This window comes from Phyllobates terribilis, unplaced genomic scaffold (genome assembly GCF_046119375.1).
Source record: "Phyllobates terribilis strain yellow unplaced genomic scaffold, ASM4611937v1 Scaffold_130__1_contigs__length_5004896, whole genome shotgun sequence".
NCBI lineage: Eukaryota > Metazoa > Chordata > Amphibia > Anura > Dendrobatidae > Phyllobates > Phyllobates terribilis.
This window is the reverse complement of record NW_027362890.1, coordinates 503,182-781,585: the sequence shown is the minus strand read 5'-3', so window position 1 is coordinate 781,585 and position 278,404 is coordinate 503,182. Positions and strand designations below refer to the sequence as shown.

The following is a 278,404-nucleotide window of genomic DNA, read 5'->3' as shown; positions in this document are numbered from 1 at the left end:
CCTCTTGATTGTCTGCCACAAAACAACGCAAGAACTGCTCAACATCCTGGTTTTTCCTTTCTGTCTGACCATTAGATTCAGGATGATATCCGGACGAGAACGACAAATGAACTCCCAACCTGTCACAAAAGGCACGCCAAAAACGAGCCACGAACTGAGGACCCCTATCAGAAACAATGTCAGTAGGAACGCCATGAAGTCTGACAATTTCCTTGACAAAGGCCTTAGCGAGAGTTTTAGCGCAGGGCAGTTTGACGAAGGGAACCAAGTGACACATCTTGCTTAAACGGTCCACGACCACCCAGATGACAGTAAAACCCTCAGAGGGGGGAAGGTCAGTTATAAAGTCCATAGCCAAATGTGTCCAAGGAGCACTGGGAACCTCCAAAGGACAAAGCAACCCCGCAGCAGGAGTATGTGAGGACTTAGATCTAGCACATATTGTACATTGACGCACCCACTTAATGACTTCCTTCTGCCATCCAGGCCACCAAAAACTGCGACCCACCAGTCTCTTGGTCTCAGAGATTCCGGGATGACCTGCCAACCGAGATTCGTGACACTCAACAAACAAATCTCTCCTAAAGGTCCCAGGCACAAACAACCTCCCATGAGGAGTGTTAGATGGGGCATTCTCCTGTGCTTTAAGAATCTCATCTTCCAAAACGGAGTCCAAAGCAGCTATCACAACACCTTCTTGTAAAATGTTCTCCTCTTTCTCAGCACCGACTATGGGAGAAAAACTGCGAGACAAGGCATCCGCCTTAACATTCTTAGTACCAGGGATGTAAGTAACGGAGAAATTAAACCGCGAGAAAAACAGTGCCCACCTAGCCTGACGGGCATTCAGGCGCTTGGCAGCATCAAGATAAATCAGATTTTTATGATCCGTAAGAACCTGAACGGGAAATTCCGCACCTTCCAAGAAGTGGCGCCAGTGTTCAAATGCAAGTTTAATAGCCAATAATTCCCGATTACCAATATCGTAATTCAGTTCAGTCTCCGAAAATTTTTTTGAAAAAAAGGCACAGGGATGTAATCCATCCCCGTTATCCTGAGACAATACTGCGCCAACCCCCACAGAGGAAGCATCAACCTCAACCAAAAACGGCTTAGTCACATCAGGCTGCATAAGGATTGGAGCAGAGGTGAACCTCTCCTTGAGATACACAAAAGCTTCAATGGCCTCAGAAGACCACTGAACCGCATCAGCACCTTTCCTGGTGAGATCGGTCAGAGGTTTGACAATACTAGAAAATTTTTTTATGAATTTTCTGTAATAATTGGCGAAACCTAAAAACCTCTGTATCGATTTCAAACCAATAGGCCTAGGCCATTCCTGTACAGCTTGAACTTTAACCGGGTCCATCTCAAAACCTTCGCTGGAGATAATGTAACCCAAAAAACTAATTCTCTGTACAGCGAACTCACATTTCTCCAGCTTAGCAAAAGTGAATTGTCCATTAACAACTGTAATACCTCACGTACGCTCCGCCAATGAGACTCCAGATCCGGCGAATAAATCAAAATGTCATCCAAATACACAACCACATTTTTGCCGATCAAAGGTCTAAGGATGTCATTAATAAGATTCTGAAAAAATGCAGGAGCATAAGTAAGACCAAAAGGCATAACCAGATTCTCAAAATGACCCACAGGAGTGTTAAAAGCAGTCTTCCATTCGTCACCCTCCTTCATGCGCAACAGATTGTATGCCCCCTTAAGGTCAATTTTAGAGAACCACTTGGCCCCCATTAACTGGTTAAACAGATCAAGAATCAATGGCAGTTGGTAAGGATTGCGTACAGTAATTTTGTTAATCTCACGAAAATCCAGACAAGGACGTAAACCGCCGTCCTTTTTTTTTACAAAAAAAAATCCAACCGCCACAGGAGACTTAGAGGGCCTAATGTGACCGGCGGCCAAACTTGTCTGTATGTATTCCTCCAAAGCTTTCCTCTCAGGAATAGTAAGGTTAAATAAACGACTTTTAGGAAGAGTCGCTCCAGGGACAAATTCAATAGAACAATCATAGTCTCTATGGGGAGGCAAAACCTGCGATTCCTTCTCAGAAAAAACTCTCCAAAAATCCTGAATAGGAACAGGCAATTCCCCCCTATCCAAAGCTGCAATACGCCCGTTACAACACTTGTCATAACATTTATGGCTCCAGGATTTAATTTCACTGGTAGACCAATCGAGTACAGGATTGTGAAATTTTAACCAGGGCAATCCCAATATTACTGGAGAAGGCAAGTTATTCAAAGCTACCAAATCCAATTTCTCATGGTGAACACCATTAATAGTGAGAGGAAATTCACAGACCTTGAGAGTAATATTCTTCAAAGGGGAACCATCCACAGAAACCACAGCAATGGGGGATGATAAAGGTTCGGGTTTTAAATTGAGTCTTTCCAAGAATCCCCCATCAATTACATTCAGAGTAGACCCACAATCAACAAACACCCGAAATTCCATTAATTTTTCCTGAGCAATTGTGGAAGCAGCTAAAAATACACCCTTGGAATTTAAACAGGCAATACGGGCATGACTGACCATTTTTTTTTCTTTCTTCATACGAAGCTCACAGCCTTTAATCAAATGACCAGATTTTCCGCAATAGAAACACAAGCCTTCAAAAAATCTGCGATCTTTTTCTTGAGAGCGAGGTGCCACCGATCCAATCTCCATCGGTTCACCACTGTTAGTACACACATTCTCATAACCAGAAACTGACATAGAGGATTTGCTCTCATTAACCCTTGCACGCAGTCTCCTATCCACCCGTATAGCTAATTGCATAGCCTGTTGCAAATCTTCAGGTGTAGGATAAGCAATTAGCAGGTCTTTAACCCTTTCATTGAGCCCAGCAAGAAATAGACTTTTCAGAGCAGAATCGTTCCACCCTGTTTGAGTAGACCAACGACGGAAATGAGTACAATATTTTTCCACATTACCTGATCCCTGTTTCAAACGTCTCAACTCAGTCTCAGCTGATGCGACACGGTCAGGATCATCATATAATAGCCCCAAAGCAGAAAAAAAACTATCCACTGATCTGAAGCATGTATCACTAGGTTGCAAAGAAAAGGCCCACTCCTGAGGCTCTTTGCGCAAAAGTGACATTATGAACCCTATGCGCTGGGATTCATCCCCAGAGGACTTGGGTCTCAAACGAAAATACAATAAGCAAGCATTTTTAAATGAAAAAAATTCTCGGTGTTCACCAAAAAATAAATCCGGCAAACATACCTTAGGCTCCAAGAAATGTGCTCCAGGACAGTTACTCACGTGCTGACGGAGCTCGGCCACCTCCAGAGAGAGTCCCTGCAGGCGATGAGCCAAATCCTGAACCGACACCATGATGGAACAGAAAAATCTTTCCTTAGAGAATTTGCAGGCTGGACTTACTGTTATGTTCTGCTACCAGAGCTAAGGAAAGAGAGGAGATCTGTCCCTACGATAGAACTCAGCTTTATCCCTACGATGTAACAGGGGACCTGATCCTGCGATCAGACCTGCTAAAGTCCTAAGCTAGTCTGTACGGAGACCTATAGATGTGGGGAAGGAATCCCTACAAGTACTAAGGACTGGGAGGAAAATGGGACACCTCCTAACAGAAATAGTAGCAGACAGACAAACAAACAAAATATATAGAACACTGAGGTCCGTAGACCAAGCAAACTAACAGAGTTAGATACAGAGCACAGGCTAGCTAGAAAGTAGTTATACAATGAAGTCCAGCAAAGCCAGAAGGGCGGAGCAGGATTAAATAGGCCAACAAGGTCATGTGACCAGCAAAGGAAAAAACCTAAGAGCAAGGTTCTAACACCATGCATACCAAGTAGAGGGATGAGGGGGACCATGCATACCAGGAAGAGGGATGAGGGGGGTCATGCATACCAGGAAGAGGGATGAGGGGGACCATATATAGATGGATAAGGATGAGGGGGGCCTTGCATTCCAGGATAGGGATGAGGGGTGCCATGCATACCAGGATAGCGATGAGGGGGCCATGCATACCAGGAAGGGGGATGAGTGGTGCCATGCATACCAGGAAGAGGAACGTGGGGGGCCTTGCATAGCAGGATAGGGATGAGGGGGCCATGCATACGAGGAAGGAGGATGAGGGGTGCCATGCATACCAGGAAGAGGGACAAGGGGTTCCATGCATACCAGGAAAAGGAACGAGGGGGGCCTTGCATACCAGGATAGGGATGAGGGGTGCCATGCATACCAGGATAGGGATGAGGGGGCCATGCATACCAGGAAGAGGGACAAGGGGTGCCATGCATACGAGGAAGAGGGATGAGGGGGCCATGCATACCAGGATAGGGATGAGGGGGGCCTTGCATACCAGGATAGGGATGAGGGGTGCCATGCATACGAGGATAGGGATGAGGGGTGCCATGCAACCGAGGATAGGAACGAGGCATCCCATGCATACCAGGATAGGGATGAGGGGGGCCTTGCATACCAGGATAGGGATGAGGGGTGCCATACATATGAGGATAGGGATGAGGGGTGCCATGCAAACGAGGATAGGAACGAGGCATCCCATGCATACCAGGATAGGGATGAGGGGGGCCTTGCATACCAGGATAGGGATGAGGGGGCCATTCATACCAGGAAGGGGGATGAGGGGTGCCATGTATACCAGAATAGGGATAAGGGGTGCCATGCATACCAGGATGGGGATGAGGGGTGCCATGCATACTAGGATGGGGATGAGGGGTGCCATGCATAACAGGATGGAGGGGTGCCATGCATACCAGGAAGAGGGATGAGAGGGGCCTTGCATACCAACAGGGATTCTGAGTGCCATGCATACCAGGATAAGGATGAGGGGTGCCATGCATGCCAGGATAGGGATGAGGGGGCCATGCATACCAGAAGGGGGATGAGGGGTGCCATGCATACCAGGAAGGGGGATGAGGGGTGCCATGCATACCAGGAAGAGGGACGAGGGGTGCCATGCATACCAGGAAGAGGGACGAGGGGTGCCATGCATACCAGGAAGAGGGACGAGGGGTGCCATGCATACCAGGGGTGCCATGCATACCAGGAAGAGGGACTAGGGGTGTCATGCTTACCAGGAAGAGGGATGAGCGGGGCCATGCATACCAGGAAGAGGGATGAGCGGGGCCATGCATACCAGGAAGAGGGATGAAGGGTGCCATGCATACCAGGATAAGGATGAGTGGTGCCATGCATACCAGGATAGGGATGAGGGGGTCATGCATACCAGGAAGAGGAATGAGGGGTGCCATGCGTACCAGGAAGAGGGATCAGGGGTGCCATGCTTACCAGGAAGAGGGATGAGCGGGGCCATGCATACCTGGAAGAGGGATGAGAGGGGCCATTTATACAAGGATATGGATGAAGGGTGCCATGCATACCAGGATAGGGATGAGGGGTACCATGCATACCAGGATAGGGATGAGGGGGTGCATGCATACCAGGATGGGGATGAGGAGTGCCATGCATACTAGGAAGAGGGATGCCATGCATACCAGGAAAAGGGATGCCATGCATACCAGGATAGGGATGATGGGGGCTATGCATACCAGGATAGGGATGAGGGGTCTCATGCATACGAGGATAGGGATGAGGGGGTTCATGCATGCAAGGATAGGGATGAGGCATGCCATGCATACCAGGATAGGGATGAGGGGTGCCATGCATACGAGGATAGGGATAAGGGGGGCCATGCATGCCAGGATAGGGATGAGGCATGCCATGCATACCAGGATAGGGATGAGGGGTGCCATGCATACGAGGATAGGGATACGGGGGGGCATGCATCCCAGTATAGGGATGAGGGGTGCCACACATACCAGAAATGGGGGTGAGAGGTGCCATGTATACCAGGAAGAGGGACGAGGGGTGCCATGCATACCAGGAAGAGGGACTGGGGGTGCCATGCTTACCAGGAAAAGGGATGAGGGGGGCCTTGCATACCTGGATAGGAATGAGGTGGGCCTTGCATACCAGGATAGGGATGAGGGGTGCCATGCATACAAGGATAGGGATGAGGGGTGCCATGCATGCCAGGATAGGGATGAGGGGGCCATGCATACCAGGATGGGAATGAGGAGTGCCATGCATACCAGGAAGAGGGATGCCATTCATACTAGGATGGGGATGAGGGGTGCCATACATACCAGGGTGAGGAGTGTCATGCATACCAAGATGGAGGGTGTCATACATACGAGGATGAGGGGTATCATGCATGCCAGGATGAGGGGTGCCTTGCATGCCAGGATAGGGATAAGGAAGGGGTACCATACATACCAGGGCTGTGGAGTTGGTAAGCCAAACCTCCGACTATGACTCCTCAATTTCCATGACTATGACTCCTCAATTTCCATGACCACGACTCCGACTCCCTCATACATGGCTCATGTTTAAGTGATGAATTTACTGTAGCACAGATTCATCTCAGCTAAAAGTCCAGACCCTTAGATCAGGAATAGGACAGACATTTATAGGACATTTCATAACTTTCCCAAATTCTTATGAAAAAATATTCCACACAAACTGCATTGAACTACTGTACCCAATTTATTATATATCGGGTCCATTTTATTCCGACTCCACCAAAATGGGCTCCGACTCCACAGCCCTGATGCATACCAGGATGGAGGGGTGCCATGCATACCAGGATAGGGCATTGGGGTGTCACGCATAATAGGAAGGGGGGCATATACAGTATACCAGGGTGGGTGATATTAACAGAATTGGGGGACATTACCCCTATAACAGTGTCAGCAGCAGACTCCCTCCCCCATAACAGTGCATCATGAACACATTTTTTGCTTACATTTTTTTTCTATTTTCCTCCTCGAAAACCTAGGTGCGTCTTATGGTCCGGTGCATCTTATAGTCCGAAAAATACAGTATACCTTTATCCATCCAACTGCGAAATCCCTCTAATTTATAGGACTCAGCATATTTATTATTAAACCATATCTATAATATAAGGCGGGATGCGTGTCTCTGTCTGAAGCCTCTATAGACTGCGCATGCGTGATTCGCAGTCTGGCTCCAGAGAGAAGCAGGCATCCAGCCGTTACAGGTAAGAGGAGTATATGGTGCTGGAGATCACGGTATGCATAGACACTGAATGTATACCGCGATCTCCGGCGCCATACTTACATACTTACCTGACCGGGAGGAGCGTTGCCGCGGCGCCTCTCTTCGCTGGGACCGGAGGCGGAGTGAAGGCGTCGGACCGGCACGTGCGCATTGCACTATCCGGCGCCATTTTACTGAAGACACATTTGCAGTGCTCCAGCGCCGCACTCCTCCCCCGGCCTACGGCAGAAGAGGACACAGCAGCGCTGGAGCACAGAGAAGAGAGGTGAGTATAACTGTTTATTTTTTTTGTATGTGTGTACAGTGTGAAAGGGATGAGGGGGCCACACATAACAGGATTGTGGGGTAAGGGGACCATGCATATACCAGGATTGGGGGGTGAGGGGTACCACACATAACAGGATTGTGGGGTGAGGGGACCATGCATATACCAGGATTGGGGGGTGAGGGGTACCACACATAACAGGATTGTGGGGTGAGGGGACCATGCATATATCAGGATTGGGGGGTGAGGGGTACCACACATATCAGGATTCGGGGTGAGGGGTGCCACGCATACCAGGATTGGGGGTGAGGGGTGTCACGCATAAGAGGATTGGGGGTGAGGGGTACCACGCATACCAGGATTGGATGGTGGGGACAGGATGGGGGCAGCACAAATACAAGGAGGGGGGCAGCACATACCAGCATGGGAGACCATATACCAATAAAAATGCTCGCCACCCGGGCGTAGAACAGGTTCAATAGCTAGTAGGTGTATATTCACTGCAGTCTCCTATTTCCATTATATGGTTACCCCTATCCCAGACCTTGTAGAGAGTAGAGCAGGTGTAGGGTATATTGATTTCTTGTGCTCGAGGTCATTCAGTTCAACTATATGAATAGGAATATTCCACGGTGTTCCTGAGGTAATTAACCCCTTAATATTATTTGGGTTTGCAGCGCTATGTCACCCACCCAAATGTTGCAGTTGCGCTGCAGTATAATATATTAGTGCATTAGGAATCGCCAATCCACCAGATTCCTTGTCACTTTGTAGATATTCACATTTTATCCTAGCCAATTTATTTTTCCATATAAGAGAATGAAACTTACTATGAATTTTCTGAAAATGGGAATTATGGATCCAAATAGGGGCATTATGCAGAATGTATAAGAGTTGGGGCATCAATATCATTTTTAATACGTTCCCTCTTCCTACAGCCGATCATGGTAATCTGCACCAAGCATCGATTATCTTTTTAAACTTTTCCAGAAGAAGAAATAGATTCAGTGCAATGTAATCCGGAGTTCTTTTTGTTATAGTTATACCCGGTATTAGAATTTCTCAACCGTTTGTATTCGTGTATGTTCTAATATGCTCGAATTAGGGATATCATCAAATGGTGGAATAACCGACTTATCCCAATTAATGGACAGTCCTGACCATTCACCAAACTCTCCAATAATGATCGGAATAGGTTCAATAGACTTCTGGATATCACCTACAGTGTATATATATATATCAGTAAATCGTCAGCATAGAGTGAAACTTGTTCATCTAAGTTACCATATTTAAAGCCTACAATATCCGGACCAGCACATAACATACAGGCCAAAGGTTCAATGGCGATCGCGTAAAGGAGGGGAGACAGGGGACATCCCCGCCGTGTGCCCCTCCCCAACACGATTGAAGCAGATAAGAGACCATTTGTTCTTATTTTAGCCTGAGGTCCAGAGTACAAAACCTGTATGTATGATAGGAATTTGGGACCGACCCCAAACCTTTTAAGAACCTCGCAAAGGTATTTCCATTCTACGCTATCGAATGCTTTAGCCGCATCGAGAGAAAGAATAGCTTTATGCCCCATTATTACATCTGATTTCTGAATATTCAAAAAAAAGCCGTCGTAAATGTTTTGCTGTGGACCGGTCTGGCATAAAGCCTGATTGATTCTGATGAATAATCTCCATAATAATGCGAAATAATCTATTTGCCAGGGCCTTTGCAATTATTTTAGTGTCTACCTATAGAAGAGCAATGGGACGATATGACTCGGGGTGCAGCGGGTCTTTCCTTGGTTTCAAAAGGGCCACTACAATAATGTCATTCATAGATTTTGGTATGTAACCCGATTCTAATGCTTGATTAAAAGTATCTAATAGTTTAGGGATTAGGAGATTCTTATATTTTTAAAAAAATTCACATGACAGTCCATCAGAGCCGGGCGCCTTTCCATTAGCAAGGGACTGTAATGCATCCTCAAGTTCAGACATTGTCAGTGGGTTTTCTAGGTAGGACCTACTTTCCTCTTTAAACTTTAGGTAATTTTATATCATCAAGAAACCATCCAAGTTCATCCTCATTAGCTCCAAATCTTGATTCATAAATATTAGAATAGTAAGTATGAAAGGCATTGAGCACATTATTGTTTCCCGTTATGGTATCTCCATTTTCCATAATCAACTGAGCGACATCAGATGGACCCTCCTGTGATTTAACTATGGTAGAAAGAAGATGCTCCACACTTTCCCCCTGTTAAAAATACTTTTGCTCTGTAAAGAACTGCGTGTTTTCCGCCTTAGAGATAAGATGATCATGAAATAATCTCTGAGCTGCTTCCAGCTCTCGCCCATTACCAGCTGATGGGTTTAGGATGTATTGCACCTCAGCCTGTTGCTCCCCATTTTGGAGATCTTGTATGAATTCTTTACTTTTAGCTTTGTATCTAATAATATCTCCTAAGTGTTCCTATAACATACGCCTTCATGGCATCCCACATTATTATTATTATTATTATGTTTTTAAACATATTTTATTGGTTTTATTGTAAAGATAATTCAAAACACATCCAACCATAAACACAAGAAAAAATCAATCCAAATGGGTCTTTCTGTTGATTCTTGAGCTTTCAGCCATACGTTGTTACACATACCAATCCGTCCTTTCTAATTTGTTCGTATTCTCATCCTCCTTCCTTTCCCTGATCTACATGCTATAATCTTTGTCTAACCATTTCACACCTTTATGCAAGTTGGTTTCTCATTATGTGTTCTAATATTAATTACTTTTCCCAATAGATTGTTATGTATCATACAATATTTACAGTATCAACTGTTGGGTCTTGTAGGGGTTTTCCTAGGGACCCTCTCAGTTTCTCAGTGTGATACCAAACAGAGTTAACAAAGGACGTTACAATATGTGTGATTTCTTCTTGATTACAGTGTTTTTCAATAAAAGTTTTCCATTTCACAAAGTATTTGCTCGTGAGTTTCTTATTTTTTTCTGGATTGAAGGTTCCAATCAACAGAACCAAAACATATAATAATGGGGGATCTTAAAACGAAAAAAGGAAGTTCTTCATTTATCTCTAGGCCAGTACTGAAACAATATCATCATAAGAGGGAGTTGTGTTTTAAAGTTCAACATTTTTTCAATGAATAGAATAGCCCACCAGAAGATGCGAAATTTTGGACACAGCGAAAGCCCATGTAATAAGTCTAAAGAAGGGGTTTTACATTTAGGACAATAAGTAATTCTATCAGGTTTAAGGGGCGTTTTGGGGAGAACAAAGGCGTATCTTCCTTTATGAATGATCTTAAAATGGGTTTCCCTCCATATCTGATTAGTTATTGCTTTTCAGGGTTTTTTTCCCAACCTTCTCTTAAGTCTACTCTAATGCCTTGATCATTAAATTGTTTCTCCCAGTGTTTGAAAAAAATTTCAAGATTTACTCCCAACATCACATCCCTCATTGCATTGTATAAGAAAGAGATAGATGATGACGTTCTCGTGGCCTTCACTAAGCAATCAGTCATTAGTAGTAATTTATTGGTCAACCATGACAGCACCACTAGAGAGGGTCCGCCCATCAAGGACAGGAAACCTACAGGCTTAAAAAGGGCGGCAACCCTCTTTGCCTCAGTTGGCTTCCTGTCCTTGATGGGGAACCTGTGGCAGGTACCGCCAGGTCTCTGATGATATGGATGGAACAGCTTGAATTCCATATGAAAGATAGGATGCCTAGGAAAGATATATTGTCTAACATCCCACTGATGCAAGGAGCTGCTGCTTTCCTAGCGGACGCCTCGGCAGATTCAGCCATGTTGGCAGCAAGATCGGCTGCCCTGTCCAATGCGGCTCGTCGAGCTTTATAACTCAAGTGCTGGCCGGGTGATATCCAGGCCAGAACGAGACTGTGCTCTATCCATGCAAGGGAGATCATTTCTTTGGGCCGGCTCTAGATGAAATTTTGGACAAAGCAAGCTATGCGAAAAAGGGATTCCCTAATCTATCCATGTCTACCTATAGACACTCATTTCATAAAAGAAAATTTGTCTGTAAAAGACCGCAAAAAGATCAAGACAAGTGGGAGGATCCCAGGCCGAAAAGTAGAGGGCTTCTGTTCGGTTCTTCTTTCCAGGGACCCCGGAAGCTGAGTAAATGACTTGTAGCCCAGGTAAGGGAAAGTCTGTTTGTGCTTCTTACCTGCGTGGATGAATATTTCAGCCAGTAACTGGATCCTTGATCTGATAGGTTCGGGTCTCAGGTTTGAGTTCCAGGAGATCCCTCATGAGAGATTCATCTTGACCCTGGTCCGTTCATCTGAGAAAGAATAACTAGCCCGACAAAAAGAGGTGCTGGATTTAGTGCAGAAGGCAGTCCTGGTGGAGGTCCCAGCGTCAGAAAAAGGGTTGAGGTTCTACTCTCCCCTCTTCCTGGTTTCTAAACCTGACGGTTCCTTTACAGCTATCATTACCCTGAAAGCCCTAAATAGGTTCTTGAATGTTTGCACATTTAAAATGGAGTCTATTAGTTTGACAATAAAATTACTTTTTACTGGGTGTTACATGGTAGTATTGGATTTGAAGGATGCGTACTATCACGTTCCTACACATCAAGAATATCAAAGATACCTGAGGGTGACCATAATTATTTACTGAGAAATAAAACATTTTCAGTTCAGGGCCCTACCATTCGGTCTAGCCATAGCCCCTCGGGTGTTTACTAAAGTAGTGGCAGAAGTTATGGCTCATATCCAGGAACAAGATATTCTAATTATTCCTTATCTGGATGATTTTTTAGTGGTAGGGAATTCGGCCTACCAATGTAAAGAACACCTAAAGGAGGTGATGTCCATCCTTAATAATCTGGGCTGGGTGCTGAAGTTAGAAAAATCCAGATTGGTCCCCTCAAGGATTCAACAATTTTTAGAAATTATGCTGGATTAGGTAGCTCAAAAATGTTACTTTCCGGAAACTAAAATACAAAGGATTAAGAGCCAGGTGAAGAAACCATAGCCAATCCGGTCTTGTCCTTTAGAGGAGCAATGTCCCTGTTTAGGTACCCTCACGCCGTGTTTCCCAGGGTTTTTATGGGCACAAAATCGTTCCAGGGTTTTGCAGTGGGATGTGTTGCATAATGAAGTTTCTCTTAGAGGGCGCTTAGAAGGAATTTTCTCTTTATCACCTCGGTCAGTGAAAGCCTTACAATGGTGGCAAGATGAGGTAAATCTATCCTGAGGGGTTTCCTGGGCACCCAAAGTTGCTAGGATAAATCACTACCTACGCTAGTCCCAGGGGGTGGGGAGCCCATTTGGGGGATATGGTGATTCAGGGTACCTGGTCAGATAACGAAAAGAACCTTTCCTCCAATGCAAAAGAACTTCTGGCAGTGGATAAGGCAGCGAATAGTTTCTTAAGGCCCCATCACAATTAGCGACGCAGCAACGATCCCGACAACGATACGACTTGTCAGGGATCGTTGCTGCGTCGCTATGTGGTCGCTGGTGAGCTGTCAAACAGGCAGGCTCACCAACGATCAGGGGAGCAGCGACATCGTGGAAAGAATCTTTCAACGATGTCCTGCTCCTGGTTACGAGCCTGCTGAAGCAGGAGCCGGCTGGTAACCATGGTAAACATCGGGTTACTAGGGGCACACGCGCACCTAGTAACCCGCTGTTTATCATGGTTACCACTCTGCTACAGTGAGCGGGAGGTTACCGCTCACTTTAGCAGGCTCGTAACCATGATAAACAACGGGTTACTAGGTGCGCGTGTGCCCATAGTAACCCGATGTTTATCATGGTTACGAGCCTGCTAAAGTGAGCGGTAACCTCCCTCTCACTGTTGCAGAGTGGTAACCATGATAAACAACGTGTTACTAGGTGCGTGTGTGCCCCTAGTAACCCGATGTTTACCATGGTTACCAGCCTGATCGCAGCTCCCGCTGGTCACACACAGCGATGTGTGCTGACCAGCGGGAGGGCAACGACCAAAAAATGGTCCAGGACACTTTCCAGCGATCAGCGACTTCACAGCAGGGGCCTGATCGTTGCAAAGTGTCACACATAGCGACATCGCTGGTGAGGTCGCTGTTGCGTCACCAAAACCGTGACACAGCAGCGATCTCGCTAGCGATCTCGCTATGTGAGACGGGGGCTTGAGTCTCCCTCCAAGGTCAAAATGTTAAGGTTCTCTCAGATAATCAAGTTACAGTAGCTTATGTGTGTAACAACGTGTCCCTCCCCCGGCCTGTGTTCCTGGACTGCAATGTAATCATGCCTGGGTCAACATCTAGTGGGGGATTCGGTCTTTGTTCTTTTCAGGATAGGACTCATCCAATATAAGCCTGTGGCTTCTGGAAACTTCTCAAGGTAGCCTTATATTCAAAATAGGTGGTACCCCTCCCCCATCGATGGGCTGATCCCAGGATACAGAACAATAGACACATGGTTTTGGCCAGTTAGTTGGGTGCTGCCGTGCAAAGGGCTAGGATCTTACGCTGAGGCGAGATCCTGGTGCCTGTGTGTGGATGGTTAGAAGCTGCCACATGGGATTGTGTTGTGTCCCTCATCTGTTGGATCCATCAAACTCATCGCAGGATTATTTCTACCTTTTCCCTGGCGTTCGATTGCCGGGTGGCGCCCCCGGAACAGTTCCCCTTTTGGTGTGGACTCATTGTGGACTCTAAGGAACAATATTGATATTTGATGTTCTATGTTCCCTGCCTCACTAAATCTTGTTGGATTGATCATCGGCCTGGTGTCCCTTCTTGCTCTGTCGCACACCCCGTCACAAACTGGTTGGCCACCATGGGATCAGAGCAGAAGGAATGGAGGACAGCGGCCCATCAACATCTGGAACCAGAAACTCAGGATACAGGAACTGGACTGTGTTGAGCCTACAAACAAAGGCCCGTGAATTTGGAGTCGGTTACAAAGGACTGTCCAAGGAGCAATTAATTGAGGCTTTGGAAGAAGCATGGCACCGAGGAAGGATTTCCACAGCAAGGGGAGGAAAGACGGGAGCTGGAGGTAAATACCCAAAAAGTCAGTGGATTGTGTGGTATGAAGAGGAGATGGCATTGCTTGGAGATGAGGCCACCATAGAAGATAAGAGGGAGGCCATCCGCACAGCTAAGGAGAGTCAGCGCATGGTGGAAGCAGCTAGAAGCTCCAGACAGACTGTAACCACAGCACCCACCACGAGGGAATTCCCAAGAGTGGAGTGTCCCGTAAGGACTTCAAGCCATTTAATGAGGCTGCATGCGACATTGAGGGCTTCTTCCAGGACTTTGAACATCAATGTCGATTAATGTAAGTCCTGGAAAGGGAGCTAGTCAGACATCTAGTGGGGCTCTTAGAGGGGGGGAGCTGCTGAGGCTTATAGAGCTATGGACTCTCAGTGGAACAAGCTGCTGCTCTAGCTGATGAGGTTCTCACCATCAAACCTCAGTGGAAAAAACTACTAGCCAGTGAGAAGAAAACTACCAGCTCTCCAACATTGTCGGCCTTCAATGTTCACCGTCCCACTAGACTACCAACTTATGGGGGACCCCATGTGAATGTGCCTCCCATTAATCCTGCCTCCTCTTTGGGAATACGACGTGGAGAAAAAATCAAAGAACGCAGATGTTATGGATGTGGGCAGCCTGGTCATCTGCAAGCCACCTGTCCAGGTGTTCAGAGGCCGAACAGCTACAAACCACCTTTTCCTGTCCATTATCTAGAGACACCTTCAACAGGAGAAGAGCTGGATTCACCCCCTGATGATTTGCCAAGTGACTCTGATATATTGGCTCCCCTACCAGGAGTCTATGGGGTGCAAGCCACAGCCACATGTTCGTCTACATGTACAGGAGGTCGTGCTAGATGGCCAAAAAGTTGTTGGCTTTCGTGACACTGGGGCTTTTCTCACCATAGCCGATCCTTGAATAATTCAATCAGAAGCAATTCAAAAGGGGCCAGGAATTGTCATTGAATTGGCTGGAGGTACTCAGAGATATATTCCAAGAGCGAGTGTGACCCTGGATTATGGCTTTGGGGCAAAACAATGCCTGAATGGTGTGATGAGCGGCCTTCCTGCAGACGTTCTTCTAGGAAACGATGAGGGGAATCTTCAATGTGACTTTGTTGGTGCGGTAACTCAAAGTCAAGCCAAGAGAGCTGCAGATGTGGACGTGTCACCCTGTCAATGGAAGTAATGCCACCAGAACAGCCGTCACGGCCGGTGAGTGACTCTTCTTGTGGGGGATCATATGAGTGTCACTTGGGATAAAGTTCAGTTTAGACAAGAGGTAGAGACTGACCCCACCCTAGCTAGTTTTAGAACTCGGGCTGAAATAGGGCAGTTAGGGGAAAATGGGGAAAAAATTATCAGAGAAAATGGACTTCTATATCGGGTTACCAACCCTGACTCCATAGATAGACCCTGGACTTAGAGCAAACAGCTGATGTCCCTCAGAAATACAGAGTCTCCCTATTACACTTTGCTCATGACATTCCTACTGCTGGCCATCAAGGGAAAACCCGCACTGAGAGACGATTGACTCAAATTTTCTATTGGCCTGGGATTTCTCAGGCCGTGGCAATTTTTTCCGAACATGCGACATATGTCAGCATAGAGGGCGACCAGGAAATCACCCAAAGGCACCCTTGCAACTGCTCCCTATAATAGAAGAACCCTTTCAAAGAGTAGCTGTCAATATCATTGGACCCCTGGCTAAACCAAGTAAATCTGGAAAGCAGTACATTCTTGCTGTTGTGGACTATGCCACCCAATATCCAGAAGCTGTGGCCTTGTCAAGTATTTCTGCAGCCAAGGTGGCCGAGGCCCTGGTTACCATTTTCACCAAAGGAGGATTCCCAAGTGAGATCCTGACAGACCAAGGCTCACAGTTCATGTCAGAGCTGGTACAGTGTCTGTGGCGCACTTGTGGAGTACGAGCGATCCGAACGACACCTTATCATCCTCAAACAAATGGACTTTGTGAACGATTCAATGGCACTTTGAAGAATATGCTTAGATCCTTCACTGACAGGGATTCAGACTGGGAGAAGTACCTACCCCATCTCCTGTTCGCTTATTGGGAAGTCCCCCAGGAGTCCACTGGGTTCTCCCCCTTTGATCTTCTCTATGGAGGAAAGGTCAGAGGACCTTTAACCCTGCTAAAAGAATATTGGGAGGGGCAAGTTGAAGATACAGGAACCCCTGTTGTTCCATATGTCCTGAAGCTTCGTGAAACCCTGGCTCAACTTGCTAGTTTTGCTCAGGATCATGTGCGGATGGCTTAAACCAGACAGAAGACGTGGTATGACCGCAAAGCATGCTATCGGGAGTTTGCAGAAGGACAACAGGTATTAATGATTGTTCCCCCTTGGCAACATAAACTGCAGACAACATGGGAGGGTCCCTTCCGGGTTCTCAGGAAACTTATTGACACCAATAATCTTCTTGCTTTATATGACCAGGGTTTAAGACAAAAGACTGTCCATGTGAATATGATTAAGGAGTACCATGACCGGTCACTACCAGTGATAGCAAGCTGTCGGCTAGCTTCAGAAGACAGTCAGGAGGAGGAGGACTCACTACCTGATCTTGTGGAAGCAGCGAGTGCCCAATCCTCTGTGGAACAGGTTCCTCTGAGAGATCACCTGGATTCCTTACAGAAAACCCAGATGCTGGGAGTGCTCCATCAAAGACAGGCTGCTTTCTCATCCTGACCAGGTCGAACCACAGTAGCCCAACATCATGTGGACACTCGGGGCATCTGTCCTATACAGCAGGCCCCTTTCCGAGAACCAGAATCAGTTAGAACCACCATGCAGCACGAACTGGAGGAGATGTTACAGCTCGGGGTAATTCAGGCCTCCCATAGCCCTTGGGCTTCTCCTGTGGTGTTAGTACCCAAGAAAAATGTGAGTACTTGATTTTGTGTGGACTACAGACGACTAAATGACCATACCATCAGTGATCCTTACCCAATGCCCCGTATTGATGAACTTCTAGACTGGCTAGCTGGGGCCCGATATGTCACTACCTTGGATCTCAGTATGGAATACTGGCAAATCCCTCTAATGGAGGGAGAGAGAGAAAGGTTGGCTTTTATAACCCCCTTTGGTCAGTATGAATTTCTAAACATGCCTTACGGAATGAAGAATGCCCCTGCAACCTTTCAGAGAATGGTGGACCAGATCCTCCGGGGATGTGGCGACTTTGCTTGTGCCTACTTAGATGATATTGCCATCTTCAGCCAGACGTGGTAGGAACATTTGAATCAAGTAGCAGTTGTTCTTGACCGGATTCTTGCAGCAGGCCTAACCATTCGACCAGATAAATGCCAGTTGGGGATGGGTAAAGTCCAGTACCTAGGGTATAGAGTAGGAGGGGGGAAGCTACGGCCTGAACCTGCCAAAATCCAGGCTATTAGAGATTGGCCTGTACCCCAAACCAAGAAACAAGTTATGGCTTTTTTGCGCACTGCTAGTTATTACCAAAAATTTGTTTCTCATTTCAGCACTGTGGCCAAGCCTCTTACAGACCTCACCAAGAAAACAATGCCCCGGGTGGCCTGGACTCCATCCTCTGATGAGGCTTTTAACCGGCTGTAGAACGCCCTGGTCTGCGACCCTATTCTGGCTGCTCTAGACTACAAGAGGAGATTTATTGTGCAGACGGATGCCTCTTCTTATGGACTTGGAGCTGCACTCAGCCAGGTGAATTCAGCTGGAGAGGAGCACCCCATTGCCTACCTCAGCAGGAAACTGCTGGACCGGGAAGTGGCCTATGCAACTGTTGAAAAGGAATGCCTGGCTGTAGTATGGGCCCTTAGGAAACTAAAGCCATATTTGTATGGATGAGAATTCACTGTGGTTACTGATCACAATCCTCTCACCTGGCTGAACAGAGTTTCTGGGGACAATGGATACTTACTACGATGCAGCCTGGCTCTGCAACCCTATAACTTTACAATACAATATACACTGTGTGCAGAATTATTAGGCAAATGAGTATTTTGATCACATGATACTTTTTATACATGTTGTCCTACTCCAAGCTCCATAGGCTTGAGAGCCAACTACCAATTCAGTAAATCTGGTGATGTGCATCTCTGTAATGAGGAGGGGTGTTGACTAATGACATCAACACCCTATATAAGGTGTGCTTAATTATTAGTCAACTTCCTTTCCTTTGGCAAAATGGGTCAGAAGAGAGATTTGACAGGCTCTGAAAAGTCCAAAATTATGAGATGTCTTTCAGAGGGAAGCAGCAGTCTTGAAATTTCCAAACTTTTGAAGTATGATCACCGAACAATCAAGCGTTTCATGGCAAATAGCCAACAGGGTCGCAAGAAGCGTGTTGGCCAAAAAAGGTGCAAAATAACTGCCCATTAATTGAGGAAAATCAAGCGTGAAGCTGCCAAGATGCTATTCGCCACCAGTTTTGCCATATTTCATATCTGCAATGTTACTGGAGTATCAAAAAGCACATGGTGTGCGATACTCAGGGACATGGCCAAGGTAAGGAAGGCTGAAAAATGACCACCTTTGAACAAGAAACATAAGATAAAACGTCAAGAATGGGCCAAGAAATATCTTAAGACTGATTTTTCAAAGGTTTAATGGACTGATGGAATGAGAGTGACTCTTGATGGGCCAGATGGATGGGCCAGAGGCTGGATCAGTAAAGGAGTAAAAGAGAGCTCCACTCTGACTCAAACGCCAGCAAGATGGAGGTGGGGTACTGGTATGGGCTGGTATCATCAAAGATGAACTTGTGGGACCTCTTCGGGTTGAGGATGGAGTGAAGCTCAACTCCCAGACCTACTGCCAGTTTCTGGAAGACAACTTCTTCAAGCAGTGGTACAGGAAGAAGTCGGTATCGTTCAAGAAAAACATGATTTTCATGCAGGACAATGCTCCATCACATGCATCCAACTACTCCACAGCATGGCTGGCCAGTAAAGGTCTAAAAGAAGAGAAAATAATGACATGGCCCCCTTGTTCACCTGATCTGAACCCCATAGAGAACCTGTGGTCCATCATGAAATGTGAGATCTACAGGGAGGGAAAACAGTACACCTCTCGGAACAGTGTCTGGGAGGCTGTGGTGGCGGCTGCACGCAATGTTGATTGAAAACAGATCAAGCAACTGACAGAATCTATGGATGGAAGGCTGTTGAGTGTCATCATAAAGAAAGGTGGCTATATTCATCACTCATTTTTTTGGTTTTTGTTTTTGCATGTCAGAAATGTTTATTTCTAAATTTTGTGCACTGATATTGGTTTACCTGGTGAAAATAAACAAGTGAGATGGGATTATATTTGGTTTTTATTAAGTTGCCTAATAATTCTGCACAGTAATAGTTACCTGCACAAACAGATATCCTCCTAAGATAGCCAAATTGGAAAAAAAAACCACTCCAACTTCCAAAAATATTAAGCTTGGATATTTATGAGTCTTTTGGGTTGATTGAGAACATAGTTGTTGATCAATAATAAAAATAATCCTCTAAAATACAACTTGCCTAATAATTCTGCACACAGTGTGTAGTGCACTACACTATAATGGCTCCATATAGTGCAGCATACTATAATGTGCCTCACATATTACTCCACAGTGTAATGGTGTCATATAGTGCCCCACAGTAGAATGTGTCCCATAAAGTGCATCCTGGTGTGTATGGCCCCCATCATCCACCTCCCTGCGTGTATGGCCACCATCCTCCTCCATGTGTGTATGGCTCCCATCCTCCTCCTCCATGTGTGTATGGCCCCCCATTCTCCTCCTATGTGTATGGTCCCCATCCTTCTGCTCCCGGCGTATATGGCCCCGATTCTCCTCCTACCTGTGTGTATGGCCCCCATCCTTCTCCTACCTGTGTGTATGGCCCCCATCCTCCTCCCGGTGTGCATGGCCTCCATCATCATCCTCCCGGCATGCATGGCCCCCATCATCCTCCTCTCGGCGTGCATGGCTCCCATCACCCTCCTCCCGGCTTGTATGGCCTCCATCATCCTCCTCATGGCGTGTATGGACCCCATCTCCCTGCGTGTAAGTGTCCTGCTCAGACACTTACACCCCCACCAAATTAAAATGGCAGCCCCCAGTGGCTGAAATAAAAATGTATAAATAAAAAAACGAATAAATTGGTACATTTAATTTTGTATTAAAAATAATTGATTATATAATCAATAATTTTTAATACAAAATTAAAAAATCGTGGCTCCTTCCCTTTAAGATACTCCCAATGTGAGCATCTTAAAGTGATAATAGATGCGGAGGGTCAGTACGTGTATTTGTTCTGTAAGTTATTACAAAATCTCTATTAATAATCTCTATCTACATGTCACCCCATATTCCAGGAGAATCCTACATACAATTCTCACCATTATTTCCGGCTTCTCACAAATCCCCCTATATTATAATAGAGGACTTTAATAATATACCGGACTCTCACTGGGATAGAGGGAGACATGAAGCTAAGAGGGTAATAGGCAATTGTACCCCTTTTGGTGACTTAAGGAGACAGTCATAATTGCTCTTTGGAGAGTCCGTCATCCTAATGTATACCAATACTCCTGCTCTTCCTCCACATTCTCCTCATTGTGGAGAATGGATTTGGCTCTTGGAAATGATCTGATGCAGGGTCTTATATCTGACTCCAGCTCCTGCCCAGAACGCTATCCCATCATTCTCCTCTGTGTCTCCCTAAGCTTAATCTCCCAATGCAGAACAGACCCACAGGGAAATTAACCCCTTTTGGTTGCAAGTTATAGATCTTAAGGGGAAAATTGAAGGGGATATAAAGGAATATCTTGTGATTAGTAAAAATACAACTTATTTTTTATGTGTATGGGAAGCCATGAAGGCCGACCTTAGAGGAATATTTATAAAAGAAATCTCAGCAGCTAAATCCCGTACTAAGCAGCAGGGGCGATTGGTGTTTCAGGAATTGGGAGCTGCAGAGAGTGCGATGATTACAGATCCAACGCCGGCTGCGCAAAACAGAAAGCAGCTCAGGACCTGCTGAATCAGGGAACATTGCAGCTGCAGGAAGGAAGAAGCTGCTTCACAAGGTGCAATAATGTGAAGAAGGGGAAAAGCAGGTCACTTATAATGTGATAGCTGCTGCCCAGAGGGACTCGGCCTTTATATCCAGTCTGGAGACTAGGGAGGGTAACGTGTACAGTCCACAGTGGACATACTGAAAGTGTTGGAGGAATACTATGCAAAGCTGTATACTTCTCAGGTTCAACCCTCAGAAGAACAGACCCAGACCTTCCTAGATAAAGCTCAGCTCCTGCTCCTTTCCTTAGACTCTCAGAATTTATTAGATGAACTACTTGATATAGAAGAGTTAGAATGGGCACTGAGCTCAATGGCCAACGATAAAGCACCGGGAATGGATGGTCTTCCAGTGGAAGTATATAAGAGATATAAGGAAGTATTACTACCAGTATTATTGGAGGTATACAATTCGAAGGAGGATCATTGCCACATCCATGCCTGAAGCCATAATTACTGTGTTACCTAAACAAGGCAAGGCCCCCAGCTTGCCGGCATCCTATAGACTCATCTCTCTTTTAACAGTAGACGTCAAACTTCTTGCTAACAGACTCTCAAAAGTAATCTCAATAATACACCCCGATCAGTCTGGGTTTATGCCTGATATGTCCACCACGATCAATCTCAGAAGGCTTTATATTAATATACAAGCAAGGGCTGATAATATTGGTCAAAGGGGGATCCTGTCTTTGGACGCAGCTAAGGCCTTTGACAGTGTAGAATGGCAATATTTGTGAGCTACATTGCGGCAGATGGACAAATTTATATAATGGGTGCAACTGCTTTATTCTGACTCAAAGGCCAAAATACGAGCGAATGGCTCTATGGCTAATCGATTTTTTGTTGCACAGAAGTAAAAGACAAGGGTGCCCCCTGTCTCTCATTGTTTTCAATAGCAACTGAACCTCTTGCGGCAGAAATTAGTAAAATGTCTGAGATAAATGGATTTAAATATGGGACCAAGGAAGAGAAGGTGGCATTGTTTGCCGATGATTTACGATTATTCCTTGGGGATGCTCGGAGGTCTCTGGAGAGCATGATGGCAACTATCTCTAGCTGACTTATTCCTTCCAAAGACCATACTAAGGACTAGGGAGCAATTAATACGGGTGGAGAAATGGCCATTCGGGCAAACAGGAAAAAGAAAGGAAAATTCAAAAAAATGGGGATGATCACGATAATTACAATAAAATGGCGAAGTTCCAGCAGACTGACTGATACGACTGTTAGGCCACAACTCCACTGTCAGTATTTGGTCAGTATTTTTCCTCGGGAGTGGAAACCAAAACCAGGTGAAGAACAATCAGAGTAAAGGTATAATAGAAAAAAGTCACCAATTCTACATTTATCACCCCCTCCCGGTTTTGGCTACCACTCCTGAGAAAAAATACTGGCCAAATACTAATAGTGGGGCGGTGGCCTTAAAGGCAAACTCAGCAAGAAGTAAGAATGAAGTCACCACTCACAACAAAACACTGAGCTGCAACAAAACACCTTAAAATTTGTTATAGAGATTGATTAGTCCTTTCTGTCTGACCATTGGTTTCAGGGTGGTAGGCGCAGGAAAATAAATGAATTCCCAGTTTATTACAAAAATCTCTGCAGAATTTGGAGACAAATTGAACTCCCCTATCAAACACAGTGTTAAGAGGGATCCCATGTAGCCTTACTTTGCGGGAAATAAAAAACCTGGAGAGTGTCTCTGCATTAGGTAATCCTCTGACAAAGGAAAAAAATGAGCCCGTTTAATGAATCCGTCAACGACCACCCAAAGACAGTCTTCCCACCAGACAGAGGCAAATCTGTGATGAAATCCATGGACAGATGAGTTCACTGTCTTTCTGGAATTGCAATGGAGCCAATACTCCAACCGGACTGTTATGACAGACTTTAGCATGTGCGCAAACTTCACAAGCAGAGACAAAATCTTTAATATAATTATAATTATACATAGATGGCCAACAAAAAAGGCTAGTAATAGCTTTCTGCATAGCTGTGAACCACGGATGACCACTCATGATTAAATCATGAAACTCCTGCAACAGACGCAATCTTAGGTACACAGCTACAAATAATTTGGACCTAGGCGTGGCGAAAATAGCAAACAATAGTGTTCTGCCTTCCTCCATGTATGATGCTGTGGGGGATTTAGCATACAGCTTAACCCTCATTCATACCCAAGTAAATAGACTGTAGCGTTCTGTAATCTTGATTTAATGGTGATGGTATGAACTTGATAGTGTGGTAAAAACTATAACACAATACAAAATGATGACAGTCAGTACTGGGTACATTAAAGAAACTAGCACTAACATAGTGATAATACAGGTTACAGTAAACAGGAATAAATGAGGTAAAGATCACAGCCACAGGCTCTATTCTATACAGAATGCATCTACCTGAGTACAGTGCAAGAGGCATTAACTAAATGGTGTATCTCAGAGCACAATACACTTCACTTTACAGTATTTCACACAAAACATGTAACTGTATTTGCTCTTACCGGAATTATCTGACAAGGGAAAAGTTGTAGAGAGTCTAGAGCCAGTCACACATCTTATCTGCTTCCCTGAAAGCCCAGGAAAACTGATTACAGGAACTCTTTCTCCCTGAGGAAGGAGGGGGGCGGTACCTCAGCACACATTATTCTTAAAGGGGACAGACTCTTGTGACTATAAGAGTATTACTAGATGATGTACAGCTTCTAAACAACATAAACAGACAACTGGTGACCTCTGCAGGTCGCAACTAGAATAACTATGAACATTCCCTTAGCTGTTCATGAGTAGACAGAACACTCCCCGCTTGGCATCAATGGATGCCATTATTTGACTCTTTCGGGGAAAGCAGCAACATGAGTTTGGTAACTGGCCTGAGGAACAGTTTGTTCTCTCCAAGCTTACCCACTCTAACCTCCACGTTGCATACTTTCCCATCCTTGCTGGGAAAGGATTTGGTGACTAGGCCGAGTGGCCACTCGTTTCAATGCGATTGACTGTTTTTCACGTGTACAACATCGCCGGGTTTGATGTTAGGATGGTCTTTCTGTCACTTCGTCCTGGTTTGTAGAGTGGAGAGATACTGTTTTCTCCATCTGTCCCAAAAGGCATTAGACATGCTTTGTACTTGCCTCCATTGTCTTCTGTAGAGGTCTTTGTCGTTGAACTCTCCAAGTGGAGCACTTGGGACACAGGTTTTCTGTGTGAGCAATACTGCAGGAGTAAGGACTATCGGGTATCTGGAATCGCTGGAAAGTGCTGTCAGCGGCCTGGCATTTATGATAGCTGAGACCTCAGCCAAGATTGTAATCAAACTCTCATGTGTGAGTCTGGTGTTCGCTTGCAAGAAGATAGTCTAGTATTTTGTGTGCTATCCCTATCATCCTTTCCCAGGCACCTCCCATGTGCGAAGAATGTGGTAGGTTGAAAGTCCAAGTGCATCCTTGCTCACCTAAGTACCTTTCTACATTAGTAATGTCTAGATTGGAAGGGATTTGGAGTTCTCTGGCTGCTCCAACGAAGTTTGTGCCTCGGTCAGAGCGAATATGCTTCACAGGGCCTCTGATCGCGATGAAGCGTCGAAGTGCATTTATGAAGCTCGATGTGTCCATAGATTCGATTACTTCAATATGGACAGCTATGATGGACAGACATGAGAATAGAACTGCTCAACACTTTGCTTTGGCATGGACTTTCCTAGTGCGTCGTGTAGCCACGGACCAAGGGCCGAACACGTCTAGTCTGACGTTGGTGAAGGGGGTTCAGTACTAAGTCTGTCGGGTGGAAGATTGGCCATCTTCTGCTTTTGAAACATGCCACGAAGCTTACGGAACGTAACACAGTTAAAGATGAGTTTGTTTACTCTTCCCTTCGCTCCAATTATCCATAGTCCGGTACGTAGGTTCCCTTCAGTAAACAAATGTCCTTGGTATCTCACTAGGACATGATGATGTTGTATGAGAAGGGTTGTGACATGATGACGTCCCGGAACTATTACCGGGTGTTTCTCTGAAACTTCTACCTTGGTTCTTGAAGGCGACCACCTATTCTCAACAGTCTGTTTTGGTCGACTATCGGGTCGAGCTTCTTCAGCACGCTGTCTCTAAAAACAGGTTGTCCCTTGTTGAGGTTGTCTATTTCTTTGTCGTAGACTTCCCTTTGTACTACACGAAATATCGTAATCTTGGCCTTTTCTAGGTTGGGGGCGTTGAACGCATGTTTGCAGTGATGCCAACCTTTACAAGGTCTCTGACTCGTAGGTATTGCAGACTTGTAGGACTGAGCCACGTGAAGTAGGCAAGCGATGGCTCAAACTAGTGACTTCCAGGTTGAGAACCTGCTGAACCAATGAGATTCAAGGCGATGACCTCAAATCACTGTATGTAGGGCAGACACTTGAGGACGAAGCTCTTTGTCAGCATCCGGATCCACTAGTTCGAATGTATCAGGCTTGCTGCTATGGGGTGTTGAATAGTACAAGGAGGAAGGGCCTGTGAACCACGTAGTGTCCTTAAGATGACTGGGTGCGACGGATCTAGTCGCATAGTCTGCAGGATTGTGGTGAGTAGACATGTAGTGCCACTGATTAGGGCAAGTGGATCTTCTTATCCTCAGTACCCGATTGCTAACGTAGACGTAGAAGCATCGCGTCTCGTTGTAGATGTATCCCAGTACCACCTTGCTATCCATGTAGGATTTAGCATTTTTGATCTGCAGATTCAACCCATCCGAGATAAGTTTGGCCAACTCAACTGCAAGGATGGCAGCACAGAATCCCAGTCTGGGTATCGTGTGTTCACGGACTGGCGCCAGCTTTGTCCGACTCATGACGAACCCAATATGGCTTTGTTCGTTCACGTCTGTGGTCTTGAGATACGCTACTGCCGCGATCGCTTTGACTGATGCGTCACAGAAGATACAAAGTCTTTGAGTCTTGACTTCTGTGGATGGCACGAGAGCATAGGGCCGTTTCACACGAAGGTCAGTCAAGGCTTCAAGAGACTTCCTCCACTTTGTCCACAAGTCTGCCTTTTCTGCTGGGAGTGGATCGTCCCAATCAAACTTCCCTTGGGTGAAGTCTCTCAGCATCATTTTGCCTTGGATAGTACTGGAGTAACGAACCCCAAGGGTTCGTACAGGCTATTCACGAAGGAAAGAACTCCTCTGCGCGTGAAGGGTTTCTCGTCTTTGTTGATCTGAAAGGCGAAGGCATCCGTCTTCAAATCCCAAAGCAATCCTAGGCTCCGCTGTATGAGAAGGGAGTCGATGCTTAGGTCTAAGTCCTTCAGATCACTGGAATAGTCTTGAGAAGGAAAGGCTTCCATCAATTCTCTGCTGTTGGAGGCGATCTGTTAGACAGAGCGAGCATTTCTTGAGCCCTCTTCAGGAGGCTGATTGCAACCTCGTTTGTTGGTGTGGACTCCAGACAGTCGTCAACGTAGAAGTCCTTTTCTACGAAGGATCTGACATCTGATCCGTACCTTTCTGCGCCCTCTTTGGCAGAATTTCGGAGGCCTTAGATAGCGACTACTGGTTAGGAACTGTTCCCGAAGATGTGGACCCTCATCCGGTACTCTGTGATGTCCTTATTGGGGTCGTTATCGCGGTACCAGAAGAACCTCAAGTAGTTTCTGTGGTCCTCCTTGACGAGGAAACAGTGGAACATCTGTTGTATGTCAGCCATAAATGCCACCGTATCTCTGCGGAAACAGAGTAGCACCTCTAGGAACCTATTGTTGAGGTCTGGGCCTGACAGTAGGACATCTTTCAATGAGACATCTTCACATTTTGCACTTGAGTCGAATACCACTTTTATCTGACCTTGCTTCTTAGGATGGTACACTCCGAAGATGGGTAAGTACCAACACTCCTCTGAATGCTGAAGTGCAGGTGCAATCTCTCCGTTGTTGTTCTGGAATATCTTCCCAATGAAGGTAAAGAAATGTTCCTTCGTCTCAGGCGACTTCCGAAGCTTGTGTCCGAGGGAGATGAATCGACTGTAGGCCAGTTCTCCGTTGTTGGGTAGACGTCTTCTCCGGGGTCGGAATGGTAGAGGTGTGACCCAACTGTTTGACTTGTCTTTGACTATCTCTCGATCCCTGACGTCCAAGAACATCCTGTCTTCTATGGACACCGCTGTCTTGTTGTCTTCCTTTGTCCTGCGGAAAACTGCACATCCTATGTGGTCTTGTTCACCTTCACAGGCGTGGTCTTCGCCGGAAGGAGATGATGAAAAAGGGCAAGGCAGGTGAGTGCTGCTTGGTAGCTCCTTTACTAGCAGACTATTTGGACATGGCTGGAAGAGAGATGGACGTCCATTTTCTAGCGCGCTGGGGAGCATACTGTTGACTGAGGTCAGCTTTTGTGCTCCTCCTAGACAGACGTCTCCTATTATGACCCAACCAAGGTCAAGCCTCTGTGCATACGAAGTGTTCTGGAAACCATTGATAGACTTTCTAGACTTGTGGACTCTTAGTATATCTCTTCCCAAGAGTAAAGCTATTTGAGCTTCTGGGTCCAACTCGGGTATCAGGTGAGCTATACACTTCGAATGGGGGTGATGTATCACCACCTCTGGTGAAGGTATCTCAGACCTGTTGTCGGGAATTTGGTTGCACTCCAGGATGGTCGGTAGCGATAGGCAGGTCTGGCCATCTATGCACTCCACTTTGTATCCGGTAGCTTTCCTCCCCGCCGTCTCAATGGTACCTAAAAACATGTTTTCAGGGAGTAGGGAGAACCGGGGCCTACAAGGCTGAAGTTGTCAAAGAAGATGAGCTTGGCTAAAGACCTGTTACTTTGGTCATCCAGGATCGCGTATGTCTTGATCTCTTTGTTCTGTGGCCTGCTGGGTAGATTCGGACAAGGCATATTTTTGAACATGATCTTCCTCCCACGAGCCCTCCGCAGATCTCTGTACATTTAGAGGTGACCTCGGGGGTGCGTTCGTCAGTGTTGTTCTGTCTCCCATCGTGCTCCTCTGGCTGCGAGAGTACTTGAGGGGGTGGTCCAGGGTGCAAGGCTGTATTGTGATTCGTGCTGCTGCATGCTGCACATTTCACGCTAGCTTCACAGTTCCTGGCAAGGTGAGAGGTTGTGGCACAACATTTGAAGCAGATGTTATTTTCCTTAAGGAACCCTTTGCGCTCCTCTAAAGATTTATCCCTGAAGGCTCTGCATTTTGGGAGAGGATTTGGTTTCCTGTGTAGAGGACACTGCTTGCTGACATCTTGAAGTTTATTCTCTTCTGGAGGGGACCTATTTGCCTTGTGAGGAGGACCTGTGGAAGTAATGTTAGTTTTGTGGACTGCCACTGGTCTTCTACTAGCTTTTACACCAGGGGCAGTGGGACATGACAAAGTGAAGTCGAAGCTAGGGTCGTTTCTGATTTTTGCTTGTTGGGCGACAAAATCGACAAACACTGTAAAAGGGGGGAACGGTACATTATGAGTCTGTTTATAACGCGAACCATATGTGACCCACTTATCTTGTAGGTTGTCAGGAAGTTTTTGAACAATCGGATTGACACCCCTGGCGGTGTCCAGGAATGCCAATCCAGGTAAATCTCCTTCCGCCTGAGCCACCTCTAGTTCCGCTAACAAATCGCTTAGTTCCCTGAGCTTTTGGTAACCCTTAGACAATATTTTGGGAAAATCATCAATTCTCTTATATAAAGCATTTTCTATTGCTTCTATTGACCCATAACACTCATCAAGTCTTTCCCACACCTTGCGTAGACCTGTGTGTGGATGCTTTATATTAATGTCTCTGATTCTTTTGGCGTGTTCAGCGGACTCGCTTCCATGCCACTTTACTAGTAGGTCTTACTCCTCGCTGCAAGAAAGTTCCAAACCTCTGATGGCATTCTGGAATGAGGCTCGCCATGACCTATAGTTCTCAGCTCGATCGGTGAACTTTACAAGTCCCTGTTTAATCAGCTCCCAGCGAGCAAGGAGTTTTACAAAGTCCATGGTGGCTTGGTTATCGCTGATACGAGCTGGTGTGTTACAGTCACGTCTAGAGTGTGGTGTATTACCCTACCTGTCGGACGTTTCTGGCTTCGGATAGTCTGTCTGATACCTCTCTGGAGAGGAAGGTGTCTCTTTGAGGCGGGACGGGGACTGTACCTTCTGCTCGGCGGAACTGTGGCTGACATCGCCGTGCTGGACGTCTTCTCGTTTGTAGTAGCGAAGTTCGGGGTTGGATCGTTGGTAATCGGCGTAGGCTGGTCGATGTAATGCGTGAGGGCTGTCATCTCTTCCATGATGTCGGTTGACGTACTCTGAGACGCGCTGTACTAGATCCTGCTGATCTAGATCTGGTCCCAGAACATTGCTGTGTTTATCATAATCAGGATACTCCACTGCACCCAAGTACTCTGCCTTGGCTATTGCGGCCGCTGCCTCTCTGTCGGTGGCAAGTCTTTCCAGAGACACTTGCAGACGCGCACTCTCTGCTTGTAGAAGAGCTGTTTTTGATTCTTGATCTACTTGTCTCAACTATAATTGCATCTCTTGCGCGGCGAAGGATGATCTCGCTTTGGCCGCCTCGGCTTCGGCGCGAGCGACTGCAGCAAGCTCTGCTATTGATGACTTGCTAGAGCCTGCTCGTGACCTCGTTTTGAGTGAGGTCTTCGAGACATTAGTGCTTCCAGACATTGTGCGCTTAGCTGTAGACTGCTGAATACTTTGGCGGGAAACTGAGTCTATATGCGGATGGGCTTCCGCATGGTGGGAATGGCATCTTGCTTGCTGGGGGGGGGGGGGGGGCTGGGCTCTTGTTCTCTGTGGCTGTATGGCGGCTGCTGTAATGCCCGTATGCGGTGCAGCGTGGACGTTAGCGGTCCCGTACAGTCTGTTCAACCACCGCCTGTGGCCAGGGTCCGTTTTTACTGTTCTGCCTTCCTCCACATATGATGCTGTGGGGGATTTAGCATACAGCTTAACCCTCATTCATTCTCAATTAAATAGACTGTAGCGTTCAGTAATCTTGATTTAATGGTGATGGTATGAACTTGATAGTGTGGTAAAAACTATAACACAATACAAAATGATGACAGTCAGTACTGGGTACATTAAAGAAACTAGCACTGACGTAGTGATAATACAGGTTACAGTAAACAGGAATAAATGAGGTAAAGATCACAGCCACAGGCTCTATTCTATACAGAATGCATCAACCTGAGTACAGTGCAAGAGGCATTAACTGAATGGTGTATCTCAGAGCACAATGCACTTCACTTTACAGTATTTCACACAAAACATGTAAATGTATTTGCTCTTACCGGAATCATCTGACAAGGGAAAAGTTGTAGAGAGTGTAGAGCCAGTCACACGTCTTATCTGCTTCCCTGAAAGCCTGGGAAAACTGATTACAGGAACTCTTTCTCCCTGAGGAAGGAGGGGGCGGTCCCTCAGCACACATTATTCTTAAAGGGGACAGACTCTTGTGACTATAGGGCTATGTGCCCAGATGCGTTTTTGGTGCGGATTTGCAGCGCAGAAACGCTCCAGAAACGCATTGCATACCTTATCCCATGACTTCCTATGACATTCTGCAAGTTCTGTGCACATGGTCAGGATTTTTTCTGCGCGGATTTTACTCGCAGAAAAAATCCTGACATGATCAATTCTTGTGCATTTCTGCATGCAGATTTGCCTATACAATGCATTGGAAAAAAAAAAAAAACGTGTCAAAAACGCATTTGAAAACTGCATGCATTTTTCTGCCAAGGAGATGCAGAAATGCTCAGGAAAATTTCTGCTTCATTTCTGCATCGTGGGCGCTAAGCCTAAGGCTGCGTGCCCACTATGCATTTTTCAAGCGTTTCTGCGGCGGAATTTCCGCAGCAAAAACACTTAAAAAACGCTAGATAATCCGTCCCCCATGACAAGCCGCAATGTCAATGCCCATGCTGCGGATTTTCCGCAGTGTTTGTGCTGCGCTCAAAAATCCGCAGCATGTCCATTAATCCGCCATTGACTTGCATTGGACCGCGTGACATCCGCATCACTGCATTTCCAGATGCGGATATCACATGGTTCAATGTGCGGATGGTACCCAGGTCTGGAGAAGAGGAGACTCTCCTCCAGACCCGGGTACCATAGAACCTGTAAAAAAAAGAGTTTAAAATAAAAAATAAAGATTATACTTACCTTCTGATGTCCTCCCGGTGTTTTCTCCCCTCCGTCTGGTCTGCTGTATGGGTTGCGGTGTTGTGAAGGACCTGCCATGACGTCATTGAGTCATGTGACCCGTCACATGACTCAATGACGTCATTGCAGGTCCTTCACAACACCGCGAACCGCCCAAGACACCGGAGGGAGCAGCGAAAACACCGGGAGGACATCAGAAGGTAAGTATAATCTTTTTTTTTTATTTTTTACCATTCTTATTCTTTTTTTTTTTTTAACTAACTTGGTCACACTATATAAATCCATGCCGGCTGCATGGATTTATATAGTGTGAACAAGTTGTCAAGCACTTTTCCAAGTGATGCTAAAATCGCTTGGAAAAGAGCTTGATAACCCGCATGCAAAAACGCTTGACAAATGCTTCTACCTGGCGGGAAAAATACATGTAAAAACCGCAAGGGAGAAGGGAGAAGCAGAAAAAATATGCAGCATTTCTGCATCGTGGGCACATAGCCTTAGAGTATTACTAAATGATGTGCAGCTTCTAAACAACATAAACAGACAACTGGTGACCTCGACAGGTCGCAACTAGAATAACTCTATGAACATTCCCTTAGCTGCTCATGAGTAGACAGAACAGATAGGACTTTACGGATCTCAGCTTCAACCTCCAAGGATATCACAGAAACCACAATGCCCTCAGGGAGAATGGAGGTTTTGGAGGAGAAACAGAACTAAAACTGCTTGGATCCTAGCCTGAAAGTGATAGAGAAATTGAATCTAGAGAAAAATAGGGACCCTCTGGCCTGTCTAGGAGTTAGCCATTCAGCTGATTCAATATACGCTAAATTCTGCTGGTCAGTGACCACAGTGATTTGATGAACTTCTCCCTCCAGAAAATTTCTTCAAACTTTAAAGGCTAATTTAACAGTGAGTAACTCACAATTCCCAACCACAAAATTTATTTCAGCAGATGAAAATTTTCTTGATAAAAAAGCACATGGCCGCAAATTGGTCAGAGTCTTGGAACATTGACATAAAACGGCCCCAACCCCGATCTCCGAAACATCCGCCTCCACAATGAATGAAACATCCACCTCCACAATGAATGGTTCTTGGGGATCGGGTTGGATTAGAACAGGAGCAGACATAAAACACTCCTTCAATTTTTCAAAAGCCCCAATAGCATCTGGTGACCAAACCTTGAGATCTGCCCCCTTATATGTGAGGTCAGTAATCTGAGAAAAAAAACCTAAATAATTTCCTATAACAGTTGGTGAATCCTACAAAATGTTGCAACACTTTCAGGTCACTAGGTTGGACCCAATCTATTATGGCTTTCACCTTCCCAGGATCCATCGTAAACCCATCAGCTGATAAAATTACCCCCAGGAATGAAACTTCCTGAACAGAAAAAAAAACATTTCTCAATTGTAACAAAGAAAGAATTCTCCCTCAACCTTTCTAATAGAAGACAGACTTGTTCCTGGTGAGAATCCAAATCAGGAGAGAAAATTCTATCATCAAGATAAATCACAAGAAATCTCCCGATGTAATCAGAGAAATATCATTCAGAAAGTCGTGAAATCCTGTTGGTGCATTGGAGAATCCAAAGGGCAGGAGAAGATTATCGAATAAAACCTCAGCACCGTACACCTCGTACACACGCGGCTCTGCACACCTTATACACACACGGCTCCACTTCGTACACCTCGTACACACGCGGTTCCGCTCCGTACACCACGTACACACAGGGCTCCACTCAGTACACACGGCTCCGCTCCATACACCTCGTACACGCGCAACTCCGCTCCGTAAACCTCGTACATGTGCGGCTCTGCTCCGTACACCTCGTACATGCGTGGCTCCGCTCCGTACACCTCGTACACACGCGGCCCCGCTCCGTACACCTCGTACACACGCGGCCCCACTCCGTACACCTCGTACACGCGCGGCTCTGCTCAGTACACCTCGTACACGCGCGGCTCTGCTCCGTACACCTCGTACACGGCTCTGCTCCGTACACCTCGTACAAGCGCGGCTCTGCTCCGTACACCTCGTACACGCGCGGCTCTGCTCCGTACACCTCGTACACACACGGCTCTGCTTCGTACGCCTCGTACACACGCGGCTTCGCTCCGTACGCCTCGTACACACGCGGCTTCGCTCCGTATGCCTCGTACACACGCGGCTTCGCTCCGTACGCCTCGTACACTCGCGGCTTCGCTCCGTACGCCTCGTACACTCGCGGCTTCGCTCCGTACGCCTCGTACACTCGCGGCTCCGCTCCGTAGACCTCGTACACACGCGGCTTCGCTCCGTACACCTCGTACACGCGCGGCTTCGCTCCGTACACCTCGTACACGCGCGGCTCCGCTCCGTACACCTCGTACACACGCGGCTTCGCTCCGTACACCTCGTACACACGCGGCTCCGCTCTGTACACCTCATACACACGGCTCTGCTCCGTACACCTCGTACACACGCGGCTTCGCTCCGTACGCCTCGTACACACGCGGCTCCGCTCCGTACGCCTCGTACACACGCGGCTTCGCTCCGTACGCCTCGTACACACGCGGCTTCGCTCCGTACGCCTCGTACACACGTGGCTTCGCTCCGTACGCCTCGTACACTCGCGGCTTCGCTCCGTACGCCTCGTACACTCGCGGCTTCGCTCCGTACGCCTCGTACACTCGCGGCTCCGCTCCGTACGCCTCGTACACACGCGGCTCCGCTCCGTACGCCTCGTACACACGGCTCCGCTCCGTACGCCTCGTACACACGTGGCTCCGCTCCGTAGACCTCGTACACACGCGGCTTCGCTCCGTACACCTCGTACACGCGCGGCTTCGCTCCGTACACCTCGTACACGCGCGGCTCCGCTCCGTACACCTCGTATACGCGCGGCTCCGCTCCGTACGCCTCGTACACGCGCGGCTCCGCTCCGTACGCCTCGTACACGCGCGGCTCCGCTCCGTACGCCTCGTACACGCGCGGCTCCGCTCCGTACGCCTCGTACACGCGCGGCTCCGCTCCGTACGCCTCGTACACGCGCGGCTCCGCTCCGTACGCCTCGTACACGCGCGGCTCCGCTCCGTACGCCTCGTACACGCGCGGCTCTGCTCCGTACGCCTCGTACACGCGCGGCTTCGCTCCGTACGCCTCGTACACACGCGGCTTCGCTCCGTACGCCTCGTACACACGCGGCTTCGCTCCGTACGCCTCGTACACACGCGGCTTCGCTCCGTACGCCTCGTACACACGCGGCTTCGCTCCGTACGCCTCGTACACACGCGGCTTCGCTCCGTACGCCTCGTACACACGCGGCTTCGCTCCGTACACCTCGTACACGCGCGGCTCTGCTCCGTACACCTCGTACACGCGTGGCTCTGCTCCGTACACCTCGTACACACGCGGCTCTGCTCCGTACACCTTGTACACACGCGGCTCTGCTACATCCACACTGTAAACCCCTCCTGACCCCACACATAACCTTCAGCTCATCCAGCACCATGACAACCAGCACAGCAGAGTCCTGCATCCACTGAGGCCCCTGATCATGTGACCCCTGACTCCTCCCCTCCTGTGACCTCATCACAGCTCCTGTGCGCACAGAGCAGACATATATGTGGTGGCGGCTCTGCAGGTGGAGGTATGTGGAGACCCCATTACTGGGCGCAGGGGGCATTAACCCCTTCAGCACTGAGGGTCTCTGAGGGTCTTGTGTTGCCCCTTTATAAGAATCATAAGGTTTCTGTTCTGTTTCCTGTAATAGATACATACGACCCAACTATGGAGACAAGAAGGGAGGAAACGTATTGTTCTCAGGGTACAGGACATACAGGCATAACTAGGGTATGATGGGACCCGTTGCGAGCTTTCGACCACCCCCCATCCTGATATATACAGTGGGTACGGAAAGTATTCAGACCACTTTACATTTTTCACTCTTTGTTTCATTGCAGCCATTTGGTAAATTCTAAAAAGTTCATTTTTTTTCTCATTAATGTACACTCTGCACCCCATCTTGACTGAAAAAAAACAAGAAATGTAGACATTTTTGCAAATTTATTAAAAAAGAAAAACTGGGTGTTTTTTTGGTGTTTTTCATGTAATATATGGAAGCCTACAGGAAAATGCTAAAAGAAACATAATATCCAGGAAAAAAACACTGTACATGGAGACATTAGCATCAAATAACTGTAATGTTCTTACACACACGCTCTTATAAATGAGATCTAACGTGATAAAAGATTACAACCTGGGAAAGACGGGAAACATTCATATAGACGGTCGGTGATGATGGAGTCAGTGACGGACTCTGGCCATATCTGTTTCTAGAGCCGTATTAGAAGATGAAGATGTCGTCCTCATCATGAAGTTGTTATTTCTCATGCCATGTGTAATGTATATGACGAGAATTAGCGTTATGGAAGATGAGTCTATAAGAAACGTATTCAGCTGCCGACTCCGAGGAAGAAACTGCTTGTTGTCTGTGGCCTAAAATATATAGGTTTTATTAGTACGTCAGGGACAAAAGCAGAATGTTGTAAAATAATAAAAATACCATTGCTGCTTGGGTTTCTGGGTGATTCTTACTGAAGCAGTGGCCAACTTAGCCAGTGATTGGAAGTATGGAGGAGATGTCTAAGTCCGCAATTCAACTTATGTTCCAGTCCATAAAAAACTAGAGAACACAACATCTACACATTCTATCTCCTGATATATTTCCCTTATTATCTCCAGTAATTGTATTATTACACAGGATTCTTTATGATGTTACATCGGCTCATCATCTTCTCATTCAGGTTTCTACAATATCAGATCCTCTCAGTGAAGATCTTCTATATTAAGAGAATTTGTTGAATCACCTATCAAGGATGGATATGGACAGAGACAAGATGGTGGAGAGGATATTACACCTCACCCTAGAGATCCTCTTCCGGCTTACTGGAGAGGTGAGAGATTCTGATGACGTCACATTACATCATTCTTATCTATGGGAATAACAGATGGACAGAACTGGAGAGGTGAGGACTCTGGAAATGTCTGTAGTGAGATTTATTAATGTGTCTCTCCATAACCAGGATTACACAGTAATAAAGAAGACTTCTAGTGAGCGCTGTCAGGACCCTGTGTCTGAGGGATGGGGAAGACCCCTGAGCCCAATCACAGGACCTCCACCTCACCCCCTGATACACGAGGACATCAATGACCAGATCCTAGAACTCACCTACAAGATGATTGAGCTGCTGACTGGAGAGGTGACACTGCTGGGAATGCTGGGACATTATACAGTAACGCTATGGAGGGATCGGGGGGTGACGGTATCATTGTTGTGTCAGGTTCCTATAAGGTGTCAGGATGTCGCTGTCTATTTCTCCATGGAGGAGTGGGAGTATTTAGAAGGTCACAAAGATCTGTTCAAGATAATGATGGAGGTTCCCCAGCCCCTCACATCACCAGGTAATAGACAGGACTAAATACACACGGCCTATAATTATCTGTATGTAAAGAATGAATTCAGCCCCTGTATGTGTTTCCTCCAGATCTATCCAGTAAGAGGGCAACACCAGAGAGATGTCCCCGTCCTCTTCTTCCACAGGACTGTAAACAAGAAGATCCCAATGTTCCTCAGGATCATCAGGTAGATGGAGAGAAGGTGTCATGAGATCTCCCCTATGATGTGTAGATGGCTGTGAAGGTCTTGTGCTCAGTCTTGTTTTATCCACCAGTATTATATGTTTTATACTTGTGTAATGAGAACGGTGGAGATGACAGGATTAGAGCTGATCATAGATGTGACTTCTCCATCTGTCTGTGACTTTTGCAATATTTGTTTTCAGGGTGAAGATCTCACCCATACTAATACTACAGAGACATATGTGAGGGGTGATGAGTGGTGTAAAGAGGAGATTCCTACAATATGACTACCCAGGTGAGTAGTGACCACTAAATGCAGAGAAGTCACAGATTCTTCTCAGTCACCGGTTTAAGACCCCTCAGCTCTGCACTATTATAAAAAGTTCTACTTCAATATCTAATATTCTTCTTGAATTTATCTGACATAAAATATTGTCCCTTACGATAGTTTAGATGATGAAGAGCCACCGAGCCCCAGACTCTAATTACCCCAGAGAGGTTTCTCCACTAGTTACTCACTATTTACTGAGAAGACTGTTCAGTTCGATCATTTCAGTAGATGTTATTGTCTATACTCACAGTTTTTGACTACAGCAGTTCGTTCCCAAAATCCTCTGATTTAACCCCTTCCTGCAGACAGTTTTTTGTTCCTAATCAGGTTCCATTTTTCAAATCTGACTTGTGTCACTTTATATGGTGATAACTTTGGAATTCTTCACAAAGGATAATAGGAAACAAATGGACCTTACAAATTATTTCCAACTACTCTTGAATGTGACAATCCCCTATATATGGTTGTACACTACTGTCTGGGCACATGGCAGGGTAAGAAGGGAAGGAGCGCCATTTAGCTATTTAAATGCAGATCTTGCAGATCCCAGAGGAGATGGGACACAACATTTGCAGAAACCTTAATATGACAAAATGGCAGAAAACCAGAGCAATAGAAATCCCCATAAAGTGACTTCATTTTGGAAATTATAACCCTCAGTGAATTAATCTATAGGAGTAGTGACTATTTTGACTCCACGGCCACTTTCTGGACATTAGCTTGCAGTCGATGTTGGAGAGTAAAAATTGCCCATTGGCCATTTTATTCCCCAACACATAGTGCCCAGATTGTGCTCCAGGAGACACACACTGTAAATGAAGAGGGTTCTTCTCATTATAGTAATGCCAAATACATGGATGATAAATGTGGTTTGGACGCACTGCAAGGCTCAGAAGAGAGGGGGAGATTTGACTTTGGGAGAGTGGATATTGCTGGATTGGTTTATGGATGAGTAGAAGTTTTTATTGGTATCATTTTCATCTACATAACATTGTTTGGTGGCTTCTTATTCCATATTTGGGAGGCAGAATGAACAGTTGAACACCACGATCCAATGGTTCATCCTATGAAGTTTTCTATTAGACTGTGAATTGTCATTCTGTCAATAAGTTGTCATTTCTACAGACATTTTAAGTAGAAATGTTCAAAAATATAAATTTCCAGGTTGTTTTATTCAAAATTAATAATTGTTTTTTTTTCTTGGCAGATGACTGTACCTGGAGATCAGAGGGACAGGAGATATTTATATCGGATGATCTTGAGATCCCACAGGATACAATTGAAGTGAATGCCATTTCTCCAGATTTACCATCATCCCTTCAAAGCAAAGATCTGTCATCTGATCCTATGAAACAGGTCCTGTCTTCTGATTCATTACTGACTACTAAGGAAAGTCAAAATAAAAACATAAGGATTGAAAAACGAACTGCTCCTAAAGCAAAGAAGTCATTTTCACTGCCAGAAAATGGAAATAGTTTTACCCTCGAAAAGTCTGTAAGTCAAAAAATACACACAGTGGACAATAGATTTTCTTGTTCCAAATGTGGGAGATGTTTTAACCGTAAATCAGTTTTGGTTATTCACCAGAGAACCCACACAGGGGAGAAGTCTTTTTCATGTTCAGAATGTGGGAAATGTTTTAACCGGAAAACCGATCTTGTTAGACATCAGATAATTCACACCGGGGAGAAGCCTTTTTCCTGTTCAGAATGTGGGAAATGTTTTAACCAGAAATCATATTTTGTTATTCACCAGAGAACTCACACAGGGGAGAAGCCTTTTTCATGTTCAGAATGTGGGAAATGTTTTAACCGGAAATCCAAACTTCTTAGACATCAGAGAACTCACACAGGGGAGAAGCCTTTTTCATGTTCAGAATGTGGGAAATGCTTTTGCAATAAATCAGCTTTGGTTAAGCACCAGAGAAGTCACACAGGGGAGAAGCTTTTTTCCTGTTCTGAATGTGAGAAATGTTTTAACCGGAAATCCGAACTTGTTAGACATCAGAGATCTCACACAGGGGAGAGGCCTTTTTCCTGTCCAGAATGTGGGAAATGTTTTAACCATAAATCAGTTTTGGTTAATCACCAGAGATCTCACACAGGGGAGAAGCCTTTTTCATGTTCAGAATGTGGGAAATGTTTTTACAATAAATCGGCTTTGGCTAACCACCAGAGAACTCACACAGGGGAGAAGCCTTTTTCCTGTTCTGAATGTGAGAAACGTTTTAACCAGAAATCAGCTCTTGTTAGACACCACAGAACTCACACAGGGGAGAAGCCTTTTTCCTATTCTTTTTTTTTAATCCAATAAATTTTTGAGTTTTTTCATTAGTTTTTTTTTTACAAAACAAGAAACCGGTACATACAATAATAAAATAACATACATGCATCTCTCCGATATATCCTTTCAGCTTGCCCATTACCGCCTGATAACTTGCAGTTACTATATCTTACAATTAACATTCCACATTCTTGAAATCTCTTATATAAGCATAATATTGTAATAAACATTGTAAGCCTATACACATATAGGTGTGCTATATTACCCAGACCACATGTTAAGGAATTCCAATACACAATGAAACATTAGACCTCGTCAATGCCTCCCTTCCTCCATAAGTCAAATTGTCTCTCCATCAATAACCCCCTTGATGGTATTCCCGGTGTATCCAACCATAAGCCTCATATTTTCTCAAATTTATTCATTGAGTTTCGTTTTTTATATACCCCTTTTTCTAATCTGATATTAGTTATCCTATTTTTGAGTTCACTAATTTCTGGGGGTGAGGGGTTAATCCATTTGGATGCAATATGTTTCCTAGTTTGAAATAAAATACGTAAAATCCCTATTGAAATTGGGTCAAATTCCATATAATCTTCTAATATACCTAATAGGCATTTTTTGGGTCTGGTTGAATATATATTTTATATTCCCTCTTTATAATAGACAGAACTCCTTTCCAGCATTTACCTGACTCCCGGCATTCCCATAGCGTATGTAATAGGCCCGCATCATCCATTTTACATCGTGGACATTCAGCATCAGTCCGGTATCCTATGTTACATAGGAATCTTAGTATTTCCCTTCTCTAATACCAACTGAACAAAAGTATTATTTTTTACCCAAAAGGGAGTCCATTTTGATTGTGCATTAAATGAATGCCGAAACTATAAATATCTATAGAATTGTTTGTCAACCCAAATCCCCCCTTTAATTGATCAAAGCACTTAAGTATCCCTTCAGACAATAGGTTTTATATCGTATATACCGTATTTTTCGGACTATAAGATGCACTTTTTTCCTTCAAAATTTTGGAGGAAAGTAGGGGGTGCGTCTTACAGTCTGAATGTGGCATATAAATAATACTCTGGCTGGTTGGGGAGCGGAGCACAGGAGGCAGGAGCCGCCTGCTGCAGCCTACACTGTGCTCGGTGCTAAAGAAAATGACTATTCACTGCTCCCCACGCCCATGGGGTGAATATTCATGGTCTTTAGTAGCGGGCACACGCGATCGCTCAACAGCAGTATCCGCGCTGCAGCTACACTGTGTGCCGGCTATTAAGGAGAATGAAGTCACTGCTCCCCATGCACACAGTTCCGGCAGACTCTGCGGTGACTCTTCCCGCAGCTCATCTCACCTTGTGAGGGCGCATGGTAGTGAGATCAGTTGCTGGTAGACAAGATTCAGCGATGGAGCAGAGGGGAGGAAGGTGAGTAGAAGTGTTTTTTGTTTTCTTTTTGCAGCGTGATGGAGATAAGGGTTGCCATGCATACCAGGAAGAGGGACGAGGGGTGCCATGCATACCAGGAAGAGGGACAAGGGGAGCCATGCTTGCCAGGAAGAGGAATGAGGGGTGCCATGCATACCAAGAAGAGGGATGAGGGGGGCCATGCATACCAGGAAGAGGGATGAGGGGGGTCATGCATACCAGGAAGAGGGATGAGAGGGACCATATATACAAGGATAAGGATGAGGGGGGCCTTGCATTCCAGGATAGGGATGAGGGGTGCCATGCATACCAGGATAGCGATGAGGGGGCCATGCATACCAGGAAGGGGGATGAGTGGTGCCATGCATACCAGGAAGAGGAACGTGGGGGGCCTTGCATACCAGGATAGGGATGAGGGGTGCCATGCATACCAGGATAGGGATGAGGGGGCCATGCATACGAGGAAGGAGGATGAGGGTTGCCATGCATACCAGGAAGAGGGACAAGGGGTTCCATGCATACCTGGAAGAGGAACGAGGGGTGCCTTGCATACCAGGATAGGGATGAGGGGTGCCATGCATACCAGGATAGGGATGAGGGGGCCATGCATACCAGGAAGAGGGACAAGGGGTGCCATGCATACCAGGAAGAGGGATGAGGGCGCCATGCATACCAGGATAGGGATGAAGGGGGCCTTGCATACCAGGATAGGGATGAGGCGTGCCATGCATACGAGGATAGGGATGAGGGGTGCCATGCAAACGAGGATAGGGACGAGGCATCCCATGCATACCAGGATAGGGATGAGGGGGCCATTCATACCAGGAAGGGGGATGAGGGGTGCCATGTATACCAGAATAGGGTTAAGGGGGGGCCATGCATACCAGTATAGTGATGAGGGGCGCCATGCATACTAGGATGGAGATGAGGGGTGACATCCATGCATAACAGGATGCACGGGTGCCATGCATACCAGGAAGAGGGATGAGAGGGGCCTTGCATACCAACAGGGATTCGGAGTGCCATGCATACCAGGATAAGGATGAGGGGTGCCATGCATACCAGGATAGGGATGAGGGGGCCATGCATACCAGAAGGGGGATGAGGGGTGCAATGCATACCAGGAAGGGGGATGAGTGGTGCCATGCATACCAGGAAGAGGGACTAGGGGTGCCATGCATACCAGGAAGAGGGACGAGGGGTGCCATGCATACCAGGAAGAGGGACGAGGGGTGCCATGCATACCAGGGGTGCCATGCATACCAGGAAGACGGACTAGGGGTGTCATGCTTACCAGGAAGAGGGATGAAGGGTGCCATGTATACCAGGATAAGGATGAGCGGTGCCATGCATACCAGGATAGGGATGAGGGGGCCATGCATACCAGAAGGGGGATGAGGGGTGCCATGCTTACCAGGAAGAGGGATGAGGGGTGCCATGCTTACCAGGAAGAGGGATGAGCGGGGCCATGCATACCAGGAAGAGGGATGAGAGGGGCCATGCATACAAGGATATGGATGAAGGGTGCCATGCATACCAGGATAGGGATGAGGGGTACCATGCATACCAGGATAGGGATGAGGGGGGCAATGCATACCAGGATGGGGATGAGGCGTGCCATGCATTCCAGGAAGAGGGATGCCATGCATACCAGGAAGAGGGATGCCATGCATACCAGGATAGGGATGATGGGGGCTATGCATACCAGGATAGGGATGAGGGGTGTCATGCATACGAGGATAGGGATGAATGGGGGCATGCATGCCAGGATAGGGATGAGGCATGCCATGCATACCAGGATAGGGATGATGGGGGCCATGCATACCAGGATAGGGATGAGGGGTGCCATGCATACGAGGATAGGGATGAGGGGGGCCATGCATGCCAGGATAGGGATGAGGCATGCCATGCATTCCAGGATAGGGATGAGGGGTGCCATGCATACGAGGATAGGGATACGGGGGGGCATGCATCCCAGGATAGGGTTGAGGGGTGCCATACATACCAGAAAGGGGGGTGAGCGGTGCCATGTATACCAGGAAGAGGGACGAGGGGTGCCATGCATACCAGGAAGAGGGACTAGGGGTGCCACGCTTACCAGGAAAAGGTATGAGGGGGGCCTTGCATACCAGGATAGGAATGAGGTGGGCCTTGCATACCAGGATAGGGATGATGGGTGCCATGCATACGAGGATAGGGATGAGGAGTGCCATGCATACGAGGATAGGGATGAGGGGGGCTATGCATGCCAGGATAGGGATGAGGGGGCCATGCATACCAGGATGAGGATGAGGAGTGCCATGCATACCAGGAAGAGGGATGCCATTCATACTAGGATGGGGATGAGGGGTGCCATGTATACCAGTATGGAGGGGTGCCATACATACCAGGGTGAGGAATGTCATGCATACCAAGATGGAGGGTGTCATACATACGAGGATGAGGGGTATCATGCATGCCAGGATGAGGGGTGCCTTGCATGCCAGGATAGGGATAAGGGGTACCATGCATACCAGGGCTGTGGAGTTGGTAAGCCAAACCTCCGACTACGACTCCTCAATTTCCATGACCACGACTCCGACTCCCTCATACATGGCTCATGTTTAAGTGATGAATTTACTGTAGCACAGATTCATCTCAGCTAAAAGTCCAGACCTTTAGATCAGGAATAGGACAGACATTTATAGGACATTTCAGAACTTTCCCAAATTCTTATGAAAAAATATTCCACACAAACTGCATTTTACTACTGTACCCAATTTATTATATATTTTAGGAGTGGAGTCCATTTTATTCTGACTCCACTAAAATGGTCTCCGACTCCGACTCCACAGCCCTGATGCATACCAGGATGGAGGGGTGCCATGCATACCAGGATAGGGGATTGGGGTGTCACGCATAATAGGAAGGGGGGCATATACAGTATACCAGGATGGGTGATATTAACAGAATTGGGGGACATTACCCCTATAACAGTGTCAGCAGCAGACTCCCTTCCCCATAACAGTGCATCATGACCACATTTTTTGCTTACATTTTTTTTCTATTTTCCTCCTCGAAAACCTAGGTGCGTCTTATGGTCCGGTGCATCTTATAGTCCGAAAAATACAGTATACCTTTATCATCCAACTGCGAAATCGCTCTAATTTATAGGACTCAGCATATTTATTATTAAACCATATCTATAATATAAGGCGGGATGTGTGTCTCTGTCTGAAGCCTCGATAGACTGCGCATGCGTGACGCGCAGTCTGGCTCCAGAGAGAAGCACGCATCCAGCCGTTACAGGTAAGAGGAGTACAGTCATGGCCAAAAGTATTGAGAATGAGACAAATAGTAATTTTTCCAAAGTTTACTGCTTCATTTTTTGTAATGGCAATTTGCATATACTCCTGAATGTCAAAGAGTGATCAGCTTAACAGCAATTACTGTACTTGCAAAGTCAGTATTTGCCCAGAAAATGAACTTTAACCCCCAAAACACATTTCAACATCATTGCAGTCCTGCCTTAAAAGGAGCAGCTAACATCGTTTTAGTGATTGATCCATTAACACAGGTGTGGGTGTTGATGAGGACAGGGCTGGTGATCAATCAGTCATGATTAAGTAAGAATGACATCACTGGACACTTTAAAAGGAGGCTGGTTCTTGGTATCATTGTTTCTCTTCAGTTAACCATGGTTATCTCTAAAGAAACACGTGCAGCCATCATTGCACTGCACAAAAATGGCCTAACAGGGAAGAGTATCGCAGCTACAAAGATTGCACCTCAGTCAACAATCTATCGCATCATCAAGAACTTCAAGGAGAGAGCTTCCATTGTTGTCAAAAAGGCTCCAGGGCGCCCAAGAAAGACCAGCAAGCGCCAGGACCGTATCTTAAAACTGTTTCAGCTGCGGGATCGGACTACCAGCAGTGCCGAGCTTGCTCAGGAATGGCAGCAGGCTGGTGTGAGTGCTTCTGCACGCACTGTGAGGCGGAGACTCTTTGAGCAAGGGCTGGTTTCAAGGAGGGCAGCAAAGAAGCCACTTCTCTCCAGAAAAAACATCAGGGACCGACTGATATTCTGCAAAAGGTACAGGGAGTGGACGGCTGAGGACTGGGGCAAAGTCATTTTCTCTGATGAATCCCCTTTTCGATTGTTTGGGACATCTGGAAAAACAGCTTATTCGGAGAAGAGGTGAGCACTACCACCAGTCTTGTCTCATGCCAACTGTAAAGCATCCTGAAACCATTCATGTGTGGGGTTGCTTCTCAGCCAAGGGAATCGGCTCACTCACAGTCTTGCCTAAAAACACAGCCATGAATAAAGAATGGTACCAGAATGTCCTCCAAGAGCAACTTCTCCCAACCGTCCAAGAGCAGTTTGGCGCCCAACAATGCCTTTTCCAGCATGATGGAGCACCTTGCCATAAAGGTGATAACTAAATGGCTCATGGAACAAAACATAGAGATTTTGGGTCCATGGCCTGGAAACTCCCCAGATCTTAATCCCATTGAGAAGTTGTGGTCAATCATCAAGAGATGGGTGGACAAACAAAAACCAACAAATTCTGGCAAAATGCAAGCATTGATTATGCAAGAATGGACTGCTATCAGTCAGGATTTGGTCCAAAAGTTGATTGAGAGCATGCCAGGGAGAATTACAGAGGTCTTGAAGAAGAAGGGGCAACACTGCAAATATTGACTTGCTGCATTAACTCATTCTAACTGTCAATATAACCTCTTGGTACTCATAATATGATTGCAATTATATTTCTGTATGTGATATAAACATCAGACAAACACTAATAAAAACCAGAGGCCAGCAGATCATGTGAAAATATAATTTTGGTGTCATTCTCAATACTTTTGGCCATGACTGTATATGGTGCTGGAGATCACGGTATGCGCAGACACTGAACGCATACCGCGATCTCTGGCGCCATACTTACATACTTACCTGACCGGGAGGAGCGTTGCCGCGGCGCCTCTCTTCGCTGGAGACCGGGGGAGGAGTGAAGGCGTCGGACCAGCGCGTGCGCATTGCGCTATCCGGCGCCATTTTACTGAAGACACATTTACAGTGTGTCTTCAGCAAAATGGCGCCGGACAGCGCGGTGCTCCAGCGCCGCACTCCTTCCCCGGCCTCCGGCAAAAGAGGACGCAGCAGAACTGGAGTACAGAGAAGAAAAGTGAGTATAACTGTTTATTTTTTTTGTATGTGTGTACAGTGTGAAAGGGATGAGGGGGCCACACATAACAGGATCGTGGGGTGAGGGGACCATGCATATATCAGGATTGGGGGGTGAGGGGTACCACACATACCAGGATTGGGGGGTGAGGGGTACCACACATACCAGGATTGGGGGTGAGGGGTACCACACATACCAGGATTGGGGGTGAGGGGTACCACGTATACCAGGATTGGAGGGTGAGGGGTACCACGCATACCAGGATTGGGGGGTGAGGGGTGCCACACATACCACGATGGGGGGTGAGGGGTGCCACGCATACCAGGATTGGGGGGTGAGGGGTGCCACGCATACCAGGATTGGGGGGTAAGGGGTGCCACGCATACCAGGATTGGGGGGTGAGGGGTACCACGCATACCAGGATTGGGGGGTGAGGGGACCATGCATACCAGGATTGAGGGCGAGGGATGCCACGCATACCGGGATTGGGGATGAGGGGTGTCACGCATACCGGGATTGGGGATGAGGGGTGCCACGCATACCAGGATTGGGGATGAGGGGTGCCACGCATACCGGGATTGGGGATGAGGGGTGCCACGCGTACAAGGATTGGGGATGAGGGGTGCCACGCATGCTGAGTTTGGGGATGAGGGGAGCCACCCATACAAGGATTGAGGATGAGGGGTGCCACGCATGCTGAGATTGGGGATGAGGGGTGCCACGCATGCCTGGATTGGGGATGAGGGGTGCCACGGATGCCGGAATTGGGGGTGAGGGGTGCCATGCATGCCGGGATTGGGGATGAGGGGTGCCACGCATACCGGGATTGGGGATGAGGGATGGAGTGCCATGCATACCAGGATGAGGGATACCATACATACCAGGATAGGGATGAGGGGTGCCACGCATACCAGGATTGGGGGTGAGGGGTGCCAAGCATAACGGGATTGGGGGTGAGGGGTGCCACGCACACCAGGATTGGGGGGTGAGGGGTGCCACACATACCAGGATTGGGGGGTAAGGGGTGCCACACATACCAGGATTGGGGGGTGAGGGGTACCACGCTTACCAGGATTGGGGGGTGAGAGGTACCACGCATACCAGGATTGGGGGGTGAGGGGTGCCACACATACCAGGATTGGGGGGGTAAGGGGTGCCACACATACCAGGATTGGGGGGTGAGGGGTACCACGCATACCAGGATTGGGGGGTGAGGGCTACCACGCATACCAGGATGGGGGGGTGAGGGGTGCCACGCATACCAGGATTGGGGGGTGAGGGGTGCCACACATACCAGGATTGGGGTGTGAGGGGACCATGCATACCAGAATTGAGGGTGAGGGGTGCCACGCATACCGGGATTGGGGATGAGGGGTGCCACGCATACTGGGATTGGGGATGAGGGGTGCCACTCATACCGGGATTGGGGATGAGGGGTGCCACGCATACAAGGATTGGGCATGAGGGGTGCCACGCATGCCGAGATTGGGGATGAGGGGAGCCACACATACAAGGATTGGGGATGAGGGGTGCCACGCATGCCGGGATTGGGGATGAGTTGTGCCACGGATGCCGGAATTGGGGATGAGGGGTGCCACGCATGCCGGGATTGGGGATGAGGGGTGCCACGCATACCAGGATTGGGGGTGAGGGGTGCCAAGCATAACGGGATTGGGGGTGAGGGGTGCCACGCATATCAGGATTGGGGATGAGGGGTGCCACGCATACTGGGATTGGGGGTGAGGGTGCCACGCTTACCGGGATTGGGGGTGCCACGCATACCGGGATTGGGAATGAGGGATGGGTTGCCATTGAGAGGATGATGGGAGTTGTACTTCACGCAAGACTACGATGTAAGACACAGATGAAGTTATTCTTCCCTTATCTGGACATTTGGACTGACGCCCAGAAACTAGATTGTAACTTGTTTAAGCTGTCTCAGCAACCTTCTACTAATTATCACTTTTTGTTTATGAAACTTTCTTATCAACATTCCACTGTTATGAATCATCATTTCGCTGCCTGTGAAACAAAGGCATTTTACTGCGCATGTCTGACAAAAAAAAAAAAAAAAAAAAAATGATTATTATTATAAATAAAGGGACAGCACCCATAGAGGGAGGCGCGCTCAGGGGCTTCCCAGTACTTGATTATACACTACGTGTCTGTGTATTTCTTGTTACGGGGATACCCCGACTCCAACAAGGACCCTCCATGGCTGAATGATCCTAACAATTCCTGGCGCCCGAAACAGGGACCCGAGGTCTGCGTATTCCTTCAAGTTCATCGACCGGCACGAGTAACCGCTGAGATTGGGACATCGGAACAGCAGATGACAAACCTGGCCAGGTAAGAGACACTGTTAGTTCTCTTACATCTGCTCTGCGATAGTCCGTAAATTTCATGCATATCTTGTGTTGGGATTGAGGAACTAGTAGAGAAGGATACCTATAGCTCGGGTCATTCATGAATATACTGTAGGATCTGCCGAAGGAGAGGTCAGAGAAGGTTATGGAACGGATGGTATGAAAGAGATGTGGATGTCGGGAATAGCCTCATAAGCCGCACTAAGGTAGATGACATAAGTATTACGGAGATTGCCTAACTGAGTCATAAGGTTGTGTCCTTTCGGGGAAACCTTCGCTCACGCTTAACTCCCGAACCTTTGTCCTCCTTTTTGACGGATAAGAGATTGACAGAATGAGCCCATGGAAGTAATGATAATACTCCAGGGACACGATATATAATGGAGACTGTATGGTTCATTTTATGTATTGTTGGTCTTGCCCTTGTTGCCATATATATGTGTGTTAGAATTACTCTACACTTCAGACAAAACGGTCCAGAGAAACCGTTTCAGATACTGGCTCCTTAGGACAGAATAGGTAACGAGGAAAGGTAGAATATAGAATATATTTTATCTAACCCAAAAAGCCTCCTAAGGTAGGAATAGTCAGGAAAAATGGGCAACAAGATACTGGCTCCTTAGGACAGAATAGGTAATGAGGAAAGGTAAAATATAGAATATATTTTATCTAACCCAAAAAGCCTCCTAAGGTAAGAATAGTCAGGAAAAATGGGCAACAAACAGACTAAGACCACAAATGATGAACAAGATGTCTATACGATCGTGAAAGAAAGGTGTGGTGTAGAAGCAACTAAGAATTTAGGGAAAGTTTGCAAAACTTTTCAGGTAGCAAGGCATGACAGGTTTAACAGGAAACTATGGGAGGACATTCGGGTTAGAAAAGCAGGAGTGATAAGAGACAAAGGATGGTAGAGTCCAAATTTTGGTGCCTGATGACCAAGAGTCTCTAGAAAACATTGTAAAAGTCCAAGCCTTAGAGGATGAGAAAGATCCTGCCCCTACCCAAATTATTTTAGATCTTTCTGAGGTACCAGAAAAATTATGGGCACAACATGACACCGATGTAGGTCTAATGCCAATAGCTCCAGTAAAAGTCACTCCTGTTCCAGGTGTGACACTACCCCAATTGAGACAGTATCCTATTAGTGCCCAACAAGAACACGCCATAGGAGAACAGATAAAAGATTATCTAAAAACTGGAGTACTGATAGAAGTAAAGTCACCAGCCAATACACCGTTGTACCCCGTAAAAAAGAAATCTACTGAGGGGTCAGCTGCTAGGTACCGGATGGTACATGATTTAAGAGAGATAAATAAAATTTTGGAACCTATTACTCCTGTTGTGCCAAATCCACACACGTTGCTATCACAGATCCCAGCAACAGCACGAGTATTTTCTGTCATAGACTTATCAAATGCATTTTTTTTTTCAGTACCATTACACCCAGACTGTTACAAACTGTTTGCATTTACATTTAAGAATAGACAATTAGCATGGACAAGATTACCACAGGGTATGATACATTCACCTACCTTGTACTCAGAAGCTATGAGATCAGTTCTTCAAAATTTCAAACCTACGGATGAGGTTGTAATTCTCCAATATGTTGATGACCTATTGTTATGTGCCCCTGCTCAAGAGTCCGCAAACAGCAACACAATAAGGTTGTTAATATTTCTAGCAGACATGGGCTGTAAAGTTAACAAGAAAAAAGTACAACTTTGTATGACTACGGTAGTATTTCTAGGTCACTGCATTTCACAAGGTATTCGGCACCTCACCGCCGACAGACTAAAAATCATTAGAGATCTTGTTCCTCCCAAGAACTACAAAACATTAAGAGCATTTTTGGGAATAGTATCACACTGCAGACAATGGGTTATACATGCTAGTCAGCTTATGCAACCTCTATATGATTGTTTAAAAATCGAGCCTTTTCAGTTAACTGAATCAGCGCTCATAGCCTTTCAAGACCTCAAGAAAGGTCTCATGTCAGCCCCGGCCTTGGGAATCCCAGACTACGCCAAACCATTCCAATTAATGGCTGCGGAAATGTCTAATCATGCTACAGGAGTACTAACACAGAAACATGAAAATAAACAAAGACCTGTCGCATACTATTCTGCTCAATTAGATAATGTTACCAAAGCTGCACCATCATGTGTCAGAGTAGTAGCAGCTGTCTCTCTTTTGGTAGAAAAAGCCTCAGAAATAGTACTAGACCATGCCTTAATAGTACAAACTACACATGATGTACATGGCATACTGAATCAGGTATTGCCAAAACACATTTCAATGGCTAGACATCTTAGATTACAATGCTCCTTACTAATGCCACCAAACCTCACTTTTCGCCGCATATTGTCTCTAAATTTAGCCACTCTGTTACCACTAGAGACAAAGGGGGGAGTGGAAGGAGGTCAGGAAGACGAAGATGAAAATTTTTTACAATACCACGAACAAGACAATATAATACATGATTGCTTACAGTGTATAGAACAAGAAACACAAGGGCTACCTAATGTACAGGACACCCCTCTTGACAATCCAGACCTACATATGTATATAGATGGTAGTAGGTATGCAGATGAAACTGGTAACTTTCACACAGGTTATGCCATTGTATCAGATTATGATGTTATTGAAGCTGAGCCAATGCAGGCCAGCTGTTCAGCCCAGGAAGCTGAACTATTAGCTCTAATACGAGCATTACAGTTAGCAAAAGAAAAAAACGCTAATATTTTTACTGATATGCATATGGTATTGTACATGATTTTGGATGTATATGGAGAGCTAGAGGTTACATGACAGCTTCAGGTCAACCAGTAAAACATGGACAAATGATTAGACAAATCCTAGAATCAGCTGCCTCAACCAAACAAGTAGCAGTAATAAAAGTACCTGCACATGTAAGACTCAACACCGAGATAGCTAGGGGTAATGACCGAGCCGACAAGGCTGCTAAGCGAGCTGCAGTAAAACCTCTGACAACTGACCACACTATTAGTGCAGTATCAGAATTTGACTTAATTACACGGCTCAAAGAAGCCCACCAGCAGGTGAGTAGAGAAGAAAAAGAAGAGTGGCAGAAACAGGGGGCAGAAGAAAAAGAAGGACTATGGAGAAAAGGAGATGAGCTTTGTCTCCCCCGAGCATGGTACCCTGTTGTGGTCAGTGAAGCCCACGGACCTACACATGTGTCTGCAAACGGTATGATACAGAGGGTCAGACAGAAGTGGTTAGCCCCAGGGTTCGGCCAGGTAGCTCGAGCAAAATGTGGTTCTTGTGAAATCTGTTTAGCCCACAATCCAGGACAGACTGTTAAGACCCCCCAGAAGCACCATGTAAGACCACTATATCCGTTCCAGAGACTTCAGATCGATTACATCCAGATGCCTAAGCATGGACACTATGAGTATGTACTGGTATGTGTGGACATGTTTTCGGGGTGGCCAGAGGCTTATCCAGTTCATACAGCCACGGCTAAAGTCACTGCAGTAAAAATAGCACATGAACTGGTACCCCGTTATGGTATCCCAGAAGTGATCGAGTCAGATAGAGGTACACATTTTACTGGAGAGATCTTTCAGAATGTAATGAAAATGTTGTGTATAAAAAGTGAACTACACACCCCTTACCACCCACAGAGTTCTGGTAAGGTTGAGAGAATGAATGGAACACTTAAGTTAAAAATACAGAAAGCCATGGCAGAAACACAGAAACCATGGACTGAGTGTCTCCCAATAGCATTGTATTCAGTCAGAAACACCCCCCAGGGAAAGAGCAAACTCACCCCCCATGAAATATTGTTTGGTAGAGTTGCCAATACAGGATTGTATTTCCCACAGACTTTAATGTTAGAAACTGAAAGCTTAACTGCTTATGTACAAAATTTATGTAAGCATGTGTCTAAAATACACTCTTTAGTGTTCTCTTCCATTCCAGATCCAGATTCCATTGAGGGAACGCACAAGCTGCAACCAGGAGACGAAGTCTACGTAAAAAGACATAACAGAAGAACGCTAGAACCCAGATTTGAGGGTCCATATCAGGTGTTATTGACAACTCCAACTGCAGTAAAATTGGAAGGAAAATCAGCATGGGTACATGCAAGCCATTGCAAAAAGAAATAGTGGTGATTGTACTTGTGTTAGCTATAACGATAGATCAGGGAGACCTGTGGGATAAACTAAGTTCCCCAAAACCTACAGATAATAAATTTATAAAACATCATGAGACATTGGTAAACGGGCTGCTCGATGGCGGACAGAAAATAGCAGACTGTTGGATTTGTACGCATTCTCCAATATCAGCCACGAGCATACCCTTCCTGGCCGTACCCATGACCCCTGAGGAAGTGTTTACATGGACTAATTGCTCAGACAAATTAGCAAATAACCAAACCGTTAATTCTAGATTATGGAACACCACTGTTGCCATCCCAGTTGTGGGGTGGGTGGGATTTCCCTGGTGGCAAGGTAATATGACTGGAAAAATAAACAACTTACAATATTTAGCGTTTAAAGGAGGTGTATGGGTTCCTAGAAATAAGACGGGACTAACAGACTTAGGGTTAATTCCTACAGAAAATATACAACTCAGTTTTAGTAGCACAGTATCTTCTTCTCAACCTTTTAAACCTGATATAGTAGAAAAATACATACACAATAATGGTTGGAAATATTCACAATTATTCCCCGATGGAAACAATGATACATGTTCAAAGATACCAGGTAATATATTATGTAATGAGTCAAGTGCATATGACCCAGGTACACCGACTTGTGAAAATCCAGATGCAGGATACTGTAGTCCATTAGGTCAAAAACCCCCTTGGTGTATACTTCAGAATGTATCTAAATTTTTAGATTTGGTACATAGGTTGGTGCTCCAACACTCTGCAATATGGGATCTGCCTGAAGGAACCTTCTGGATTTGTGGAAATGGAGCATATAAATGGCTCCCAGTAGGAATAAAAGGTACATGTACTCTAGGACGCTTAACACCGGCCACATTTATAGTTCAGAATCAGCAGGTAGATATGCAAGCAGTACCTAAACACACACTATACAAAAGAGCAGCCGACAACTCGCCTAGACCTTCAGGTAGGCCACATGTGGTCCAAATGGGAATTCCTAATAAAATATTCAGCACTTTCTTTGTGTATCCAATGTTGATGCAGATGTGGGATAAATTAGTTCAGGCCACCGACTATCTAGATGATCAGATATGGGATATTATGGATATACTTAATACTAGTATAGCTGTACAAAATCAATTTATAATTGTTACTAATCAACATACTGTAGTGTTAGACTACCTAACTGCGGCCCAGGGAGGAATGTGTCAAATTATTGGTCCAACCTGTTGTCATTACATAGATCCAAACAGTACAATGAGTATGAGGTTCAAGCTGGCAGATATACAACGATTACGGGATGAATATGACAGACACAATGACCAAAATAAAGATAGCTGGTGGTCAGACACCTTCTCCTTTCTCAACCCAAAGAACTGGTTTAAGGGTATTGGAGGTTGGGTGGCTGGAATTCTGCAAGGTATATTACAGATTGTGCTAATTATAGTAGTCATATATGTAGTGTTTAAAATAGGATTAAAAATTATTTTAATATGTATAAATAAGCTTTGTAACACGGACTCAAGAATATGAAAGAAAAGAACTCCCGGACCAGGTTTTCTACCAAAAGTCCATAAGGAAGAATCAAAGGGGGGACTGAGAGGATGATGGGAGTTGTACTTCACGCAAGACTACGATGTAAGACACAGATGAAGTTATTCTTCCCTTATCTGGACATTTGGACTGACGCCCAGAAACTAGATTGTAACTTGTTTTAGCTGTCTCAGCAACCTTCTACTAATTATCACTTTTTGTTTATGAAACTTTCTTACCAACATTCCACTGTTATGAATCATCATTTCGCTGCCTGTGAAACAAAGGCATTTTACTGCGCATGTCTGACAAAAAAAAAAAAAAAAAGATTATTATTATAAATAAAGGGACAGCACCCATAGAGGGAGGCGCGCTCAGGGGCTTCCCAGTACTTGATTATACACTACGTGTCTGTGTATTTCTTGTTACGGGGATACCCCGACTCCAACAAGGACCCTCCATGGCTGAATGATCCTAACACCATGCATACCAGGATGAGGGATACCATACACACCAGGATAAGGATGAGGGGTGCCACGCATACCGGGATTGGGGGTGAGGGGTGCCACGCATACCGGGATGAGGGGTGCCACGCATACCAGGATTGGGGCTGAGGGGTGCCAGGCATACCGGGATTGGGAGTGAGGGATAGGGTGCCATGCATACCAGGATGAGGGATGCCACGTATACTAGGATTGGGGGTGAGAGGTGTCACGCATACCAGGATTGGGGGTGAGGGGTGCCACGCATACCAGGATTGGGGGTGAGGGTTGCCACGTATACCAGGATTGGGGGTGAGGGGTGCCACGCATACCAGGATTGGATGGTGGGGGCAGCACAAATACAAGGAGGGGGGCAGCACATACCAGCTTGGGAGACCATATACCAATAAAAATGCTCGCCACCCGGGCGTAGAACAGGTTCAATAGCTAGTAGGTGTATATTCACTGCAGTCTCCTATTTCCATTATATGGTTACCCCTATCCCAGACCTTGTAGAGTAGAGCAAGTGTAGGGTATATTGATTTCTTGTGCTCAAGGTCATCCAGTTCAACTATATGAATAGGAATATTCCACAGTGTTCCTGAGGTAATTAACCCCTTAATATTATTTGGGTTTGCAGCGCTATGCCACCCACCCAAATGTTGCAGTTGCGCTGCAATATAATATATTAGTGCATTAGGAATCGCCAATCCACCAGATTCCTTGTCACTTTGTAGATATTACATAGTTACATCGTTTATAAGGCCGAAAAAAGACAAGCGTCCATCCAGTTCAGCCTATTTCTTGTGCACTGCAGCTATTCCGCAGCGTTGATCCAGGGGAAGGCAAAAAAAAAACATGCGGTATAGGCCAATTTGCATCATTGAGGAAAAATTCACTTCCCGACTCCAATCTGGCAGTCAGATTAAAACCCTGGTGTAACGGGTCTGGGAGGCGGAACCTCTGAGCTACTATACAAGGGGGCAGCCCTTGTAAGGGAGCGGGTGGCAGTCTCTGGATGAACGGACAGGGAGATACGGCAAGTGATCAGGGCAGTCTCTGGGTAAAGGGTAGGTACGACCTGTGATGGCAGAGCCTCCGGGTAGGCTAGCAGGCAGATGGTAGATGTGTGCTCCCAGGTGAGCAAGCGAGAGTCTCTGGAAAAACAGGTGGTCACGGCACGTGACGGCGGAACCTCCGGGCTGGCAAGCAGGCAGGTAACGGAGAAGCGCTCCCAGGTGAGCGGGCAAGAGTCTCTGAAGTAGCTGATGGTCACAGCACGTGACAACGGAGCCTCCGGGCTGGCAAGCAGGCAGGTAACGGAGAAGCGCTCCCAGGTGAGCGGACAAGAGTCTGAAGTAGCTGATGGTCACAGCACGTGACAACGGAGCCTCCGGGCTGGCAAGCAGGCAGGTAACGGAGAAGCGCTCCCAGGTGAGCGGGCAAGCTGGTCCATAGACAGACTGACCGGAGTTGTAAGGCAGACCGTCGGACCTCAGGAAAGTAGGCAGGTAGCTGATGTGCGCTCCCAGGTGAGCGGGCAGGCTGGTCCTTTAGACAGACTGACAGGAGTAGTAAGGCAGACCGTCGGACCTCAGACTGGCAGACAGGTAACAAGTATTCAGGCAGGAATCAGGCAGGTAACTGGCAGGAAACTGGCAGGTAACTGACAGGAAACTGGCAACGGGACCTGAGGGCTGAAGCACAGGTGAGACACAGGTGCAAACAACATTGCTCGGGCACCTCCATTTTGGAGGAGGTGCCTTATATATGATGAAGTCCTCCGGCCATTGGCCGGGGACTCCTTAGGACGGCGCGCGCGGCCCCTTTAAGAGGAGGGGAGCGCGCGCGCGCGCGCCCTAAGCACAGGGGCCGGGAAGGAGCGCGCGCTGAGAGCAGAGCGGGAGGAGGACGCCGGGAAGGAGCGCGCGCTGACAGCAGAGCGGGGAGAGGACGCCGGGCACGGAGCAGAGCGGTGAGGGGAGCAGCGTCCCTGCCTAGCAGAGGGCAGGGATGCCAGCGCTACAGTACCCCCCCCTTTAGGCCCCCCCTTTTTTAGGCCAGACAGAAATTTAGCTAGGATGAGAGGGGCATGGATGTTCTCCCGGGGCTCCCACGTTCTCTCCTCAGGACCAAACCCCTTCCAATCTACCAGAAAAAAGGTCTTTCCTCTTACCCTTTTGGTGGCAAGAATGTTCTCTACCTCAAACTCTTCCACAGCAGAAACCGGAGCAGGAGGCGTACCTGTAGACTTGGAAAAAGAGTTAAGTACCACAGGTTTGAGGAGAGATACATGGAAGGAGTTAGGGATCCGTAAGTTTGCCGGGAGTTTCAATTTATAGGCCACCGGGTTGATCTGACTGATGACCTCCAGTGGGCCGATGAACCGAGGCCCTAACTTATAGGAAGGGATCTTGAGCCGGACATATTTGGACGAGAGCCAGACTTTATCCCCAGGACGGAATTGAGGAGGGTCCAGACGTTTTTTGTCAGCGTGTCTTTTCATACGCTCGGAAGACTGAAGGAGTGCGGATCGGGTACTCTCCCAAATGGAGGAAAATTTGCTAACGAGAGATTCCGCAGCCGGGTTGTCCACCGAGGTGGAGACAGGAAAAGGAATCCGAGGATGCTGACCAAAGACTACAAAAAACGGGGATTTGGAGGAGGATTCGCTCTCGTGATTATTGTAAGAGAACTCGGCCCATGGTAGGAGATCCACCCAGTCAGAATGGTGGGCATTAACGAAGTGCCGGAGGTAACTGGTCAGGTTCTGATTGATCCGCTCCACTTGACCATTGGACTGTGGGTGGTAAGCGGAAGAGAAGTCCAGGGAGACGTCTAGTAGTTTACAAGTGGCTCTCCAGAAGCGTGAGGTGAACTGTACCCCACGATCCGACACGATGTGGAGGGGCAGGCCATGAAAACGGAAGATGTGACGAATAAAGTCTCTAGCTAGCTCGGGTGCAGACGGGAGGCCTGGCAGGGGAACGAAATGAGCCATCTTGGAGAAGCGGTCAGCGACCACCCAAATGACCGTACAACCGGCAGAGAGTGGGAGGTCAGTTATGAAGTCCATTGCAATATGCTGCCAGGGGGCAGCAGGTACTGGGAGCGGAAGGAGGCGACCGGCTGGCAGATGTCTCGGAACCTTGTTGCGGGCGCAGGACACACAGGCAGAAACAAAGTCTATTACATCCTTGTGCAGGGTAGGCCACCAGTAGTGCCGGGAAATAAGCTGGAGGGTCTTCTTCTGACCAGCGTGGCCAGCCAGTTTAGACGAGTGACCCCAGTGAAGGATCTTCTCCCGATCAGGTACTGATACGAACGTCTTTCCGGGAGGAAGACGATTAGACTCACGGGAGCCACCTGCATTACTCTGGCGGGATCGATGATGTGTTTCGGATCTTCCTCGAGATCAGATACCAGAAAGGATCGAGACAAGGCGTCCGCCTTGACGTATTTGTCAGCCGGGCGAAAATGAAGGACAAAATCAAAACGAGCAAAAAACAAGGACCACCGGGCTTGGCGCGGGTTAAGTCTCTGGGCATGCTGGAGATAAGCCAAGTTCTTGTGGTCAGTGTAAATTATTACCGGGTGAAGAGCCCCCTCAAGCAGGTAACGCCACTCCTCCAATGCCAGTTTGATGGCCAATAACTCTCGATCTCCTATGGAATAATTGCGCTCTGAGGAGGAGAAGAGTTTAGAGAAGAAGCCGCAAGTTACCATCCTCCCGGAAGAAGATTTTTGAGTAAGTACCGCTCCAGCTCCAGAGGAGGAGGCGTCCACTTCCAGGAAGAACTGCTTGTTGCCGTCCGGGCGATGCAGCACCGGGGCGGAAGAGAAGGCCTGTTTTAAGGAAAGAAAGGCTTCTTCTGCTTCGGGCGGCCACTCTTTGGGATTAGTACCCTTACGGGTGAGCGCGGAAATTGTGGCAGTCCGGGAAGAGAAGTGTGGTATGAAGAGGCGGTAGTAGTTGGCGAAGCCCAGGAACCGCTGAATGGCCTTCAGCCCCTCCGGTCGAGGCCATTTCTCGATGGCAGACAGTTTCTCTGGATCCATTCGTAGGCCGGTCTGAGAAATAATGTAGCCCAAAAACGGAAGCGAGGTCTGCTCAAAGAGGCACTTCTCGTATTTAGCGAAGAGGTGATTCTGCCTGAGCCTGAGCAGGACCTGACGAACGTCCCTCCGGTGAGTCTGGAGATCCGGAGAGAAGACCAAGATGTCGTCCAGGTACACCACTACGCAGGAGTAGAGAAGGTCCCGGAAGATGTCATTGACCAACTCTTGAAAAACGGCAGGAGCGTTACAGAGACCAAAGGGCATTACCAGGTATTCATAGTGGCCGTCCCGGGTGTTGAATGCCGTCTTCCATTCATCCCCTTGACGGATACGAACCAGGTTGTACGCCCCACGGAGGTCTAGTTTGGTGAAGATTCTAGCCCCCCTCAGACGATCAAATAATTCTGGAATGAGCGGAAGGGGGTACTTATTCTTCACCGTGATCTGGTTTAGGCCTCTATAGTCTATACAGGGACGGAGAGAGCCGTCCTTCTTTTTAACGAAAAAGAAGCCTGCTCCCGCCGGGAAGGTAGATTTCCGGATGAATCCCCTGGCCAGATTCTCCTCAATATATTCGGACATCAACCGGGTCTCAGCAGCGGATAAAGGATAAATACGCCCACGGGGAGGAGTAGTACCGGGTAACAGGTCGATGGGACAGTCGTATGGTCTATGAGGGGGTAATGTCTCTGCCTCCTTTTTATTAAAGACATCAGCATAAGACCAATAAGGAATTGGAAGTCCAGGTAGATTAGCTGGGGTAGGAGAGGGACGGACGGGATGGACGGGAACCAGGCAGGTCTTATGACAGTCTTGTCCCCAGCGAAGGACTTCTCCGGTTTGCCAGTCAAGCACGGGTGCATGTCTCTGGAGCCAAGGCAGACCTAGCAAGGGGGCGTGAGAGAGTCCAGGCAGAACATGAAAGGAGATACTCTCAGAATGCAGCATTCCCACCTGCAGAGTAATGGATTCGGTGATGAGTTGGATGGGGCGTGGTAAGAGCCCCCCATCCACGGCAGCCACAGACAAGGGTACAGCCAGAGGTTTGGTGGGGATGCGGTATTTCTCTACCAGGGACTGTGAAATAAGATTCCCGGCTGCTCCAGAGTCCAGTTGGGCTAGTTCGAAATAACGGTTCTCCCCGTAGACGATTGAAACTGACAACAGCAGGGATGGAGAGGATTTATTCTTGTCTAGGTGGACCTCTCTGAGCGAACCTAGACACAGGCGTTTCCCGACCTTTCCGGGCAGGCACGGATCTGGTGCTCCTTACTGCCACAGTAGAAGCAGGTCCCCTCGGCACGGCGTAAGTCCTGACGGGTCTTGACCATCTTGGTCTGGTCGACCTGCATAGGCTCAGGAGGGTGTACCTGGTTAGAGACAGAAGGAGTGACGGGTTTCTGAAAAGTAGGAGCTAGACGTGGTAACCTCCTCTCACGGGTGACCTCTCTGGCACGCTCCTGGAACCGTAGGTCAATCCGGGTGGCAAGAGTTATTAAGTCATCGAGAGTGGTAGGAGTGTCCCGACCGGCAAGTTCATCTTTAATACGGCCGGACAGACCCTCCCAGAAGACGGAAACCAGAGCGTCGTTATCCCAGGTCAGCTCCGAGGCAAGGGTACGGAACCGTATGGCATATTGGCCCACGGTGAGACTCCCCTGACGGAGGCGTAGCAACGATGATGCAGATGAGGTCTTCCGTCCGGGTTCGTCGAAGACTTTCCGGAAAGCCGTGAGAAAAGCAGGCAAGTTGGACACCAGGGGGTCTCCTCTCTCCCATAGAGGATTTAGCCAGGCCAGGGCCTCCCCGGTGAGATGGGACATGATGAAGGCAATTTTGGCCCGGTCGGAGTTAAACTGGTAGGACAAAAGTTCAAAATGCAGGGTGCACTGATTTAAGAAGCCCCGAGCCTGGACGGAGTCGCCTCCGAAGCGAGGAGGTGCAGAAAGCCGGGGTCCGGGGTAGGATACCATGGTATTAGTGGGCAGCGGAGCTGCCGGATTGCAAGATATGGCACTGGCGGAGGTTGTTGGTGGATCAGACAGAGTGTTCAGGCGAGTATTAACATTCCGCAGGTGACCCAGGATGGCCTCCTGTTGGGACCTCTGACGGGACAGTTCAAGACAGAGGTCCGAGAGCGAGGGAGCTTGGGTGCCACCGGGTTCCATGGCCCGAGCAAACTGTAACGGGTCTGGGAGGCGGAACCTCTGAGCTACTATACAAGGGGGCAGCCCTTGTAAGGGAGCGGGTGGCAGTCTCTGGATGAACGGACAGGGAGATACGGCAAGTGATCAGGGCAGTCTCTGGGTAAAGGGTAGGTACGACCTGTGATGGCAGAGCCTCCGGGTAGGCTAGCAGGCAGATGGTAGATGTGTGCTCCCAGGTGAGCAAGCGAGAGTCTCTGGAAAAACAGGTGGTCACGGCACGTGACGGCGGAACCTCCGGGCTGGCAAGCAGGCAGGTAACGGAGAAGCGCTCCCAGGTGAGCGGGCAAGAGTCTCTGAAGTAGCTGATGGTCACAGCACGTGACAACGGAGCCTCCGGGCTGGCAAGCAGGCAGGTAACGGAGAAGCGCTCCCAGGTGAGCGGACAAGAGTCTGAAGTAGCTGATGGTCACAGCACGTGACAACGGAGCCTCCGGGCTGGCAAGCAGGCAGGTAACGGAGAAGCGCTCCCAGGTGAGCGGGCAAGCTGGTCCATAGACAGACTGACCGGAGTTGTAAGGCAGACCGTCGGACCTCAGGAAAGTAGGCAGGTAGCTGATGTGCGCTCCCAGGTGAGCGGGCAGGCTGGTCCTTTAGACAGACTGACAGGAGTAGTAAGGCAGACCGTCGGACCTCAGACTGGCAGACAGGTAACAAGTATTCAGGCAGGAATCAGGCAGGTAACTGGCAGGAAACTGGCAGGTAACTGACAGGAAACTGGCAACGGGACCTGAGGGCTGAAGCACAGGTGAGACACAGGTGCAAACAACATTGCTCGGGCACCTCCATTTTGGAGGAGGTGCCTTATATATGATGAAGTCCTCCGGCCATTGGCCGGGGACTCCTTAGGACGGCGCGCGCGGCCCCTTTAAGAGGAGGGGAGCGCGCGCGCGCGCGCCCTAAGCACAGGGGCCGGGAAGGAGCGCGCGCTGAGAGCAGAGCGGGAGGAGGACGCCGGGAAGGAGCGCGCGCTGACAGCAGAGCGGGGAGAGGACGCCGGGCACGGAGCAGAGCGGTGAGGGGAGCAGCGTCCCTGCCTAGCAGAGGGCAGGGACGCCAGCGCTACACCTGGATTAATTAACTATCACTAAGCATAAGATGTAATTTTATTGTTCTCAAGAAAGGCGTCCAGGCCTCTCTTGAACTCATTAAGTGAGTTGGACATCACCACTTCCTCTCCCAGAGAGTTCCAGAGTCTCACGGCTCTGACCGTAAAGAATCCCCTTCTATGCTGGTGCAGGAACCTCCTTTCCTCCTGACGCATAGTGTGCCCCCTCGTCTTTGTCACCATCCTTGGTATAAACAGGTCATGGGAGAGATCTCTGTACTGCCCCCTGATGTATTTATACATGTTTATGAGGTCTCCCCTAAGCCTTCTCTTTTCCAACGTAAATAGGCCTAATTTTGACAACCTCTCTGGGTATTCTAGTCCCTCCATTCCCTTTATTACCTTAGTCGCCCTCCTTTGTACCCTCTCTAGCTCCAATATGTCTTTCCTGAGCACCGGAGCCCAGAACTGTGCACAATATTCTAAGTGCGGCCTTACCAGCGCTTTATACAGAGGAAGAACAATGTTCTCATCATATGCCCCTATTCCTCTTCTGATGCATGCCATGACTCTATTTGCCTTCTCTGCTACTGCCTGACACTGGGCACTCCAATTTAATTTGCTGCTAACCAAGACGCCCAGGTCCTTCTCCATGTCCGATTTCCCCAACGGTTTCTCATTTAATATGTATGGGTGACTGCTGTTTTTCTTTCCCATGTGCATGACCTTACATTTATCGGCATTGAACCCCATTTGCCATTTTTTGGCCCAACTCCCCAATTTATCTAAATCCTCCTGTAGCTGTGCCCTATCCTCATCTGTATTAACTACTTTACACAGTTTAGTATCATCTGCAAATATTGCTATTTTACTATGCAACCCTTCCACTAGATCATTAACCGGTTCCCGACCGCCCACTGTACATAAACGTCGGCGCTGCCTGGGCTCTGTGCAGCGCCGACGTTTAAAAACGGTGGGTGGTCCCGCAGCGCTCAGGACCTCCAGGGTCCTGCAAGCGCTGCGGTACCGGTTCAGAGCAATAGCTCTGACATGTGGCATCATGGGGACCTGATTGGATCAGGTCCCCATGATGTTAACCTGTTCCTATCTTCTAGATGCCGCGATCCATAGCGATCGCGGCATTTAAAAGATAGTGACAGCTGGTGGTCGGCGATCCGGACCCCCACATACCTTAGCAGCGGAGGGGATCCCGGTGCTGTGACCTCTGACATCGTCGAGACCTGATTGGCTCAGGTCTCGATGATGTCAGCGTCACACCAGCCAATCAGAGAGATCACTAGGGAAGTTTGCTTTAGCAACAAACTTTCCTGGGCGATCTGACTGATAAATACACTGTTTCCCCTCCGATCTCAGTGAGAGAGCAGAGGAGAAACAGTGTGACAAGAGCTGTCAGCCTTGCCACTGTAAAAGTGAAACAAAAAAAATCAAAAAAGAAAGTAAGAGTTAGGTTAGGGTTAGTCAGTCCTGTCAGTCAGTCTGTCCTGTCAGATCAGTCAGTCCTGTCAGATCAGTCAGTCCTGTCAGTCAGTCAGTCCTGTCAGATCAGTCAGTCCTGTCAGATCAGTCAGTCCTGTCAGTCAGTCAGTCCTGTCAGATCAGTCAGTCCTGTCAGTCAGTCAGTCCTGTCAGATCAATCAGTCCTGTCAGCCCAGTCAGTCCGGTCCGGTCAGTCCAGTCCGGTCCGTTCAGTCCAGTCAAAAAATATAAAAATAAAATGGCCCGTCAGACTTATACCGCAGAAGAGGTGTATGCCCTGCTATGTTCTGACAGTGATGACAGTGAAATGTCAGATGGAGATGTGGATTTTGAGGGCTTTAGTAGCGCCGACACTGAGAGCTCAGAAATGAGCAGTGATTCTGTTCCATCCTCAAGCCCAAGGACCAGTACAACAATAGGGGCAAATAGAGCTACTGGAGAAACGTCTCCAAATCAGGGAACACTGCCCAGTACAAGCGCTGTCCCTGCTACTAGTGAATTGGCGCACGCCAGTGTACAAGGGGCTTTGCCACATGGTCTAGCATTTCCCAGATGGGAGGCTTCGGATTCGGCTGCTCCATTCAGCCCTGATTTCAACGCCATTCCTGGTATAAATGTGGAGGTGGAAGGATTTTGACCAATTCTAGAGCATATTGTCGTGGAAATAAATTTATACGCATCCCAATTCATAAGCCATAATCCCTGATCTTACTGTAACGGGTCCGGGAGGCGGAACCTCTGAGCTACTATACAAGGGGGCGGCCCTTGTAAGGGAGCGGGTGGCAGTCTCTGGGTGAACGGACAGGGAGTTACGGCAAGTGATCAGGGCAGTCTCTGGGTAAGGGGTAGGTACGACCTGTGATGGCAAAGCCTCCGGGTAGGCTAGCAGGCAGATGGTAGATGTGTGCTCCCAGGTGAGCAAGCGAGAGTCTCTGGAATAGCAGGTGGTCACGGCACGTGACGGCGGAACCTCCGGACTGGCAGGCAGGTAGGTAACGGAGAAGCGCTCCCAGGTGAGCGGGCAAGAGTCTCTGGAATAGCTGGTGGTCACCGCACGTGACAACGGGACCTCCGGGCTGGCAAGCAGGCAGGTAACGGAGAAGCGCTCCCAGGTGAGCGGGCAAGAGTCTCTGGAATAGCTGGTGGTCACCGCACGTGACAACGGGACCTCCGGGCTGGCAAGCAGGCAGGTAACGGAGATGCGCTCCCAGGTGAGCGGGCAAGCTGGTCCATAGACAGACTGACCGGAGTAGTAAGGCAGACCGTCGGACCTCAGGCAAGCAGGCAGATAGCTGATATGCGCTCCCAGGTGAGCGGGCAGGCTGGTCCTTTAGACAGACTGACAGGAGTAGTAAGACAGACCGTCGGACCTCAGACTGGCAGACAGGTAACAAGTATTCAGGCAGGAATCAGGCAGGTAACTGGCAGGTAACTGGCAGGAAACTGGCAGGAAACTGGCAACGGGACCTGAGGGCTGAAGCACAGGTGAGACACAGGTGCAAACAACATTGCTCGGGCACCTCCATTTTGGAGGAGGTGCCTTATATATGATGAAGTCCTCCGGCCATTGGCCGGGGACTCTTTAGGGCGGCGCGCGCGGCCCCTTTAAGAGGAGGGGAGCGCGCGCGCCCTAAGCACAGGGACCGGGAAGGAGCGCGCGCTGAGAGCAGAGCAGGAGGAGGACGCCGGGACGGAGCGCGTGCTGACAGCAGAGCGGGGAGAGGACGCCGGGACGGAGCGCGCGCTGACAGCAGAGCGGTGAGGGGAGCAGCGTCCCTGCCTAGCAGAGGGCAGGGACGCCAGCGCTACAGTACCCCCCCTTTAGGCCCCCCCTTTTTTAGGCCAGACAGAAATTTAGCTAGGATGAGAGGGGCATGGATATTCTCCCGGGGCTCCCACGTTCTCTCCTCAGGACCAAACCCCCTCCAATCTACCAAGAAAAAGGTCTTTCCTCTTACCCTTTTGGTGGCAAGAATGTTCTCTACCTCAAACTCGTCCTCAGCAGAAACCGGAGCAAGAGGCGTACCTGTAGACTTAGAAAAAGAGTTAAGTACCACAGGTTTGAGGAGAGATACATGGAAGGAGTTAGGGATCCGTAAGTTGGCCGGGAGTTTCAATTTATAGGCCACCGGGTTGATCTGACTGATAACCTCCAGTGGGCCGATGAACCGAGGCCCCAACTTATAGGAAGGGATCTTGAGCCGGACATATTTGGACGAGAGCCAGACTTTATCCCCAGGACGGAATTGAGGAGGATCCAGACGTCCTTTGTCAGCGTGCCTTTTCATACGCTCGGATGACAGAAGGAGTGCGGACCGGGTACTCTCCCATATGGAGGAAGACTCGCTCTCGTGATTGTTGTACGAGAATTCGGCCCATGGCAGGAGATCCACCCAGTCAGAATGGTGAGCATTAACGAAGTGCCGGAGGTAACTGGTCAGGTTCTGATTGATCCGCTCCACTTGACCATTAGACTGTGGGTGGTAAGCGGAGGAGAAGTCCAGAGTGACGTCTAGCAATTTACAAGTGGCTCTCCAGAAACGAGAAGTGAACTGTACTCCTCGATCCGACACGATGTGACGGGGCAGGCCATGAAGACGGAAGATGTGGCGGATAAAGACTCTAGCCAGCTCGGGTGCAGACGGAAGACCTGGCAGGGGAATGAAGTGAGCCATCTTGGAAAAGCGGTCAGCGACCACCCAAATGACCGTACAACCGGCAGAGACGGGCAGATCAGTTACGAAGTCCATCGCTATATGCTGCCAGGGGGCAGCAGGTGCTGGCAGAGGAAGAAGGCGGCCGGCCGACAGGTGTCTCGGAACCTTGTTGCGGGCGCAGGACACACAGGCAGAAACAAAGTCCATAACATCCTTGTGCAGGTTAGGCCACCAGTAGTGCCGGGTAATAAGCTGGAGGGTCTTTTTCTGACCGGCGTGGCCAGCTAGTTTAGACGAATGACCCCAGTGTAGGATCCTCTCCCGATCAGGTACCGATACGAACGTCTTACCAGGAGGGAGACAATTTAGACTCACGGGAGCCACCTGCATTACTCTGGCGGGATCGATGGGGCAGTCACATGGTCTATGAGGTGGTAATGTCTCTGCCTCCTCCATATCAAAGACATCAGCACAAGACCAATAAGGAATCGGAAGTCCAGGTAGATTAGCTGGGATAGGAGAGGGACGGACGGAATGGACGGGAACCAGACAGGTTTTATGACAGTCTTGTCCCCAGCGAAGGACTTCTCCGGTTTGCCAGTCAAGCACGGGTGCATGTCTCTGGAGCCAAGGCAGACCTAGCAAGAGGGCGTGAGAGAGTCCAGGCAGAACGTGAAGGGAGATACTCTCTGAATGCAGCATACCCACTTGCAGAGTAATGGATTCGGTGATGAATTGGATGGGGCGAGATAAGAGGCCCCCATCCACGGCAACAACAGACAAGGGTACAGCCAGAGGTTTGGTGGGGATGCGGTATTTCTCCACCAGGGACAGTGAAATAAGATTTCCGGCTGCTCCAGAGTCAAGTTGGGCTAGTTCGGAATAACGATTCTCCCCGCAGATGATTGAGACAGACAGCAGCAGGGATGGAGAGGATTTATTTTTGTCTAGATCAAGTCCTCTGAGCGAACCTAGACACAGGCGTTCTCCCGACCTCTCCGGGCAGGCACGGATCCGATGCTCCTTACTGCCACAGTAGAAGCAGCTCCCCTCGGCACGGCGAAAGTCCTGACGGGATTTGACCATCTTGGTCTGGTCGACCTGCATAGGCTCAGGAGAGTGTACCTGGGGAGAAACGGAAGGAGTGACGGGTTTCAGAAAAGTAGGAACCAGACGTGGAAGCCCCTTTTCACGGGTGACCTCTTTGGCACGTTCCTGGAACCGTAGGTCAATCCGGGTGGCAAGAGTTATTAGGTCATCGAGAGTGGTAGGAATGTCCCGACCAGCAAGTTCATCTTTAATACGGCCGGACAGACCCTCCCAGAAGACGGATACCAGAGCTTCGTTATCCCAGGCCAGCTCCGAGGCAAGGGTACGGAACCGTATGGCATATTGACCCACGGTGAGGCTTCCCTGACGGAGGCGTAGCAGAGAAGATGCGGATGAGGTCCTCCGTCCGGGTTCGTCGAAGGCTTTCCGGAAAGCCGTGAGAAAGGCAGGCAAGTCGGACACCAGGGGGTCTCCTCTCTCCCATAGAGGATTTAGCCAGGCCAGAGCCTCCCCGGTGAGATGGGACATGATGAATGCAATTTTGGCTCGGTCGGAGTTAAACTGGTGGGACAATAGTTCAAAATGCAGGGTGCACTGATTTATGAAGCCCCGAGCCAGGACGGAGTCGCCTCCGAAGCGAGGAGGTGCAGAGAGCCGGGGTCCGGAAAAGGATACCATGGTACTGGCCGTAGTTGCAGGTGGTGTTGTCAGAGTATCCAGGCGAGTATTGACATTCCGCAGGTGACCCAGGATGGACTCCTGTTGGGACCTTTGACGGGACAGTTCATGACACAGGTCCGTGAGCGAGGGAGCTTGGGTGCCACCGGGTTCCATGGCCCGAGCAAACTGTAACGGGTCCGGGAGGCGGAACCTCTGAGCTACTATACAAGGGGGCGGCCCTTGTAAGGGAGCGGGTGGCAGTCTCTGGGTGAACGGACAGGGAGTTACGGCAAGTGATCAGGGCAGTCTCTGGGTAAGGGGTAGGTACGACCTGTGATGGCAAAGCCTCCGGGTAGGCTAGCAGGCAGATGGTAGATGTGTGCTCCCAGGTGAGCAAGCGAGAGTCTCTGGAATAGCAGGTGGTCACGGCACGTGACGGCGGAACCTCCGGACTGGCAGGCAGGTAGGTAACGGAGAAGCGCTCCCAGGTGAGCGGGCAAGAGTCTCTGGAATAGCTGGTGGTCACCGTACGTGACAACGGGACCTCCGGGCTGGCAAGCAGGCAGGTAACGGAGAAGCGCTCCCAGGTGAGCGGGCAAGAGTCTCTGGAATAGCTGGTGGTCACCGCACGTGACAACGGGACCTCCGGGCTGGCAAGCAGGCAGGTAACGGAGATGCGCTCCCAGGTGAGCGGGCAAGCTGGTCCATAGACAGACTGACCGGAGTAGTAAGGCAGACCGTCGGACCTCAGGCAAGCAGGCAGGTAGCTGATATGCGCTCCCAGGTGAGCGGGCAGGCTGGTCCTTTAGACAGACTGACAGGAGTAGTAAGACAGACCGTCGGACCTCAGACTGGCAGACAGGTAACAAGTATTCAGGCAGGAATCAGGCAGGTAACTGGCAGGTAACTGGCAGGAAACTGGCAGGAAACTGGCAACGGGACCTGAGGGCTGAAGCACAGGTGAGACACAGGTGCAAACAACATTGCTCGGGCACCTCCATTTTGGAGGAGGTGCCTTATATATGATGAAGTCCTCCGGCCATTGGCCGGGGACTCTTTAGGGCGGCGCGCGCGGCCCCTTTAAGAGGAGGGGAGCGCGCGCGCGCGCGCCCTAAGCACAGGGACCGGGAAGGAGCGCGCGCTGAGAGCAGAGCAGGAGGAGGACGCCGGGACGGAGCGCGTGCTGACAGCAGAGCGGGGAGAGGACGCCGGGACGGAGCGCGCGCTGACAGCAGAGCGGTGAGGGGAGCAGCGTCCCTGCCTAGCAGAGGGCAGGGACGCCAGCGCTACACTTACTATGCTAGGGCAAATTTATGGACACCAACTAATGTCCCGGAAATAAAAAAAATTTTAGGACTTACATTTGCCATGGGGCTTGTTAAAAAACCGAGCATTCGATCCTACTGGTCCAACCACCCAGTTCAAACCACCCCTATGTTTTCAGTCGTTCTTCCTAGGACCCGTTATGAAATGCTCATGCGGTTTTGGCATTTTAACGACAATAGTCAATGCCTGCCCAGAAATGCCGCAGAACATGACAGGTTATATAAAATTAGACCCATCATTGAAAATTTGTCAGAAAAATTCTTAAGGCTCTACACCCCAACACAAAATATTTCTATAGATGAGTCCCTTGTAAAATTCAAAGGAAGACTGCACCTCAAGCAATTTATCCCATCTAAAAGGGTAAGGTTTGGAATAAAGCTCTATAAAATGTGCGAAAGTTCAACCGGATACACATCCGCTTTTCGCATATATGAGGGGAAAGATAGCCAACTAAACCCACCAGGATGCCGTACTTATCTGGGGACATCGGGAAAAATCATTTGGGAGTTGATAAGTCCATTTTTTCAAAAAGGCTACAATCTATATGTGGACAATTATTACACCAGCATACCCCTATTTAAAAGTCTGGTTGAACACAACACCGGAGCTTGTGGGACCATTCGTAAAAAACGTCAGGGGTTTCCACAACCATTGGTCAACCAAAAGTTCCAAAAGGGGCAGTCAGGGGCTGTACGCAACGGAGAGCTGCTTGCCCTGAAATATAGGGATAAGAGGGATATTTTTGTCCTCAGCTCGATCCACACAGATGCCACAAGGGCCACTGTAGAACTAGGATCCACCACTCCGAAGCAAAAAACTGTGTCAGTCATTGACTACAACAAACACATGGGGGGTGTGGACCTTGCAGACCAGGTTCTACAGCCATACCAGGTATCAAGAAAGTCCTATACCTGGTATAAAAAGTTGGTTATTTATTTGTTTCAGGTGGCCACATACAATTTTTTTGTGTTGTACAAAAAAGCAGGAAATTCAGATCCTTTTCTTGATTATCAAGAAAAGGTCATTGAAAATCTTGTTTTTGAAAGTGTTAGCCCCGCTCATCCATTAGAATCTGAGGATGTGAAAAGACTCACTGAGCGACATTTTATTGCACTTATTCCAGCAACGGAAACGAGAAGGAACCCCCAGAAAAGATGTCGTGTATGTAATAAGAGAGGAATGAGGCGTGATACCCGCTACTATTGCCCACAATGCCCATCATTGCCAGCCTTATGCGTCACTGACTGCTTTAAAATCTTTCACACAGAACCACATTTTTTAAACTGTAAAAATGTATCCCATTATGTCATTCAAACATTTGGTTCATTTAGTGAATGACACATTCGAGTAGAGCTCACTTAATTTCCAGGGGTGGGGGTGGGGGGGTTCTCCAGAATCTAAACCTTCCATTGCGTGCTTGTTTCTGGAAATCATCCATTGAGTTAAAATGGTCACTAAACCCATAGATGAATTCCCAGAGGGGTGTCATTTCCAAAATGGGGTCATTTCAGGGGGGATTCTTTAGTACTGGTACTTAGCCCCTCTGAAAAGTGGCAGAACAGCAGAATCCCCCCTGAAGTGACCCCATTTTGGAAATGACACCTCTCTGGGAATTCATCTATGGGTTTAGTGACCATTTACCTATCTACTTATTTTCCCACGACTAGATTAATTTATACAGAGGAGTAGATTGTAAAATTCGGTCACTTGTTGGGGGTTTCCTCTGTTTAGGCACCTCAGGGGCTCTCCAAATGCAACAAGGCGTCCGCTATCGATTCCAACCAAATTTCCATTCCAAAAGTCAAATGGCGCTCCTTACATTCCGAGCCATGCCGTGCGCCCAAACAGTGGTTTTGCACCACATATGGGGTATCAGCGTACTCAGGAGAAATTGCACAACACATTTTGGGGTCCATTTTTTCTGGCTGCCCTTGTTAAAATTAAAAATTTGAGGCTAAAGTAGCAGTTTTGTGTTAAAAATGTGTTTTTTTATTTTCACACTTCAACATTATAAAATTCTGTGATGCCCCTGGGGGTTCAAGGTGCTCACCACACAGCTAGATAAGTTCCCTGAGGGGTCTAGTTTCCAAAATGGGGTCACTTGTTGTGGGTTTCCTCTGTTTAGGCACCTCAGGGGCTCTCCAAATGCAACATGGCGTCCGCTATTGATTCCAGTCAAATTTCCATTCCAAAAGTCAAATGGCGCTCCTTACCTTCCGAGCCATGCCGTGCTCCCAAACAGTGGTTTTGCACCACATATGGGGTATCATCGTGCTCAGGAGAAATTTCACAACACATTTTGGGGTCCATTTTTTCTTGCTGCCCTTGTGAAAATTAAAAATTTGAGGCTAAAGTAGCAGTTTTGTGTTAAAAATCTGTTTTTTTATTTTCACACTTCAACATTATAAAATTCTGTGAAGCCCCAGGGGGTTCAATGTGCTCACCACACATCTAGATAAGTTCCTTGAGGGGTCTAGTTTCCAAAATGGGGTCACTTGTTGGGGGTTTCTTCTGTTTAGACACCTCAGGAGCTCTTCAAATGCAACATGGCGTCCGCTATCGATTGCAGTCAAATTTCTATTCCAAAAGTCAAATGGCGCTCCTTACCTTCCGAGCCATAACGTGCGCCCAAACAGTGGTTTTGCACCACATATGGGGTATCAGTGTGCTCAGGAGAAATTGCACAACACATTTTGGGGTCCATTTTTTCTGGCTGCCCTTGTGAAAATTAAAAATTTGAGGCTAAAGTAGCAGTTTTGTGTTAAAAATGTGTTTTTTTATTTTCACACTTCAACATTATAAAATTCTGTGAAGCCCCTGGGGGTTCAATGTGCTCACCACACATCTAGATAAGCTCCTTGAGGGGTCTAGTTTCCAAAATGGTGTCACTTGTTGGGGGTTTCCTCTGTTTAGGCACCTCAGGGGCTCTCCAAATGCAACATGGCGTCCGCTATCGATTCCAGTCAAATTTCCATTCCAAAAGTCAAATGGTGCTCCTTACCTTCCGAGCCATGCCGTGCGCCCAAACAGTGGTTTTGCACCACATATGGGGTATCAGTTTTGTGAAAAAAAGTTAAATGTTCATTGTTTTCTTCCACATTCCAAAAATTTCCGTGAAGCATCTGAAGAGTTAATAAAGTTCTTGAATGTGGTTTTGAGCACATTGAGGGGTGCAGTTTTTAGAATCGTATCACTTTTGGGTATTTTCTGTCATAAAAGCCCCTCAAAGTCACTTCAAATAAGATGTGGTCCCTAAAAAAATGTTTTTGTAAATTTTGTTGTAAAAATGAGAAATCGCTGGTCAACTTTTAACCCTTATAGCTCCCTAACAAAAAAAAATTTTGGTTCCAAAATTGTGCTGATGTGAAGTAGACATGTGGGAAATGTTATTTATTAACTATTTTGTGTGACATATCTCTCTGATTTAAGGGCATGAAAATTCAAAGTTTGAAAATTGCAAAATTTTCGCCAAATTTCCGATTTTTTTCACAAATAAACTCAAGTGATATCGAAGAAATTTTACCACTATCATGAAGTACAATATGTAACGAAAAAACAGTCTCAGAATCAGGGGGATCCGTTGAAGCATTCCAGAGTAATTACCTCATAAAGTGACAGTGGTCAGAATTGAAAAAATTGGCCCGTTCACGAAGGCAAAAACAGGCTCTGGTGCAAAGTGGTTAAACCATGACCTTCACCAGACGGATTGCTAGTGAAGCAGGACACCAGTAGGAAGCAGCGCTAGGGAACAGAGGCATATAATGCCAAGTGGAAAGGCGTTACTTACTACTGGTGGATAAAACAAGACTGAGCACAAGACCTTCACAGACATCTACACATCATAGGGGAGATCTCATGACTAGAGATGAGTGAACTCTTCAGCATTGTGCGATTTGTCACCTAAGCATATTAGCTTCAGCACAGCCTGTTGCCGCTTGGCCAAGGCAGTGCTTCCAGCTTGTGACTGATGTGGTCATTTCGGAGATGGAGGCTGCAGAGGAGGAAGAGGCTGAGGAGGATGAGGTGCTGGAGCTATAGACTTTGGGGGCAACCCTGATTGACCTAGGGACCGCAATCCTCGGCATCGGGAGGATGTGTTCCGTCCCAAGATCCGACTGGGTCCCCACTTCCAGTATGTTAGCCCAGTGTTCCGTCAGCGAGATGTACCGTCCCTGCCCACAAGCACTTGTCCACGTGTCCGTGGTTAGGTGGACTTTCCCGGTAACTGCGTTGTTGAGGGCACGGCTAATGTTTTGGGACACGTGCTTGCGTAATGCGGGGACGGCACACTGGGAGAAATAGTGGCGGCTGGGGACCGAGTACCAAGGGACGGCCGCCGCCATCAGGTTGCGAAATGCTTGCGGAATGCTGGTTGCTAAAAGGCAACATTTCGAGCGCAAGCAGTCGTGAAATGTGGGAATTTAGTAGTGTGGCCTGTGGGACGTTGGCTGCGTATTTGCGCTTGCATTCCAAGGACTGGGGTATGGACAACTGAACGCTGCACTGGGACAAGGACCTGCTTCCTGATGCTGCTACTTGAGAGTGTGCAACGACAGGTGCCGGGCAGGAGGCATCTTCACATGCACCATGGACAGGGGATTGGCTTGCACGCACAACAGCAGAAGAAGCAGTGGTGTCACCCGCAGACACTGTTCCTGGACCCTGGGTTTCGGCCCACAAAGTCAGGTGCTTTGCTGCCATGTGCCTGATCATGCTGGTGGTGGTCAGGCTGGTAGTTTTGCTACCCTGCTGATGCTGGCCTGGCCGGTGGTGCAAATGGCCTTTTTGGGGTTATCGGTAGAGTCTTTAAAAAACAACCAGACTGGGGAAGATCTAACAGTTGTACTGGCCACTTCCGTCGTGTTGGTGTTATGGGGAACGGTTGCCCGCCTTCTGTCTGTGGCTTCAACACTGCTTCTTCCTGCCTTTTGGGTTGCTCTACCTCCCTACCCGTTTGCTGCCTCGCTCTGCATGTCCTCCTGCCAAGTTGGGTTGTTACTATATCATGCACCACCTTGTCTTCCACTTCCGCACTCTGGTCCTCCTCCTTTCTGGCAATTGTGTCTCATCACTGTCCACCTCTTGTGACACTTTCCCACCGCCGCCTTCGTATGACCTTGGCTGCTCAAATATTTGAGCATAGCTATATGTGATCTCCTCTTGCCCCGCTTCAAGTGGACCAGGCAAGCGGCCCAAATTTATAAATGGAAAAGTGAACAGCTCTTCGGAATGTCCAAGTGTGGGATCAGTTGTCTCCGGACACTAGGCATAGTGGAAGGAAGGAGGATCAGGGTGAGGAATATGCGGTCCAGACTTACGGCTACTGAGACTCGACCGTGTAGAAGACAGGGTGGTGGTGGCTAAGTGACTGGAAGCATTATGTGCTATCCAACCAATAACCTTTTCACACTGCTCTGTGTTCAATAGTGGTGTACTGCGGTCCTCTATTAATTGGGACAGGAAGGTGAAGCGAGAAGATGTGGGTGTTTGTTGTGGCACAATTTCAGCTTGCCCGCGGTCTCGGCTTCTGCATGCACCATCACCATCATGTCCAGTTCCCCGTCCGTTGCCACATGCCTTGCCCATTTTAAATGGAGGACAATATCTTCCACGCTCACTACAAATGGCTGAATTTGGAGCGAAGTTATATGTGATCCGTGTGACGGACAAACCACAGTTTTAAATAGCTGGCCTGTAGGTAACTATTTTTAACAGTGCCGACCTTGTGTCAGTAAGTTCACTGACACACAAACAAAATTTCAATGGAGGCCAGAAATGGCAATATTTTTAGCGCAATCATATGTGATCCGTGTGATGGACAAACCACCGTTTTAAATAGCTGGATTTTTAGCGCTGTAATATGGAAAGGACCTGGCTGTATTCTGCAGTGCCAACAAGCAAATGGCGGAGAAAAACAATGTTCTTTGGATTGACTTTTAAGCAAATAATCAGGATAAAGATAAAAAAAAATTATTCCTGGCTCCTGAGACCTGGTGCTACTTCTACAAATATCTGTAAAAGCACCAGCAGACAGAATTGGAATGGAGCCTCTTGCTATGTGCACTGCAGTCTGCTGTATACCCTGCCTGCCTGCCTAGCATGGTGGCGCTAGGTCTGATATAGACCTGATGACCCTGTGCGGCCAGCCAATCACTGTAATGCCACAACCAACATGGCTGCGGCTTTACAGTGTGTGGCAGACAATCCCTGCATGTTCATTGGGGCTCTAAAGAGCACCAAACATGCAGGGAGGGGACCCGAGCTCCCACCGAGCAACCCCGGAAATACTCGGCGAGCAGTTGCGAGCATGCTGGCTCATCACTAGTTACGGTTCATTACAACATTCCACTCTAAAGCTACAGAATTAAGTGACTGTCTTAACAAATCATGGCCCATCTTAATGACTGACCCCATGTTGGCAAAATATCTACCAGACAGACAGCAAATCACCTTCAGAAAGGCAAAAAATCTCTGTGATCATCTTATGAGAAGCCATCATTATCCTACCACTCCCCCTAATTTTTTGAAAAGACCACCTCCAGTAAATGTATGTGTACCATGTGGTTGATCTGTGGTGTGTCCTAATGTCGAACATGCTAACTCTTTCACAGATTCCCAGGGCTCTAGGACCTATTAGATCACCAAACCGATAACTTGTACCTCTAAAGTGGTGGTCTATTATGCAACATGCCTCTGTCCTAAAATCTATGTAAGGCTATGTGCACACGATGCAGAAATGCTCAGGATTTTTTCCTGAGCGTTTCTGCATCTCCCTGGCAGAAAAAAACGCATGCGGATTGTACATGCGTTTTCCTGCCAGGGACATGCGGAAATGGAGCGTTATTCACTGACATTTCTGCATGCGGATTGACAAGCGCTTTCCAAGCGATTAGCATCACTTGGAAAGTGCTTGTGACAACTAGGTCACACTATATAAATCCATGCAAACTGCAAGGATTTATATAGTGTGACCCGAGAGAGTGGTTAAAAATAAAAAAATAAATATATACTTACCCTCCGATGGCCCGCACTGGCTTGCTTCGCTCGGTGCCCGCAGCGGTGGATTGAAAGACCTGCCGACGTCAGCGTCGAGTGACCTGTCACATGACTCTGACTTCAGCGCAGGTCCTTCAATCCACTGCAAAGTGCCGGGAAGCAAGGAGGAGCGCAGCGCGGGCCGCCGGAAGGTAAATATACATTTATTTTTTATTTTATTCTTTTTTTACAGATTTTTTAATGGTACCTGGGTGTGGAGGAGACTCTTCTCTCCTCTACACCCGGGTACCATCTGCACATTAGAACGCACCAATTACGCAAGTACAGATGCAGTCTTGCGTAATTGGTGCGTTCCAATGCAAGTCAATGGCGGCGAAAACGCAGCATTTCCGCAAAATAATTGGTAGTGCTGCGTTTTTTTCCGCAATGATAATCCGCAGCGGAAATTTCCGCAGCATGTGCACAGCACATGCGGATTATCATTGGGGAACATGGCAGACCTTCTAACATGCGTTTTTAATGCGTTTCCACAGCTGCAAGAACGCTGCAGAAACGCATTAAAAAGCATCGTGGGCACACAGCCTAAGGCTCACAACTAGATAACTTAAGACAAGAACACGTGAACACGTCCTAGGTATTGAAGCGGCGGCAAATGAAACGGATATTTCTACGTTAAAACTATTCCCAAGCATTTGAGAATACACCATAAGTGTGACGCATCTAAACTTAAAGTTCGGGGTATTGACATGATCACCACTAATATTAGGGAAGGTCGAGTGAGCCAACTATTAGCCCAGAAAGAGAGCCGATGGATTTGGACTTTGATCACCTATATCCACATTGTTTTAGCTATTTTATTTGTCTTACCTTTTTATCTAGTATGGTTGGGTAGTAGTTAATAATTTCTATCTGTCAATGACGTTGAGGACTTCCATTCTGCTATTGGATAACATGGACATAATTGCTGGCACTATATTGTCTCTCAAGATCTGTAACTTTTTTTCTGTGTGCGCATTTTGTCCAGTTATTATTGTATATATTTCACATTTATAGATCGATATATTGAGAGATATTTTCTTATATCTTATTATGCATTTATACTATGATCTCATATAATCATGTTATACTTCATGCTTTTCTTAAATATATACTTTGTTTTGTCATGGCCAATTAACTTCTCTGACTTATATAGAACTGGCTATCGCCTATACCCCTTAGATACATATATACATTTGGGCTATGCTATTATTGACAGTTTACCCCATTATGCTTGTTTCTTTTTCTCTCCGGTTGTGTTTGACTATATATGTCTGTGGACTGGGCGGTACGCATGGCTTCACTGTTCTCTGTGGTGACCTCGCTGGCCGTATCAATCTGTGCTCCATGACGCATGATCACGTGGTTCCCCACGTACTTGCAGCGTGATGGATCATATGACGCGGTTGCCATGGATGCGGCGGTGTAGCGGTGATTGCCATGTGTCATGCCATGCCCTCCCCACACCCATTGGCGGAGAGACTACACACCTCCTTTTCTATTGGCTCAAGGGCCCTTTTTAAACCCTACCCACCTTCATTGACGCCACCTCCTGATGAAGGCAGCCGTGCCGAAACGCGCATCAGGGTGAGTGCAATTCAGGGGCGTGTTCACATCCACTGGCTGTAAGTATTCTATAGGATTCATGCTACACTCTTTTTGCTGCCGTTCTTTAATCTTTTTTCCTACTTAGGAGCATTTTCTAGGCTTTAATATGTATTAGGATATACTTTTACGCTGTAGCCTAAGAGGTCAGGGCACTGATACCACTTATAAAGATCTGCTGTCCCCGGTATGAGCTATCTATATTAGTACCTATATACAGACAGCGGTATAACTAACCTCTTATATAGCAACTACTTCTGACCTACCTCACAAGCACCTGCACTTTTATTGAATGCTTCTCTGCATTTTAACAATATATTCTTATTTTTTGGAAGCCCAATTATGTATTTACATCAGAAAAGAATCATGTTAATTTGTCTCATGCTCCTCATTAGTGCTCCTCCATTGTTTTACTATTAACTGTCTCTGTTTCTGCGATTCATATTTTTTTCTGTATAAATTATAATTAATAACATTTTGTAATTTTTTCACTATTATATGGGACTCTGACTTGAAGTTTTTTCCTCTTGTTTCTTATGTATGGAGGAGCATGTGGGGCCCATTATACTGTATACTGGTTGGCCCACGACTTTGTCAAAGTTTTCATGTTGTGAGTTTTACATTCCTGATGTAGAATCAGTCTGGGTAAATGTACATGGACATGACAATAATGGAAAACTGCTAACTGGACTTTGCTACAAGTCTCCTAATATAGCTGAACACGTAGAGGATGAAATGCTGCAACAAATTAAAAAGGCAACAAAAACAAGTCATGGTGAAAAGTGTTGGATCCCTTGAAATTGTTCCAGAAAATGAAGTAATTCTCCCAGAAAATTATTGCAATTACATGTTTTGTTATACACGTTTATTTCCTTTGCGTGTATTGGAACAACACAAGAAAACAGAGAGAAAAAGGCAAATTGAACATAATTTCACACAAAATAGGCCGGACAAAATTGTAGGTAAACAACTTTGTTTCAAGTATGTGAAGCTTGTTCAAACGCAATTGTGGCAAGTAACAGGTGTGGGCAATATGAAAATCACAACTAAAACTAGATAAAAAAGGGAGAAGTTGATTCAATCTTTGCATTGTGTGCATATGTGTGCCACACTAAGCATGGAGAAAACAGAAAAAGGAGAAGAGAACTGTCTGAGGATTTGAGAACCCAAATTGTTGAAAAATATCAACAATTTCAAGGTTATAAGTTCATCTTTAGGGATAAGCATGTTCCTTTGTCCAAGGTACGCAGCATAATCAATAAATTTACAACCCATACAGTCAGATATGGTGGAGGTTCAAAGGTGTTTTGGGGTTGATTCTCTGCCTCTGGCACTAGGTGCCTTGACTGTGTGCAAGACATCATGAAATCTGAAGATTAGCAAAGGATCTTGGGTCACAATGTAGTGCCTAGTGTCAGAAAGCTGGATTTGCGTCCTAGGTCATGGGTCTTCCAGCATGACAATGACCCCAAACATACTTCAAGAAGCACCCAGAAAATGGATGGAAACAAAGTGCTGGAGAGTTCTGACCAGCAAGGAGTCTGGATCTAAATCCCATTGAACACCTGTGGAGAGATCTTAAAATTGCTGTATGGAGACAAATATTACAGTTTGAGAGTCCTCAGTTTTTGATACCATCTTTTCAGTTAGCCATTAGTCAGTAAGCTTTCGAGACTACTCAGGTCTCTTCATCAGACATAGTATAACACAAAATCTGAAGAGTCACATATTTATACACAACATGGCACAGGAATAATGCAATAGATGAGACAAGTGATGTGAAGCAGAAATATCAGTTTTGGAAAGGGAGAAGAAGTTGTGGCCGTAAAAATAAGTGGCCACAAGTAGATCTATTCTTTTTGTCTTTTTTTGTGTGGCGATGAGAATTCATCCTTGTTCTAAGTTTTTGCCTTGTCTCCCCTACATACAGACCCCCAGTTGGACATTTGGTACATATAATTAAGTACATTAGATGTGATGCAGCTGAAAGTATCTGGGATCTTGTGGTCCTGATGTGAGTTGGGAATCTTTATCTTGTCCGTGGTCATTATAAATGGACAGGTTTTACATATACAGTGGATGAGGATGAATTTTGTAAGTTTCACCACAAAGGTGAAACTATCCTCCCGGTTAGTTTGCTTTCCCTCCCAGTACCTTTTCATTCTAACAATGATAGGTTTTTGAGAGATTATACTTGTTCCTTCTATTTTTTGTTCTCCTTAGCTTGACTTCTTCGCCCTATATGAATGTGTTTTTGTTTCTCATTCAGGGTTTTCGTATTTTACTTCATACTTTTCTTTCCCCTTGTTGACAGTGTGCTGCAGCCTCCCCTCTGGTTCCTCAGGAGGTACGAGAAACTCCTCAACGGCTTATTAAGGAGTTAGGTCAGTGGTGGTGTTTTTAGTTGTGCAGCTAGGGCCTTTCTTGTCTGTACAGAGACTAGTTGGGTGTAGTTGTGGCATTCTCCCCTGTGTGGGTTCTCCGGTGGTTATCAAGATTCGCTTTCTGGTTAAAACATTTCCCACATTTTGAACAAGAAAAAGGCTTCTTCCCTGTGTGAATTCTCTGATGTTTATTAAGATCTGATTTCTGTACAAAACATTTCCCACAATCTGAACATGAAAATGGCTTCTCCCTTGTGTGAGTTTTGTGATGTTTTATAAGAGTAGACTGCGCTGTAAAACATTTCCCACATTCTGAACATGAAAATGGCTTCTCTCCTGTGTGAGTTCTCTGATGGTTGATAAGAGTTGATTTCTCTGCAAAACATTTTCCACATTCTGGACATGAAAAAGGCTTCTCCCCTGTGTGAGTTCTCTGATGTGTGATAAGCTTTGATTTCTTTACAAAACATTTCCCACATTCTGAACATGAAAATGGCTTCTCCCCTGTGTGGGTTTTGTGATGTTTTATAAGAGTAGACTGTGCTGTAAAACATTTCCCACATTCTGAACATGAAAATGGCTTCTCTCCTGTGTGAGTTCTCTGATGACTGGTAAGAGTTGATTTCTCTGCAAAACATTTTCCACATTCTGAACATGAAAAAGGCTTCTCCCCTGTGTGAGTTCTCTGATGTTTGATAAGCTTTGATTTCTTTGCAAAACATTTCCCACATTCTGAACAAGAAAATGGCTTGTCCCCTGTGTGAGTTCTCTGATGTGCAATAAGAGCTGACTTCTCTGTAAAATATTTCACACATTCTGAAGAAAATGGCTTCTCCCCTGTGTGAGTTCTCTGATGTGTGATAAGAGATGATTTCTCTGTAAAATATTTCACACATTCTGAACAAAAAAAAGGCTTCTCACCTGTGTGAGTTCTCTGATGTTTGATAAGAGTTGATTTCTCTGTAAAACATTTCCCACATTCTGAACATGAAAAAGGCTTCTCCCCTGTGTGAGTTTTGTGATGCTTGATAAGATTTGATTTCTTTGCAAAACACTTCCCACATTCTGAACAAGAAAATGGCTTCTCCCCTGTGTGAGTTCTCTGATGTATATTAAGATGTGATTTCTGTGCAAAACATTTCCCACAATCTGAACATGAAAATGGCTTCTCCCCTGTGTGAGTTTTGTGATGCTTGATAAGATTTGATTTCTCTGTAAAACATTTCCCACATTCTGAACATGAAAATGGCTTCTCTCCTGTGTGAGTTCTCTGGTGCTCAAGAAAACTAGATTTCCGGTTAAAACATTTCCCACAATCTGAACATGAAAATGGCTTCTCCCCTGTGTGAGTTTTGTGATGCTTGATAAGAGTTGATTTCTCTGTAAAACATTTCACACATTCTGAACAGGAAAATGGCTTCTCTCCTGTGTGAGTTATCTCATGCCTGACAAGATTTGATTTCCGATTAAAACATCTCCCACACTTGGAGCAAGAAAATCTATTCTTGACTGTGTGAATTTTTTGATGTTTAAGAAAAGACTTTTTGAGAGGAAAACTATTTCTATATTCTGACTGTGAAAATGGCTTCTTTGCATTAGGAGCAGTTTGTTTTTTAATGCTTATTTTGTGACTATGATTTTCCTTAGTAGTCGGTAATGAATCAGAAGACAGGACGTGTTTCATAGGATCAGATGACAGATCTTTGCTGGGAAGGGATGATGGTAGATCTGGAGAAATGTCATTCACTTCAATTGTATCCTGTGGGATCTCAAGATCATCGGATTTGAAAATTGAAGATGTCAGCAGTCCGTCTGATCTCTGGGTACAATCATCTGCCAAGAATAAAACCAATTATTATTTTTTAATAAAAAATCCTTGAATTTTATATTTTTGAACATTTCTACTTAAACTGTCTGTAAAAAAAGGCAAGTTCTATAAAAAAAAAAATTCACTTATTCACCAGGACAATGACCATCTAATAGAAAACCTCATAGGATGAACCAGTGGAGCGTGGTGTTCAACTGTTTGTTCATTCTGCTTCCCAAATATGGAGTAAAAGGCGCAGGCTCTGTCCAGCCACTAAGATTAGGGTGCCTGGGACCAGTAGTACCATCCAGTCTGGCGGTATGGGTGTGTGTGCTGTCCAGCTGGAGTAATCTGCTCCCTGCTTCAGCCATTTGGAAAGCACTGCACCCTACTAAAGCTGGAAGCATATTGCCGGAAGCTGCCAGATCCAGCCTTGTTCTCCTCTGGTTCAGTCCTCTGTGATCAGCTCCCGGCTTGTGTATTTGTTTCCTGTTGTGACCTCGGCCCGTTTACTGACTACTCTCGTGTCTTCTGATTTTGTACTTTCTCTGCCCTCCTGGTTGTGATCCGGCTACCTGACTATTCTTCTTCCCATCTCACTCCACAGAATAGCAGGTAACACCGTGGCCCAAGCCTAGGGGTCTCTGTGTAAGTCCAGATCCATGTAGAGGGGTTAAAGGGTGATGAGCAAAGTAATTTGTGAAATCTGTAAACAGGGTAGATAGTGACAAGCCTGTTTGTGGTAGCCATCTTTTGAGCTGCCAGGTGACCATGAACAGTGCCCCCAATACATTGTGTCTGCGAACTATTCAAGGGAAATCTGCATTCCTAATAGCTAAATGGCGCTCCTTCCCTTCTTACCCTGCCATGTGCCCAGACAGTAGTGTACAACCGTATATAGGGGATTGTCAGATTCAGGAGAAGTTGGAAAATAATTTGTAAGGTCCATTTGTTTCCTATTATCCTTTGTGAAGAATTCCAAAATTATCACCACATAAAGTGACACACGTCAGATTTGAAAAATGGGGCCTGATTATTAACAAAAAACTGTCTGTGGGAAGGGGTTAAATCAGAGGATTACTGAAGTCAAAAACTGAGTATAGACAATAAAACATCTACTGAAATGATCAAACTCAACAGTCTTCATCAGAGAAAAATGAGTAACTAGTGGAGAAACCTCTCTGGGTAATTAGAGTCTGGGGCTCGGTGGCTCTTCATCATCTAAACTATCGTAAGGGACAATATTTTCTGTCACATGAGTGTCAAGAAGAAATATTAGACATTTAAAGTGAAGTTTTTTACAATACTGCAGAGCTGAGGGGTCTTAAATTTAGATCTCGGGCATTTGGAAGAGGCAATGGAGATCTTTTTAAAAGACGACAAGGGGGTTACAGACTCACATAAGTGAGGCTGGCCGATCCCACCACAATCAGACTATCATACAGAATGAACTTGTAAAAAAAAGAAAGAATATATAAACATGTAACATCCCCAACAACAACGTAAGTATGAAGGGAGAAATCCAACACTAAACTGGAGTCGCACTCATTTATGGTGGACCATTGGAGGTATGAGGAGTCCTGACTAGAAGAGTAGAGAAAGTATTAGTGCCCCCATTTCAGGAGAGATTGTGCAGGAATCTGAATTCTTTAGGATTGAAAACATAATGGAATTTATGACGTGGAGTGAATCCATGAAACCAGGGCTCAAGCCATGCCACCACATCTCCTGGAGGCGTGAATAGATGTATATTACAGCCATCAGCCACGCACAGCTTAGAGATACAGTTAGGTCCATATATATTTGGACAGAGACAACATTACCACAATGAATTTTAAACAAAACAATTCAGATGCACTTGAAGTTCAGACTTTCAGCTTTCATTTGAGGGTATCCACATTAAAATTGGATGAAGGGTTTAGGAGTTTCAGCTCCTTAACATGTGCCACCCTGTTTTTAAAGGGACCAATAGTAATTGGACAGATTAAATAATTGTAAATAAAATGTTCATTTCTAGTACTTGGTTGAAAACTCTTTTTTGGCAATGACTGCCTGAAGTCTTGAACATCACTAGACGCTGTGTTTCCTCCTTTTGATGCTCTGCCAGGCCTTCACTGCGGTGGTTTTCAGTTGCTGTTTGTTTGTGGGCCTTTCTGTCTGAAGTTTAGTCTTTAACAAGTGAAATGCATGCTCAATTGGGTTGAGATCAGGTGACTGACTTGGCCATTCAAGAATATTCCACTTCTTTGCTTTAATAAACTCCTGGGTTGCTTTGGCTTTATGTTTTGGGTCATTGTCCATCTGTAGTATGAAACGACGACCAATCAGTTTGGCTGCATTCAGCTGGATCTGAGCAGACAGTATGGCTCTGAATACATCAGAATTCATCCGGCTGCTTCTGTCCTGTGTCACATCATCAATAAACACTAGTGACCCAGTGCCACTGGCAGCCATGCATGCCCAAGCCATCACACTGCCTCCGCCGTGTTTTACAGATGATGTGGTATGCTTTGGATTATGAGCTGTACCACGCCTTCGCCATACTTTTCTCTTTCCATCATTCTGGTAGAGGTTGATCTTGGTTTCATCTGTCCAAAGAATGTTCTTCCAGAACTGTGCTGGCTTTTTTAGATGTTTTTTAGCAAAGTCCAGTCTAGCCTTTTTATTCTTGATGCTTATGAGTGGCTTGCACCGTGCAGTGAACCCTCTGTATTTACTTTCATGCAGTCTTCTCTTTATGGTAGATTTGGATATTGATACGCCTACCTCCTGGAGAGTGTTGTTCACTTGGTTGGCTGTTGTGAAGGGGTCTCTTCACCATGGAGATTATTCTGCGATCATCCACCACTGTTGTCTTCCGTGGGCGCCCAGGTCTTTTTGCATTGATGAGTTCACCAGTGCTTTCTTTCTTTCTCAGGATGTACCAAACTATAGATTTTGCCACTCCTAATATTGTAGCAATTTCTCGGATGTTTTTTTTCTGTTTTTGCAGCTTAAGGATGGCTTGTTTCACCAGCATGGAGAGCTCCTTTGACAGCATGTTTACTTCACAGCAAAACCTTCCAAATGCAAGCACCACACCTCAAATCAACTCCAGGCCTTTTATCTGCTTAATTGAGAATGACATAACGAAGGGATTGCCCACACCTGTCCATGAAATAGCCTTGGAGTCAACTGTCCAATTACTTTTGGTCCCTTTAAAAACAGGGTGGCACATGTTAAGGAGCTGAAACTCCTAAACCCTTCATCCAATTTTAATGTGGATACCCTCAAATGAAAGCTGAAAGTCTGAACTTCAACTGCATCTGAATTGTTTTGTTTAAAATTCATTGTGGTAATGTCTAGAACCAAAATTAGAAAGATGTTGTCTCAGTCTAAATATATATGGACCTAACTGTATATCATGGCACAGGTGTAATGTTTTTTATGTAGTTTATCAAAATCCTGTTTGAAGTTAGTTGGTTTAAAAAGAAATTGAAAAGTCGGGATAAAGGGAAACTCTGTTGTTATTGTACAGAAATTCACACTTGTCCCTCACTGCACATTTAATGTTATCGATCAAAAAAGCAAACTTTGGCCAGAAAGACTGGACCTGGTCTTGTAGGCACCATACAAGCACATTCAGAAGCACAGAAGGGAGAGAAGGTAGATTCATCCAATAAGATATCAGGGATCTAGGAAGCCAACAGCATCATCACCCTCCGCTTTCTCTTACAGGCCCATCAGAATATTTTTCTTCAAGTGATTTTCTCACTTGTCAGCACTTTCTACGTACGCTGTCATTTGGCTTTGTAGTTTACAGACCTGGGCAGGTAACGGTCAGCGTCTACTAATCCAAGGGGGTAGGTGGATCCTCCAGGTTGTAAGTTCTATAGAAAAGGCTTTTACAACTACACAAAGTAAATTGAATATTTTCGGACGGAGGAGAATGTTGTGGTCTAGCGGCAAAATGGTGATCACAAGATTGTGATACGGCCGGACTACACGACTGATAAAGCAGCCACAGCCGGTGACTGAGAAGAATCTGTGACTACTCTGCATTTAGTGGTCACTACTCACCTGGGTAGTCATATGTAGGAATCTCCTCTTTACACCGCTCATCACCCCTCACATATGTCTCTGTAGTATTAATATGGGTCAGATCTTCACCCTGAAACAAATATTATAAAAGTCACAGACAGATGGAGAAGTCCCATCTATGATCAGCTCTAATCCTGCCATCTCCAACGTTCTCATTACACAAGTATAAAACATAATAATGGTGGATAAAACAAGACTGAATACATGACTTTTACAGCCGTCTACACATCATAGGGGAAATCTCATGACATCTTCTCTCCATCTACCTGATGATCCTGAGGAACATTGGGATCTTCTTGTTTACAGTCCTGTGGAAGAAGAGGACGGGGACATCTCTCTGGTGTTGTCCTCTTACTGGATAGATCTGGAGGAAACACATACAGGGACTGAATTCATTCTTTACATACAGATAATTATAGGTCGTGTGTATTTAGTCCTGTCTATTACCTGGTGATGTGAGGGGCTGAGGAACCTCCATCATGATGTCCTTGTACAGATCTTTGCGTCCTTCTAAATACTCCCACTCCTCCATGGAGAAATAGACGGCGACATCCTGACACCGTATAGGAACCTGACACATACAATGATACAGTCATCTCCCCGATCCCTTCATAGTGTTACTGTATAATGTCCCAGCATTCCCAGCAGTGTCACCTCTCCAGTCAGCAGCTCAATCATCTTGTAGGCGAGTTCTAGGATCTGGTCATTGATGTCCTCATGTATCAGGGGGTGAGGTGGAGGCCCTGTGATTAATCTCTGGTTATGGAGAGACACATTAATAAATCTCACTACAGACATTTCCAGAGTCCTCACCTCTCCAGTTCTGTCCATCTGTTATTCCCATAGATAAGAATGATGTTATGTGATGTCATCAGAATCTCTCACCTCTCCAGTAAGCCGGAAGAGGATCTCTAGGGTGAGGTGTAATATCCTCTCCACTATCTTGTCCCTGTCCATATCCATCTTTGATAGGTAAATCAGGAAAATTTTCTTATATAGACGATCTTCACTGAGAGGATCCGGTATTGTAGAGAACTGAACGAGAAGAAGATGAGCCGATGTAACATCATAAAAATCCTGTGTAATAATACAATTACTGGAGATAATAAGGGAAACATATGAGGAGATTTATTTTTTTTTTATTTAGTTTTTTCTTTACATCTAGTAATAAAACCTATATATTTTAGGCCACAGACAACAATCAATTTCTTCCTCAAAGTCTGCAGCTGAATATGTTTCTCGTAGACTCATCTTCCATAACGCTAATTCTCGTCTCATTTTCTGTCACTGGAATTGGCATTAGCAGTACTGCAGGAGATATTTATTTCACGTGACATGAGAAATAACTACTTCATGATGAGGAAACATCTTCTACTACAGCTCTAAAACCATATTTGGAGACAGTCCGTCACTGACTACATCACCACTGGCCGTCTGTATGAATGTTTCCAGTCTTCCCCGAACTGTAATCTTCTATCAAGTTAGATCTCAGGTCTGATTCACACACAGAAGTTTGAGGCTTTTATAAAAGCTGTTTTGTTTTCACAAATGCCGCAGACAAAAATTATTTGATACTAAAGTCTACATGTACAGTGTTATTATGGGTTTCATTTCTAGCCTTAGGCTTTCCTATATTACAAGAAAAAAAACAGAAAAAAAGCAGATATTAAAAGGTTTGAAAAGAAAATTTGCACCAACAATTCTTGTAAAAAGAAAAAACATGCAAAAAGCACAAGACACATTTTGTAATTTTTTAACATGTTATGAACTCTTTTGGGCACCAGAACATAGATGTACACCTCAGGGATGGCACAGGTGCGGCTGCAATAAAATCCCTGGCACTTTAACCACTTGCTCCTGCAAAAAGCAAACATGCATCTAAGAAGGTGTGATAGAGTTCAGCTGAATGCCCTCCTCCCCCAAGTACTGGGCCTGTAATGTACAAAAGTCTATTAAGCCGGGCCAGAGGCAGAGTTCCATAACTTACTTTTTAACGCCTCCATAAACATTAGACTAAAGTTATATGGAAGCACTGATTTTGGTCGACTATATAATGTATTTGGGGACCTTCCTACAGATGCAGTCAGTCATACAAACCACAGGAAAGTTGGAATATTTGTGTATGGGGGAGTCTGGAGAGATAGCCGTCTGCCAAATGATCCTTCAGCCAACACTTATCTCATGTGTATGGGGCAGTTAGTATTACACTGACAGGCAGTGATAATACACGGCACTACAGTAGTACAGTCCATCACCTGAGCAATCAAAGGCTTCTGTGTTGTATGATCGCATTAATGAGAGTTATGTTAAAAAGTTTATAAAAAAGGTTTAAAAAATTTTTTAAAGTGAAAATATCACAGTTTTAGCAAAAATAAATATTTGTCACTATAAGGAAAACATGCATATAATGAGAAAATGGAAAGGGAGGTAAGCTCACTGTTTATTTAATGCACCTTGTCTGAAGAACACAGTATGAGCCGCCCTGGTCAGGGACTGTGAAGACCCAGGGTCTTCTGTGGGCGTAAAGCTACTCAAACAACACAGGGTGAGGGTAAAACAGAGTGGCAATACTTTATTGAACCACAAAGTGGACATTAAACATACAGAACAGTCCAGCAAATACCCAAGATGGTACATTACACAGTCTCATCCTTCCATCTCCGCCCACCTGGGAAAGAACAGCTGCGACTTTGGAGACTTCCAGGGCCAACTACCTAAACCAGTAGCCCTCCGCTTCTGGTGGGCCCCCACAGAGAGAAGGTAGCGTCAAGCTTAGGAAGTCAACAGTCCATCGAAGTACAAGACCAGGAGACCCGATGGTCCCATCCTGGCCTCTCCGAGAGTTTCCATGGGACCAGGCGACCAGTGGGTCCCTCCTGGCAACTCCAAATGTCTTCATGGGTTCTAGGTGACCGGTGGGTCCCTCCTAGCAACACCAAAACAGCATATCCATGGGGCCAAGTGACTTTTTCGTCCTCTCCTGGACTTCCCAAAAGTATCCATGGTCTCTCTGATGGTTAATGGAGCAGATCTGAAACTTTCCAGTGAGGGCTGATACCCTTTGACTAGAATCATGTAGAATACAAATCTGTGTCTCTTTAGATGCCATGCAATCCATCTACTTTCCTGAAGGATCTCTCCCATTCTCCTTCCAAAGTCCTTCTGATGTTCCATGATTCTCTGTCCCAAATTTCATTCTGTCTACAGCACTACAGACACCCCTGTTTATATTTACATCTTTGTGAGGTCATAAAGCCCAGGTAAAAGAGGTAGAGGTGCAGGGATCACCTATCATTGTTTGAGCTAATCTATTTACATAGTTGGTATCACAGTGGCTGTTGTAAATAAACTTTCAGCTGACTTAGTACAATTTGTCATTAGCACAGTAAACATGATTGCATCCAAACGAATATAATTCAGCATTCAGGGTTATACAAATACTATGACCTTTTTGATCAGCAAGAGAAATACAGCCCCTGACAAAGCTACTGTAGTAGCGATACGCGTAGGGCTTACCTCTCTACAGTGGAAACCCTCCGTAGGTATCCATGTCCTATGTGTATCGTTACTACAGTAGCTTCGTCAGGGGTCGTATGTTTTTTAACCACTTGTGTGTCCCTACATGAAATAAAGTTGCTATTGTATTTATTATTTGTAGTAATTCTTATTATTTTTGGATGTGCATTATCTCACTGTGCAAGCTTTTCTCTACCTACTTCTTTATGTGCTTTGTTGCACAGTTACCATTGCCCCCCGTATCATATTTTAGTGATTTAGATTGTGTGGTGCCGACTGCCAAATATCTTAATAGATTAATGTCTTCTAATACATTTTTTAGCGGACCTGACGTGCATCCCACGTATTGTAGTTAACTCTCTATACACTCTATTAAATAAATTACCCCCTATAGTGTTACGATTGATGAAATTGTGTATAGAAAATTGCTGTACCGTTAGGTTTTCTTCAAATGTGTTGGTTTTATTAACATAGTTGCATGATTTATAGGGTGTATGTCTACATTTAAAAAAACCCTTATAGGATAACCAAGTTACATTGCGCTTGATATTTGTTTCTTGCTTATTCCGCCTGGTGTAGAAGCCTTTTTGGATCCAAAACTCAAACAAAATATGCAAAAGAATTTACAAAGTCTGGAGGATGCCATCTCAGACATCAAAAAAACTAAGATTGAGAGAGATATCAAAGACTACGAGTCAAATTCAATTTACACATGGAAACTAAACAAACCAGGAGCTACTGTTCTGAAATACAGGTCACACAATAAATTCAAAGGAAATAGAGGAGAGCGGAGGTCAGCTTCACAAATCCTAATGTGTCCATGGGTTCCTCTAATTATAATTCTCTGAGGACTTATCTGATCCATCAGTGGGATCAACTAAAGACAGATGGAACAAAAATAAATTCTCAAGAACGCCCCAAAATCCAGCACAAAACAACGGGCGGGCAGAAAGCTCAAACGTGCCCGGACATGTGTGTTACACGCCGCGGTGCATCACGGTCTCCTATCTGTGCATGTGACGCACCCCCTGGGCCAGTGTTGTTTAGGGGATAACCGGAGCCGGATCAGATGGGGGTTGTAGTCTCCGAGTGGCTGTGACCCGGTCCGTGCCCAGGGTGTCAAACTCAGTGTGTGGCAGTCCTACAGATGTTATTAGAGTTCTTTGTGTCGACTACGCCACCCGTTGATTTGCGGTCAAAAGGCCGCCGCTGCAGCAGGGTCCGCTGAGGCTGTTGGTATGTGTGCAGCTTTGGTAGTATAACCCCCAACGGGAGGGGTATAGCCTCAGGGGGTCAGCCGTGGAGGAAGGTGGTTGTGAAGGTGCAGCAAGGAGACTCAGAGGCATAAAATGCAGTTCCAGGGTTTTACTTACTGGTGTTGCTCGGGTCACTGTGTACAGCAGTGACCACCCAAGCCGTGCTGCGTCCACCAGGTCCTGGACTCGGTCAACTCCCGGGCAATTCTTGAGTATGGTCCTGAGCTCCTTTCTGACTCTCCCTTCTTCTGGCCGTTCCCACCAGGGATCCACTTTTGTCCGGCTCCCTCGGGTCTCTTGTTGGTCAAGCCTCCTCCGGGCTCCCTGACCCTATGCTTGGTATGCCTTTCTAGTGGATTTGGTGAGGGTCGTGGCAGATCCTGCCCACGACCTCCGGTTCCTGGCTAAGGTGTGCTGTAGCCTCTGCCAGCTTGGGATCCGGTACCCTTTTGCCGACCCTTCACCCTTTTGTCCTTATTCTGGGATCTTGGGGTCCCCTCTGCGCCTCTGGGTCTCTCTTCCTTCTCCTCTGCTCTGCTTCTCAGGCTCTCAGACAGACTGTCTGACTGGCTGACTGTCTGACTGGCTGACTGACAACTGACTGACTGACTACTGACTGACCCTGATCTAAGATGGTGCCCACCTTATATACTCCCTCTATGTGTGAGCTCAGGTGACCAGCACCCAATGAGCTCCTAACTTTACCCAGGCTGCTCCCCCTATCTGCCCCTACACTACTGGGATGTTCCACCCCCCTCCCACTCCAGCCAGGAACAGACACTGTCGTACCTGCACATTTCTCTAGTGGGAGTACCATCGGTCTGTTCCCCGGAAATGGGATGTGTGTAGTGCATGCAGCCTACTAGCTCAGTTCCACACTCCATCCTTACCCGGGAGTGGAATATCACACCTCTGGGTTGAGGTGCAATACCCCTGTAGCAGCCGAATCCTCAGGGTGCTACATTCCCCCCTGGTAAATCACAGCACGTCCTCGGGCTGTAAGATATAAACATCCAAAACATACAAAATTTTTCATAAACATAAACATAGAAAACATCATATACATCATCAGCAGCAATAAACTTTTCATATATAACATTCTTGTTTCTGGTTCCTCCGGTCACGGTGCAACTTGTGACCGGGAAAAGTGCGACAGTCTCTCTTGGAATAAAACAGTTCCCTATAAAACCGGTAGGGGGCGCTTTAGGAAGCGCAACTATATACAAAGGAATATGGCCGCTCTCAGTCCTCGGCCAGGTATTAGGGAGGAATGACCGCTCTCAGTCCTCGGTCAGTGGGAATAGGGACACACGGGTTTCAGTTCAATCTTGTCCCAACGGGGACATATTTAAATCAGCAACAGTTCTTGGTACCCCGACGGGCAACTTTATACAGTCTCTCTCTACCGTACTTCAACGACGGCGTCCTCCTGCTCCTTCTTTAGATTCTTCAGACCCGTCCGGGTCCTCTTGCTCCTCCTCACACCGCAGCTCCTCCTCCGTCAGGCGATGCACATGGAGGGCGTAGGGTCCTTTGGCACACTTGTGCCGGGTGAAGGTGACCTCGTCCCCTACGTACAGGTCACGACCTCTGTGTCCCTCCGGCAGATGGCTTTCTACGTCTCTGCGAGTTACAAAGACGTCGCCGGGGGTCTGATGGTCTCTGATAAAGCCCCATCCGTGCTGCATATTGAATTTTATCACAGTCCCGGTGGCACGGGGACCATGAGCTGCACGGGGTTTCCTCCTGGTCCGGCTCTTCTGCTCCGCGCTTCTTATCTGCATCTGCTGTTCCCGGACCCGCCTCTCTCTCCGCTCCCTCTCGAAGACTTCGAGCTGCTGGCGGCAGCACTCTGCACGCTCCGCTGCGGCCGCCCGAGTCTCCTGAGTGAACCCCATGAGGTCTTCTCCAGTGGGGTCCCACTCGAACTGTGCCTCCTCCAGCGGGGGCGAGGTCCTCTTTACGGGCTTCGGAGCCGGAATCAGGGGCTCGCACATGGGCCTTGCTCTCTGGAGTTCCAGCTGAATGTACTCCTGGGGCCATATGAAGGGCTGCCCATCCGGGCACGTATGCTGGGCAAATAGATTTTCACCCAGGTGCGGCACTCTAGATGTTGAGGGCGCGTTGATGGTAGCGGCGCCCGGGTTAACCAGGCCTTGCGACCAGGCCTGGGGCACCTTAAAGGCAAAGGGCACCGTAAGAACGGCGGCGCCCTGGGTTATTCGGCCCTGCGACCAGGCCGGTGGCTCCGCGGAGGTAGGGGGCGCTGTTGGAATAGCGGCGCCCGGGGGGTACTAGGCCTTGCGACCAGGCCGATGGTATTTCCTGCTTTGCCGCGCTCAGGGTCGAAGCGCGTGACGTCACAGGGGTCGCGGCCGCGGTTTCCGGTTGAGGCCTAGTCTGCGGCGGTGACGATGCAGCGACAGGCACGGCAGGGGGAATTTCGGGCTCTGCGACGGGGAGCTGGGGCAGGTACGCGGTTTCTCGGCTCGGGGTAGAGACGTCCCCTTTACCTGCCTCCGTCCGTTCAGCTCTCTTCTCGGCGCCGTCTCCGGCCTTCAGTTCTCCTGCACCATCCTCAGAGGCGGTCTGTCTCCTCGTCTCAGGTGGCGTGCTCCGCTGACGGGTGCCGGTCTGCTGGGCCATCTCTCGGCTCCACTCCGCCAACGTCTCCCGCTGCACCCGGGCCATCCTCCGTGCGAGGCCCTCCAGCGCGGTCTGTGCACACTCCCGGTCTCGGGGGAGCTGTGCTAGGATCTCCAGCAGGCCTTCTGGAGTGGCGACCTGCAACAGGCTCCTGACCACTGGGTCGGTGCTGCCTGACTCTCCCTCCATCTCCGGGTAGGCTCTCTCTGGACTCTCTTCCAGACGTCTTGTCTCCGGGTGCGCTCTCTCCAGACTGCTCCAGGCGACACCCATCTTTGCTCTCTTGTTCTGTCTCCGCCCACATTGAGGGTGGTCCCGGGGCAACTTTGTGATTGTCAGTTCCAGGGGCAGTTCTCTTACGCTGATGGACACTTCCAGCATCACAGTCTCTGTTGGTGGGCGCGGTTTCTGCTTTTGGCGCCATTCTTCGACCTGGCCCACGATGGGAGGTGGCCTCTTGCCACCCTCTGGCACGCCCATAATGGCGTCCGCTCTTCCAAGGCGGGAAATCTTTGGAAATGGCGGGAATCGTCTCCCAGTGGCGGGAAACTCCATGGATGGCGGGAAAAAGCTGCAAATGGCGGACAACCGGCGGGAAACGACCTGTGATGGGGTCCGTTGGCGGGGACCCTCCGGAACCGGCGGGAGACTTCTTTTTGAGGTAACGGTGAACTTTTCTTCAGGCACGCAGTACCCGGTTGTTGCGGGCACGTGATCCTGCCGACTACGCCAAAGTTGACGCACCCCCTGGGCCAGTGTTGTTTAGGGGATACCCGGAGCCGGATCAGATGGGGGTTGTAGTCTCCGAGTGGCTGTGACCCGGTCCGTGCCCAGGGTGTCAAACTCAGTGTGTGGCAGTCCTACAGATGTTATTAGAGTTCTTTGTGTCGACTACGCCACCCGTTGATTTGCGGTCAAAAGGCCGCCGCTGCAGCAGGGTCCGCTGAGGCTGTTGGTATGTGTGCAGCTTTGGTAGTATAACCCCCAACGGGAGGGGTATAGCCTCAGGGGGTCAGCCGTGGAGGATGGTGGTTGTGAAGGTGCAGCAAGGAGACTCAGAGGCATAAAATGCAGTTCCAGGGTTTTACTTACTGGTGTTGCTCGGGTCACTGTGTACAGCAGTGACCACCCAAGCCGTGCTGCGTCCACCAGGTCCTGGACTCGGTCAACTCCCGGGCAATTCTTGAGTATGGTCCTGAGCTCCTTTCTGACTCTCCCTTCTTCTGGCCGTTCCCACCAGGGATCCACTTTTGTCCGGCTCCCTCGGGTCTCTTGTTGGTCAAGCCTCCTCCGGGCTCCCTGACCCTATGCTTGGTATGCCTTTCTAGTGGATTTGGTGAGGGTCGTGGCAGATCCTGCCCACGACCTCCGGTTCCTGGCTAAGGTGTGCTGTAGCCTCTGCCAGCTTGGGATCCGGTACCCTTTTGCCGACCCTTCACCCTTTTGTCCTTATTCTGGGATCTTGGGGTCCCCTCTGCGCCTCTGGGTCTCTCTTCCTTCTCCTCTGCTCTGCTTCTCAGGCTCTCAGACAGACTGTCTGACTGGCTGACTGGCTGACTGTCTGACTGACAACTGACTGACTGACTACTGACTGACCCTGATCTAAGATGGTGCCCACCTTATATACTCCCTCTATGTGTGAGCTCAGGTGACCAGCACCCAATGAGCTCCTAACTTTACCCAGGCTGCTCCCCCTATCTGCCCCTACACTACTGGGATGTTCCAGCCCCCTCCCACTCCAGCCAGGAACAGACACTGTCGTACCTGCACATTTCTCTAGTGGGAGTACCATCGGTCTGTTCCCCGGAAATGGGATGTGTGTAGTGCATGCAGCCTACTAGCTCAGTTCCACACTCCATCCTTACCCGGGAGTGGAATATCACACCTCTGGGTTGAGGTGCAATACCCCTGTAGCAGCCGAATCCTCAGGGTGCTACACATGCGCATGTCCGGAAGCATGCGTTCCATGCCGGATCGCATATGGTATTGGATTGCATACCACCAACATAGAAAAATCCTATCTCTGAGATCAGCATCATGGGAGACTAAAAACAAGTACTGCACATCTTCCCATCATGTAATAGGCATGTAGATCTACTTTATCACTACAAAAAATATGGGATGGTGGCCAACAGTATATTCCTAAATGGTCAAATTTGACCTCTATTGCACAATTAGAGATACACAAGGAACACCACACTTGTTAATGACGAAATAGTATAAGTGGAATATAATTGATAAGTAATAATTCTGATATAGAAGCTCAGATATCTCGGTGAAGTACAACAATATGTGAACCCCATTCACAGGGAACTGACTAGCAATGGGTAGAGTATACAATCCAAAAATATAATCCAGAATGGGGCTGTAGTCACACAAAACAGGCATAGGAAATTTGATCATTGAGTCCCTTAGCGGCTCGTGAATCCAGTCTAACAATCCACTCACTTTCCTTTCAGAGGATACATCTATTGTGATCACCTCCTCTCACATTGGGTTTAACCATCACAATGATACAAAAGGAGAGGTCTCCGGTTTCACCTCGATGTGCACTGTTTATGTGTCTCACTAAGGGGATCTCCCGACCATGGCGTATATCGCCCAAATGCTCCCCTACTCTCCTCCTAGACTCCCTCTTGATCTTGTCTACATATTCTAGGGGGCAGGTGCATGTGGCCATATATACTAGTCCTGAGGTTTTACAGATGGAATAATCCCACTGGAAAAAGATTTTAACCATGGAGGAACTGAGAAAGATATAAGTGGTCTCATCCAATTACATGTACAACATTCTCCAAATCTTAAGAAACCGTAGATTCTTCTATCTAGCCAAGTCCCCTTGGGTGCAGGTTTTTTATAGACACTGTGCACTAAATGCTCCCTAATTGACCAACCCTTTCTGAAAGTTATTGTGGAAGTAGATTTAACAGCACCCTCAAGTCCAGGTCGACCACAAGTATATCCCAGTGTTTTCTGAGGATATGAAAGATACAGTCACTCTGATTGTCATAAGTTTTTCTTACTCGTGTAGTCCAATCTTCTTCTTGGTCTCTTGGATTGGTATGGAGGAGTGTCTCTCTCTCCCATTTTTCTGCAAACGATGATGCGGAATTGAAAATGTACCATAAGTACCCTTTATCCCTTAATCTGGTGTTCAGGTCTATTGCCTGTATATTAGATTCTGTGACATTCGAGCAGTACCTTCTCAACCGTAAAAATTGGCCTTTGGGTTTTCCTCTTTGTATGGGGATGGGGGTGGTGCTTATCCCACTTCAATAGTTTATTAGTGCTTGAAGGTTTATGGTAGATGAGTGTCCCTAGGGTCCCATTTCAATCTTTCTTGATCAGTACATACAGGAACGGCAACTGGTAATAATTGGTGTTGGTCTGCTCCTTTAAACAAAATGTACTTTTCAGGTTATAGCCTCAGTACCCTCACTCATCTTCCCTTCTTTTGAGAACCACAGAGTCAGACTCTACCGGCCCTTCTCCCTGCGAGTGACGGTTGTCTATTGCCCTCCGGACCCCTCCCGTCAGTTTATGGCTCATTTTGCCACTTGGCTTCCAAATTTTCTATCCTATGACATCCCCACCCTCATCATGGGAGACTTTAACATCCCAATTGGTGATCCATTCTCCCCATCTGCAGCTCATCTTTTATCTCTAACTTCCTCCTTCGGCCTTTCAAAGCTTACTAATTCTCCTACACATGAAAATGGAAATACTCTTGACCTGATCTTCGCCCGGCTCTGTTTAATACATGACTTTACTAACGCTCCTCTTCCGATCTCTGATCACAACCTTCTTTCATTCTCTGTCAAGAACAGTCACCCTGCTCAAGGCACCCCCACTTTCCACACTTACAGAAATATACAATCCATTAACACCCAGAAATTTATGAAAACGTTGCAAACATCATTGGCCCCAATCTCCTCCCTCTCATGTCCTGACTCTGCACTGAAGCATTATAACGAAATATTGCTATGCGCTCTGGATGAAGCTGCACCTCCTACACAGAGAACAACTCGGCACAGACGGCGACAACCCTGCCACACGCTGTAAACACGTTTCCTCCAGCGGTGCTCCAGGTGCGCTGAACGGCTGTGGAGAAAATCTAATCTGGCCGAAGATTTCCTCCATTATAAATTTATGCTTAAAACCTGTAACTCTGCCCTTCACCTCTCCAAACAATCCTACTTTAACAACCTCATCATCTCACAGCCCAATAAGCCAAAACACCTGTTTGACACTTTTCACTCTCTCCTTAGGCTATGTGCCCACGCTGCGGAAATGAAGCAGAAATTTTCTGCTTCATTTCTGCATGTCCTCTCCCGGATAAACGCATGCGGAATTCCGCACGCGTTTATCGTGCGTTTATCGCGCGATTTCCACATGCGGAATTGCCTTGCATTTTTTATTGCACTGCAAAGGCAATTCCGCTTGCGGAAACGCAAAATTAATGAACATGCTGCAGATTTTTCCCCGCAGCAAAAACGCTGCGGAAAAATCCACAGAATGGGCATTGAACTTGCGTAATCACATTAGGGACCATGGGGGGCGGATAACATAGCGTTTCACAAGCATTTACACTGCGGAAATTCCGCAGCATAACTGCTTGAAAAACGGTACGTGGGCACATAGCCTTAATCAAACAGCTCAAGGCCCGACCACCGACCTCAGCGCTGACGATCTGGCCAATTATTTCAAAGAAAAAATTGACCATATCAGACAGGAAATTTTCTCCCAATCACCAAATGTTATGCATGCTCCTCCCTCCCACACTGCATCTTGCTCATTTTCTGATTTCGAACCAGTCATGGAAGAAGAAGTGACAAGGCTCCTTGCTTCCTCTCGCTCTACCACCTGCACCAGTGACCCTATTCCCTCACATCTCCTTCAGTCCCTTTCTCCAGCTGTCACCACCACTCACCTAACTGAAATATTCAACCTCTACCTCTCATCTGGTATTTTTCCCTCCTTTTTTAAACACGCCAGCATACATCCATTATTAAAAAACCATCCCTCGACCAGAACTGCACGGCCAACTACAGACCTGTTTCCAATCTTCCTTTTATCTCTAAACTCCTGGAACGCCTGGTCCACTCCTGTCTAATACGCTATCTCTCAGATAACTCCCTTCTTGACCCTTTACATTCTACTGAAACTGCACTCATTAAAGTCTCTAATGATCTACTAACAGACAAATCTAATGGTCACTACTACCTGCTGATTTTCCTGGATCTCTCTGCAGCATTTGACACAGAGGTAGCTCTCTGACCGCTCCTTCACTGAGTCTTTTGCTGGCTCCTCTTCCTCTCACCTTCCCCTTATTGTCGGGGTTCCTCAAGGATCAGTCCTAGGCGCCCTTCTTTTATCCTTATATACCGCTTCTATTGGACAAACAATCAGCAGATTCGGTTTTCAGTACCATCTCTATGCTGATGACACCCAATTATACACCTCTTCTCCAAACAACACCCCTGCATTATTACAAAATACCAGTGATTGTCTTTCCGCTGTCTCTAACACTATGTCCTCCCTCTATCTAAAATTGAATCTGTCAAAAACAGAACTACTCGTATTTCCTCAATCCACTAACCTACCTGTGCCCAATATTGCCACTTCAGTTTGTGGCTCCACCATTACTCCCCAGCAACATGCCCACTGTCTTGGGGTCATACTCGATTCAGGTCTTTCCTTCACTCCTCACATCAAATCACTCGCTCGCTCGTGTCATCTACACCTCAAAAACATCTCTAGAATCAGAAATTTTCTTACCTTTGACTCGGCAAAAACTCTTACTGTAGCTCTTATTCATTCTCGTCTAGACTATTGCAACTCTTTACTAATCTGTCTCCCTCTTTCTAAACTCCCCCCCCTCCAATACATCCTGATCTCAGCAGCCAGGATCATATTCCTCACAAACCGATACACCGATGCCTCCTCCCTGTGCCAGTCATTGCACTGGTTGCCCATCCAATACAGAGTTCAATATAAACTTATCACTCTCACCCACAAAGAGCTCCACGATTCAGCACCACTCTACATCTCCTCCCTCATCTCAGTCTAGCACCCTTCCCATGCCCTCCATTCTGCCAATGATTTAAAACTAAAATCCTCCATCATCCGAACCTCCCACTCCCGTCGCCAAGATTTCTCATGTGCTGCACCAACTGTTTGGAATGCAGTACCCAGGACAATTCGATTAATTCCCAATACCCACAGTCTTAAGCGTGCCATAAAAAAACATTTCTTAAGACTGGTCCATCGCCTTAACACACTTATCTAACTGTCCCAGTTTGGCCCATATCAAAAGTTTCTTCAAAATCATGCTCATACCATCCATGCACTGATTAGCCTCAGTCTGTACTGTACACATACTGGCTGGCGACCAGTTCATGTAGTGTTATGTACTTACCCTAATTAGCATATTAAGGCTGTATTATAGAATATATGTACATTTTACCATTGTGTCTCCCCTATTTCCTTATAGACTGTAAGCTTGCGACCCTCACTCCTTTTAACATCTGAGTTAAGCTTATTCTGTAAAGTCTGTATTGTCTGTATAAGTCCCCCCTAAAATTGTAAAGTGCTGTGGAATATGTTGGCGCTATAAAAATAAAAATTATTATTATAATTAAATTCAGATGTAAATCTAAGGCCCACTCTATTGATGCGGAGTTCCCCGACAAATTAAAAAGATTGTTCACTCGTCCCCGACCAGATGATAACAATGTAGTCAATATATTTGTACCATACTCCAATATATGGATGCCACCACTTATAATCATCTCTGAATATTGTGGTTTCCTCGCACCAGTCCAGGAATAGGTTAGCATATGAGGGGGCACAGAAGCTCCCCATCGCAGTACCCCTGAGCTGGAGGAAGTCCTCCAGTCAATAAGAAAGTAGTTATAAGTAAGAGTGAATTTTAGAAGATCCTCCATAAAGTCATTATGGCTGCTACACTGTACTGATCTCGATTTAAAGAAATGTCTTACTCCTCTGATACCATCCTCATGCCGTATATTACTGTACAAAGCCTCGATATCTAGTAAGGCCGGCTGCTCCCCTACATGCATGTATACATGCTCGAGGGTCTACATGGAGGGGAACAGGCAAAGGGAAAACCAACTCCAGAGGGATTATTCCAACTGCAGGACCTCAGGCGGTACTGTGGGGGCATCATACATACTGCATAAGGGGCATAATGGGGGCATTACACTGTGTGGGGGGCATCATACATACTGCATAAGGGGCATTACACTGTGTGGGGGGCATCATACATACTGCATAAGGGGCATAATGGGGGCATTACACTGTGTGGGGGCATCATACATCTTGCATAAGGGGCATAATGGGGGCATTACACTGTGGGGGGCAACATACATCCTGCATAAGGGGCATAATGGGGGCATTACACTGTGGGGGGGCATCATACATCCTGCATAAGGGGCATAATGGGGGCATTACAGTGTGTGGGGCATTATACATCCTGCATAAGGGGCATAAAGGGGGCATTACACTGTGGGGGCATCATACATCCTGCATAAGGGGCATAATGGGGGCATTACACTGTGGGGGCATCATACATCCTGCATAAGGGGCATAATGGGGGCATTACACTGTGGGGGCATCATACATCCTGTATAAGGGACATAATGGGGGCATTACACTGTGTGGGGGCATCATACATCCTGTATAAGGGCATAATGGGGGCATTACACTGTGGTGGGCATCATACATCCTGCATAAGGGGCATAATGGGGGCATTACACTGTGGGGGCATCATACATCCTGCATAAGTGGTATAATGGGGGCATTACACTGTGGGGGTCCTGTACTCTGAGAACAATATGTTTCCTCCCTTCCTGTCTCCATAGTGTGGCAGTATGTATCTATTACAGGAAACAGAACATAAACCTTATGATTCTTATAAAGGGGCAACACAAGACCCCAAAAGAGCCTCCGTGCTGAAGGGGTTAATGCCCCCTGCGCCCAGTAATGGGTTCTCCACATACCTCCACCTGCAGAGCCGCCACCACATATATGGCTGCTCTGTGCGCACAGGACCTGTGATGAGGTCACAGGAGGGGAGGAGTCAGGGGTCACATGATCAGGGGCCTCAGTGGATGCAGGACTCTGCTGTGCTGGTTGTCATGGTGCTGGATGAGCTGAAGTTTATGTGTGGGGTCTGGAGGGGTTTACAGTGTGGATGTAGCAGAGCCGCGTGTGTACGAGGTGTACGGAGCAGAGCCGCGCGTGTACGAGGTGTACGGAGCAGAGCTGCGCGTGTACGAGGTGTACGGAGCTGAGCCATGTGTGTACGAGGTGTACGGAGCGGAGCCGCGAGTGTACAAGGTGTACGGAGCCGAGCCATGTGTGTACAAGGTGTACGGAGCGGAGCCGCGCGTGTACGAGGTGTACGGAGCGGAGCCATGTGTGTAAGAGGTGTACGGAGCAGAGCCGCGTGTGTACGAGGTGTACGGAGCAGAGCTGTGTGTGTACGAGGTGTACGGAGTAGAGCCGCGTGTGTACGAGGTGTACAGAGCAGAGCCGCACGTGTACGAGGCGAGCGGAGAGGAGCCGCGCGTGTACGAGGTGTACAGAGCGGAGCCGCGCGTGTACAAGGTGTACGGAGCAGAGCCGTGTGTGTACGAGGCGTACAGAGCAGAGCCGCGCGTGTACGAGGCGAGCGGAGAGGAGCTGCGCGTGTGCGAGGCGTACGGAGCAGAGCCGCGCGTGTATGAGGCGTACGGAGCGGAGCCGCGCGTGTATGAGGCGTACGGAGCGGAGCCGCGCGTGTACAAGGCGTACGGAGCAGAGCCGCGCGTGTACGAGGCGTACGGAGCAGAGCCGCGCGTGTGCGAGGCGTACGGAGCAGAGCCGCGCGTGTACGAGGCGTACGGAGCAGAGCCGCGCGTGTGCGAGGCGTACGGAGCAGAGCCGCGCGTGTATGAGGCGTACGGAGCGGAGCCGCGCGTGTACGAGGCGTACGGAGCGGAGCCGCGCGTGTACGAGGCGTACGGAGCGGAGCCGCGCGTGTACGAGGCGTACGGAGCGGAGCCGCGCGTGTACGAGGCGTACGGAGCGGAGCCGCGCGTGTACGAGGCGTACGGAGCGGAGCCGTGCGTGTACGAGGCGTACGGAGCGGAGCCGTGCGTGTACGAGGCGTACGAAGCGGAGCCGCGCGTGTACGAGGTGTACATCTTCTCGCTCGACCTTCCTGTCCCAATTAATAGGGGACCGCAGAACACCACTATTGAACAGTGTGAAAAGGTTATTGGTTGGATAGCGGATAATGCTTCCAGTCACTTAGCCATCACCACCACCACCCTGTCTTCCACACGGTGAAGTCTCAGTAGCCGTGAGTCTGGACCGCATATTCATCACCCTGATCCTCCTTCCTCCCACCATGTCGAGTGCACAGAGACAACTGATCCCACACTTGGACACTCCGAAGAGCTGTTCACTTTTCCATTTATAGACTCAGGCCTCTCGCCTGGGCCACTTGAAGCAGGGCAAGAGGAGATCGCGTGTAGCGATGCCCAAATATTTGATCAGCCACGGTGGGAAAGTGTCACAAGAGGTGGACGATGATGAGACAATTGCCAGAAAGTCAGGAGGACCAGGGTCCGGAAGTGGAAGATGAGGTGGTGGATGATATAGTAACTGACCCAACCTGGCAGGAGGACATGCAGAGCGAGGACAGCAACACACAGGGAGAGGGAAGCAGAGCACTCCAACAGACAGGAAGAAGCAGTGTGGTGGCCGCAGACAGAAGGCGGGCAACCGTTCCCCGTAACACCAACATGACAGACGTTGACAGTACAACTGTTAGGTTTTCCCGAGTCTGGTTGTTTTTTAAAGACTCTGCCGATAACCCAAAAAGGCCATTTGCACCACCTGCCAGGCCAGCATCAGCAGGGGAAGCAAAACTACCAGCCTGACCACCACCAGCATGATCAGGCACATGGCAGCAAAGCACCCAACTTTGTGGGCCAAACTCCAGGGTCCAGGAACAGTGTCTGCGGGTGACACCACTGCTTCTTCCGCTGTTGTGCGTGCAAGCCAATCCCCTGTCCGTAGTGCATGCGAAGATTCCTCCTGCCCTGCACATATCGTTGCACACTCTCAACTCTCACCATCAGCAAGCAAGTCCTTGTCCCAGTGCAGCGTTCATTTGTCCATACCCCTGTCCTTGGAATGCAAGCGCAAAAGGCAGCCAACGCCCCACAGGCCACACTACTAAATTCCCACATTCCGCGACTGCTTGCTCTTGAAATGTTGCATTTTAGGCTCGTGGAGACCAAGCTTTCCGCAACCTGATGGCTGCAGCCGTCCCTCGGTACTCGGTCCCCAGCCGCCACTATTTCTCCCGGTGTGCCGTTCCGCATTACACAAGCACGTGTCCCTCAACATTAGCCGTGCCCTCAACAATGCAGTTACAGGGAAAGTCCACCTAACCATGGACACGTGGACAAGTGCTTGTGGGTTGGGACGGTACATCTCGCTGACGGCACACTGGGTTAACATACTGGAAGCCTTGACCCAGTCGGACCTTGGGACGGAACACATCCTCCCGATGCCAAGGATTGAGGGCCCTAGGTCAATCAGGGTTGCCCCCAAAGTCTACAGCTCCAGCACCTCACCGTCCTCAGCCTCTTCCTCCTCTGCAGCCTCCATCTCCGAAATAACCACATCAGTCACAAGCTGGAAGCACTGCAGCACTGCCTTGGCCAAGCAGCAACAGGCTGTGCTGAAGCTAATATGCTTAATTGACAAACCGCACAATGCTGAAGAGCTGTGGACAGCTCTGATAGAGCAGGCAGATCTGTGGCTGACATCGCTGAACCTACAGCCAGGCATGGTCGTGTGTTACAATGGCCGGAACCTGATGGCGGATCTGAGGCGAGGCGAACTCACACATGTACCATGCCTGGCCCATGAGCTTAACCTCGTGGTTCAGCTGTTTCTCAAAAGCTACCTGGAGCTGCCGGATCTGCTTGTCAAAGTACACTGTCTGTGTGCCCATTTTAGAAAGTCACCTACAGCTTCCGCCGCCCTTGCCATGCTTCAGCAGCGTTTTCAGCTTCCGGCTCACCGACTGGTGTGTGATGTCCCCACACGTTGGAACACTACACTACTGATGTTGGGAAGGATTTGTGAGCAGAAGAGGGCAGTTGTTGACTACCAGCATCAACAAGGCTGTCGGTATTCAGATCAGACTCCACACATAAGACCTCAGGAGTGGACATGGATGTCAGACATCTGTACCATCTTCCAAAACTTTGAGGACTCCACCAAGATGGTGAGCGACAATGACGCTATCATTTGCATCACCATCCCACTTCTCTGTCTTCTGAAACGCTCTCTGCAATCAAAGAGGATGCATTGCAGGTGGAGTATGATGAGATGGACCAAGGAACCATACAGGGTGATTACAAAGTCCAGCCTCATTTCGTGCCAATGTGGATTAGGTGACAATGAGGAGGAGGAGGAGGAAGAACAGGAGCTAGTTTCATGCACTATAGATGGTACTACCTGCACAACTGGCATACCATCTGTTCAGCGTGGATGGCCACAGGACAGAGAGGAGGATTAGGAGGAGAGCATGGTCAGTCATCCTCTTGGTGAGGACACGGAAGTCTTGCCTGTTAGCAGTCTGGCACGCATGGCTGAGTTTAGGTTACGCTGGCATGCTGCCTTTCCCATGACCCTCGCGTTCTCAAAATTTTGGGTGACAGTCATTACTGGTTAGTGACACTTCTAGAACCACGCTACAAGAAGAACTTTATATCTCTTATTCCTGAGGCGGGCTGGTCTAAAAAAATGGGGCAATAACAGAAGGCCCTTGTTGCGGAAGTATTAAAAAAATTCCCATCAGAAAACGCTGGCGGTAGAGGTCACAGTTCGCTGGACAACCAAGGAGTTGAGAGAGAGACGAAAAGAGACAAAACTTCAATCCAGAAGAGACAGGGGAACACTGTCAAAGTTCTGGAAGAATTTTCTCAGCCCCTCCCATCGCACAGTCCCTGAGGCGCAGGGTACTCTCACAAGGAGTGCAAAGTTTGGGAAGATGCTGAGGGAGTACCTTGCCAACCGTATCAACGTCCTCTGTGATTCCTCTGTGACTTATAATTATTGGGTATCCAAGCTGGATACGTGGAATGAACTGGCTCTCTATGCCTTGGAGGTCCTGGCCAGCCCTGCCGCTAGCGTTTTATCAGAGCGGGTTTTTAGTGCCGCTGGTGGAATTATAACTGATACGCACATCTGCCTGTCAACTGAAAATGCTGACTGGCTGACTCTTATAAAATGAACAAGGGCTGGATTGGGCCAGACTTCTCAACACCACTGAATGATAGCAGCGAAACATAAACTCAAATCCAGTGTCTTTTTTTGGGAGGTGTATTCCCATGCACCTCTTCACACCCACACATAGGTATACGCTTCCTGATTTTGGCTATTTGCTCTTGTCCTCCTCCTTCTCCTCATCCTCTGCCACCATATCACCAGGGTGACCGTGGTCCGTGATGCAACACCCACATAATTTTTTTAAAGGGTGTTTATGATGCCCGTAAAAAATTTTTTATACAGTTTGTTCATGTAAATGTTTGTCAGCCCATACACTTAGCGCATGGACATTACAAGTATAGGAGACCCGCTCCTTTCTAATGGGAATATTTTTTTATGAAGCCTCCTAAGTCTCTTCCAAGGGACATTGGAGTGCCTCCCAATTTTTGGCAGCCTTTGAATTCACTGCATAGGCCAACATTATGGGAGACCCTCTCCTTTCTAATGGGAATTTGTCGTTGCTGTGGCCCTGCTCTATGTGTCTTTAAATTCTTAGTGGGGTTTTTCCTAAATTTGGTCAGCCGTTGGACTCACTGCATACCCTATAACTGTATAGCAGACTCTCTCCTTTCTAATGGGAATTTGTCGTTACTGTAGCCCTGCTCTATATGTCTTTAAATTCTTAGTGGGGTTTTTCCTAAATTTGGTCAGCCATTGGACTCACTGCATACCCTATAACTGTATAGCAGACTCTCTCCGTTCTAATGGATATTTGTAGTTACTGTGGCCCTCCTCTATGTGTCTTTAAATTGTTAGTGGGGTTTTTCCTAAATTTTGTCAGCCATTGGACTCACTGCATACCCTATAACTGTATAGCAGACCCTCTCCTTTCTAATGGGAACATGTCGTACTCGTTACTGTGGCCCTGCTCTATGTGTCTTTAAATTGTTAGCGGTGTTTTTCCTAAATTATGGCAGCCCTTGCAGTCACAGCATGGGCATTACCACTATAGGAGACCCGCTCCTTTATAATGGGAACATTTTTTTTACTGAGACCCTCCTATGTCTCTTCAAAGAGGTATTGGGTTGCGTCCGAAATTTTGGCAGCCCTTGCAGTCACTGCATACGCAATAACAGTATAGGAGACCCACTCGTTAATAATGGGAACAACAAAGCATAGCCAGCTGATGGCTCTCTAACAATAGTAAGGGCCGTCTGATGGCCCTATAAAAATAGGCTTTGTGACTTTCAGAGTCCCTCCATCATAAATTAAACAGGATGTGTCTGATGATGTGTCACACATCACATTACCAGATAAGGTTGTAAAATGTTAAAATGACATTTCCCGGTGAATGCATTTGTCTTAAAAAATAACGTAAAAAACCCAAAAAACGATAGGATCTTTCTTTAGTATAAAAAACAGAGTCGCCAATGTAACCTCAATGTAATAATATTGTTCAGCTCCTGCACCTCCTCCTCCATCTCTGAAATGACCACATCAGTCACAAGCTGACAGCACTGCAGCACTGCCTTGGCCAAGCGGCAACAAGCTTTGCTGAAGATAACATGCTTAATGCTTAGGTGACAAACCACCCAGCGCTGCAGAGTTGTTGAAAGCTGTAACACAGCAGCCTGATCCGTGGCTCTCACCGCTGAACATACAGCCAGGCATGGTCGTGTGTGACAATGGGCGGAACCTAGTGATGGAGAAATGACAGCCGGAGGAGATACGGTTTCCCTCTATGCCAGTCCTTTCACCGAGCTAAAGAATATGGCTGTGGTGCAAAACAACTCCCACTGAGAAGCTGTTTCGGATTGAAAAACATTGTGCCCACCAGAGGATTTGATTCTGAGGGCTCACCTTTGTCCTCCGCTCAAGAGCCCCATAGCAGCTGCAAAGTTAGCGCTATCATAAACTCTCCTGAGGTAGAAGCCAAGGCACACCAGAGGATTCTCTGGTGGGACCGTCCAACCCTGCCAAGAAGCAGTCCTGGCTTAAGAAAGTGTGTAGGAAGGTTCACGGACACTCTATGGCTGCTTTTTTACTGAGGTAGAAACCCACGCAAACACAGGGAGAACATACAAAGTCCTTGCAGATGTTGTCCTTGCTGGGATTTTAACCCAGGATGCCAGCACTGCAAGGCTTCAGTGCTAACCACTGATCCAATGTGCTGCCGTTCACCCTCTAATATTTGACAGGCTGGAGAAACTTGCACCTACTGCCACTATATCTTCAGCTCCTTTGTGAGAAAATGTATTTGGGCAGCCACTCAGTCTACCAAATAAAATTCCTGAGAAGGAAATTGGGGATGGCTTCACTACTGGTACTGGAGGCAGTGCTAATACCATGGCGTCATACCATAGTTTACTGGAAATATTCCAGGCTGGTAGGAGGCAAGCAAATTCCAAAGTACCAGCAGTAATGTTCAGGGACCTGCGCTTGTAGAAGACGGAGACAACACAGGGAGAAATAGTGATGGCTGGGGACTGTGTATGGACACGAGGCATGAGGTTGTGAAAAGCTTCCGCCTCCACAAGCCTAAAAGGCCATATTTCAAGTGCAAGCAGCTGCCCAGAAATCTGGCAGTTTAGTATTGCGGCCTGTGGGTAAGTGGGTGGGTGGCTGGCTGCATACTTGGGCTTGCATTCCAAGTAACAGAAAACCATGCAGATGGTGGCCTCTATCATCATCAGAGCCTCACCTCGGCACTATGAACTCTCCTGAAAGTGAAGCCAGGGCCCACCGGAGGAGTCTCCGGTTTTCTGGTGGGCCCGTCCAACCCTGCAGACAAGCATCCCTGGCTAAGAACAGTGTGGGGGATGGTTCCCGGACACTCTATGGCGGCTTTATAGAGTTTATGTAATTTAGCCGGGGTGAAATATGATCTCATTATTGTTTTGAGGTTGGTTTCATGTATATTTGCGTTTATATTATGTGTATAAGTAAATTTTAAAGCTTTTTTCCAGTTGTCTAGAGAGAATTAGGATCCAAAGTCGTTTTCCCAACTTATAGTATAATTATGTTTACAAAAGACGATATCTTCAATATATTGTAGAGATATCTACTATTCCATATTGTTTTAATAGCAGGGTTCTTGATCAAATTTAATATTATATGGTGAAGTCGTATAGGAAAGTTAAGATTGTTTCTTAGATATTTTCGTAGTTCTATATATGAATAAAATTCTATATCTGGGATATTAAACTCTTTTTTTAAGTTGTTGAAAAGTATAAAGGAGTCTAAATTATTATTTCCTAATACGTTGCCTAAGTTAGTGAAGCCTATCCTTTCCTATAGCTTGAAGTCGAAGTTTGGAATAGCCACATTTATAAAAGAAATGGGGATTATATCAAGTGGTAATACTGAGGATTTTTGGCAGGAAGCATTGTGCAGAAATTTCCAGGCTAGAATCGAAGATTTTGTTATTGGATCTAGTGGATTTGGCAAAGAAAAGTCTAAAAGATGTGATAGGATAGTTGACTTAAAATGAATCCCGTTATTAAATGATCTTTCTAGTTCTGTCCAAATTAAGGTTATGTTGGGATTCTAAAAGACAATTTCTACTTTGAAGGACCAGTTTAGTAAGATGGTAAGCCAGTATATTAGGAACACTCATTCCTCTTTAAGTTTATGCTTCCATGAGGTCTTTTTTGCAATCCTACGATCTTTACCACCATATGAAAGACATGAGCTGCTTTTGAAGCTTATTCATCCAAGTATCTGGAATAAACAATGGAGTAGAAAGAAAAATATTATCAGTTTACCAAGTCAAGAAGAATCAATTATTTCTATGTAGGAAATACTATTGTGGAGATCTTTATACAAGGAATTTAGGTTCACCTCTAAGATGTGGCAGAAAGGTTTTGTAAGATTAATACCAAGGTATGAGATTTTATTGGATTCCCAAGAATAAAGGGTTTCTCTTTTAATAATAATTTTAGTTCTGGTTCAATAAAAACCCCGAACATTTTAGATTTTACTGATTAATTTTATAGAATTTTGGAAAAATAATTTAATATTTTAGTTAATTCCCTTAATAAAATCAGGGCGTCGTTAGGGATAATATTATATCGTCTGTGGATAGGCCTAGTTTGTATTGTCTGGCATTAGTAGATTTTACCTTTAATTAAATTGTTTTATCTAATGGTTTCCGCTAAAAGCTCAATTATAAGTGTAAAAAGAATAGGAGAAAGAGGGCATCCCTGTCTTGTGCCATTAGAAATATGGAAATAATATGATGGTATATTGTTAACTACAACTTTTGCTGAAGGATTACAGTAAAGAGCAAGAATAGCTTGTAAAATAGGGCCTTTAAAACCCAATTTGTCTAATGTGGCGAAAGCATAATCCCAATCAATGCGATCAAATGCTTTTTCTGCATCTAATGATAATATTATCGCTTGGGTATGTTTGTCTTCAATATGTGATAGTAAATTAATAATTCTTCTGGTGCCATCAGTTGTTTGTCTATTTTAATAAATCCGATTTGATCCTTATGAATTAGATTAGGAAGAATTTCGGAAAATCTATTTGCAAAATTTTTGGCGTAAATCTTAATATTCGTGTTTAGAAGTGATATTGGTCTGTAATTTGATATGAGAGATGGGTCAGTTTGTTGTTTGGGGATAACCGTTATTGAGGCTTGTAAATTTTCAGTGGGGAAGTCTCCATTTTTCATTGCTTGGTTTAACATATCATTTAAAGGGTTAGATAATACATGTTTGAAATTGGGATAATACTTATTTGGGAAAGGTCCTGGGGCTTTACCTTATTTTAAATTATTTATAGTGGATTCCACGTCCAAAACTGAAAAGGGTGCACTCAAATTGTGACGTTCTTCTTTGGTTATGGTTAGAAGCTGGATAGCTGACAAAAAATTGTATATCTCTTTTTCTTTGAGTTGAGGAGTATCTATATAGTCTTTGAGGTTATAGAGAGAGCAATAATAAGAAGCAAAGGCTTCTGAGATTTCCATGGGGTGGGAAATTGTAGTATTGGAGTGGTTTATGTTAGTTATTTTTGTTGTTTATTGGCCATTAAACGGGACATTTTATTATATTCATAATAATGTTTTACTAAGCAGACTGAAATAGTTTGTCGTATTTTTCTAACAGTAACAATTTTAATTCTGATCTGCGTTTTAAGATTTTCAATTGGGTCGTATTTGAGACTGTTGGATTTTATTTTCAATATCAATTTGGTTCAGGATGTCTTGTGCTTTTGTTTTAACCTGTTCATTATATTGTGAATTGATCTGGATCAATATCCCCCTAATCACGGCTTTGTTCGCATTTTAGATAATAGTTGGTGAAATATTTTGTGATGAATTTTCATTAAAGTAATTTTTTATGGATGTTTCAATTTTATCTTTAAATAGAGGATGAGTCCGTAGAAATGAATTATATCTCCATGTTTTGCGGTAGAGAAGGTAACAAATACGGAATATGGTCAGACCATGTAATAGTATCAATATTTACTGTATTAAATTTAAGTAGGGAGTTAATGTTAGTACCAAATCAATTCTTGGATATGCTTGGTGTGGATATGAAGAATAGGTTTACTTTCTTGAGGTAGAGTTGAGGCACGTAAAAGTGTCATATAAATTTTCTTGATTGATCCAACTGTTCAAGGTGAATATCTCGTGTTTAGATGTTGATGTAGTGTCTAAGGACTTATCCGGAATAATATCGAAGTCTCCTAGTATAACAAGATCACCTTTTTGAGTTTTTGTAACTTTTTTCATCATTTTATTTAAAAAGGAGATTTGAACCCTATTTGGGGCATATATATTGACAATGGTGCATTACAAAAAAAGAGTCCCCAATCCATAATGCTGGGGTAAGATTATCTCCACAGAGACCCCTGTACAGGAATATTAGGTCTCCAGCGACATCTATTATACAGAGAATAGCGCTGTCTCCATAGCTCTGTACACAAGGACATAGAGATCAGACCAGCTCCTCATATTCAGCTTCTATTCTACTCAAACCCTGTTTATAAGAACAAGATCAGAGTCTCATTATACCGAGCAGAGAAGCTCCAGGGACAAAGACCCCGTCTGCTCCTAACATGCTGGGGGTCCGGAGTATCCAGCCACGGGGCCCCGATTCTCTCATTTGTGGCCCCAGCGTTTCTTGTAGAATAAATCCCTTTCTCATCCAGTCCTGTAGTAACGACTTTATCCGGTTTTGTAGGAGGGTTCGTCTGACTCCATCTTATGTCATCAATATCTGTGCGAGAAACAAGAAACCTCCGAGCGCAGATTTACCGAGTGTCCAGAGTCAGTTCTTCTACAGTCTGATAAAGAGCCGAACCTGAGGAGTATACAGCTGTATATAGCGTACACACACGGCTCCATACACACACGGCTCTGCTCCGTACACCTCATACACACACGGCACTGCTCCGTACACCTCATACACACACGGCTCCGCTCCATACACTCTGATAAAGAGCCGAACCTGGGGAGTATACAGCTGTATATAGCGTACACACACGGCTCCATACACACACAGCTCTGCTCCGTACACCTCATACACACACACGGCACTGCTCCGTACACCTCGTACACATGCGGCTCCGATCCATACACTCTGATAAAGACCCGAGGTGTCTCCGACCGAATCTGGGAGTATACAGCTGTATATAGCGCACACACACGGCTCCGCTCCGTACGCCTCGTACACGCGCGGCTCCGCTCCGTACGCCTCATACACGCGCGGCTCCCCTCCGTACACCTCGTACACGCGCGGCTCCCTTCCGTACACCTCGTACACACGCGGCTCTCCTCCGTACACCTCGTACACGTGCGGCTCCGCTCCGTACGCCTCGTACACGCGCGGCTCCGCTCCGTACGCCTCGTACACGCGCGGCTCCGCTCCGTACGCCTCGTACATGCGCGGCTCCGCTCCGTACGCCTCGTACACGCGCGGCTCCGCTCCGTACGCCTCGTACACGCGCGGCTCCGCTCCGTACGCCTCGTACACGTGCGGCTCAGCTCCGTACGCCTCGTACACGCGCGGCTCAGCTCCGTACGCCTCGTACACGCGCGGCTCTGCTCCGTACGCCTCGTACACGCGCGGCTCTGCTCCGTACGCCTCGTACACGCGCGGCTCTGCTCCGTACGCCTCGTACACGCGCGGCTCTGCTCCGTACGCCTCGTACACGCGCGGCTCTGCTCCGTACGCCTCGTACACGCGCGGCTCTGCTCCGTACGCCTCGTACACGCGGCTCTGCTCCGTACGCCTCGTACACACACGGCTCTGCTCCGTACAACTCGTACACACGCGGCTCTGCTCCGGACACCTCGTACACGCGCGGCTCCGCTCCGTACACCTCGTACACGCGCGGCTCCGCTCCGTACACCTCGTACACGCGCGGCTCCGCTCCGTACACCTCGTACACGCGCGGCTCCGCTCCGTACACGCGTGGCTCTGCTCCGTACACCTCGTAAACGCGCGGCTCCGCTCCGTACACCTCGTACACGCGCGGCACTGCTCCGTACACCTCGTACACACGCGGCACTGCTCCGTACACCTCGTACACGCGCGGCTCTGGTCCGTACAACTCGTACACCCGGCTCCGCTCCGTACACCTCGTACACACACGGCTCCGCTCCGTACACCTCGTACACGTGCGGCTCTGCTCCGTACGCCTCGTACACGCGCGGCTCTGCTCCGTACACCTCGTACACGCGCGGCTCTGCTACATCCACACTGTAAACCCCTCCTGACCCCACACATAAACTTCAGCTCATCCAGCACCATGACAACCAGCACAGCAGAGTCCTGCATCCACTGAGGCCCCTGATCATGTGACCCCTGACTCCTCCCCTCCTGTGACCTCATCACAGCTCCTGTGCGCACACAACAGCCATATATGTGGTGGCGGCTCTGCAGGTGGAGGTATGTGGAGACCCCATTACTGGGCGCAGGGGGCATTAACCCCTTCAGCACGGAGGCTCTTTGGGGGTCTTGTGTTGCCCCTTTATAAGAATCATAAGGTTTCTGTTCTGTTTCCTGTAATAGATACACTATGGTGACAGGAAGGGAGGAAACATTGTTGTCATAGTACAGGGCCCCTTTACTGGCCCCACAGTGTAATGTTCCCATAGTACCGCCATCCCCCCACACAGTACAATCAGAGGCATAACTAGGGTCTGATGGGACCCATTGCGAGATTTCGACCACCCCCCATCCTGATATATACAGTGGGTACGGAAAGTATTCAGACCCCTGTAAATTTTTCTCTCTTTGTTTCATTGCAGCCATTTGGTAAATCCTAAAAAGTTCATTTTTTTTCCCATTAAAGTACACTCTGCACCCCATCTTCACTGAAAAAAAACAGAAATGTAGAAATTTCTGCAAATTTATTGAAAAAGGAAAACTGAAATATCACATGGTCATAAGTATTCAGACCCTTTGCTCATATTTAAGTCACATACTGTCCATTTCCTTGTAATCCTCCTTGAGATGGTTCTACTCCTTCATTGCAGTCCAGCTGTGTTTAATTAAACTGATAGGACTTGATTTGGAAAGGCACACACCTGTCTATATAAGACCTCACAGTGCATGTCAGTCCAAATGAGAATCAGTAGCTCAATGGAACTGCCCAAGGAGCTCAGAGACAGAATTGTGGCAAGGCACAGATCTGGACAAGGTTACAAAAGAATTTCTGCAGTACTCAAGGTTCCTAAGAGCACAGTGGCCTCCATAATCCTTAAATGGAAGAAGTTTGGGACCACCAGAAGTTTAACTAGTCCTGGTCGTCCAGCCAAACTGAGCAATCGTGGGAGAAGAGCCTTGGTGAGAGAAGTAAAGAAGAACCCCAAGATCACTGTGGCTGAGCTCCAGAGATGCAGTAGGGAGATAGTTGACTTTGTGGAACTTTCTCCTATCATTGCAGCCCTCCACCAGTCGGGCCTTTATGGTAGAGTGGACCGACAAAAGCCTCTTCTCAGTGCAAGACTTATGAAAGCCCGCATAGAGTTTGCTCAAAAACACATGAAGGACTCCCAGACTATGAGAAATAAGATTCTCTGGTCTGATGAGATGAAGATACAACTTTTTGGTGATAATTCTAAGCAGTATGTGTGGCGAAAACCAGTCACTGCTCATCACCTGCCCAATACAATCCCAACAGTGAAGCATGGTGGTGACAGCATCATGCTATGGGGGTGTTTTTCAGCTGCAGGGACAGGATGAATGGTTGCAATTGAAGGAAACATGAATACGGGCAAGTACAGAGATAGAAGGTTCACCTTCCAATAAGACAATTACCCTAAGCACACAGCTAAAATAACAAAGCAATGGCTTCAGAACAACTCTGTGACCTTTCTTGACCGGCCCAGCCAGACCCCTGACCTAAACCCAATTGAGAATATCTGGAGAGATCTGAAAATGGCTGTCCACCAACGTTCACCATCCAACCTGACGGAACTGGAGAGGATCTGCAAGGAAGAATGGCAGAGAATCCCCAAATCCAGGTGTGAAAAACTTGTATCATTCCCAAGAAGACTCATGGCTGTACTAGCTCAAAAGGGGGCTTCTCCTCAATACTGAGCAAAGGGTCTCAATACTTATGACCATGTGAGATTTCAGTTTTTCTTTTTTAATAAATTTGCAAAAATGTCTACATTTCTGTTTTTTTCAGTCATGATGGGGTGCAGAGTGTACTTTAATGAGAAAAAAAATGAACTTTTTAGAATTTACCCAATGGCTGCGATGAAACAAAGAATGAAAAATTTACTGGTATACCAATTAAATATGTGAATAGAGTTGTTATAGACCCAGTCTGCGTACGGGCACTCTGATCTCTCTATGTACCAGATTAGATGTATGTTATGTATTTATGTTTTGAAAAATCAAATAAAAATTATGTTGAAAAAAAAAAGAGTGAAAAATGTAAAGGGGTCTGAATACTTCCCGTACCCACTGTATATGTATGTCCCTTATCCTGGGCCTCAACCTAGTATATGTCCCCCGTTCTGCCTCTGTTCTTTAGTGTATAGAAAAAAATAAACTATTACACTCACCAGGGGCGAACATAGAAGTGATGGGGCCCCATAACCGAAGTATAATACACTCCCCATAATCATCCATACAGTATAATCCACAGGCCATAGTAATCCATGTAGTGTAATGCACAGCCCATAGTCATACATGTAGTATAATGCACAGCCCATAGTCCATACATGTAATATAATGCACAGCCCATAGTCCATACATGTAGTATAATGTACAGCCCATACTCATACATGTAGTATAATGAACAGCCCATACTCATCCATGTAGTATAATGTACAGCCCATAGTCATACATGTAGTATAATGCACAGCCCATAGTCATCCATGTAGTATAATGCACAGCCCATAGTCCATACATGTAGTATAATGCACAACCCATACTCATACATGTAGTATAATGCACAGCCCATAGTCATCCATGTAGTATAATGCACAGCCCATAGTCATACATGTAGTATAATGCACAGCTCATAGTCATACATGTAGTATAATGCACAGCCCATAGTCCGTACATGTAGTATAATGCACAGCCCATACAAATACATGTAGTATAATGCACAGCCCATAGTCCATACATGTAGTATAATGCACAGCTCATACTCATACATGTAGTATAATGCACAGCTCATACTCATACATGTAGTATAATGCACAGCTCATACTCATCCATGTAGTATAATGCACAGCCCATACTCATACATGTAGTATAATGCACAGCCCATACTCATACATGTAGTATAATGCACAGCTCATACTCATACATGTAGTATAATGCACAGCCCATACTCATACATGTAGTATAATGCACAGCCCATACTCATACATGTAGTATAATGCACAGCCCATACTCATACATGTAGTATAATGCACAGCCCATACTCATACATGTAGTATAATGCACAGCCCATACTCATACATGTAGTATAATGCACAGCCCATACTCATACATGTAGTATAATGCACAGCTCATACTCATACATGTAGTATAATGCACAGCCCATACTCATACATGTAGTATAATGCACAGCCCATACTCATACATGTAGTATAATGCACAGCTCATACTCATACATGTAGTATAATGCACAGCCCATACTCATACATGTAGTATAATGCACAGCCCATAGTCATCCATGTAGTATAATGCACAGCCCATACTCATACATGTAGTATAATGCACAGCTCATAGTCATCCATGTAGTATAATGCACAGCCCATAGTCATCCATGTAGTATAATGCACAGCCCATACTCATACATGTAGTATAATGCACAGCTCATACTCATACATGTAGTATAATGCACAGCTCATAGTCATCCATGTAGTATAATGCACAGCCCATACTCATACATGTAGTATAATGCACAGCCCATACTCATACATGTAGTATAATGCACAGCTCATAGTCATCCATGTAGTATAATGCACAGCCCATAGTCATCCATGTAGTATAATGCACAGCCCATACTCATACATGTAGTATAATGCACAGCTCATACTCATACATGTAGTATAATGCACAGCTCATAGTCATCCATGTAGTATAATGCACAGCCCATACTCATACATGTAGTATAATGCACAGCTCATAGTCATCCATGTAGTATAATGCACAGCCCATAGTCCAAACATGTAGTATAATGCACAGCCCATACTCATACATGTAGTATAATGCACAGCCCATAGTCCATACATGTAGTATAATGCACAGCCCATAGTCATACATGTAGTATAATGCACAGCCCATACTCATACATGTAGTATAATGCACAGCCCATAGTCATCCATGTAGTATAATGCACAGCCCATACTCATACATGTAGTATAATGCACAGCTCGTACTCATACATGTAGTATAATGCACAGCTCATAGTCATCCATGTAGTATAATGCACAGCCCATACTCATACATGTAGTATAATGCACAGCCCATACTCATACATGTAGTATAATGCACAGCTCATAGTCATCCATGTAGTATAATGCACAGCCCATAGTCATCCATGTAGTATAATGCACAGCCCATACTCTTACATGTAGTATAATGCACAGCTCATACTCATACATGTAGTATAATGCACAGCTCATAGTCATCCATGTAGTATAATGCACAGCCCATAGTCCAAACATGTAGTATAATGCACAGCCCATACTCATACATGTAGTATAATGCACAGCCCATACTCATACATGTAGTATAATGCACAGCTCATAGTCATACATGTAGTATAATGCACAGCCCACACTCATACATGTAGTATAATGCACAGCTCATACTCATACATGTAGTATAATGCACAGCCCACACTCACACATGTAGTATAATGCATAGCTCATACTCATACATGTAGTATAATGCACAGCTCATACTCATCCATGTAGTATAATGCACAGCCCATACTCATACATGTAGTATAATGCACAGCCCATACTCATACATGTAGTATAATGCACAGCTCATACTCATACATGTAGTATAATGCACAGCCCATACTCATACATGTAGTATAATGCACAGCCCATACTCATACATGTAGTATAATGCACAGCCCATACTCATACATGTAGTATAATGCACAGCCCATACTCATACATGTAGTATAATGCACAGCCCATACTCATACATGTAGTATAATGCACAGCCCATACTCATACATGTAGTATAATGCACAGCCCATACTCATACATGTAGTATAATGCACAGCTCATACTCATACATGTAGTATAATGCACAGCCCATACTCATACATGTAGTATAATGCACAGCCCATACTCATACATGTAGTATAATGCACAGCTCATACTCATACATGTAGTATAATGCACAGCCCATACTCATACATGTAGTATAATGCACAGCCCATAGTCATCCATGTAGTATAATGCACAGCCCATACTCATACATGTAGTATAATGCACAGCTCATAGTCATCCATGTAGTATAATGCACAGCCCATAGTCATCCATGTAGTATAATGCACAGCCCATACTCATACATGTAGTATAATGCACAGCTCATACTCATACATGTAGTATAATGCACAGCTCATAGTCATCCATGTAGTATAATGCACAGCCCATACTCATACATGTAGTATAATGCACAGCCCATACTCATACATGTAGTATAATGCACAGCTCATAGTCATCCATGTAGTATAATGCACAGCCCATAGTCATCCATGTAGTATAATGCACAGCCCATACTCATACATGTAGTATAATGCACAGCTCATACTCATACATGTAGTATAATGCACAGCTCATAGTCATCCATGTAGTATAATGCACAGCCCATACTCATACATGTAGTATAATGCACAGCTCATAGTCATCCATGTAGTATAATGCACAGCCCATAGTCCAAACATGTAGTATAATGCACAGCCCATACTCATACATGTAGTATAATGCACAGCCCATAGTCCATACATGTAGTATAATGCACAGCCCATAGTCATACATGTAGTATAATGCACAGCCCATACTCATACATGTAGTATAATGCACAGCCCATAGTCATCCATGTAGTATAATGCACAGCCCATACTCATACATGTAGTATAATGCATAGCCCATACTCATACATGTAGTATAATGCACAGCTCATAGTCATCCATGTAGTATAATGCACAGCCCATACTCATACATGTAGTATAATGCACAGCCCATACTCATACATGTAGTATAATGCACAGCTCATAGTCATCCATGTAGTATAATGCACAGCCCATAGTCATCCATGTAGTATAATGCACAGCCCATACTCTTACATGTAGTATAATGCACAGCTCATACTCATACATGTAGTATAATGCACAGCTCATAGTCATCCATGTAGTATAATGCACAGCCCATAGTCCAAACATGTAGTATAATGCACAGCCCATACTCATACATGTAGTATAATGCACAGCCCATACTCATACATGTAGTATAATGCACAGCTCATAGTCATACATGTAGTATAATGCACAGCCCACACTCATACATGTAGTATAATGCACAGCTCATACTCATACATGTAGTATAATGCACAGCCCACACTCATACATGTAGTATAATGCATAGCTCATACTCATACATGTAGTATAATGCACAGCTCATACTCATACATGTAGTATAATGCACAGCCCATACTCATACATGTAGTATAATGCACAGCTCATACTCATACATGTAGTATAATGCACAGCTCATAGTCATACATGTAATATAATGCACAGCCCATAGTCCAAACATGTAGTATAATGCACAGCCCATACTCATACATGTAGTATAATGCACAGCCCATACTCATACATGTAGTATAATGCACAGCCCATAGTCCATCCATGTAGTATAATGCACAGCCCATATTCATACATGTAGTATAATGCACAGCCCATAGTCCATACATGTAGTATAATGCACAGCCCATACTCATCCATGTAGTATAATGCACAGCCCACACTCATCCATGTAGTATAATGCACAGCCCATACTCATACATGTAGTATAATGCACAGCCCATACTCATCCATGTAGTATAATGCACAGCCCATGGTCCGTACATGTAGTATAATGCACAGCCCATACTCATACATGTAGTATAATGCACAGCCCATAGTCCATACATGTAGTATAATGCAGAGCCCATAGTCATCCATGTAGTATAATGCACAGCCCATAGTCCATACATGTAGTATAATGCACAGCCCATAGTTCATACATGTAGTATAATGCACAGCCCATACTCATACATGTAGTATAATGCACAGCCCATAGTCATCCATGTAGTATAATGCACAGCCCATACTCATACATGTAGTATAATGCACCGCTCATAGTCATACATGTAGTATAATGCACAGCCCATAGTCATCCATGTAGTATAATGCACAGCCCATAGTCCATACATGTAGTATAATGCACAACCCATACTCATACATGTAGTATAATGCACAGCCCATAGTCATCCATGTAGTATAATGCACAGGCCATAGTCATACATGTAGTATAATGCACAGCTCATAGTCATACATGTAGTATAATGCACAGCCCATAGTCCGTACATGTAGTATAATGCACAGCCCATACAAATACATGTAGTATAATGCACAGCCCATAGTCCATACATGTAGTATAATGCACAGCTCATACTCATACATGTAGTATAATGCACAGCTCATAGTCATCCATGTAGTATAATGCACAGCCCATACTCATCCATGTAGTATAATGCACAGCCCATACTTATACATGTAGTATAATGCACAGCTCATAGTCATCCATGTAGTATAATGCACAGCCCATAGTCATCCATGTAGTATAATGCACAGCCCATACTCATACATGTAGTATAATGCACAGCTCATACTCATACATGTAGTATAATGCACAGCCCATACTCTTACATGTAGTATAATGCACAGCTCATACTCATACATGTAGTATAATGCACAACTCATAGTCATCCATGTAGTATAATGCACAGCCCATACTCATACATGTAGTATAATGCACAGCTCATAGTCATCCATGTAGTATAATGCACAGCCCATAGTCCAAACATGTAGTATAATGCACAGCTCATACTCATCCATGTAGTATAATGCACAGCCCATACTCTTACATGTAGTATAATGCACAGCTCATACTCATACATGTAGTTTAATGCACAGCCCATACTCATACATGTAGTATAATGCACAGCCCATACTCATACATGTAGTATAATGCACAGCTCATAGTCATACATGTAGTATAATGCACAGCCCATAGTCATCCATGTAGTATAATGCACAGCCCATACTCATATATGTAGTATAATGCACAGCCCACACTCATACATGTAGTATAATGCACAGCCCATACTCATACATGTAGTATAATGCACAGCTCATACTCATATATGTAGTATAATGCACAGCCCACACTCATACATGTAGTATAATGCACAGCCCATAGTCATACATGTAGTATAATGCACAGCTCATACTCATACATGTAGTATAATGCACAGCCCATACTCATACATGTAGTATAATGCACAGCTCATACTCATACATGTAGTATAATGCACAGCTCATAGTCATACATGTAATATAATGCACAGCCCATAGTCCAAACATGTAGTATAATGCACAGCCCATACTCATACATGTAGTATAATGCACAGCCCATAGTCCATCCATGTAGTATAATGCACAGCCCATATTCATACATGTAGTATAATGCACAGCCCATAGTCCATCCATGTAGTATAATGCACAGCCCATATTCATACATGTAGTATAATGCACAGCCCACACTCTTACATGTAGTATAATGCACAGCCCATAGTCATACATGTAGTATAATGCACAGCTCATACTCATACATGTAGTATAATGCACAGCCCATACTCATACATGTAGTATAATGCACAGCTCATACTCATACATGTAGTATAATGCACAGCTCATAGTCATACATGTAATATAATGCACAGCCCATAGTCCAAACATGTAGTATAATGCACAGCCCATACTCATACATGTAGTATAATGCACAGCCCATAGTCCATCCATGTAGTATAATGCACAGCCCATATTCATACATGTAGTATAATGCACAGCCCATACTCATACATGTAGTATAATGCACAGCCCATGGTCCATACATGTAGTATAATGCACAGCCCATAGTCATCCATGTAGTATAATGCACAGCCCACACTCATCCATGTAGTATAATGCACAGCCCATACTCATACATGTAGTATAATGCACAGCTCATACTCATATATGTAGTATAATGCACAGCCCACACTCATACATGTAGTATAATGCACAGCCCATAGTCATACATGTAGTATAATGCACAGCTCATACTCATACATGTAGTATAATGCACAGCCCATACTCATACATGTAGTATAATGCACAGCTCATACTCATACATGTAGTATAATGCACAGCTCATAGTCATACATGTAATATAATGCACAGCCCATAGTCCAAACATGTAGTATAATGCACAGCCCATACTCATACATGTAGTATAATGCACAGCCCATAGTCCATCCATGTAGTATAATGCACAGCCCATATTCATACATGTAGTATAATGCACAGCCCATAGTCCATCCATGTAGTATAATGCACAGCCCATATTCATACATGTAGTATAATGCACAGCCCACACTCTTACATGTAGTATAATGCACAGCCCATAGTCATACATGTAGTATAATGCACAGCTCATACTCATGCATGTAGTATAATGCACAGCCCATACTCATACATGTAGTATAATGCACAGCTCATACTCATACATGTAGTATAATGCACAGCTCATAGTCATACATGTAATATAATGCACAGCCCATAGTCCAAACATGTAGTATAATGCACAGCCCATACTCATACATGTAGTATAATGCACAGCCCATAGTCCATCCATGTAGTATAATGCACAGCCCATATTCATACATGTAGTATAATGCACAGCCCATACTCATACATGTAGTATAATGCACAGCCCATGGTCCATACATGTAGTATAATGCACAGCCCATAGTCATCCATGTAGTATAATGCACAGCCCACACTCATCCATGTAGTATAATGCACAGCCCATACTCTTACATGTAGTATAATGCACAGCCCATGGTCCGTACATGTAGTATAATGCACAGCCCATACTCATACATGTAGTATAATGCACAGCCCATAGTCCATACATGTAGTATAATGCAGAGCCCATAGTCATCCATGTAGTATAATGCACAGCCCATAGTCCATACATGTAGTATAATGCACAGCCCATAGTCCATACATGTAGTGTAATGCACAGCCCACACTCTTACATGTAGTATAATGCACAGCCCACAGTCATACATGTAGTATAATGCACAGCCCACACTCTTACATGTAGTATAATGCACAGCCCATAGTCATCCATGTAGTATAATGCACAGCCCATAGTCCATACATGTAGTATAATGCACAGCCCACACTCTTACATGTAGTATAATGCACAGCCCATAGTCCATACATGTAGTATAATGCACAGCCCACACTCTTACATGTAGTATAATGCACAGCCCATAGTCATCCATGTAGTATAATGCACAGCCCACACTCTTACATGTAGTATAATGCACAGCCCATAGTCCATACATGTAGTATAATGCACAGCCCACACTCTTACATGTAGTATAATGCACAGCCCATAGTCATCCATGTAGTATAATGCACAGCCCACACTCTTACATGTAGTATAATGCACAGCCCATACTCATACATGTAGTATAATGCACAGCCCATAGTCCATACATGTAGTATAATGCACAGCCCATAGTCCATACATGTAGTATAATGCACAGCCCATAGTCCATACATGTAGTATAATGCAGAGCCCATAGTCATCCATGTAGTATAATGCACAGCCCATAGTCCATACATGTAGTATAATGCACAGCCCATAGTCCATACATGTAGTATAATGCACAGCCCACACTCTTACATGTAGTATAATGCACAGCCCATAGTCCATACATGCAGTATAATGTACAGCCCATACTCATACATGTAGTATAATGCACAGCCCATAGTCCATACATGCAGTATAATGCACAGCCCATAGTCCATACATGCAGTATAATGCACAGCCCATAGTCCATACATGTAGTATAATGCACAGCCCACAGTCATCCATGTAGTATAATGCACAGCCCATAGTCCATACATGCAGTATAATGTACAGCCCACACTCTTACATGTAGTATAATGCACAGCCCATACTCATACATGTAGTATAATGCACAGCCCACACTCTTATATGTAGTATAATGCACAGCCCATAGTCCATACATGTAGTATAATGCACAGCCCATACTCATACATGTAGTATAATGCACGGCCCACACTCTTACATGTAGTATAATGCACAGCCCATAGTCATACATGTAGTATAATGCACAGCCCATACTCATACATGTAGTATAATGCACATCCCATAGTCATACATGTAGTATAATGCACGGCCCACACTCTTACATGTAGTATAATGCACAGCCCACACTCTTACATGTAGTATAATGCACAGCCCATAGTCATACATGTAGTATAATGCACAGCCCACACTCTTACATGTAGTATAATGCACAGCCCACACTCTTACATGTAGTATAATGCACAGCCCATAGTCATACATGTAGTATAATGCACGGCCCACACTCTTACATGTAGTATAATGCACAGCCCACAGTCATACATGTAGTATAATGCACAGCCCATACTCATACATGTAGTATAATGCACAGCCCATAGTCATACATGTAGTATAATGCACGGCCCACACTCTTACATGTAGTATAATGCACAGCCCACACTCTTACATGTAGTATAATGCACAGCCCATAGTCATACATGTAGTATAATGCACAGCCCACACTCTTACATGTAGTATAATGCACAGCCCACAGTCATCAATGTAGTATAATGCACAGCCCATATTCCATACATGTAGTATAATGCACAGCCCACACTCTTACATGTACTAAAATGCACAGCCCATAGTCCGTACATGTAGTATAATGCACAGCCCATAGTCATACATGTAGTATAATGCACAGCCCACACTCCTACATGTAGTATAATGCACAGCCCATAGTACGTACATGTAGCATAATGCACAGCCCATAGTCCGTACATGTAGTATAATGCACAGCCCATAGTCATCCATGTAGTATAATGCACAGCCCATAGTCATACATGTAGTATAATGCATAGCCCACACTCTTACATGTAGTATAATGCACAGCCCATAGTCATACATGTAGTATAATGCACAGCCCATAGTCATCCATGTAGTATAATGCACAGCCCATAGTCATACATGTAGTATAATGCACAGCCCACACTCTTACATGTAGTATAATGCACAGCCCACACTCTTACATGTAGTATAATGCACAGCCCATAGTCATACATGTAGTATAATGCACAGCCCACACTCTTACATGTAGTATAATGCACAGCCCACAGTCATCCATGTAGTATAATGCACAGCCCATATTCCATACATGTAGTATAATGCACAGCCCACACTCTTACATGTACTAAAATGCACAGCCCATAGTCCGTACATGTAGTATAATGCACAGCCCATAGTCATACATGTAGTATAATGCACAGCCCACACTCCTACATGTAGTATAATGCACAGCCCATAGTACGTACATGTAGCATAATGCACAGCCCATAGTCCGTACATGTAGTATAATGCACAGCCCATAGTCATCCATGTAGTATAATGCACAGCCCATAGTCATACATGTAGTATAATGCATAGCCCTTACTCTTACATGTAGTATAATGCACAGCCCATAGTCCATACATGTAGTATAATGCACAGCCCATAGTCCGTACATGTAGTATAATGCACAGCCCATAGTCATCCATGTAGTATAATGCACAGCCCATACTCATACATGTAGTATAATGCACAGCCCATACTCTTACATGTAGTATAATACACAGCCCATAGTCCATATATGTAGTATATTGCACAGCCCACAGTCCATACATGTAGTATAATGCACAGCCCATAGTCCATGCATGTAGTATAATGCACAGCCCATAGTCATCCATGTAGTATAATGCACAGCCCATAGTCCATACATGTAGTATAATGCACAGCCCATAGTCATCCATGTAGTATAATGCACAGCCCATACTCATCCATGTAGTATAATGCACAGCCCATAGTCCATACATGTAGTATAATGCACAGCCCATACTCTTACATGTAGTATAATACACAGCCCACAGTCCATACATGTAGTATAATGCACAGCCCATAGTCCATGCATGTAGTATAATGCACAGCCCATACTCATGCATGTAGTATAATGCACAGCCCATAGTCCATACATGTAGTATATTGCACAGCCCACAGTCCATACATGTAGTATAATGCACAGCCCATAGTCCATACATGTAGTATAATGCACAGCCCATACTCATGCATGTAGTATAATGCACAGCCCATAGTCCATACATGTAGTATAATGCACAGCCCATAGTCTATACATGTAGTATAATGCACAGCCCATAGTCCATACATGTAGCATAATGCACAGCCCATAGTCCATACATGTAGTATAATGCACAGTCCATAGTCATCTATGTAGTATAATGCACAGCCCACACTCTTACATGTAGTATAATGCACAGCCCATAGTCCATACATGTAGTATAATGCACAGCCCACACTCTTACATGTAGTATAATGCACAGCCCATACTCATCCATGTAGTATAATGTACAGCCCATAGTCCTTACATGTAGTATATTGCACAGCCCATAGTCATACATGTAGTACAATGCACAGCCCATAGTCCATACATGTAGTATAATGCATAGCCGATAGTCCATACATGCAGTATAATGCACAGCCCATAGTCCATACATGTAGTATAATGCACAGCCCATACTCATACATGTAGTATAATGCACAGCCCACAGTCATCCATGTAGTATAATGCACAGCCCATACTCATACATGCAGTATAATGCACAGCCCATAGTCCATACATGTAGTATAATGCACAGCCCATACTCATACATGTAGTATAATGCACAGCCCATAGTCCATACATGTAGTATAATGCACAGCCCATAGTCCATACATGTAGTATAATGCACAGCCCATAGTCATCCATGTAGTATAATACACAGCCCACACTCTTACATGTAGTATAATGCACAGCCCACACTCTTACATGTAGTATAATGCACAGCCCATAGTCCGTACATGTAGTATAATGCACAGCCCACAGTCATCCATGTAGTATAATGCACAGCCCATAGTTCATACATGTAGTATAATGCACAGCCCATACTCATACATGTAGTATAATGCACAGCCCATAGTCCATACATGTAGTATAATGCACAGCCCATAGTCCATACATGTAGTATAATGCACAGCCCATAGTCCGTACATGTAGTATAATGCACAGCCCATAGTCCGTACTTGTAGTATAATGCACAGCCCATAGTCCGTATATGTAGTATAATGCACAGCCCATAGTCATCCATGTAGTATAATGCACAGCCCATAGTCCGTACATGTAGTATAATGCACAGCCCATAGTCCGTACTTGTAGTATAATGCACAGCCCATAGTCATCCATGTAGTATAATGCACAGCCCATAGTCCGTACATGTAGTATAATGCACAGCCCATAGTCCGTACTTGTAGTATAATGCACAGCCCATAGTCCGTACATGTAGTATAATGCACAGCCCACAGTCATCCATGTAGTATAATGAACAGCCCATAGTCCATACATGTAGTATAATGCACAGCCCATACAAATACATGTAGTATAATGAACAGCCATAGTCATACATGTAGTATAATGCACAGCCCATACTCATACATGTAGTATAATGCACAGCTCATACTCATACATGTAGTATAATGCACAGCTCATAGTCATCCATGTAGTATAATGCACAGCCCATAGTCATCCATGTAGTAGAATGCACAGCCCATACTCATACATGTAGTATAATGCACAGCTCATAGTCATCCATGTAGTATAATGCACAGCCCATAGTCATCCATGTAGTATAATGCACAGCCCATACTCATACATGTAGTATAATGCACAGCCCATACTCTTACATGTAGTATAATGCACAGCCCATAGTCCAAACATGTAGTATAATGCACAGCCCATACTCATACATGTAGTATAATGCACAGCCCATAGTCCAAACATGTAGTATAATGCACAGCCCATACTCATACATGTAGTATAATGCACAGCCCATACTCATACATGTAGTATAATGCACAGCTCATAGTCCAAACATGTAGTATAATGCACAGCCCATACTCATACATGTAGTATAATGCACAGCCCATACTCATACATGTAGTATAATGCACAGCTCATAGTCATACATGTAGTATAATGCACAGCCCATAGTCCATGCATGTAGTATAATGCACAGTCCATAGTCCATCCATGTAGTATAATGCACAGTCCATAGTCCATCCATGTAGTATAATGCACAGCCCATAGTCCATCCATGTAGTATAATGCACAGCCCATAGTCCATCCATGTAGCATAATGCACAGCCCATACTCATACATGTAGTATAATGCACAGTCCATAGTCCATCCATGTAGTATAATGCACAGCCCATAGTCATCCATGTAGTATAATGCACAGCCCACAGTCATCCATGTAGTATAATGCACAGCCCATATTCCATACATGTAGTATAATGCACAGCCCACACTCTTACATGTAGTATAATGCACAGCCCATAGTCATACATGTAGTATAATGCACAGCCCATACTCATCCATGTAGTATAATGCACAGCCCATAGTCCGTACATGTAGTATAATGCACAGCCCATACTCATCCATGTAGTATAATGCACAGCCCATACTCATACATGTAGTATAATGCAGAGCCCATAGTCATCCATGTAGTATAATGCACAGCCCATAGTCCATACATGTAGTATAATGCACAGCCCATAGTCCATACATGTAGTATAATGCACAGCCCATAGTCCGTACATGTAGTATAATGCACAGCCCATACTCATACATGTAGTATAATGCACAGCCCATAGTCCATACATGTAGTATAATGCACAGCCCATAGTCCATACATGTAGTATAATGCAGAGCCCATAGTCATCCATGTAGTATAATGCACAGCCCATAGTCCATACATGTAGTATAATGCAGATCCCATAGTCATCCATGTAGTATAATGCACAGCCCACACTCTTACATGTAGTATAATGCACAGCCCATAGTCATCCATGTAGTATAATGCACAGCCCACACTCTTACATGTAGTATAATGCACAGCCCATAGTCATCCATGTAGTATAATGCACAGCCCACACTCTTACATGTAGTATAATGCACAGCCCATAGTCATACATGTAGTATAATGCACAGCCCACACTCTTACATGTAGTATAATGCACAGCCCACACTCTTACATGTAGTATAATGCACAGCCCATAGTCATACATGTAGTATAATGCACGGCCCACACTCTTACATGTAGTATAATGCACAGCCCACAGTCATACATGTAGTATAATGCACAGCCCACACTCTTACATGTAGTATAATGCACAGCTCACACTCTTACATGTAGTATAATGCACAGCCTATAGTCATACATGTAGTATAATGCACAGCCCACACTCTTACATGTAGTATAATGCACAGCCCACAGTCATCCATGTAGTATAATGCACAGCCCATATTCCATACATGTAGTATAATGCACAGCCCACACTCTTACATGTAGTATAATGCACAGCCCATAGTCATACATGTAGTATAATGCACAGCCCATACTCATCCATGTAGTATAATGCACAGCCCATAGTCCGTACATGTAGTATAATGCACAGCCCATACTCATCCATGTAGTATAATGCACAGCCCATACTCATACATGTAGTATAATGCACAGCCCATACTCATACATGTAGTATAATGCACAGCCCATACTCATCCATGTAGTATAATGCACAGCCCATAGTCCGTACATGTAGTATAATGCACAGCCCATACTCATACATGTAGTATAATGCACAGCCCATAGTCCATACATGTAGTATAATGCAGAGCCCATAGTCATCCATGTAGTATAATGCACAGCCCATAGTCCATACATGTAGTATAATGCACAGCCCATAGTCCATACATGTAGTATAATGCACAGCCCATAGTCCGTACATGTAGTATAATGCACAGCCTATACTCATACATGTAGTATAATGCACAGCCCATAGTGCATACATGTAGTATAATGCACAGCCCATAGTCCATACATGTAGTATAATGCAGAGCCCATAGTCATCCATGTAGTATAATGCACAGCCCATAGTCCATACATGTAGTATAATGCAGAGCCCATAGTCATCCATGTAGTATAATGCACAGCCCACAGTCATCCATGTAGTATAATGCACAGCCCACACTCTTACATGTAGTATAATGCACAGCCCATAGTCCATACATGTAGTATAATGCACAGCCCATAGTCCATACATGTAGTATAATGCACAGCCCATAGTCCGTACATGTAGTATAATGCACAGCCCATACTCATACATGTAGTATAATGCACAGCCCATAGTGCATACATGTAGTATAATGCACAGCCCATAGTCCATACATGTAGTATAATGCACAGCCCACAGTCATCCATGTAGTATAATGCACAGCCCATAGTCCATACATGTAGTATAATGCACAGCCCACAGTCATACATGTAGTATAATGCACAGCCCATAGTCATCCATGTAGTATAATGCACAGCCCATAGTCCATACATGTAGTATAATGCAGAGCCCATAGTCCATACATGTAGTATAATGCAGAGCCCATAGTCATCCATGTAGTATAATGCACAGCCCACACTCTTACATGTAGTATAATGCACAGCCCATAGTCATCCATGTAGTATAATGCACAGCCCACACTCTTACATGTAGTATAATGCACAGCCCATAGTCATACATGTAGTATAATGCACAGCCCATACTCATACATGTAGTATAATGCACAGCCCACACTCTTACATGTAGTATAATGCACAGCCCATAGTCCATACATGTAGTATAATGCACAGCCCATAGTCCTCCATGTAGTATAATGCACAGCCCATAGTCCATACATGTAGTATAATGCAGAGCCCATAGTCATCCATGTAGTATAATGCACAGCCCACACTCTTACATGTAGTATAATGCACAGCCCATACTCATCCATGTAGTATAATGCACAGCCCATAGTCCGTACATGTAGTATAATGCACAGCCCATAGTCCATACATGTAGTATAATGCACAGCCCACACTCTTACATGTAGTATAATGCACAGCCCATAGTCATCCATGTAGTATAATGCACAGCCCATACTCATACATGTAGTATAATGCACAGGCCATAGTCCATACATGCAGTATAATGCACAGCCCACACTCTTACATGTAGTATAATGCACAGCCCATAGTCCATACATGTAGTATAATGCACAGCCCATACTCATACATGTAGTATAATGCACAGCCCATAGTCCATACATGTAGTATAATGCACAGCCCATAGTCCATACATGCAGTATAATGCACAGCCCACAGTCATCCATGTAGTATAATGCACAGCCAATAGTCCATACATGTAGTATAATGCACAGCCCACACTCTTACATGTAGTATAATGCACAGCCCATACTCATACATGTAGTATAATGCACAACCCACAGTCATACATGTAGTATAATGCACAGCCCATAATCATCCATGTAGTATAATGCACAGCCCACACTCATACATGTAGTATAATGCACAGCCCATACTCATACATGTAGTATAATGCACAGCCCATACTCATACATGTAGTATAATGCACAGCCCATACTCATACATGTAGTATAATGCACAGCCCACAGTCATACATGTAGTATAATGCACAGCCCACAGTCATACATGTAGTATAATGCACAGCCCATACTCTTCCATGTAGTATAATGCACAGCCCACAGTCATCCATGTAGTATAATGCACAGCCCACAGTCATCCATGTAGTATAATGCACAGCCCACAGTCATACATGTAGTATAATGCACAGCCCATAGTCCATACATGTAGTATAATGCACAGCCCACAGTCATTCATGTAGTATAATGCACAGCCCATACTCATGCATGTAGTATAATGCACAGCCCATAGTCCATACATGTAGTATAATGCACAGCCCATAGTCTATACATGTAGTATAATGCACAGCCCATAGTCCATACATGTAGCATAATGTACAGCCCATAGTCCATACATGTAGTATAATGCACAGTCCATAGTCATCCATGTAGTATAATGCACAGCCCATACTCTTACATGTAGTATAATGCACAGCCCATAGTCCATACATGTAGTATAATGCACAGCCCACACTCTTACATGTAGTATAATGCACAGCCCATAGTCCATACATGTAGTATAATGCACAGCCCATACTCATACATGTAGTATAATGCACAGCCCATACTCATCCATGTAGTATAATGCACAGCCCACAGTCATACATGTAGTATATTGCACAGCCCACAGTCCATACATGTAGTATAATGCACAGCCCATACTCATGCATGTAGAATAATGCACAGCCCATAGTCATACATGTAGTATAATGCACAGCCCATAGTCATACATGTAGTATAATGCACAGCCCATAGTCCGTGCATGTAGTATAATGCACAGCCCATAGTCTTACATGTAGTATAATGCACAACCCATAGTCCATACATGTAGTATAATGCACAGCCCATAGTCATCCTTGTAGTATAATGCACAGCCCATAGTCATCCATGTAGTATAATGCACAGCCCATAGTCCATACATGTAGTATAATGCACAGCCCATACTCATACATGTAGTATAATGCACAGCCCATAGTCATCCTTGTAGTATAATGCACAGCCCATAGTCATCCATGTAGTATAATGCACAGCCCATAGTCTTACATGTAGTATAATGCACAACCCATAGTCCATACATGTAGTATAATGCACAGCCCATAGTCATCCTTGTAGTATAATGCACAGCCCATAGTCATCCATGTAGTATAATGCACAGCCCATAGTCCATACATGTAGTATAATGCACAGCCCATAGTCATACATGTAGTATAATGCACAGCCCATACTCATACATGTAGTATAATGCACAGCCCACAGTCATACATGTAGTATAATGCACAGCCCATAGTCCGTACATGTAGTATAATGCACTCCCCATACTCATCCATGTAGTATAATGCACAGCTCATAGTCATCCTTGTAGTATAATGCACAGCCCATAGTCATCCATGTAGTATAATGCACAGCCCATAGTCCATCGATGTAGTATAATGCACAGCCCATAGTCATCCATGTAGTATAATGCACAGCCCATAGTATCCATGTAGTATAATGCACAGCCCATAGTCATCCATGTAGTATAATGCACAGCCCATAGTCATCCATGTAGTATAATGCACAGCCCATAGTCCATACATGTAGTATAATGCACAGCCCATAGTCATCCATGTAGTATAATGCACAGCCCATACTCATACATGTAGTATAATGCACAGCCCACAGTCCATACATGTAGTATAATGCACAGCCCATACTCATACATGTAGTATAATGCACAGCCCATACTCATACATGTAGTATAATGCACAGCCCATACTCATCCATGTAGTATAATGCACAGCCCATAGTCCATACATGTAGTATAATGCACAGCCCATAGTCCATACATGTAGTATAATGCACAGCCCACAGTCCATACATGTAGTATAATGCACAGCCCATAGTCCGTACATGTAGTATAATGCACAGCCCTCACTCATCCATGTAGTATAATGCACAGCCTATAGTCATCCATGTAGTATAATGCACAGCCCATACTCATACATGTAGTATAATGCACAGCTCATAGTCATACATGTACTATAATGCACAGCCCATAGTTCATACATGTAGTTTAATGCACAGCCCATACTTATACATGTAGTATAATGCACAGCCCTCTCTCATCCATGTAGTATAATGCACAGCCCATAGTCATCCATGTAGTATAATGCACAGCCCATACTCATACATGTAGTATAATGCACAGCCCACACTCTTACATGTAGTATAATGCACAGCCCATAGTTCATACATGTAGTATAATGCACAGCCCTCACTCATACATGTAGTATAATGCACAGCCCATAGTCATCCATGTAGTATAATGCACAGCCCATACTCATACATGTAGTATAATGCACAGCTCATAGTCATACATATAGTATAATGCACAGCCCATAGTCATCCATGTAGTATAATGCACAGCCCATAGTCCGTACATGTAGTATAATGCACAGCCCATACTCATACATGTAGTATAATGCACAGCCCACACTCATACATGTAGTATAATGCACAGCCCTCACTCATACATGTAGTATAATGCACAGCCAATAGTCATCCATGTAGTATAATGCACAGCCCATACTCATACATGTAGTATAATGCACAGCTCATAGTCATACATATAGTATAATGCACAGCCCATAGTCATCCATGTAGTATAATGCACAGCCCATAGTCCGTACATGTAGTATAATGCACAGCCCATACTCATACATGTAGTATAATGCACAGCCCATACTCATACATGTAGTATAATGCACAGCCCATAGTCCATACATGTAGCATAATGCACAGCCCATAGTCCATACATGTAGTATAATGCACAGTCCATAGTCCATACATGTAGCATAATGCACAGCCCATAGTCTATACATGTAGTATAATGCACAGTCCATAGTCCATACATGTAGCATAATGCACAGCCCATAGTCCATACATGTAGTATAATGCACAGTCCATAGTCATCCATGTAGTATAATGCACAGCCCATAGTCCATACATGTAGTATAATGCACAGCCCACAGTCATACATGTAGTATATTGCACAGCCCATAGTCATACATGTAGTATATTGCACAGCCCATAGTCATACATGTAGTATAATGCACAGCCCACAGTCATACATGTAGTATATTGCACAGCCCATAGTCATACATGTAGTATAATGCACAGCCCACAGTCATACATGTAGTATATTGCACAGCCCATAGTCCATACATGTAGTATAATGCACAGCCCACAGTCATACATGTAGTATATTGCACAGCCCACAGTCATACATGTAGTATAATGCACAGCCCATACTCATACATGTAGTATAATGCACAGCCCATACTCATCCATGTAGTATAATGCACAGCCCACAGTCATACATGTAGTATAATGCACAGCCCACAGTCCATACATGTAGTATAATGCACAGCCCATAGTCCATACATGTAGTATAATGCACAGCCCACAGTCATACATGTAGTATAATGCACAGCCCACAGTCATACATGTAGTATAATGCACAGCCCACAGTCATACATGTAGTATAATGCACAGCCCATACTCATACATGTAGTATAATGCACAGCCCATACTCATCCATGTAGTATAATGCACAGCCCACAGTCATACATGTAGTATAATGCACAGCCCACAGTCCATACATGTAGTATAATGCACAGCCCATAGTCATACATGTAGTATAATGCACAGCCCATAGTCATACATGTAGTATAATGCACAGCCCATAGTCCGTACATGTAGTATAATGCACAGCCCACAGTCATACATGTAGTATAATGCACAGCCCATAGTCCGTACATGTAGTATAATGCACAGTCCATAGTCCGTACATGTAGTATAATGCACAGCCCATAGTCCATACATGTAGTATAATGCACAGCCCACACTCTTACATGTAGTATAATGCACAGCCCATAGTCCATACATGTAGTATAATGCACAGCCCATAGTCCGTACATGTAGGATAATTCACAGCCCATAGTCCATACATGTAGTATAATGCACAGCCCATAGTCATCCATGTAGTATAATGCACAGCCCACACTCTTACATGTAGTATAATGCACAGCCCATAGTCATCCATGTAGTATAATGCACAGCCCATAGTCCATACATGTAGTGTAATGCACAGCCCATAGTCATCCATGTAGTATAATGCACAGCCCACACTCTTACATGTAGTATAATGCACAGCCCATAGTCATCCATGTAGTATAATGCACAGCCCACACTCTTACATGTAGTATAATGCACAGCCCATAGTCATACATGTAGTATAATGCACAGCCCATAGTCCATACATGTAGTATAATGCACAGCCCATAGTCATCCTTGTAGTATAATGCACAGCCCACAGTCCATCCATGTAGTATAATGCACAGCCCATAGTCATACATGTAGTATAATGCACAGCCCATAGTCATCCATGTAGTATAATGCACAGCCCATAGTCATCCATGTAGTATAATGCACAGCCCATAGTCATCCATGTAGTATAATGCACAGCCCATAGTCCGTACATGTAGTATAATGCACAGTCCACAGTCCATACATGTAGTATAATGCACAGCCCATAGTCCGTACATGTAGTATAATGCACAGCCCTCACTCATCCATGTAGTATAATGCACAGCCCATAGTCATTCATGTAGTATAATGCACAGCCCATACTCATACATGTAGTATAATGCACAGCTCATAGTCATACATGTAGTATAATGCACAGCCCATAGTCCATACATGTAGTATAATGCACATCCCATACTCATACATGTAGTATAATGCACAGCCCATAGTTCATACATGTAGTATAATGCACAGCCCATAGTTCATACATGTAGTATAATGCACAGCCCATACTCATACATGTAGTATAATGCACAGCCCATACTCTTACATGTAGTATAATGCACAGCCCATAGTCCATACATGTAGTATAATGCACAGCCCTCACTCATACATGTAGTATAATGCACAGCCCATAGTCATCCATGTAGTATAATGCACAGCCCATACTCATACATGTAGTATAATGCACAGCCCACAGTCATACATGTAGTATAATGCACAGCCCACAGTCATACATGTAGTATAATGCACAGCCCATAGTCATACATGTAGTATAATGCACAGCCCATACTCATACATGTAGTATAATGCACAGCCCATACTCTTACATGTAGTATAATGCACAGCCCATAGTTCATACATGTAGTATAATGCACAGCCCTCACTCATACATGTAGTATAATGCACAGCCCATAGTCATCCATGTAGTATAATGCACAGCCCATACTCATACATGTAGTATAATGCACAGCCCACAGTCATACATGTAGTATAATGCACAGCCCACAGTCATACATGTAGTATAATGCACAGCCCTCACTCATGCATGTAGTATAATGCACAGCCCATAGTCATCCATGTAGTATAATGCACAGCCCATACTCATACATGTAGTATAATGCACAGCCCACAGTCATACATGTAGTATAATGCACAGCCCACAGTCATACATGTAGTATAATGCACAGCCCATACTCATACATGTAGTATAATGCACAGCCCACAGTCATACATGTAGTATAATGCACAGCTCATAGTCATACATGTAGTATAATGCACAGCCCATAGTCCGTACATGTAGTATAATGCACAGCCCATAGTCCGTACATGTAGTATAATGCACAGCCCATACTCTTACATGTAGTATAATGCACAGCCCATACTCATACATGTAGTATAATCCACAGCCCATAGTCCGTACATGTAGTATAATGCACAGCCCACAGTCATCCATGTAGTATAATGCACAGCCCATAGTCCATACATGTAGTATAATGCACAGCCCATAGTCATCCATGTAGTATAATGCACAGCCCATACTCATACATGTAGTATAATGCACAGCTCATAGTCATCCATGTAGTATAATGCACAGGCCATACTCATACATGTAGTATAATGCACAGCCCATAGTCCATACATGTAGTATAATGCACAGCTCATAGTCATACATGTAGTATAATGCACAGCCCATACTCATACATGTAGTATAATGCACAGCCCATAGTCCGTACATGTAGTATAATGCACAGCCCATACTCATACATGTAGTATAATGCACAGCCATAGTCATACATGTAGTATAATGCACAGCCCATACTCATACATGTAGTATAATGCACAGCTCATACTCATACTTGTAGTATAATGCACAGCCCATAGTCATACATGTAGTATAATGCACAGCTCCTAGTCATACATGTAGTATAATGCACAGCCCATAGTCATACATGTAGTATAATGCACAGCTCCTAGTCATACATGTAGTATAATGCACAGCCCATACTCATACATGTAGTATAATGCACAGCCATAGTCATACATGTAGTATAATGCACAGCCCATACTCATACATGTAGTATAATGCACAGCTCATACTCATACATGTAGTATAATGCACAGCCCATAGTCATCCATGTAGTATAATGCACAGCCCATACTCATACATGTAGTATAATGCACAGCTTATAGTCATCCATGTAGTATAATGCACAGCCCATAGTCATCCATGTAGTATAATGCACAGCCCATACTCATACATGTAGTATAATGCACAGCTCATACTCATCCATGTAGTATAATGCACAGCCCATAGTCCGTACATGTAGTATAATGCACAGCCCATACTCATACATGTAGTATAATGCACAGCTCATAGTCATACATGTAGTATAATGCACAGCCCATAGTCCGTACATGTAGTATAATGCACAGCCCATACTCATACATGTAGTATAATGCACAGCCATAGTCATACATGTAGTATAATGCACAGCCCATACTCATACATGTAGTATAATGCACAGCTCATACTCATACATGTAGTATAATGCACAGCCCATACTCATACATGTAGTATAATGCACAGCCCACAGTCATCCATGTAGTATAATGCACAGCTCATAGTCATCCATGTAGTATAATGCACAGCCCATACTCATACATGTAGTATAATGCACAGCCCATACTCATACATGTAGTATAATGCACAGCCCATAGTCATCCATGTAGTATAATGCACAGCCCATACTCATACATGTAGTATAATGCACAGCCCATACTCATACATGTAGTATAATACACAGCCCATACTCATACATGTAGTATAATGCACAGTCCATACTCATACATGTAGTATAATGCACAGCCCATAGTCCGTACATGTAGTATAATGCACAGCCCATAGTCCAAACATGTAGTATAATGCACAGCCCATAGTCATACATGTAGTATAATGCACATCCCATACTCATACATGTAGTATAATGCACAGCTCATACTCATACATGTAGTATAATGCACAGCTCATACTCATACATGTAGTATAATGCACAGCTCATACTCATACATGTAGTATAATGCACAGCTCATACTCATACATGTAGTATAATGCACAGCTCATACTCATCCATGTAGTATAATGCACAGCCCATAGTCCAAACATGTAGTATAATGCACAGCCCATACTCATACATGTAGTATAATGCACAGCCCATACTCATACATGTAGTATAATGCACAGCTCATAGTCATACATGTAGTATAATGCACAGCCCATAGTCCAAACATGTAGTATAATGCACAGCCCATAGTCCAAACATGTAGTATAATGCACAGCCCATACTCATACATGTAGTATAATACACAGCCCATAGTCCATACATGTAGTATAATGCACAGCCCATAGTCCAAACATGTAGTATAATGCACAGCCCATACTCATACATGTAGTGTAATGCACAGCTCATAGTCATACATGTAGTATAATGCACAGCCCGTAGTCCATACATGTAGTATAATGCACAGCCCATAGTCCATACATGTAGTATAATGCACAGCCCATACTCTTACATGTAGTATAATGCACAGCCCATACTCATACATGTAGTATAATGCACAGCCCATAGTCCATCCATGTAGTATAATGCACAGCCTATAGTCCATACATGTAGTATAATGCACAGCCCATAGTCCATGCATGTAGTATAATGCACAGCCCATACTCATTGTAAGGGTCAGGGAGGCGGAACCTCTGAGCTACTATACAAGGGGGCGGTCCTTGTAAGGGATCGGGTGGCGACCAGGGAAGGCGGGCAGGCAGTCACAGCAGGTGACCGGGACAGTCTCTGGGTGAACGGACAGGAGGTCACGGCAAGTGACCGGGGCAGTCTCTGGATGAACGGGCAGGAGGTCACGGCAAGTGACCGGGGCAGTCTCTGGATGAACGGGCAGGAGGTCACGGCAAGTGACCGGGGCAGTCTCTGGATGAACGGGCAGGAGGTCACGGCAAGTGACCGGGGCAGTCTCTGGGTAAAGGGTTGGTACGACCTGTGACGGCTGAGCCTCCAGGTAGGCTAGCAGGCAGATGGTAGACGTGAGCTCCCAGGTGAGCAGGCGAGAGTCTCTGGAGAAGCGGGTGGTCACAGCATGTGACAGCGGAGCCTCCAGGTAGACCAACAGACAGGCAGCGGATGAGCGCTCCCAGGTGAGCGGGCAGGAGTCTCTGGACAGGCGAGTGATCACAGCACGTGACGGCGGAGCCTCCAGGTAGACTAGCAGGCAGGTAGCAGACGTGCGCTCCCAGGTGAGCGGGCAAGCTGGTCCATAGACAGACTGACAGGAGTTGGAGGGCAGACCGTCGGACCTCAGGCTAGCAGGCAGGTAGCAGAAGTGCGCTCCCAGATGAGCGGGCAAGCTGGTCCTTAGACAGACTGACAGGAGTCGGTAGGCAGACCGTCGGACCTCAGGCTAGCAGGCAGGTAAGCGGAATATCAGGCAGGAATCAGACAGCAAACTGGCAGGAATCTGGCAGGTAACTGGCAACGGGACCTGAGGGCTGAAGCAGAGTAGTGAACAGTGCAACAACATTGCTCGGGCACCTCCATTTTGGAGGAGGTGCCTTATATATGGTGAAGTCCTCCGGTCATTGGCCGGGGACTCCTTAGGACGGCGCGCGCGGCCCCCTTAAGAGGGAGGGAGCGCGCGCGCGCGCGCCCTAAGCACAGTGGCCGGGAAGGAGCGCGCGCTGCCAGCAGAGCGGGAGGAGGACGCCGGGCTCGGAGCAGAGGGGTGAGGGGAACAGCGTCCCTGCCTAGCAGAGGGCAGGGACGCCGGCGCTACAGTACCCCCCCCTTTAGGCCCCCCCTTTTTTAGGCCAGAGAGAAATTTAGCTAGGATGAGAGGGGCATAGATGTTCTCCCGGCGCTCCCACGTTCTCTCTTGAGGACCAAACCCCTTCCAATCTACTAGAAAAAAGGTCTTCCCTCTTACCCTTTTGGTGGCCAGAATGTTCTCTACCTCAAATTCGTTTTCAGCGGAAACCGGAGCAGGAGGCGTACCTGTAGACTTGGAAAAAGAGTTAAGTACCACAGGTTTGAGGAGAGATACATGGAAGGAGTTAGGGATCCGCAAGTTGGCCGGGAGTTTCAATTTATAGGCCACTGAGTTGATCTGACTGATGACCTCCAGAGGACCGATGAACCAAGGCCCTAACTTATAGGAAGGAATCTTGAGCCGGACATACTTGGACGAGAGCCAGACCTTATCCCCTGGACGGAATGGAGGAGGATCCAGACGTTTTTTGTCAGCATGTCTTTTCATACGCTCGGATGACAGAAGGAGTGCGGACCGGGTGCTCTCCCATATGGAGGAAAATTTGTTAACAAGAGATTCCGCTGCCGGATTGTCCACCGAGGTGGAGACGGGAAATGGGATCCGAGGATGCTGACCGAAGACAACAAAAAACGGGGATTTGGAGGATGATTCGCTCTCGTGATTGTTGTAAGAAAATTCGGCCCATGGCAGGAGATCCACCCAGTCTGAATGGTGGGCATTAACGAAGTGCCGGAGGTAACTGGTCAGGTTCTGATTGATCCGCTCCACTTGACCATTAGACTGTGGGTGGTAAGCGGAGGAGAAGTCCAGGGTGACGTCTAGCAGTTTACAAGTGGCTCTCCAAAAGCGTGAGGTGAACTGTACCCCACGATCCGACACTATGTGGAGGGGCAGTCCATGAAGACGGAAGATGTGGCGGATAAAGTCTTTAGTCAGCTCTGGTGCAGACGGGAGGCCTGGCAGGGGAACGAAATGAGCCATCTTGGAAAAGCGGTCAGCGACCACCCAAATGACCGTACAACCGGCAGAGACGGGGAGATCAGTTATAAAGTCCATTGCTATATGCTGCCAGGGGGCAGCAGGTACTGGGAGCGGAAGGAGGCGACCGGCTGGCAGATGTCTCGGAACCTTGTTGCGGGCGCAGGACACACAGGCAGAAACAAAGTCTATTACGTCCTTGTGCAGGGTAGGCCACCAGTAGTGCCGGGTAATAAGCTGGAGGGTCTTTTTCTGACCGGCGTGGCCAGCTAGTTTAGACGAGTGACCCCAGTGTAGGATCTTCTCCCGATCAGGTACTGATACGAACGTCTTACCGGGAGGGAGACGATTTAGACTCACGGGAGCCACCTGCATTACTTTGGCGGGATCGATGATGTGTTTCGGTTCCTCCTCGAGATAAGACACCAGAAAGGATCGGGACAAGGCGTCCGCCTCGATGTTTTTGTCAGCCGGGCGAAAATGAAGAATAAAATCAAAGCGAGCAAAAAACAAGGACCACCGAGCTTGGCGCAGGTTAAGTCTCTGGGCATGCTGGAGGTAAGCCAAGTTCTTGTGGTCAGTGTAAATTATTACCGGATGAAGAGCCCCCTCGAGCAGGTAATGCCACTCCTCCAATGCCAGCTTGATGGCCAATAACTCTCGATCTCCTATGGAATAGTTGCGCTCAGAAGAGGAGAAGAGTTTGGAGAAGAAGCCACAAGTTACCATTCTCCCGGAAGATGATTTTTGGGTAAGTACCGCTCCGGCTCCAGAGGAGGAGGCGTCAACCTCCAGGAAGAACTGCTTGTTGCCATCTGGGCGATGCAGCACCGGGGCGGAAGAGAAGGCCTGTTTTAAGGAAAAAAAGGCCTCCTCTGCTTCGGGCGGCCACTCTCTGGGATTAGTGCCCTTACGGGTGAGCGCGGAAATTGGGGCAGTCCGGGAAGAGAAGTGCGGTATGAAGAGGCGGTAGTAGTTGGCGAAGCCCAGGAACCGCTGAATGGCCTTCAACCCCTCCGGTCGGGGCCATTTCTCGATGACAGACAGTTTCTCTGGATCCATTCGTAGGCCGGTCTGAGAAATAATGTAGCCCAAAAACGGAAGCGAGGTCTGCTCAAAGAGGCACTTCTCATATTTAGCGAAGAGGTGATTCTGCCTGAGCCTGAGCAGGACCTGACGAACATCCCTCCGGTGAGTCTGGAGATCCTTAGAGAAGACCAAGATGTCGTCCAGGTACACCACTACGCAGGAGTAGAGAAGGTCCCGGAAGATGTCATTGACCAACTCTTGAAAGACGGCAGGAGCGTTACAGAGACCAAAGGGCATTACCAGATATTCATAGTGGCCGTCCCGGGTGTTAAATGCAGTCTTCCATTCATCCCCTTGACGGATACGGACCAGGTTGTACGCCCCACGGAGGTCCAGTTTGGTGAAGATTCTAGCCCCCCTCAGACGATCAAATAATTCTGGAATGAGCGGAAGGGGGTACTTATTCTTCACCGTGATCTGGTTAAGGCCTCTATAGTCTATACAGGGACGGAGAGAGCCGTTCTTCTTTTTTACGAAAAAGAAGCCTGCTCCCGCCGGGGAGGTAGATTTCCGGATGAATCCCCTGGCCAAATTCTCCTCAATATATTCGGACATCGACTGGGTCTCAGCAGCGGACAATGGGTAACTACGCCCACGGGGAGGCGTAGTACCGGGTAACAGGTCGATAGGACAGTCGTATGGTCTATGAGGGGGTAATGTCTCTGCCTCCTTTTTATTAAAGACATCAGCAAATGACCAATAGGGAATCGGAAGTCCAGGTAGATTAGTTGGGGTAGGAGAAGGACGGGCGGGATGAACAGGAACCAAACAAGTCTTATGACAGTCCTGTCCCCAGCGAAGGACTTCTCCGGTCTGCCAGTCAAGCACGGGTGCATGTCTCTGGAGCCAAGGTAGACCTAGTAAGAGGGCGTGAGAGAGTCCAGGCAGAACATGAAAAGAGATGCTCTCAGAATGCAGCATTCCCACCTGCAGAGTTATGGATTCGGTGATGAGTTGGATGGGACGTGGTAAGAGGCCCCCATCCACAGCAGCGACAGATAATGGTATAGCCAGAGGTTTGGTGGGAATGCGGTATTTTTCTACCAGGGCCTGTGAAATAAGATTCCCGGCCGCTCCAGAGTCAAGTTGGGCTAGTTCGAAATAACGATTCTCCCCGCAGATAATTGAGACTGACAGCAGCAGAGATGGAGAGGATTTATTCTTGTCTAGGTCGACCTCTCTGAGCGAACCTAGACACAGGCGTTTCCCGACCTCTCCGGGCAGGTACGGATCCGGTGCTCCTTACTGCCACAGTAGAAGCAGCTCCCCTCGGCACGGCGTAAGTCCTGCCGGGTTTTGACCATCTTGGTCTGGTCGACCTGCATAGGCTCAGGAGAGTGTACCTGGGGAGAAACGGAGGGAGTGACGGGTTTCTGAAAAGTAGGAGCTAGACGTGGAAACCTCCTCTCACGGGTGACTTCTTTGGCACGCTCCTGGAACCGTAGGTCAATCCGGGTGGCAAGAGTTATTAGGTCATCGAGAGTGGTAGGAATGTCTCGACCGGCGAGTTCATCTTTAATACGGCCGGACAGACCCTCCCAGAAGACAGATACCAGAGCGTCGTTATCCCAGGCCAGCTCCGAGGCAAGGGTACGGAACCGTATGGCATATTGGCCCACGGTGAGACTTCCCTGACGGAGGCGTAGCAGAGATGATGCGGATGAGGTCTTCCGTCCGGGTTCGTCGAAGACTTTCCGGAAAGCCGTGAGAAAGGCAGGCAAGTCGGACACCAGGGGGTCTCCTCTCTCCCATAGAGGATTTAGCCAGGCCAGGGCCTCCCCGGTGAGATGGGACATGATGAAGGCAATTTTGGCCCGGTCGGAGTTAAACTGGTGGGACAGGAGTTCAAAGTGCAGGGTGCACTGATTTATAAAGCCCCGAGCCTGAGCGGAGTCGCCTCCGAAGCGAGGAGGTGCAGAAAGCCGGGGTCCGGGGTAGGATACCATAGTATTGGTGGGCAGCGGAGCTGCCGGATTGCGAGTCATGGCACGGGCGGTGGTTGCTGGTGGAGCAGTCAGAGTGTCCAGGCGAGAATTGACATTCCGCAGGTGACCCAGGATGGACTCCTGTTGGGACCTCTGACGGAACAGTTCATGACACAGGTCCGAGAGTGAAGGAGCTTGGGTGCCACCGGGTTCCATGGCCTGAGCAAACTGTAACGGGTCAGGGAGGCGGAACCTCTGAGCTACTATACAAGGGGGCGGTCCTTGTAAGGGAGCGGGTGGCGACCAGGGAAGGCGGGCAGGCAGTCACAGCAGGTGACCGGGACAGTCTCTGGGTGAACGGACAGGAGGTCACGGCAAGTGACCGGGGCAGTCTCTGGATGAACGGGCAGGAGGTCACGGCAAGTGACCGGGGCAGTCTCTGGATGAACGGTCAGGAGGTCACGGCAAGTGACCGGGGCAGTCTCTGGATGAACGGGCAGGAGGTCACGGCAAGTGACCGGGGCAGTCTCTGGATGAACGGGCAGGAGGTCACGGCAAGTGACCGGGGCAGTCTCTGGGTAAAGGGTTGGTACGACCTGTGACAGCTGAGCCTCCAGGTAGGCTAGCAGGCAGATGGTAGACATGAGCTCCCAGGTGAGCAGGCGAGAGTCTCTGGATAAGCGGGTGGTCACAGCATGTGACGGCGGAGCCTCCAGGTAGACCAACAGACAGGCAGCGGATGAGCGCTCCCAGGTGAGCGGGCAGGAGTCTCTGGACAGGCGGGTGGTCACAGCACGTGACGGCGGAGCCTCCAGGTAGACTAGCAGGCAGGTAGCAGATGTGCGCTCCCAGGTGAGCGGGCAAGCTGGTCCATAGACAGACTGACAGGAGTTGGAGGGCAGAACGTCGGACCTCAGGCTAGCAGGCAGGTAGCAGAAGTGCGCTCCCAGGTGAGCGGGCAAGCTGGTCCTTAGACAGACTGACAGGAGTCGGTAGGCAGACCGTCGGACCTCAGGCTAGCAGGCAGGTAAGCGGAATATCAGGCAGGAATCAGACAGCAAACTGGCATGAATCTGGCAGGTAACTGGCAACGGGACCTGAGGGCTGAAGCAGAGTAGTGAACAGTGCAACAACATTGCTCGGGCACCTCCATTTTGGAGGAGGTGCCTTATATATGGTGAAGTCCTCCGGCCATTGACCGGGGACTCCTTAGGACGGCGCGCGGCCCCTTTAAGAGGGAGGGAGTGCGCGCGCCCTAAGCACAGTGGCCGGGAAGGAGCGCGCGCTGCCAGCAGAGCGGGAGGAGGACGCCGGGCTCGGAGCAGAGGGGTGAGGGGAACAGCGCCCCTGCCTAGCAGAGGGCAGGGACGCCGGCGCTACACTCATACATGTAGTATAATGCACAGCCCACACTCTTACATGTAGTATAATGCACAGCCCATAGTCATAGATGTAGTATAATGCACAGCCCATACTCATACATGTAGTATAATGCACAGCCCATAGTCATCCATGTAGTATAATGCACAGCCCATAGTCCGTACATGTAGTATAATGCACAGCCCATACTCATACATGTAGTATAATGCACAGCCCATAGTCTTACATGTAGTATAATGCACAGCCCATACTCATACATGTAGTATAATGCACAGCCCACAGTCATACATGTAGTATAATGCACAGCCCATAGTCCGTACATGTAGGATAATGCACAGCCCATACTCATACATGTAGTATAATGCACAGCTCATACTCTTACATGTAGTATAATGCACAGCCCACACTCTTACATGTAGTATAATGCACAGCCCATAGTCATCCATGTAGTATAGTGCACAGCCCATAGTCATCCATGTAGTATAATGCACAGCCCATAGTCCGTACATGTAGTATAATGCACAGCCCATACTCATACATGTAGTATAATGCACAGCTCATACTCTTACATGTAGTATAATGCACAGCCCATACTCATACATGTAGTATAATGCACAGCCCACAGTCATACATGTAGTATAATGCACAGCCCATAGTCCGTACATGTAGTATAATGCACAGCCCATACTCATACATGTAGTATAATGCACAGCCCATAGTCCATACATGTAGTATAATGCACAGCGCACACTCTTACATGTAGTATAATGCACAGCCCATACTCATACATGTAGTATAATGCACAGCTCATACTCTTACATGTAGTATAATGCACAGCCCATACTCATACATGTAGTATAATGCACAGCCCACAGTCATACATGTAGTATAATGCACAGCCCATAGTCCGTACATGTAGTATAATGCACAGCCCATACTCATACATGTAGTATAATGCACAGCCCATAGTCCATACATGTAGTATAATGCACAGCGCACACTCTTACATGTAGTATAATGCACAGCCCATACTCATACATGTAGTATAATGCAGAGCCCATAGTCCATACATGTAGTATAATGCACAGCCCATACTCATACATGTAGTATAATGCACAGCCCATAGTCCATACATGTAGTATAATGCAGAGCCCATAGTCATCCATGTAGTATAATGCACAGCCCATAGTCCATACATGTAGTATAATGCACAGCCCATAGTCCATACATGTAGTATAATGCACAGCCCACACTCTTACATGTAGTATAATGCACAGCCCATAGTCCATACATGTAGTATAATGCACAGCGCATAGTCCGTACATGTAGTATAATGCACAGCCCATAGTCCATACATGCAGTATAATGCTCAGCCCATAGTCCATACATGTAGTATAATGCACAGCCCACAGTCATCCATGTAGTATAATGCACAGCCCATAGTCCATACATGTAGTATAATGCACAGCCCATAGCCCATACATGCAGTATAATGCACAGCCCATAGTCCATACTGTGGGGGTCGTGATGACATTCCACTCGTCCTCCAGTCACTCCAAATTCAAACTATGAGCATGGGTCAACCATTCAAAGAATGAGTCAGACAACAAGCTGGTTCAAACTCAGAGCACGCTCAGAAGACTACTACAGACAACGTTTTCAGCAATGTTCTGTGTTTATTTTTACATGCATAGACCTAAATACACTACATAATGGGAGGGGATAGGGGTTGTCCGGAGCGGGGTAATTCATGAAAGTCCAGTGTCTGGCCACTCCTGATTGGTCCACATCTCCTTATCTCGGTCTCTGGGCAGATATTGCAGCCGTCAGCTTATAATCTTGTTTCGTTTCTCTGAAATAAGTCTTGGCAACACTGGAACTGTCTTAGTTTAAGTTTCGATTTGAGTAATAATAGCAAGGAAAGCTTATTGTTATAGGACACAAAATGATGGTTAGTACATTAGCAAAAAAGCGTATAAAAGTTACAAAAGTATAAAAGTTACAAGAAAATATATATATTCTCTTTTACCCTGACATTCCCCCCTAAACACTAAGCTTTCCCTTGCCTCGGGGCCTTTGAGACTGTCCATGTGTGGGGAAAGGGGAGGTGGATTTCTTCACCCAATCATCTTAGAAGCTGCCCCCTTATGGGACGCCCCCAAACAATTGAGTCCTACCCTAAATGACACATGGAGTTCTCCCAACTGATCCTAAACTAGATCTTTTAATTGGACTCTATCATGGGGGGTCTGGTCAGGCTTGTTCAAAGGAGTGTATTTTTCCATATCTTCCTTACTGGTATCATCATGTAACAGAGATGTGGTTTCTTGATTCAGAAAGGTCCCGGAGGTTGGGACAGCATTGGTTATAGCTTTCCTGTATAAGGGGACTATGCAGCATAGGACCACTAGACCCAATACTAGTAGACCTCCTATCACTAAACAAGCTTGTTGGAAGAATCCCTTGACCCCTCCCAACCATCCTGAGAAGAAGGAGGTATCTACCCCTGCATTTGTCTTTACTTCTTCTGCCAGACTTGTTATCTTTCGAAGAGCTACTACGGTTTTCCCATTCACTCCAGAGTTCTGAGGAATGTATGTGCAGCATTCCTCCCCTATCATTCCACATACTCCACCTTTCTCGGCAAGAATCATATCTATTGCCAATCTATTTTGAAGAGTCATCCTTGTATTGGGTCCTAGTTCCTCAACTATGCCCTGGAAGGCATCTCTGCTGTAATTTATAAATCTCTGCTCAGTGTAATAGACATAATTTATCCAGTCTACATTTCTATTTATCTGTATGGTTGGAATGAGAGAAAGAAAACCCGCTACCACTTGATTCTGGGCCTTGTATTCGTCTGGGACCCCCCTCGGGACCCCTATAGAATCTATATAGACCTTAGGGTCCTCAGCATAACCGGAATGTAATTGCTCTAAACTTCTTTTCCGTCGGGACTCCTTGGGGATTGAGTCTGTGGGATCCCAGGGCAGAATTCTAAACTGCATGGCTAATTTTACTAGGGTACATTGTCCGGTCCAGGTGGTCGGAAGTCTGGACCTGAGTCGTCCGTCCCCACAGAGCCAATAAACATCATATATATACCTGAAGTGATTGCTTAACAGGTCAGTGTCTACAGTCTCGTTAGTCTGACAGAAGCCGTCTTCAAAGATCCCTAGAAAAGGACCGGTGGAATTATCAGGGGAATAACAAGTGTAGTTATCTTTGGTTATTATTATATCACCCGGGGTTCGAATTTTAGCCTTGGAGCTAACCAGGGGAATATATTCAGGACAGGAGCTACCTTTAAGTTTTTCCAGCAATTTCAATAAACAGAGGGTGCCATTATTGTCTGCAGGGAAAGCATGGGTGTACACATGAGTATTAGCGGCTGCACAAGCTACACAGCCTTCAGATATATTTTGGGCTCGGACGTTATACCGTACCCATTCTAACCATAGATTCTTCCGAGGATTCACTTGAGTCTCCATGGAAAAAACATCCTCCCATTTGAGTCTCGGGATTGGGATTACTTCTGTCAGAATTCTTTGTAACGCCTCCCCCCCCATGGGCAGACGTGCAAGGGGGGGGGCCTGCGTGGGTTTTGTTTTTATATCTTTCAACTCTATTATTCCTTGTTTGGGATTTATGAAGCTATTGTAACTGCTTAAAACATATTTTCCTAAATCTCCCGACTGGGGGTTTTCTAAATTCAAATATAAAGGGAAACACTTCTTATCCCATGAGCATTTTGGCTTGTGCGGTGGTCGCTCCTTGTTTATAAACCCCGTGCTTAAAGTCATTCGAGTCAACAGAGACCTCCCCTCTCTATCCTTACTGTTTATAGCTTCCTTTGGTTTGTATCCCCAGTCTGTGTCTCCCGTGTTCCACCCCACATCTGACCAATAGTAGCAGCATTCATTTCCCGGACGGGTTACACAGAGATAGAATGTTCCTCGGGCATAGGCATCAAACGAGTTCCAGGTCATTTCAGCACAATTTACTATATTACAAAAGTCAAATTGATAAGTCTGGGTCTTTGCTTCAGTATCCACCCAGAAGGTGGTGGCCGCCCAGCTCGGGACTGGCAGTAGGCACATGGAAAGGATATGGAAAAAAGTGACCATCTTCTATGGGCTCGTTCTATCTCGCTTGCAATGGGAAGCGTGGATCCAGGTGCCTTTTCCTTCGAGTTTCAGAGCCGTCGGGGTGGTGAGAAGCACAGTGTACGGTCCCTCGAACCGCGGCTGGAGGCAGTCTTTCCGAACAAACTTTTTCACATACACTAGATCGCCTGGGATGAAATCATGTACTGCATCACCTGTAGATTCTGGGAGAGAAGCAGATACTGTAGAGCGGGTGTTAGTCAATTCTCTAGACAGAGCAATCACAAATTTTACCACTCTATCATGTGTTTCGGACAATTCTTGGGGCCTAATCTCTCCTATCTTGGGCGGGGCCCCAAACAGAATTTCGTAGGGGGTCAGCCCATGTTTGGCCTGAGGAGTGTGTCTGATATGATACAGTACTATGGGGAGTAGGTCGGGCCAGGGGAGGGGATGGTCTTGGGTCATTTTCAAGAGCTGGGTCTTAAGTGTGGAATTCATCCTTTCCACTTTGCCTGAACTGGCAGGATGATATGGAGTGTGGAGGCCCAAATCTGTTCCCAACATGTTCCAGAGTTCTTTGTAGATATTTGCTGTGAAAGCTGGTCCTTGATCCGATTCTATGACTTGGGGAACTCCAAATCTGCAGGCAATTTCAGTGATCAGTTTCTTGGCTGTGACTTTAGCAGTCATGTTGACAACCGGGTAGGCCTCGGGCCAGGCTGAGAACATATCCACGGCTACCAAAACGTACTCGTATTTTCCTGCTTTAGGCATTTGGATATGGTCGACTTGTATTCTCTGCCAAGGGTAGTCTGGTTTAGCCAGATGTTGAAAAGGGACCCGTGCCGTACACGTTGGGTTGCAGGTAGCGCAGACAGAGCAGGATTTTGAATACGCAGTCACAATGGAAGAGATTCCGGGTGCAAAGTACAGTTTCTTGATACATGCCAAGGCTTGATTCTTTCCTCTGTGTGTAGGCCCGTGAGCCCATGCTGCCACAGCTGAGTACATGCGTCTAGGCAAGCAAGGCTTCCCATCCACTTGGTAAAGAGTCGAGTTGACCTTTGAATCTTTGCGACCTGCCAGCATGGCTCCTGCCGCTTTCCACTGCTTAACTTCTTCAGTGGGGGTCTTCCTTTGTTCCTCACACAATTTTTCTTCAGGCATCCTGACCCCCCTGGATTCCACCTGTGTCTCCGCTGGACTTGTATGGTCTTCCGCCGGCTGTTCCTTGGCTCTTGCTCTAGTGAGCGCCACAGCTACGGTTTGCAGAGTCTCTCCCATCTCTTCTTCCTTTTTCTGCCACTTTGATGACACATTCTCCACTGCTGCAGTCTTGGCTGCTTGGTCAGCTAGGTGATTGCCCCTGGCTTCCCTGGAATCTAGTCTTCCATGAGCCTTGACCTTGATAACAGCAACCTGAATGGGTAGTTCCAGGGCCTTCATTAGGGCCTTAATCCATGAGGCATGTTTCACTGGTGTACCTGCAGCTGTGATGAATCCTCTAGACTTCCACAAGAGTCCAAAATCGTTGCAAATTCCATGTCCATACCTGGAATCGGTATATATATTCGCCGTTGTTCCTGCTGCCAGGTGGCAGGCCTCTGTGAGAGCCACAAGTTCAGCTTCTTGTGCAGACATGTATGGTGGTAGAGCTTCAGCCTTGAGGACTGTTAGGTCTGTTGTGACAGCATATCCCGTGTGGAACTTCCCTTGAGGGTCTGCAAAACGGGATCCATCAGTCCATAGGTGCAAGGCAGGGTCTGCGAGCGGATGTGCCACCATATTCTCTGGAGCAGAAGTCTCTTCCTGCAAAATTTTTATACAATCATGAGGTTCCACCAATGGACCTTCACCCTCTTCAGCTTCCCCCCTAGAAGGTGGAAGCAAAGTGGCAGGGTTGATAGTCAGACATCTGGTAAATGTTATATTGGAGGGCAACAATAGGGAACACTGCAGCCGCAGGTGTCTTTGGTTGGTTAGATGTTTTGGAGATGTTTGTTGCAGAACAGCCGAGAGATCATGGCCAGCCTGTATAACTAGATCATGTCCAAGGACGATATCAGCTGACTTGTCAAGGAGAATGTGAGCAGCGTGGACCGCCTTAAGACACGTGGGGGCAGTTCGGGCGACAGGGTCCAGGCGGGCTGAGTAGTACCCCAAAGGCCGATACTTATGATCATAACGTTGTGCTAGAACTCCAGAGGCATGACCTTCCGATTCCGAGACAAAAAGGTGAAATGGCTGAGTATAGTCTGGTAAGCCCAGGGCCGGGGCAGAGACTACAGCCTGTTTGAGGCGGTCAAAACATAGTCTGTGTTGATGAGAAACACATGGATCTTCAGCATGAAGCCAAACTGAGCCTTCATTCTTGAGACAGTCGTACAGAGGTTGCATGAGCTTTGAGGCATCAGGGATCCATTGCCTGCAGTAAGTGATGAGGCCAAGGAAAGTCTGCATAGCAGAATAGGTGGTTGGGAAGGTGATATCCATGATGGCTTGCTTTCTCTCTTCAGTCAGATGTTTAGCACCTTGTGAAATACAATGGCCGAGGAAAATGACCTTGGGCAGACACCATTGGACTTTGCCTTTCGAGACTTTACAGTTAGCTGAGTGAAGAAACCAGAGAAGAGATGCTGACATCTCTGGCAAATTTTCTTCAGTGCAACAGAGTAAAAGATCATCCACATACTGTAGAAGGGTGACCTGAGGGTTCTCTTGAACCCATGGCTCCAGAATGGACTTCATAGAATGAGTGAATTGGTTAGGAGAGTTCTGGGCTCCTTGTGGAGTCCTGGTCCATGTAAACTGTGCTCCTTGAAAAGTGAAGGCAAAAAGAAACCACGAATCTTCGTGTAAGGGTATACTGAAGAAGGCGTTGGCCAGATCTAACACCGTAAACAAGGTGGCCGTTGGAGGCACCTGAGACAAAAGGGTGTTTGGGTTGGGTACCACTGGAGTTTCTAAAATGGTAGCTGCATTGACGGCTCTGAGATCCTGAACCAACCGGTATCTTGGAGGCTCTCCCGGAACGGTTTTCTTTTTTACAGGAAAGAGAGGTGTATTGCATGGAGATACACATCTGACAAGGACTCCTGATTCCAGGTGGGAAGCGATTTGGGTACCCAAGCTTTGCTCTTGTGCAGCCTTGAGGGGGTATTGTGGCAACCGTGGGTACCTGTGTCCAGGCTTGAGGTGTACTTGGACCGGGGGAACCTGCAGGAGGCCAACGTCCTCTGGCCCGCTGGACCACAGAGAATGAGGGAACAGTGAGGTATCAAGAAAAGTGTGAGGTTGTATGGTCATCATCATGAAAGGGAAGGCTTTAAGAACACAGCGGTCTTCAGTCCCTTGTTCGGAATGAGGGTCCCGCAAAAGAAGCTCCATACCATGGCTTCCGAAGGTAATTGTTGCCTTCATCCGCTCTAAGAGATCGGCTCCCAACAGATTGACAGGGCAAGTTTCAGAGACCAAGAATCTTGTGAGTACTCCGGTGAACGGTCCTGCAGACACAGGGACTGTGAGTGGGGAGGAAATGTGTTGGCCTTCCACCCCAACACAGGTGAGGGTATCCGGTGATAGGGATACAGAAGGAGGGAGCTGTGCAGAGGAAATGACAGATGTGGCCGCCCCAGTGTCCACCAGGAACTCCAGTGGTTGATGGTCCACCTGTAAAGTGACAGTCCCACAGGCGGCCGTGAGATGCGTAGCCGGGAAAGTGGACACTGGTTGACCGAGCCGTCATTGGCGTGGATGAGATGGTTCACGGGAAGGTCCATGGTTGTGTGGACCGTCACGGAACGACCGGTCATGGTACTGTCTGCGAGTTGGACAGTCTCTGAGGATGTGGTCAAGGCTACCACACTCCCAACACAACATTCGTCCTTCAGAATCACGAGATGGTTTTCTGTTTCTGGATGGTCCCCTGTCATCTCTTCTGTCTTGTCTTCTATATGTGGGAGGAGTATCACCACCTGTGCCTTTAACCATTACCCACTTGATTCCATGTTGGTTGCCAGGGGGTGGGTAACTTTCTTGAGCTTGATATACCATGGCAGGAGCAGCTTTCTTCCTTGGCTTAGTATCCTTTTCCATTTTTAGCATTGATTTTTGGAAAGCTTTAACGATGTCCACCGCGTCGTTGAAGGAAGAAGAACGAATCTCGGGCCGTACTCTCAGGACTTCATCTCTGAGAGCGTCTTGTAGGCCATCTACTAGGGCCTGAACCAACAGGACGGCCTGCGTCTTGACGTGAGGACTGTATCCGAGATCCTCAAAATGCATGCTGAGTCTTGCAGCATTTCTTTCCACTGATTCATCAGGGTCTTGTTGAACATCTTGTACAGATCCAGCTTGATCTGACAAGCGATCCTGAGCCCAGGCCTTTAACTGTTTCATGTATTCTAGGCCGGATTCATACGTACTAAGGGATCCTACTTTTGTGGAATCCATGGCCTTTTCGATAGTAGGCAAGAAATATTCCTTGGCCTTCACAGATGTGATACCTGCCAAATCAGCCCAGGTTGCACCATAAATGGCTCTGGTTGTGTCCAAGCGTCTAGCATACTGCATGGGAGATTTATCGGGATCAGGAAGCTTTGAGACCAGAGTGTCTACTTGTACTGGGGTAAAGGGTTGATATTTGATCATCCCTAAAGGTCCAGGAACTTGTTGAGGACCGGGCAGCGTCGCTTGTTCCTTGGTGGTGTTTGGGGTGGCCGCTAGGGAGGATTCTTCAGGCAACAGAACCGCATTGGGAATCGGTGTCGGGGAGGAGGTTGCCACTAGGAGCTCAAGGGCCAAAGGCATAGCAACATGAACTGCAGGACTACGGACACAGACAATGCGTATCGAGTCCAATCCATGAGGGAGGGTCTCTATGCCTTCCTTGAGGGCCAGTACATGTTCCTTCATGCACGGCCCGAGTGGGTAGCCGAAAATTCCAGAAGATATGAGTGGTATCGCTAAAGTGCGTCTGGGCATATCCTGATGGCTCAATTTTCCTGCATGAAGGAGTACTGAACGGATGGTAAATATGAGAGTGGAACGTGACTCTTCAGGGTTCCGGGAGTCATAAATAGGACCCACTGCATGTATAATGACATCAGCGGGCAGTCTACCCGCACGGGTGACTAAGGTCTGGCCTTGTGAAAGCTCTCCGTTTTCGGCTAAGTGAGCCTGGCATTCTGCAGCCAGAGTAGAACCAGCAGCAAGGGAAATTTTGCGAGCCAATCCTCCAACATGGCTCATACAGGTGTTTGCAGGGTTGACTATGGCCCCCACCCGATGTGTAAGGATGTCACCATAACCTATTGACAGAGTGACAGGGCGTCCTGATGGGTCTACTAGATTCCGGGAGCGGCAGGGGTCCCAGACTTCTGAGGGGCTGGGGGGTGGTGTTTTTTTAGCAGTTGCTTGGAGCAAGGGCCGAAGTACGGGTAATGGATGTGGGGTGGAGGATGCCATAGGAGACGTATGGGGTAAAGGAGGGGGGGCTGGAGTATCTTGAGCCCATCCCTCCTCTAGCTCCGTATCGTCTTGAATAGCAGTATGTTGGCGGAGGGAGAGCAGTCTGGCCTGAAATTCTGGGGAGTTGAGGAGGATATCCCCAGGGTTGTGGGTGACTCCCATAGGAAACAGGGGAAGCGTCTCAGCATCGTGGACTGGAGCAGAGGGTGTCACATTAGTTTCAGATGGGTGCTCTGGGACTGCGGGCTTTTCCACCTGTGCTGGTGGCTGGTAATATGCACCGGACGGATCTAGTAGTGGATATAGGCCGGATTGGGGCTTTCCGGGCCTCCCACAACAAGTAAGAGGTGTAGCAAAATGGCCGTGGGAGGGAGGAGTTAGAGTGGAAGTGGGATTGTTCTTGGAGGCAGGAAAAGGTGTAGTAAGATGGCCGTTGGAGGGAGGAGTTAGAGTGGGGGTGGGATTGTTCTTGGAGGCAGACTGGGCATCGTGCCATGGGCGGCCCGCCCCACAGACACAGCAGAACTCCGCCCAGGGTGGGTTTTGCTCTCCACACCCTCGACACGTCCACCCCTCCAGTGATTTGTTGTTGGCACCATTATAGGGCGGTGGCTGAGGGCTCGGTGTAGTGACAGGCATCAAAGGTGCAACGGCCATTTTGGGGGCGCATAACAAATCACAGTCTGCAGCTTTCATGTATCCGAACAAAGGCTCAGCATTCTCTGTCCCCCCCACACCATCCACTTCTTTCCAGCCTTCAGACTTCAAATTACTCGCTACTCTAAGATGTGCTTGAGCCTGGTGCAGAAATCCCAAATCACTCAACTTTCCCTTTCTCTGTGTGACGCATTCTTTCCAAACTGAAGGCTGGAGCCTGCCTGTACTAGATAAGCCTATCAATTTATACAAATTCTTAACATTCCTAACAGCCTTCTTGCCTTCCCGTGACTCTACTAATTGGATAACCCCCACAGCACCGTCCGGCAACTTGTGAAGTCTCTCAGATTTGAATATACGCAACATTTTCTTATAGAATGCAATGATCTGTCGCGACTCAGATCACTGGTGCAGCCGACAGGTCGCCACTCCTCAGTGTAGAGTACCTCTCAATACACTGATGAGATAGAGAGTTACCTCTCAATCTATCTCTTCCCTAACCTTGAATGGCGACTTTACAGTACGACTCACCACGGCACCCTGACTGACAGTAGAACACCTCCTTATGAGGTTTCTCTGTATAAGACGAAGAGTACCTCTCAATTCGTCTTCTTTCCTACCACGGCACCACCCGTCAGTGTAGAGTACCTCTCAATACACTGATGAGATAGAGAGTCACCTCTCAATCTATCTCCTTTCCTACCCTTGAATTTAGAGCAGTCTCTGTGTTAGACGAAGAGCACTCCTCAATTCGTCACAGATTCTGACAGCACAACACCTCCTTTTACACTACAATTCAGGAATGCTTTGAAACCTCGACTATCAGTCACGGGAGGCAGCTATCTAAAGAGAGTTCAGTGACCGGGGGAGGAGGAGGTGGTGTGCACACGAGCACGCGCAGGCATGCGACGTCACTCGTTTTAACACTTGCTGGTTCAGGACGTGGTGCGGGACGCCTGAGGTCTCACCACTCGACCGGTCACCCACCCAGATCCAACCTGACAACCCAACAGGAACCGCTGCGGCTGACACACAGGCAAGTGAAACATATATATATATATATCTCAACTTACCGTGTTCGATGGAGGTTGATCAGGCCTCAAATTCAGCCACCGCGGTCACCACCAGGGAAGTCAGCAATATGGGTCCGGGAGGGCGGCGTACCGCTAGCCACGCCGCACGTTGGGCGCCATTTGTGGGGGTCGTGATGACATTCCACTCGTCCTCCAGTCACTCCAAATTCAAACTATGAGCATGGGTCAACCATTCAAAGAATGAGTCAGACAACAAGCTGGTTCAAACTCAGAGCATGCTCAGAAGACTACTACAGACAACGTTTTCAGCAATGTTCTGTGTTTATTTTTACATGCATAGACCTAAATACACTACATAATGGGAGGGGATAGGGGTTGTCCGGAGCGGGGTAATTCATGAAAGTCCAGTGTCTGGCCACTCCTGATTGGTCCACATCTCCTTATCTCGGTCTCTGGGCAGATATTGCAGCCGTCAGCTTATAATCTTGTTTCGTTTCTCTGAAATAAGTCTTGGCAACACTGGAACTGTCTTAGTTTAAGTTTCGATTTGAGTAATAATAGCAAGGAAAGCTTATTGTTATAGGACACAAAATGATGGTTAGTACATTAGCAAAAAAGCGTATAAAAGTTACAAAAGTATAAAAGTTACAAGAAAATATATATATTCTCTTTTACCCTGACAATACATGTAGTATAATGCACAGCCCATAGTCATACATGTAGTATAATGCACAGCCCATAGTCCATACATGTAGTATAATGCACAGCCCACAGTCATCCATGTAGTATAATGCACAGCCCATAGTCCATACATGTAGTATAATGCACAGCCCACAGTCATCCATGTAGTATAATGCACAGCCCACACTCTTACATGTAGTATAATGCACAGCCCATACTCATACATGTAGTATAATGCACAGCCCACAGTCATCCATGTAGTATAATGCACAGCCCATAGTCATACATGTAGTATAATGCACAGCCCATAGTCATACATGTAGTATAATGCACAGCCCATACTCTTACATGTAGTATAATGCACAGCCCATGGTCCATACATGTAGTATAATGCACAGCCCATAGTCCATACATGTAGTATAATGCACAGCCCACACTCTTACATGTAGTATAATGCACAGCCCATAGTCATACATGTAGTATAATGCACAGCCCATAGTCATACATGTAGTATAATGCACAGCCCATAGTCATACATGTAGTATAATGCACAGCCCATAGTCCATACATGTAGTATAATGCACAGCCCATAGTCATACATGTAGTATAATGCACAGCCCATAGTCATACATGTAGTATAATGCACAGCCCATAGTCATAAATGTAGTATAATGCACAGCCCATAGTCATACATGTAGTATAATGCACAGCCCATAGTCATACATGTAGTATAATGCACAGCCCATAGTCCATACATGTAGTATAATGCACAGCCCATAGTCATACATGTAGTATAATGCACAGCCCATAGTCATACATGTAGTATAATGCACAGCCCATAGTCCGTACATGTAGTATAATGCACAGCCCACAGTCATACATGTAGTATAATGCACAACCCATACTCATACATGTAGTATAATGCACAACCCATACTCATACATGTAGTATAATGCACAGCCTATAGTCCATACATGTAGTATAATGCACAGCCCACACTCATACATGTAGTATAATGCACAGCCCACACTCTTACATGTAGTATTATGGCAAAGGGCACCGTGTAGTCGCTGATTTAAAAAAAACCCAGAACATTATACTCGCCTTCTCTCTGCTCCCTCGCCGCTCGGTGTCTTTTTCTGGAGCTGCCGCTGACTTCAGCTACAAGTGACAGGAGAGCATGATGTTACTTCCATGCGCCCCCTAATGGCGTACATGCCGATGTCAGCTGCTGGCCTCTGATTGGTCAGCAGCGTGTATTGTGGCTCTTCAGCTGAATGTCAGTCCGAGAACACATCCAGCTGAAGTAGGGGTCGGTCGCAGGAGCCACTGCGGTCATTAAGCCTCTCAATATAATGCTCTCATAGTACCTCTATTTCCCCACACCGTATAATGTTCTCACAGTACCACCATCCCCCCACATACAGTATAATGTTCTCACAGTACCGCCATCCCCCCCACATAGAGTATAATGTTCTCACAGTACCGCCATCCCCCCACATACAGTATAATGTTCTCACAGTACCTCCATCCCCCCACATACAGTATAATGATCTCACAGTACCGCCATCCCCCCCACATACAGTATAATGTTCTCACAGTACCGCCATCCCCCCACATACAGTATAATGTTCTCACAGTACCGCCATCCCCCCACATACAGTATAATGTTCTCACAGTACCGCCATCTTCCCACATACAGTATAATGTTCTCATAGTACCGCCATCCCCCCCACATACAGTATAATGTTCCCACAGTACCGCCATCCCTCCACATACAGTATAATATTCTCACAGTACCGCCATCTTCCCACATACAGTATAATGTTCTCACAGTACCGCCATCTTCCCACATACAGTATAATGTTCTCATAGTACCGCCATCCCCCCCACATACAGTATAATGTTCCCACAGTACCGCCATCCCTCCACATACAGTATAATATTCTCACAGTACCGCCATCTTCCCACATACAGTATAATGTTCCCACAGTGCCACCATCCCCCCACATACAGTACAATGTTCTCACAGTACCGCCATCCCCCCCACATACAGTATAATGTTCTCACAGTACCGCCATCCCCCCCACACCGTATAATGTTCTCACAGTACCGCCATCTTCCCACATACAGTGTAATGTTGTCACAGTACCGCCATCCCCCCCACATACAGTATAATGTTCTCACAGTACCGCCATCTTCCCACATACAGTATAATGTTCCCACAGTACCGCCATCCCCCCACATACAGTGTAATGTTCTCACAGTACCGCCATCTTCCCACATACAGTATAATGTTCCCACAGTACCGCCATCCCCCCCACATACAGTGTAATGTTCTCACAGTACCGCCATCCCCCCCACATACAGTATAATGTTCTCACAGTACCGCCATCTTCCCACATACAGTATAATGTTCTCACAGTATCGCCATCTTCCCACATACAGTATAATGTTCTCACAGTACCGCCATCCCCCCCACACCGTATAATGTTCTCACAGTACCGCCATCTTCCCACATACAGTATAATGTTCCCACAGTGCCACCATCCCCCCACATACAGTATAATGTTCTCACAGTACCGCCATCCCCCCCACACCGTATAATGTTCTCACAGTACCGCCATCTTCCCACATACAGTATAATGTTCCCACAGTTCCGCAATCTTCCCACATACAGTATAATGTTCTCACAGTCCCGCCATCCCCCCACATACAGTATAATGTTCTCACAGTACCGCCATCTTCTCACATACAGTACAATGTTTCCACATTACCACCATCCCCCCCACATGCAGTGTAATGTTCCCACAGTTCTGCCATGTTCCCACATACAGTACAATGTTCCCACATTACCACCATCCCCCCCACATACAGTATAATGTTCCCACAGTTGCGCAATCTTTCCGCATACAGTATAATGTTGTCACAGTCCCACCATCCCCCCACATACAGTATAATATTCCCACATTACCACCACCCCCCCACGTACAGTATAATGTTCCCACATTACCACCATCCCCCCCACATACAGTATAATGTTCCCACAGTTCTGCAATCTTCCCACATACAGTATAATGTTTCCACAGTGCCACCATCCCCCCACATACAGTATAATGTTCTCACAGTACCGCCACCCCCACCCACATACAGTATTATGTTCCCACAGTACCACCTTCCCCCCCACATACAGTATAATGTTCCCACAGTGCCACCATCCCCCCACATACAGTGTAACACTTGCTTTTCTTTTTTTGGTGTTTTTCATGTAATATATGGAAGCCTACAGGAAAATGCTAAAAGAAACATAATTTCCAGGAATAAAACCACTGTACATGGAGACATTAGCATCAAATAACTGTAATGTTCTTACAAACACGCTCTTATAAATGAGATCTAATGTGATAAAAGATTACAACCTGGGAAAGACGGGAAACATTCATACAGACGGTCGCTGATGATGTAGTCAGTGAAGGACTCTGGCCATATCTGTTTCTAGAGCCGTATTAGAAGATGAAGATGTCGTCCTCATCATGAAGTTGTTATTTCTCATGCCATATGTAATGTGTATGACGAGAATTAGCGTTATGGAAGATGAGTCTATAAGAAATGTATTCAGCTGCCGACTCCGAGGAAGAAACTGCTTGTTGTCTGTGGCCTAAAATATATAGGTTTTATTAGTACGTCAGGGACAAAAGCAGAATGTTGTAAAATAATAAAAATACCATTGCTGCTTGGGTTTCTGGGTGATTCTTACTGAAGCCGTGGCCAACTTAGCCAGTGATCGGAAGTATGGAGGAGATGTCTAAGTCAGCAATTCAACTTATGTTCCAGTCCATAAAAAACTAGAGAACACAACATCTACACATTCTATCTCCTGATATATTTCCCTTATTGTCTCCAGTAATTGTATTATTACACAGGATTCTTTATGATGTTACATCGGCTCATCATCTTCTCATTCAGGTTTCTACAATATCAGATCCTCTCAGTGAAGATCTTCTATATTAAGAGAATTTTTCTGAATCACCTATCAAGGATGGACATGGACAGAGACAAGATGGTGGAGAGGATATTACACCTCACCCTAGAGATCCTCTTCCGGCTTACTGGAGAGGTGAGAGATTCTGATGACGTCACATTACATCATTATCTATGGGAATAACAGATGGACAGAACTGGAGAGGTGAGGACTCTGGAAATGTCTGTAGTGAGATTTATTAATGTGTCTCTCCATAACCAGGATTACACAGTAGTGAAGAAGACCTCTAGTGAGCGCTGTCAGGACCCTGTGTCTGAGGGATGGGGAAGACCCCTGAGCCCAATCACAGGACCTCCACCTCCCCCCCTGATACATGAGGACATCAATGCTCAGAAGATCCTAGAACTCACCTACAAGATGATTGAGCTGCTGACTGGAGAGGTGACACTGCTGGGAATGCTGGGACATTATACAGTAATGCTATAAAGGGATCGGGGGGATGACAGTATCATTGTATGTGTCAGGTACCTATAAGGTGTCAGGATGTCGCCGTCTATTTCTCCATGGAAGAGTGGGAGTATTTAGAAGGACACAAATATCTGTACAAGGACATCATGATGGAGGTTCCCCAGCCCCTCACATCACCAGGTAATAGACAGGACTAAATACACACGGCCTATAATTATCTGTATGTAAAGAATGAATTCAGTCCCTATATGTGTTTCCTCCAGATCTATCCAGTAAGAGGACAACAGCAGAGAGATGTCCCCGTCCTCTTCTTCCACAGGACTGTAAACAAGAAGATCCCAATGTTCCTCAGGATCATCAGGTAGATGGAGAGAAGGTGTCATGAGATCTCCCCTATGATGTGTAGACCGCTGTGAAGGTCTTGTGCTCAGTCTTGTTTTATCCACCAGTATTATATGTTTTCTACTTGTATAATGAGAACGGTGGAGATGACAGGATTAGAGCTGATCCCAGATGTGACTTCTCCATCTGTCTGTGACTTTACAATATTTGTTTCAGGGTGAAGATCTGATCCGTATTATAACTACAGAGACATATGTGAGGGGTGATGAGCGGTGTAAGGAGGAGATTCCTACATATGACTACCCAGGTGAGTAGTGACCACTAAATGCAGAGATGTCACAGATTCTTCTCAGTCACCGGCTGTGGCTGCTTTATCGGTGGTGTAGTCCGACCGTATCACAATCGTGTGATCACCATTTTTCCTCTATACCACAACATTCTCCTCCATCTGAAAATGTTCACATTACTTTGTGTAATTGTAAAAGCCCTTTTCTAAAGAACTTACAACCTGGAGAATCCACCTACCCCCTGGGATTAGTAGACGCTGACCGTTACCTGCCCAGATCTGTAAACTACAAAGCCAAATGACAGCGTACGTAGAAAGTGCTGACAAGTGAGAAAATCACTTGAAGAAAAATATTCTGATGGGCCTGTAAGAGAAAGCGGAGGGTAATGATGCTGTTGGCTTCCTAGATCCCTGATATCTTATTGGATGAATCTACCTTCTCTCCACTCTGTGCGGCTGAATGTGCTCATATGGTCCCTACAAGACCAGGTCCAGTCTTTCTGGCCAAACTTCACTTTTATGATCGACAATATTAAATGTGCAGTGAGGGCCAAGTGTGAATTTTTGTACAATAACAACAGAGTTTCCCTTTATCCTGACTTTTCAAACTATCTTCAAACAGGATTGTGATATACTACATAAATAACATTACACCTGTGCCATGATATATCTCTAAGCTGTGCGTGGCTGATGGCTGTAATATACATCTATTCACATCTCCAGGAGATGTGGTGGCATGGCTCGAGCCCTGGTTTCATGGATTCACTCCACATCATCATTCCATTATGTTTTCAGTCCTAAAGAATTCAGATTCCTGCACAATCTATCCTGAAATGGGGGCACTAATACTTTCTCTACTCTTCTGGTCAGGACTCTTCATACCTCCAATGGTCCACCATAAATGAGTGCGACTCCGGTTTAGTGTTGGAGCTCTCCCTTATATATACGTTCCTGTTGGGGATGTAACATATCCTTTATTCTGTCTTTTTTACAGGTTCATTCTCTATGATAGTTTGATTGTGGTGGGATCGGCCGGCCTCACTTATGTGTCTCTGTAACTCCATGATGGTCTTTAAAAGAAGGTCTCCATTACCTCTTCCCAATGCCGAGGTCTAAATTTAAGATGCGTCATCTCTGCACTATTATAAAAAGTTCTACTTCAATATCTAATATTTCTTCTTGAATTTATCTGACATAAAATATTGTCCCTTACGATAGTTTAGATGATGAAGAGCCCCCGAGCCCCAGACTCTAATTACCCCAGAGAGGTTTCACCACTAGTTACTCACTATTTACTGAGAAGACTGTTCAGTTCGATCATTTCAGTAGATGTGTTACTGTCTATACTCACAGATTTTGACTTCAGCAGTTCGTTCCCAAAATACTCTGATTTACCCCCTTCCCGCAGACAGTTTTGTGTTCCTAATCAGGCCCCATTCTTCAAATCTGACGTGTGTCACTTTATGTGGTGACAATGTTGGAAATCTTCACAAAGGATAATAGGAAACAAATGGACCTTACAAATTATTTCCAACTACTCTTGAATGTGACAATCCCCTATATACGGTTGTACACTACTGTCTGGGCACATGGCAGGGTAAGAAGGGAAGGAGCGACATTTAGCTATTAGGAATGCAGATCCCAGAGGAGATGGGACACAACATTTGCAGAAACCTTAATATGACAAAATGGCAGAAAACCAGAGCAATAGAAATCCCCATAAAGTGACTCCATTTTGGAAATTATAACCCTCAGTGAATTAATCTATAGGAGTAGTGACTATTTTGACTCCACGGACACTTTCTGGACATTAGCTCGCAGTCGATGTTGGAGAGTAAAAATTGCACAATGGCCATTTTATTCCCCAACACATAGTGCCCAGATTGTGCTCCAGGAGACACACACCGTAAATGAAGAGGGTTCTTCTCACTATAGTAATGCCAAATACATGGATGATAAATGTGGTTTGGGCACATTGCAAGGCTCAGAAGAGAGGGGGAGATTTGACTTTGGGAGAGTGGATATTGCTGGATTGGTTTATGGATGAGTAGTAGTTTTTATTGGTATCATTTTCATCTACATAACATTGTTTGGTGGCTTCTTATTCCATATTTTGGAGGCAGAATGAACAGTTGAACACCACGATCCAATGGTTCATCCTATGAAGTTTTCTATTAAACTGTGAATTGTCATTCTGTCAATAAGTTGTCATTTCTACAGACATTTTAAGTAGAAATGTTCAAAAATATAAATTTCCAGGTTGTTTTATTCAAAATTAATAATTGTTTTTTTTCTTGGCAGATGACTGTACCAGGAGATCAGAGGGACAGGAGATTTTTATATCAGATGATCTTGAGATCCCACAGGATACAATTGAAGTGAATGCCATTACTCCAGATATCCCATCATCCCTTCACAGCAAAGATCTGTCATCTGATCCTATGAAACAGGTCCTGTCTTCTGATTCATTACCGACTACTAAGGAAAGTCAAAATAAAAAAATAAGGATTGAAAAACGAACTACTCCTAAATCAAAGAAGCCATTTTCACTTTCAGAAAATAGAAATAGTTTTACCCTCGAAAAGTCTATAAGTCAAAAAATACACACAGTGGACAATAGATATTCTTGTTCCAAATGTGAGAGATGTTTTAACCGTAAATCAGTTTTGGTTGATCACCAGAGAACTCACACTGGGGAGAAGCCTTTTTCATGTTCAGAATGTGGGAAATGTTTTAACCGGAAATCTGAACTTGTTAGACATCAGATAATTCACACAGGGGTGAAGCCTTTTTCCTGTTCAGAATGTGGGAAATGTTTTAACCAGAAATCATATTTTGTTATTCACCAGAGAACTCACACAGGGGAGAAGCCTTTTTCATGTTCAGAATGTGGGAAATGTTTTAACTGGAAATCCAAACTTGTTAGACATCAGATAATTCACACAGGGGAGAAGCCTTTTTCCTGTCCAGAATGTGGGAAATGTTTTAAACAGAAATCATATTTTGTTATTCACCAGAGATCTCACACAGGGGAGAAGAAGCCTTTTTCATGTTCAGAATGTGGGAAGTGTTTTAACCATAAATCAGTTTTGGTTCACCACCAGAGAACTCACACAGGGGAGAAGCCTTTTTCCTGTTCAGAATGTGAGAAATGTTTTATCCAGAAATCAGATCTTGTTAGACACCAGAGAACTCACACAGGGGAGAAGCCTTTTTCATGTTCAGAATGTGGGAAATGTTTTAACCTTAAATCAGCTTTAATTAGGCACCAGAGAACCCACACAGGGTAGAAGCCTTTTTCCTATTCTTTTTTTTTTTAATCCAATAAATTTTTGAGTTTTTTTCATTAGTTTTTTTTTTACAAAACAAGAAACCGGTACATACAATAATAAAATAACATACATGCATCTCTCTGATATATCCTTTCAGCTTGCCCATTACCGTCTGATAACTTGCAGTTACTATATCTTACAATTAACATTCCACATTCTTGAAATCTCTTATATAAGAATAATATTGTAATAAACATTATAATCCTCTACACATATAGGTGTGCTATATTACCCAGACCACATGTTAAGGAATTCCAATACACAATGAAACATTAGACCTCGTCAATGCCTCCCTTCCTCCATAAGTCAAATTGTCTCTCCAGCAATAACCCCCTTGATGGTATTCCAGGTGTATCCAACCATAAGTCTCGTATTTTCTCAAATGTATTCATTGAGTTTCATTTTTGATATACCTCTTTTTCTAATCTTTTATACCATATTTTTCTGACTATAAGATGCACTTTTTTCCTCCAAAATTTTGGAGGAAAGTAGAGGGTGCATCTTACAGTCCGAATGTGGCATATATATATATATATATATATATATATATATATATATATATATATATATAATAATACTCTGGCTGGTTGGGGAGCGGGGCACAGGAGGCAGGAGCCGCCTGCTGCAGCCTACACTGTGCTCGCTGCTAAAGAAAATGACTATTCACTGCTACCCACGCCAATGGGGGTGAATATTCATGGTCTTTAATAGCGGGCACACGCGATCGCTAAGCAGCAGCAGTATCCGCGAGGCGGCTACACTGTGTGCCGGCTATTAAGGAGAATGAAGTCACTGCTCCCCATGCACACACAGTTCCGGCAGACTCTGCGGTGACTCTTCCCGCAGCTCATCTCACCTTGTGAGGGTGCATGGCAGTGAGATCAGCTGCTGGTAGACAGGATTCACGTCGTACACACACGGCTCCGCTTCGTACACCTCGTACACACGCGGCTCCGCTCCATACACCTGGTACACACGCGGATCTGCTCCGTACACCTGGTACACATGCGGCTCCGCTCCGTACACCTCGTACACACGCGGCTCCGCTCTGTACACCTGGTACACATGCGGATCTGCTCCGTACACCTGGTACACATGCGGCTCCGCTCCGTACACCTGGTACACACGCGGATCTGCTCCGTACATCTGGTACACATTCAGCTCCGCTCTGTACACCTCGTACACACGCGGCTCTGCTCCATACACCTCGTACACACGCGGATCTGCTCCGTACACCTGGTACACATGCGGCTCCGCTCCGTACACCTCGTACACACGCGGCTCCGCTCTGTACACCTGGTACACATGCGGATCTGCTCCGTACACCTGGTACACATGCGGCTCCGCTCCGTACACCTCGTACACACGCGGCTCCGCTCTGTACACCTGGTACACATGCGGATCTGCTCCGTACACCTCGTACACACACGCTTATCCGCTCCGTACACCTCTTACATGCGCGGCTCTGCTCCGTACACCTCGTAGACACGCGGCTCCGCTCCATACACCTTGTACACACATGGCTCTGCTCCGTACACCTCGTACACACACTGCTCCACTCCGTACACCTCGTACACGCGCATCTCCGCTCCGTACACCTCGTACACGCGCGGCTCCGCTCCGTACACCTCGTACACACTGCTCCGCTCCGTACGCCTCGTACACGCGCGGCTCTGCTCCGTACACCTCGTACACGCGCGGCTCTGCTCCGTACACCTCGTACACGCGCGGCTCTGCTCCGTACACCTCGTACACACGCGGCTCCGCTCCGTACACCTTGTACACACATGGCTCTGCTCCGTACACCTCGTACACACACTGCTCCACTCCGTACACCTCGTACACGCGCATCTCCGCTCCGTACGCCTCGTACACGCGCGGCTCCGCTCCGTACACCTCGTACACACTGCTCCGCTCCGTACGCCTCGTACACGCGCGGCTCTGCTCCGTACACCTCGTACACGCGCGGCTCTGCTCCGTACACCTCGTACACGCGCGGCTCTGCTCCGTACGCCTCGTACACGCGTGGCTCTGTTCCGTACACCTCGTACACGCGCGGCTCTGCTCCGTACACCTCGTACATGCGCGGCTCCGCTCCGTACACCTCGTACACACGCGGCTCCGCTCCGTACACCTCGTACATGCGCGGCTCTGCTACATCCACACTGTAAACCCCTCCTGACCCCACACATAAACTTCAGCTCATCCAGCACCTTGACAACCAGCACAGCAGAGTCCTGCATCCACTGAGGCCCCTGATCATGTGACCCCTGACTCCTCCCCTCCTGTGACCTCATCACAGCTCCTGTGCGCACACAACAGTCATATATGTGGTGGCGGCTCTGCAGGTGGAGGTATGTGGAGACCCCATTACTGGGCGCAGGGGGCATTAACCCCTTCAGCACGGAGACTCTTTTGGGGTCTTGTGTTGCCCCTTTATAAGAATCATAATGTTTCTGTTCTGTTTCCTGTAATAGATACATACGACCCCACTATGGAGACAGGAAGGGAGGAAACGTATTGTTCTCAGAGTACAGGACCCCCACAGTGTAATGCCCCCATTATGCCCCTAATGCAGGATGTATGATGCCCCCACACAGTGTAATGCCCCCATTATGCCCCTTATACAGGATGTATGATGCCCCCACACAGTGTAATGTTCCCATTATGCCCCTTATGCAGGATGTATGATGTCCCCACACAGTGTAATGCCCCCATTATGCCCCTTATGTAGTATGTATGATGCCCCCACACAGTGTAATGCCCCCCTTATGCCCCTTACGCAGGATGTATGATGCCCCCACACAGTGTAATATTGCCATAGTACCGCCATCCCCCTACACAGTACAATCAGAGTCATAACTAGGGTCTGATGGGACCCATTGCGAGATTTCGACCACCCCCCATCCTGATATATACAGTGGGTATGGAAAGTATTCAGACCCCTTTACATTTTTCATGCTTTGTTTCATTGCAGCCATTTGGTAAATTCTAAAAAGTTCTTTTTTTTCTCATTAAAGTACACTACGCACCCCATCTTGACTAAAAAAAATGCAGAAATGTAGAAATTTTTGCAAATTTATTAAAAAGAAAAACTGAAATATTGCATGGTCATAAGTTTTCAGATCCTTTGCTCAGACACTCATATTTAAGTCACATGCTGTCCATTTCCTTGTGATCCTCCTTGAGATGGTTCTACTCCTTCATTGGAGTCCAGCTGTTTTAATTAAACTGATAGGACTTGATTTGGAAAGGCACACACCTGTCTATATAAGACCTCACAGCTCACAGTGCATGTCAGACCAAATGAGAATCAGGAGCTCAAAGGAACTGCCCAAGGAGCTCAGAGATAGAATTGTGGCAAGGCACAGATCTGACCAAGGTTACAAAAGAATTTCTGCATTACTTAAGGTTCCTAAGAGCACAGTGGCCTCCATAATCCTTAAATGGAAGAAGTTTGAGACCACCAGAAATCTTCCAAGACCTGGCCGTCCAGCCAAACTGAGCAATCGTGGGATAAGAGCCTTAGTGAGCGAAGTAAAGAAGAACCTCAAGATCACTGTGGCTGAGCTCCAGAGATGCAGTAGGGAGATGGGAGAACGTTCCACAAAGTCAACTATCACTGCACCCCTCCACCAGTCGGGCTTTTATGGCAGAGTGGCCCGACGGAAGACTCTCCTCAGTGCAAGACATATGAAAGCCTGCATAGAGTTTGCTCAAAAACACACGAAGGACTCCCAGACTATGAGAAATAAGATTCTCTGGTCTGATGAGACAAACAGAACTTTTTGGTGATAATTCTAAGCAGTATGTGTGGAGAAAACCAGGCACTGCTCATCACCTGCCCAATACAATCCCAACAGTGAAATATGGTGGTGGCAGCATCATGCTATGGGGGTGTTTTTCTGCTGCAGGGACAGGACAACTGGTTGCAATTGAAGGAAACATGAATGCGGCCAAGTACAGAGATATCCTGGATAAAAACCTCTTCCAGAGTGCTCTGGACCTCAGACTTGGCCGAAGGTTCACCTTCCAACAAGACAATGACCCTAAGCACACAGCTAAAATAACAAAGCAATGGCTTCAGAACAACTCTGCGACCATTCTTAACTGGCCCAGCCAGAGCCCTGACCTAAACCCAATTGAGCATCTCTGAAGAGACCTGAAAATGGCTGTCCACTAACGTTCACCATCCAACCTGACGGAACTGGAGAGGATCTGCAAGGAAGAATGGCAGAGGATCCCCAAATCCAGGTGTGAAAAACTTGTTGCTTCATTCCCAAGAAGACTTGTGGCTGTACTAGCTCAAAAGGGGTCTTCTCCTCAATACTGAGCAAAGGGGCTGAATACTTATGACCATGTCATATTTCAGTTTTTCTTTTTAAAAAATTTGCAAAAATTTCTACATTTCTGTTTTTTTTCAGTGAAGATGGGGTGCAGAGTGTACTTTAATGAGAAAAAAATGAACTTTTTAGAATTTACCAAATGGCTGCAATGAAACAAAGAGTGAAAAATATACTGGTATACCAATTAAATATGTGAATAGAGTTGTTATAGACCCAGTCTGCGTACGGGCACTCTGACCTCTCTATGTACCAGATTAGATGTATGTTATGTATTTATGTTTTGAAAAATAAAATAAAAATGATGTTGAAAAAAAAAGAGTGAAAAATTTAAAGGGGTCTGAATACTTCCCGTACCCACTGTATATGTATGTCCCTTATCATGGGCCTCAACCTAGTATATGTCCCCCGTTCTGCCCCTGTTATTTTGTGTATAGAAAAAAAATAAACTATTACACTCACCAGGGGCGAACATAGAAGTGATGGGGCCCCATAACAGAAGTATAATGCACAGCCCATAATCCTCCATACAGTATAATGCACAGCCCAAAGTCTGTACATGTAGTATAATGCACAGCCCACAGTCCGTACATGTAGTATAATGCACAGCCCATACTCATACATGTAGTATAATGCACAGCCCATAGTCATCCATGTAGTATAATGCACAGTCCATAGTCTGTATATGTAGTATAATGCACAGCCCATAGTCTGTACATGTAGTACAACCCCTGGCAAAAATTATGGAATCACCGGGCTCGGAGGACGTTCATTCAGTTGTTGAAAAAAAGCAGATCACAGACATGGCACAAAACTAAAGTCATTTCAAATGGCAACTTTATGGTTTTAAGAAACACTAAAAGAAATCAAGAAAAAAAATGTGGTACTCAGTAAGGGTAATTTCTTTCCAACCAAGCAGAGGGAAAATATTATGGAATCACTCAATTCTGAGGAAAAAATTATGGAATTATGAAAAACAAAGCACAAAATAAAACTCCAATACATCACTAGTATTTTGTTGCACCACCTCTGGCTTTAATAACAGCTTGCAGTCTCTGAGGCATGGACTTAATGAGTGACAAACAGTACTCTTCATCAATCTGGCTCCAACTTTCTCTGATTGCTGTAGCCAGATCAGCTTTGCAGGTTGTAGCCTTGTCATGGACTATTTATCGGACGACCATGACAGCACCACGAGAGAGGGGATCCGCCCACCAAGGATAGGAAACCTACAGGCTTAAAAGTGGGCGGCCCTCCCTCTCGCCTCAGTTTGGTTTCCTGTCCTTGATGGAGGGAACCTATTGCAGGCCTTCAGGAAAGATAGTTCCTTATTTATCTCCTTCCAAGTGGTGAGGAAGGGGCTTAAGGTTACTATATCCACCATAGCTAGGTGGATCAGGGAGGCTATTACTCTAGCCTATGTCTCCAGCGGTGAGGAAACGCTACAGGGGTTGAAGGCTCACTCTACCTGTGCGGTGGCAACCTCAGGGGCGGAGAAGACTGGTGTCTCGATGGAAGACATATGTAAGGCTGCTACCTGGTCTTCTCCATCTACCTTCTATAGGCACTATAGATTGGATTTGGGTGTTTCATCCAACCTCACATTTGGGAGAAGGGTGCTCCAGGCTGTGGTCCCTCCCTAGACTTTTTCATCTCTGCAATTCTCTTGTGGTGCTGTCATGGTCGACCGATAAAGTCATAAGTTACTTACCGGTAACGGGATTTTTCGGAGACCATGACAGCACCCTTATATTCCCTCCCTTCACCTTATGGAAGCACTCCTCATCTATTAATTACAACCTTTACTCACTTAGTGGTGTTGTATAAAAATGTTATTTTTATGATTGTTTTGCTATGTCTACTAACCTGGCGGTCCTCTCAATGCTCTGTAATCCAAACTGAGGCGAGAGGGAGGGCCGCCCCCTTTTAAGCCTGTAGGTTTCCTGTCCTTGGTGGGTGGATCCCCTCTCTCGTGGTGCTGTCATGGTCTCCGAAAAATCCCGTTACCGGTAAGTAACTTATGACTTTTCTTCAACTTCCACCAAAGATTTTCAATTGGATTGAGATCCGGACTATTTGCAGGCCATGACATTGACCTTATGTGTCTTGTTTCAAGGAATGTTTTCACCGTTTTTGCTCTATGGCAGGATGTATTATCATCTTGAAAAATGATGTCATCATCCCCAAACATCCTTTCAATTGATGGGATAAGAAAACTGTCCAAAATATCAATGTAAACTTGGGCATTTATTGCAGATGTAATGACAGCCATCTCCCCAGTGCTTTTACCTGACATGCCGCCCGATATCATCAATGACTGTGGAAATTTGCATGTTCTCTTCATGCAGTCATCTTTATAAATCTCATTGGAATGGCACCAAACAAAAGTTCCAGCATCATCACTTTGCCCAATGCAGATTTGCGATTCATCACTGAATATGACTTTCATCCAGTCATCCACAGTCCACGATTGCTTTTCCTTAGCCTATTGTAACCTTGTTTTTTTCTGTTTAGGTGTTAATGATGGCTTTTGTTTAGCTTTTCTGTATGTAAATCCCCTTTCCTTTAGGCTGTTTCTTACAGTTCGGTCACAGACATTGACTCCAGTTTCCTCCCATTTGTTCCTCATTTGCTTTGCTGTGCATTTCCTGTTTTGGAGACATATTGCTTTAAGTTTCCGGTCTTGGTGCTTTGATGTCTTCCTTGGTCTACCAGTATGTTTGCCTTTAACAACCTTCCCATGTTTTTTGTATTTGGTCCAGATTTTAGACACAGCTGACTGTGAACAACCAACATCTTTTGCAACATTGCATGATGATTTACCTTTTAAGAGTTTGATAATCCTCTCCTTTGTTTCAATTGACATCTCTCGTGTTGGAGCCATGATTCATGTCAGTCCACTTGGTGCAACAGCTCTCCAAGGTGTGATCACTAATTTTTAGATGCAGACTAACGAGCAGATCTAATTTGATGCAGGTGTTAGTTTTGGAAATGAAAATTTACAGAGTGAATCCATAATTATTTCCCTCTGCTTGGTCGGAAAAAAATTAACCTTACTGAGTACCACATTTTTTTTCTTGATTTCTTTTAGTGTTTCTTAAAGCCAAAAAGTTGCCATTTGAAATGACTTTAATGTTGTTGAGAAAAAAGCAGATCACAGACATGGCACAAAACTAAACAACTGAATGAACATCCTCCGAGCCCGGTGATTCCATAATTTTTGCCAGCGGTTGTATAATGCACAGCCCATAGTCCATACATGCAGTATAATGCACAGCCCACACTCTTACATGTAGTATAATGCACAGCCCACACTCTTACATGTAGTATAATGCACAGCCCATGGTCCGTACAAGTAGCATAATACACAGCCCATGGTTCGTACATGTAGTATAATGCACAGCCCATGGTCCGTACATGTAGTATAATGCACAGCCCATAGTCCATACATGTAGTATAATGCACAGCCCATAGTCCATACATGTAGTATAATGCACAGCCCATACTCATACATGTAGTATAATGCACAGCCCATAGTCCATACATGTAGTATAATGCACAGCCCATACTCATGCATGTAGTATAATGCACAGCCCATAGTCCATACATGTAGTGTAATGCACAGCCCATAGTCCGTACATGTAGTATAATGCACAGCACACAGTCCATACATGTAGTATAATGCACAGCGCATGGTTCGTACATGTAGTATAATGCACAGCCCTGGTCCATACATGTAGTGTAATGCACAGCGCATAATTCGTACATGGAGTATAATGCACAGCCCACAGTCATCCATGTAGTATAATGCACAGCCCATAGTCATCCATGTAGTATAATGCACAGCCCACACTCTTACATGTAGTATAATGCACAGCCCATACTCATACATGTAGTATAATGCACAGCCCACACTCTTACATGTAGTATAATGCACAGCCCACACTCTTACATGTAGTATAATGCACAGCCCATAGTCATCCATGTAGTATAATGCACAGCCCATACTCATACATGTAGTATAATGCACAGCCCACACTCATCCATGTAGTATAATGCACAGCCCACACTCTTACATGTAGTATAATGCACAGCCCATAGTCATCCATGTAGTATAATGCACAGCCCATACTCATACATGTAGTATAATGCACAGCCCATAGTCCATACATGTAGTATAATGCACAGCCCATACTCATACATGTAGTATAATGCACAGCCCATAGTCATCCATGTAGTATAATGCACAGCCCATAGTCCATCCATGTAGTATAATGCACAGCTCATACTCATACATGTAGTATAATGCACAGCCCACACTCATCCATGTAGTATAATGCACAGCCCATAGTCCGTACATGTAGTATAATGCACAGCCCATAGTCATACATGTAGTATAATGCACAGCCCACACTCATACATGTAGTATAATGCACAGCCCATAGTCATCCATGTAGTATAATGCACAGCCCACACTCATACATGTAGTATAATGCACAGCCCATACTCATACATGTAGTATAATGCACAGCCCACACTCATCCATGTAGTATAATGCACAGCCCACACTCTTACATGTAGTATAATGCACAGCCCACACTCATCCATGTAGTATAATGCACAGCCCATAGTCCGTACATGTAGTATAATGCACAGCCCACACTCTTACATGTAGTATAATGCACAGCCCATACTTATCCATGTAGTATAATGCACAGCCCATAGTCCATACATGTAGTATAATGCACAGCCCATACTCATCCATGTAGTATAATGCACAGCCCATAGTCCGTACCTGTAGTATAATGCAGAGCCCATACTCATCCATATAGTATAATGCACAGCCCATACTCATCCATGTAGTATAATGCACAGCCCATAGTCCATACATGTAGTATAATGCACAGCCCATACTCATCCATGTAGTATAATGCACAGCCCATACTCATCCATGTAGTATAATGCACAGCCCATAGTCCATACATGTAGTATAATGCACAGCCCATAGTCATACATGTAGTATAATGCACAGCCCATACTCATACATGTAGTATAATGCACAGCCCATACTCATCCATGTAGTATAATGCACAGCCCATACTCATCCATGTAGTATAATGCACAGCCCATAGTCCATACATGTAGTATAATGCACAGCCCATACTCATCCATGTAGTATAATGCACAGCCCATACTCATACATGTAGTATAATGCACAGCCCATAGTCCATACATGCAGTATAATGCACAGCCCATACTCATCCATGTAGTATAATGCACAGCCCATAGTCCGTACCTGTAGTATAATGCACAGCCCACAGTCATCCATGTAGTATAATGCACAGCCCATAGTCATCCATGTAGTATAATGCACAGCCCATACTCATACATGTAGTATAATGCACAGCCCATACTCATACATGTAGTATAATGCACAGCCCATACTCATACATGTAGTATAATGCACAGCCCATAGTCATACATGTAGTATAATGCACAGCCCACACTCTTACATGTAGTATAATGCACAGGCCATACTCATACATGTAGTATAATGCACAGCCCATAGTCCATACATGTAGTATAATGCACAGCCCACAGTCATCCATGTAGTATAATGCACAGCCCATAGTCATCCATGTAGTATAATGCACAGCCCATACTCATACATGTAGTATAATGCACAGCCCATACTCATACATGTAGTATAATGCACAGCCCATAGTCCATACATGTAGTATAATGCACAGCCCATAGTCCATACATGTAGTATAATGTACAGCCCACACTCTTACATGTAGTATAATGCACAGCCCATAGTCCATACATGTAGTATAATGCACAGCCCATAGTCATCCATGTAGTATAATGCACAGCCCATACTCATACATGTAGTATAATGCACAGCCCATACTCATACATGTAGTATAATGCACAGCCCATAGTCATACATGTAGTATAATGCACAGCCCATAGTCCATACATGTAGTATAATGCACAGCCCACACTCTTACATGTAGTATAATGCACAGGCCATACTCATACATGTAGTATAATGCACAGCCCATAGTCCATACATTTAGTATAATGCACAGCCCACACTCTTACATGTAGTATAATGCACAGCCCATAGTCATACATGTAGTATTATGGCCAAGGGCACCGTGTACTCGCTGATTTAAAAAAAAAAACAGAACATTATACTCGCCTTCTCTCTGCTCCTTCGCCGCTCGGTGTCTTTTTTCTGGAGCTGCCGCTGACTTCAGCTAGAAGTGACAGGAGAGCATGATGTTACTTCCATGCGCCCCCTAATGGCGTACATGCCGATGTCAGCTGCTGGCCTCTGATTGGTCAGCAGCGTGTATTGTGGCTCTTCAGCTGAATGTCAGTCCGAGAACACATCCAGCTGAAGTAGGGGTCGGTCGCAGGAGCCACTGCGGTCATTAAGCCTCTCAATATAATGCTCTCATAGTACCTCTATTTCCCCACACCGTATAATGTTCTCACAGTACCGCCATCCCCCTACATACAGTATAATGTTCTCACAGTACCGCCATCTCCCCACATACAGTATAATGTTCTCACAGTACCGCCATCCCCCCACATACAGTATAATGTTCTCACAGTACCTCCATCCCCCCACATACAGTATAATGATCTCACAGTACCGCCATCCCCCCCACATACAGTATAATGTTCTCACAGTACCGCCATCCCCCCACATACAGTATAATGTTCTCACAGTCCCGCCATCTTCCCACATACAGTATAATGTTCTCACAGTCCCGCCATCTTCCCACATACAGTATAATGTTCTCACAGTACCGCCATCTTCCCACATACAGTATAATGTTCTCACAGTACCGCCATCCCCCCACATACAGTATAATGTTCTCACAGTACCGCCATCCCCCCCACATACAGTATAATGTTCTCACAGTACCACCTTCCCCCCACATACAGTATAATGTTGTCACTGTCCCGCCATCCCCCCACATACAATATAATATTCCCACATTACCACCATCCCCCCGCATACAGTATAATGTTCTCACATTACCACCATCCCCCCACATACAGTATAATCTTCCCACATTACCACCATCCCCCCACATACAGTATAATGTTCTCACAGTACCGCCATCTTCCCACATACAGTATAATGTTCCCACAGTACCGCCATCTTCCCACATACAGTATAATCTTCCCTCATTACCACCATCCCCCCACATACAGTATAATGTTCTCACAGTACCGCCATCTTCCCACATACAGTATAATGTTCTCACAGTACCACCATCTTCCCACATACAGTATAACACTTGGTTTTCTTTTTTTGGTGTTTTTCATGTAATATATGGAAGCCTACAGGAAAATGCTAAAAGAAACATAATATCCAGGAATAAAACCACTGTACATGGAGCCATTAGCATCAAATAACTGTCTTGTTCTTACAAACACGCTCTTATAAATGAGATCTAACGTGATAAAAGATTACAACCTGGGAAAGACGGGAAACATTCATACAGACGGTCGCTGATGATGTAGTCAGTGAAGATGAAGATGTCGTCCTCATCATGAAGTTGTTATTTCTCATGCCATATGTAATGTATATGACGAGAATTAGCGTTATGGAAGATGAGTCTATGAGAAACGTATTCAGCTGCCGACTCCGAGGAAGAAACTGCTTGTTGTCTGTGGCCTAAAATATATAGGTTTTATTAGTGCGTCAGGGACAAAAGCAGAATGTTGTAAAATAATAAAAATACCATTGCTGCTTGGGTTTCTGGGTGATTCTTACTGAAGCCGTGGCCAACTTAGCCAGTGATCGGAAGTATGGAGGAGATGTCTAAGTCAGCAATTCAACTTATGTTCCAGTCCATAAAAACTAGAGAACACAACATCTACACATTCTATCTCCTGATATATTTCCCTTATTGTCTCCAGTAATTGTATTATTACACAGAATTCTTTATGATGTTACATTGGCTCATCTTCTTCTCATTCAGGTTTCTACAATATCTGATCCTCTCAGTGAAGATCTTCTATATTAAGAGAATTTTTCTGAATCACCTATCAAGGATGGGCATGGACAGAGACAAGATGGCGGAGAGGTTATTACACCTCACCCTAGAGATCCTCTTCCGGCTTACTGGAGAGGTGAGAGATTCTGATGACGTCACATTACATCATTCTTATCTATGGGAATAACAGATGGACAGAACTGGAGAGGTGAGGACTCTGGAAATGTCTGGAGTGAGATTTATTAATATGTCTCTCCATAACCAGGATTACACAGTAGTGAAGAAGACCTCTAGTGAGCGCTGTCAGGACCCTGTGTCTGAGGGATGGGGAAGACCCCTGAGCCCAATCACAGGGTCTCCATCTCACCCCCTGATACATGAGGACATCAATGACCAGAAGATCCTAGAACTTGCCTATAAGATGATTGAGCTGCTGACTGGAGAGGTGACGCTGCTGGGAATGCTGGGACATTATACAGTAATGCTAAGGAGGGATTGAGGGGATGACTTTATTATTGTTGTGTCAGGTTCCTATAAGGTGTCAGGATGTCTCCATCTATTTCTCCATGGAGGAGTGGGAGTATTTAGAAGGACACAAAGATGTATACAAAGACGTCATGATGGAGGTTCCCCAGCCCCTCACATCACCAGGTAATAGATAGGACTAAATACACACGGCCTATAATTATCTGTATGTAAAGAATGAATTCAGTCCTTGTATGTGTTTCCTCCAGATCTATCCAGTAAGAGGACAACACCAGAGAGATGTCCCCGTCCTCTTCCTCCACAGGACTGTAAACAAGAAGATCCCAATGTTCCTCAGGATCATCAGGTAGATGGAGAGAAGGTGTCATGAGATCTCCCCTATGATGTGTAGATGGCTGTGAAGGTCTTGTGCTTAGTCTTGTTTTATCCACCAGTATTATATGGTTTATACTTGTGTAATGAGACCGGTGGAGATGACAGGATTAGAGCTGATCACAGATGGGACTTCTCCATCTGTCTGTGACTTTTACAATATTTGTTTCAGGGTGAAGATCTGTCCCATATTAACACTACAGAGACATATGTGAGGGATGATGAGCGGTGTAAAGAGGAGATTCTTACATATGACTACCCAGGTGAGTAGTAACCACTAAATGCAGAGAAGTCACAGATTCTTCTCAGTCACCGGCTGTGGCTGCTTTATCAGTCGTGTGTAGTCCGGGCGTATCACAATCGTGTGATCACTATTTTGCCGCTAGACCACAACATTTTCCTCCATCTGAAAATGTTCACATTACTTTGTGTAATTGTGAAAGCCCTTTTCTATAGAACTTACAACCTGGAGGATCCACCTACCCCCTGGGATTAGTAGACGCTGACCGTCACCTGCCCAGATCTGTAAACTACAAAGCCAAATGACAGCGTACGTAGAATGTGCTGACAAGTGAGAAAATCACTTGAAGAAAAATATTCTGATGGGCCTGTAAGAGAAAGCGGAGGGTAATGATGCTGTTGGCTTCCTAGATCCCTGATATCTTATTGGATGAATCTACCTTCTCTCCCCTCTGTGCGGCTGAATGTGCTCGTATGGTGCCTACAAGACCAGGTCCAGTCTTTCTGGCCAAACTTCACTTTTATAATTGACAATATTAAATGTGCAGTGAGGGACAAGTGTGAATTTCTGTACAATAACAACGGAGTTTCCCTTTATCCTGACTTTTCAAACTATCTTCAAACAGGATTGTGATATACTACATAAATAACATTACACCTGTGCCATGATATGTCTCTAAGCTGTGCGTGGCTGATGGCTGTAATATACATCTATTCACGCCTGCAGGAGATGTGGTGGCATGGCTCCAGCCCTGGTTTCATGGATTCACTCCACGTCATAAATTACATTATGTTTTCAATCCTAAAGAATTCAGATTCCAGCACAATCTCTCCTGAAATGGGGGCACTAATACTTTCTCTACTCTCCTGGTCAGGACTCATCATACCTCCAATGGTCCACCATAAATGAGCGCAACTCCGGTTTAGTGTTGGAGCTCTCCCTTATACATACGTTCCTGTTGGGGATGTAACATATCTTTTATTCTGTCTTTTTTACAGGTTCACTCTCTATGATAGTTTGATTGTGGTGGGATCGGCCGGCCTCACTTATGTGTCTCTGTAACTCCATGGTGGTCTTTAAAAGAAGGTCTCCATTACGTCTTCCCAATACCGAGGTCTAAATTTAAGACCCCCCATCTCTGCACTATTATAAAAAGTTCTACTTCAATATCTAATATTTCTTCTTGAATTTATATGACATAAAATATTGTCCCTTACGATAGTTTAGATGATGAAGAGCCCCCGAGCCCCAGACTCTAATTACCCCAGAGAGGTTTCACCACTAGTTACTCACTATTTACTGAGAAGACTGTTCAGTTCGGTCATTTCAGTAGATGTTATTGTCTATACTCACAGTTTTTGACTACAGCAGTTAGTTCCCAAAATACTCTGATTTAACCTCTTCCTGCAGACAGTTTTTTGTTCCTAATCAGGCCCCATTTTTCAAATCTGACGTGTGTCACTTTATGTGGTGATAACTTTGGAATTCTTCACAAAGGATAATAGGAAACAAATGGACCTTACAAATTATTTCCAACTACTCTTGAATGTGACAATCCCCTATATACGTTTGTACACTACTGTCTGGGCACATGGCAGGGTAAGAAGGGAAGGAGCGACATTTAGCTATTTGAATGCAAATCTTGCAGATCCCAGAGGAGATGGGACACAACATTTGCAGAAACCTTAATATGACAAAATGGCAGAAAACCATAGCAATAGAAATACCCATAAAGTGACAGCATTTTGGAAATGATAACCCTCAGTGAATTAATCTATAGGAGTAGTGACTATTTTGACTCCACGGCCACTTTCTGGACATTAGCTCGCAGTCGATGTTGGAGAGTAAAAATTGCACATTGGCCATTTTATTCCCCAACACATAGTGCCCAGATTGTGCTCCAGGAGACACACACCGTAAATGAAGAGGGTTCTTCTCACTATAGTAATGCCAAATACATGGATGATAAATGTGGTTTGGGCGCACTGCAAGGCTCAGAAGAGAGGGGGAGATCTGACTTTGGGAGAGCGGATATTGCTGGATTGGTTTATGGATGAGTAGAAGTTTTTATTGGTATCATTTTCATCTACATAACATTGTTTGGAGGCTTCTTATTCCATATTTGGGAGGCAGAATGAACAGTTGAACACCGCGCTCCACTGGTTCATCCTATGAAGTTTTCTATTAGACTGTGAATTGTCATTCACTGTCATTCTGTCAATAAGTTGTCATTTCTACAGACATTTTAAGTAGAAATGTTCAAAAATATAAATTTCAAGGATGTTTTATTCAAAATTAATAATTGTTCTTGGCAGATGACTGTACCAGGAGATCAGAGGGACAGGAGATTTTTATATCAGATGATCTTGAGATCCCACAGGATACAATTGAAGTGAATGCCATTACTCCAGATATCCCATCATCCCTTCACAGCAAAGATCTGTCATCTGATCCTATGAAACAGGTCCTGTCTTCTGATTCATTAGCGACTACTAAGGAAAGTCAAAATAAAAGAATAAAAATTGAAAAACGAGCTACTCCTAAAGCAAAGAAGTCATTTTCACTTTCAGAAAATGGAAATAGTTTTACCCTCGAAAAGTCTATAAGTCCAAAAATACACACAGTGGACAATAGATTTTCTTGTTCCAAATGTGGGAGATGTTTTAACCGTAAATCAGTTTTGGTTATTCACCAGAGAACCCACACCGGGGAGAAGCCTTTTTCATGTTCAGAATGTGGAAAATGTTTTAACCGGAAATCCGATCTTATTAGACATCAGATAATTCACAAAGGGGAGAAGCCTTTTTCCTGTCCAAAATGTGGGAAATGTTTTAACCAGAAATTAACTTTGGTTAAGCACCAGAGAACTCACACAGGGGAGAAGAAGCCTTTTTCATGTTCAGAATGTGAGAAATGTTTTTACCATAAATCAGCTTTGGTTAAGCACCAGAGAACTCACACAGGGGAGAAGCCTTTTTCCTGTTCTGAATGTGGGAAATGTTTTATCCAGAAATCAGATCTTGTTAGACACCAGAGAATTCACACAGGGGAGAAGCCATTTTCATGTTTAGAATGTGGGAAATGTTTTAACCATAAACCAGCTTTGGTTGACCACCAGAGCATTCACACAGGGGAGAAGCCTTTTTCATGTTCAGAATGTGGGAAATGTTTTAACCGGAAGTCAGATCTTGTTAGACATCAGAGAATTCACACAGGGGAGAAGCCTTTTTCATGTTCAGAATGTGTGAAATGTTTTAACCGGAGATCAGCTTTAATTAAGCACTAGAGAACCCACACAGTGGACAATAGATTTTCTTGTTCCAAATGTGGGAGATGTTTTAACTATAAATCAGCTTTGGTTATTCACCAGAGAACCCACACCGGGGAGAAGCCTTTTTCATGTTCAGAATGTGGGAAATGTTTTAACCGGAAGTCAGATCTTGTTAGACATCAGAGAATTCACACAGGGGAGAAGCCTTTTTCATGTTCAGAATGTGGGAAATGTTTTAACCGGAGATCAGCTTTAATTAAGCACTAGAGAACCCACACAGTGGACAATAGATTTTCTTGTTCCAAATGTGGGAGATGTTTTAACTATAAATCAGCTTTGGTTATTCACCAGAGAACCCACACCGGGGAGAAGCCTTTTTCATGTTCAGAATGTGGGAAATGTTTTAACCGGAAGTCAGATCTTGTTAGACATCAGAGAATTCACACAGGGGAGAAGCCTTTTTCATGTTCAGAATGTGGGAAATGTTTTAACCGGAGATCAGCTTTAATTAAGCACCAGAGAACTCACACAGAGGAGAAGCCTTTTTCCTATTCTTTTTTTTTTTAATCCAATACATTTTTGAGTTTTTTCCATTAGTTTTTTTTTTACAAAACAAGAAACCAGTACATACAATAATAAAATAACATACATGCATCTCTCCGATATATCCTTTCAGCTTGCCCATTACCGTCTGATAACTTGCAGTTACTATATCTTACAATTAACATTCCACATTCTTGAAATCTCTTATATAAGCATAATATTGTAATAAACATTATAATCCTATACACATATAGGTGTGCTATATTACCCAGACCACATGTTAAGGAATTCCAATACACAATGAAACATTAGACCTCGTCAATGCCTCCCTTCCTCCATAAGTCAAATTGTCTCTCCATCAATAACCCCCTTGATGGCATCCCAGGTGTATCCATCCATAAGCCTCATATTTTCTCAAATTTATTCATTGAGTTTCGTTTTTTATATACCCCTTTTTCTAATCTGATATTAGTTATCCTATTTTTGAGTTCACTAATTTCTGGTGGTGAGGGGTTAATCCATTTGGATGCAATATGTTTCCTAGTTTGAAATAAAATACGTAAAATCCCTATTGAAATTGGGTCAAATTCCATATAATCTTCTAATATACCTAATAGGCATTTTTTGGGTCTGGTTGAATATATATTTTATATTCCCTCTTTATAATAGACAGAACTCCTTTCCAGCATTTACCTGACTCCCGGCATTCCCATAGCGTATGTAATAGGCCCGCAGCATCCATTTTACATCTTGGACATTCAGCATCAGTCCGGTATCCTATGTTACATAGGAATCTTAGTATTTCCCTTCTCTAATACCAACTTAACAAAAGTATTATGTTTTACCCAAAAGGGAGTCCATTTTGATTGTGCATTAAATGAACGCCGAAACTGTAACTATCTATAGAATTGTGTCAACCCAAATCCCCCCTTTAATTGATCAAAGCACTTAAGTATCCCTTCACACAATATGTTTTATATTGTATATTTTTCGGACTATAAGATGCACTTTTTTCCTTCAAAATTTTGGAGGAAAGTAGGGGGTGCGTCTTACAGTCCGAATGTGGCATATATATATATAAATAATACTCTGGCTGGTTGGGGAGCGAGGCACAGGAGGCAGGAGCCGCCTGCTGCAGCCTACACTGTGCTCCCTGCTAAAGAAAATGACTATTCACTGCTCCCCACGCCCATGGGAGTGAATATTCATGGTCTTTAATAGCGGGCACACGCGATCGCTCAGCAGCAGCAGTACCCGCGCCGCGGCTACACTGTGTGCCCGCTATTAAGGAGAATGAAGTCACTGCTTCCCATACACACAGTTCCGGGAGACTGCGGTGACTCTTCCCACAGCTCATCTCACCTTGTGAGGGTGCATGGCAGTGAGATCAGCTGCTGGTAGACAGGTTTCACCTCGTACACACACGGCTCCTCTCCGTACGCTTCGTACACACATGGCTCCGCTCCGTACACCTCGTACACACGCAGCTCCGCTCCGTACACCTCGTACACACGCAGCTCCACACCGAACACCTCGTACACACACGGCTCCACTCCATACGCCTCGTACACACGCGGCTCCGCTCCGTACACCTCGTACACACGCGGCTCAGCTCCGTACACACGCAGCTCCGCACTGAACACCTCGTACACACGCGGCTCCGCTCCGTACACCTCGTACACGCGCGGCTCCGCTCCGTACACCTCGTACACACGCGGCTCTGCCCCGTACACCTCGTACACGCGCGGCTCCGCTCCGTACACCTCGTACACACGCAGCTCCACACCGAACACCTCGTACACACACTGCTCCGCTCCATACGCCTCGTACACACGCGGCTCCGCTCCGTACACCTCGTACACACGCAGCTCTGCACTGAACACCTCGTACACGCGCGGCTCCGCTCCGTACACCTTGTACACGCGCGGCTCTGCTCCGTACACCTCGTACACACGCAGCTCTGCTCCGTACACCTCGTACACGCGTGGCTCCGCTCCGCACACCTCCTACACGCGCGGCTCCACTCCGTACACACACGGCTCCGCTCCATACGCCTCGTACACACGCGGCTCCGCTCCGTACACCTCGTACACACGCGGCTCAGCTCCGTACACACGCAGCTCCGCACTGAACACCTCGTACATGCGCGGCTCCGCTCCGTACACGTCATACACGCGCGGCTCCGCTCCGTACACCTCGTACACACGCGGCTCTGCCCCGTACACCTCGTACACACGCGGCTCCGCTCCGTACACCTTGTACACGCGCGGCTCTGCTCCGTACACCTCATACACGCGCGGCTCTGCTCCGTACACCTCGTACACGCGCGGCTCTGCTCCGTACACCTCGTACACGCGCGGCTCTGCTCCGTACACCTCGTACACGCGCGGCTCCGCTCCGCACACCTCCTACACGCGCGGCTCCGCTCCGTACACACGCGGCTCTGCTCCGTACACCTAGTACACACACGGCTCTGCTACGTACACCTCGTACACGCGCGGCTCCGCTCCGTACACCTCGTACACACACGGCTCTGCTCCGTACACCTCGTAAACGCAGGGCTCCACTCCGTACTCCTCGTACACACACGGCTCTGCTCCGTACACCTCGTACACGCGCGGTTCCGCTCCGTACACCTCGTACACACGCGGCTCTGCTCCGTACACCTCGTACACGCGCGGCTCTGCTCCGTACACCTCGTACACACGCGGCTCTGCTACATCCACACTGTAAACCCCTCCTGACCCCACACATAAACTTCAGCTCATCCAGCACCATGACAACCAGCACAGCAGAGTCCTGCATCCACTGAGGCCCCTGATCATGTGACCCCTGACTCCTCCCTCCTGTGACCTCATCACAGCTCCTGTGCGCACACAACAGCCATATATGTGGTGGCGGCTCTGCAGGTGGAGGTATGTGGAGACCCCCATTACTGGGCACAGGGGGCATTAACCCCTTCAGCATGGAGGCTCTTTTGGGGTCTTATGTTGCCCCTTTATAACAATCATAAGGTTTCTGTTCTGTTTCCTGTAATAGATACATACGACCCAACTATGGAGACAGGAAGGGAGGAAACGTATTGTTCTCAGAGTACAGGACCCCCACAGTGTAATGCCCCCATTATGCCCCTTATGCAGGATGTATGATGCCCCCACACAGTGTAATGCCCCATAGTACCGCCATCCCCCCACACAGTACAATCAAAGGCATTTCTAGGTTCTGATGGGACCCGTTGCGAGATTTCGACCACCCCCCATCCTGATATATACAGTGGGTTCGGAAAGTATTCAGACCTCTTTACATTTTTCACTCTTTGTTTCATTGCAGCCATTTGGTAAATTCTAACAAGTTCGCTTTTTTCTCATTAAAGTACACTCTGCACCCCATCGTCACTGAAAAAAAACAGAAATGTAGAAATTTTTGCAAATTTATTAAAAAGAAAAACTGAAATATCGCATGGTCATAAGTATTGAGACCCTTTGCTCAGACACTCATATTTAAGTCACATGCTGTCCATTTCCTTGTGATCCTCCTTGAGATGGTTCTACTCCTTCATTGGAGTCCAGCTGTTTTAATTAAACTGATAGGACTTGATTTGGAAAGGCACACACCTGTCTATATAAGACCTCACAGCTCACAGTGCATGTCAGACCAAATGAGAATCATAAGCTCAAAGGAACTGCCCAAGGAGCTCAGAGACAGAATTGTGGCAAGGCACAGATCTGGCCAAGGTTACAAAAGAATTTCTGCATTACTCAAGGTTCCTAAGAGCACAGTGGCCTCCATAATCCTTAAATGGAAGAAGTTTGAGACCACCAGAAATCTTCCAAGACCTGGCTGTCCAGCCAAGCTGAGCAATCGTGGTAGAAGAGCCTTGGTGAGAGAAGTAAAGAAGAACCTCAAGATCACTGTGGCTGAGCTCCAGAAATGCAGTAGGGAGATAGGAGAAAGTTCCACAAAGTCAACTATCACTGCAGCCCTCCACCAGTCGGGCCTTTATGGCAGAGTGGCCCGACGGAAGCCTCTCCTCAGTGCAAGACATATGAAAGACTGCATAAAGTTTGCTCAAAAACACATGAAGGACTCCCAGACTGTGAGAAATAAGATTCTCTGGTCTGATGGGATGAAGATACAACTTTTTGGTGATAATTCTAAGCGGTATGTGTGGAGAAAACCAGGCACTGCTCATCACCTACCCAATACAATCCCAACAGTGAAACATGGCTGTGGCAGCATCATGCTATGGGGGTGTTTTTCAGCTGCAGGGACAGGACGACTGGTTGCAATTGAAGGAAACATGAATGCAGACAAGTACAGAGATATCCTGGATGAAAACCTCTTCCAGAGTGCTCTGGACCTCAGACTTGGCCGAAGGTTCACCTTCCAACAAGACAATGACCCTAAGCACACAGCTAAAATAACAAAGGAGTGGCTTCAGAACAGCTCTGTGACCATTCTTGATTGGCCCAGCCAGAGCCCTGACCTAAACCCAATTGAGCATCTCTGGAGAAACCTGAAAATGGCTGTCCACCAACGTTCACCATCCAACCTGATGGAACTGAAGACGATCTGCAAGGAAGAATGGCAGAGGATCCCCAAATCCAGGTGTGAAAAACTTGTTGCATCATTCCCAAGAAGACTCATGGCTGTACTAGCTCAAAAGGGTTCTTCTCAATACTGAGCATAGGGGCTGAATACTGAATAGTGTTCTTTTTAAACAAATTTGCAAAAATTTCTACATTTCTGTTTTTTTCAGTGAAGATGGGGTGCAGAGTGTACTTTATTGGGAAAAAAAATGAACTTTTTTTTTACCAAATGGCTGCAATGAAACAAAGAGTGAAAAATTTACTGTTATACCAATTAAATATGTGAATAGAGTTGTTATAAACCCAGTCTGTGTACGGGCACTCTGACCTCTCTATGTACCAGATTAGATGTATGTTATGTGTTTATGTTTTGAAAAATAAAATAAAAATGATGTTGAAAAAAAAAAGAGTGAAAAATTTAAAGGGGTCTGAATACTTCCCGTACCCACTGTATATGTATGTCCCTTATCCTGGGCCTCAACCTAGTATATGTCCCCCGTTCTGCCTCTGTTCTTTAGTTTATAGAGAAAAAATAAACTATTACACTCACCAGGGGCGAACATAGAAGTGATAGGGCCCCATAACAGAAGTATAATGCACAGCCCATAATCCTCCATGTAGTATAATGCACAGCCCATAGTCTGTACATGTAGTATAATGCACAGCCCATAATAATAATAATTTTTATTTTTAAAGCGCCAACATATTCCGCAGCACTTTACGAATTTTAGGGGGGACATATACAGACAATACAAAATAAGCATATCTCATATCGAAAGGAGTGAGGGCCCTGTTCGCAAGCTTACAGTCTATGAGGAAATGGGAGAGACACAAAAGGTAGAATCTACATATATTGTATAATGCCGCCTTGATATACTAAGTAGGATAAATAATAATACATGGACTGGTCGCCAGCCAGTATGTGTACAGTCCTGACCGAGGCTATTAAGTGCATGGTTGCTATGAACCTGAAATTTAAGAATATTTTAATATGGCGGTGTATTGCCAAGTTTTTAGCAATAAGGTTTGGATACTGCTTTAAAGAATGCAACCACTTGTAATATAACACAATTTTATTTCTAATAGTTAATTTGAAAGATAAAATACAGAATCAAAGGAATAGTATGATATTGCGTACACTTTTTTAGATTAAAGGTTACAAAGGTTAAATACTTATAAAGGTTACATACTTACTATAAGATATCAGAAGAGAAAGATTTCCCTAGTAGCATGTACATCATCTGTCCGGAAACATCAGCTGGAGAAGCGTTCAGCGATGGGCAGAGAATGCGCCCTAGGTCCTACACTGTGAAGAGCGTCCTCTTCACAGGTCCACAATGCTTCTGCCATAACTGAATTCTTCAACAGCTTTATACATTTTAGAAAAAGGCTTACCCAACCTAATATTACGTAAGCATGAAAGTTCATAAGTTGTTGTCCAACATCCCAATCCTGTGACAGTGGCCAACTATCACAGATAAGCAATGCCGGACAAGACCTGTTCACGGACCATTCTACTTCTGTCATAATGTTTACATATGATAAGAGTAAATCCTACACCGGGTTATAAATGAGAACAAAGTTTTCTTCCCAGACAGTATATTGTGTTAAGAAGCTATGTATCAGTGAGATACATTCACAGATAAAGTATACCTTAACACAGAATATATAACCAGAATATTAATTAATGGTTGGATACATCATAATGGGTTTCAGATAGCCACTTATATTTTTTGTACTACAATAAGCTTCTCCATCTTAAGCCATATGCCTGTAATTCTTATTTACAATATTGTGCAATCGTCTGTCTCTAGTTCTACATCGGATCTCTCATGGCATATACAAAAGGCTAATTCCCTTCAGTAATAAAGATTAAACCTCAGACTGTTAGTAAACTTAAACTAATGCTATGTTTTAGTATGTCTGGACTAATGACCCCTAGTCTACTGAGGTAGGATACCGACAAATGCTGACATGTTTGGTTCCTATTTTATTTCAATATGGATCTGAAATATAAAATAGCCATTTTTCATGTTTATACTACAGTTATGTATTTATGTTTTGAAAAATCTAATAAAAATGATGTTAAAAAAAAAAGAGTGAAAAATTTAAAGGGAATACTTTCCGTACCCCCTGTATATGTATGTCCCTTATCCTGGGCCTCAACCTAGTATATGTCCCCAGTTCTTCCTCTGTTCTTTAGTGTATTGAAAAAAATAAACTATTACACTCACCAGGGGCGAACATAGAAGTGTTGGAGCCCCATAACAGAAGTATAATGCACTCCCCTTAATCCTCCATACAGTATAATGCACAGCCCATAGTCATCCATGTAATATAATGCACAGTCCATAGTCTGTACATGTAGTATAATGCACAGCCCATAGCCTGTACATGTAGTATAATGCACAGCCCTTAGTCCGTACATGTAGTACAACCCCTGGCAAAAATTATGGAATCACCGGGCTCGGAGGATGTTCATTCAGTTGTTGAAAAAAAGCAGATCTCAGACATAGCACAAATCTAAAGTCATTTCAAATGGCAACTTTATGGCTTTAAGAAACACTAAAAGAAATCAAGAAAAAAAATGTGGTACTCAGTAAGGGTAATTTCTTTCCGACCAAGCAGGGGGAAAAAATTATGGAATCATGAAAAACAAAACACAAAAGAACACTCCAATACATCACTAGTATTTTGTTGCACCACCTCTGGCTTTAATAACAGCTTGCAGTCTCTGAGGCATGGACTTAATGAGTGACAAACAGTACTCTTCATCAATCTGGCTCCAACTTTCTCTGATTGCTGTCGCCAGATCAGCTTTGCAGGTTGGAGCCTTGTCATGGACTATTTTCTTCAACTTCCACCAAAGATTTTCAATTGGATTGAGATCCGGACAATTTGCAGGCCATGACATTGACCTTATGTGTCTTGTTTCAAGGAATGTTTTCACCGTTTTTGCTCTATGGCAGGATGTATTATCATCTTGAAAAATGATGTCATCATCCCCAAACATCCTTTCAATTGATGGGATAAGAAAACTGTCCAAAATATCAATGTAAACTTTGGCATTTATTGAAGATGTAATGACAGCCATCTCCCCAGTGCTTTTACCTGACATGCCGCCCCATATCATCAATGACTGTGGAAGTTTGCATGTTCTCTTCATGCAGTCATCTTTATAAATCTCATTGGAATGGCACCAAAAAAAAGTTCCAGTATCATCACTTTGCCCAATGCAGATTTGCGATTCATCACTGAATATGACTTTCATCCAGTCATCCACAGTCCACGATTGCTTTTCCTTAGCCCATTGTAACCTTGTTTTTTTCTGTTTAGGTGTTAATGATGGCTTTTGTTTAGCTTTTCTGTATGTAAATCCCCTTTCCTTTAGGCTGTTTCTTACAGTTCGGTCACAGACATTGACTCCAGTTTCCTCCCATTTGTTCCTCATTTGTTTTGTTGTGCATTTCCTGTTTTGGAGACATATTGCTTTAAGTTTCTGGTCTTGATACTTTGATGTCTTCCTTGGTCTACCAGTATGTTTGCCTTTAACAACCTTCCCATGTTTGTATTTGGTCCAGATTTTAGACACAGCTGACTGTGAACAACCAACATCTTTTGCAACATTGCATGATGATTTACCTTCTTTTAAGAGTTTGATAATCCTCTCCTTTGTTTCAATTGACATCTCTCGTGTTGGTGCCATGATTCATGTCAGTCCACTTGGTGCAACAGCTCTCCAAGGTGTGATCACTCCTTTTTAGATGCAGACTAACGAGCAGATCTAATTTGATGCAGGTGTTAGTTTTGCAAATGAAAATTTACAGAGTGATTCCATAATTTTTTCCCTCTGCTTGGTCGGAAAAAAATTACCCTTACTGAGTATAATATTTTTTTTCTTGATTTCTTTTAGTGTTTCTTAAAGCCATAAAGTTGCCATTTGAAATGACTTTAATGTTGTTGAAAAAAAGCAGATCACATACATGGCACAAATCTAAACAACTGAATGAACATCCTCCGAGCCCGGTGATTCCATAATTTTTGCCAGGGGTTGTATAATGCATAGCCCATAGTCCGTACATGTAGTATAATGCACAGCCCATAGTCTATATATATAGCATAATGCACAGCCCATGGTCCGTACAAGTAGCATAATACACAGCCCATGGTTCGTATATGTAGTGTAATGCACAGCGCATAGTCCTTACCCATAGTCTATATATATAGCATAATGCACAGCCCATGGTCCGTACAAGTAGCATAATACACAGCCCATGGTTCGTATATGTAGTGTAATGCACAGCGCATAGTCCTTACATGTAGTATAATGCACAGCCCACAGTCATCTATGTAGTATAATGCACAGCCCATACTCATACATGTAGTATAATGCACAGTCCATAGTCCGTACATATCGTATAATGCACAGCCCACAGTCATCTATGTAGTATAATTTTCAGCCCACACTCTTACATGTAGTATTATGGCCAAGGGCACCGTGTAGTCGCTGATTTAAAGAAAACAAAACATTATACTCGCCTTCTCTCTGCTCCCTCGCAGCGCGGTGTCTTCTTTCTGGAGCTGCCGCTGACTTCAGCTGGAAGCGACAGGAGAGCATGATGTTACTTCCATGCGACCCTAATGGCGTACATGCCGATGTCAGCTGCTGGCCTCTGATTGGTCAGCAGCGTGTATTGTGGCACTTCAGCTGAATGTCAGTCCGAGAACACATCCAGCTGAAGTAGGGGTCGGTCGCAGGAGCCACTGCGGTCATTAAGCCTCTCAATATAATGCTCTCATAATACCTCTATTTCCCCACACCGTATAATGTTCTCACAGTACCTCCATCCCCCCACATACAGTATAATGTTCTCACATTACCACCATCCCCCCACATACAGTATAATGTTCTCACAGTACCGCCATCCCTCACATACAGTATAATGTTCCCACAGTACCGCCATCCACCCACATACAGTATAATGTTCCCACAGTGCTGCCATCCACCCACATACAGTATAATGTTCTCACAGTACTGCCATCCCCCCACATACAGTATAATGTTCTCACAGTACCGCCATCTTCCCACATACAGTATAATGTTCTCACAGTACCGCCATCCCCCACATACAGTATAATGTTCTCACAGTACCGCCATCCCCCCACATACAGTATAATGTTCCCACAGTGCCACTATCCCCCCACATACAGTATAATGTTCTCATAGTACCGCCATCTTCCCACATACAGTATTATGTTCCCACAGTTCTGCAATCTTCCCACATACAGTATAATGTTGTCACAATCCCACCATCCCCCCACATACAGTATAACACTTGGTTTTCTTTTTTTGGTGTTTTTCATGTGATATATGGAAGCCTACAGGAAAATGCTAAAAGAAACATAATATCCAGGAAAAAAACACGGAGACATTAGCATCAAATAACTGTCTTGGTGTTCTTACAAATACTCTCTTATAAATGAGATCTAACTAGTGTTGAGCGAGTATGTTCTGTTAACCTTTCGCCGAGTACGCTCCGGCCGAGCTTCAAGTATTTACAGCTGCTCGGTGATATCCTTGAATCACTCCCTTGTGCATGATTTGCGACTATTTGACCTTTTTATTACATGGGAGGAATGTCTATTTCTTACACATTCCTCACATGTAATAAAGCTGTCAAACAGTTGCAAATCATGCACACGGGAGTGATTCAAGCATATCACCGAGCAGCTATAAATACTCGGAGCTCGGCCCGAGCATACTCGGGCAGAACATACTCACTCACCACTAGATCTAACGTGATAAAAGATTACAACCTGGGAAAGACGGGAAACATTCACATAGACGGTCGGTGATGATGTAGTCAGTGATGGACTCTGGCCAAATTTGTTTCTAGAGCCGTATTAGAAGATGAAGATGTCATTCTCATCATGAAGTTGTTATTTCTCATGCCATGTGTAATGTATATGACGAGAATTAGCGTTATGGAAGATGAGTCTATAAGAAACGTATTCAGCTGCAGACTCCGGGGAAGAAACTGCTTGTTGTCTGTGGCCTAAAATATATAGATTTTATTAGTACGTCAGGGACAAAAGCAGAATGTTGTAAAATAATAAAAATACCATTGCTGCTTGGGTTTTTGGGTGATTCTTACTGAAGCCGTGGCCAACTTAGCCAGTGATTGGAAGTATGGAGGAGATGTCTAAGTCAGCAATTCAACTTATGTTCCAGTCCATAAAAAACTAGAGAACACAACATCTACACATTCTATCTCCTGATATATTTCCCTTATTGTCTCCAGTAATTGTATTATTACACAGGATTCTTTATGATGTTACATCGGCTCATCTTCTTCTCATTCAGGTTTCTACAATATCAGATCCTCTCAGTGAAGAGCTTCTATATAAGAGAATTTTTCTGGATCACCTATCAAGGATGGGCATGGACAGAGACAAGATGGCGGAGCAGTTATTACACCTCACCCTAGAGATCCTCTTCCGGCTTACTGGAGAGGTGAGAGATTCTGATGACGTCACATTACATCATTCTTATCTATGGGAATAACAGATGGACAGAACTGGAGAGGTGAGGACTCTGGAAATGTCTGCAGTGAGACTTATTAATGTGTCTCTCCATAACCAGGATTACACAGTAGTGAAGAAGACCTCTAGTGAGCGCTGTCAGGACCCTGCGTCTGAGGGATGGGGAAGACCCCTGAGCCCAATCACAGGGCCTCCGTCTCACCCCTTCATACATGAGGACATCAATGACCAGAAGATCCTAGAACTCACCTACAAGATGATTGAGCTGCTGACTGGAGAGGTGACGCTGCTGGGAACGCTGGGACATTATACAGTAACGCTATGGAGGGATCGGGGGATGACGGTATCATTGTATGTGTCAGGTTCCTATAAGGTGTCAGGATGTCGCTGTCTATTTCTCCATGGAGGAGTGGGAGTATTTAGAAGGACACAAAGATCTGTACAAGGACATCATGATGGAGGTTCCCCAGCCCCTCACATCACCAGGTAATAGGACTAAATACCCACGGCCTATAATTCTCTGTATGTAAAGAATGAATTCAGTCCCTGTATGTGTTTCCTCCAGATCTATCCAGTAAGAGGACAACACCAGAGAGATGTCCCTGTCCTCTTCTTCCACAGGACTGTAAACAAGAAGATTCCAATGTTCCTCAGGATCATCAGGTAGATGGAGAGAAGGTGTCATGAGATCTCCCCTATGATGTGTAGACGGCTGTGAAGGTCTTGTGCTCAGTCTTGTTTTATCCACCAGTATTATATGCTTTATACTTGTGTAATGAGAACTGTGGAGATGGCAGGATTATAGCTGATCATAGATGGGACTTCTCCATCTGTCTGTGACTTTTACAATATTTTGGTTTCAGGGTGAAGATCTGACCCATATTAATACTACAGAGACATATGTGAGGTGTGATGAGCGGTGTAAGGAGGAGATTCCTACATATGACTACCCAGGTGAGTAGTGACCACTAAATGCAGGGAAGTCACAGATTCTTCTCCGTCACCAGCTGTGGCTGCTTTATCGGTGGTGTAGTCCGGCCGTATCACAATCATGTGATCACCATTTTCCCTCTAGACCACAACATTCTCCTCTATCCAAAAATGTTCACATAACTTTGTGTAATTGTAAAAGCCCTTTTCTGTAGAACTTACAACCTGGAGGATCCACCTACCCCCTGGGATTAGTAGACGCTGACCGTTACCTGCCCAGATCTGTAAACTACAAAGCCAAATGACAGCGTACGTAGAAAGTGCTGACAAGTGAGAAAATCACTTGAAGAAAAATATTCTGATGGGCCTGTAAGAGAAAGCGGAGGGTAATGATGCTGTTGGCTTCCTAGATCCCTGATATCTTATTGGATGAATCTACCTTCTCTCCCTTCTGTGCGGCTGAATGTGCTCGTATGGTCCCTACAAGACCAGGTTCAGTCTTTCTGGCCAAACTTCACTTTTATGATCGCCAATATTAAATGTGCAGTGAGGGCCAAGTGTGAATTTCTGTACAAAGTTTCCCTTTATTCTGACTTTTTAATTTCTTTTAAAACTGAATAACTTCAAGCAGGATTGGGATAAAACTACATAAATAACATTACACCTGTGCCATGATATATCTCTAAGCTGTGCGTGGCTGATGGCTGTAATATGCATTTATTCACGCCGGCAGGAGATGTAGTAGTATGGCTCGAGCCCTGGTTTCATGGATTCACTCCACGTCATAAATTACATTATGTTTTCAATCCTAAAGAATTCAGATTCCTGCACAATCTCTCCTGAAATGGGAGCACTAATACTTTCTCTACTCTTCTGGTCAAAACTCATAGTAGCTTCAATGGTCCACCATAAATGAGTGCAACTCCGGTTTAGTTTTGGATTTCTCCCTTCATACATACGTTGGTGTTGGGGTTGTAACATATATTTTTATTGTTATATTTTTTTTACATGTTCATTCTGTATGATAGTTTATTTGGGGTTGGATCGGCCTGCCTCACCTATGTGAGTCTTTAACTACCTAGTAGTTACAGTTACGGACTGAAGGTTTTTTTTTCTGAAGAAGACTGTTAGGCTTGATCGTTTCAGTCGGTGTTATTATCTGTAGTCACAGTTTTGCCCATTACCCTTTAATCCTTCCTTATGGATCTGGACTTACACAGAGACCCCTAGGCTTGGGCCATAGTGTTACTTGTTGTTCTGTGGAGTGAGATGGGAAGAAGAATAGTCCGGTAGCCAGAACCAGGAGGGCAGAGAAAGTACAAAATCAGAATACGCAAAAATAGTCAGTAAACGGGCCGAGGTCACAACAGGAAACAAATACACAAGCTGGGAGCTGAGCACAGAGGACTGAACCAGAGGAGAACAAGGCTGGATCTGGAAGCTTCCGGCAATATGCTTCCAGCTTTAGTAGGGTGCGGTGCTTTCCATATGGCTGAAGCAGGGAGCAGATTACTCCAGCTGGACAGCACACACACCCATACCGCCAGACTGGATGGTACTACTGATTCCATGCAAACTAATCTAAGTGGCTGGACAGAGCCTGTGCCGCCCAGAACTTTTGGTCCCGACGTCTTCTCAATCACTAGCGCCGCCTGCAGAATAAATAGGACAGCACCTGGTGACAGAAGCAGACGTCGCAGGAGCAGGTCCCAGAGGATATGGGACACACCACACCATACAAAATGTCAGAAAATCAGAGCAGTAGAAATTCTCATATATTGACTCCATTTTGAAAATTATGACCCTCAATGAATTAATCTTTAGAAGTTATCACTACTTTGACTCCACAGTCACTTTCTGAAAATTAGCACACAGTAGATGTTTCCAAGTGAAAATTGCAAATATTATTGCCCAACACATAGTGTCCAGATTGTGCTCCAGGAGACGCACACCGTAAATGAAGAGGGTTCTTCTCACTATAGTAATGCCAAATACATGGATGATAAATGTGGTTTGGGCGCACTGCAAGGCTCAGAAGTAAGGGGGAGATCTGACTGTGGGAGAGCGGAGATTGCTGGATTGGTTTATGGAAGCCATGTTGCTTTTCAAGAGTCTTTGAGCCACTAATAATGTGAAAATCTCTGTTTTTCCACTGACAGATGATGGACCTGAGTGGGGACTTGTTTTTTGTGAGATGAGTAGAAGTTTTTATTGGTATTATTTTCACCTACATAACATTGTTTGGTGGCTTTTTATTCCATATTTGGGAGATAGAATGAACAGTCAGTTGAACACCACGATCCACTGGTTCATCCTATGAGGTTTTCTACTGTGAACTGTCATTTTCTTGGTGAATAATTCAATATTTTTTTTACATGAGTTGCTATTTTACAGTTTAAGTAGAAATGTTAAAAAATATATAATTCAAGGATATTTTATTCATAAATAATAATTGGTTTTATTCTTGGCAGATGACTGCACCAGGAGATCAGAGGGACAGCTGACATCTTCAGTTTTTAAATCAGATGATCTTGAGATCCCAGAGGATATAATTGAAGTTAATGCCATTACTCCAGATCTACCATCATCCCTTCACAGCAAAGATCTGTCATCTGATCCTATGAAACAGGTCCTGTCTTCTGATTCATTACCGACTACTAAGGAAAATCATAGTCACAAAATAAGCATTAAAAAACAAACTGCTCCTAAAGCAAAGAAGCCATTTTCACGTTCAGAATATGGAAATAGTTTTCTTAAGCATCAAAACATTCACACAGCAGAGAAAAGATTTTTTTGTTTCAAGTGTGGGAAATGTTTTAATCAGAAATCAAATCTTGTTAATCACCAGAGAAGTCACACAAAGAAGAAGCCATTTTCTTGTTCAGAATGTGGAAAATGTTTTACAGAGAAATCAAGGTTTATCAGACATCAGAGAACTCACACAAGGGAGAAGCCTTTTTCATGCTCAGAATGTGGGAAATGTTTTAACCAGAAAGTGCATCTTGATAACCACCAGAAAACCCACACAGGAGAGAAGCCATTTTCTTGTTCAGAATGTGGAAAATTTTATACATTGAAATCAAGTTTTATCAGACATCAGAGAACTCACACAGGGGAGAAGCCTTTTTCCTGTTTTGAATGTGAGAAATGTTTTAACCAGAAATCAGATTTGGTCAATCACCAGAGAACTCACACAGGGGAGAAGCCTTTTTCCTGTTCAGAATGTGGGAAATGTTTTAACCGTAAAGCGATTCTTCATAGCCACCAGAGAACCCACACAGGGGAGAAGCCTTTTTCATGTTCAGAATGTGGGAAATGTTTTAACCAGAAATTAGATTTGTTCTATCACCAGAGAACTCACACAGGGGAGAGGCCTTTTTCCTGTTCAGAATGTGGGAAATGTTTTAACCAGAAATCAGATTTACTTAAGCACCAGAGAATTCACACAGGGGAGAAGCCTTTTTCCTGTTCAGAATGTGAGAAATGTTTTAAACAGAAATTTGATTTGGTCAATCACCAGAGAACTCACACAGGGGAGAAGCCTTTTTCCTGTTCAGAATGTGGAAGATGTTTTAACCATAAATCAGATTTGCTTAAGCACCAGAGAATTCACACAGGGGAGAAGCCTTTTTCCTGTTCAGAATGTGGGAAATGTTTTAACCGTAAAGCAATTCTTGATAGCCACCAGAGAACTCACACAGGGGAGAAGCCTTTTTCCTGTTCAGAATGTGGAAAATGTTTTAACCAGAAATCAGGTTTGGTTAAGCACCAGAGAACTCACACAGGGGAGAAACCTTTTTCCTGTTCAGAATGTGGTAAATGTTTTAACCGTAAAGAGATTCTTGATAGCCACCAGAGAACTCACACAGGAGAGAAGCCTTTTTCATGCTCAGAATGTGGGAAATGTTTTAACCAGAAAGTGCATCTTGATAACCACCAGAAAACCCACACAGGAGAGAAGCCATTTTCTTGTTCAGAATGTGGAAAATGTTTTACATTGAAATCAAGTTTTATCAGACATCAGAGAACTCACACAGGGGAGAAGCCTTTTTCCTGTTTTGAATGTGAGAAATGTTTTAACCAGAAATCAGATTTGGTCAATCACCAGAGAACTCACACAGGGGAGAAGCCTTTTTCCTGTTCAGAATGTAGGAAATGTTTTAACCGTAAAGCGATTCTTCATAGCCACCAGAGAACCCACACAGGGGAGAAGACTTTTTCATGTTCAGAATGTGGGAAATGTTTTAACCAGAAATTAGATTTGGTCTATCACCAGAGAACTCACACAGGGGAGAGGCCTTTTTCCTGTTCAGAATGTGAGAAATGTTTTAACCAGAAATCAGATTTGCTTAAGCACCAGAGAACTCACACAGGGGAGAAACCTTTTTCCTGTTGTGAATGTGGGAAATGTTTAAACCGTAAAGCGATTCTTCATAGCCACCAGAGATCCCACACAGGGGAGAAGCCTTTTTCATGTTCAGAGTGTGGGAAATGTTTTAACCAGAATTCAGATTTGGTCAATCACCAGAGAACTCACACAGTGGAGAAGCATTTCTCCTGTTCAGAATGTGGAAAATGTTTTAAACAGAAATCAGATTTGGGTAAGCACCAGAGAACTCACACAGGGGAGAAACCTTTTTCCTGTTCAGAATGTGGAAAATGTTTTAACCAGAAATCAAATCTAGTTAAGCACCAGAGAACTCACACAGGGGAGAAGCCTTTTTCCTGTTCAGAATGTGGGAAATGTTTTAACCAGAAATCAGATGTTGTTATACACCAGAGAACCCACACAGGGGAGAAGCCTTTTTCCTGTTCAGAATGTGGAAAATGTTTTGTGAAGAAATCCTCACTTCTTAGTCACCAAAGTACTCACATAGGCGAGAAGCCATTTTCATGTTCTTAATGTGGGAAATGTTTTACACAGAAATCAATTCTTAATAAACTTCAGAGAAGTCACACAGGGGAGAAGCCTATTTAAATTCTAACCAAAAATTGTATCTTCTTAAAGGGGTTTTCCACTTCTATTAGTACAACTCCTTCTCATTCCTCATGTGTGGCCTTGTTAAAATAAAAACACTCATACCCACCTCCCTTTGTGGCACCGTTCCATTGGTGTCACAACTCGCGTTTCTGGGGCTCACATAAGGTTATTACATCACACAATCCTGCTCCCAATCAACTCCGCCTTCGGACTTATTGAAAATCAACAGGAAAGACATGGCCTGGACATAGAAATGAGAGCACTCTCTTCAGACTGTGTTCCTGGGGGAATTATAAGCAATTTCCGGCCTTAAACATGACGTCCGATATGGGAAAGAAAGACAAGAGATCTGAGGTTAATCTGAGGTCCTCCACCTCCGTCAGCTTGTCTGGTATGCAGTGTTTCTTGTCGAAAGTCGTCTTATCCTGCTCTGGAGCCATTACTGCCTCATCTCAGCTTGGAAAAAGAAGCAGTATTAACCCTCATGATGCCAGACAGCTCAAGCCTGTAAGTCCTGCACCAACTTCTCTCTTAATGTAGGCCTCACAAGAAAACATCTCCACAAATCTCCCTGTATTCTCACCAAAGCCCACATACTGAGCAGTGCTTGCTGCACAGGAAAATATACTCCCCCAGCCACAGGGGATTTTAATATGGGGAAAGCCATAATTGATTTGTATTTCATATTGCGTCTATCCCTTCTAAATAAGAGAGAGAGCAATATATACAAAGGCTGGAGACCACGTACAAAACTGAAATACGTCCCCTCACTTCTAGCCTATCACAGCTTACTGACAAGGTACAGAGATAAGAGGATGATGTCGTACAAGTTGTGGCCATCAAAATGCTCAGAAACAAACACTGGATCTTCACAGCCAGCAAATAAACAGTCTCTTTAATATCATTGATGACCAAGAAAATCACAATAATATCCTGAAATCATCAATGCACAGGCGATTATGCCAACACTGTGGACACTGTTCAATTACATCCTTGGTGACCCTATTGAAAAGGAGCTGGAAATCGACAGGGCGCACCGTACATTAGGCAATCATGACCCAGATTCTAAGCGTCCAAGGGACATTATTGGTCACATACATTTTTTCAATGTAAAAGAGGCCGTTGTGAGGAAAGCAGGGGATTTGGGTCCTGGTGATTTCAATGGAAAACGCATACAATTGCTCCCAGATCTATCCTGAATGGCACTTGCTCAAAGAAGGGCATTGAAACCACTACTTGATGCTCTCTGGGAAAATGGTCTGATGTACTCCTGTGGTACCTTTCCAGCTGCAAGTCCGAAAAAAATGGAACATTGTATACTTTGAAAGATCAAAGCGACATGAGACCATTCTGTGATGTCCTGGACATTCCCAGAATCCATATATCTGACTGGCCACCTTCTCCACCATTGCCACAGAGTTTCGGCACATCACAGAAGGCTTTCAATGGATCAGGAATTTGATGGTGATGCACCCAGACGGGAAAGGAACCTGCCAATCATATGAGCTCCTGAAATGAATCTTCTTTTCCCTGATGAGAGAGACAGTTTGCAGATGCGTACTTATTTCTTTCAGAATATAATAAGATATCTCTAAATAGAGTTTTAGGTGCCACTCTTCCACTATACAGAATGTCTCAGTTCATATCTTAGAACGCCATTTAATTTGAGTTCACATTATATTACTGTAATATCAGGCTGTATTACTTTGCTCGCTATATATTCTATGGTTCCCCCTAATAGGAACCCTAGGACTAAAGGTTTAATTTACGCCTGTAAAGACAACCCTCAGTTAAGGACTTGCATTGGGATCTGCTTGTTTCGTAATTTCCTGGTGTTTGATATATTCATCATCTATACATCTTGGCCACTGAGAGGTAGACGTTACTATCTACCATCTATACTGCCTCTTTGCTCTTAATCTTTCTCACCTCCTCCTTTTTTTCATATAATATGACACAACTCAAAACTCGTTCATTGAATGTCAGAGGACTTAATGTTCGAGAGAAAGGAGCTCAAGTGTTTTATCATATGAATAAACAACACGTTCATTTTCTCTTTCTTCAGGAGACCCACTTTAGAGGCGATCATATACTGTACCTCAGATTACTAACAGATATTATTCATCTTGGCGTCACAGTACAAATGCTGTTTTGAAGTCTAAGGTGCGGAGTATAGGCCGACACAGATCACTGCCGCATACTATGGTAGAAACACTGTCTGACACGAAGGGGAGGTATATGTTTATTAAGATCTCGATCTATTCCAAAATTTTGACTTTGGCAAACTTCTGTCTCCCTAATTGTGACTTAATTAAGACACACCGTCAATCCTTGAACAAACGAAAACATTTTGCAGAGGACCTTATCATCGGAGGTGACTTTAATTTTGTCTTGGATCCTTCTTTAGACGCATCCTTGAGTCACCAATCTAAATCACAATCACCAGTGTCTCCAACTGGTCGATGTATGCAGGATACTACATCCAGACGTAAAGGATTATACGTATTATTCTCCTTTACACAATACGTATAACCGTAGAAACTTTTCCTTAATTAGTCATCACTGGCTTACATCGCAATTTACATCTCTGATAGGGACTGCTATATGGTCAGATCATGCTCCTGTATATTGTAATCTGACTATACCTGACTCCACCAAGGCTTCAGCTGTTGGAACTTAAATGCTAATCTACTGAAAGACTCACTCTGTGTCTCAGACCTTCTTGAGACTATAGACTCCTTCACAAATATGAGCATGATGAAACTGCCTTACCATTTCAATGAGAAATACTCAAATGCGTCCTCAGAGGGATACTTATAAAACATGGATGCCGGCTAAAAAGAGAAAGCAGCTAAAGTCTCCCATTTGCTTGAGCAGATTGATCTCATTGACTAACAACATAAATGATCTGCTTCCCTCCAGCTATATGCAGACCTGCTTTACGGTAGAAAGGAGTTAAGGTAGTTTCATGGATGGGTTACTCGCAAATATTGTGGAATTTCAGGGCACCTACTTATGGAAGTAACCAAGCGGAAGCTTCCATTCTCGGTACTAGATATGGGGCCTCCTCGAGAAAATGACCTAAAATGTCTTAAGCTAAAGTTAATATATAAGGTGTGGGATAGGGGTAAAAATATTCTGGGGATTGTAAAGTACACAAGCTACTTGTCCACAAGAGGTGGTCGATGATGAGACACAATTGCCAGAAAGTCAGGAGGAGGACCAGGGTGCAGAAGTGGAAGACTAGGTGGTGGATGATATAGTAACTGACCCAACCTGACAGGAGGACATGCAGAGCGAGGACAGCAGCACATAGCTGGAGGGAGGCAGGGTACCCCAACAGGCAGGAAGAAGCAGTGTGGTGGCCGCAGACAGCAGGCGGGCAACCGTTCCCCGTAACACCTGCACGACGGAAGTTGCCAGTACAACTGTTAGGTCTTCCCGAGTCTGGTTGTTTTTTTAAAGACTTTGTCGATAACCTCAAAAAGGCCATTTGCACCACCTGCCAGGCCATCATCAGTAAGAGTAGCAAAACTACATGCTTGTGGTGGTCAGGCTTGATCAGGCACATGGCAGCAAAGCACCCGACTTTGTGGGCCAAACCCCAGGGTCCAGGAACAGTGTCTGCGGGTGGCACCAGTACTTCTTCCGCTGCTTCCGTGCAAGCCAATCCCCTGTCCATAGTGCTTGCGAATATGCCTCCTGCCCTGCACCTGTCATTGCACACTCTAAACTAGCACCATCAGCAAGCACGTCCTTGTACCAACGCAGCATTCATTTGTCCATACCCCAGTCCTTAGAACGCAAATGCAAATACACAGCCAACGCCCCACAGGCCACATTACTAAATTCTTACACTTCGATTGCTTGCGCTCGAAATGTTGCCTTTTAGGCACGTGGAGACGTAAGCTTTCCGCAACCTGATGGCGGCAGCCATCCCTCGGTACTCGATCCCCAGCCGCCATTATTTCTCCCGGTGTGCCATCCCCGCATTACACTAGCACGTGTCCCGCAACATTAGCCATACCCTCAACAATGCAGTTACTGGGAAAGTCCACCTAACCACAGACACATGGACAAGTGCTTGTGGGCAGGGACGGTACATCTTGCTGACGGCACACTGGGCTAACATAGTGGAAGCCTGGACCCAGTCAAGACTTGGGACGGAACACATCCTTCTGATGCCGAGAATTGTGGGCCCTAGGTCAATCAAGGTTGCCCCCACAGTCTACAGCTCCTGCACCCCATCCTCCTCCTCTTCCTCTTCAGCCTCCATCTCCAAAATGAACACATCAGTCACAAGCTGGAAGCACTGCCTCAGCCAAGCGGCAACAGTCTGTGCTGAAGCTAATATGCTTAGGTGACAAATCGCACAATGTGGACAGCTCTGAAAGAGCAGGCAGATCTGTGGCTGACACCGCTGAACCTACAGCCAGGCATGGTCGTGTGTGACAATGGCCGAAACCTGGTGGCGGCTCTGAGGAGAGTGCTTAACCTTGTAGTTCAGCGGTTTCTCAAAACCTACCTGCAGCTGCCGGATCTGCTTGTCGAAGTACGCCGCCTGTGTGCCCATTTTAGAAAGTCAGCTACAGCTTCCGTTGCCGTGCTTTAGCAGCTTTTGCAGCTTCTGGCTCACCGACTGCTGTGTGATGTCCCCATGTGTTGGAACTCTACACTACAGATGTTGGGAAGGATTTGTGAGCAGAAGAGGGCAGTTGTTGACTACCAGCATCAACAAGGCTATCGGTATTCACTTCAGACTCCACAATAAGACCTCAGGAGTGGACATGGATGTCAGACCTCTGTACCATCCTCCAAAACTTTGAAGACTCCACCAAGATGGTGAGCGGCGATGACGCCATAATTAGCGTCATCATCCCGCTTCTTTGTCTTCTGAAACGCTCTCTGCTCACAATCAGAGGATACATTGCAGGCGGATTCCGATGAGATGGAGCAAGGAACTATACAGGGTGATTACACACAGCCCAGCCTCATCTCATCCCAATGTGGATTGGGTGACAATGAGGAAGAGGAGGAGGAAGAACAGGAGCTAGTTTCATGCGCTATAGATGGTACTACCTGCACAACTGTCATACCGTCTGTTCAGCGTGGATGACCTGAGGACAGGGAGGAGGAGGAGGAGAGCATGGTCAGTCATCCTCTTGGTGAGGACACGGAAGTCTTGCCTGTTAGTAGTCTGGCATGTATGGCTGAGTTTATGTTACGCTGCCTTTCCCGTGACCCTCGCGTTATCAAAATTTTGGGTGACAGTCATTACTGGTTGGTGACACTTCTAGACCCATGCTACAAGGAGAACTTTCTATCTTTTATTCCTGAGGCGGACAGGTCTACAAAAATGGGGCAGTACCAGAAGGCCCTTGTTGCGGAACTATTAAAAAAATTCCCATCTGAAAATGCTGGCGGCAGAGGTCGCAGTTCGTTGGACAACCAAGGAGTACAGGCAAGACAGACACAACTCCAATCCAGCAGAGGCAGGGGAACACTGTCAAAGTTCTGGGAGAGTTTTCTCTGCCCCTCCCATCGCACAAGCCCTGAAGCGCGGGGTACTCTCACAAGGAGTGCAAAGTTTGGGAAGATGCTGAGGGAGTACCTTGCTGACCATACCAACGTCCTCCGTGATTCCTCTGTGCCTTTTAATTATTGGGTATCCAAGCTGGATACGTGGAATGAACTGGCTCTCTACGCCTTGGAGGTCTTGGCCTGCCCTGACGCTAGCATTTTATCAGAGCGGGTTTTTAGTGCCGCTGGTGGAATTACAACTGATAAGCGCATCCGCCTGTCAACTGAAAATGCTTACTGGCTGACTCTTATAAAAATGAACAAGGGCTTGATTGGGCCAGACTTCTCAACACCACCAAATGATAGCAGCTTAACATAAACTCTATGTATATACAGTATGTTCATGTATACCCCCCTGGGATAAATGTTTGTCAGCCCATACACTTAGTGCATGGGCATTACAAGTATAGGAGACCCGCTCCTTTCTAATGGGAACATTTTTTTATGAGGCCCTCCTCCATGTCTTTTCAAGGGGCATTGGAGTGCCTCCCAATGTTTGGCAGCCCTTGCATTCACTGCATAGGCAAACAGTATGGGAGACCCACTTCCTAATAATGGGAACATTGTTTTCAGGAGGCCCTCCTATAAGTCTCTTCAAAGAGGTATTGGGGTGCATCCAAATTTTCAAAGGGATATTGGGGTGCGTCCAAATTTTGGGCAGCCCTGCCACTCACTGCATACGCAATAACAGTATAGGAGACCCAATCTTTAGTAATGGGAACTATAAAACATAGCCGGCTGATGGCTCTCTAAGAATAGTGAGGGCCGACTGCTGGCCCTTTAAGAATAGTAAAGGCCGCCTGATGGCCCTATAAAAATAGGCTTTGTGACTTTCAGAGTCCCTCCTTCATAAATGAAACAGGATGTGTCTGATGATGTGTCACACACCATATGGCCAGATAAGGTGTTAAAATTACATTTCCCAGTGAATGCATTTGTCACAGTTGAAAGCAATGCAAAAGAGCAAAAACGCTACATGTGAACATAGCCCAAGGTGTGGAGGAGCATTTTTGTTTTTGGTTATTTATTTTGCCTGATATACAAATCATTACCCTGGAAAGGATGTTCCTTAACATATTTCCCAGGAAAATCCATTTTGTTGTTGTATGTTTTATTGTGAGTCTGTAAAAGTGGCGTAATACTCTGACAACATTGTTAACAGCAGTGACCTGGGAGTCAGAGATGCTTCCAGGGGTCTTCCCCATGTTGTTCCCATGTCATTTGAGCACTGTTCCCGTCGATTTGGGCAATTTTTAGGCCCTCTGCAGACTGCTGGGGGGGGGCCACCTGAAAAATGCTCGAGTTTCCCATAGACTTACATTGGGCTCGTTGATCGGGTCGAGCTCCCGAGTATTCCAATGTGCTCGACCTGAGCATCAAGCACCTGAACATTTTAGTGCCTACCCATCACTAAAAATTACTATTCCAAAACATTGTACTATAGAGCGATATTGGGATTTATATAATTGTACACCGGTTTTTATTTATTTAGATTTTTTTTTTTTGGCACAAAGTTTGTTTACAAAAAAATGTTTGTAATTATTTATTTTGTTAATCCCTTTACCCCCGAGGGTGGTTTGCACGTAAATGACCAGGCCAATTTTTACAATTCTGACCACTGTCAGTTTATGAGGTAATTACTCTGGAACGCTTCAATGGACCCCCCTGATTCTGAGATTGTTTTTTCGTGACATATTGTGCTTCATGATTATGGTAAAATTTCTTCGATATCACTTGTTTATTTGTGAAAATAACTGAATTTTGGCAAAAATTTTGCAATTTTCAAAATTTTAATTTTCATGCCCTTAAATCAGAGAGATATGTCACACAAAATAGTTAGTAAATAACATTTCCCACATGTCTACTTTACATCAGCACAATTTTGGAACCAAATTTTTTTTTTATTAGGGAGCTATAAGGGTTAAAAGATGACCAGCGATTTCTCATTTTTCCAACAAAATTTGCAAAACCATTTTTTTAGGGACCACATCACATTTGAAGTCACTTTGAGGGGTCTTTATGACAGAAAATACCCAAAAGTGACACCATTCTAAAAACTGCACCCCTCAAGGTGCTCAAAACCACATTCAAGAACTTTATTAACCCTTCAGGTGTTTCACAGGAATTTTTGGAATGTGGTAGAAAAAAATTAATATTTAACTTTTTGCACAAAAATGTTACTTTAGACCCAATTTTTTTTTATTCTCACAGGGGTAACAGGAAAAAATGGACCCCAAAATCTGTTGTGCAATTTCCCCTGAGCACGCAGCTACCCCACACTGTTTGGGCGCACGGCAGAGCTCGGAAGAGAAGGAGCGCCTTTTGACTTTTTAAATGTAAAATTTTCTTGAATAATTAGCGGACACCATATTGCGTTTGGAGAGCCCCTGATGTGCCTAAACAGTGGAAACCCCCCACAAGTGACACCATTTTGGAAAGTAGACCCCTCAGGGAACTTATCTAGATGTGTGGTGAGCACATTGAACCCCCAGGTGCTTCACAGAAGTTTAGAACATTGAGCCGTAAAAATAAAATTTTCACATTTTTCCAACAAAAATGTATTTCAGCCCCCAATTTTGCTTTTTCATAAGGGTAACAGAAGAAATTGCACCATGCAGTTTGTTGTGCAATTTCTCCTGAGTAAGCAGATATCCCATATATGGGGGAAAACCACTGTTTGGGCGCACTGCCGGGTTCGGAAGGGAAGCGCCATTTGATTTTTTGAATGAATAATTTGCTTGAATACTTAGCGGATGTGCCTAAACAGTGGAAAAACCCCACAAGTGACACCATTTCGGAAACTAGACCCCTCAGGGAACTTATGTATATGTGTGGTGAGCACCCTGAACCCCCAAGTGCTTTACAGAAGTTTATAACATGGAGCCGTGAAAATAAAAAAAATCAAACTTTTTCCACAAAAATGATGTTTTAGCCCCAATTTTTTTATTTTCACAAGGGTAAGAGGAGAAAATGGACCTCAAAAACTGTTGTGCAATTTCTCCCGAGTACGCCAATAATCCCATATGTGGGGAAAATACAGTGTTTGGGCGCACGGCAGAGTTCAGAAAGGAAGGAGCACTGTGTGACTTTTTGACCGCAAAATTGGCTAGAATTGAAAGCGGACGCCATGTCGCGTTTGGAGAGCCCCTGATGTGCCTAAATAGTGGAAACCCCCCAGAAGTGACCCCAGTTTGGAAACTATACCCCTCAAGGATTTTATCAAGGGGTATAGTGAACATTTTTAACCCAGAGGTACGACACAAAATTTGATAACATTAGGTCATCATATTGAATAAATTGTCATTAGTCTTGAGCGCAAGTGCTCGCTACTTGAGTTTGCATCAGGTACTCAGGTATGCACCATGTATCACGGGTGCTCAAGTGAAATGCTCGAGTCCCCGCCCGCATGTTTCATGGTTATTAGACACCCAAAAAAAAACATGCGGGGATCGCTCGTGCATGGCAGGCAATCCCCGCAAGGTTTTTTTGGCCACGAAGTATATGTGGCAGAAACTCGAGCATGTTGCTTGAGCACCCGCGATACTCAGTGCATACCCGAGCACCCGATGCAAACTCAAGTAGCGAGCACTTGCGCTCAACACAAGTCGCCATATCGTCATCTTTTTTTTTTTTTCACTTTTGAAAAAAATCCCTTACCCCAACCCTAATACAACCCCAACCCTAACCCTAGCCCTAACCCTAGCCCAACCCTAACCCCAACCTTAGCCCAACCCTAACCCTAGAGTTTATTTTTTACGCCGTTCCTCGTGCGGTATAAGTGATTAGATGACTTTATTCTTCGGGTCGGTGCAATTACAGTGATACCAGAATCATATCTGTTTTTTATGATTGACAGCTGTCACACACTAAAAGACGCATTTTTTTGTAAAATCTAGTTTGTGACATCAGTGATTGCGTGAATGGCACTAGCTGACACTGAGCTCTTTTCTTTGGTGATCACAAGATGTCAATCAGACCTTTTCATGACCAAACCTAATTAAAGTAAAGTAAAGAGTTACATAAACACACAGACATAAAGCAAACACTTTATTTGAAATACAACAGGCACATTCTTTAATTATTTAAATTAACCAATATACTCAACCCAGTTCTGACGGTAATCCAAGGGTTTAAGCAATGTCCCACCAAATAACTTTATTTAGCTCCAAAAAACGCATAAAAAAACAAGGCAAAACCGCACGTTTTTTCCGCAGCATTTTTCCTGCCAAGGAGATGCAGAAACGCTCAGGAAATTTCTGCTTCAAACCCTGATCGTGCGCACATAGCCTCAATCTCAAAGGCCAAGAAAGATCTCCTTAGGCACTTTCTAATAGTCCTGGGAATCTGACGTAGTCTACAAATGGATACCTTAAAAACATAAAAAGAGAGTTAAAAAACAAGATACTGTCTCTTGTTCACAAATTTATTAGAAAATATGGATCCCCCGCAGGTCCGACATAGTTCAGCGCTTCCCATGAGGTTCCCTGAATCCGTTGATAAAAGTGTATGGAGAGTCTCCATAGGCTTTTAGCAGCCACTACTCCTGGTTCCTGCTGCACTCTGAGACCCGGCGGCTCTGCACAGCAGTGACTTCAGTAACTATACTGCTCATCAGAGTCGCCGGGTCACACTGTCCTCTGTTAGACCTGGCGACTCTGATGAGCAGTATAGTTACCAACGTCACCGCTGTTCAGAGCTGCCAAGTCCCACAGAGCGTAGCGGGACCCAGGAGTGACTGCTGCTAAAAACCTATGGAGACTCAGAACAAATCTCCATAGGCTTTTATCGACAGATTCGGGGAACGTTGTGGGAAGCACTGGATTACATTGGACCTGTTATTTTCTAATAAATTGTTGAATGAGAGACAATGCCTTGTTTTTGTTTCTCTCTTTTTATGTTTTTTTGGGTATCCATTTGTGGACTAAGTTGGATTCAGTGGACTACGTCAGACCTGCATGTTTTTTTTGCTGTTTTTTAATAAATTTGTGAACCAGGAAAAGTGTTGGGAAATGTTTATTCAAATAAAGTATTTTTTGTGTGTTTTTATTTTTGATTGCTGGGTCAGTAATGGGAGTGTCTTATAGACACCGCTTCATTACTACCATCAGAGCTTGATGCCAGCTGTGATTTGTGACAAATTACAGCTGACATCAATCCCAAGACACTTTACACTGATTGTCAATGCATCAGGGCAATTGGGAAGAGCAAAGGCAAAATGCCATAATTGGTGCATCTCATATACTTCTGGTATATTTAAGCTGGGAAGGGCCCAATAACCAGGGACCTTCCCAATCTGATATCAGCTCTCTGCTGTATGCTTTACCTTTGCTGGTTACAAAAATAGGGAGGGGTGGGCACATCATTATTTTTAATTATTTATTTATTAGGTTAAACAAGGGTAAACGGCCATTAATGCCATTGGAAAGGCTGTACAGGGTGAAAATTTATACAGTACAGACCAAAAGTTTGGACACACCTTCTCATTTAAAGATTTTTCTGTATTTTCATGACTATGAAAATTGTACATTCACACTGAAGGCATCAAAACTATGAATTAACACATGTGGAATTATATACTTAACAAAAAAGTGTGAAACAACTGAAAATATGTCTTATATTCTAGGTTCTTCAAAGTAGCCACCTCTTGCTTTGATGACTACTTTGCACACTCTTGGCATTCTCTTGATGAGCTTCAAGAGGTAGTCACCGGAAATGGTCTTCACTTCACAGGTGTGCCCTGTCAGATTTAATAAGTGGGATTTCTTGCCTTATAAATGGGGTTGGGACCATCAGTTGTGTTGTGCAGAAGTCTGGTGGATACACAGCTGATAGTCCTACTGAATAGACTGTTAGAATTTGTATTATGGCAAGAAAAAAGCAGATAAGTAAAGAAAAATGAGTGGCCATCATTACTTTAAGAAATGAATGTCAGTCAATCCGAAAAATTCTGCAATCTTTGAAAGTGTCCCTAAGTGCAGTTGCAAAAACCATCAAGCGCTACAAAGAAACTGGCTCACATGAGGACCGCCCCAGGAAAGGAAAACCAAGAGTCACCTCTGCTTATGAGGATAAGTTTATCCGAGTCACCAGCCTCAGAAATCGCAGGTTAACAGCAGCTCAGATTAGAGACCAGGTCAATGCCACACAGAGTTCTAGCAGCAGACACATCTCTTCAACAACTGTTAAGAGGAGACTTTGTGCAGCAGGCCTTAATGGTAAAATAGCTTCTAGGAAACCACTGCTTAGGACAGGCAACAAGCAGAAGAGACTTGTTTGGGCTAAAGAACACAAGGAATGGACATTAGACCAGTGGAAATCTGTGCTTTGGTCTGATGAGTCCAAATTTGAGATCTTTGGTTCCAACCACCGTGTCTTTGTGCGACGCAGAAAGGTGAACGGATGGACTCTACATGCCTGGTTCCCACCGTGAAGCATGAAGGAGGAGGTGTGATGGTGTGGGGGTGCTTTGCTGGTGACACTGTTGGGGATTTATTCAAAATTGAAGGCATACTGAACCAGCATGGCTACCACAGCATCTTGCAGCGGCATGCTATGCCATCCGGTTTGCGTTTAGTTGGACCATCATTTATTTTTCAACAGGACAATGACCCCAAACACACCTCCAGGCTGTGTAAGGGCTATTTGACCAAAAAGGAGAGTGATGGGGTGCTACGCCAGATGACCTGGCCTCCACAGTCACCAGACCTGAACCCAATCGAGATGGTTTGGGGTGAGCTGGACCGCAGAGTGAAGGCAAAAGGGCCAACAAGTGCTAAGCATCTATGGGAACTCCTTCAAGATTGTTGGAAGACCATTTTCGGTGACTACCTCTTGAAGCTCATCAAGAGAATGCCAAGAGTGTGCAAAGCAGTCATCAAAGCAAAAGTTGGCTACTTTGAAGAACCTAGAATATAAGACATATTTTCAGTTTTTCAGTTGTTTCACACTTTTTTGTAAAGTATATAATTCCACATGTGTTAATTCATAGTTTTGATGCCTTCAGTGTGAATGTACAATTTTCATAGTCAAGAAAATATAGAAAAATCTTTAAATGAGAAGGTGTGTCCAAACTTTTGGTCTGTACTGTATATGTAGGGGGGTTGTAGGACATCTATCTATTATCTATCATCTCTCTAACTTCTTTCTATCATCTATCAATATCTGTACATAACATTGTTTTCTTAGTTTTGTAATCAGCTTTAGGTTACATAGAGGATTATAGTAAGTAAAAGACGATGTTAATGACGCATTGTAAACGGATGCAGGCGAGAAAAAGATGAACGGGATGAACATCGGAGCGATTTATAATCTGCTGATGTGAACGATCCCTTATCTGGACTCTGAATATAGTCTATCAAGGCCGCCCTCCCTGGAAGGGGTTAAACATACGAAATTTCGGCATTTTAGCTCCTGGCATGAAGTGGATAGCACAATCATATGCCGCCATACAGTAGACGTCCGGGAACTGGTGATAATCAGCTCATGTGTCGTCTATTTGTCTCCAGGAAAATCCCAGGTTACATTCCTCACATAAAACTGTAGAAAAGGCGGCGCGGGGTAATTGTGCCAGAAGTGAGGGGCAAATAATGGCGGAAATGTCCCTGACGGCGGAGACGTCTCCATGTAGCGTCTTCACCCCGGATATCACTACAGGAGCCGCGCAGTTCACACTGTGCATCCACTGAGGCCCCTGATCATGTGACCCCTGACTCCTCCCCTCCTGTGACCTCATCACAGGTCCTGTGCGCACACAACAGCCATATATGTGGTGGCGGCTCTGCAGGTGGAGGTATGTGGAGATCCCCCATTACTGGGCGCAGGGGGCATTAACCCCTTCAGCACGGAGGCTCTTTGGGGGTCTCTATGTGGTGTGAACAGTGAGGTAACAGCTGTGGACAGAATGCGGCTTAGCTGGTTCCTGTCCACATTAGATCCCTTCTGATGACTGCAGAATGAAGGACAGAAGCCCAGAGACGTCCTCACACAATGGCCGTTCCTTCTCTCCTAGTTCCCGCACAGTGATGTAGATACTGGTGATAATCGCCCCCATATTCTCTTTATTCCTCCGGTGCGATGGATTTACCCTCAGGTTCAGCAATGCTCCTCCGCCATCTCTCCTCCACCTCAGCTATTTACCCTTTCAATGCCACAAAACTGAACGTTCTTACAGTCCCCATTGTGTTCTCTTAGTAAATGTGTGGAATCGTTGGAGGGGTTAATGGCCGCGGATTAGTGGGGTCTCCTATGTGCTCATTAATTCTCTGCCTTATGACATATCTGACATTACATCCCAGACACTGAATACCATATGCTACAAATTCACTGCTGCAGGCGATCGATTGTTTAATGAAATGTTTTTATTTAATGTGATTAAATCTATTTCTTATGTTCGGCATATTTACATGGTGAACATTTATCAATGCCGCATTGGTGAAAACCCAGAGGTGTAAGGCAGGTTCTCGTTATCGGCTTCTCTTGGGATTAAACCAGGAGACAGGAGTTGTGAAAGGGTCGGGGCCGAGAACAAACAACCATCTCGTAAAACCATCAGACAACCATCTCGTAAAACCATCAGACAACCATCTCGTGAGAAATGTATTCAGCTGCCGACTCCAAGGAAGAAACTACTTGTTGTCTGGGGCCTAAAATATAAAGGTTTTATTACTAGATGTAAAGAAGAAAACTAAATACTGTAAAATAATAAATCTCATATGTTTCCCCTTATTATCTCCAGTAATTGTAGGATTTTTATGATTTTACATCGGCTCATCATCTTCTCATTCAGGTCCGTACAATATCGGATCCTGTCAATGAAGATCTATATAAGAGAATTTTCCTTATGGACCCATCAAATATGGATATGGACAGAGACAAGATGGCGGAGCGGATATTACACCTCACCCTAGAGATCCTCCTCCGGCTTACTGGAGAGGTGAGAGATTCTGATGACATCACATTACATCATTCTTATCTATGGGAATAACAGATGGACAGAACTGGAGAGGTGAGGACTCTGGAAATGTCTGTAGTGAGATTTATTAATGTGTCTCTCCATAACCAGGATTACACAGTAGTGTAGAAGACCTCTAGTGAGCACTGTCAGTACCCTGTGTCTGAGGGATAGGGAAGACCCCTGAGGCCAATCACAGGGCCTCCACCTCACTTCCTGATACATGAGGACATCAATGACCAGAAGATCCTAGAACTCGCCTACAAGATGATTGAGCTGCTGACTGGAGAGGTGACACTGCTGGGAATGCTGGTGTGTCACCCTGGCCTGGATGCCACAAAATGTAATAAAGCTGTGTCTGAGAGCAAGGGGGAGGTTCTCTAGTCAGGGGAACATTAGCATGCAGTACCTCCTGTCTCAGACCAGTAGGGGGAGCAGGCTGCCCCTATAAAAGCTGGTGCTGGGGGCAGGGTTAGGGAGAGCTGGACGACCTGTCTCAGGATTCAGGTCCCAGAGCAGAGAGGGACAGTTGTATTGCACCTAAGAGGAAGTGTGGCAGGAGGAGAGCCACAAGCCAGAGACAAGAGGCGAAGAGAGCCTGTCTTGGCAGATAACGGACTTAATTTACCAGACTTTGGTGTCTGAGGCTGGGAGGAGTCCACATTCTCCAGCAGATAACCAGTCCGCAGGGGACTGTATATTCCTTGGCCTAAGAAGCCTGGAGGCCCTGCCACAACAGAAGGGACCAGCAAAGCCGTACAAGGCTGGGAGCAGAAAGGAACCCACGTCGCAGGCCATACAGGCGAGAATACACGGAAAGCTCGGAAACGTGGGCTGTTACCCTATAACGAGGAGATAGCCAGAAGGAGCACAGAAAGCACGGTAGGCCTACACCCTCACCCTGACCAGGGCCAATTTCCCCGTTGCTCTCAGACATCCAGTTCCCCTCCTAGCTGGGACTGTTTGTGGGTCAATTTACCTGTTCTAGTAAAGACCCTGGACTGCAACCTGTTGTCTGCGTGCTCCTTGCTCCTCCAGCACTATCAGCACTGGGACACTCACTACCATCACTCCCAACATCCACTACACTGCCCTGGGGCCGCACTCTTCCCATGGGGAGTCACACCATCCCAGCTGCATATATCATCAGCCCCAGTGGTCTGCCTTGCAGCGGCGGTTCCTAATGACCGCAAATCCACGGGTGGCGTAGTCGGACATAATCATCAGCACATAACGGACTACCACTGGCCTGACCACCCTGAGCCACGGAACCGGGTTGCCACTACTACTCCCATCGTTCCCCTACTGCCCGGATCCGAGTGCCCCACGGCCCAGGGGGCGAGTCAGCTTTGACGTAGTCGGCAGGATTGCAACCAACCCGCCACAAACGGGTATTGCGTGCCTGAGAAAGACTTTGCACTTACCTGAAAAGAGGTTTCCCGCCGTCCGGAGCCGTTTCCCGCCATTTCCAGCCGTCTCCCGCCATCTTCCATCGGTTCCCGCCATCTTCAGCCGTTTTCCCGCCATCGGACGCCATCTTCAGGACGCCGCACGGGAAGAAGAGGGGCGTGGACGTCCAAACCGCGCGAGATCCGAAGCTCCGCCCCACGCACCGACGCTGCACAAGGTCCTGGAAGGGAGAGAGAGCGACGCTGACGTCATCAGGACACGACGCAAGGTCCTCATCCAGAGCAGCAGCAGTGGATCGTCGGAAGGTAGGCCACGCTTAACTAGGGGGGAGGAAGATGTCGGATACAGAGGCGCCCACTACCACCAACGCAGCTGCAGCAGCGGTGATGCCCTTTTCCCTGCCCTACATCCCTGGATTGGCCTGGCTGCCCAAGTACTCAGGGGAGCCCCATGCCCTAACTGACTTTAAGGTAAGGCTGTACAGTTTGTTCCAGGTTTACCCCCTGACAGAGGAACAGAAGGTCAGCATATTGACAGGGTAGTTAACTGGCGCAGCCCAAAGGGAAGTAAAATCATGGCCCACTGAGGAGAAAAGGACTGTGAAGGGTATTCTGGCCCGGTTGCGGGGTACCTTTGACACACGTACCTCCGCTGAAATTAAAATGAGGTTCTATTGATGTAAGCAGCGGGCGCAGGACAGCATCAGAGACTATGCCCTAAATCTGCAGGAGGCCTTGAGGGCTATTCAACAAACTAACCCTGGCAGTGTGCAGGAAATGGATAAGCTGCTAACAGAACAATTCATAGAAGGTCTGCTGTCTAGCTCCCACAGGGCCCAGCTGCGCCTCATGTTCTTTCAGAACCCTGATCTGACCTTTGCCCAATTTAAGGACAGGGCCATAAGGGTGCTCCGTGAATCCGCAACAAGTGGCGCTATAAACCCCCGGCGCCCTGCTCTCACCTACCACCAGGAGGCGGCGCCCTCCTCTATGGACCCCGTGGGGGCTGATGCACAGGCCCTGAACCAAGCCCCGTCGAAAGACCTGCACCACCAAGTCCAGGAGCTGACCAGGAGCGTCGCGGCGTTGACAAAGACCGTCCAGGCGTTGCAAGTGGACCCGTCAAGACCCATCGAGCTGGCTTCAAGTCCGGAGGATGTCCTGTGGCGTCGACAGAGGAGGATCCCGTCGTTCCGAGGGAGGCCCACAGACCGCTACGCAAAGAATAGACAGCCCATTTGCCGTCGATGCAACCAGCCCGGACACATTTCCAGGTACTGTAATTTAAACGGGTCCAACCTGGGACAGAGTTCCAACCCCCAGGCATAAGATCACCAGGCCCTTACAATTGGCGTAATAAGTACGTTGGGGGGCGCCCGGTTTTACCCGTGGTGCTGGACGGTATCCCCATGAGCGCCTTGCTGGATACTGGGTCACAAGTAACCACTATCCCTTATGTACTTTTTAAGCAGTATTGGACTGATGCTGATATCACACGGTATCCAGACAGTAACTTGAGCATCATCGCCAGTAATGGCTTACCCGTGCCGCAGATGGGGTTCAAGGAGATGACCATTAAAATTGGTAAAGTTGAACTGCCGGCACAGGGAATGATTATTGTGGACATTGACCGTCGTGAAAGTCACCCTAAAATAACTGTGGGTACTAAAGTGATTGAAAATTGTCTTTCAGAGGTAATTGTAATCTTACAACAGGTGGCGGTGAATGCTAGTTCCAGCCAACAGAGAGTCCTCAACAAGGAGATAAAAGCCCTGATGAGACGGCAGCAGGTAAAACTGTCTGGTGGTGAGATCGGTAGCGTAAGACTGAGTGACCCATTCCCCATTTCCATGCCTCCCAAAAGTGAAATGATGATCTGGTGTCGGACTGCAATCGGGTTGAGAGGTAGAGACTACCAAGCCATGGTAGAACCCGTGTACTCAGACAGCAGGCCCACCATTTTGACAGCCCGGGGGGTGGTTGATGTCCGTCATGGGAGGGTGCCCGTCCGCATCCTCAACATTGGGGAGAGGGAGGTACACTTACCCAGGTACGCTACACTCGCCAAGCTGTTTGTGGTCGAACACAAAGCTATCAGGGCCGTGGAACCCGTGCCTCCATCTCCTCAGGTGGAGGGTAATGGCTCCCAGAAACAAAAGGAGGACTGGTGCCAGAAACTCCATGTGGGTGCTGACTCCACTCCCCTGCACCAAAAACAAGGAGTCTACCGGGTGGTACAGGAGTACGAGAGAGTCTTTAGTAAGCACCCGCTAGACTTCGGCAGAGTAAAGGGGATAGAACACCACATCCCCACAGGGAGCCAGCCACCAATAAAAGAGAGACACAGGCCTGTACCCCCTGCACATTATCAGAACGCCAAGGGCATGCTAAGAGAAATGAAAGAAGCTTGGGTCATTAGAGACAGCTGTAGCCCCTGGGCAGCCCCCTTGGTTCTTGTCAAAAAGAAAGACGGCACCATGAGAATGTGCGTGGACTATAGACAAATCAACCGTATCACCCACAAAGACGCATATCCGCTGCCTAGAATAGAAGAGTCTTTAGCTGCACTAAAATCAGCTAACTTCTTTTCTACTTTGGACCTTACTAGCAGGTACTGGCAGGTTCCTGTGGCAGAGGCTGACAAGGAGAAGACCGCGTTCACCACCCCGATGGGACTGAGCGAGTTCAACTGTATGCCTTTCGGGCTCTGCAACGCACCAGGGACCTTCCAGTGGCTGATGGAATGCTGTCTAGGGCACCGAAACTTCGAGACGGTCCTCCTTTACCTGGACAACGTGATCGTCTATTCAAAAACCTACGAGGACCATCTAAAGCACCTGGCCGAGGTGTTCGAAGCCCTGGCAGGCTATGGCCTGAAGGTGAAACCATCGAAGTGTCACCTGCTGAAACCAAAGGTCCAGTACCTAGGGCACGTGGTAAGTGCGGAAGGAGTAGCCCCCGACCCTGACAAGGTCACGGCAATCAAGAGCTGGCCAAGCCCCTTGAACATCAAAGAGGTGAGACAGTTTCTCGGGCTGGTAGGCTACTACCGAAGGTTCATCCCCGGGTTCACTAAGATGGCAGCTCCTATGCAGGACCTCCTGATCGGACAGTCTAAGTCCAGGAGTCAAAAGCCACCCTTCAAGTGGGATAAACCGGAAAAGGAGTCCTTCCGCCAGCTAAAGATGGCCCTCACGGGGGATGAGATCCTGGCCTACCCTGATTATGGCCAGCCTTTCTTTCTCCACACAGACGCCAGTAATGTGGGACTGGGAGCCGTACTGTCCCAAAACCAACAGGGCAGAGAACGGGTGATCGCATACGCCAGCCGGAAGCTGAGGCCCACCGAGAGGAACGCGGAGAATTACAGCTCCTTCAAGCTAGAATTCTTGGCGGTGGTGTGGGCTGTGACGGAACGCTTCAAGCATTACCTGGCCTCCGCAAAGTTCACCGTGTACACGGACAACAACCCGTTGACACACCTGGACAATGCAAGACTGGGTGCCCTGGAACAGCGGTGGATGGCCCGTCTCTCCAACTATGACTTCGTGATCAAGTACCGGTCAGGCAAAACCAATGCCAACGCGGACGCCCTATCAAGAATGCCTCACTTACCTGAAGGTGACGAAGTCCCAGAAGAGCTGGAGGAGGTAGAACTCCCTGCGTTTCACCGGTATGGAGCCGCTCAATACTCCCACCGCGTGAAGGAGGAGGATCTAACAACCGTGATGATCAATCCCCTACCTCACCACAGCTGGGCCGAGACCCAAGATAGTGACCCTGCCATCCGCCTGGTGAAAGATCTGTTGACCCAGGAAGACGCCTGCATGGATCTGGATGCCCCAGAGGAAGCCAAGCAGCTATGGAAGGAGAAGAGCAAGCTGTTCCTCTACGAAGGCAAGTTGTGCAGAAGGATTGTCAACCACCGGACGCACGAGCTGACCTGGCAAGTCGTGGTTCCAAGGCGGGATGCAGGTATGGTCCTGGGGGCTTACCATGACAGAGCGGGGCACTTCGGTTGGAAGAAACTGGAGTTCCTGCTAAGAGGACGGTTCTTTTGGGTCGACATGAGAGGAGCTGTAGAAAAATGGTGCAGAGACTGTGGCCCTTGTCACCTAAGGAGGAAGGACCGTGCCAGCCAGAAGACACGCTTGAGGCCCATCGTCACCACGCAGCCTCTTGAGCTGGTAGCTCTGGACCATGTCAAATTGGCTCCCAGCCGGTCAGGATACATCTATGCCCTGACAGTCGTGGACCACTATTCCCGTTTTCTAGTGGTGGTCCCGGTAAAGGACTTGACAGCCCAAACAGCGGCCAGAGCCTTCCAGCAATACTTCTGCCGTCCACACGGGTATCCGGAACAGGTCCTGACAGACCAGGGTCCAGCATTCGAGGCTGAAATCTTCAAGGAGTTCTGCAACCTCTATGGCTGTAAGAAGATTCGGACAATGCCTTACCATCCGCAAACCAACGGGATGTGTGAGAAAATGAACAACATAGTCATTGATCTCCTGAAGACGTTGCCCCTGGAGGAACGCAGCCTGTGGCCAGAAAAACTGCCGGATCTGATAGACTTATACAATCATATCCCGGTGAATGCTACCAACTGCACCCCGGCTTACCTGATGCGAGTCAGACCAGGTAAGCTGCCCGTAGACCTGGAGATGGGAGTCCTAACACCTGAGGACACCTCCCCGGATGCAGACTGGGATACGGAAAGGCAACTGCAGTACAAGAAGGTACAGGAGAGTGTGGAGAAGAGCCTGGCCCAGGTGAGAGAGAGGCAAGAAAAACTCTTCAACCAACACGCCCCTGCTGGTCCCCTAGAACCTGGTGAGCAAGTCCTGAAGCGGAAGAGAAGGCTACATAAGTTGGACGACCAGTGGGAAAGGAAACCCTACACCGTACTGCAGTCTGATCACGACAACCCGAAGGTGTGCGTGATCACCAAGGACGGAGGAGAAACCACTAGCACCGTCTCCAGAGACCACCTCAAAAGATGCCCCGAGCATCTCCGTAGTGCAGAAGAGGATCAGAGTGACCTTGAACCCGCAGAGGACAAGGAAGAAATGATCAGCACTGTTCTCGGAGAGTTCCCTCAGTCCTGGACTCGCATAAATGATGCCATAGTGGTACCTGTCCTGCATTTCCTGCAACCAACTGCGCAACAACCTGCACCAGAGCCGGAAGGTGAAGAGGAGCAAGCAGTTCCAGAGGCAGAAGAGCCTGTACCAGCAGCCCAGGAGAGTCAACCCTCTGCTGACAGTGAGCCTGCCATGCCTGCGGTAAGCCAAAGGACCCGCAGACAGCTGCCTGCCCTACCTGTACACCCAGCTGGTAGCTGTACCCCTAACGCTAGTGGGGAAAGCCAGGTTGGTCCACCACCAGACAGTGGGCTACGTAGGTCAACCAGGAGCACAAAGGGGCAGATACCCGCTCGCTGGAAAATATAGAGCGCGCTAAGATTGTAAATGACCCTGTTGCCAAATGTTGAATTGTTTGCCAAGTTACATGCTTGTTTGGTAATTCTGTGTTTCAGTTTCTTGCAGTTACCGTAAGGACTCACAGGTTATGGACTTTTTATAACCAGGACCTTGTACGGAGCCTAACCAAGGAATGAACTAAGACTGTAAAGGACTTGGGGTAGGACAGACCCCCACCTGGTTAAGGCTCCCCGTTGTATTGGTGATATGGACACCCGGTCACAGACCACACTGTGACCTTAAGAACTCAATCTGTGTGTCGTCTGTCTATTAATGTTTTATGGTTATGCATATTGTCTTTGTTTAGTCTCGGAGTACTAAATTTCACTAGGGGGGAATGTGTCACCCTGGACTGGATGCCACAAAATGTAATAAAGCTGTGTCTGAGAGCAAGGGGGAGGTTCTCTAGTCAGGGGAACATTAGCATGCAGTACCTCCTGTCTCAGGCCAGTAGGGGGAGCAGGCTGCCCCTATAAAAGCTGGTGCTGGGGGCAGGGTTAGGGAGAGCTGGACGACCTGTCTCAGGATTCAGGTCCCAGAGCAGAGAGGGACAGTTGTATTGCACCTAAGAGGAAGTGTGGCAGGAGGAGAGCCACAAGCCAGAGACAAGAGGCGAAGAGAGCCTGTCTTGGCAGATAACGGACTTAATTTACCAGACTTTGGTGTCTGAGGCTGGGAGGATTCCACATTCTCCAGCAGATAACCAGTCCGCAGGGGACTGTATATTCCATGGCCTAAGAAGCCTGGAGGCCCTGCCACAACAGAAGGGACCAGCAAAGCCTTACAAGGCTGGGAGCAGAAAGGAACCCACGTCGCAGGCCATACAGGCGAGAATACACGGAAAGCTCGGAAACGTGGGCTGTTACCCTATAACGAGGAGATAGCCAGAAGGAGCACAGAAAGCACGGTAGGCCTACACCCTCACCCTGACCAGGGCCAATTTCCCCGTTGCTCTCAGACATCCAGGTCCCCTCCTAGCTGGGACTGTTTGTGGGTCAATTTACCTGTTCTAGTAAAGACCCTTGACTGCAACCTGTTGTCTGCGTGCTCCTTGCTCCTCCAGCACTATCAGCACTGGGACTCTCACTACCATCACTCCCAACATCCACTACACTGCCCTGGGGCCGCACTCTTCCCGTGGGGAGTCACACCATCCCAGCTGCATACATCATCAGCCCCAGCGGTCTGCCTTGCAGCGGCGGTTCCTAATGACCGCAAATCCACGGGTGGCGTAGTCGGACATAATCATCAGCACATAACGGACTACCACTGGCCTGACCACCCTGAGCCACGGAACCGGGTTGCCACTACTACTCCCATCGTTCCCCTACTGCCTGGATCCGAGTGCCCCACGGCCCAGGGGGCGAGTCACTGGGACATTATATATACAGTAATATTATGAAGGAATCGGGGGCATGACGGTATCATTGTATGTGTCAGGTTCCTATAAGGTGTCAGGATGTCTCCATCTATTTCTCCATGGAGGAGTGGGAGTATTTAGAAGGACACAAAGATGAATACAAGGACGTCATGATGGAGGTTCCTCAGACCCTCACATCACCAGGCAATAGACAGGACTAAATACACACGGCCTATAACTATCTGTATGTAAAGAATGAATTCAGTCCCTGTATGTGTTTCCTCCAGATCTATCCAGTAAGAGGACAACGCCAGAGAGATGTCCCCGTCCTCTTCTTCCACAGGACTGTAAACAAGAAGATCCCAATGTTCCTCAGGATCATCAGGTAGATGGAGAGAAGATGTCATGAGATCTCCCCTATGATGTGTAGACGGCTGTGAGGCTCTTGTGCTCAGTCTTGTTTTATCCACCATTATTATATGGTTTATACTTGTGTAATGAGAACGGTGGAGATGGCAGGATTAGAGCTGATCATAGATGTGACTTCTCCATCTGTCTGTGACTTATATATTTGTTTCAGGGTGAAGATCTGACCCATATTAATACTACAGAGACATATGTGAGGGGTGATGAGCGGTGTAAAGAGGAGATTCCTACATATGACTACCCAGGTGAGTAGTAACCACTAAATACAGAGAAGTCACAGATTCTTCTCAGTCACCGGCTGTGGCTGCTTTATCGCTGTTGGAGTCCGGCCGTATCACAATCGTGTGATCACCATTTTGCCTCTAGACCACAACATTCTCCTCCACCAAAAACTGTTCAAATGACTTTGGGCAATGGAAGCCCTTTCTGTGCTGCTGAATGTTCTCATATGGTCCCTACAAGACCAGGTCCAGTCTTTCTGACCAAACTTCACTTTTATGATCAACAACATTTAATGTGCAGTGAGGGCCAAGTGTGAATTTTTGTACAATAACAACAGAGTTTCCCTTTATACTTTTCAATTTCTTTTAAAATTGACTAACTTCTAACAGGATTGCGATAAACTACATAAAAAAACATTACACCTGTGCCATGATATGCAGTGGGAGAAATAAGTATTTGATCCCTTGCTGTTTTTGTAAGTTTGCCCACTGACAAAGACATGAACAGTCTATAATTTTAAGGGCAGGTTAATTTTAACATTGAGAGATAGAATATCCCCAAAAAATCAAGAAAATCACACTGTATAAATTAGATAATTTTTTTCATTTTGCAGTGAGAAGTATTTGATCCCTCTGGCAAACAACACTTAATACTTGGTGGCAAAACCCTTGTTGTCAAGCACAGCAATAAGACGTTGTTTGTAGTTGATGATGAGGGTTGCGCACATGTCAGGAGGAGTTTTGGTCCACTCCTCTTTGCAGATCATCTCTAAATCATTCAGATTGTGATGCTGTCACTTGGCAACTCGGAGCTTCAACTCCCTCCATAAGTTTTCTATGGGATTAAAGTCTGGAGACTGGCTAGACCACTCCATGACCTTAATGTGCTTCTTTTTGAGCCACTCCTTTTGTTGCTTTGGCTGCATGTTTTGGGTCATTGCTTTGCTGGAAGACCCAGCCACGATCCATTTTGAATGTCCTGGTGGAGGGAAGGAGGTTGTCACTCAGGATTTTACGGTTCATGGCTCTATCCATTCTCCCTTTGATGCGGTGAAGTAGGCCTGTGCCTGCAGGAGATGTGTTGGCATGGCTCGAGCCCTGGTTTCATGGATTCACTCCACGTCATAAATTCCATTACGTTTTCAAACCTAATGAATTCAGATTCCTGCACAATCTCTCCTGAAATGAGGGCACTAATACTTTCTCTACTCTTCTGCTCAGGACTCATAGTAGCTCCAATGGTCCACCATAAATGAGTGCAACTCTGGTTTAGTGTTTGCGTTCTCCCCTCATACATACGTTCTTGTTGAGGATGTAACATGTTTTTTTCTTCTATGTCTTTTTTTTTACAGGTTCATTCTGTATGATAGTTTGATTGTGGTGGGATCGTTCGGCCTCACTTATACAGTTATATGAAAAAGTTTGGGCACCCCTATTAATCTTAAGCTTAATGTTTAATAAAAATTGGTGTTTTTGCAACAGCTATTTCAGTTTGATATATGTAATAACTGTTGGACACAGTAATGTTTCTGCCTTGAAATGAGGTTTATTATACTAACAGAAAATGTGCAATCTGCATTCAAACAAAATTTGTCAGGTGCATAAGTATGGGCACCATTATCATTTTCTTGTTTTAAATACTCCTACCTACTTTTTACTGACTTACTAAAGCACTTTTTTTGCTTTTATAACCTCATTGAGCTTTGAACTTCATAGCCAGGTGTATGCAATCATGAGAAAAGCTACTTAAAGTGGCCACTTGCAAGTTGTTCTCCTGTTTGAATCTCCTGTGAAGAGTGGCATCATGGGCTCCTCAAAACAACTGTCAAATGATCTAAAAACAAAGATTATTCAACATAGTTGTTCAGGGGAAGGATACAAAATGCTGTCTCAGAGATTTAACCTGTCAGTTTCCACTGTGAGGAACATAGTAAGGAAATGGAAGAACACAGGGACAGTTCTTGTTAAGGCCAGAAGTGGCAGGCCAAGAAAAACATCAGAAAGGCAGAGAAGAAGAATGGTGAGATCAGTCAAGGACAATCCTCAGACTACCTCGAGAGAGCTGCAGCTGTTAGAACCTTGTTCTTAGGTTTTTTCCTTTGCTGGTCACATGACCTTGTTGGCCTATTTAATCCTGCTCCGCCCTTCTGGCTTTGCTGGACTTCATTGTATTACTACTCTTTAGCTAGCCTGTGCTCTGTATCTCACTCTGTTAGTTTGCTTGGTCTACGGACCTCTATGTTCTATATATTTTTGTTTGTTCGTTTGTCTGCTACTATTTCTGTTAGGAGGTGTCCCATTTTCCTCCCAGTCCTTAGTACTTGTAGGGATTCCATCCCCACATCTATAGGTCTCCGTACAGACTAGCTTAGGACTTTAGCAGGTCTGATCGCAGGATCAGGTCCCCTGTTACATCGTAGGGATTAAGCTGAGTTCTATCGTAGGGACAGATCTCCTCTCTTTCCTTAGCTCTGGTAGCAGAACATAACAGTAACATAACAGTAAGTCCAGCCCAGCAAATGCTTTAAGGAAAGATTTTTTCTGTTCCATCATGGTGTCGGTTCTGGATTTGGCTAAACACCTGCAGGGACTCTCTTTGGAGGTGACTGAGCTCCGTCAACACGTGAGTAACTGTCCTGGAGCACATTTCTTGGAGCCTAAGGTACGTTTGCCGGATTTATTTTTTGGTGAACACCGAGAATTTTTTTCATTTAAAAATGCTTGCTTATTGTATTTTCGTTTGAGACCCAAGTCCTATGGGGATGATTCCCAGCGCATAGGGTTTATAATGTCACTTTTGCGCAAAGAGCCTCAGGAGTGGGCCTTTTCTTTGCAACCTAGTGATACATGCTTCAGTTCAGTGGATAGTTTTTTTTCTGCTTTGGGACTATTATATGATGATCCTGACCGTGTCTCATCAGCTGAGACTGAGTTAAGACGTTTGAGACAGGGATCAGGTAATGTGGAAAAATATTGTACTCATTTCCGTCGATGGTCTACTCAAACAGGGTGGAACGATTCTGCTCTGAAAAGTCTATTTCTTGCTGGGCTCAGTGAAAGGGTTAAAGACCTGCTAATTGCTTATCCTACACCTGAAGATTTGCAACAGGCTATGCAATTAGCTATACGGGTGGATAGGAGACTGCGTGCAAGGGTTAATGAGAGCAAATCCTCTGCTATGTCAGTTTCTGGTTATGAGAATGTGTGTACTAACAGTGGTGAATCGATGGAGATTGGAGCGATGGCACCTCGCTCTCAAGAAAAAGATCGCAGATTTTCTGAAGGCTTGTGTTTCTATTGCGGAAAATCTGGTCATTTAATTAAAGACTGTGAGCTTCGTATCAAGAAAGAAAAAAAAATGGTCAGTCATGCCCGTATTGCCTGTTTAAATTCCAAGGGTGTATTTTTAGCTGCTTCCACTATTGCTCAGGAAAAATTAATGGAATTTCGGGTGTTTGTTGATTGTGGGTCTACTCTGAATGTTATTGATGGGGGATTCTTGGAAAGACTCAATTTAAAACCCAAACCTTTATCATCCCCCATTGCTGTGGTTTCTGTGGATGGTTCCCCTTTGAAGAATATTACTCTCAAGGTCTGTGAATTTCCTCTCACTATTAATGGTGTTCACCATGAGAAATTGGATTTGGTAGTGTTGAATAACTTGCCTTCTCCAGTAATATTGGGATTGCCCTGGTTAAAATTTCACAATCCTGTACTGGATTGGTCTACCAGTGAAATTAAATCCTGGAGCCATAAATGTTATGACAAGTGTTGTAACGGGCGTATTGCAGCTTTGGATAGGGGAGAATTGCCTGTTCCTATTCAGGATTTTTGGAGAGTTTTTTCTGAGAAGGAATCGCAGGTTTTGCCTCCCCATAGAGACTATGATTGTTCTATTGAATTTGTCCCTGGAGCGACTCTTCCTAAAAGTCGTTTATTTAACCTTACTATTCCTGAGAGGAAGGCTTTGGAGGAATACATACAGACAAGCTTGGCCGCCGGTCACATTAGGCCTTCTAAGTCTCCTGTGGCGGTTGGATTTTTTTTTGTAAAAAAAAAGGACGGCGGTTTATGTCCTTGTCTGGATTTTCGTGAGATTAACAAAATTACTGTACGCAATCCTTACCCACTGCCATTGATTCCTGATCTGTTTAACCAGTTAATGGGGGCCAAGTGGTTCTCTAAAATCGACCTTAAGGGGGCATACAATCTGTTGCGCATGAAGGAGGGTGACGAATGGAAGACTGCTTTTAACACTCCTGTGGGTCATTTTGAGAATCTGGTTATGCCTTTTGGTCTTACTAATGCTCCTGCATTTTTTCAGAATCTTATTAATGACATCCTTAGACCTTTGATCGGCAAAAATGTGGTTGTGTATTTGGATGACATTTTGATTTATTCGCCGGATCTGGAGTCTCATTGGCGGAGCGTACGTGAGGTATTACAGTTATTAATGGACAATTCGCTTTTTGCTAAGCTGGAGAAATGTGAGTTCGCTGTACAGAGAATTAGTTTTTTGGGCTACATTATCTCCAGCGAAGGTTTTGAGATGGACCCGGTTAAAGTTCAAGCTGTACAGGAATGGCCTAGGCCTATTGGTTTGAAATCGATACAGAGGTTTTTGGGTTTCGCCAATTATTACAGAAAATTCATAAAAAAATTTTCTAGTATTGTCAAACCTCTGACCGATCTCACCAGGATAGGTGCTGATGCGGTTCAGTGGTCTTCTGAGGCCATTGAAGCTTTTGTGTATCTCAAGGAGAGGTTCACCTCTGCTCCCATCCTTATGCAGCCTGATGTGACTAAGCCGTTTTTGGTTGAGGTTGATGCTTCCTCTGTGGGGGTTGGCGCAGTATTGTCTCAGGATAACGGGGATGGATTACATCCCTGTGCCTTTTTTTCAAAAAAATTTTCGGAGACTGAACTGAATTACGATATTGGTAATCGGGAATTATTGGCTATTAAACTCGCATTTGAACACTGGCGCCACTTCTTGGAAGGTGCGGAATTTCCCGTTCAGGTTCTTATGGATCATAAAAATCTGATATATCTTGATGCTGCCAAGCGCCTGAATGCCCGTCAGGCTAGGTGGGCACTGTTTTTCTCGCGGTTTAATTTCTCCGTTACTTACATCCCTGGTACTAAGAATGTTAAGGCGGATGCCTCCTCTCGCAGTTTTTCTCCCATAGTCGGTGCTGAGAAAGAGGAGAACATTTTACAAGAAGGTGTTGTGATAGCTGCTTTGGACTCCGTTTTGGAAGATGAGATTCTTAAAGCACAGGAGAATGCCCCATCTAACACTCCTCATGGGAGGTTGTTTGTGCCTGGGACCTTTAGGAGAGATTTGTTTGTTGAGTGTCACGAATCTTGGTTGGCAGGTCATCCCGGAATCTCTGAGACCAACAGACTGGTGGGTCGCAGTTTTTGGTGGCCTGGATGGCAGAAGGAAGTCATTAAGTGGGTGCGCCAATGTACTATATGTGCTAGATCTAAGTCCTCACATACTCCTGCTGCGGGGTTGCTTTGTCCTTTGGAGGTTCCCAGTGCTCCTTGGACACATTTGGCTATGGACTTTATAACTGACCTTCCCCCCTCTGAGGGTTTTACTGTCATCTGGGTGGTCGTGGACCGTTTTAGCAAGATGTGTCACTTGGTTCCCTTCGTCAAACTGCCCTGCGCTAAAACTCTCACTAAGGCCTTTGTCAAGGAAATTGTCAGACTTCATGGCGTTCCTACTGACATTGTTTCTGATAGAGGTCCTCAGTTCGTGGCTCGTTTTTGGCGTGCCTTTTGTGACAGGTTGGGGGTTCATTTGTCGTTCTCGTCAGGATATCATCCTGAATCTAATGGCCAGACAGAAAGGAAAAACCAGGATGTTGAGCAGTTCTTGCGTTGTTTTGTGGCAGACAATCAAGAGGGGTGGTCTGAGTTTCTGCCACTTGCTGAATTTGCTCTGAACAATCATACATCTTCTTCTGCTGGTTGTTCGCCTTTTTTTTGTTGTTCTGGGAGACATCCGTCGTTTGGGTCGTTCTCCAAGTTGGGATCTGCCGTGCCTGAGGAGGAGAATTTTTCCGGTGATTTGGAGAGAGTTTGGACGGATGTGCGTGGTAATCTTCAGGAGGCCAACAGAAAATCTAAAGACTACTTTGATAGGAAACGACAGGAGGTTTTGTTTGCTGTTGGTGACATGGTTTGGTTGTCCTCTAGGAATCTGCGGTTGAGGATTCCTTCTAAGAAATTGGGTCCCAAGTTTGTAGGGCCCTTTAAGGTGCTTCAGGTTGTCAACCAATCTGCTGTTAGGTTGGAAGTTCCTACCTCCTGGAGAATTAATCCGGTATTTCATGTCTCTCTGTTGAAAAAAGCTGTTGTATCGGATTGTGACGCCTCTGCCTCTGTTCCTCCGGTGGTGGAGGACGGGGAATATGAAATTTCTCGCATCCTTAACTCTAGACAGTATAGAGGTAGTTTGCAGTATCTTGTGGCCTGGAAAGGTTTCGGACCCGAGGATAACTCTTGGGTGAGGTCGGATGATGTTTCCGCGTCCAGACTTATCAGAGCTTTTCACAGGAGATTTCCTGATAAGCCTGGTCCTAGGGGATCCTCTTAGAAGGGGGGGTACTGTTAGAACCTTGTTCTTAGGTTTTTTCCTTTGCTGGTCACATGACCTTGTTGGCCTATTTAATCCTGCTCCGCCCTTCTGGCTTTGCTGGACTTCATTGTATTACTACTCTTTAGCTAGCCTGTGCTCTGTATCTCACTCTGTTAGTTTGCTTGGTCTACGGACCTCTATGTTCTATATATTTTTGTTTGTTCGTTTGTCTGCTACTATTTCTGTTAGGAGGTGTCCCATTTTCCTCCCAGTCCTTAGTACTTGTAGGGATTCCTTCCCCACATCTATAGGTCTCCGTACAGACTAGCTTAGGACTTTAGCAGGTCTGATCGCAGGATCAGGTCCCCTGTTACATTGTAGGGATTAAGCTGAGTTCTATCGTAGGGACAGATCTCCTCTCTTTCCTTAGCTCTGGTAGCAGAACATAACAGCAGCCTCAACTTGCTGCAGATGGTGTCACTGTGCATCAGTCAACTATACAACGCACTTTGCACAAGGAGAATCTGTATGGGAGAGTGATGCGAAAGAAGCCGTTTCTGCAAGCACGCCACAAACAGAGTCGGCTGAGGTATGCAAAAGCACATTTGGAGAAGACAATTTATTTTTGGAAGAAGGTCCTGTGGACTGATGAAACCAAGATTGAGTTGTTTGGTCATACAAAAAGGCGTTATGCATGGCGGCAAAAAAACACAGCATTCCAAGAAAAACACTTGCTACCCACAGTAAAATTTGGTGGAGGTTCCATCATGCTTTGGGGCTGTGTGGCCAATGCCGGCACCGGGAATCTTGTTAAAGTTGAGGGACGCATGGATTCCACTCAGTATCAGCAGATTCTTGACAATAATGTTCAAGAATCAGTGATAAAGTTGAAGTTACGCAGGGGATGGATCTTTCAGCAAGACAATGATCCAAAACACCGCTCCAAATCTACTCAGGCATTCATGCAGAGGAACAATTACAATGTTCTGGAATGGCCATCCCAGTCCCCAGACCTGAATATCATTGAACATCTGTGGGATCATTTGAAGAGGGCTGTCCATGCTCGGCGACCATCAAACTTTACTGAACTGGAATTGTTTTGAAAAGAGGAATGGTCAAAAATACCTTCATCCAGGAACTCATTAAAAGCTACAGGAAGCGACTAGAGGCTGTTATTTTTGCAAAAGGAGGATCTACTAAATATTAATGTCACTTTTCTGGCGAGGTGCCCATACTTATGCACCTGTCAAATTTTGTTTGAATGCAGATTGCACATTTTCTGTTAGTACAATAAACCTCATTTCAAGGCAGAAACATTACTGTGTCCAACAGTTATTACATATATCAAACTGAAATAGCTGTTGCAAAAACACCAATTTTTATTAAACATTAAGCATAAGATTAATAGGGGTGCCCAAACTTTTTCATATAACTGTATGAGACTGTAACACCCTGGTAGTCTATAAAAAAGATCTCCATTGTCTCTTCCAAATGTCCGATATCTAAATTTAAGACTCCTCAGCTCTGCACTATTATAAATATTTCTATTTAAATGTCTAATATTTCTTCTTGAATCACATCTGATAGAAAATATTGTCCTTTACATTTTTTACTGATGAAGACTGTTGAGTTTGATCATTTCAGTAGATGTGTTATTGTCTATACTCAGTTTTTGACTACAGCAGTTATTTCCCCCTAATACTCTGATTTAACCCCTTCCCGCAGACAGTTTTGTGTTCCTAATCAGGGACCATTTTTCAAATCTGACGTGTGTCACTTTACAGTGGGTACGGAAAGTATTCAGACCCCTTTAAATTTTTCACTCTTTGTTTTATTGCAGCCATTTGGTAAATTCTAAAAAGTTATTTTTTTCTCATTAAAGTACACTCTGCACCCCATCTTGACTGAAAAAAAACAGAAATGTAGACATTTTTGCAAATTTATTAAAAAAGAAAATATCACAGACCAAATGTGAATCATGAGCTCAAAGGAACTTCCCAAGGAGCTCAGAGAATTGTGGCAAGGCACAGATCTGGCCAAGGTTACAAAAGAAGTCTTCCAAGACCTGGCCTTCCAGCCAAACTGAGCAATCGTGGGAGAAGAGCCGTGGTGAGAGAGGTAAAGAAGAACCCCAATATCACTTTGCCTGAACTGTAGAGATGCAGTAGGGAGATGGGAGAAAGTTCCACAAAGTCAACTATCACTGCAGCCCTCCACCAGTCGGGCCTTTATGGCAGAATGGCCAACGGGACCCTCTCCTCAGTGCAAGACATATGAAAGCCCGCATAGAGTTTGCTAAAAAACACATGAAGGACTCCCAGACTATGAGAAATAAGATTCTCTGGTCTGATGAGACGAAGATAGAACTTTTTGGTGATAATTCTAAGTGGTATGTGTGGAGTAAACCAGGCACTGCTCATCACCTGCCCAATACAATCCCAACAGTGAAACATGGAGGTGGCAGCATCATGCTATGGGGGTGTTTTTCAGGTATAGGGACAGGACGACTGGTTGCAATTGAAGGAAACATGAATGCGGCCAAGTACAGAGATATTCTGGATGAAAACCTCTTCCAGAGTGCTCTGGACTTCAGACTTGGCCGAAGGCTCACCTTCCAGCAAGGCAATGACCCTAAGCACACAGGTAAAATAACAAAGAAGTGGCTTCAGAACAAGTCTGTGACCATTCTTGACTGGCCCAGCCAGAGCCCTGACCTAAACCCAATTGAGCATCTCTGGAGAGACCTGAAAATGGCTGTCCACCAACGTTCACCATCCAACCGGATGGAACTGGAGAGGATCTCACTGAAGTTACTGGTTCAAGGGCCGCTCTTGCTGCAGTGAGTCATTCTTCCCTGCTCTTCAGCATGAGCTGTCGCATCATGCCACCATTCATGCTCAAGAACACATGTTGCACAGATGGATTACAGCGTGGGACACTATGGATTCTTTACACTTGGGATAGATGAGGGATATGGTTGTTTTTTTATTTTTGTTTTTTTACAGGGGACAATGGCTTTGGGTATTAGGTGTTAGGTGAGTATATGTAACGGGGCCGGGTGGTGGAACCTCTGTGCCTTGGAACAAGGAGGGACCCTGAGGGGCAGGTGCTATTCTGGGGATGACTTTGTAGTAGAGCAGGTGGCTTCCACGGGTCAGATAGCTGGGACTGACCGGTGTAGCGGGTGGACACAACGGGTAGGAAGCAGTCTCTGGGTGAGTAGACGGGTGGTCACGGTACGTGACGGAAGAAGTCTCTTTAGCTGGCAGGCGGGTGGTCACGAGAAGTGACAGAAGAGCAGGTAAGAGTCTCTTGGCTGGCAGGCAGGTGGTCACGGCAAGTGACGGCTGAGCGGGTAAGAGTCTCTTGGCTGGCAGGCAGGTGGTCACGGGAAGTGACGGCAGAACGGGTAAGAGTCTCTTGACAGGCAGGCAGGCAGGTGGTCACGGCAAGTGACGGCTGAGCGGGTAAGAGTCTCTTGGCAGGCAGGCAGGTGGTCACGGCAAGTGATGGCTGAGCGGGTAAGAGTCTCTTGGCAGGCAGGTGGTCACGGCAAGTGATGGCTGAGCCTCCAGGAAGGCTAGCAGGTGGGTAGCAGGTGAGCGCTCCCAGGTGAGCAGGCTAGCAGGTACGGCAGGTAGCGGGCAGGTAACTGGCAGGTGCTTCCTGGTCCGCAGGTGGACTTGCCCATAGACAGACTGGCGGATGCAGGAGACAGATTGTCGGGCTGAAGAGACGACAAGCAGGCAGACAGGACTGGTAGTCAGGCTGGCAACGGGACCTGAGGGCTGAAGCAGAGGTGAGTATGCTTTGCAACAACTTTGCTCGGGCACCTCCATTTTGGAGGAGGTGCCTTATATATGGGAACTCCTCCGGCTATTGGCCGGGGACTCCTTAGGACGGCGCGCGCGGTCCCTTTAAGAGAGGGGGAGCGCGTGCCCTAAGCACAGTGCCCGGGAAGGAGCGCGCGCCGGCAGCAGCGAGGAAAGGAGCGCTGGAGGACACCGCGCGCTGAACAGGAAGGTGAGTGGGACGGCATCTCTGCCTAGCAGAGGGCAGAGACGCCGATGCTACAGTATAAATTTGCTTTTTTATTTTTGTTTTTTTGAACAGAGCATTGGCTTCAATGGATTAGGTGAGTATAACTGTCTTTTTATCTTTTAAATAAATGTGTTAAACATAGTGTGGGCTTTTATTTGTAATTGCTAAAATATATTTATTTCTGTATATTGTAATAGAGAACGTTTTATTAGATGCGATTGTTTAAAGAATATATCACAATATTCTTATAGGAAAATGTAGCGGTTTATCCTTGGATTGTTCATTATAAATGATTGCAGTAGTTACATAAAATAGGTGAAATAGTTACAAAGTGATTGTCTATTTGTCCATTATTAGCTTATTAGTTTAGATTCACCCATCTTTTCCAGGATGGGATCCTGGATGGTAGGTTGCGTCTGTCTGTGTCCAGCACGTGCTTCAGGATGACACCATGTGTCTGGGCCTTGTCAGCTGTTTCTTCAGCATGGGGATCCTACGACTGAGCTGTGTAGTGTATAGTGTTGAGCCACCCCCGTAGTGTTCGAGTTCGGTTCGGTTCGTCGAACACCCGTGTGTTCGCCGAACTGTTCGTCGAACTGTTCGTCGAACACCTTCGAACACCATTAAAACCAATGGCAGGCAAACAAAAACACATAGAAACACATAGAAAACACCTTCAAAGGTGTCCAAAAGCTGACAAACTGCTCAGAAGACACAACTAACACATGGAAAAGTGACAAGTACATATAGTCATGCGAAAAGAAAAGAGGTGGAGGAGTAAAAGGAGGGGGAGACACAGATATAGGCATGTCATGCCCTTCTAAAATCCAAAAAGTGAGAAGCCGACACGTTCAGTCCGCTCCTGCCCGTGCCACCTCCGTGTCGCCGGGTTTGTGCCAGAGCCGCGGTGAACCCTGACGGCCAGCCCCCCTCTCCCAATACTGGTGCCTGTCCGCTGGTGGGTCGAGCGAGCCCCCCTGTGGTGGAGGCAGCTCTAAGCTTTTTAATTTAAATTGTCTCTCTAATTTGAATGAATACACTTTAAATCCATTTACAAGGATCTATTGGAGGGCAAGTCTCATGCCAGCAGCCGCGTAATTCCAGCTCCAGTAGCGTCCACTAAAGCTGCTGCAGTTAAAAAGCTTTTATAAGGATCGAGCTCGGCTGTCCACCGCAAGGCATCCTACTGCCAGTCCCAGCCCCTATGCCTTGGGGTGCCTCCTGATGCTCTTCACTGAGTATCCCGTGGTCCCGAAGCATTTCCTTTGAAAAAATTAAGTGTCCAAACTACAGGTGGTGTAGCTTGCTTAACAGCCGGGATAATCCGCTGACTGGCAGACACTGCTACTAGGCACAAAGTATTTCCTGGACTAGATGCAGTTAAAAATTTGTAATTAGATACTCTCGTTGGATGCTGAGAAAGCATTCCATAGAGTCTCCTGGCACGCCATATATGATTCTCTTAAAAAGCTTGGGGTAGGGGTCTAGGGGACCCTTTTATAGCCAAAATCACGGCCCTGTATCACAATACGTCACCTAGGCTGAAGATAAATGGAACTGTAGCACCCTGAGGGCTCGGTTGCTACAGAGGTATTGCACCTCACCCAGAGGTGTGATATCTCACTCTCAGGTAAGGATGGAGTGTGGATCAGGACCCGACACCTGCATGCATTACACCACATTGCCGTGGGGCAGGGCGACCAATATGCCTCTGAGATGGGCACGACAGTCCCTGTCCCTGGCTGGAGTGGGGGGAGGGAACACTGAGGAAGGGGAACCCTGTAGTGCAGGAGCAGGGAGGAAGCAGTTCCTGGGTGCATTGAGAAGGGAGTATAAAAGGTGGGCACCATCTTAGTTCAGTGCAGAGAAGTCTGAGCAGAAGTGGCAGGGAGCAGGGGCTCTGCATGAGCTCTGCTCCGGAGGCGGGCCTAGTAACAGAGGCCCAGGCCTGGAAGAGGGAGAAGGAAGGAAGAGGAGCGGAGAAGGCTCCAGGAACGAGGAATGAAGGGATCCCAGGGGTGCGGACGGGCAAGTCGCCACCGCACGCCCGAATCCACCTGCGTGGAGGGGTCAGGCCAAAGGGGGAGACCGGTCCCCGAAACTAGTGGAGGCAGGAAACGACCCTCAGCTAGAAACCGGAGGCTGTGACATTTTATGTGGCGCAGCCCCTCGCTACACGCGCTAGGAAGGCACCACATAGGGTCAGGGAAACTGGCGCCAAGTTTACCAAGAGGAGGCCCGAGGCAGCCGGACAGAAGGGTTGGTAAGAAAGGCCAGACAAAGGACACACAAAGGGGGTCCTGTGAAGCGCTCCAAAGTTATCTGGGAGTTGTCTGAGCCCCTCACCTGGTGAGCACAGTACGACGTGGGCAGCCGTTACCTGCAGACGTGGTCTGGATAATAAGAACTGTGAGTAAAGGCCCTGGACTGCATCACTGACTCCGTGTCGTTACTGCTGCTGCCCTGCACCATCACCCCCATCCTCCGCATACACTGCCCTGAGGCTATACTCCTCCCGTGGGGAGTTATGCTACGCTCTGCTGCACCCACAACACCAGCCTCAGCGGTCTGCCCTGCAGCGGCGGTTCACTCTGACCGCAATCCACGGGTGGCGTAGTCGGTCATTTAAACATCAAAACCACATAAATAGTTCCGCCACTGGTTTGACCACCCTGAGCCACGGAACCGGGTCGCCGCCACGAAGACTACAACCACCAGCATCCACCAAAAAGGGTCCGGCTCCGGGTGTCCCAAGGCCCAGGGGGTGCATCAGAACATTTTCATCACCTTTCACAATCACCAATGGGACAAGGCAGGGATGTCCTCTGTCCCCTCTCTTATACATCCTAGTGACGGAGCACCTGCTCTCATCAATTCGCCATAACGCCAATATTAGGTGGATTGAGGTGGGAGGCACCGAGTACAAGTGCTCTCTATTTGCTCATGATGTCCTAGCATATATCACTCAATCACATATATCCATCCATGCTGTTATGGCTGAAATAGATCACTTTGTTACATGGTCAAATTTTAAAATCAATGCAGCGAAGTCTGAGGCCCTCGATGTCTCCCTCCCCAAATCCATATAGGATTCCATCCAGTCCAACTTTCCCTTTGCCTGGCCCTCACAGGGTATCAAATACTTAGGAATTCCTATTCATAGAGACCTCTCCCATCTATGTAATCTTAATTTTGGGCCCTTTATTGAACAACTCCATACAGACCACGGTTGGCAAGTTAGAACTGTAAGATTCACTACGTGAACCACTGGTGTTTTGTGGAAAAGCACATGTACACTGTGTTCTAAATTATTATGCAAAAAGTGTTTAGGAGTGATAAGGGAAGAATTTGTTTGTTTGTCAGTTAAACTCATTGATGGTGATGTGTGTCAGGGCTCTTTATATCACTGTAAGCAATTGCAGACACCTGTGCTAATTAGTTTGGCAGGTGTGTCCAATGAAAGGCAAGACTACTTAAGAAGGCTGTCTCACATTATTAAGCAGCCTACATTTTCTGCCAAAATGGGAAAGAAAAAGGATGTGTCGGCTGCTGAGAAGCAACAAATTGTGGAGTGTTTAGGTCAAGGCATGACTACAATCAACATTGTGCGATGATCAGGATGAAGTGTCTTGGCAATCAAGAAGTATGTAGCTGATTCACAGTACACACGTGTGCGTGCTGATAAGGGCAAATTGAGGACTCTTTCCTACAGGCAATTACGTCAGGTTAAAAGAGCAGCGGCAAAAAAGCCTTGTCATAGCAGCAGACAAGTTTTTGAAGCTGCTGGTGCCTCCAACGTCCCCCGAACAACAAGATGCAGGGTCCTTCAGAGGTTTGCAGCTGTGCATACGCCATCCTGTCGACCTCCTCTATCCACTTCACACAAGCAGAAACGGCTCCAGTGGGCCAAACATTACATGAAGACTGATTTCAAAACTGTTTTGTTCACGGATGAGTGCCGTGCAGCGCTCGATGGTCCAGATGGATGGAGTGGAGGATGGCTGGTTGATGGACACCCCACGCAAACACGGCTACAGCGCCAACAAGGAGGAGGTGGAGTAATGTTTTGGGCTGGAATCATGGGGAGAGAGATTGTTTGCCCCTTTAGGATCCCTGAAGGCGCTAAAGATGAACTCCATAATGTGTGTGGATTTTCTCAAACAGCACTTCCTGCCATGGTTCAAGAAGAAGAACCGTGTATTTCACAGCAAGATCATTTTTTTGCATGATAATGCACCATCTCATGCTGCACATAAAACATCTGCATCTCTGGCTGATATGGGCATAAAAGGGGACAAACTTATGGTGTGACCCCCATGCTCCCCTGACCTCTACCCCATTCAGAACCTCTGGAGCATCATCAAAAGGAGTGTCTATGATGGCGGGAGGCAGTTCACATCTAAGCAACAGCTCTGGGAGGGTATTCTGTCCTCATGCAAAACAATTGAAGCAGAAACCATCCAAAACCTGACAAATTCAATGGACGAGAGAGTTCAGAAGCTCCTTTCGAACAAGGGGTCCTATGTGAAAATGTAACATCACCTAGAATAAAGTTTTGAGTTGAAAACTGTTTGATTTCAGTTTCTAATAACCTGCTAATGGTTATAATTTCAAAAATGACCATTTTTTTGGTCTTTATTAAAATGAAAAGGTTGATCGAAAAGTTTGGGGGATCTAAGAGTGTGGCAACCCAGTAGTCATGATTACTTTGAATTCTGACAATATGAGGGTCATGTTGCAGGTAGTGCAGCAAGAAGGCACTTATGTGTCTTGCGCATCTCGGAGCCCCAAAATTATTTTCCGGGCTAGATGCAGCTAAAAATTATTATTAATTTTAAATCTGGTGGAGCTTAGTATAGATGGCCTAATAGGATCACTGCTGCACACTGCTACAAAGCCCAAATTATTTTCCAGTCAAGATACAGATAAACATGATTAGTAATTTTAAATCTGGTGGAGCTTATTATAGATGGCCTAATAGAATCAGTGCTGCACACTGCTACAAAGCCCAAATTATTTTTCCAGCCAAGATACAGATAAACATGATTAGTAATTTGAAAGCTTAAAACGGTTGGTAGGGTGATTTTAACCAATCATCAAGCTTTTACTCTCCCCAGGATGACACAGGGGTAGAAAAGTCGTTTCGGATCCATGATTTGTTCATCTTTATGAACGTGAGTCTGTCTACATTATCAGTGGAGAGCCGCGTGCGCTTATCTGTCAGCACACCACCAGCAGCGCTGAACACACGTTCAGACAGAACGCTGGCTGCGGGGCATGACAAGATCTCCAAGGCGTAAGTGGCTAGCTCCGGCCATTTATCCAGATTGGAAGCCCAAAAAGAGCAAGGGTCCAGTGACACAGTCATGGCTTCAATGTTTACTTGGAGATACTCCTGTACCATCGTCTCTAGGCGTTGACTATGTGTCAGACTTCTTGTCTCCTGTGGCCTTGCAAAGGATGGGCTAAAAAAGTGGTGAAATGATTCCGCAAGATTGATGTTACCAGCAGATACTGTGGTTCTGTTACGGTTTGAGTGCTGAACACTTGACGGTCCCACGGTTGGCAAGTTGGAACTGTGAGATTCACTACGTGCACCACTGGTGTTTTGTGGAAAAGCACATGTAAGATTCTGCAACAGTCTCTGCTGATACTCCTGCATGCGTGCATCCCTTTCTATGGCAGAAATAATTTCTGCAAATTTACTTTTGTACCGGGGATCTAACAGTGTGGCAACCCAGTAGTCAGGATTATTTCTAATTCTCACAATTCGAGGGTCATGTTGCAGGTAGTGCAGCAAGAAGGCACTCATGTGTGTTGTGCATCCAGGAGCACCAAGTCCCTGTTGTGTTTGTGGCGAGGTAACAATCATGCTTCCTTCCTCTGTCCTCTCCCCCCAACCTCGCACAACAGAAATGTGATCAAGGTCTCCCTCATCTGATGAGCCTTCCATCAGTTCGTCCTCCACTTCTTCCTGGGCTCCTGCACCTTCCTCACTAGTTTGGCTGCTACCATGCGCCCTGGTAAAACCATCTCCCCCACCCTCACATGCCTGCCGCCTTGGTGCTGCCGACCGTCTGGACCCTGCAGATGTTAGCCCTTCCGCATACAACTCCTCCTCCTCTACTTCCTCCACCTCCTCTTGTGCCACCACCTGACTCCGAATTCTGTTTAACATGTGCTCCAGCATGTAAATCACCGGAATAGTCATGCTGATAATGGCATCGTCAGCACTAAACATCTTCGTCGCCATTTCAAAACTGTGCAGAAGGGTGCATAGGTCCCTGATCTGAGACCACTCCTCCAGCGTGATTTGCCCCACCTCTGGATCTCGTTGGCCCAGGCTATACGTCAGAACGTATTGCACCAGGGCTTGTCGGTGCTGCCACAGTCGCTGCAACATGTGCAGAGTTGAATTCCACCTGGTAGGCACATCGCATTTTAGCCGGTGAAGTGGCAGGCCCAACGACTTCTGTAGAGATGTAAGTCGCTGAGCTGTGGGATGCGAACGGCGGAAGTGAGCACACAGCGACCGTGCCCTCTGCAGAAGGCCATCTAGTCTGGGATAGTGGGCTAAAAATTGCTGGACAACCAGGTTCAACACGTGAGCCATACAAGGCACGTGTGTGACATTGCCCCGGCGAAGGGCCGCACCCAGGTTTGCAGCATTGTCGCACACGGCCTTCCCTGGTTTCAGGTCCAGTGGAGACAACCATTCATGAAATTGGTTCTCCAGAGCTGACCACAACTCCTCAGCTGTGTGACTCACATTTCCCAGACATTTCAAAGTAAAAACCGCCTGATGACGTTGAGCCCTACTGCCAGCATAGTAAGGAGGTGTGCAGGATCCCTTCTGCGCGATTAGAAAGCTCGTGGCATGACCAGACAGGCTTTGGGTGCAGGTGGAAGACCGAGAGGAGGTTGAGGAGGCAGAAGCAGTGGAGGAACTTTGACATAAAGAGGATTGACGCACAACTCGTGGGGACGGCAAGACTTGGACAGCAGCCCCTTGTCCTGCTGTCACCATACTTACCCAGTGCCCAGTCAGCGACATGTAACGCCCCTGTCCATGCCTACTCGTCCAAGTGTCTGTGGTGAAATGCACCCTGTCACACACAGAGTTTCTCAAAGAAGCGGTGATGTTGTGTGCGACATGCTGGTGGAGCGCAGGCACACCTTTCTTTGAGAAGTAGTGCCGACTGGGCATCTGGTACTGGGGCACTGCGACGGACATAAGGTCTCGAAAATCCTCTGTGTCCACCAGGCGGAAAGGCAGCATTTCTGTAGCCAAGAGCTTGCAGATGGTGAAATTCAACCTCTTAGCTTTCTCATGGCTAGGAGGAAATGGTCTTTTACTTGTCCACATCTGAGGGACCGAGGGCTGGCTATTGTGCTTAGACAGGGTTGATAAGGGTGTCCCCGGCAAACTGCCGGTCTGTGAGGAAGATGCAGGCGGACATGTTAGGTTGCCTTGATCCAAACGTGGTGCTATCGATGTCGGACAGCGCTCAACACCAGCTGGTGTTACCACCTCCAAAGAAAATGATGACCTGCCAATCACGCTGGCTGTTGCGGGTAAAGAGGTGGCAGGTCTGCGCCCCAAAACAGGTGTGACTGCTGTCCCCCCAGTCACAGAGGATGAAGAGGCCGCGGATGCACAAGATATGGCAGACGGTGGTTGGCCCGGCCGGCTAGGCCGCATTGTAGCACACTGAGCTTTCCACTGTAACTTATGCTTCATGTCCATGTGCCGGTTCATGCATGAAGTACTCAAACTATGTATTTTTTGGCCTCTACTTAGCTTTTGCTGACAAATGTTACAGATAACACGAGTTGGGTCATCTTTATCGATCTGAAAAAATGCCCAGGCTATGCAAGGCTTAGCACCCATGCGACCTGAAGAGCCACCACGACTTGTGGTGAGAGGCAGAGTTGTGTTTGAGGATGCAGTTGTTGACGTGCTTCCAGTACTACGTCTCTGTCCAGGAAGGCGCAACCTGACCTCGTCGTCACTAGCATCTTCCTCCACCTCCTCTGCTGACCTCATCTCTTGGCTGACTGTGGGTTGACAGTAAGTGGGATCTCCAACCTCATCATCATCACCCTGTGCGTTATCACACCCGTCGTCCTCAGAGCCAACCTGTTCCTGCCCTGACAAAAAACTAAAGTTGTCTCTCCAATCAGGTATTTGAGTCTCATCATCGTCTTCCTCATTGTCTCCACCAACAGGAGTTACAGTTTGGGAATGAGGGTCTAGATTATGGTCAGAACCTTCTGCGTCTGGTCCTGGATCCGACTCATAAAGATTCTGGGCATCAGTGCAGATCATTTCCTCGTCTGGATTCACAGAAGCGCTGGAGTCGACCTCTGATTCCCAGGCTATAGTATGAGTAAACAGCTCTGCAGACTCAACCATCTGTTCTACCTCATACTCAGACGGGCAGCTGGAGATTTGGGAGCTGTGAGGAAGCAAGTGCGATTGGGGTGACACCTTTGAGGACTGGAGTATTTGTGATGTTGAAGTTGATGTGGAGGAGAGCCCACTTAAAGGAGCACTTGATATCCGTTGAAGCACCTGCTGTTTTTGTGCCTCATCTGGAATTTGTAGCGATTGGCGTGGCCGTAAGAAAGGGATCTTATCACATTGTCCGCTAAAAGAAGTAGACATTTTAGTTTGGCTGGAAGATGGTCTTTCTTCTGAAGATGTTACTGTTGCTTTAACACCTACCCCACGGACACAACCTTTTTTCCCCTTCCCAACACGCCTATTCCCCTTTCCACCAGCAGCAGGCCTTTTTCCACTCATTTTGGTGGTTAACTAATTCACAACTCTGGAGTTGTTTGCACAAAAAAACAATGGATGGGAACCGAGCAGAGCTGAGTGGCCAAACTGTGGTATTAGGCCAAAACTATTGGCTGGGTTAGATGCAGAAAAAAATTATATTCAATTTGCAACCTGATGGAGGTCAGTATAGATGGACTAATAGAACAAGTCCCACACACAGCTAGAAGCCCAAATATTTTTTCAGAGGTAGATGCAGAAAAAAATTGTATTCAGTTTGCAACCTGATGGAGGTCAGTATAGATGGACTAATAGAACAAGTCCTACACACAGCTAGAAGCCCAAATATTTTTTCAGAGGTAGATGCAGAAAAAAAATATATTCAGTTTGCAACCTGATGGAGGTCAGTATAGATGGACTAATAGAACAAGTCCCACACACAGCTAGAAGGCCAAATATTTTTTCAGAGGTAGATGCAGATAAAAATTATTTTTAATTTGCAACCTGATGGAGGTCAGTATAGATGGACTAATAGAGAAAGTCCCACACACTGCTAGAAGGCCAAATATTTTTTCAGAGCTAGATGCAGAAAAAAATTATATTCAGTTTGCAACCTGATGGAGGTCAGTATAGATGGACTAATAGAACAAGTCCCACACACTGCTAGAAGGCCAAATATTTTTTCAGAGCTAGATGCAGAAAAAAATTATATTCAGTTTGCAACCTGATGGAGGTCAGTATAGATGGACTAATAGAACAAGTCCCACACACAGCTAGAAGCCCAAATACTTTTTCAGAGGTAGATGCAGAAAAAAATTATATTCAGTTTGCAACCTGATGGAGTTCTGTATAGATGGATTAATAGAACAAGTCCCACACACAGCTAGAAGCCCAATATTTTTTCAGAGGTAGATGCAGAAAAAAAATATATTCAGTTTGCAACCTGATGGAGGTCAGTATAGATGGACTAATAGAGAAAGTCCCACACACTGCTAGAAGGCCAAATATTTTTTCAGAGCTAGATGCAGATATAAATTATTTTTAATTTGCAACCTGATGGAGGTCAGTATAGATGGACTAATAGAGAAAGTCCCACACACAGCTAGAAGGCCAAATATTTTTTCAGAGCTAGATGCAGAAAAAAATTATATTCAGTTTGCAACCTGATGGAGGTCAGTATAGATGGACTAATAGAACAAGTCCCACACACAGCTAGAAGCCCAAATATTTTTTCAGAGGTAGATGCAGAAAAAAATGATATTCAGTTTGCAACCTGATGGAGGTCTGTATAGATGGATTAATAGAACAAGTCCCACACACAGCTAGAAGCCCAATATTTTTTCAGAGCTAGATGCAGATATAAATTATTTTTAATTTGCAACCTGATGGAGGTCAGTATAGATGGACTAATAGAGAAAGTCCCACACACAGCTAGAAGGCCAAATATTTTTTCAGAGCTAGATGCAGAAAAAAATTATATTCAGTTTGCAACCTGATGGAGGTCAGTATAGATGGACTAATAGAACAAGTCCCACACACAGCTAGAAGCCCAAATGTTTTTTCAGAGGTAGATGCAGAAAAAAATTATATTCAGTTTGCAACCTGATGGAGGTCTGTATAGATGGATTAATAGAACAAGTCCCACACACAGCTAGAAGCCCAATATTTTTTCAGAGCTAGATGCAGATATAAATTATTTTTAATTTGCAACCTGATGGAGGTCAGTATAGATGGACTAATAGAGAAAGTCCCACACACTGCTAGAAGGCCAAATATTTTTTCAGAGCTAGATGCAGAAAAAAATTATATTCAGTTTGCAACCTGATGGAGGTCAGTATAGATGGACTAATAGAACAAGTCCCACACACAGCTAGAAGCCCAAATATTTTTTCAGAGGTAGATGCAGAAAAAAATTATATTCAGTTTGCAACCTGATGGAGGTCTGTATAGATGGATTAATAGAACAAGTCCCACACACAGCTAGAAGCCCAATATTTTTTCAGAGGTAGATGCAGAAAAAAAATATATTCAGTTTGCAACCTGATGGAGGTCAGTATAGATGGACTAATAGAGAAAGTCCCACACACTGCTAGAAGGCCAAATATTTTTTCAGAGCTAGATGCAGACAAAAAATTATTTTTAATTTGCAACCTGATGGAGGTCAGTATAGATGGACTAATAGAGAAAGTCCCACACACTGCTAGAAGGCCAAATATTTTTTCAGAGCTAGATGCAGATATAAATTATTTTTAATTTGCAACCTGATGGAGGTCAGTATAGATGGACTAATAGAGAAAGTCCCACACACTGCTAGAAGGCCAAATATTTTTTCAGAGCTAGATGCAGAAAAAAATTATATTCAGTTTGCAACCTGATGGAGGTCAGTATAGATGGACTAATAGAACAAGTCCCACACACAGCTAGAAGGCCAAATATTTTTTCAGAGGTAGATTCAGATAAAAATTATTTTTAATTTGCAGCCTGATGGAAGTCAGTATAGATGGACTAATAGAGAAAGTCCCACACACAGCTAGAAGGCCAAATATTTTTTCAGAGCTAGATGCAGACAAAAAATTATTTTTAATTTGCAACCTGATGGAGGTCAGTATAGATGGACTAATAGAGAAAGTCCCACACACTGCTAGAAGGCCAAATATTTTTTCAGAGCTAGATGCAGATAAAAATTATTTTTAATTTGCAACCTAATGGAGGTCAGTATAGATGGACTAATAGAGAAAGTCCCACACACTGCTAGAAGGCCAAATATTTTTTCAGAGCTAGATGTAGATAAAAATTATATTCAGTTTGCAACCTGATGGAGGTCAGTATAGATGGACTAATAGAACAAGTCCCACACACAGCTAGAAGCCCAAATATTTTTTCAGAGGTAGATGCAGATAAAAATTATTTTTAATTTGCAACCTGATGGAGGTCAGTATAGATGGACTAATAGAGAAAGTCCCACATACTTCTAGAAGGCCAAATATTTTTTCAGAGCTAGATGCAGACAAAAAATTATTTTGAATTTGCAGCGTGATGGAGGTCAGTATAGATGGACTAATAGATAAAAAGTCCCACACACTGCTAGAAGCCCAATATTTTTTCAGAGGTAGATGCAGAAAAAAAATATATTCAGTTTGCAACCTGATGGAGGTCAGTGTAGATGGACTAATAGAGAAAGTCCCACACACAGCTAGAAGCCCAAATATTTTTTCAGAGGTAGATGCAGATAAAAATTATTTTTAATTTGCAACTTGATGGAGGTCAGTATAGATGGACTAATAGAGAAAGTCCCACACACTGCTAGAAGGCCAAATATTTTTTCAGAGCTAGATGCAGACAAAAAATTATTTTGAATTTGCAGCGTGATGGAGGTCAGTATAGATGGACTAATAGAACAAGTCCCACACACTGCTAGAAGGCCAAATATTTTTTCAGAGCTAGATGCAGAAAAAAGTTATATTCAGTTTGCAACCTGATAGAGGTCAGTATAGATGGACTAATAGAACAAGTCCCACACACTGCTAGAAGCCAAAATACTTTTTCAGAGGTAGATGCAGAAAAAAATTATATTCAATTTGCAACCTGATGGAGGTCAGTATAGATGGACTAATAGAATGATGCTATGCCCAAAAGATTTTACTTCACTAGGTGCAGTAAAAAAATTGGTATTCTATACACAGGTGGTATATCTTGCAACACAGATAGGCTACTCCACTGACTAACACACTCTGCAATAGGCCAAAAAGGATTAGCTTTGCTAGATTCAGCCAAATGCTGTGAAAAAAACTTGCACAGCACTGGCACAGACCTGCCTGGCAAAAACTGATAGGAACTGATGTAACTTAGTCCTGAAAAGGACTGCAATTACAATTAGTCTTTACTCCCACAACCTATCTATTTAAGAGCACAGACCTGCCTGATAAAAGTCGTAGGAAATGCTGTAACCTAGTCCTTAAAAGGACTGCAATCACAACTATTCCCTACTCCCAAGCTATCTGTAGATTTGTGCGAAAATTGGCTTGAAATTAACAAGGTATAGCGCACACAGCAACAGCGGTGCCGTCTAACACGCAGCTGCAGCAGTGAGAAAATGGTGGCGACGGGGAAAATGGCTTGGTCTTATAGGGCAAGGACATGTGACATACACTGCCAATGACACATGCCCTTGCTTGTGTGAAAAAAAGCACTTCGCTCCGTGTGTGCGCTGCTGATAGGCTGACAGATTGCACCTCCCCACTGTAAATGCGGGAAAGAGAAAAAAAAATGGAGATCTTCATTATTCCTGCAGAGATCCATCCCCTGCCCCTCCCCCCACCCCGCTGTACACTCAAACTGCGTATTAACATTAATTTTCATCATTACTGAGAAAAAATCCAGTTATGATTTTGGTGCACGAACAATTATCGAACATAACCTCGAACAGCCGAATTTTTCTCAAATCGTTCGTGTTCGCCGAACGGCTCGAACACCGCCCAAAACAGCTCGAATTTGAGATTGGCGAACAGTTCGAGTCGAACAAAGCTCATCTCTAGTAGTGTAGAATGGAAAGAGAGCCGCTCCCTATGTCTTACAGGGGTTATATAGGCCCCTCATAGCATCTGCTCTTTATATATGGCACTAAGTTACACTGAACTAAGATTAGCACTTTGTGATGTCAGCAAAAGATCCTTGCACGATGGTTGATGCAATCTTATGCAATGTATGGATACAGAATAAAAATGAATATCCATATTTAATATTTAACACTAATAAAGGATTTTTTTCTGGCTGTTTTTTTCAAAACTTACTATGGGGTTACAAATGGGGGCATCTTATAGGTGCCTCTCCATTACTAACTCCTGGGCTTCATGTCAGCTACCAATACAAGGCAGACATCAACCGCAACCAAGTTACCCCATTTGCCACCGCACAAGGGCAAGTGGGAAGAGCAAGGCTTAGCACCAAAATTGGCACATTTTATTGATGCCCCATTTCTGGGGCAGCTGAGAGCTGATCCTATTAGCCTCGGGGGAGGAAGGAGGGGGCAGGATCTATGGCTCCTTACCTGGCTAGTAATATCAGCCCACAGCTGTCTGTTTAGCCTTTGCTGGTTAGAATTTCTAGGAGGACCCTACATCAATTTTTTTCTGGGGTTCCTCTGTAATCTAGCTAGTAAATGCTAATCAAACAGCTGTGGGCTGTTATTAATAGCCAGGGAACATTTTTGGCTACTGGCCCCTTCCCTGGCTAGTAATATCAGCCGCCAGTGGTTGGCTTTCCCTCTGCTGGTTATAAAAATGACGCTGGAGCCCACGTCATCTTTTTTTTATTTAAAGGGAATCTGTCACCCCCTGGGAGTTATCTGACCTCTAATATGGGCATCCAGGTTATAGAAATGTAAATCTATACTTATCTGTATGTCCCATATCAGAGCTCTGATAGCAAAGAAATATATTTTTATTAAATCATTTTCCTGAGCTTGGGCCCTGTGACGTACAGGGGCGGGCAGGGGAGGAGGGGAATATTTAAATTAGGCATATGGCCGGGCATTTCTTGGCGTCCCCTGATGCCATGCTCAGGAAAACTGATTTAATAAAAGGATATTTCTCTGCTATCAGACCTCTGATATGGGACATACAGGTAAGTATAGATTTACATTTCTATAACCTGTATGCCCATATTAGAGGTCTGATAACTCCCAGGGGGTGACAGATTCCCTTTAATTCTTCATTTTACACTGGATTTACTCAGCTGGGGCTGAATACAACTCCCATCATTGACAAGGGACAATGATGAGAGTTGGTTTCAGCAGCCAGCGCTTGGTATCAGTGCTAACTGTACTGCTTTTCCCAGGCGCCGGTACGTGTCACACTGACATACGGACTGCACACTGATGTGTTACACGGACATACAGATACATGGATGTCACCCGTATGCCACAGAGATGTCACATACGGATGGCACATGGACACAGACCACGGATCTCACCAGTACTAGTTTTTCCTATATGGGAATCACCAGGACATGTGAAGGAGGCCTAAGAAGGTATATTCTTCAGCCAAGGCCTCAGATGCCAATCTATGTATTGTGACAGTGGCTCTGTTAGTGAATCTATGCCCGCCACAATTAGGGTGGCCCATAGGGGCTGTCAATGATTTGTGGAATTTTGGAATAAAATACCAATTGGCTTTTTTTTGGGTACATAATATGTTTTTCAGCCTTCTTTTAGAATTTTGCCGAGCTCTACAAAATTTCGCAATAAATATTGTAATTTATTTCTAAACTTAAAGTTCATTGCGGAAAAATCCGCAGCACGTCCATTAATTTTGAGGAAACGCGGCGTAATTGCCGCCATTGACTTGCATTGAATCGCATAATATCCGCATGACTACATGTGCACATGCGGATATTAAGCGATTCAATGTGCGGATGGTACCCGGGTCTGGAGAAGAGGAGAGTCTCATCCAGACCCGGGTACCATAGTACCTGTAGTTAAAAAAGAATTAAAAGAAAAGAAAAGCACCCAGTCTCCTGTACGGTGCGTCCGGTGTCTTCGGCGGCTCACAGTGGTGTAAAAGGACCTTCTATGACGTCATTTAGTCATGTGACGGGTCACGTGACTGCTGACGTAGGTGGTCGCTTGACCTGTCACATGACTAAATGACGTCATGGAAGGTCCTTTTACACCACCGCGAGCTGTCGAAGACACTGGAGAAGGAGACCGAAGGCCATCGGAAGGTGAGCATGATTTTTTTTTTATTTTTCGCCATTTTATTCTTTTTTTTACTATTGATGCTGCATTTGCAGCATCGTAACTTGGTCACACTATATAAATCCATGACGGTTGCATGGATTTATATAGTGTGACCAAGTTGTCAAGCACTTTTCCAAGTGATGCTAAAATCGCTTGGAAAAGCGCTTGATAACCCTCATGCGGAAATGCATGTGAAGAACGCTTCACTTCTGCATGTCCCTGGCAGGAAAAACGCATGTACAATCCGCATGTGCAATCCGCATGTACAATCCGCATGTACAATCCGCATGTACAATCCGCATGTACAATCCGCATGAGTTTTTCCTGCCAGGGAGATGCAGAAAAAATCTGGAGAATTTCAGCATCGTGGGCACTTAGCCTAAAAAACTTCACTTCAGGTTCTCAGATGCTGAGTGTGAATTCTGTTCTGTAGGCAGATAGCAAAGTCGCATCTCTTTGAAGGGAGACAACACTGAGTCCTTGATACCCGATCACACCTGGAGTCTCTCCTGGTTTTCTGGATGTAATTAAAGGTGCGGCAGTGCTGAATGTTTTAAACAGATGGATTTTTTTTACTGCTTTAAAAAAAGTCAAATTGAATATTTGCAAAGTCAAATTGATTCATTAAACAAAAATGTAAGCCCTGTAATAACTGTGAAGTGTTCGCCTCATCTATCATGAAGTCAGCCAAGTTACTAATAGTGAGATCTTTTGTATAGTTTCCGTCCAGTGTCTCCAAGCAACTTGCTTCTATTTTGTTCCTGTTTTTCTTGGGTCGTCTCCTCTGATCGATTTCCTAAAAGGATATTTAATGCACCGGGTGTGGTAAATGTTTTTGAGATTTTTTGCGGCGGTTTCTGGACAGACTGCTGGAAACTTTCTGATGTGCTGGAGTCTGAATCTGTAGTCCAATAATCAGTTGATCTTTTTTTCTGATATTTCCGCTGTCTGATTTTTTGTTGACCCCAGTGGAAAATCTGACCAGCGTTATAATCTGATTTGTCTCGTAAAAATGTATCTTTCTTTCTTTCTCTGTTTTATTTCCGTCTGTATAGGGACCAATTTCTTCTCTAATTTGGAGAAAAACGTTGTAACTTGATTATTTGTGCCTCTAGTGAGAAGTTGAAGTTCTATTTTTACTTTTTCCATCTCTGGGGCTACTTCATTATATTCTTTTTCGTTCTGCTTAAGGATTAAATCCATCAGATTTTTTTGTGTAGTTTAAGTGTATTTTTTTCCCAAGATAACACAAAGTTTTTATTTTTGGGAAATTGAAACACCTCTTTGAAGACTCAGAGCGCCCTAGGGACTCCTTCACGTTCCTGATTAGATTTAAGGGAATTAATCTTCCAAAATAGGCGGTATCTCCTTTTCCGCTAAATGAGTAATTCTTCTTTCCCGAGACTGGATACTGATGACCTGTAACTCATAGTTTAGGTTGCAGTCCATAAAAATCGCACCTGTGTCTGCAAATAGTGCCCAGATTGTGCTCCAGGAGACCCACACCATAAATTAAGTGGGTTCTTCTCACTATAGTAATGCCAAATACATGGATGATAAATGTGGTTTGGGCGCACTGCAAGGCTCAGAAGCGAGGGGAGATCTGACTTTAGGAGAGCGGATATTGCTGGATTGGTTTATGGAAGCCATGTTGCTTTTCAAGAGCCTTTGAGCCACTGATAATGTGGAAATCTCTGTTTTTCCACTGACAGATGATGGACCTGAGTGGGGACTTGTTTATTGTGAGATGCGTAGAAGTTTTTATTGGTATTATTTTCACCTACATAACACTGTTTGGAGGCTTTTTATTCCATATTTGGGAGACTGAATGAACAAATAGTTGAACACGACGCTCCACTGGTTCATGCTATGAAGTTTTCTATTAGACTGTGAATTGTCATTGTCTTAGTGAATAATTCAATATTTTTACATAACTTCCCATTTGTACGGACAGTTTAAGTAGAAATGTTAAAAAATATAAATTTCAAGAATATTTTATTCAAAAATAATAATTGGTTTTATTCTTGGCAGATGACTGTACCAGGAGATCAGAGGAACAGGAGACATCTTCAATTTTTAAATCAGATGATCTTGAGATCCCACAGGATACAATTGAAGTGAATGCCATTACTCCAGATATCCCATCATCCCTTCACAGCAAAGATCAATCATCTGATCCTATGAAACAGGTCCTGTCTTCTGATTCATTACTGACTACCAAGGAAAATCTAAGTCACAAAATAAGCATTAAAAAACAAACTGCTCCTAAAGCAAAGAAGCCATTTTCCTGTTCAGAATGTGGGAAATGTTTTAACCAGAATTGGATCCTTGTTAATCACCAGAGAACTCACACAGGAGAGAAGCCTTTTTCATGCTCAGAATGTGGGAAATGTTTTGTAAAGAAATCACTCCTTAATAGACATCAGAGAATTCACACAGGGGAGAAGCCGTTTTCATGTTCAGAATGTGGGAAATGTTTTGTACAGAAATCACAGCTTATCTCACATCAGAAAACTCACACAGGAGAGAAGCCTTTTTCATGTTCAGAATGTGGGAAATGTTTTAACTACGAATCAGTTCTTGTTAATCACCAGAAAACTCACACAGGGGAGAAGCCTTTTTCATGTTCAGAATGTGGGAAATGTTTTAACTACAAATCAGTTCTTGTTAATCACCAGAAAACTCACACAGGGGAGAAGCCGTTTTCATGTTCAGAATGTGGGAAATGTTTTGTAGAGAAATCAATCCTTAATAGACATCAGCGAATTCACACAGGGGAGAAGCCTTTTTCATGTTCAGAATGTGAGAAATGTTTTAAGTACAAATCAGTGCTTGTTAATCACCAGAGAATTCACACAGGGGAGAAGCCGTTTTCATGTTCAGAATGTGGGAAATGTTTTGTAGAGAAATCACATCTTATCCTACACCAGAGAACTCACACAGGGGAGAAGCCTTTTTCATGTTCAGAATGTGGGAAATGTTTTAACTACGAATCAGTTCTTGTTAATCACCAGAGAACTCACACAGGAGAGAAGCCTTTTTCATGTTCAGAATGTGGGAAATGTTTTAACTACAAATCAGTTCTTGTTAATCACCAGAGAACTCACACAGGGTAGAAGCCTTTTTCATGTTCAGAATGTGGAAAATGTTTTAACCAGAAATCAGATCTTGTTAGTCACCAGACACTTCACACAGGGGAGAAGCCGTTTTCATGTTCTTAATGTGGAATATATTTTACGAGGAAATCAGCTGTTAATAAACATCAGAAAAGTCACACAGTGAAGGAGCCTTTTTCCTGTTCAGAAAGTGGGAATTGTTTAACCATAAATTGATTTTTGTTATACACCAAATAACTCACTCAGGGGAAAAGCCTTTTTCATGTTCAGAATGTGGGAAATGTTTTAACCCCTTTCTGATATTTGTGGTAATAGTACGTCATGGTGCCTTGGGCCTATTGGGCCAATGACGTACTATTGCTTCATGTGGTGATCACACCCGCACACAAGCGGTGCGGGCCGATCGCTGCTAAGTGTCAGCTGATTGTCACAGCTGACACCCGGTACTATGTGCAGGGAGCGGTCCCACATCGCTCCCTGCACATTAACCCCCGAAATGCTGAGATCGAGGTCAAGGAAAGGGAAGAGTCGATACTTACCTCCTCTGCCGGTGTCCCACGCTATCTGCGGTGGCTCCCGGATGTTGTTATGACGACCCGATGTCGTCATGACAACATCCGGGTCACCAGACAGCAGGAAGTTACTTTGGTCATGCGCAGTGCATGACCAAAATAACTTCTCCCTCTGCAGCTGTGACAGCCTGGATAGCACAGGGATGCTGCTGCATTCCTAGGCTATACAGGCGATCTGAATGAGAAAAGTGAAAGTCCCATAGTGGGACAATGTGTAAAAGTACCAAAAGTCTCAGAAAGTGAAAAAAAAAATTGTAAAAATATTTAAAGAAATAATCAAAAAAAAAATATATATATATACTGTACCCATAAATAAATATTATTGTGGAAAAAAAAAAGCAATAAAATTACACATATGTGGTATCGCCGGGTCGAACGACCTGACCTATAAAACTGTCCCACTAGTTAACCCCTTTAGTGAACACGGTAAAAAAAAAAAACACAAAGCAAAAAACAATGCTTTATCATCATACCGCCAAATAAAAAATGCAATAAAATGCGATCAAAAAGACGAATGCAAAATAAAAATGGTACCGCTGAAAACGTCACCTTGTTCCCCAAAAAAACAAGCTGCCATACAGCTCCATCAGCCAAAAAATAAAATAGTTATAGCTCTCAGAATAAAGAGATCCAAAAAAATTATTTTTTGTATAAAATAGTTTTTATTGTGTAAAAGCGGCAAAACATAAAAAAGATATAAATGTGGAACCACTGTAAACGTACTGACCCGAAGAATTATGCTGCCTTATCAATTTTACCACACGCGGAACAGCATAAAAAAAACCAATTCCTGAATTGTTGGTTTTTGTTTATTCTGCCTCCCAAAAATCAGAATAGAAACCGATCAAAAAATGTCACTTTGCCTGAAAATGGTACCAATAAAAACGTCAACTTGTCCTGCAAAAAACAAGCCGTTACATGACTCTGTCAGCCAAAATGTGGAAAAATTATATCTCTCAAAATATGGTGATGCAAAAACTAGTCTTTGCAAAAAAAAAAAAGCGTCTTTTAGTGTGACAGCTGTCAGTCATAAAAAACTGATATGATTCTGGTATCGCTGTAATCGAACCGACCCGAAGAATAAAGTCATCTAATCAATTATACCACACGAGGAATGGCGTAAAAAATAAACTTTAGGGTTGGGCTAGAGTTAGGGTTGGGCTAGGGTTAGGGTTGGGCTAGGGTTAGGGTTGGGCTAGAGTTAGGGTTAGGGTTGGGCCAGGGTTAGGCTAGGGTTATGGTTGGGCTAGGGTCGGGGTTGGGCTAGGGTTATGGTTGGGGTTGGGCTAGGGTTATGGTTGGGTTAGGGATGTGCTAGGGTTGAGATTGTGTTGGGGTTGGGATTTTTTCAACAGTAAAGAAAAAAATGACGACAATATGGCGACTAGTGTTGAGCGCAAGTGCTCGCTACTTCAGTTTGCATCGAGAGCTTGGGTATGCACTGAGTATTGCAGGTGCTCGAGTCTCCACCCCATATGTTTTGCCAAAAAAAACTTGCGGGAATTGCCTGCCATGCACAGCGATCCCCCGCATGTTTTTTTTGGGGTGTCTAATAACCATGAAACATGCGGGCGGGAACTCGAGCATGTCACTTGAGCACCCGCGATACATGGTGCATACCCATGTACAAAAATGCAAACTCAAGTAGCGAGCACTTGTGCTCAAGACTAATGACAACTTATTCAATATGATGACCTACTGTTATCAAATTCTGTGTCGCACCTCTAGGTTCAAAATATATACAGTACAGACCAAAAGTTTGGACACACCTTCTCATTTAAAGATTTTTCTGTATTTTCTTGACTATGGAAATTGTACATTCACACTGAAGGCATCAAAACTATGAATTAACACATGTGGAATTATATACTTAACAAAAAAGTGTGAAACAACTGAAAATATGTCTTATATTCTAGGTTCCTCAAAGTAGCCACCTTTTGCTTTGATGACTGCTTCGCACACTCTTGGCATTCTCTTGATGAGCTTCAAGAGGTAGTCACCGCAAATGGTCTTCCAACAATCTTGAAGGAGATCCCAGAGATGCTTAGCACTTGTTGGCCCTTTTGCCTTCACTCTGCGGTCAAGCTCACCCCAAACCATCTCGATTGGGTTCAGGTCTGGTGACTGTGGAGGCCAGGTCATCTGGCGTAGCACCCCATCACTCTCCCTCTTGGTCAAATAGCGCTTACACAGCCTGGATGTGTGTTTGGGGTCATAGTCCTGTTGAAAAATAAATAATGGTCCAACTAAACGCAAACCGGATGGAATAGCATGCCGCTGCAAGATGCTGTGGTAGCCATGCTGGTTCAGTATGCCTTCAATTTTGAATAAATCCCCAACAGTGTCGCCAGCAAAGCACCCCCACACCATCACACCTCCTCCTCCATGCTTCACGGTGGGAACCAGGTATGTAGAGTCCATCCGTTCACCTTTTCTGCGTTGCACAAAGACAAAGTGGTTGGAACCAAAGATCTCAAATTTGGACTCATCAGACCAAAGCACAGATTTTCACTGGTCTGTTGTCCATTCCTTGTGTTCTTTAGCCCAAACAAGTCTCTTCTGCTTGTTGCCTGTCCTTAGCAGTGGTTTCCTAGCAGCTATTTTACCATAAAGGCCTGCTGCACAAAGTCTCCTCTTAACAGTTGTTGAAGAGATGTGTCTGCTGCTAGAACTCTGTGTGGCATTGACCTGGTCTCTAATCTGAGCTGCTGTTAACCTGCGATTTCTGAGGCAGGTGACTCAGATAAACTTATCCTCAGAAGCAGAGGTGACTCTTGGTCTTCCTTTCCTGGGGCGGTCCTCATGTGAGCCAGTTTCTTGCTAGCGCTTGTTGGTTTTTGCAACTGCACTTAGGGACACTTTCAAAGTTTGCCCAATTTTTCGGACTGACTGACCTTCATTTCTTAAATTAATGATGGTCACTCGTTTTTCTTTACTTAGCTGCTTTTTTCTTGCCATAATACAAAATCTAACAGTCTATTCAGTAGGACTATCAGCTGTGTATCCACCAGACTTCTGCACAACACATCTGATGGTCCCAACCCCATTTATAAGGCAAGAAATCCCACTTATTAAACCTGACAGGGCACACCTGTGAAGTGAAAACCATTTCCGGTGACTACCTCTTGAAGATCATCAAGAGAATGCCAAGAGTGTGCAAAGCAGTCATCAAAGCAAAAGGTGGTTACTTTGAAGAACCTAGAATATAAGACATATTTTCAGTTATTTCACACTTTCTTGTTAAGTATATAATTCCACATGTGTTAATTCATAGTTTTGATGCCTTCAGTGTGAATGTACAATTTTCATAGTCATGAAAATACAGAAAAATCTTTAAATGAGAAGGTGTGTCCGAACTTTTGGTCTGTACTGTATCTCTCTGGTTTAAGGGCATAAAAATTCAAATTTTCAAAATTGCTGATTTTTTTGATGTTCAGCATGTGGGAAATGTTTTATCCAGAAATCGCATCTTGATAGCCACCAGAGAACCCACACAGGGAAGAAGCCTTTTTCATGTTAAGAATGTGGGAAATATTTTAGCCATCAATTAGCTTTTGTTAAGCACCAGATAACCCACACAGGGGAAAAGCCTTTTTCCTGTTCAGAATGTGGGAAATGTTATGTGAAGAAATCATCTCTTCTTAATCACCAGAGAATTCACACAGGGGAGAAGCCTTTTTCATGATCAGAATGTGAGAATTTTTTTTTTTAATCGGTAAACTTTATTGAACACCAAATAACATAGTTTACAGCAGAATAATTATTTTACATGTCATCATACAGTACATGTTCAGGAATTGTACCTATATAAACCAATTGCTCATTCAATGTCATTCAAATAACGACCATATAGTTCTCCCGTTCCCAACCCAGAAATAACATCCACCCTCCCCACCGTATCTGACAGTGTACATTACAGTAAAACCATACCCACACTCAAGTAGGTGTTACTCTTAGACAGTTAGTCAAGTACATCAACCTACTACCCAGACCGGTAATGATCATAATTTATACGATCAGTAAATTAAATAAGACATCTCTAGCCAGCTCTTCCAAAACCACAGCTGTGCAACTAATCCAGTCTCCCCATACTTTACCCAATGTACCAATCGTCCCCTCTTGATATAAACCTTTTTTTCCATTAAAATAGTAGAGTTGAGAGCTTGGACCACTTCTTCTACACAGGGTTGTCTGGTTGCCAGCTAGTGTTTGGCAATGGATGGATCTTCTAGTCTGGCAGAGTATTTTAGCAATAACTAACTGTACCTGGGGAGATCCTCCCACCTCCCCCGTTAATCCGAACACACAGGTTTTCGCACTAAGAGTGGTTTGAATATTAAACATCTCTGCTATTAATCTATGTCAGAGTTCCACAGGGACAACACCGGGGAGATCACACAATATCTCACCACTGTCTTCACTCTGTCAGGATTTCGTCAGTGATCCGTGGGCACACGATCTAGACTACTCACTACGCAGATATCGGCAAGCGAGCAGAAAGCGAATGGCGTCACACCTCCGGATTCCAACACATGGAATATGTGTATACGCCCCTGTACGGTTATTGCCAGCTTCGCGATAGCCCAATTATTATTATTCGCTGCCACCACCGGCCGAGTTTGAAATATAATACAGGCCTGGCCGGACGCCTGCGTTCTGGTAGCATGTGACTTCGGGTGAGGGAACGATTACAGAGCAAAAGAAACAGAGCTATTAAATTTTATATTTAATCCAAAAGGGAAGCAGTGTTTATGAAAAATATACAAGATTTTACAAAAGGGGACAATACAATACATATGCAATTACACAAATAAAACAGGATTAAAAAAAAACTTACTATACGTTCACAGAGACGACTCAATATATAGCTGGAGGGGAGCTCTCCTATGACTTGACCGTTACCGAACGGGATCCGTTGCTTAGACTAAATATATACTTCCAGCAATGACTACTACTCCATCCTCCGTGAATTCTTTTATGCCTAAAGGGAGACGTGCCCACACACCCCATGGGATGACATCACGTGTGCTGGGCTCTAGCCTGCACATTTTTTTAAAAAATATCTGTTTATCGTTGGTTGATCATAGAGGGCCGAAGGTGATACCATTTTTTCCGTTATGAATACCTTCCGGTAGAGACCACACATGACACAGTTGCGGTCTGCTATTTTGTTACTTTTGCACCACAGCCCCACCGAGGGGCTTACAGTAATGAGAAAATATCCATATTGTTCCCCAGCTGACCCTGCCACTCAAAATATGGGTCCCATTAGTATCAGAAGTATAGAACTGGAGATACTCCATACTTCGTATCGGCTCTGGCTGTCTGCAGAGCTCTGTTGAATTCCCGGGAACTAATCTTCCTTGGCTAGATATACATTTATCACAAGTCTGTGTCAGAGGAAACTTCCCTCGCATTTTAATTTGGTTAGCAGCTAGCATTTGTTTACAAGGAACTTCTCATGTGTGTTAATTTGCATACAGACAGATGGTCCAAGTGTCAGCTCTTCTCTTTTAAAAATGGTGGATAACGGAGGGGTTAGAGGGAAGATGGGTTTGGGAGAAATTATTAATATTTTCACAATATCTCCATGACAATCTACCTAACACCCCTCCTCCACCTCCCCTCCCAAGTCCCCACCAGTCTCGGGCATTTCCAAAACATTTGCATCAGGTCCGCATATTCTTCCCTGCAACACTGACAACAGCCACACATCTTTAGGCCCATTCTATACAATACCTTGAGAATCCTATAAACTCTATGAACTAGAAACAGTTGAAACCTTCTTTGTGACGTGATTATTGAAAGCAACTCTGGAGATTCCAGCACCTTGTTCCATTCCTCTGTAGAAATGCTACCCACATCCTCCTTCCACTTACCTGAGACATGGGGTCACCCAAAATTTTTAGCAACAATGAGTTGTATACCAGAGAGATGATTCCCTTCAATAATTTTGCCTGTACTACGAAGTCTAACAGCCCATTAGAGGATATAGAAAGATCAGAGATGGCTTCCTGAGCATGCATTGCGTATCTTAATTCCAAGTATTTAAGGAATTCAGATTCACCCAAATTAAACTCCCGTTTCAGCAGTTTGAACTACTTGACATTGTTATCCGAGTATAGCTGATGCACATATTCCAATCCCTGATTCTTCCATTCTCCAAATCCCTCCAATCTCCGCAACTCCTCTAGATTAAAGTTATACCAGATAGGCATGTACTTTGAGCAGTACGTCATTCCAAACAGCCTTTTACATGTCCACTAAATTTTATGTACCAGTTCCTGGGTAGGTTATATACTCCAGCTACCTACAAATTTGTGTGATTCCAGTATCTCCAGTAAATTCTTCCTCCCCTCCCCAAGTATTTTAATGTAATCGATCCAGCTTCCTGGGCCACCTTCAGTGTCCAGCCTTAGAAATGCTGAAATTGGGAAGCTAAGTAGTACCCCCATACAGTGAGTACGGAAAGTATTCAGACCCCTTTAAATTTTTCACTTTTTGTTTCATTGCAGCCATTTGGTAAATGTTAAAAAGTTCATTTTTTTCTCATTAAAGTACACTCTGCACCCCATCTTGACTGAAAAAAAAACAAATGTAGAAATTTTTGCAAATTTATTAAAAAAGAAAAACTGAAATATCACATGGTCATAAGTATTCAGACCCTTTGCTCAGACACTCATATTTAAGTCACATGCTGTCCATTTCCTTGTAATCCTCCTTGAGATGGTTCTACTCCTTCATTGAAGTCCAAATGTGTTTAATTAAACTGATAGGACTTGATTTGGAAAGGCACACACCTGTCTATATAAGACCTCACAGCTCACAGTGCATGTGAGACCAAATGAGAATCATGAGCTCAAAGGAACTGCCCAAGGAGCTCAGAGACAGAATTGTGGTAAGGCACAGATCTGGCCAAGGTTACAAAAGAATTTCTGCATTACTCAAGGTTCCTAAGGGCACAGTGGCCTCCACAATCCTTAAATGGAAGAAGTTTGGGACCACCAGAAGTCTTCCTAGACCTGGCTGTCCAGCCAAACTGAGCAATCGTGGGAGAAGAGCCTTGGTGAGAGAGGTAAAGAAGAACCCCAAGATCACTGTGGCTGAGCTCCAGAGATGCAGTAGGGAGATGGGAGAAAGTTCCACAAAGTCAACTATCGATGCAGCCCTCCACCAGTCGGGCCTTTATGGCAGAGTGGCCCGACGGAAGCCTCTCCTTAGTGCAAGACATATGAAAGCCCGCATAGAGTTTGCTCAAAAACACATGAAGGACTCCCAGACTATGAGAAATAAGATTATCTGGTCTGATGAGAACTTTTTGGTGATAATTCTAAGCGGTATATGTGGAGAAAACCAGGCACTACTCATCACCTGCCCAATACAATCCCAACAGTGAAACATGGTGGTGGCAGCATCATGCTATGGGGGTGTTTTTCAGCTGCAGGGACAGGACGTCTGGTTGCAATTGAAGGAAACAAATGTGGCCAAGTACAGAGATATCCTGGATAAAAACCTCTTCCAGCGTGCTCTGGACCCCAGACTTGGCTGAAGGTTCACCTTCCAACAAGACAATGACCCTAAGCACACAGCTAAAATAACAAAGAAGTGGCTTCAGAACAACTCTGTGACCATTCTTGATTGGCCAAGCCAGAGCTCTAACCTAAACCCAATTGAGCATCTCTGGAGAGACCTGAAAATGGCTGTCCACCAGCGTTCACCATCCAAACTGACGGAACTGGAGAGGATCTGCAAGGAAGAATGGCAGAGGATCCCCAAATCCAGGTGTGAAAAACTTGTTGCATCATTCCCAAGAAGACTCATGGCTGTACTAGCTCAAAAGGGGGCTTCTCCTCAATACCGAGCAAAGGGTCTGAATACTTATGACCATGTGATATTTCAGTTTTACTTTTTTAATAAATTTGCAAAAATTTCTACATTTGTTTTTTTTTAGTCAAGATGGGGCGCAGAGTGGACTTTAATGAAAAAAAATGAACTTTAAAATTTACCAAATGGCTGAAATGAAACAAAGAATCTAAAATTTAAAGGGGTCTGAATACTTTCCGTACCCACTGTATATAAGACAAAGCTACCCCCCTGATTTTTTGGTAATTGCAATTTTTCTGGTTTTATTCTAAGGGTCCCTCTCTTCCATCCAAAGTCTCTAAAGCTGTTGTGCATTTGCCTAAACCAGTATTTAGGAATCCAGAGAGGTGAGTTATGTACAACGTATAGAATGCATGGCATTAAGCACATGTTAATGAGGTTTACTCTACCCAAGGCTGACACAGGTAGTTTTTCCCATATACACACTTTGTTCCTCATTTTAATAACCAGTGGACTTAGATTTAAGGGAATAAGCTCCTGTGGTTTATTAGTAATGTAAATCCCCAGATACTTAAATTTCTGAACTGAAACACACATCCGCCCTCCTAAATTGTGATTTCTATCCTAAAAGCTGCAAGTGGAAAAAGCACCCCTGCTCAAAGTGCACTACTCAATTCACCTGAAATAAAATAAATCTCACCGTGCTAATAGGACAGTGTTGAACATTGTATAATCCCTTAGGGATATACCTAGGAGAGAGTACCTCAACAAAAATGGACAGAAAAGTGAATGGACTCAATTGAATTTTAGTGATAAAAAAAATCAGCGTGATAGGTATTTATGGAGCAAATGTCCATCCACAACTCACTGTTCTGATGGTGGGCCACCGTTTATTCATCAATGTTTGATACGAACCCTGAACTTTCCAGATCGGGTTTGCTCATCACTAGATACAGTATGATATGTAATGGATGACAAAAAGAAGCCATTAAATGTAACACCAGATCTCATTGCGGCACTGCGCATGCGCAGCAGTGTCTTGGTGAGAGGAGAGGCATCCTGCCCCCGGGATTGACTGATAAATGGTTGAGGAGTGACGTCATGTCAGTGAGCGGCCGGGAGACATTCGGCCTCACTGCCGCGGCATTCATCATGCTTCATGGATCAGTGATCCAGGCAAGATGAAAAGACAGCCGGAAGCAGAAGACGTCACGGGGAACCGCTAGACTGCACTCCGGGACCCAAGGAGCTGCAGCTGCGACAGGTAAGTATGTCAGTTTTTTTGTGTTCTAGGGTGATAATACTCCTTTAAGGCCAGCCAGAAGAGACACTGGGTGAGCTGCTGAAAAGGCAGCCACAGGTTCCACTAGAGCACAATTCTACAGCCAGCCACTGCTACTCACCGAGCCCAGGTTTCAGAAAGTTTTTTACCCAGCAATGTTCAGCCCTAGATGTTTTGTTCCATGCATGATGACTCCAAAAGCTGAGAGTGAAACATCTGGGGTCAAAATGCTAGGGGCGAAACATCAGATTGGCGACACATCCAGGGACAAAATGATGTAGGTGAAACATCCGGGGGTGAAACATCCGAAACGTGAGGGGGTGAAATGCTAGGGGGCGAAACATCCCGGGCGAAAAGTGCAAGATGAAACGTGCGGGAGGGAAACATACGGGGGCGAAACATGCAGGGGCGAAAAGTGCGGGTGTGAAACGTGCGGGGGCGAATTTTTCTGGGGGCGAAATGTGCAGGGGGCGAAATGTACCTGGGGCGAACTGATGGGGGCGAAACTTCCTATAACAGTCTCCTGCCCCACTCTCTCATCTGCCTCCACAGAGATCGCTCCCTCTCCTACCTCTCCATCATGCAGGGCTGGATTCTCTTGCGTGATGCTGGCAGGCAGGCAATGGCAAGATAGCTGGCAGGCACAAGGCAAGATGGCGCTGAGGTTCCTGCTCCCGACGAGTCTCTCAGAAGAAAGGCCACCAGGACCGTCACAGACGTTGTTGCAGTGAAGCTTGCGGGCGCTGCAGACTGGGCTCTTCGCGGACCCATGCCTCACAGGTAGTTGCCCGGTATATCAATATTTTTGCCCATGTTTGATAAGGGCTCAGCGGGAGCTCTTCAGCCACTCGTCCTCTCAGTCCAATATCCGGCTATGCCCCCTCAGCATCCTTGTTTTAAAGATTGAGTGAATAAAGCAGAAGAATTTTACCTCACACAGTGTGCCACCTGTTCATCTCTTTGTTGCATCATTCATGAGGACTATTGCTTTGGTGGTGCTGCACCTGTGACGTGAGGAAGCCATGCAGCTGACTCATAGTCCAAGACTCCTAAAAGAGGTAGGAGCTGTATGCATAGTGCTGGTTTCTGAACTTTACTTACAGTAGTAGGGCCCCTCCCCACTGAAAACAGTATCCTCAAAAATAAAATACATCACAGCAGTAATAAAATCCTTTAATTAGCCCCTACAGTAATAATGTCCCACATCCTGCTCCCATATGTACTCCATTCTGGACCCCATATGTTCTCCACTCCTGGCCCCATGTGACTTCATCCTGCCTGCATGTCTCTAAATTCTACCCCCATGTGTCATCTCCCATTCTACCTCATGTCTCTTCTCCCATTCAGCCCCCATGTCTCTTCTCACATTCAGCCCCCATGTCTCTTCTCCCATTCTGCCCTTATGTCTCTTCTCCAATTCTGCCCCCATGTCTCTTCTCCCATTCTGCCCCCATGTCTCTTCCCCCATTCTACCCCCATGTCTCTTCTCCCATTCTACCCCCATGTCTCTTCTCCCATTTCGCTCCCATGTCTCATTTCCCATCCTGCCCCCATAGCTCTTCTACAATTCTGCCCCCATGTGTCAAAAAAAAAAAAAAAAAGTTCCTCCTCACCTTGCTGCTTCTCCATCGGAGACGCTCCTTCGTTGATTTGAAGCACGGACATTAGCCAGTTACATGCCGGCAGTAACGTCATACACCAGCGACTTGCACACTGACGTCAGCTACCGGCCTGTGATGGCTGGCGGCTTAACTATTGCGGTGCGGGAAAACTCCCACACGGCAATAGATTTAAAGTGAATCTGCGTCTGAGGACGCAAGTTCAGTTCACTGGGGCCCGGTGAGCAGATGTCTGGGCGCCTCTACTCACCGGGCCCCATATGCCAGTAAGGGCAGTAATGCCCTGAAGGCGACCCTGCTGACAATAAACTGGTCTAAATCTGCTCCTTTAGATTCCAGGAGTACTGCTATTTGGGAGAGTCTATCCAATATTCCAGTAGTTCACAAATTTACTTGAAATAAAATAAATCTCACTGCGCTGATAGGACAGTGTTGTACACTGTATTATCCCTTAGGTGTATACCTAGGAATGAGTACCTTAACAAAAATAAACAGAAAAGTGAATAGACAGTTAGTTTCTGAAATATGTAAGGGAAAGCACAGTGTCTCCTGGCATCCGTACCTTGTGAAGATTGTGACGTCACACGGCATTTGCTTCCTCGCGCACCAACACGTGTCAGGTCGGTCATCGGCCGGGACCTCCTGAACACTGCAGTGAAGGGCCATCCAGGTCGGAGGTCCCCAGGAAGAGGCGGACTGCGGCAAGGCCCAGATCATGACTGATACAAGTATACAGACTTTCCACATCGGCCGTGACCATGAGTGTACCAGGTTCCAGCAAGACCTCTAAGAGATGGCTGCTATCCCTGGGAGCTGTGCGCTTGCGCAGTGGTCTCCTGCTTTCCTGTGCCCGCGCCCGGCTGTCTTAATGTCTTCGGCTCGCCTCCGGGGACATGCTCACAGGCACGCCCCTGGACGCGCCCCCTTGGGCATGACGGCTTGGGCGCGAGCGGCGGTATTCCGGGTGCACGCGCCGGTGCGCTCCAATGGGCTTCCCACCCCTCGTAATCACTTGAGGGGTTGGGGGCGTATTTATAGAAGGTCCTGTAGGTGCTCGAATACACACGCCTCTTGAGAAAGAGTCTTGCGAAACGAGCAAATCTATACCAGTGGTGTGGGGGTCCCATTGATGTGCTAACCGTGCGGGCATTGAAGCTGGGTGAGTTCCATATATGAGGCTGTACGGATTTGTGTGGGACGGGCTGGGCAACATATGAGACTGCTTGCATTTTTTATTACAATCTGTTACTATCTGCACTAGCAGTCTAGCACTTTGGTTGTATGTCCTCATACCCACCCCTAACCCATGTATGTGACGCGCCCCTGGGCCTGTGTCGCGCTGCGTTGCGCACGCGGGAGCTTACCCGGAGCCGGATCTCTTGAGGGTTGTAGTCTCGTGGCGGTGACCCGGTCCGTGCCCAGGGAGTCAAACTGAGCGGCGATGTAACAGCGGTAGATGCAGGACGACTACGCCACCCGTTGAATGCAGCTATGGAGCTGCCGCTGCAGGACAGTCCGCTGAGGCCGGTGGATGGATGGTGCAGCGTAGATGGTATAACCCCCAACGGGAGGGGTATGGCCTCAGGGCAGCAGATGTGGATGATGGGGGTAGCAGGAACCACTCAGAGACGGTGCGGTGTAATTCAGGGTCTTTACTGGTAACAACGATAGACCCTCCCGGAGTACTTGCTAGTGAACGGGGCCTGGTCAGTCCTTGAGCAGATGGGATCTCCCCTGGCCAGGCGGAGTTGTAGGCCTCCCAAACTGACTGTACTCTTCTGGCTACCTTGCTAGAAGCGGATATAAGTAGCCCACGTCCCTGAGTGTACCGTGTGGTGTTCACCCGTATGGCCGGTGACTCGGGGCCTTCTAATGGCTTCCGCTCCACGATGGCGGTGCTGGTCCCACGCGTGTGACCGTGCCTTCGGGTTTCTGGGCCTGAGGACCTGAAATCCCCTGCCGGTCGGCTTCTGCTGCTGGGTAAGAGTTAGTCCCCACAGCCTCGGACGCCGGGTCCAGTAAGAAAGCTTCTCAGTCAGGGCGAGCTCTGCAGCTGCCAGCCCCTGACTCGTAGTAGTATTGCTTCTGCTGTTTCTTGTCTCTACTCTCCTTGACTGCTAACCCTGCTTCAGCCCCGGGTTTATATAGGGGAAGTCCTTCCCCTCCCAAGACTGGGCAGGAGGTGTGGCATGCACAGGATCCCTGACCAAAGGACCTCCCACCTGCTCTCAGACATAACATTACATTACTGTGGAAACCAGACCCCTGGGGTGCCACATTCCCCCCTAGTAAAATTTAGTACTCCGGGACTAAACACATTTTAGAAAAACATAACAAGATATAACAATAACAATACAATAAGAAACACATAAAGGTGGTCACGGCATGTCCGTAACCGGGTGCAGTCTTTGAAGAAAGCAAGGTGTCCATTTCACCAAAACAGGGAGACGTAACCAGGTAGGGGTCTGTCCTACCCCGAGTCCTTAACAGTCTCTAGTCCATCCTGGGTTACACTCCAACTATGTACAAGGATTCCCGGTAAATCCACCAAGGATTCCTAAAAATAACTGGAAACACAAAATTATACACAAGCAACAATACACAGATAAACATAAATAAAACAATTTATACACTTCAAATCCTCCAGCGTGCGGGTAACTGGCCTCTAGTGGCCCTAGTGGACCTACGGAGCTGACTGTCTGGCCCTGAACTACAGGGTGTAGGAGCTGTCAAGGGTAAACTGGGCAGCTGTCTACCGGCTCTTTGTCTCACTAGGGGTACGGCAGGCTCACTATAAGCAGAGGGTTGATCCTCCTGTTCTGCTTGTGTGGAGTCTTCTGCCTCCTGGACCGGCTGTTCTTCCAGCTCTACCTGTTGCTCCGTAGGTGCTTGGGATGCTGGTTGGAGGAAGGTGAGTACGGGTACCACAACTGCACCATTGACTTGAGTCCAAGACCGAGGGAAGTCCCCGAGCACAGTACTAACCATATCTTCCCTTTCCTCTACGGGTCGATGGTCTTCTTGTTCCTCTTCAGGGTTCCTCAGTTGTTCGGGACACTTCTTCAGGTGGTCCCGGGATACAATGGCTGTGGTTTCCCCTCCGTCTTTACTGATGGTACAAACCTTCGGGTTCTCGTGGCTTGAGGGCAGTACGGTGTACGGGTCCTTCTCCCACTGGTCGTCCAACTTGTGGAGCCGTCTCTTCCTCTTCAAGACCTGCTCTCCGGGTACCAGGGGAACAGCGGGAGCATACTGGTTGTAAGTTTTCTCTTGTCTTTCCCTAGCCTGACAGAGACTTCGCTCCACGCTCTCCTGTACTCTCCGGTACTGCTGCTGCCTCTCTGTGTCCCAGTCTGTTTCTGGTGAAGTGTCCTCGGGTGTCAGGACTCCCATTTCCAGGTCAACAGGTAACTTACCAGGTCTTGCCCTCATTAGGTAAGCCGGGGTACAGTTGGTGGAACCTACCGGGATGTGGTTGTATAGGTCCACCAGATCGGGCAACTTCTCAGGCCACAGACTGCGTTCTTCCAGGGGCAACGTTTTTAGAAGATCCATTACCACCTGGTTCATTTTCTCACAAAGTCCATTAGTTTGCGGATGGTAGGGTGTCGTCCTTATCTTCCGGCAGCCATACAGATTGCAGAATTCCTGGAAGACCTCCGCTTCAAAGGCAGGTCCCTGGTCCGTCAGCACTTGGTCCGGGTACCCGTGTGGACGGCAAAAGTGCTGCTGGAAGGCTCTAGCTGCTGTTTGAGCCGTTAAGTCCTTGACGGGGACGACAACCAGAAACCGGGAGTAATGATCCACGATGGTTAACGCGTAGACGTAGCCACTTCTGCTTGGGGTCAGTTTTACATGATCCAAGGCTACCAGTTCCAACGGTTGCCGGGTGACGATGGACTGCAGGGGAGTCTTCTGGCTGGCACGGTCCTTCCTTCTCAGGTTGCACGGGCCACAGTCTCTGCACCACTTCTCGATGGTTCCCCTCATGCCTAACCAGTGGAACCGCTCGCGCAGCAGGAACTCCAGCTTCTTCCACCCGAAGTGTCCAGCTCCGTCGTGGTATGCCTCCATCACCATGGCTGCGTCTCTTCGTGGCACCACTACTTGCCAGAGTAATTCATGCGTCCGGGAGTTAACCATTCTGCGGCACAACTTCCCTTTGTAAAGGAACAGTCGACTCTTCTCTGCCCATAGTTGTTTGGCTTCCTCCGGAGCGTCTGGTTCAAGGCGAGCCTCCGGCCGAGTCAGCATCTCCTTCACCAGTCGGACGGCAGGGTCGCTGTCTTGCGTTTCCGCCCAGTTGTAGTGGGGTAAGGGGTTCAACGTAGCAGCCTGCTTACTCCTTACCCGGTGGGAATACTGGATAGTCCCATGACGGTGGAACGCAGGGAGTTCAACTTCTTCCAGTCCCTCCGGATCTTCTCCTCCGTCCGGCAGGTTGGGCATCCTGGACAGGGCGTCCGCGTTGGTATTGGAGCGTCCTGCCCGGTATTTGATTGTGAACTCGTAGTTGGACAGACGGGCCATCCACCTCTGCTCCAGGGCACCGAGTCTTGCCGTGTCCAGGTGTGTCAACGGGTTGTTATCCGTGTACACGGTGAACCGGGAAGAAGCGAGGTAATGCTTAAAGCGCTCGGTGACTGCCCATACTACGGCCAGGAACTCTAGCTTAAATGAGCTGTAATTCTCGGGGTTCCTTTCGGTGGGTCGCAGTTTTCGGCTGGCGTAGGCGATTACTCGTTCCTTCCCCTGCTGGATCTGGGACAGTACGGCTCCTAGCCCGATGTTACTGGCGTCGGTGTAGAGGATAAAGGGCTGGCTATAATCCGGGTATGCCAGGATTTCGTCCCCCGTGAGGGCCATCTTCAGCTGGCGGAAGGACTCTTCTTCCAGCTCCTCCCATTTGAAGGGCGGCTTCTGGTTCTTGGCCTTCCGGGACTGGCCTATCAGGAGGTCCTGCATAGGTGCTGCCTTTTTGGTGAAACCGGGAATAAACCTTCGGTAGTAGCCTACCAACCCGAGGAACTGCCGCACTTCTTTTACGCTGGAGGGGCTTGGCCATTCCTTAATTGCGGTGATCTTATCAGGGTCGGGAGCCACTCCGTCAGCGCTCACCACGTGTCCCAGGTACTGCACCTTTGGTTTCAGGAGGTGACACTTGGAGGGTTTCACCTTTAGGCCGTAACTTGCCAGAGCTTCGAACACTTCCGCCAGGTGTTTCAGGTGGTCCTCATACGTCTTGGAATATACGATGACATCGTCCAGGTACAACAGGACCGTCTCGAAGTTTCTGTGGCCCAGACAACACTCCATTAGTCGTTGGAAGGTTCCCGGTGCGTTGCAGAGTCCGAACGGCATGCAGGTGAACTCGCTAAGTCCCATCGGGGTGGTGAATGCGGTCTTCTCCCGGTCCGCCTCTGCTACAGGAACCTGCCAGTACCCGCTAGTGAGATCCAAGGTAGAGAAGAAGTTAGCAGATCTTAAAGCAGCCAATGACTCCTCTATCCTTGGTAAGGGGTACGCATCCTTGTGTGTGATACGATTGATTTTCCGGTAATCTACACACATCCTCATGGTGTTGTCTTTCTTTCGGACTAAGACTAGTGGAGCTGCCCAGGGGCTACAGCTATCCCTGATCACCCCAGCCTCCTTCATGTCTCTAAGCATCCCCTTGGCGTGTTGGTAGTGGGCAGGGGGTACGGGTCGATACCTCTCTTTTATAGGAGGATGGTCTCCCGTGGGGATGTGGTGTTCTACCCCCTTGACTCGCCCGAAGTCTAACGGGTGTTTACTGAACACTCTCTCGTACTCCTGAACCACCCGATAGACTCCTTGTTTCTGGTGTGCGGGAGTGGAGTCAGTACCCAGATGTAGTTGCTGACACCAGTCCTCCATGTTTTTCTTAGAGCCGTTACCTTCCTCCGGGTGAGATGGAGGCAAGGGTTCCACAGATTGTATAGAATTTTGGTTAATGGTATATAATTTGGCTAGCGTGGCATACCGGGGCAGGTACACTTCCCTCTCCCTGATATTTATTATGCGAACGGGCACCCTCCCATGGCGTACATCAACCACCCCCCGTGCTGTCAAAATGGTGGGCCTACTGTCCGAGTAAACTGGTTCTACCATTGCCTGGTAATCTCTACCTCTCAGACCAATAGCTGCCCGGCACCAAATCATCATTTCACTTTTTGGGGGCATGGCAATAGGAAAAGGGTCACACATTCTTACGCTACCAATCTCACCGCCGGAGAGTTCCACCTGTTGCCGTCGCATCAGTGCCCGGATCTCTTTCTGGAGCACCCGCTGCTCGCCGGAGCTGGCGTTCTTGGCAACCTGCTGTAAAAGGAAAATCACCTCTGCAAGACAATTTTCAATTACATTAGTTCCTAGAGTTATTTTTGGGTGACTCTCATGTTTGTCAATATCTACAATGATCAGTCCCTGTGCTGCCAGTTCGACTCTACCGATTTTGATGGTCACCTCTTTAAATCCGATCTGTGGCACGGGCTGGCCATTGCTGGCGATGATACTCAAGTCGTCGTCAGGGTAGCGGGTAATATCCGAGTCATTCCAGTACTGCTTAAAGAGCACGTACGGGATGGTGGTGACCTGTGACCCGGTGTCCAGTAGGGCACTCATGGGAATGCCATCCAGTACCACAGGCAAGACTGGACGTCCTCCCACATATCTGTCGCGCCAGTTCGATGGGCCTGGTGATCTTTTTCCTGGGGGTTGGCCCTCTACCCCAGGTTGTGCCCGTTTAAAGAACAGTACCTTGCCATATGTCCAGGTTGATTGCAGCGGCGGCAGATGGGTCGTCCGTCCTCGCTGTATCGGTCACTGGGTCTTCCTCTGGCCGGTGGGGTCCTCCTTGGTCGACGCCACAGGATGTCCTCCGGTCCGGATGCCAGCTGGATCTTCCCTGGGGTGGAAGCCTGTAAAGACTGCACAGTTCGGGTTAGCGCAGCAACGCTCTTAGCTAGCTCTTGGACCTGATGGTGTAGGTCTGGAGCCGGGTCATTGTCCAAAGCCTGCGCATCAGCTCCCACAGGCCCTGCCGACAAGGGCGCCGCCTCCTGGTGGTAAGTGATAGCAGGGCGCTTGTGGGTCACAACGCCACCCGGTGCCGGTTCTCGGAGCACCCGGATGGCTCTGTCCTTGAACTGTGCAAAGCCCAGATGGGGATCCTGTAAGGCCATTGCCCGCAACTGGGTTCGGTGGGTATTACAATACAGTCCCTCTATAAACTGTTCGGTCAACAGCCTGTCCTCGTTTCCCACTCCATCAGGGTCGGTCTGCTTAATGGCCCTCAGGGCCTCTTGTAGGTTTAGTGCATAGTCCCTTATACTCTCATGCGCTCGCTGCTTGCACCCGTAGAATCTAAGCTTAATCTCGGCTGAGGTGCGGGTATCAAAGGTGTCCTTCAGCCGGGTTAGTATCCCTGCGACAGTCTTCCTCCCAGGTGGCCAGGATTTTACTTCCCTTTTGGCTGCCCCGGTTAGTTGGGCCACCAGGATGCTCACTTTTTGCTCTTCTGTGAGGGGGTACACCTGGAAGAGGCTATCCAGCTTTTCTCTAAAGTCATGCAGGGTATGTGACTCCCCTGAGTACTGGGGTAGCCAGGCTGCTCCCGGGATATAGGGCATGGTGAAGGGCATAACTGCAGCAGCGGTAGCGCTGGCGGGGGTTGAGGCAGTGAAGCTCTCCTCCGTATCCGACATCTTCCTCCCCCCTAGTGGACCGTGGCCTACCTTGCGATGATCCTCTTCCGTAGGCCGCGGCTCCGCAGTGGATCGTCAGGGTTGAGGACCTTCCGTCGCGCTCCTGTGACGTCGGCGTCTGCTGGGCTCCTTCCAGGACCTTACGCAACGTCCGGATGTGAGGCGAGGCTTCAGTTCTCGCGCGCTTTCGGAGTCCACGCCCCTCTTCTTCCCGCACGGCGTCCTCAAGATGGCGTCCAATGGCGGGAAAACTCCACGGATGGCGGGAAGAAGGCAGAAGATGGCGCCGGATGGCGGGAAACTTCACCGATGGCGGGAAGAAGGCTGAAGATGGCGCCAGATGGCGGGAATCTTCACCACAGGTAAGTTTGAAAAGTCTCTTTTTCAGGCACGCAGTACCCGGTGGTTGCGGGCACGAAATCCTGCCGACTACGCCAAAGTTGATGCGCCCCTGGGCCTGTGTCGCGCTGCGTTGCGCACGCGGGAGCTTACCCGGAGCCGGATCTCTTGAGGGTTGTAGTCTCGTGGCGGTGACCCGGTCCGTGCCCAGGGAGTCAAACTGAGCGGCGATGTAACAGCGGTAGATGCAGGACGACTACGCCACCCGTTGAATGCAGCTATGGAGCTGCCGCTGCAGGACAGTCCGCTGAGGCCGGTGGATGGATGGTGCAGCGTAGATGGTATAACCCCCAACGGGAGGGGTATGGCCTCAGGGCAGCAGATGTGGATGATGGGGGTAGCAGGAACCACTCAGAGACGGTGCGGTGTAATTCAGGGTCTTTACTGGTAACAACGATAGACCCTCCCGGAGTACTTGCTAGTGAACGGGGCCTGGTCAGTCCTTGAGCAGATGGGATCTCCCCTGGCCAGGCGGAGTTGTAGGCCTCCCAAACTGACTGTACTCTTCTGGCTACCTTGCTAGAAGCGGATATAAGTAGCCCACGTCCCTGAGTGTACCGTGTGGTGTTCACCCGTATGGCCGGTGACTCGGGGCCTTCTAATGGCTTCCGCTCCACGATGGCGGTGCTGGTCCCACGCGTGTGACCGTGCCTTCGGGTTTCTGGGCCTGAGGACCTGAAATCCCCTGCCGGTCGGCTTCTGCTGCTGGGTAAGAGTTAGTCCCCACAGCCTCGGACGCCGGGTCCAGTAAGAAAGCTTCTCAGTCAGGGCGAGCTCTGCAGCTGCCAGCCCCTGACTCGTAGTAGTATTGCTTCTGCTGTTTCTTGTCTCTACTCTCCTTGACTGCTAACCCTGCTTCAGCCCCGGGTTTATATAGGGGAAGTCCTTCCCCTCCCAAGACTGGGCAGGAGGTGTGGCATGCACAGGATCCCTGACCAAAGGACCTCCCACCTGCTCTCAGACATAACATTACATTACTGTGGAAACCAGACCCCTGGGGTGCCACATATGCAATGACTCATATATATTTAGCCCAGCTGTTGCATCCTCCGTGGGACTCCCTGACACTTGGCACTATGCACTTTACTTCCCCTGCATTGTGACTTATATGAAATGATTTTGTATGTACTATTTTGCAAATCTTACCTAATAAAACTATGTTCTTTATGCTGTAAAACTCATTTCTTCTCCTCTTTTAAAAACATTCGTATCAAACATTGTCTGCTCGGGTTCAACCACACCGACCCCAAACAGGCAATGTCCGGAGTTTGCTCATCATAAAATAAAAATCGCTTCTCTCCCCTTCGCTGAGGTCCCGACCTGCGTGGAGAGTCTTCTTGACCAAGGGGATCCCTAGCTAGGAATCCTGAAAGGGATTCCCTTGGGTACGATGACATACGTGCATGGAAGAGGACCCTCCACGTCTGCCGGTACCTCAGCAAAGGGGTAAGTAGCAATATATATATTTTCTTTTTACGATCTGGTCAGTGATGAGGATGTGGTGGACAGATCCTCCACTCCTCTGAGTCTCCATACCCATTGAGTTCAATACAGATGATAGTTTGGGGGTGCTGAACCCAAACCCGGATTTTCTTGTGTGTTTGGGACAGAACTGCCCGAACTGAACTTTAGCAGGTTCACTTCTCACTAATCATATTTTGGGTATAAGATGTATAAATGTGGTCAAGTTACGTTTTTTTTTAATTCCAAAACTTTAAATTTTCTAGATAAGTAACTTTACAAACAGAAAAATGTTAACACTTGGTCAAACCAACCAACAAAATATTTAAAGCGTAACTCCAAAAAAAACAAAAAAAAAATTTTGATATGTTATAGTACCTGTGGCACTGATCTTTTCCAATGGAGACCCATTCCAGCAGCTTTTTTTTTTAAATATAATTTTTTTCTAAATTTTATTTAGTCCCATCCAAGTTACAGCAGCAGGCTCTATGTGCTGCAGGATTTCAGTGGTTACTAAGGAAGTTGGGCCCCCTTGGTAGCAGAAATTGTGGATGGATTCAGGCTTCCTGTGATACATTCAGGGCTGCTCGTTCACAGCCCTCTGGAAAGTTCCCCTTCCCCCTCCCCTCATGTGCTTCATCCTGGACAAGAGGAGGCTCCCCCCGCCCTGTGAAAAGCCAGTAAAGGACTGAGCACATGGGGAGTTGGGGAGCTTTGCAGTGGGCTGTGAACCAGCCTCCCTGTATACATCATAGGGAGCACGTTGATGCCTCTTTCAGACTTGCTGTTTTCCTGGCGATTACCGCGACAATTTAAAACCGCAGCGGTAATCGCCAGGAAGATAGAACATGTTTTAAAATGTAAAACTGCGCTTCTTTCTGCTGCACAGTTTTCCCGCGATTTGAGCCCATTGACTTCCATTGAGCAAATCAAGTGCTATCTAGTGGTTTTGCCGGCAATTACCGCCGCGGTTTTTAAACTGCTGCGATAATCGCCGGCAAAACTGTTAGTCTGAAAGAGGCCTGACAGTTGCACCCCCCGTGTAGCCACGCCCCCTAGAGTCCGTCCACAAGTTCTGCTACTAAGGCGAAACGACCTCCTTAGTAGCCACTGAAATCCTGCATCACATGGAGCCTGCTGCTGGAACTTGGATGGGACTTTTCTCGTAGAAGTGAAGTTGCTGGAAGGGGGTCTCCATTGGAAAAGAAGATCAGTGCCGCAGGTACTATGACATAGCAAAACTTTTTTTTTTTCGAGTTACGCTTTAACTGTATAAATTAAAACTGTTAATCAAGAAACATAAAGGGTATAGAGGGAGAAGGGTTAGAGAAAAAGAGGAAAGAAAAGAAAAATTGCAGGTGTTATTGTTTGAATTATTTTACAGCTAAATATGTGACCATGAACTAAAATTCAAAGCTGTAGGCAATGCCTCTCAGATAATCTATCAAGCTTCTATTGTTTAAATCTTGCACATCTTGTTCCATCATACATATTCCAAAGTTGAACTGGAACCAAAGGTGCCTGACGTCCTCTGCGAGTAATTCGACCAATATGGGTATCTTCAAAATAGGTGGCAATGGGTATTGCTTCTTGTGGAAAGTCAGGATTTTCCACTAACTCTTCAAATGAAGGCACAACATTCTGTGGTGGTAGAAAGGCAAGGGCAGGTATCATGCGTATCCAACGAGCAAATTCATGGTCACCTTGATATTACACCTTGAGCCTTCATTTTAAACTTTATGCCAAACTGACTGTGATAGGTGGAATAAGCAACCGGTCTTCTCAAGGTTGGGGAATTCACTCTCAAATGCCTGAATTGCAGCTAGTTCAAAATCCAACATCAGGTTTTGTGGCTGCAGTCCAGGTTGTGTGGCTGCAGTCCAGGTTGCGTGGCTGCAGTCCAGGTTGCGTGGCTGCAGTCCAGGTTGCGTGGCTGCAGTCCAGGTTGCGTGGCTGCAGTCCAGGTTGCATGTTCTTCAGCTCTTGTAGCAACCTCTGGTACGTTGAACGGCTCTTGTCCGTCAGCAAGGCATACACTACAGGAACAACAAGGCCGCTGTGGACTACATGGATTGTATAAAGTTGCTTGAACAGGGCTGGTGTACCGAAAAACATGCCATCAGCAAACCACTCTTTACTTTGTGCCAGTAGATGGAGATTGTCTCTTGTTCCAAATATCAAGATACGGCTGTGTCCACTTCTTAATTAAAAGTGAAAGTAGTAGTACAGGAAATAATGAGAGACAAAATGAAAAGTAACAAGTAGCAGACAGAGAATTTCGGGATGAATTCACAAAAAATTGTCCTTATCAGAAGCATCCGTTGTTCATATCTCACATTAAAAACTCACATTTTGCTTCAGATTTTCTGATTTTATAACAGAAACTTAAAACTGAAGCAAGATCTGGTGTGAAGGGGCTAAACAATAGTTTTTTCTACGACATGTATTGTCCCAGTGGAAAATTATATATTCCTGTTTAAAAATGCTTCCAAGCTACAAAAATGTCACATTTTCAAAGTTGTGAAAGGATTAACGGCAGCAGAAACCAGCAAAATGCAGAATTCCATGATAATAAAAGGTTTACATCAGGAAAAACGAGCAAACATGTAAGACGTATTTGTGAAAAAAAAGCATACTAACTCAATGGTTCATTAGGTCGGGGTCATATGCAGCGTAAATGTCTAAATCCCATCCACATGCTGATGAAAAAATGTACAGTTAAAAAAAATGACATGCAGTGCAGCAGTGGCGTACCTACCATGTAGGCAGGGGACGCCACTGCCCCCGGGCCCTCAGGGGGCCTGCCGCCAAGGGGTGTAATGTGCCCATGAACACCGGGCCCCCTGGATCTACCATGCTCTGGTAGGTGCCTGTCACCTACTGGAGCATGGCAAGGATAAATGAATACTCACCGCCTGCTGCGGCGCTGCTTTCCTCACTCTGATTTGATGCAGATCCTGAGACGTGAGCGATCACATGATTGCATAC

The 278,404-nt window shown here is 45.8% G+C and overlaps 2 protein-coding genes, 1 long non-coding RNA gene and 1 pseudogene across 3 annotated transcripts; 3 read left to right on the top strand and 1 right to left on the bottom strand.

Moving 5' to 3' along the window:
* Positions 1 to 37,113: 37,113 nt before the first annotated feature.
* LOC141203901 (uncharacterized) lies at positions 37,114 to 40,264 on the top strand. Its single transcript, XM_073663875.1, has 3 exons — positions 37,114 to 37,205; positions 37,405 to 37,496; positions 38,740 to 40,264. The coding sequence occupies exons 2-3, from the start codon at positions 37,454 to 37,456 to the stop codon at positions 39,843 to 39,845; spliced, it is 1,149 nt and encodes a 382-aa protein (XP_073519976.1). The 5' UTR covers positions 37,114 to 37,205; positions 37,405 to 37,453; the 3' UTR covers positions 39,846 to 40,264.
* A 38,664-nt stretch (positions 40,265 to 78,928) lies between these two features.
* Positions 78,929 to 101,844, bottom strand: LOC141203899 (uncharacterized). Its single transcript, XM_073663872.1, has 7 exons — positions 101,789 to 101,844; positions 87,235 to 87,384; positions 87,004 to 87,105; positions 86,797 to 86,920; positions 86,616 to 86,713; positions 86,329 to 86,419; positions 78,929 to 82,295 (listed from the first exon to the last, which is right to left on the bottom strand). Exons 2-7 carry the CDS (start codon positions 87,310 to 87,312, stop codon positions 80,518 to 80,520), a joined length of 2,271 nt encoding a protein of 756 aa, XP_073519973.1. The 5' UTR covers positions 87,313 to 87,384; positions 101,789 to 101,844; the 3' UTR covers positions 78,929 to 80,517.
* A 12,065-nt stretch (positions 101,845 to 113,909) lies between these two features.
* On the top strand, positions 113,910 to 255,606 carry LOC141203905 (uncharacterized; annotated as a pseudogene).
* On the top strand, positions 215,120 to 217,241 carry LOC141203907 (uncharacterized). Its single transcript, XR_012274900.1, has 3 exons — positions 215,120 to 215,205; positions 216,202 to 216,348; positions 216,478 to 217,241. It is a non-coding gene; the product is annotated as an uncharacterized lncRNA (long non-coding RNA).
* Positions 255,607 to 278,404: the final 22,798 nt, after the last annotated feature.

What these genes read in the sequence shown, in the direction of transcription:
- LOC141203901 (XM_073663875.1), top strand. Translation starts at nt 37,454, where the DNA reads ATGAGTGGTGTAAAGAGGAGATTCCTACAATATGACTACCCAG. An exon ending in CCTACAATATGACTACCCAG is followed by an intron (nt 37,497 to 38,739) that starts GTGAGTAGTGAC and finishes TTTTCTTGGCAG; the next exon opens with ATGACTGTACCTGGAGATCA.
- LOC141203899 (XM_073663872.1), bottom strand. Translation starts at nt 87,312, where the DNA reads ATGGATATGGACAGGGACAAGATAGTGGAGAGGATATTACACCTCACC. An exon ending in TTGAGCTGCTGACTGGAGAG is followed by an intron (nt 86,921 to 87,003) that starts GTGACACTGCTG and finishes TGTATGTGTCAG; the next exon opens with GTTCCTATACGGTGTCAGGA. An exon ending in ATGTTCCTCAGGATCATCAG is followed by an intron (nt 86,420 to 86,615) that starts GTAGATGGAGAG and finishes TATTTGTTTCAG; the next exon opens with GGTGAAGATCTGACCCATAT.